A 235233-nucleotide genomic window follows, 5' to 3' on the forward strand; every position below is an offset into this window, starting at 1 on the left:
CGCCCATCCCCTGTCCCGATTTTTCATACTTGCTATCTGGTCACCCTCTGTTTCACACTTGCTATCTGGTCATCCTCTGCACTGACCAAGGACAGCAACTGTCAGTGGGGTGCAGAGAAGGGTTGGGCACATGAAAGGGCCTTTTGGGTTGCTGGATTTAAGAACCTGAGGGAAAGAGGACACTGCCCAACTTACTTGGGGGTGGGTCATTTGCTCATGGTTTATGTTTATGAACCCTGGTAGCGGTGTTTTCCCAAATTTAATGCTGAGTTACTTTCCTCCCTTTTTTAAAAGTTTATTTTCTACACTCAGACTCTGTGCTTGCAAGAGGGCAAGTATTACCTCTCAGAGGCACCCAGGGGTGATGTGTAATTTCCCCAGGTTACTGGGTGGGGTCTTGAGCCAATTCTGTGTTGTATTGATGGAAAGGAACCCCTAGATATTGAACTTGGCCCTGGCTGCTGCTGGGTCCGCCTGGCAGAAGGGTTACATTGGGCTAAATAAATTTTAACAAAAAATCCCCACCAAAGCTTTAGTTGGACTCCAAATAATTCCCAATTATTGAGGTTTACTTCCTTGTTACTTGTGATGGCGTAGTCCTACTAGTTCTTCAGTTGTTTATAAAGTCTCCCGTGAAAAAGAAGGGTAGGCAAGAAGTGAATTTCCAATGTTAAGAAGCAATCCAGGAAAAACACATCAGACTGTATTTATACATAACAGGAGGGCAAAAAATATTTTATTACCTTTGTATAGGTCACTTTTTAACAACTGTCATGTTCTTTTCTAGCCTTGGTTGTATTTCAGGGGTAGGCAAAGTGATTCCTTCTAGAGTATATAATATTTGTGAAGTGCTATGACATGAAAGGTGCTATTTAAATATAAGACAGAGCATCAGTAAAAGAACATAGATATAGGCTGCATATGGTAGATATCCAAAAGGTAACCCATCTCTACTGATAATACAAATATCTAATATACTAATTTTATGCTCACTAGATTTACTGCTGCTCAATGCAACTGGATTAGGGAAAAGACTCTTTGTCCCATGTGAGCAAAGAGTATGTTCAGTGTAAATAGGTTGCATTTTACTAATCAATGTGCTCCACTGAGTTTATCCAGGTAAATTAAAAAAAAGCCTAGCAAATCTACAAAAATACCTTCAACTCCTAGACATCAAGACTATTTCCAATACTCTGACCTCCCACCCCGTCAGAATCCCCAAGTGAGAGAAGATGTCCCATTTTACGTATATTTTCTGTGTATAGCCCTCATTTCATGGGGCCTGACTCTTGAACCATATCTATCTGTCAGATACGGTGTTATTATGTGTTCTGTGACATTAAAAATCAAGTTTAATTAAAAAATCAAAAGCAAACTGATGAAAGATGAGGATATGTGTATTATATGGTAAGGAGAAAAGGTATGTGGAAATAGTCATAATGTCACAAAGTGGGTCACAAAGGCTAAAGGGTCTCTATGGATCCATATTCAGGCTGTGGTCCTTCTGAGGCTTTACTTGATTGGATGATCAGCTTTGGGGTCCTATCCTGCTTCTATAGAGGTCAACAGATGTTTGGCTATTGACTTCAGTGAAAATAGGATTGGACCTAACTAGTTTCCCATTGGACTTGTTTCTTCAGTTTTTTATCAAATGTTTTGTTCTCCTTTTATAAAATCTTGCAATGAACTCATCAGACTCTAGAGATCCCCAAAGTGTTCACTTGTGAGTTTATCTTCCTTTCAAAATTCTTCTTCACTAGAAACAACACCTCCAAGCACTCCCTCTGACTGTATGCCTGAGTGGTGGCATGAGAGTGACACTCTATGGCTAAAGAAGAGAAATGCAGTTTCATCCAACTTGATCCAATTTCTGTGCAGCTGAGTGAAATAGAGCAGGAAGGTTCTGTATGAAGTGACCCAGCAGCTAGTGTGATGGCTATTACCCCTAAAGTCCACTGAAAACAGGGGTACAACCCAACAAAAGCCTGTTCAGTTTATGTAATTCAGATCTGTCTTAGAGACTGGAACTAGAAAGGCAAGACAACTGGGTCTCTTTTATTACGCTGAAAGGAAAAAATTTACAGAGTCATAGAGTTTAAGGCCACAATGGACCACCAGACCATCTAGTCTGACCTCCTGTATATCACCGACCATCAAAATCACCCAGCACTTGCATACTAAACCCAACAACTGAAATTAGACCTAAATATACAGCCCACAGGAGAATAGAATATTGTGCCCACAGGCAAAGATTAGGAGAGAGCAAGGTGTACTTGTGGCTGAGGCCCCCACAATGGCAGGGAAATGATTATGTGAGGTATATCCAGATAATCCAGGCAAGTGACCTGAACCCACATGCTACAGAGGAAGGTGAAACCCCACCCCCAACCCCCCCAAGTCCCTGTCAATCTGACCTGGGGGAAAATTTCTTCTCAACCCCACATATAGTGATCAGTTAGGCCTTGAACATGTGAGTCACAACCAGCCAACCAAGCACCTGAGAGGCAGAATGCTTGGTACCATGGGCGGCGGGTGGACCCCCTCACTTTGGGGAGGCTAGCCTTGCGGTCCCGCCCCTGCTGCCCTCCTCAGCAGGAGCTCTGATCCCCCTCAACCCCACCGCCCATGGCCAGAGAAGCCCCGGGCAGGTTGGAACCCTGATACCCCCCCAACACCGCCGCCAGAGGAGCCCCGGGCTGGCCCCAGTCCTGAGCTGATCCCAGCCGGCCAACCGACCCAAGCCCTGAGCCAGCCTGAGCAACCCCAACCCAGAGTCTCGCAGCAACAGCTCCAGCCCGGGAAGGCAGAGCCTTCCTTGTCCTATTATATCCACCGCCCATGCTTGCTACCACCTCAGAACCCTGGTCCACCCCATTCAATGTCACATCTCCAGCCATGACCATCACTGATGCTTCAGAAGAAGGAGACCAAAAGGATTGCAATACATGTGACATGTCATCTCTTTTCATTCCCGTCCTCTTACCTCTGATAGCACCCACAAAAAAACAGACAAAACAATACAAAGAAAACCCCTGCAAAGATTTATACTAGGGCTGTCGATTAATCACAGTTAACTCATGTGATTAACTAAAAAAAAAAAAATCACTATTTAAAAAATTAATCGCTATTATTCGCAGTTTTCATTGCACGGTTAAACAATAGAATACCAATTTAAATGTATTAAATATTTTGGATGTTTTTCTACATTTTCAAATATATTGATTTCAATTACAACACAGAATATAAAGTGTACAGTGCTCACTTTATCTTATTATTTTTAATTATAAATATTTGCACTGTAAAAATGATAAACAAAAGAAATAGTATTTTGCAATTCACCTCATGGAAGTACTGTAGCGCAATCTCTTTATTGTGAAAGTGCAATTTATGAATGTAGGGTTTTTTTGTTACATAACTGCACTTTAAAACAATAGAATGTAAAACTTTAGCGTTTACAGTTCCATTCAGTCCTGCTTCTTGTTCAGCCAACTGCTAAGACAAACAAGTTTATTTACATTTATAGGAGATAATGCTAGCTTTGCTTCAGCATTCTGTCACACACACTCCCTGTGTACAGCCTACTGACAGCATATTAGCAATCTTTGATTATACAATAAACTGGGTAGAATGCACTGGAGAAAAGAAAGCATGTGCTCCCTGTTCAATGAATGAGAACTAGGAAACAGAGGGAGGGTCTTCATTCCTATGTACCCCTATTTGATTTTATATATTGATTCATACAGAACCTTTGGTTTGCCTTAAAGCTCATTACAGAATTGTGAGTGTATTTTCACTCCACTTAGTGGAGGTGTCTGCAAAGACCTGTTTTAAGTCTAATTCTTCTGTGGCAATGAGTGCCGCATAATGGACAATGCTTCATATGGTTTAGTGGTGCTTACTGTTTTGTATGTCTAAGGCCATGTCTACAGTACAAACTTTGGTCAACACAAGTTACGTCAGCATAAAGCCACCGCAGTTAGTATACTGCTTGTGTATGTGTGGATACTTGGCTCCTTGCATCGGCACAACACGTACTCACCAGGAGTGCTTGTGTTGATGCATGGTGCAGTGCACCATGGATAGGTATCCCAGTATGCAACCTGCCATCATCCAGTGCACTGGCTTTTGAGTAGTTTTGGCAATGCACGCTGGGGCAGAAATGAGTCATGCATGGGTGACTGGGAGCAAGGGGTCAACTTCTCAGGGTGCAACTGTGTCCATTTCATAATGTCAGCTATATCCCATTATTTTTGTACCTTTTAAAAAAAATTCATGAACCCACACAGCTCTCCTGGCTGTCCGCCATCTCTGACAGAAGCATGGAGCCTGCACAGCTGTGCACTATTGTCATAATCATTGCAAGCCCAGAACACATGATCCTCTGCTATTTGCAGAGTTGTTTGAAGAACTGAATTAAAGGGTAACATGATGATTTCTTGGAGGCTAGATTGCTGTGTGACATAGCAAGAACCAAATCAAAGTTGGTGGTGGTGTTCACAGAGCAGCTGCAGATGGTGGTGTGCTGCTTTTGGACCCAGGAAATTAGCACTGACTGGTGATATCACATCATAATCCAGGTTTGGGTTTATGAGCAGTGCTTATAAATCAGGCCACATTCCTGAATACGTGTGCTGAACTCACCCCAGCTCTCCCATGCAGGGACACCAAATTGAGAGCTGCACTGACAAAAGAGAAGCAAGTGGCGAATGCACTGCAGAAACTTGCAATGCTGAATGCTACCAGTCAGTGGGAAATCATTTTGGAGTTGGAAAATCCACTGTGGGACTGTGATCATGTACGTGTGCAAGGCCATTAATCGTCTCCTGCTGCACAGGACTGTGACTCAGCAACGTGTAGGAACATAGTAGCTGGATTTGCAGCAATGGGGTTCTTGAACTGCAGTCTATTGCTCCACTGCAGTTTGAGAATCCCATTACTGCAAATTCAGGCACTATGTCTGGCACATTGCTGTTCATGTCAGGGGTCTGTGAGTCAGGCTTATCAGAGGTATCCGTGGTGGTATGTGGGGTTGAAATGGGGTCTCCACCAAGTATGACTGTTGGCCTTCCTGGCCTTCCGGTATGCTTACATACTTCCTTCACTTTCATACAGCACTGCTGCTGGTCCTTGTTGTACTCCTTCTCCTGCATCCCTCGTGCAATCTTCTTGTAGATGTCCATATTTCTCCAGCTGGTCCATAACTGTGCCTGCACAGCCTCTTCTCCTCACAGACTTAGGAGAGCCACTATTTCCTGTCTACTCCAAGCCGGTGCACATCTGGAGCATGTAGCCAGCATGGTCTGCTGTCAGTTGCACACAACAATGGGGAGCTGCTAGGTGTGCTTGCCAAGCTGGATAATCAGGACAAGCCATTTGAAAAATCTGTGGGGCTTTAAAGAGGATGTGGGGCTTCTGGTCTCCATGATCCCTGGGCAGTAGAGTTCACAATTGTGACCAGAGTAGTCAGTGTCAGGCATTGTAAGACAGATGCTGGAGGACTGTTAGGGTTGACATAAATAGTGTCTATACTTGTGCTGTGTTTACCTCAGTACATTGACCAAGGCTCAACACTAGTTAGGGAGGTGGTGTGACTGTCGCTGTAATGGGGTGCTTACATAAGTGGGAGACAAATTTAAGTGTAGACACATACACAACTAGGTGACACAATGTGGCTTACATCAACCTAACACTGAAGTGTAGACCCGGCTGAAATCTCATGCTGATTCTGTCTGTTTGGCTCTGGCTACACTAGAGAGCTTAGAGTGGCACAGCTGCACCACTGTTAGCTCTCTGTACAGCTGCTGTAAGATGATGGGAGAAAGCTCTCCCGTCTACTTAATTAATCCACCCCCAACGAGCAGTGGCAGCTATGTCTTCAGGAGAGGTCCACACTGGTGTTTCAATCAGCATAAGTTATGTTGCTCAGGGGGTGGCGAATTCACACCTCTGAATGACATCATTTATGACTTAAGCCCAGGGGCGGGCAAACTACGGCCAGCGGGCTGGATCTGGCCTGTCAGGGCTTTGGATCCGGCCCACAGAACTGCCCCCCGTGGTATCACAGGCCCCGCGCCACTCTCAGAAGCGGCTGGCACCACGTCCCTGGGGCCCCGGGGGGAAGGGGCGGAGCGCAGAGGTCTCTGTGCATTGCCCTTGCCTCCAGGCATCGGCCCCTGCAGCTCCCATTGGCCGGGAACGGGGAACCGTGGCCAATGGGAACTTCGGGGGAGGTACCTGGAGGCGTGGCAAGGGCAGCACATGGAGCCCGGTGGCCCCCCTCCAGGGGCTGCACAGGGATGTTGTTCTGCCAGCTTCCCAGAACGGTATGGTGCGGGGCCAGGGCAGGCATGCAGGGAACCTGCCCTGGCCCCTGTGCGTGCCGCTGCCACCCCGGAGCAGCTTTAGGTAAGCGGCACCGGGCCAAAGCCCGAACCCCTCCTGCACCTCACACCCCTCCTGCACCCCAACCCCCTGCCCTCAGCCCCCTGCCACACCCCATACCTCTCCTGCACCCCAACTCCCCGCCCTGAGCTCCCTCCTGCAGTCCACACCCCTTCTGCACCCCAACTCTCTTCCCTGAGCCCTCTCATATGCCCCAATCCCTTGCCCTGAGCCTGTTCCTGCACACTGCACCCCCTCCCACACCCCGCACTCTCTCCCGCACCCCAACCCCCTGCCCTGCATACAATTTCCCCACCCAGATGTGGCCCTCAGCCCAAAAGGTTTGCCCACCCCTGACTTACGCTGTAGTGTAGCGATAGCCTCAGTTCCTCCAATAGCTGTTTTCAGTTTTTCAATAGCTATGATGGATGCAGAACTTTTATGAAGCATATTACCACTGCCTGTTTCTTATGTGCTTTTTCCATGCCAGCTGCACATGCTGGCCCCCTATACTAGGTGTCTGTGACAGCACACTATCAGCAGCACCATGATCACTGACATTGCTGCAGCCTGAAGAAGGCCACAGCCCAGGTGGAGGTATTTAATCTATTGGGGGATTATGAGCACCTGGGTGGTAATCACTGGGCTAATGATGTAACTGGAAGAATATAAGTGGAACAAACAGGAAGCAAGGAGACCTCAGAAGGAATGCTTAGAAGGTGAGTGTGGGCTGAGGTGTGATGATAGTCTGGCAGTCTCTCCTTACTGTATACCTGCATCACAGTTACTTTGTAAGAAAAGAATAGATACATACCTTGGGGAAAGGATAACAACCTGGTGTGTGTTTGTGACTGTGAGACTATGCGAACTGGCAAGCAGTGAAGTACACCAGCCAGTGAGAGATGCCCTGTGACAGCATCACACAGCTATTCCAACTGGGGACTCTATTGTTCTTTCAGTGCAGACAGTAGCTTCTCCCAACTCCACAGGCTTATTCAGTAACATGATAGGCAGGTCACACCTCTGCAGTTCCCAGGCCAACATTAGAATGATTGAAATGGTAATTTCTGCTGACCAGAAATTCCATTCAGTCACTATGGTAAAAAGAAAAAGGAGTACTAGTGGCACCTTAGAGACTAACCAATTTATTTGAGCATAAGCTTTTGTGAGCTACAGCTCACTTCATCAAGTGAGCTATAGCTCACAAAAGCTTATGCTCAAATAAATTGGTTAGTCTCTAAGGTGCCACTAGTACTCCTTTTTCTTTTTGCAAATACAGACTAACACGGCTGCTACTCTGAAAACTGTCAGTATGGTAAGGTTCTCTGTTGGAGAATCCCAAAGAAAAGGATTCCACTGTTATACAGCCATGTGTTAGGTCGAATGTGGCAGTCCTTAAAATTATGCAAGCAACACTTGGCAATGCTTTAGGAACTAGAATTGGAAACATATAAGGTAAGGCACAGCTGAGGATCTATCTGTATCCCAAGAACCCCTCAATACCAACTGGCAAGAGTGTTACAGGAATATCCTGGTTCTGGTGTGTACATTCTGCTTCACCAAAGAATGTCATGCAAGGTCTTAAATGAAAGCTGGGGTCACACTGGTCATCAATAGTATCTGTACATACATTTCACAATTATATGTAAGGAGTTATGTCTAGATACTGAAAATATGTTTTAAAGTCTGTATCAAGGCAGAGCTGGCAAGCAGAATTTCTTTCAGACAAGAGATGTGTATTCCCCTCTGTTGAGATGTAAATTAAGCACTTTAACACAATAGGTCTCACATCACCCATCTAATCTAAATGCAAATGAAGGACTGTAAGAATTGTAGAAAGGAATTAACAGGTAGGGAAACAGAGCAGGGGGAGAAAACCTTATCCTGAGATACAATTTCAAAGGTATATTTGCAGAACAAAGAAGACATCCCATCATCTTGCAGCTAGGAAGTAAACAGGCAATGTGTTTACATTCATGAAAATGGGATCTAAACCAGCCTTGGTTGGAAATGCTGCAGAAGACTTTGGGTGAGATAAGAATTCTTTGGACAGGAGGTTAGCCTGTTAAGTTTCGTTTCCAGAAAGCGTGTTATGATTTTGTTTTATATGTAACCTTTTATTTCCAAAAAAAGAGTACTTGTGTCACCTTAGAGACTAACCAATTTATTTGAGCATAAGCTTTCAGCTCATTTCATCGGATGCATGCAGTGGAAAATACAGTGGGGAGATTCTATATACCCAGAGAATATGAAACAATGGGTGTTACCATACACATTGTAATGAGAAAAGGAGTACTTGAGGCACCTTAGAGACTAACAAATTTATTTGACCATAAACTTTCATGAGCTACAGCTCACTTCGAGTGATCAGGTAAGGTGAGCTATTACCAGCAGGAGAGAAAAAAAAACCTTTTGTAGTGTTAATCAAGGTGGGCCATTTCCAGCAGTTGACAAGAACCTCTGAGGAACAGTGTGTGTGCGGGGAATAAACATGGAGAAATAGTATTACTTTGTGTAATGACACATCCACTCCCAGTCTTTATTCAAGCCTAAGTTAATGGTGTCCAGTTTGCAAATTAATTCCAATTCAGCAGTCTCTCATTGGAGTCTGTTTTTTTGTTGACGAATTGCCACTTTTAGGTCTGTAATCGAGTGACCAGAGAGATTGAAATGTTCTCCGACTGGTTTTTGAATGTTATAATTCTTGACGTCTGATTTGTGTCCATTTATTCCTTTTACGTAGAGACTGTCCAGTTTGGCCAATGTACATGGCAGAGGAACATCGCTGGCACATGATTGCATATATCACATTGATAGATGTGCAGATGAACGAGCCTCTGATAGATGTGGCTGATACGATTAGGCCCTATGATGGTGTCCCCTGAATAAATATGTGGCCACAGTTGGCAATGGGCTTTGTTGCAAGGATAGGTTCCTGAGTTAGTGGTTCTGTTGTGTGGTTGCAGGTGAGTATTTGCATCAGGTTGGGGGGCTGTCTGGAAGCAGGGACTGGCCTGTCTCCCCAGATCTGTGACAGTGAGGGTCGTCCTTCAGGATAGGTTGTAGATCCTTGATGATGCGTTGGAGAGGTTTTAGTTGGGGGCTGAAGGTGATGGCTAGTGGCATTCTGTTATTTTCTTTGTTGGGCCTGTCCTGTAGTAGGTAACTTCTGGGTACTCTTCTGGCTCTGTGAATCTGTTTCTTCACTTCAGCAGGTGATCTTCCTGAAAACACCATCCTAGCCACTATGGATATAGACGCTCTCTACCCCAACATTCCACACAAAGATGGACTCCTTTTCTCGTTACAGTGTATATGGTAACACCCATTGTTTCATATTCTCTGGGTATATAAAATCTCCCCACTGTATTTTCCACTGCATGCATCCGATGAAGTGAGCTCTAGCTCACAAAAGCTTATGCTCAAATACATTTGTTAGTCTCTAAGGTGCCACAAATACTCATTTTCTTTTTGCGGATACAAGTAACACAGCTGCTACTCTGAAACCTTTTATTTCCATTATCCTTACTCACTATCTCTTGAATCTTGAACCTTTTGGTAATAAATTTATCCATTTTCACTATAAATACATCTAAGTGCTGTGATGTTAAGCAACCTGCTGATCCTGAGTTGAATCATACAAGTTGGTATGTACACTGTTTTCCTTGTGGACAGCAGACCTGGTATTTTTGTGAGCTTCACCAGATGAGGGTCTGGAAGCTACAGGTGAATGTACCAAAGGAGCTTGGGGACTAGGGTGCACTTATTTTTAACCTGTAAAGCAAATTAAGGGCAGCATTAGCCAAGGGAGAGTGTTTGGGTAGCTAAAGGGCTGGTAACGTCAGGGAGCTGACATGCAGCTAAGGACCAGCAAGAGTCTCTCACGCTGGGGACAGGAGCGGTGACAAATGATTCACAGTTCTTGGTACCCCTAGAACAGTCACATTATCCCTGGGCCTCTGCTGAACCCTGCATAAGCCCCCTATCTATGTCTCTGCTGGTGTCAGGCACCCCTTTCACTGCCCTCTTTCCCCGTTCCTATTCTATAGTCTTCTTTGCTTCCCCCTCATCCTCCATGAGTTCACTTTGTCCCAGTAGGATCTGTACACCTCCATATATCCCGTCTTCCCATTTGGAGACCAGAAAGCACAACTCTGACACCCCCCTGCATGTGCCTTCCAGTCCCAGGCCCCTGTAGCTCATTCCTGGTCCCCTGCCCACCACTTCATAATCCCTCCCAGGCAGGCTCCTGCTCCTCTGTCTTTCGTTTTGGTCTCCCAGTCCCCAGTCTATAACCCCCTTACTCCTGGCAGCTGGAGTCCCAGGATCCATTTTTATTTATAAACAACTATCGGTATAAATGACGCTGATCAGACGCTTGGAAAAAAAACTCTATATAATTTCAGTCACCCCAGTGGCAGCTCTCCCCACGACGGCTAAAAGACATTTATCAGCAGGGTCCACAGAACAAAACGAATTTGGCGTTTCTGGACCTAGGTTTTGGAGAGTTCATTAACCCCACGGCTTCAGAACCTTGTCCAAAACACAGTGGATTACGGGCAAGAGTTCAAAGCCCCGAGGAGGAAACCTAGATTCCGCTGACGCCAGCGGAGCCAGGATTTCATCCCCTTAAGTGTAAAACGCGCCGCGACGGCCGGCGGGAAGGACGCGTGGGGCAGGGCTCGCGCAGGCGGCGGCGGCTGCTGGGCAGGATAACGGCCAGTTTTGTCCCCTCATTTCCGTACCTAGTTCCGGGTCATAACCACGGGATTAGCTCGGAAACCCGGCGCGCGGCCGCGATGCTGATCTGCGCTGTGCCGCGGCGGCGGGACACCACGGCGGTGTCTGTCGCGGAGTGACACGCCCCGAACGGGGCAGGGCCCGGCGGGCGCTGGCGGGCGGAGCTCACGCGCGGGCGCGCCGAGGCTGCCGGCAGGGGTGAGACTGGGGTCCCCGGCGAGGCTGTCCGGCTCTGCGGGGACTCAAGCTCCAAGCCGGACAACGCCACGCGCAACCCCCGGCCGTAGCCCTGCGCCTGCGCACGTCACAGGGCCCCTGATCACATTGACCCCTTGGCTAAGCATGGGGTGTGAGGGTTTAGCGCTCAGTGGTGCATGACTATTGTCCAATCAGAGGCGCAGTTAGATGGTAACCACGCTGTTAAATCATCAGGAGCGATGGTTGATGGGACCAATCGCATTGCTTGTTGTTGCCCAACCGCTGAAAAGTGGATGGGCGGGGCACCCTTAGTTACTTCCACCAATGGCTTGCGAGCTGCACTAAGAGTGACACCTCCCGTGCCAAATAGCGCTTCAATCCGTCTGAAGCCTGCAGAGGGCGGTGCAAGCGGGGGATAAACAGCGTCGCAAGCTACGCGGGGTGGGGTGCTGCGTCTCTGTTATGAGCCAGTCGAAGGGAGGGGGCAGTGGGTCGCTTCGCGTCTCTGAATGTTTAAAGCTGTGGACCTATTACTAACCTGAGCACACGTCATAATCTTTCCCTCTTACTGGGCCCACACTGGAGCCGGTGGGCATGTCTACAATTGATTGACGTAGCTCTTCTAACCACCTGACATGCGCAGGGCTGGGGGAGCGCGGTTAAGCACCAACGACAGGGGAGCCTCAGACCCGCAACTCGGTGGGGGGCACTCTGTTTGTGACGAGCCCAGCATTTACCCAATGGGTGGGAGAGACTAAAAATACAGCCCAATGAAGGCTGTGGAAGGGCAGGAGAAATGGGCGTGAACTCATCCAACGGGCTAGGCTTGTAGCCAATGAGGAGAAGGGAAGCGAGTCTCCAGCCAATGAATTATGTGGAGGGGCATGTATCAACATATGACTGTCACTGAATGTAGCCAATAGGTGGGGAGGTAGTGACGACGCTACCCAATTGGAGATGCGGAAAGGTGGGTATTGCTATGATAGGCAAGAGTTGTGGCTAATGGGCGGAGAGATCATCGAGGCAATACCCAATTAACAGTACGGAGGGGTGAAAAGGGGCGAGGAGGTGTATGATGGGCAGGGAATGAAGCCAATAGGCGGGGAGGTCGTCGCAACACTGTCCAGTGAGCGGCGCGGGGGGGCGGCACGGAGGTGTGTCTTGGTGTGTTTGGGTTCGTGCTCCTGGGGGAGGGAGACGGCGGCGAGGAAAGTTTTTATTTTTTAATTTTATTTTGTTTTCAGTTTCTGGGGTTCGCGCTTCCCCGGCGGGTGAAGCGAGCGGGCGGGAGGAGCTGCCCCCAGCGCTAAGAAGAAGGGGGCTACGCGCGCCACAGCGGCGGCGGCTCCTCGGCGGTGAGTGCGGGACAGGGCCCCCCCCCCCCCCCCCCCCGACCCACGGGCACACACAGCACGGCGGGGTCTCCGCTAGCCCCTGCCATGCACCTCCTTGGGGCCCCGCGCTGCCGCTCTTCCCGCGGGCAGGCCCCTCCCCAGCACCCAGGGGCAGCGGGGGTCTGGCTGGAGACCGGCCCCGCCCTGTGCGATCCCCGGCCCCGCCAGGGGTCTCCCGGGGCCGCTGCCGACTCGAAGCCGGGGGTGGCCGCTCGCTGGCCTCTGCCCGGGCGGCTCGACTGGGGGCTGAGGCGGGGCCCGCAGCGTGGGTGGGTGGGTGGGTGGGTCTAGGCCGGGAGTTTAAACTGGTGGCTGAGCCCCGCCCCGTGCGGAGAAAGGGGCAGCCCGGGGTTCCGCCAGGAGGAGGCGACGAAACGGGCCCGGAGCCCGCAGTTTCCTTCCCTCAGGGCGGGGGCCGCGCTGCTGACGGGCGGTTGGGGCCCTGTCTGCCCGCGGCCGGATGGGGCCTGCAGCTCCGCGCTCTGCCCGCGGCACGAGCCTCACCGCCGCTTCCTCGGCGCGACGTGCGAGGCCCCAAGGGGCCCGCGGGGCATCCCACCTGCCCCCCGGCACAGCCCCGGCCGCCAGCTCCGCCCAGCAGCGGGGACGAGAGCCGAGCCGCACCGCCTGCGGGAGGCGAGAGTGGGATGTGGCCCGGGGAGAGACTAGGAGCCTCTCTGAGCGCAAGCGGTTTGTCCTGGTTCCCTGCCGCCCCCGAGTAAGCCGCTAACCAACCTTTAGTGGTTGCAATTAGTCTGCCCCCGGAGTGTGGATAAACTCCCGAGGTTATTTTCATAGCACTACAAACCCCATTGGGTTTGTTTAACATGCTGCTAGTGTAAATGGGTGTGTAGGCGGGAGGAGAGACCGAACTCAAGAGATGTGTCCCAAGCTAGAACCAGTTCTTAGAGCTGTTCGTTTCATAGGAAAATGCGAGAAGACAAATTGCTAGTGCTGCTTAACACTGACTGCAGGATGGTGCCCAGCAGACTCTCCTGTGCCTGCTTTGTGATGCTCCATATGTTAATAATATATATTATATATGACTAAATAGGAATAGGACATACATGAGGTCATCTATGTTTGTGAGCGGTTTTTTTTTTAACCGAACCTAGAGATAAGTGGTTATGCTGAGGCTATATATTTGCATTCATAGTCAGACATGCTTAGTATGATTCTTTGGATTTACTGTCCCAGTTTAACTTCTATAAACAGGCTTTTTTAATGTCAGAGTATATCTTGTTTTTTTAAACTTTTGGTTTTAACTTGCAGATTATTTTGAGCAGTCTGTAGAAACACATACTGCTTGCAGAGCATTGTTAGCTTCAAGTTCTTCTAGTCATCTGTTTATATTTAAGAAAAACTCCTGTATGACTAGCTAAGAATCATGAGTATCTTGCCTTTGCATTTAACAAGACTCTAGATTTTCTTGAAAGATGCTTCAAAAAATGGTAATAGGCTTTGGTGGCTTGTATAGTCACTTCATTTTGAAAATCTGCATGACATTACAGTTGTAGACTAATGCACAAGAGCAGATGGGTGTATTCATGTACCTCAAAATAAGACTAATCTGTTTAGCCCATAACAGTTTAATTGAATTATAACATCTGGAGTTGGCTGGCCCATCCAGGGGTATAGGCCACAGCTCTAGTTCAATGCACATCAACCGGTAAAACACATTCTGTGAAGTAAGGTAATCATTCTGTGTGTGTCTGGCATGTTACTTCAGTGTGATTCTGTCATTGGAGCTAGGCTAACTGGAGAGGAGTTAATTACGTAGGGATGACATAGGCTTACAGGCTTGCAGTAACAGTGTGGGAGGTCTCTTCACTGCTGAAAGGTCAGCTGCTGTCTTTTTTTTTTTTTTTTTAACAGCAAGGTGTAGCTAATGCATGTTTAAAAATCTAATCCCTCCAAGCCTAGAGATAACTTTCAGGAAATACCAACTTCCTCATACACATGCAAACCGGCAAAAAATACTTTAATTGATAATTGAAATTTACAGATAGGCAAAGAAGAAAGTCTGCTTGAGGATTTACTGGAGTTCAATTTAAGGATATTTACTTTGTGTATTTTGAGGTGATGTTGACAATTTGTGTTTTAACAGTTTATAAAGCTTTGATTTTTTTTTTAATCTTGGCATCTACTGTAATTAAATTATTATTGCCTGACCCCCATATACTGTCCCACATGTGTGAAACTTTAAATTGATAAAAATAAAAACAGAAATTATTAAAAAAAAAAATTGAATTCTGCCAAGCCTCATGATCTTGCTGTAAAGTCCTAGTGGAGGTAAGGTGCAAGCTATATAGCTAGGTGAGTTCAACATTATACTCTAGCCCCTCCTCCCCCCGCGCCCTCCCTCCCTGTCCCCCAAAATCTGGGTTTGACCTTGCCTACCTAATCCCAGTAAAAACTACATAGCATTCTCATTACTAGGATTTTACAGCAAAATAGCTAATGGGAGTTAGATTGTAAAAACATACCTTGTTTGTCAGTGAAGGCATAGCCTCGATTTCTAGTATCCACATGGAGATATTGATGGGAGGTCCAGAACTGGAAATCTTTTCAGTCTCTGTCTATTAGGTGTGCACAGGAAAAATTGGGACACGTTATCTACAGAATAATCAGGATCCTCAGCGACATATAGTTCCTTGCTACTGCAGATATTTTTATATTGCTGCATATTATGGCAGAAAAATCTAAGCGTTCATTTTAAAAATTAAACCTTCAAAGTATGGTATCAAAACCTTCTAACCAATTTATTTGAGCATTAGCTTTCATGAGCTACAGCTCACTTCATTGGATGCATCCGATGAAGTGAGCTGTAGCTCAGGAAAGCTTATGCTCAAATAAATTGGTTAGTCTCTAAGGTGCCACAAGTACTCCTTTTCTTTTTGCGAATACAGACTGACACGGCTGCTACTCTGAAATCTAGATTTTAGAAAACGTTCTCCACCTTATGACAAATGTGAAGGTCACTTTTTATGCCTAAATGGTCCATTGACATTCTTTTTTAATGATTATAGTATTTGTTTTCAGAAATATTAGCATAGATTCCTGTCTCATGAGTATATTCTCATGGGACAGGAAAACCAAGAAAATAAGCATTCTCTAGTTGTAATAAGGCTTCTGATCAAAAACACATGGATTATAGGCTATATTAATAAAACTTACTTCCAGTGATTGTCCCACTAAAGGACAATGTGATGCGTAATAGAGCCTGCGGCTCAAGATCATCTTCTGGAAAGAACAATATCTGTTAGGACATGGGTGGGCAAACTTTCTGGACCGAGGGCCACATCTGGGTGAGGAAATTGCATGCGGGGCCATGAATGTAGGGGTGCAGGAGGGAGTGTGGAGGGGGTGTGGTGTGCAGGAAGGGGCTCAGGGCAAGGAGTTGGGGCAGAGGAGAGGTGCAGGGTCTATGAGGGGGTTCAGGGAAGGGGGTTGGGGTTCAGGAAGGGTGTGGGCATGCAGCAGGGGGCTCAGTGCAGGGGGTTGGGGTGCAGGATGCTCAAGGGAGCTCAGGGCAGGGAGTTGGGATCTGGGATCGGGGTGCAGGCTCTGGTCCAGTGCCGCTTACCTGGAGTGGCGCCGGGGTGGCCAATGGGAGCTTTGGGGGAGATACCCACAGGCAAGGACAGCACGTGGAGCCCTCTGCACCCGCTCCCCCAGGGGCTGCAGGAATGTGGTGCCAGCTGCTTCCGGGAACGGCGCAGGGCCCGCGGCACCACAGAGGCAGCAATCCCGTGGGCCGAATCCAATGCCCTGAGGGGCCGGATCTGGCCTGCAGGCCGTAGTTTGCCCACCCCTGTGTTAGGACTTCTGGCTGTATTGCTGATAAACTTAGCCAACCTAACCTGTAGTGCTTTTCTTCTTCTTTTGTTCTTTTTCTCTCCACAAATAAAAAAATCATTCTACAGTTCAACTCCTGGGCTGTGTGTGGCAGTTAACAAAATGAATACAGCTTTTTGCAGGATTTGACACTAAATATTTTCATTACAGCCAACCTAATAGAAATAGGGATGCTTTTAGTACTCTAGGCAGCTATTACCTTCAGATAAAGCTGCCAATAGATATTTCTGTTTCAGCCTTGACTGGTTGAGTAGAAGTCAGAAATCCTCTGATTTCTCTCCTCCCTTCCATATCAATGTGGAATAAAAGGTGCTCTCCTGATACCAAAAATAATAAAATAGATAACTTTTAGAAAGGTCTGTTCTTTACCCTCCAGACAAGTAGTGAAAACATTCTTAGCTGTGAGATCCACAGAGCAGCAGATATACTTGCTTGCTAACATTTGGTATTTCATTCCATTTGTGAGGCAATGGACATATAATAAGAATATATAGCATTTAGACAATGCTTTGTGTTTTTGAAGCAATGTACAAACATTAATCAGTCTTCACATCACCCCTTTCTCAGTAGCATACTGCTATCTTTGTCCTCTCGCATAGACATTGTGAGAGAAGATTCTGAAGCTTTTATGTTTTCATGAGTGTAGGGGTTGTAATCTCATTTTGGATGAACTTTTTGTTTACAGTATATTGAACTATGGAGATGACCTTTACTAGTTTGGCAGGCTGTAGTTCAGAAATCAGATAAACCAGCAAATACATTTAAATTATTTTGTATAGATGAGTGAAAATGTGGTGGATTATTTATGCAAGATGTGGAAAAAACTTTTTTGTTCTTAGTTTTTCACCATTAAAACAAATAAACTTTACATATCTAAATGACTATAGCTAGAAACTGGAAAAGAAAAAAAAAACAACAACCCCCACCTCTTAACCAGCGAGGCTTTTTTGTGCTGTGGAAAAATATAGAATCAGATTAGATAAGAGAAATGGGAGGCACTATAAAATATAATGGAAGATGAATGCCATGAGAGAGAGAGTGGTCAAAATGCAAGTGTAAAGTATAAAGTGGTAGATAGCAAGAAGGTCAAAATACATGCAGAGAAGGCAGAGGATCAAAGGCCAAAAAAGCTAATTAGTAGATCAGAGGATAAGAAGTCAAACTGAAAAATAAAGGGGTGATAGTTTATTTTTTAGGCAGCTTGACAGATTATTAGGAGAGAGGTGATGCAATAATAGCATGTTGCTTGAAAGGGAAACTCAATTAGTTATGAAGGAAGGTAAGATTCACTTACTAATTCTTTTATTTAAGTTTTTACTTTTTAAAATTCCATCTCAATTTCTCACAGTCAGCATTATTAAAAAGCACTGTAATGGAAAACAAACTGATAAGGTTTCTAGTAGAGTCCTGAGCTGCTTGGAGGGTGAAGACTGATCTACTACGGAAGTCCTGATAATGAGAAATCAGTACCCTGATGCTGGTGGATCCAGCAGCCCTCTACAAAAAAGATCATTCTTGTAGCCATAGAGAGCTGCCGCCTCTGTCTCGCTGACAAATTCCAGGTTCTGCTTTCTGTCTTAATAGTCACACATAAGGAAACCCTTGCTGAATGACTATTTTTCTGTTCTTGCCTTACATAACTTATTTCTACTTCAAGACAGCCGGAACAGAGCTCATGTTAAGTCACCCTTCTAAGATCATATACTGTGTCCTGCAGTTCTGTGTTATCTTCCTTTGGAATTCAGTGTAGATTTAAACCTTCTTTATGAGAGCAAGTAATTAAAAGCATGTCTTTAAACCCTTTAAGTTAAACTGGCAGAAAACCCTGTATGGATGGTCTTGTTTTAAGAGCGGCTTATACTTATTTAGCTTGAATAATAAAATAAGAGCATCTGGGTAGGGATTTGTACCACTTTAACTGAATTGGTTTAAAGACATGCCTTTAAACTGTGCAAGTTTGAGTGTAGACAGGGCCTGAGTTTTATACAATGAGAACATGCTTTCCTAATGCACCTGTGTGTGGACTAGTTACTATAAAGCTTTTATTCTAAGCAAAACACTATTGCCTGGTCTAGGCACAGATTGTTGGACTAGTATAACTAATTTGGTTAGGCATGTGATTTTTTTAAAAACTATTATTTGTATTACCATAGTGCCTAGGAACCCTCGTCATGGACCTGTATCCCACTGTGCTACATACTGTACAAACACAGAATTAAAAGACTGTTTTGCCCCAAGGAGTTTACAGTTGAAGTATAAGATGAGAGACGACAGCTGGATATAGACAGGCAGGGGAATACAAGGAAACAGTGAGGTTGGCAAGCTGAGAACTATCTGCATCCCAATGCTGATCCAACAAGTTAAATTTGTTTTCGTTCCTTTGCTAGAAGGTGTCACCAACTGATAGGTGTAGTTGCGAAAAGTTCTTCCACAAGATTGTTCACTGTGTGTTTTTGAAAACCTTTTTATTTCATTTCTATCTTGGAATTGACCCTTAAACTTTTGCAAACAGTCTGCTTGCTTCTTCTGGAGAATCTTGGCATACCTTCTTGGAGCACTTTTCATTTCTCCGTGCAGCCTTCTGTAGAATCTGCTTCAGTACTCAGCAATTTGACATTTCTGTGATTTGGAAGCCTTCATAATGATACTCAACTCTATTGTTTGCAATAGAAAGAAAACATGAATTTACCTCCTTTAGCTGTTCAGTGAAAACATTATTTCAAATGGCTGGGTTCATGTTCACAAAAAAATGCCTTAATAAAGATATGCTAAAGTTAACATAGTAGGTAAAAACATTTATTAGCTATAGCAGAGTCTTGCACAGTCTTTATGATCCTTTAGAGAAAATAGTGTAGCTTCGGCGTCTGATTAAGTGCTGAAATTAGCCCTCTCTTTCTTCACTCCCAAGTGAATTTAGTGGCACCATTGTCTCCATCAGGGTATCAAAGTCCATGACAGAAGCTGGCTCCTATAGCTTGAAGAGAAAAGAGCCTGTTTGTAGAAAGCAAGCAGCTCCCAACCAAGATACATACATTTGCAATAACTGCCAAAGATCATGCAAATCTTGGATTGGACTATTCAGTTGCATGAGACATTGCAAATCATCTATGTCATGGGCTGCAATTCCCAGTCTCTCGCAGACTAAAGGTTGCCAACACAAGTGAATTAAGTTGCTTAAATTCAAGAATGCCCTGTAAAATTATTTCTCATAAGGTAGCCAGAATTCAGGCTCCGTTTTTGTCATGGATTCCCTGACTTTCTGGGACTTCTGCAGCGGCCCATGCGGCTGGCCCGGGAGCCGCCTGAGGAGGTCGGGCAGCCCCTGGGCCAGTTAGGGTGACCAGATAGCAAGTGTGAAAAATCGGGATGGGGTGGGGGATAATAGGTGCCTATATAAGAAAAAGGCCTGAATATCAGGACTGACCCTATAAAATCAGGACATCTGGTCACCCTAGGGCCAGTCGCACCGGATGCTCCTGGGGCAGTGTTGGGGCCCCCCTGAAACCTAGCAGAAGGAGTTTGGATGTGGGGGGATTGGGGTGCTGGGCAGTGCTTACCTGGCGGGGCTCCCCAGAATGACAATGGGAAGTCCCCTCCCTCAGCTCCATGTGCTGCCTCTGCCTGCAGGTACCACCCCTGCAGCTCCCATTGGCCGCTATTCTCGGCCAATGGGAGCTGCAGAACTGGGGCTTGGGGCAGAGTGGAGGCAGCATGTGGAGTTAGGAGCTGGAGGTCACCGCTTCCCAGGAACCAGGTAGGGAACCTGCACCAGCCCTGCCAACCTCCCCCCCCCCCAGCACCTGCCGTTCTCCCCTGGGTGTCTCCCCTCAGCACCCACGGTGCTTCTAGGGCTGACCCCCCCAGTCTCCCTCCCCAATGTTTTAGTCGGGGTATATAGTAAAAGTCATGGACCGGTCACAGGCTGTGAATTTTTGTTTACTCCCTGTGACCTGTCCATGACTTTTACTAAAAATACTGTAACCGTGACTAAAACATAACCTTAGCAATAATATGTCTCACATGAAATAGTAGCTTCATGACATTGACACCTACTCTTTTTAAATAGTTTTAAATCTGTCTTCATTTATAACCTTTGAGGGCTTGTCTACCCGATAGTATAACTGCAAAAAAAACAAACAAAACAAACCTGATACAGTTAAACTACTGTAGTTATTTGAGTGTAACTCTCCTGGGTGGACATGCTTATTCCAGAATAAAAGTGTCTTTTTTTCAGTTTAGTTTAATCCACTTCGAAAATGACATGTTAACTGGAAAAAGGCACTGTTATCCCAAAATAAGTGTGTCCACATGGGGAGTTATACATATAACTGTAGCAACTTAAATTCACAACCCTTCCTGTATAGACAAACCATTTGTCTGATGAAGAATTTTCAGTTTTGCCTTTTTCCATTTATAGTAAATGCTTAATTTTCTACTTGTTTCTTATGGAGCTTGAAATGAACAGGACTTCTGTTAGTTCTTGGAGAACGATCCTTATAACATTTCCACAGGTCTCCTGGTGGGTCTATAAGGTCATTATTTCCATTTCTGATAGCTCACCATTCTGGAGAGAGAAGATGTTGCAAACGCACATTTTAAAAAAACCCAGTCAAAGCTTGATAATAAAGTGTAAGTCTGGAGTTTTGGATGCAGTATTCTAGCTATTAGCATATGTCCCTTAAAGTCAAATTATCCCTGCTTGACTGTGTCTTAAATCTCATTGTCGTCATTTAAAAAAAAAAAATTAAAAAACCCAACCAAACAACAAACCCTCAAAATAGAGAGCATGCAACAAAAGTCTTCACAATCATACTACCACAACCATGTCATGAGGTTTTAGATAAAATACAATCTGAGGTGATAAAATTAACCATACAAGAAAGGAAACAAAAAGAAGTCTGAAAAAATAGACCTCTCCTGCTGCCATTGGCATAAGCATAGAAACCTCATACTGAGACTTAATGCAGATTAGCACAAAGGACCTTTTATGATGTATGTCAAGAATCCATGTTTTAGTACCTTTCCAAGATTCACCTAAAAGCATATCTCCAAAGAAGAGTACAGAGATACATAATAGACAATGATGTTTTGTTTAATGTATATTTACATGATAGACTGTAATGGCTCATCCACTAGAGAAGTGTGTTTTAAAACAGATTACAAGGACTTGGAAGCTAGCCATGAAAGTCATTCTCAATGATTTTAGGAATATTTTCTTGATTAAAACATAACTACGTTTATTACAGGTCTGTTTTGATAATCATTATGCAGACTATCTGCTTTTGGATGCATATTATGTCTACCTTACATACATAGAAAGTATCCATTTAGATGCATAAGGTGGTATTTCCCTATGCATTGCATTTTTTTGTTTTGTGTGTGCATGCCTTTTCCTTGTCTGCTGTTTGGTCAAAGGATAGGCATGGTGCCAAATGTGCTCACTGGCAATTAAAAATGTAGATGAGTAATTTTTTGTGAGGAGGATAGGAGCAAAAGTAGCCGTCCGCCACGGGAACCGAGACAAGCGTTGCAGGAAGTGCAGCTACTCCAACGAGACCCTGCCCCACGTCCTGTGCAGCTGCAAGCCCCACTCCAGAGCCTGGCAGCTGCGCCACAACGCCATCCAGAACCACCTAGTGAAAACCATCGCACCGCGCCTGGGGGAGGTCACCGTGAACTGCGCCATCCCCAGTACTGACAGCCCATTGCGACTTGACGTGGTAGTCACCGACGAGGCCCAGAAAAAGATTATCCTTGTCGACATCACGGTCCCCTTCGAGAACAGGACCCCGGTCTTCTGAGAAGCCCGAGCTTGGAAGCTGGAAAAATACGCCCCTCTGGCCGACACTCTGAGAGCGAAGGGCTACGAGGTGCAGATGGATGCCCTGATCGTCGGAGCCCTGGGCACTTGGGACCCCTGCAACGAGCGTGTGCTGCGGACCTGTGAGATCGGTCGATGCTACGCACGGCTCATGCGGCGCCTCATGGTCTTGGACACCATCCGATGGTCCAGGGACATCTACATTGAACACATCACCAGCCACCGACAATACCACGAGGTGTGAGCTGGTACGACATCGTGCATCCACTATGGGAAAGGGACTGAAAGGCTTTTTCCATTGGACCATATGAACTGGAACCATAAACTCAATGAACATTAAATCCCACCAAATGAGGGTAGATCCATCCCCATCATCTTATTCACTCATTATACTCCACACTTGAACATAGCCATTATATGGACAACATACCCCTTATCTCAATGTCTGTACTTTGACCAGTTAAACTTTTACCCCCAATCAGGGAGATTGCAGATTATGTATTCCTTATGCTACCAGCTCCTAACCGAATTTCGCACCCCTTGATAATCTGTGCCTTATTCCCTGATAACCAGAAACTTTTGTGCTTGAACTCTGTACCGTTTCCTTTTTATTTGAACATTATCGTAATAAAATTATTAAATCTGACAGTACCTGTGAGAGAATATGTATCAAGGCAGATGTGAATTGTCACTAGAGTCACAAATATAGATGAGGAAGAAAATTTTTGTGGTTCAAATCCTAGCTTCATTGAAGAAGTCTGTTTCTTTAAAGAAGGTAGCTCTTCCTTGGCTATCTTCCCCATCATTCCCCTTTCAATATTAGGTCCACGTGTTTTGGTTGTGATTTTTAAATAGGTGAGAATTACAGCTACGCTTGACAATACCAGATGTTTGTATAACATTACATCCTCAGAACAGGATGTGGTGCTAGGGTTTAAAAATTAAATTTAGGGGGGAAAAAAACCTCCAAGTGCTGTCCTTCAGGGATCAAACTTCAGTTTTGGGCCATTTCTTAAGTAGCTCATCCACCTTCTGCAGAATGCACCTTGGCACATTGCTATCGTATTTTCAGAAGTGTCTTTTTTTTAAAGTAAGAGTAAAGAATCTATGTATTTCACTAGGTGATATTCACTTTTCTGAATGAGACTTGAGTAGAAATTTGTGCTACAAATCCAATCTTGCTCATCCATTATCAGAAAAAGATTTCCTGTGGTGCTAGTTGATTACTCACAATTCTTTTTTTAAAGAAGCTTAAATAGAAGTTTAGCTTAATATAGTAGACTAATTTGGAAGGAAAAATGTGTACATTTGGTGGAAAAGAAATGTACTTAATTTCTTAACATTCTAGCTTCCACCATTTAGAAAATATTGGCAAAAAACGTATTTTCTTCTGATGTATTAACTATATACTGAAGCCTAAAAGAGTATTGCCAACGTCAAATGTTAAAAGTTTGATTCTTATTTGCCTTCTTGTTTTCCAGCATTGAGTGTGCCCTTGCTTTATATATTAAACCTTTTCTTGCCCTCATGGTTGTAGAGAAACTTTTTTCTTTTAATGAAAGCCAAGATTCTCAGGCTGTAGCATGAGTCTAGCAGCTGTCATTTAAGAAAAACACAACAAATTGCAATACTTGTGATGATATCCAGCAAGTTGGCAAGACTGCAAAATATTCCATATTGTGGGTTAATTTTTTTTGTTTCCTCTTGGTTTCCCTGGCATATGCTCTAGTCTGACATAGCTGTCTATTGCCTTTGGCTGTTTGTGGCTGCCTCCTTTTGTGAACAGGGTTTGAAGAGGTTGATGGAGATGAAAATACTCTTCTTTCTTCTTTGGTGACTCCTCACATTCACCTTCTCCAGTTGACTGGTGCCCCCTCTGGTCTTTTCCCACCCCTTTGTTGGCTGCCTGATTCCTCTCTTCCACCTTTTTCCTGAGAGACTTCTCCAACCCCTAACAAACTTCTCACCATTAGGAAGGTTTTTTTTTTCTCTTAATTTCAATCCATTATCCCAGGGATCAGAGAGGTGGAGGTAGAAGTCCCATTGTCTGAAACATTTTAAAAATTAGATAAAGCTTTGGAAAATATACGTAGGGAACAATCTGGTAGTACCCCTAAGGCAATGGTTTTCAAACTTTTTTTCTGGAGACCCATTTGAAGAAAATTGATGATGCCCACGACCCAACAGAGCTGGGGATGAGGGATTTGGGGTATGGGAAGGAGCTTTGGGCTGGGAGTGCAGGCTCTGGGGTGGAGCCAGGGATTAGGGGCTTGGGGCTCTGGACTGGGGGTGCAGGCTCTGGGGTGGGGCCAGGAATGAGGGGCTCCAGGTTTGGGGGGGGCTCAGGGCTGGGGCAGGGGATTGGGAGGGGGTCAGGGCTCTGGGCTGGGGGTGCAGGCTCCAGCATGGGGCCAGGGATGAGGAGTTTGTGGTGCAGGATGGGGCTCTGGATTTCAGGGGGGGCTCAGGGCTGGGGCAGGGGATTGGGGCACAGGGTTGAGGCACGGGTTTACCTCTGGTGGCTCCTGGTCAGCGGCGCAGCTGGGGTGCAGAGGCAGGCCTTCTGCCTGTCCTGGCACTGCGGACCACACTGCACCCTGGAAGCAGACAGCAGCAGGTCCGGCTCCTAGGCAGAAGCGCGCAAACAGCTCTGTGCGGCCGCCGCCTCCCCCAGCTTCCATTGGCTGGGAACTGGCTAGTGGGAGTATGGAGCCGATGCTCGGGGCGGGGGCAGTGTGCAGAGCCCTCTGTCCCCCCTGCCTAGGGGCTGGACCTGCTGCTGGCCGCTTCTGGAGGACAGCGTGGTGTCAGAACAGGTAGGGACTAGCCTGCCTTAGCTGGGCAGCACCACCGACGGGACTTTTTACAGACCGGTCAACAGTGGTGACCAGAGCTGCCGCAAGCAGTGCCTTATGTTCCATGACCCAGTACTGGGTCACGACCCACAGTTTGAAAACCACTGCCCCAAGGCATGAATAAAATGACATAAGAGGTCTCTTCTGTCTCTACATTCTATGTTGTTGGTAAGCATATTAGCTGAATGTTTTTGCTTAAAATATTAGTGAAATAGTTAACCTTGTTAATGTCTAAATTGTGAATACCTCACTGAGATGAATGAGGTGGATTAAAAAAAATTAGGACTATTTATAGGAGGGGAGATAAGGTATGTAACACCCTTTCTACTTTAAGGAAATTTACACTGGTGTAATTAAGTTTGTGCAGACCCCCAACATGGAAATGCTGCACCAGCACAAAGTGGGGTGTATATTAATGCAGTTTAATTTGGTATGTTACTAGATTGAGGCCCAGGCTAAACACAAAATTGCATCAGTTTAATTAAAAAGGTGTGATGTTGCACCACTTCAGTTAAAACAGTTTGCGTATGAACACTCTTGCATCATTTGTTAAACCAATTAAGTCAAGTCTAACTTTCTCCTGTTTCGCAAAAAGAAAAGGAGTACTTGTGGCACCTTAGAGACTAACCAATTTATTTGAGCATGAGCTTTCGTGAGCTACAGCTCACTTCAAACTGATGTAGGCAGGGTAGAGCAGTTTAAATCCAGACTAAAATAATGGTTTGAAAGACTGAAACAGTGTCGAGGCTTTGTAAAACTCTCTCATCTTTAGATTATAATTCATAATGAACTAAGGCTAAGGTTTTCAAAAGTGACCAGCAGTTTTGGGTGTCTCGGTTTTTGGGATCCAATTCTAGCTACCTTAAAGAGGCTTGATTTTTCACAAAGTGCTTAGCACCCTGTCACGGCGTGTCAGGTCACATAGGGTTAGCTGGAAGGGTGGAGCCGATTAGGTCCTACCCTGAGGACCCTTACTGTAACATGGGGTAGTATTACTTAGTGACTAGAGTCAGGGAGTGGCCCTTCCCCTTAGGGCAGCGAGGCCCACTGGCCAGAATCAGGGAAATAGCCCACCTCTGAGATTGCACGGCTGGTTGACCTATTGGGGGAATGGGGCGCCACTCAGGGGTCTGTGGCACCCTTAGTAATGGGACTTGGGCTCTCCCTGCTCCTCCGAACCCCAGCCCAGGGCCCTGGCAATAGTGCAGCCAATCTGCAGCCGATTAGGTCCTACCCCGAGGACCCTTACTGTAACATGGGGTAGTATTACTTAGTGACTAGAGTCAGGGAGTGGCCCTTCCCCTCAGGGCAGCGAGGCCCACTGGCCAGAATCAGGGAAATAGCCCACCTCTGAGATTGCACGGCCGGTTGACCTATTGGGGGAATGGGGCGCCACTCAGGGGTCTGTGGCACCCTTAGTAATGGGACTTGGGCTCTCCCTGCTCCTCCGAACCCCAGCCCAGGGCCCTGGCAATAGTGCTCACCCCTGAGTCAGCAGGGATCTTCCTGCAACACGCTGACCAGTCCCTCGGTTCACTCACCGGCAAAGAGTTCAAGTCCCCTGGGCTGCTGCTTATCCGTTACTCCTCGTCGAAACTCCTTGGGTCTCTGGGGTTCTCAAATGACTGGGCTCCCACCAGTGTCGTCCTTTCTCTGGGCTCATCTGGCAGCCTGGAGTCTCCAGTCAGGAACTCTGTGAGCCATAGTCAGGGTTTGTAGCAACTCCCTGAAGGGAGCTTGCAGCCTGCGTCCTTCCTTCCCAGACTGAGGAGGGCTGATGCCTTTTATATGCTGCCTCCAGGCTGAGTATGCCCAGCGGGTCAGAGTTAACTCTTTTGGGGCTGGTGCGGGGTAGGTATAGGGCTCTGTCCCTGTTGTCCTCTCTCATCTGGGAGAAGAAGTCTGCATTAGTGTGTGGGCCCTACCCGGGCAGTGTAATATGCTGAACTAGTAGGGTTGGAGCAGGGGTGAGCAAACTATTTTGGACCAAGGGCCACATCGGGGTTGTGCAACTGTATGGAGGGCCAGGTAGAGAAGGGTGTGCCTCCCCAAACAGCCTGGCCCCCGACCCCTATCCACCCCCGACCCATCCATCGCTCCTTGTCCCCTGACCACCCCCTCCCGGGATCCTGGCCCCTAACCACTCCCCTGGATGGGGAAGGTCCCAACCCCCCCGTCCTCTGACTGCCATGACCCCTATCCACACCCCCACCCCTAACTGCCCCCTGAGACCCCACCCCCATCCAACTCCTTGTGCTCCCCATTCCCTGACTGGCCCCCCCAAACCTCTGCCCCATCCAACTGCCCCCTGTCCCCTGACTGCCCCTGGGGACCCCCTGCCCCTTATCCAACCCCCCTGCTCCCCGCCCCCTTACCATGCCAGAGCCAGCCACGCTGCTGTGCTGCCCGACAGGAGCAGAGGGCCAGAGTGCTACCCGTGCGGCAGCGTGACTGCAGGGGAGGGGGAACAGCGGGGAGGGGCCAGGGGCTAGCCTCTCTGGCAGGGAGCTCAGGGACAGGACAGTCCTGCAGACCATAGTTTGCCCACTTCTGGGTTGGATGGTGAGATACCATCTCATAATCCGTGCGTTCGAATCCTTCATGGCGTTGATACATCGTAGGGGTGCATGGTCTGTAATGAGACGAAAGGGGCTCCTTAGTAGGTAATACCCTAGAGTCTCTCACCCATTTTACCGCTAAGGCGTCCTTTTTGATGGTGGAGTACTTGACTTCTCAGGGTAATAGGTTCTGGCTTAGGTACAGCACCGGGTATTCTTCCCCCCCTTGTTCCTGCAATAGCACACTGACCAGTCTCTCAGTTCACTCACCAGCAAAGAGTGCGAGTCCCCTGGGCTGCTTCTTACCCTTTCCCCCTCATTGAAACTCCCCAGGTCTCTGGGGTCCTCAAATGGCCGGGTTCCAACCAGTGCCATCCTTTCTCTGGACTCATCAGGCAACCTGAAGTCTCCAGTCAGGGACTCTGTGAGCCGTAGTTGGCATTTGTAGCAATTTCCTGCAGGGAGGGTTATAGCTTCCTTAGCCTGCAAAGCAGAGTTAACCCTTTTGGGGCTGGTGCAGAGTAGGTATGCCTCGTCACACACGTACCCTCTGAAAATCCAAACCTCTTTTAAAATGTCTCAGTGTAGGCACCCAGAATTTAAGCCCTTGAAATGACTATTCGCTTTTGAATATCTTGGCCTAAATTACAAGTACTGGGGGTTTTAAAATGCCATTACTGGCATTTGAATTTTACAAAACTTCTACAGGAAAAGGACTGAAAATTAAGGCCTTAATTCTGCAAACACTTAAGCAGATATGAAACTGTACACACACAAATAATTCCTTCAGTGGGACTACTCCCACTGAAGTGCTTAAAGTTAAGTCTATGCATCAATGCTTGCAGTTTTAAAGGCCAAAATTGTGTTTTTATTTAAAACTTTTCTCTCAGTGCCACAGTCTGTGTCTCTTCAAAGCAAACTTGTGTTAGTGTTAACAAGGAAAGTTATTTAGACATTCACAATAACTTTGTTAATGTACTGAACTTATTATAAACAGGTCAAACTTTTTAAACCCTAAACCCATATTTAGGCACCTAAATAACTTAAGACCACAAGTCCCATTGATATCAAACTGGTAATCCTGAAAGAGGATCATAGCCTCGGCAAAATTTTCTGCTTTCTGACTAATGGAAATTCAGAATATAGGATGCTGGTTCCAAATATAATATGCGCTGTTTATCAGTTCGTTGTTTTCACAGTAAGGGTATTGATGAGGCCCTGGAATTACCTTGTTCAGAATAGATGAGTATTTTAAGTGTGAAACTTCGTAGTTTAAAAAACGTGTGTAAAATCTGATATTCCGTTAATAATTAGGAGACTAGTTAGAGAAAAGACTACAAAAACCTCCATCCACTTTAGCAATTTTTGGTTATAAAATGAGGAGAAAGTAAAGAATTAGGAACATGTAAAAAAAAAAAAAAAACCCTGAATTAAATAAATTAAAAAAAAGTGTAAAAAGTCATTATCTTTATCCAGTATGGTAGATGTAAGTGTGTTCTCACACACAGTTGCAGTGAACGGGTATTGTTGCACCATTCAGTTAAACATCTTGGTATAGACAAGCCCTAAGTTGCACCTATGTAAACCCTGCCTTGTACTGGCATAGTGAATATACATTAGGAGTTTGCACTGGTGTAACGTCATCAGTGGAGTTATGCCAGTATGAATTTTCTTAATGTAGACCAAAAATAATGGATGATTCAAAAGACAGTAAATTGGGTGCTCCTGTTCCTATGAATGGGAATAGCTTTAGTGTTAGCAAGGAAATTTATTTAGATTTAGGGAATGGCTAAAGAAATTGAAAGGCAGTAAATTTAAATCTGATCTTGTTTAAATGACTTCAGTAGTGCATGATTTAAATAGCGCTTCCAGAATTAAAAGACACTTTTAAAAAATAATTTTTTTCTTCTTCCCTGTTGATGTTTAGAAGGGTATTTTGAATGGGACCTAAAGTAAAACCATTAAACATGTGCAAGCAAATCCTCCCCCTTCCTCTGTGTCTGTTTGCTGCCTTATTGGTTTCAGCTTTGTGACTGCTGTTACTGATAAACACCCTCTTGCAGGAGGTTTTGATGGCTATGACTTCAGCTCACAAACAATCCACCAATCTTGAATTGCGTCCCATGATAAGCATGTTAATTGGATGTTTCTGCTGAAATCATCAGCAGTGAAATAGTTAATAATGTTGACATTTATATTCTTATCTTTAAGTTTCAGGCTTAAAGATGATCTGTCAATGGGCGGGGGGGAGGGGAGGGGAAGGGGCTTCTGTCTTTATTTTTGCTTCTTTATGATGCATACAGAAGGCCTGAATGGTGTGAGGATTTTTGCTTGTTGTTTTTAATATTAAAAATTCAAGTCCTCTCTTTAGCGTGGAAGACCTTGTCTACTCCTTGCTTTAAGTCTTGCAAAGCTTTTCCATTGCTTCTAACATCAGTTTTTGTTCCACTAGTGCTAGTAGTGTTAGGAACTGTAGAATAAATGGACTGCTAACATTTTAGGCACTTTGATTAGATCTGCATCAAGTAGAGTTAGCTGACAGTGTGTGTAAAATGCTGGTAGTAGCTGATGGGGCCCATCTGATATGTTGTGGTATGAAAATAAATATGAACTGGAAAGGGACCTAGAGCTATGGAGGACTGAATTAGAAAAATGAAATGGCTTACAAATCAGACAACCAGTCAGAATGCATGTGGTGTTTCACTGAGAGGGACAAGGAGAAGCTAGTAAAACAAGATGGCATAGACTTAAAGTGTGTAAAGTGACAAAGATTGTGAGACCAAGAGAAAACTTTTAAATAAAAATACAATTTTAGCCTTTGATACTGAAGTGTTGAGTGATAATGAGAATGGGAGTGTGGATGCAGATGTTAGGTGCCGCATGCAGAGCTTTTGGTGTAAATGGAGGGAGTTGACAGGAATTCTGTGGTAAAAATATGCCAAGTAGACTACAGTAGTGGTTTTCAACTAGAGGTATACAGAGGTCTTCCAGAGGTACATCAACTCATCTAGATATTCGTCTAGTTTTACAAAAGCTACATAAAAAGCACTAGTGAATTCAGTACAGACTAAAATGTTGTAATGACAATGGCTTGTTTATACTGCTCTATATACTATACACTGAAATGTAAGTACAATATTTATATTCCAATTGATTTATTTTATAATTATATGGTAAAAAGAGCAATTTTTCAGCAATAGTGTTGCTGTGACACTTTTGTATTTTTATGTCTGATTTTTGTAAGCAAATGATTTTTAAGTGAGGTAAAACTTGGGGTACGCAAAACAAATCAGACTCCTGAAAGGGGTACAGTAGTGAGAGCCACTGGACTAAAGAACAAAGATCATGACTATGCCAGTCATGAAGTATGAGTCAGAATGCTGGCCAGTGAGGAAGAGAGAACAGCTTCTTTACATGTCTGAAATGGGAATGTTTAGGTGGATGCTGGGTAAGATGAGAACTGATAGGCTATTCAATGAAACTGTATTAGCCAGGGTGCAGATACAGTAACTCCTCACTTAAAGTCATCCTGGTTAATGTTGTTACGTTGTTGATCAATTAGAGAACATGCTCGTTTAAAGTTGTGCAATGCTCCCTTATAATGTCATTTGGCAGCCGCCTGCTTTGTCCACTGTTTGAAGGAAGAGCAGCCCGTTGGAGCTAGCTGGGGGGGCTTGGAACCAGCATGGACTGGTAGCCCCGCTATCAGCTCCCCGTTCCCCTAAGTTCCCTGTGTGGCAGCGGCCCAGCAGGCTGTCAGTTGCCAGGCAGTTCAGCTGTTCCTCCCCCTGCTGCTGTGAGCTGCTTCTGCCCTCTGCCTTGGAGCTGCTCCCCGGAGCCTCTTGCTTGCTGGGGAGGGAGAGAAGGGAGGGTCTAATATCAGTGTGTCCCCCTCCCCCCTGCTCCTGCACCTCGCTTACCCCATCGCCATAGAGCGGGGGACACATGACAGGGCTCAGGATGGGCAGTAGCTGTTGTCTCAGCTTCCTGATTTACTTAAAAAGGCAGTGTACTTAGAGTGGAGTCAGCATACTTAAAGGGGCAGTGCGCATCGCGTGCTCTCTCTCTCATACACATAGTGTGCCTCTCTGTATGCCATGCTGTCTTCCCTCCCTCCATTCGTGCTGCCTTTTAGAGTGTGAGGCTACACTTGAGGGCTCAGCCAATTGCTAGTTCATCATTTAAAGCAGTAAGGAATTCCCTGGGAAATATCCCACCCTCTGACTTCACCACCTCAACCAAGCTTCACAATCATCATCACAGTGTACCAGTATTAAATTATTTGTTTAAAACTTGTGTGTGTGTGTGTATATATGTATATGTATATATATAATCTTTTGTCTGGTGGAAAAAAATTTCCTTGGAACCTAACCCCCCCATTTACATTAATTCTTATGGGGAAATTGGATTCACTTAACATCGTTTTGCTTAAAGTCACATTTTTCAGGAACATAACTACAATGTTAAGTGAAGAGTTACTGTAGTCCCTGCCATAGAAAGGCTGACTGGCTATTGACTGAGATGGCTATGTCATGTGAGATGGTGAGACATAAGATGTGTTGGCCACAGAGTACAAGAGCTAATAGTCATGGGACAAAGACCATGAGGAAGACCTAGAGAAAGGTGGTTCGAGATGCTGAAGGAGGACATGAAGATTGGTGTCAGCTTGGCAGATACACTTGACAAGAATGTCTGAAGATGAAGAATAAGAGCAGTCCACCCTGATTGACAAGATAAAGTGAAGATGGAGAAGCTCACTGCCCATCTGCAGTGGGACTCCCAATGTCACTAACACTAGGAGAGCTGAGCCGGTATTATCAGCAGTGTGAAAAAGCCTTCGTATGACTGGAGAGCTAGTGACCGTATGACCTTACAAGAGCCAAGACAGTGAAAGTTGAAAGGGAGTGGGACTTCTGGTCAGCACTTTTCAGGACTTTTGATTTTGTTTACACTTCAGGGACTAATATTATAGCGAAAGGAAGTCTCTGTTAAGGACTTTCAATTAAGGTAATAGAGCTAATGCTATATATCCACTGACACTCTCACCACATCCTTTAGCTAATCCAAGGAAGATGAGCTGAAATTCTTGATATTTTTAAGGTTAAACAACAAGCAGGAAAAATCCTTTTTGGGTCGTCTTTGTGCATCAGAAAGTAGGAAAAGGGCACAAACCCAGATTTAAAAAAGCAAACAAAAAAGCAAGCTTTGCAGGTCACCTTTAACCCATTGAGAAGAATAAGGGCAGTTCACACTTCTTAGTTATTATTCTAGGCTATCTAAAAACTCAGGAAGATGACAATGCATTGGTTTACCCTCAGTTCATAATTCAGTCTTCACAATCATGAGGGTTAGGAACAGTATTTTATTTTTAATAAAAGGAAAGCTAATCATGGAGCAAATCTCGGCAGCCAAGGGGTATATTCCTTGGCAAATTGCTGTTGAATACACACAGACCTGTCTACAGATCAAATTACAAATTTTTCCACCTTAAATTGTTATAGGTCAAGAAGTAATCCTTGGTTCCCAGAAAATAGCTACAGAAATGGAATTTAAAAAGCACATTGCCTACTTCTTAATGTGGAGTCAAAAAAAAAGGGAATTATGCTCATGAAATAAGTGTAATATCTAATCTACTGAGCTGCTAGCATTGTACTTTCTTCAGAGTAACAGCCGTGTTAGTCTGTATTCGCAAAAAGAAAAGGAGTACTTGTGGCACCTTAGAGACTAACCAATTTATTTGAGCATAAGCTTTCGTGAGCTACAGCTCGCTTCATCGGATGCATACTGTGGAAACTGCAGAAGACATTATATACACAGAGACGATGAAACAGTACCTCCTCCCACTCCACTCTCCTGCTGGTAATAGCTTATCTAAAGTGATCACTCTCCTTACAATGTGTATGATAATCAAAGTGGGCCATTTCCAGCACAAATCCAGGTTTTCTCACCCCCCACCCCCATACACACACAAACTCACTCTCCTGCTGGTAATAGTTCGTCCAAAGTGACCACTTTCCCTACAATGTGCATGATAATCAAGGTGGGCCATTTCCAGCATAAATCCAAGTTTAACCAGGACGTCGGGGGGTGGAGGGGGTAGGAAAAAACAAGGGGAAATAGGCTACCTTGCATAATGACTTAGCCACTCCCAGTCTCTATTCAAGCCTAAATTAATAGTATCCAATTTGCAAATGAATTCCAATTCAGCAGTTTCTTGCTGGAGTCTGGATTTGAAGTTTTTTTGTTTTAAGATAGCGATCTTCATGTCTGTAATTGCGTGACCAGAGAGATTGAAGTGTTCTCTGACTGGTTTATGAATGTTATAATTCTTGACATCCGATTTGTGTCCATTTATTCTTTTACGTAGAGACTGTCCAGTTTGACCAATGTAAATGGCAGAGGGGCATTGCTGGCACATGATGGCATATATCACATTGGTGGATGTGCAGGTGAACGAGCCTCTGATAGTGTGGCTGATGTTATTAGGCCCTGTGATGGTGTCCCCTGAATAGATATGTGGGCACAGTTGGCAACCGGCTTTGTTGCAAGGATAGGTTCCTGGGTTAGTGGTTCTGTTGTGTGGTATGTGGTTTTTGGTGAGTATTTGCTTCAGGTTGGGGGGCTTGTCTGTAGGCAAGGACTGGCCTGTCTCCCAAGATTTGTGAGAGTGTTGGGTCATCCTTCAGGGTAGGTTGTAGATCCTTAATAATGCGTTGGAGGGGTTTTAGTTGGGGGCTGAAGGTGATGGCTAGTGGTGTTCTGTTATTTTCTTTGTTAGGCCTGTCCTGTAGTAGGTGACTTCTGGGAACTCTTCTGGCTCTATCAATCTGTTTGTACTTTCTGTTTAGCGAAGAGAGGTTAAAGTCCTCGCAGTGTTTTTCTGCATAATATGAATTGGCAGTACCATTTTCATTTTGGCAGTCGCTGATGTAAATAGCTCTGAGACACATGATCTGAGGGTCAGTGTCTTGTGTGTGGAATAATGACATAGTTTTTATGTTGTCTTTTTATTCCTGCTTGGTGCCCTGAGAGATCTTTCAGTATTATTAACAATATATGTCTGAAGCCCTATCTATCCTAGAAAATTAGTTTCTATATCGCTGTTGAAAATAGCTTTGTCCCATCTACATTAGCAGTTAGATCATTTTCAGTACCAGTTCAGAAAGCATGATTGAGGCTTGGTGGAAGTTCATATTGAACAAAATACACTGTAATTCAGTTTAAAAACCAAACCAAATATTTTTCTAGGCATTTTATACTATGTCAAATTTAAACTTGCCTGCAGAGTGTAGTAGTGGTGATCTATAGAAATCAGTAGAATATTGTTCTTCTCTCCTGGGTGCTGGGAAGGGTGGTAGATTTTACCATTCCTTCCTCTTTTGATTTGAAGGGTGGTTCTTCCTTTCCTCCTGGCAGAAGGTATGGTGGACTCTGGAAATCCTACTCCTCTGCTACTAGCTAACGAGCAGAGAGGGAGTTCACCATACTGGGAGGAGATGAGGGATTCTAACTCTTCTTCTGGCAACCAGCAGGAGTACCTTTCCCACTTCTTCCTTAGCTCTTCCTGTTCATCAGAAGTTCCATTTCTCTGTTCTGCCTTGTGAAAGCCAGGCAAAGCAAAGAAACACTTGCGTGACCAGGGGATTGATTCTACAGTAAATTCTGTATATTTGGAATCATGGCAACAGGTCCTGGACTATAGCTGACAAAACATCCGGTTTCTTATGTTCTCATTTTAAAATCCTAAATGAGTTTGTGACCTTTGGAATATCCTAATTAGGAAAATGAGATTTTTCTGTGACATATCTTTAGGCAGCCTGAAGCTTATTGAATATAGAGCAAGCTCACAGTTGCTTTGTTGGAACCATTCCGGCACATGAGTCAGGACTAAGATTCAAACTAAAGTCCCTGCTGTCAAGCATTTACGCGCTTAGCAGTAAGATATTTGAGCCATGATGGCCGCAAAGACCCCTTTTTTGTCTCCCAATGGACTGCTCCTAGCCAGAGATTGTTTGTATGAAAACCACATCCCAGAATGCTTTTAGTTAATGCCAGAAGCTGAGAAGAAAACATTTCAGTTTGACAGCTAGTTCCATGACAAGAATGGTTTATTGCTTCACCATGTTGCTCATTAACTATAAGCTCTAGCCAGCCAACAAAACTGAATTTAAAAAACCTGCAACCTGTTCAATCATACCTCTACAATAAACTTTGTCTTTTGTATAGTGCTTGAACTACTGCAATTGGAACAATTTCAATGAATTGCACAGAGCTGTTCAGGTTGCCTGTGTGGCTATTAGCTGCTTGTTTTAGAACACTTTTAATTAGAAAGAGATGGTTGCATATTTTCATACCAGTTGGGGAGTGAGTAAAGAGAACTGGTTACCCTGAACTCTGTATTATTTGAAACAGATTTTGACACTGTCCATCTTTTTGGTGATGACGTAATACCGTTTCTCCTTCACTTTAGGATAAATATCCATCATACAATCCAAGAGTCCATTCTCCCCAGAAAGGAATATCTCACATTAAGAGGATTTTAGCCTGTAGAGTTTCCTACTCTTTTTTTGTGTGTGTGCACATGTGATTTACTACCCCAGACCCTGCAGAAGAAACCATTTCTTCCTGCACAGAGAAGCTATGCTTTCAGGAGTTCCTGTTGCTGTTGCCCTGAAATCCTCTGTGAAAGATATTCTATAGTCCAGAGAGAAATACAGCCACATGTTGAATTAATCTGTGCTGTTTTCTTTGATGGCTTGTTGTTTCGGAGTGAAGGGGATGAAGGAGGATCTTAGAGGAACCCAGCTTTCCCTGTAATCATATTCTGCTCCTTCCAGTTCTGCAAGCTGGAACCTCACCAGGTCCCTGTAGTGAGATTTATGTGAGGTCACTAAAAGGGAGGCACTTGCTGGAAGTGTATTAATCTTTCCACATGTGAATGTAGAGTGCAAGGCCCTATATGAATAAAGTCTAGGGAAAAACTTAGCCAAGGGGTCGTGCTGTTGTACAAGTCACTCTGCTGCTTCATAGATTTCCTAATCAAGCCAGCTGAACTGCTGTCACTTTGTATACTAGAATCCCCAAGAGAGATTGTTTTCAGATTACATTATAGGTGACACATAATATTAGTCAGTTGGTACAAGACCTAATTTTATTTTGTTCAGTAATTATGGCCTACATTCTTTGTTCCTAGATGTATAATTGACAGCCATATTAAACCACAGATTATTTGCTTATGCCCAGTTTACCAAGTGATCTCTAGATCACTGTCTCAGTGACCTGTCCGTTTCTTGACCACTCCCCCAATTTTTGTGTCATCTGCAACTTTATCAGTGATGATTTTTTGGTTTTTTTTTCCAAGTCATTCATAAAAATGTTAAATAGCATAGGGCCAAGAACCAATCCCTTATAGGATCCCACTGGAAACACACCTACTTGATTGATTCCCCATTTAGAATTACATTTTAAGACCTATCAGCTGGCCAGTTTTTAATCCTTTTAATGTGTGCCATGTTAATTTTATATCGTTCTGATATTTTATTGAAAATGTTATATGGTAACAAGTCAAAGTACATTGCATCAACACTATTTCCTTTATCAATCAAACTTGCAATCTCATTATAAAAAAAGATATCAAGTTAGCTTGATAGGATCTATTTTCCATAAACCAATGTCAGTTTGCATTTATTACAATACTCTTTTGATTCTTGATTAATCAAGTCCTGTATTAGCTGTTGCATTATCTTGCCTGGGATTGATGTCAGGCTGACAGGCCTATAATTACTTGGATCATTCTGTCTACCCTTTTTAAAACTTGGCACAACTGAAGCTTTCTTCCAGTCCTCTGGAACTTTCCCAGTGCTCCAGGACTTATTGAAAGTCAACATTAACAGTCTAGTGAGCTTTTCAGTCAGCTCTTTTAAAACTCTTTGATGCAAGTATCTGGGTTTGCTAATTCAAAAATGTCTCACTTTAGTAGCTTCTGTTTAACATCCTTCAGAGATTCTAGTGGAATGGATACTACTGCTTACCTGGGTAAAATTCCTGCTTATGCAGGTGGATCTTTACAGCACCAGCTAGAACATTGTTGGCAGAAATGGATACTTAATCTGAAGGAATGCATCATAAGGGGGTGTGTGTTTTGTTTTTTATTCCTAGGTCATGGCTGTGGTCGAAACTAAGGCATTGTCTACACTGCCAAGTTTTTTCTGTGAAAGACAACTTCTCTTGACAGAACAGTGGAGGTGTACGCACTGCAGTGCCACTTTTGGCATTGAAACTCCTCAGTTTCATTGGCAAAATAAAGCCACCTCAACGAGACTCAGAGGGCTTTTTACGCAAAAGTTTAATCGACAAATTGCCACTGTAGACACCACACTTGGACTTTTCTTCTGTACCATGATTTCTGTGAAGTCCTTCTCAGCAGAATTGCTCTAGGTGGTGGTCTGTCTGATTAATCCAGTCTGCCTTCATTAGGTTTTAGTCTTTTAAACTACTTGGACAACACTATTGGTCACATTCAGGGCTGTCTTTAGAGACCTGTGGTAGCACTATTAAAACAGGAGGGAGCAAATGAATGTCCAGTCTTCCCTGATTTTCATTCAGTGAGAGAGAGTAGATTCACTGTACAGGTCCTCTCGTGCCGTGACTGGTAAAAAGCCAGTGGGGCATGTTGGGCAGATTATGATGGTGATTAATTCATGCATCCCTGAGGAGAGCGCTGCTAGCAACCCATAAGCATGCTGTAGTCTGGCCCTAGCGCAAAACACAATCACTTGATATTGATGACATAGCAATTTAGGGCTTATCTACAAGAACAATTAGTTTGTGGCAAGCTGGGGAGTGAATCTGCCATGCACTAGCCTGCTGCAGACTAACTGTCCATGTGGATCCTGCTGCAGGGTCCACATGGATGATTGTTTTGCAGCAGGCTCTTGCATGGTAGATTCATGCCCCAGCTTGCCACAAACTAATTTGTTCTTGTAGATAAGCCCTTGATATCCAGCCTCTAACCAATACCTTTCAGGGAAGGGCCACTGAAAAGGCGGTCTTATGCCATTCCTGTAGCATCTGATATCCTCCAACTTTGGATCCCAGTCAATCAGGTTTTTAAACCTAGGTCTGACCCTGAAATTGCATTATTCTTGCTGGTAGGTTGATAATACCATTGGACAGTGGATGGCAGTCAGACATGCATCCTGATGCTTTTAGGTTTATTAGTAGCCTTTAATGTTTATCACTGTGTGCTGCTGTCTTGATGATGTTGCTTTGAAGGGTCGCCACAAGTTAATTTCTGAGAAATCCCAGGGAGTTGTGCAGAGTGATGGCTTTGTTTTTTGAGCACTTTCAGTACAGTCACTCCAGAAGATTCCGTTTTCACTTGTTCAAAGTGTACGTGAAGTCCCTGGGGTAGATTGTGAGACATGATGGGCTACACCGTGGATGACTCTCTCATTTCTATGGATCCTTTTCATTATGTCCAGATGGAACCATTTCCCTGTTCTGTTAATGTTTGGTAGAAACAAGACACTGGATGAAAGTCAGTTGGCTTAGATTTAGTTCAGATACTATGATCGTAATGTTTATTGGCAAGGAGAAGCATTGTTAAAAAGTAGGAAATACTGTAACCTCTTTCTCAGTTGAGGGTATTTACTCACCTATTGCAGAAGTGTTTCACAGTGTTATACTAGACTCTGCTTTGGTCCTGGGTTCCCAGAGCGGAGCAGTAGTTCGAAACTCCTTTTATACTTGGCTAGCAAAAGTATTATAGTATCTCAGCATGGACTTTGTTAGTTATTGATGCCTCTGTCACCTCAGTGTTATAGAACTGGAATGTATTCTATGTGGGTTTACCCCTGAAGACTCCTCAGAAGCTGCAGGGAAGACTGGTGTGAGCATGTTACACTTATGCTTTGGTGTTTGCCCTGGCTGCTAGTTCATGTCTGGGTGAAAACTGGGGTGCCGTCCATACAGCACTTTATCAGTCTTGCAAAACTGTCATGAAAGTGTAGTTTCACAGGCACAGAATCCACTTGCACTTGCCATTTGCCTCAGTGATGGATAATAATGAAAAAAGGATATTTTACTCACTTTTAAAAAAAATTATTCACCCTAGGCCAGCGGTTCTCAAACTTCATTGCATTGCGACCCCCTTCTGACAACAAACATTACTACGTGACCCCAGAAAAGGGGACTGAAGCCTGAGCCCACCCAAATCCCACTGCCTCAGGTGTGGGGGCCAAAGCCTGAGCCCCACTGCCTCGGGTGGGGAAGGGGTCAAAACCAAAGCCCAGTGGCTTCAGCCCAAGCCAGGAGGCTTGTAACCTGAGCCCCGCCGCCCAGGGCTGAATCCCTTAGGCTTTGGCTTGGGCCCCGAACCCCAGCAAGTCTAACCCAGCCCTGGTGACCCCATTAAAATGGGGTTGCGACCCACTTTGGGGTCCTGACCCACAATTTGAGAACCATTACCCTAGGCAAATGGACAAGTACAAATGTGTGAGGCCTGCCCTAAATGGTCCCAGCAATTTCAGAGATCACGTCTTCCTTATGTCCTGTTATTACATCAGTTCTTCACACAACACAATTAGTTATGTCTCCCAAGGGTGGAGTTTGCAGGAACTGGTTGACTTCTGTGACAGATCCACACTGCTGGAATGTGTTGCTTGAAGTGGGTCTGAGCTTGCCCTCTGATGCAGGACAGTGTAAGATGCATCTTTTGTTCAGGTTTTCCATTAAAGTCTACTGGCTGGTGCTCCCAGTCAGTGTGTGTGTGTGTGTGAGAGAGAGATAAAAGATTAAATGCTGTGGGGGGAGAAGGGAAGAGGTTTTACAAAGTATGAGTTCTCCAGTTTTGGAAAAATGTTGATGGTTCTTGACCTAAAATATGTAAAGGGCACCGAGATGCTCTGGTGATGGATGTTATAAATGTGTGTAACAATAAATAATCTAGTATTATAGCATCAATATATTTTTAAGGCTGTCTGCTTGTAACGTGCATTTCCATTCATACTTCTATACTTCAACTCCTATTCTGTGAAAGTCGTACTTTTTTGTAGCATGCAGTTATTGGTTCAGAAGAGCAACTTGCTTGGGGCAGGGGAGCATATTGACACGGGAGCGCAGTGGGTACGAGATGTTTATTCCATTATTAAGCAAACAAAACTGAGAATAAGGCAAAAAGGTAGCTCTTACAACCTCGTTTACAGTCATGAGTTTTTACCTGTGCAATTGTTTTTCGTTATAAGTAGGGCCCTATCAAATTTACGGTCCATTTTAGTCTATTTCATGGTCCTAGGATTTTAAAAATTGTAAATTTCATGATTTTCAGCGATTGAATTCTGAAATTTCACGGTGTTGTAATTGTAGGGATCCTGACCCAAAAGGAAGTTGTGGGGGTGTCACAAGGTTATTGGGGGGGGGTTGCAGTACTGCTACCCTTACTTCTGCGCTGCTGCTGGCAGTGATGCTGCCTTCAGAGCTGGGCATCTGGAGAGCGGTGACTGCTGGCCAGGAGCCCAGCTCTGAGGGCAGAGCTGCCGCCAGCAGCAGCAGCGCAGCAGTAAAGATGGCATGGTATGGTATTCCCACCTGTACTTCTGTGCTGCTGCCTGCAAAGCTGGGCCCTAAGTCAGCAGCTGCCACTCTTTGGCCACCCAGCTCTGACGCAAGCAGCACAGAAGTAACGGTGGAATGGTATGGTTTTGTCACCCTTACTTCTGCTCTGCTGGTGGGGCGCTGCCTTCAGATCTGGGCACCTGGCCAACAGCTGCCACTCTCCAGGTGCCCAGCTCTGAAGGCAGTGCAGAAGTAAGGGTGGCAATACCACAACTCCCCCTAAAATAACCTTGTAACCTCCTTGCAACTCCCTCTTGGGTCAGGACCACCAATTTGAGAAACGCTGGTCTCCCCTGTGAAATCTGTATAGTCTAGGGTAAAAGCACACAAAAGACCAAGGGGGAGACCAGATTTCACAGTTCATGACGTGTTTTTCTTGGCTGTAAATTTGGTTGGGGCCTATTTAGAAAGTGGATAAACTTTAAAAAATCATTTTGGAAGCGAGGGGTTGCTTATCTTCAGAAGGAAGTTTGCCTTTCTCTTGTACATATTTTGATCTCGTGATTAATCACAGCTGATTATATATGATTTTTCTTTTCTCTTTTCAGGGTTTTGTTTTTGCACTGAATGTAGCCAGGACGGATCCTTGTGGGCTTTAGCAGCCCGAGGAAACTGTCAAAGGTAAAATCATCTAAACACCAATATACACTTGGAATTTTAAGGGGGAATAGAGCAGAATTAAACTATGCTAACCATTAACTAACTGGCATAGCAATGCTTGTTGCTGTCTTAGCATACTTCCCTTTCTCTTATTTCTTGTGGGTTTGGGTGTAAGATTTTGGTAAATGCCTGATGATTTTCATGCTTGTTGGATAAAGATATGTGTACTGTGGTGTTTTTTGGCAGAGTTCAGGGGCGATAAGAGTATCAACCTTTTAGAAACAGTGAAAACTTAGGGTATGTCTACACTACGAAATAAGGTCTATCTTATAGAAGTCCATTTTTAGAAATCTATTTTATACAGTCGATTGCATATGTACACACTAAGCGCATTACGTCGGCAGAGTGCATCCACAGTACCGTGGCTAGCGTCGACTTTCAGAGCATTGCACTGTGGGTTACTATCCCACAGTTCCCGCAGTCTCCGCTACCCATTGGAATTTTGGGTTGAGCTCCCAATTCCGGATGGGGCAAAAACATTGTCGCGGGTGGTTTTGGGTACATGTCGTCAGTTACCCCTCCCTCCATGAAAGCAACGGCAGACAATCGTTTCGTGCCTTTTTTCCGTGCAGATGCCATACTGCTGTCAGCAGACGGTGCATTAGGAGTGCTAACCGTCGTCGTCATCCACCACTTCCACTGCAACTCTGTTCTCCTGCTCTTGTCTTAATAGCGAATTTCCCCATGTTGTCTGTCATGTGCTCCTGGGTACTTGTGTTCTTCCTCGGGAAATGTGCGCAGTGCTAACCGTCGTCCTCCACCGCTTCTGCTGCAACTCTTCTCTCCTGGTGCCATGAATCCATCTTGCAGGTCCTCTCGTCGTTCTGTATAATATCTATTCTCATGGCATCCATCGTCATCCACCGCTTCTGCTGCAACTCTGCTCTCCTGCAGATGCCATACCACGGCAAGCATGGAGCCCTCTCAGCTCACCGCTGCTGTTGTGAGCATTGCAAACACCTCACGCATTATCCTGCAGTATGTGCAGAACCTGCAAAATCAGGCAAGGAGGCAATGACAGCGTGATCACGATAGTGATGAGGACATGGACACAGACTTCTCTCAAAACACGTGCCCTGGCAATTTGGACACCATGGTGGTAATGGGGCAGGTTCATGCCGTGGAACGCCAATTCTGAGCCCAGGAAACAAGCACAGACTGGTGGGACCGCATAGTGTTGCAGGTCTGGGATGATTCCCAGTGGCTGTGAAACTTTCGCATGCGTAAGAGCACTTTCATGAAACTTTGTGACTTCTTTCCCCTGCCCTGAGGCGCAAGAATACCAAGATGAGAGCAGCCTTCCCAGTTGAGAAGTGAGTGGTGATAGCTCTCTGGAAGCTTGCAACACCAGACAGCTACCGGTCAGTCGGGAATCAATTTGGATTGGGCAAATCTGCTGTGGGGGCTGCTGTGATCCAAGTAGCCAGTGGAATCACTGAGCTGCTGCTATCAAGGGTGGTGACTCTGGGAAATGTGCAGGTGATAAGTGGATGGCTTTGCTGCAATGGGATTCGCTAATTGTGGTGGGGCGATAGACGGAACGCATATCCCTTTCTTGGGACTGGACCACTTGGCAGCCAGTACATAAACCGCAACGGATACTTTTCAATAGTGCTGCAAGCACTGGTGGATCACAAGGGATATTTCGCCACCATCAATATGGGATGGCCGGGAAAGGTGCATGATGCTCGCATCTTCAGGAACTCTGGTCTGTTTGAACAGCTGCAGGAAGGAACTTACTACCCAGACCAGAAAATTACCGTTGGGGATGTTGAAATGCCTACAGTTATCCTTGGTGACCCAGCCTACCCCTTAATGCCATGGCTCATGAAGCCATACACAGGCACCCTGGACAGTAGTAAGGAGCAGTACAGCTATAGGCTGAGCAAGTGCAAAATGATGATAGAATGTGCATTTGGACGTTTAAAAGCTTGCTGGCGCAGTTTACTGACTAGGTGAGACCTCAGCAAAACCAGTATTCCCATTGTTATAGCTGCTTGCTATGTGCTCCACATATCTGAGAGTGTAAGGGGGAGATGTTTATGGCGGGGTGGGAGGTTGAGACAAATCGCCTGGCGGCGGATTATGCGCAACCAGACACCAGGTTAATTAGAGCACAGCTGGGCGCCCTGCGCATAAGAGAAGCTTTGAAAACCAGTTTCATGACTGGCCAGGCTACAGTGTGACAGTTCTTTTTGTTTCTTCTTGATGAAAACCTGCCCCCTTGGTTGACTCTACTTCCCTGTAAGCCAACTGACCTCCCCGCTTTGATCACTGCTTTCAGAGGCAATAAAGTCATTATTGTTTCAAAATCATGCATTCTTTATTAATTCATTACACAAATAGGGGGAAAACTCGCAAGGTAGCCCGGGTTGGGTGGGTGAGGAGGGAAGCACCGGTTGGAGTCGTGGATGAAGGGAGGAGGGAAGGACAAGGCTACACTACAGTTCAAAACTTATTGAATGCCGGCCTTCTGTTGCTTGGGCAATCCTCTGGGGTGGAGTGGTTGAGTGAGGAGGATATGGAACTTGGGGAGGAGGGCAGGCGGTTATACAGGGGCTGCAGTGGTGGTCTGTGCTCCTGCTGTCTTTCCTGCAGCACCACCACCAGATGCCTGAGCATGTCAGTTTGCTCCCCCATTAGACTTAGCATTGCGCTCCTCCCTCTTCTCATCACGTTCATTTAATGTTTTCCTGGTCTCTGCCATTGTTTGCCTCTGCGCATTCTGCTGAGCTTTCAGTGCGGGAGGACTGCATGAGCTCTGAGAACATTTCATCGTGAGTGTGTTTTTTTTCGCCTTCTAATCTGCGCTAGCCTCTGGGACGGAGATGATGGGGGAGCGTTGAAATATTTGCAGCTGCGGGAGGGAGAAAAAGGGAGAGTAGTATTTAAAAAGATACATTTTAGAGAACAAAGGGAAGACTATTTCACACTGAATCAGGCGATTCACATTACATAGCACATGTGCTTTTGGTACAAGGTTGCATTTTGCCTCTTATATTGAGAGCCTGCTGATTTGGTGTGAGACATCACATGTGCTCGGCTGGGCAACAGAATTCGGCTTGCAGGCAGCCATGGTAAGGCAAAGGGTTTCGGCTTCTTCAACCTTCATAACATGTGGGAACGGTTTCAAACAGCAGCATCCTCCTTTCCCATACCAAGCAAAGCCCGTTGGATTGGCCATTTAAAAGGAGGGGCTGCGGCTTTAGGGTGAATGTGCAGCACAACCCAACACCCCCCCCTTCCCAATTCTCTTGGATGATCGCTTCACCTCTCACCCCGCTGCATGGCTAGTGTTAGGGAAGATCTCTGAACAGCTCAGCATGAATGGGCCTCCCCTCCCATGTGGCTAACAGTGGGGATGATTTCTTTTCAGCCAAAGGCAAACAGCTCAGCAGGAACGGGCACCACTGAATGTTCCCTTAAACAAATTTCCCGCATTTGAACCAATGAATGATATCACTCTCCTGAGGCTAACACAAAGAGATAAAGAATGGATGTTGTTTGAATGCCACCAAAGCCCAGGCCCATTCGCTGCAATGCTTTGTTCTACAATGATTCCAGACTACTTGCTACTGGCTTGGTGTAGTAAAAGTGTCCTACCATGAAGGACGGAATAAGGCTGACCTCCCCAGAAACCTTCTGCAAAGGTTTTTAGAATACCTCCAGGAGAGCTTCATGGTGATGTCTCTGGAGGATTTCCGCTCCATCCCCAGACACGTTAACAGACTTTTCCAGTAGCTATACTGGCCACGAATGCATCCCAAGTCTTCAGGGAAAATTAATCATTAAACACGCTTGCTTGTATTATATTTACAAAGGTACACTCACCAGAGGTGCCTCATCCGGCTTCATGATCTGGGAGCCTGCCTTGGGAGGGTATTCACTCCAGGGTGATGAACAGTTTCTGGCTGCCGGGGAGAAGGGATTCTCCGCTTGCCTGCTGTGTACTATCCTCAAACTTCTCCTCGAAAAAATCCTCATCCCTGTTGCGTGAGACTTTTTCCCCTCTTGCAGGTGTCCACGGACAGTGGTGGGGTAGTGGTAGGGGCACTCCCTAGAATTGCATGCAGCTCATCAAAGAAGCGGCTCTGGGGCTCTGACCCGGAGCAACCGTTTGCATCCTTTGTTTTTTGGTAGGCTTGCCTTAGCTCCTTAACTTTCACACGACACTGCTGTGTGTCCCTGTTGTAGCCTCTGTCCATCATGCCCTTGGAGATTTTGGCAAATATGTTGGCATTTCGTCTTTTGGAATGGAGTTCTGATAGCACGGATTCGTCTCCCCATACAGTGATCAGATCCAGTACCTCCCTTTCGGTCCATGCTGGAGCTCTTTTGCGATTCTGGGACTGCATGGTCACCTCTGCTAATGAGCTCTGCATGGTCACCTGTGCTGATCAGCTCGCCATGCCGGTCAAACAGGAAATTAAATTAAAAAGTTCCCGGGGCTTTTCCTGTCTACCTGGCCAGTGCATCTGAGTTGAGAGCGCTGTCCAGAGCGGTCATAATGGAGCACTGTGGGATAGCTCCCGGAGGCCAATACTGTCGAATTGCATCCACACTACCCCAAATTCAACCCAGCAAGGTTGATTTTAGCGCTACTCCCCTCACCGGGGAGGAGTACAGAAATTGATTTTAAGAGCCCTTTAAGTCGATAAGAGGCTTGGTCATGTGGTTGGGTGCAGGCTTAAATCGACCTAATGTTGCTAAATTCGACTGAAATTCGTAGTGTAGACCAGAGCTTAGTCCCATCTGATAATGCAGGTGTACTCCAGGAATTCTGAGGGAATTCTGCACCAAAAAATAAAAAATTCTGCGAATTTTATTTGTCAATAAATAAAGTGGAGCTCCAGCATAGCAGTGGGGAGCACAGGCCACTGGCTGCAGCGAGGTGAGGGATCACCCTACAGTGCCGCTCCCCATCTCCAGGACATGGACTTTAGCAGTGAGGCTGCACCCGACCCAGAAACAGCACAAGGGCCCTGCCCCTTCAAACCGAGTGCACCAGGAGTGGGCAAGCAGGGTCAGCCCGGCAGGATCGAAGTGTGGAGGGATCCAGGTGAGAGGGTTCTGTGTGGGGCAATCTGTAGGCAGTTCAGTGGGGGATCTGAATACACAGGGGCTTGTTGGTGGGGTTCCAGGTGCAATAGCAATGGGACTCTGCAGGTGGGGTCCAGGTGAAGGCAGTTGGGGCTCAGCAGGGAGGTCTGGCTGGGGGGGATGGGGCTCGGCGGGGGTGTGTAGAGGGCATAGTGGGGACATCTGGGTGCTGGGGCAGTGGGGCTTGCTGGTGTGGGGGTCTGGGTGCAGCTGGTTGGGGCTCAGTGTGGTGGGGGTCTAGGTGTTGGGTGCAGGGGGGTTGAGTGGGAAGGGCAGTGGGAGGCGATCTGGCTGCAGAGGTGGGTGGTCTGGGTGCAGAGGTGGGTGATCTGGATGTGGGGGGGTCCGGGTGTGATGGTGGTGGGGGCTCAGCGGGTAGGGGGTGGGTGCAGGGGGGCTCTGGATTCAGGGGATGATGCTCGGTGTGGGGGGCTTGTTTCAGTGGGGGGTGTGGGTATGGAGGTGGGTCCAAGATGCATAGAGGTTGGGCGAATGGGGGAGCAGCTCCTTGTACAGTGAGTGCTCCACCTGCGATAAGGGCAGGAAGCGGGGGGTGGGGCTACCTGTAGCTGGGAAGGATTCTGGTCCCCGCCCCAGCCGCTTCTTGCAAGAGAAGAGTAAGTCCTGTCCTCCCCAGCTCAGCTTGACTAGCAGCTGAGCCTGGCGCAGGGTAGAAGCCACCAGTTACAGTGTCCCCAGCCCTGATCCCTCCTATCCTTCCCCCATTTTTCTGTGGGGAAGCAAGGAAATCTGTGGGAGACATGAATTCTGCCTGTGGGAGTGGTGCAGAATTTCCCCAGGAGTAGTTTTTATGTTTCCAGGCACTTCTTCCATTTTTCTCAATAACCATCAACTCCATCATTAAAATGTGGAAATAACTGTCTCCTTTTTCATATATAAAAGAATGTTCTGAGTCTCTGCCCTTCAGAACAGTAAAATTGTAGCACTCTGTTACGATATAACAAGTTGGTTCTTCATCCACTTTATTCCCTTAACATGGCGCAGGGTGCAGGGTTGGGACTGGAAGTGGAGCTAGGTGGCTCTACTTTGCTGCACCCCACCCCCTTGGGGGTTGGCCCACGGGGGCTCCCACCCCACTGTTCCCTGAATGGTCCTCCACGCCCTCATAGGGGAGCGTGCCCTACAGTTTGGGCACGCTCTGCCCTAAGGTAAGAATTTGCAGGTATAGTAGGACCACTGTCAAGCTGACAGTTTTTTGATTAATATAGTAACTAGGGTAATATCACTCTACTCTGTATTTGTAAAGCTGGCTTTTGGTATTTGTATTTAGATTATTTTCTATTAAGAGATTTGTTGACCTCCAATCTGTGTAATTCTTTGCTGATCACACCCTTTTTATGAATGAGTGAATACAATGATTATGTAAATTCTCAGCCATTTCCTTCTGACACTTCTAAATTTAAAACAAATAGTAATATGCTCCTACTAGACACATTGTTCTCTTTAAAAAGAAAAAAATGTCTGTCTATCTTGTCCTGAATGCAAGTCACTGATTGAGGTCCAGCCTGTTAAATACAGAGTATTATCTGATTAAAGGCCAAGACTCTCAGTATTATTTGTGGTGTTATATGAGATTCTAGCAAAAATGTTGAAGATGGCAAACCCTTTTTTTATATATTTTTTTAAAATGTTTTTTCCTTCCCTTTATTTCTTGTAGGCACTATTTTGCATTTCTGCAGTTTTGCACAGATTCTGTTCCCATGCAAACCGATGAGGGAGAAATACTGGAGGAAGGCAGTCCCAAGGTCAGTGATATACTGCAACTAAACTTTGCTTGAGCAGGAGCTTTCTTGCTCATACAGGGAACAGACATTGTAAACACTAGCTTCTGAGTTGATCGTATTTAAAAAGTAGAATTGAACAAGTCTAATATTACTACAGTATGTATATGATATCTGCATACACAGTACAGGAAATGTCCGGGATGGGAGAAAGAGGAAGCTCTTAAAAGAAACACTGAACTTTTTCATTATCTTATCCCTTTTACTAGAACTGGAAGGCCCTAAGAATTAGTGGTGGGGATACCCTGGCCCTACTCCAGCCTGATTAAAGCATTAGACAGTTGGTCCCTCAGGTCCCGAAGTCACTGTATATGTGTTGCAAGCCAATCTGTGTGCTCATGTTTTGATTCTTAAATATTCCTTTACTTGACATCTCACATCTTTGTCTCTACGGATTTATTCCACAAAAGTCACACCCTAGCACGATACCCACGTTGGTAGTAACTGATTCCAGAGATGCACCATTGCATGAGAAGCTGTTCAGTGAGAACTTGAATGTTGCCAGAACAGTAATGCATGTAATTGACCCAGGCAGGTGAATACCTTGCTCAGAAAGATATTGCTAGTTTAGAAAGTTCACTGGGGAGATGTGAAAGGATACAGGATAGTGCCTTTTCTCTTCAAAGAGGTGCTTCCTTTAGCCTAAGATGCAGGTGTTCCAATTTCACAAATGACCTTGGCTCTTCTGTGTAATGACATGGTACACTGACTATTGTACTGCTGCACAGACATTCAGCTGTATTTTACTGTCTTAAAAACAATGATCTCTTCAGAAAGCTAGTTCAGTATTCACTTTGCTACAAGTATCTGTAAATTGTATTGCATTCCATTTTAAATTTCAACCAAACCAAATTCATATTAGCTTGTTTGTGCTAGATTTTAGGTACTCTCTCACTAAGTCTGAACAAGACAACCCTATTGAGGATTGGAAAAATCAGTCTAACTTTTTCAGGCTTTATTATTCCATAGAGACACATTCGTATGGTTTTTCTTCACATATCTGCCTACCTTAATAGAATAACAAAGTATATGAGCTATACATGTACCTCAAGGTGATGGTTTGTTAGTACAAAGAGAGCTGCTATGGTGATTCTGTGGAATTTCTTGGAAAAGGCTTGGGACAAAGAGCTTTTAAATGGTTTTGGGAGGAGGGATTGCTGAACTTCAAAGTTAGTCCATGAAAACCATAGCAGGTTCCAAACTGTTATTAGAACAGTGGTGCATGTAATTCACTCAGGCAGCTGAATACCTTGCTCAGAGGGATTTTGCTATTTCAGAAAGTTCACTGGTAAGAAGTAAAGGGAAAAAGGATGGTGAAATCAGCTACTAATTCTAGAAGCACTCTAGCTTTCTATTTGATGAACACAGTCATTGGTGCTTATTTTTCAGCAAAGTAATCTATGGGTTTTATTCTTTTGTGAACACATGAGGAGGCTGACTGTGAAAGAACTACCTAGTTAGAAAAGTGTCTTTGCCTACTATGAAAGCAAGCTTTATTTAGCACATTTAATTGTGGTGGTGGGGTTGGTAATGACTGCTTCCTCCTTGCACCCCCAAATATATTTTAAAAGGAAAGTTTGTATTTTTAGAGAGACTCTGTGTAGCTGAACATGTACATTGCTGGCTGAAACAGTTGGTTACCATTGCAAGAAATTGGGAGATTCGTTAACGTGCATCTGCAGTCTGATTTTATTGTTCAGATAGCTGAACAGCATTGGCATATATCAGAAATGGGGGCAAAAAAACATGAGCACATCTAGACCTTCTTCCCATTATACACTGGACTAGATTGCTTACTAAAATAGATTTTTCTAGTGCTTTGTCTAGTCTCATTTTAAATGATTGTAGGTGTGAGCTTTCCTTCCCTTCATAGAATATCAGGGTTGGAAGGGACCCCAGAAGGTCATCTAGTCCAACCCCCTGCTCAAAGCAGGACCAATTCCCAGTTAAATCATCCCAGCCAGGATGGGAGACTTACACCATTCATTTGATATTTGATTTACATTTCCCTCTTGATTTCAGTCTGCCATCCTCTCAGTTGTACCATCTTTTTAATATTAAACTTTTATTTGGCATTTACAAATATTTGAATGATAGCTATTTTCTCTGACCCCAGTTTTGAATTCCAGATGAGCCATACATATTGTTTAGTTACATGTGTGCAGATGTAAAGGAACAGGGTTTTTAAAATTTATCATAAGAAAAAAAAATTTAGTTTCCAAGAAAAATAAGTGTGTCCTTGTGGAAACAAAGTGGATTATATGGCTCTTTGTTCATTATTGCTTTGGACTTGTGTCAGGCTCATTCTCAGTGTTCTAGAGAAGTGTCCTATTTCAAAATCATGGCATTAGAATATCTATCTGTGTATTGTCAACACTTGCTCTGGACTGCCTCTGCCCTCCCTGGACCCCAAGTATTAAGTTATAAATAAAGGATACGTGCAGTTCTGGACAATAGCTTTGGCTACTTTTTTTTTCTTTCCTGCTTTGGTGGGGTCTTTGTATCCATATTTTCGAGTCTTTAGAATCCTTTCATTTCCTCCCACCATCCTCAAATTCCCACATTGCAACCACTATTTTTCTGACTTAAAAAAGAATCTCTTCTGAGTCCGTAAATAATTGTTTGTAATTTCCACAGTGGTCACAGTCTCCTGGCACACACCTTCTCCCGTAGGCTTGGAGAAAGGACTGAGTCATGCATGGCAGTGCATAGTGTATTTCATATATTGATTCTTTCTTTGAAACTATAGTACTAATGCTGCTTCAAGTGAGGCTACACTGCTGCAGTTCATGGAGCTAATACCCAGTGCACTTTAGACCAATTTTACACCAGTATAACTTTTAATTATTTCAGTGAAGATAATTTTGATTTACCCCACTGTGTGCATGAAATCAGAATCAGGCCCCGCTTGTTTAGCACCTGCTTAAGATATTCACTTCTAGACAAGTTTTTTGTTCTTACTCCTGCACAAATGAGATGAAGGTATTGTAGCAAAGCAAGAGGAAGAGTCCCGAGGAAGCTGCAGATAGTAGGGGACAGCTGGAGCTTTTCACACTTGAAGTGATGTCGAAGGAAATTTCAATTAGTGGGATCAGTGTGTTAATTGGCTGTTTCTGGTATAAGGATTAGCAGTGAAATGGTTAAGTATTGACATTTTATATTACTGTCTGATTCATATCTAATTTGTTGAGGTAAAGGGAAAATTTATGCTTGTCTGTGCTGTCCCCCACTACAAACTCAGGAAGACTCACTGCATCAGTTTAAGCTTAGTTCTTGTTTGAGGTGATTTAGCAACTATCATGGTATACATTTAAAAAAAAATGAAAGCTTAGATTCTGAAGCACAATTCTGTATCAAGGAGTGCATTTTGAAGAATCCTGGGTACTCATGACTGATGATAGAATGGGCTTACTTAAAAAAAATTGATTTTCATAAGAGAGAAACAGAAAAATACAGCCTAAGGGCATAGTGAGTGAAAAGATTGGACAAGCTTCCTTCCAATGCATCTTAGTCCTGACCTGCAGAACCCCCTGCTATTCCAGTCATGGGTGCCACCTGCAACTCTGCCAGGTTGACCCTGTGACATCCACTCTTATTCTAGTCTAATCTTCAGCGGGTTTCTGAAGGATAGAGACTAGCATATTTACCTCTGTTCCACCTAGTCACAATATGCCTAAGATGACCTGCTAAAAAGAAATTGAAAACTGAACCAAACATTTCACACTAGAATATAAGATGTTTATGTCCCACAAAATCCACTGGCTAGCTCTAAGTAGTTCTTCTTCAAGTGCTTGTTCACATCCATTCCACATTAGGTGCGCACGCGCCGCATGCATGAGCATCGGAAACATTTTCCCTTAATGGCTCCTGTCAGGCCAGTGGGGCCCCCCAAGTGGCGCCACTGCGCCGTGCATATATACCCCTGCCAGCCTGACCCCTTCCAGTTCCTTCTTACTGTCTGTGGCGGCATTGGAACACGATCTCTCTCTCTCTCTCTCTCTCTCTCTCTCTCTCTGAAGAGCAGTCTCTTAGCCTTTAGAGTAGCTGTTATCAGTTAGTTAACATACCTTTATTGTGGACACTTAAGTGATTAGGTTTCAGAGTAATAGCCATGTTAGTCTGTATTCGCAAAAAGAAAAGGAGTACTTGTGGCACCTTAGAGACTAACCAATTTATTTGAGCATGAGCTTTCGTGAGCTACAGCTGAAGTGAGCTGTAGCTCACGAAAGCTCATGCTCAAATAAATTGGTTAGTCTCTAAGGTGCCACAAGTACTCCTTTTCTTTAAGTGATTAGGTGCTTGGAGGCTTCCGGTCGGGGGACAGGCCTACGGCTTCAAGGCTTGTGCCACGTGCTGCAAACCTATGCCAGTTAGTGACCCCCATGACTCATATTTATGTTGCCTGGGGGACGGACATCAAACTGAACGGTGTAGGATTTGCAAGGTGTTTAAGCCAAGAACAAGGAAAGAAAGGGACTTTCGTTTAAAGCATCTATTGATGGAGGCCGCATTGCAGCCACCGGGCCCGGAGCACCCGATGCCGGCTCAGGCTTCCTCGGTGCGTAGTGCCCCGGAGCCGTCAGGAGACCCGGCACCGGCGAAGCACCGTAAACTGTCGGCCCCAGAGCGCCAGGCTAGGCCCCGGCACCGATCGTCCTCCCCAGTGAGGACCCTGGCGCAGCCGAAAGGAAGGCGTGGTCGTTCCCCGCACAGGAGGCTGGCGCCCCGCAAGGCCCTGAGCACCGACAAGAGTGGGAAGGCCATGGTACCAGCTCTGACACCAGTGGTTCTGGCAACCCAAGCCCCACCGAGCCCAGACCTAAGGGAGCTCAGTGCGGACGATGGGCTCAAGGGCATAACGGATCAGCCCTCCACACCTGGCACCTCTGAGGCTGCAAAGGACCTCATCGAGCTGTCTGCGGCGAGCCTCCTCCCGTATGGGGACAACCCTCCGGCACCCTTGCCTCGGGGGCCATCGAGGGGTAAGCAGGCAATGGTGTGCCACTCGAGGACACCGTCCCGGCACCGCTCCCGGAGTTGGTCCCGGTAGAGCTCTGACTCTGCGGACTCACAGTTGCCAGCGGCTCAGAAGGAGGTTGCAGCACCAGCAGTGGGTCGGCGCGAGGAAGCACTGGAAAGGGCACACTGCTCTCCGGCGCCACCCAGAGACCAGCACCAGGAGGGGTTGAGACGGCCCTCGCCAGAGGACTCCTGCAGATGGTCCCGCTCCAGGTCCCGGTCCCAGGGATACTGGTACCACTCCCGCTCAGCCAGGAGCCGCTCGTTCTCCCACCGGGACAGGTCGCTGGCACCGCTGTGGCCTTCATAATCAGTGTCGCTGCAGTCCGGTGCCAACTCCGGCTGCTATAGCTACCCGCACCGGCCCTGGACAGCAGGGAGCCAGGCCGTTGGCTCTTCTGGACCCCCTGGGCCTATCAGGAGCACCAAGGGGCCCTGTCCAGGGCAAGTTACTGGGTGCAGCGGTCCTGGTCCCCGCACCGACACCAGACCATGCCAGAGGCTATAGTATCCAGGCCTCCAGCATCCCCCCCATGATAAACCGGAGAGACCGGACCAAGTCCAGTGCTGTCCCATGGACTCCCGCCTGGCCCGAGCCAGAGGCCCCTCCCACGGGAGAAGGGGAGCAGGAGGACCAATCAGAGGGGGTCAAGCAGCAGCTAACCACCTCGTCATCCCTGGATGAGGCGGTGGCGGGTACAGAGGTGTCCGGCCCTTCACCGATGGCAGAGAATCCGGGTGTACCCATACCTCGACAGCTGGCTTCTGGTGGGCTGATCCGAGGCAAAAGTGCGGGGCCATGTGGAGGTGGCCCTGAGATTGTTCCGCGAGTTGGGGCTCCTGGTCAACATCCCCAAGTCCATGCTCGTACCCACACAGAAAGTGGAATTCATAGGGGTGGTCCTGGACGCGGTGCAGGCCAGGGTAAGCCTTCCAGTATATCTATTCCAGGTTATCCAGCAAGCAGTGGCCTCCCTGCATCAGTTTTCAACGACAATGGCCAGGTGCTGCCTGCGGCTGCTGGGCCACATGGCAGCATGCACGCACGTGGTCAGGCATGCCAGGCTGAGACTCAGGGCTCTGCAGGCATGGCTCGCTCGGGTGTACTGCCCAGGCAGGGACCACCTGAACTTAGTAGTGACAGCCCCAAAGGAGGTGCTGGACTCCCTGCTGTGGTGGCAATCCCAGTCTGTGGTTTGCGAAGGCATCCCATTTGCTGCCCCACAACAGACCTGATGCTGGTGACTGACGTGTCAGACCACAGATGCAGGGGCTCACCTGGGGGACCTCATGACGCAGGGGTTGTGGTCCGGAGCAGAGCGATCGCTCCATATCAGTGTGAAGGAGCTCAGGGCGGTTCGTCTCGCCTGCCAGACCTTTCATGCCACTCTGGGTGGTCACAGCGTGACAGTTCTGACAGACAACACTACTGCCATGTTTTATATAAACAAACAAGGCGGGGCTCGTTCCTCGCCACTCTGTCACAAGGCTCTCCTCCTCTGGGACCTTTGCATAGCCCATGCGATTCACCTCGAGGCATCTTATCTCCCGGGGGTATGAAATGAGCTGGCGGACTTCCTCAGCAGGTTGTACCGCATGCATGAGTACATGCTCAGGGCGGACGTCGTGATTTTGCTCTTCCGCAGGCGGGTGTTTCCCCGGGTAGACCTGTTTGCCACCAGGCCCAACTCCCAGTGCCCACAGTTCTGCTCGTTCCAGGGCCACAGCCCAGGCTCACTCGCGGACGCATTTGCAATCCTGTGGAGAGGGGGCTAGATGTATGCCTTCCCCCTGCTCCCCTTGGTGCACAAGGTCCTACTCAAGGTGCGCAGGGACAGGGTGATGGTGATCCTCATCGCCCCCGCCTGGGCCCGCCAGCACTGGTACACATCGCTCCTAGAGCTGTCGGTGGAGGCCCCAGTAGTCCTGCCCCTACACCGGGACCTCATTACACAGGACGGCGGGCGGCTTCTCCACCCCGACCTACAGCCACTGCACCTGATGGCGTGGAGGCTCTGTGGCTAAATGCCCTGGAGAGCCAGTGCTCCCTTCCTGTGCAGCAGATTCTGCTTGGCAGTAGAAAGCCCTCTGCCAGGACGGCCTATATGGCCAAGTGGAAAAGGTTCTCGTGTTGGTGTGAACCCTGACAGGTGCAGCCGTGCCAGGCCCCGGTGTATGCCATCCTGGAGTACCTCCTGCACCTCAAGCAGCAAGGGCTAGCCCCGTCCTCACTCAGAGTACACCTGGTGGCCATCTTCGCCTTCCATCTGGGGTTCTTGGGGGGCTCAGTGTTTTCCCACCCAATGGTGGGACGGCTCCTTAAAGGGTTGGAGAGGGTGTTCTTGTACTCCCGCCCCCCAGTCCCTCCATGAAACCTTAACCTGGTCCGCTCTAAACTCATGGGATCCCCTTTAGAGCCGCACCCCAAGTTCCTCCCTAAGGTGGTCTGCCGGTGTTCTTCACAAAATCCCATACAGACCCGAGTCACCGCAGCTTGCACACCCTGGATGTGCATCAAGCTCTGGCGTTCTATTTGGAGCGCACCAAGCTCTTTCGCAAATCCGCGCAGCTGTTTGTGGCTGTAGCCGAGAGAATGAAAGGCCTCCCAGTGCCAGTGCAGCGGATTTAGTCTTGGATTACAAGCTGCATCCGGGCGTGCTATGAGGTCGCAGGTGTTCCGGCCCCGGTGGTCACAGCCCACTCAACCAGGGCGCAAGCGACTTCCACGGCGTTCCTGGCACGGGTCCCAATCCAGGAGATCTGCAGAGCAGCCACCTGGTCGGTGCACACCTTCATGACACACTACGCGGTCAACCAGCAGGCCAGAGAGAATGTGGCGGTTGGCAGAGTGGTCCTCCGAGCAGTTGTTCCGTGACTCCTACTCTCCTGCAGTGGTAAGCTTGTGATTCACCTAATGTGGAATGGACATGAACAAGCACTCTAAGAAGAAAAAATGGTTACTTTCTCATAACTGCTGTTTACGTTGTTTACGTCCATTCCACCACCCACCCTCCTATCCCTCTGTGAGAGTTGCTGGCAAGAAGGAACTGGAGGGGCTTGGGCTGGCCGGGGTATATATGCATGGCGCAGCGGTGCCACTTGGATGGCCCTGCCAGGAGCCACTAAGGAAAAAAAGTTTCCAACGCTCGTGCACGTGGCATGCGCACACCTAATGTGGAATGGACGTGAACAACACATCTCGAAGAACAACGGTTACGAGAAAGTAAAAGTAACCTTTTTTTCTTTGAGTATTTGTCAGTGTTGCTCTTGCTGTGGGTGCTCGTGTGTGAGATAGGATTTTATTTTTTTAAATAGTAGCAGTGTCTGGGGCTGTGCATATGTCCTGTGTCAGGAATCAATGCCTGCAGCAGAGCCATTCTCTTGGCAACCGAACAGGTACAGCTGGGCTGTAGTAGACTGCCTGATTGGCTTTGTTGACTGACTGGTAGGAAGAGAGACACCCTGTCTCCTTGAGCTTTGAGGCCATAAAGCGTGGAGTGGTTGTGACCCTCCCACGATTCCCACTTACCACCCGTGGCAGCAAGATGGAAGCTGGTTGAGTATCTCACCCTCTATTTCTCCTAGCTTCAAACTCTTCTTTTAAAAATAGCTTGAAGAAATAATTTTTCACCCTTCTTATCTTGTATCAATTCTCTAAAATGAATGTTTCTCACAAAAAAAAAAAATTCCCCCCTGTGCAGCAGGGTGAATTGTTTTGTGCCAATAGCCAGAGTGGACTCTAAACCTTCAGGGTTTAAATCTTGCCCCACATATGATGGAATCGTTCACCTGGTCTGGGCAAGCAGACAGGCAGCGGGCTGAGCGGGGCTGGCAGACAGGACCCCGGCTGGCAGCAGCATGCCAGTAAAAATCGGCTTGCGTGCCACAGGTTGCCGACCCCTGGTGCAAATCTTCACGGACAAAAGCACTACAAAAAAGAACATAGTCATCAGGTTCTGGACTTGGTACCAGCACAGCAAGGTGACTGCTAAGCACTTCATATCATGGGACTTCCTGAGCAGGCAATCTGTGACCAACCTTAATTGGTCCCTGCACGGTTCTGTAATGGAGCTCATATTCACCTTTGGGGATTCCCACTGAAAGACCAAGGACAACACACACATCAGAACTTCTTCTCCAGAGATGGACTGATACCAGGATAATTACCAGATGCTTTTCTCCTGTAGTGGAATAGGCCTGTTCTTTGCCTTTCCACATGTTTCCCTGATTTCCAGGGTGATCTCCAAGATCAAGAGGCATGGTTGTGGTTATTGTCATTGCCCTGTATTGGCTGCAGCAGTTCTGACTGACAGATCTCTTAATAATGTCCATTCAGCTTCTGATCCAGTTTCCAGACCCTACGAATCTGATCTTGCAGCACCACAGTTAGATATTCCATCCATATCCGAAGTCACTAAACCCAACAGCGTTAGGGATCGAGACTACTTCGTATAAGCCCAGGAAATGCTCTTTCAGAGTACGAAAATATCTACCAGTCAGTCAAACTCCTCTAGATGGAAGTTCTTTATGGGAGGCCATGGCTTAGATACTCGAGGATCTTCAGTGTCTGAGACACTTAAAGCAAGCTGGTGTTTCATTTAGCTATAAAGTCCACTCAATGGTATTCAGTTTACCACCTGCCTCTGCAGTCATTCATGGTTTTTTCTCATCCCATGGCACCTAAACTTTTACTCACCAAGTGCGGGAACCTGCTCCTGCCTTACTTTGGTCCTCCTGAGACTTATGGAACCTCCCTTCAAGCCTCAGTCAAAATGTTTCCTGCACTCTCTCACTCTGAAGTTGGTCTTCCTCGTGGCTATCACTTCAGGCAGGAGAGTGATAGAGCTTTAGGTGCTTATAGCCAACCCTCCCATATAACATTTCATGAGAACAAGGTAATGCTGAAGCTTCACCCTCCTGAAGTTCATTCCTAAGGTGGTCTCAGATTTTCACCTAAACAAGTCAATTTAACTGTCTTCCCAAAACCAGACTCTGCAATGAGAGAAAAAGAAATTTTTCAAACATACTCAGTGTTTCCAGGGCTTTACTTCTATTATATGGATATGCCCAAATCATTGACTGTTGGCCTCTCTGTTTTTTGGCATAGTTGGGCATTATAAAGACTAAGTAGTCGCTTCACAGAGAATATAAAAATGGATAACATTCTCACTCTTTTACCAGCTGGTTCGTGTATCTCTCTCACTAAACATTCAGGCTCCCTCAGAGTGCAAACACCTTCCTTCACCTTTTTGAGGAATGTGTCCATATTGGAAATCTTATAAGACGGCAATGTGGAGTAACCCAGGGACCTTGTCAAATGCTATGACTTTGACTTAGTGGCTAATGCCAAATTTGGGATAGCAGTACTATAATCATTGATACAACTGGAACTCCTCATTCCCACTGTCTTGAAGGGATATTGTTTGCCAGTTATTTACTATACTGTACAGTGGGATCCGCACTGATACATTCAAAGAGAGAATGGTTAATTACCCTACAGTAACTGTGGGTTTTTTTGAGAGAGATTGTTGCTAGTATAGATCGCACTACCCACCGTCTGTCTCAGCTTGAGGAGTCTTCAACACCATAGGCTTTGAATTGCAAGGGAACGGAGGGAGGGTCTCAGCCTCTTTGCCCTTTATGCCCTCAAAAAGGAGTGCAAGGAGGTACCAGCCATATGCATGTTCCCTGTAGATGCTGCTGGTCAAAAGTCTCATTTGCACAAGGTACATGAGCACCTATGATGGGATCCACACTGACTACATTTTGAAGAGCCACTCTTGTTATAAGATAAGTAACTGTTCACTCCTAGCGCTACAGAAGACATCATTTTGGTCTCTCTCTCTCTCTCTCTCATATACCCAAAACTCTGTTGTAATGATAATCCTGCACGTAAGAGACCAAGTGCAGTAAGTTATGTTTTCACATATGGTGGTATTTTGAAGTCTGTTTTAAACTTTCTACATACACACACGTTTCACATACATAGGAAAAATGTGACTTGCGGTATTTGATAAGCTGGTTCAATGCTATAAGAGCATTTCTGATATCTGTGACATCCCAGTAGACTTTTTATATTATATTAGTTTATACTTTTATTGCATGCCACTTATATTTTTGTAGCAGGTCACTTTTAAGACTAAATATGCATCCATTTCAAACTATAAATAACACTTCAGAGGGCATAAATTAGAAAATGTAATTCTGCAGAAGAGTTTTATCTGCTTGAATCTTTCTGACCTTAGTAAGTGGTGTGACCTGCTGCAGCTTGGGGGATCCGTTCTGGTCCTCCTGGGTGCTGCTAACTGATGTCAAACGCCGCTTCCGCTGCAACTCTGCTCTGCTGCTATTGTCTCAATAGCGAATTTCTCCATGTTGTCTGTCATGGGCTCCCGGGTACGTGTGTTCTTCCTCAGGAAATGTGCGTGGTGCTAACCGTCTTCCTCCACCGCTTCCGCTGCAACTCTGCTCTCATGAATCCACCTCGCAGGTCCTCTCATTGTTCTCGATAAATATATATTCTCATGGCATCCGTCGTCATCCACCGCTTCTGCTGCAACTCTGCTCTCCTGCAGACGCCATACCACGGCAAGCATGGAGTCCGCTCAGATCACTGCAGCAGTTATGAGCATTGTAAACACCTTGCGCATTATCCTGCAGTATGTGCAGAACCAGAACCTGCAAAAGCAGGCGACGGTAGCGCGGTGACAAGAGTGATGAGGACATGGACACAGACTTCTCTCAAAGCACAGGCCCTGGCAATTTGGACATCCTGGTGGCAATGGGGCAGGCTCATGCCGTGGAATACTGATTCTGGGCCTGGGAAACAAGCACAGACTGGTGGAACTACATAGTGTTGCAGGTCTGGGACGATTCCCAGTGGCTGTGAAACTTTCGCATGCGTAAGGGCACTTTCATCGAACTTTGACTTGCTTTCCCCTGCCCTGAAGCACAAGAATACTAAGATGAGAGCAGCCCTCCCACTTGAGAAGTGAGTGGTGATAGCCCTCTGGAAACTTGCAACACCAGCTACCGGTCAGTCGGGAATCAATTTGGATTGGGCAAATCTGCTGTGGGGGCTGCTGTGATCCAAGTAGCCAGTGCAATCACTGAGCTGCTGCTATCAAGGGTAGTGACTCTGGGAAATGTGCAGGTCATAGTGGATGGCTTTGCTGCAATGGGATTTGCTAACTGTGGTGGGGAGATAGATGGAACATATATCCCTCTCTTGGGACTGGACCACCTTGGCAGCCAGTACGTAAATTGCAAGGGGTACTTTTCAATGGTGCTGCAAACATTGGTGGATCACAAGGGACATTTCACTTACATCAACATGGGATGGCTGGGAAAGGTGCATGACGCTCGCATCTTCAGGAACTCTGGTCTGTTTGAACAGCTGCAGGAAGGGACTTACTTCCCAGACCAGAGGGAGGACGGAAGGACAAGGCCCCACTGCACTTCAAAACTTATTAAATGCCAGCCTTCTGTTGCTTGGGCAGTCCTTTGGGGTGGAGTGGTGGGTGCCCGGAAGAGGCCCTCCCTGGCATTCTTGGGCATCTGGGTGAGGAGGCTATGGAACTTGGGGAGGAGGGCAGGCGGTTATACAGGGGCTGCAGTGGCGGTCTGTGCTCCCGCTGGCTTTCCTGCAGCTCCACCAGATGCCGGAGCATATCAGTTTGATCCCCCAGTAGCCTCAGCATTGCATCCTGTCTCCTCTCATCTTACTTCTGCCACCTCTCATCTTGCTCGTCCCTCCTGTCCTCATGTTCATTTTCTGCTTTCCTGGACTCTGCCATTGTTTGCCTCCACGCATTCTGCTGAGCTCTTTCAGTGCGGGAGGACTGCATGACCTCAGAGAACATTTCATCACAAGTGCATTTTTTTCGCCTTCTTATCTGCGTTAGCCTCTGGGATGTAGATGAAAGGGGGAGCGTTGAAACATTTGCAGCTGCGGGAGGGAAGAAAAGGGAGAGTAGTATTTAAAAAGACACATTTTAGAGAACAATGGGTAGACTCTTTCACAGTGAACCAAGTTATTACATAGCACATGTGCTTTTGGTACAGGGTCGCATTTTGCCTCTTATATTGAGGGCCTGCCGGGTTGGTGTAAGAGATCACACACATAGGGCCAGGCAACAGAATTTGGTTTACAGGCAGCCATGGTAAGCCACAGTCTTTCAGCTTCTTCAACCTTCTTAACATGTGGGAATGGTTTCAAACAGCAGCGCCCTCCTTTCCCATACCAAGCACCTGTTGGGTTGGCCATTTAAAAGGAGGGGCTGTACTGGCCTCAAATGTGTCTCAAGTTTTCAGGGCAAATTAATCATTAAACACGTTTGCTTTTAAACCATGTATTATATTTACAAAGGTACACTCAGCAGAGGTGCCTTTTGTGACTTCATGGTCCGGGAGCCTGCCTTGGGAGGGTATTGGTTCCAGGGTGATAAACAGTTCCTGGCTGTCAGGGAGAATGGTTTCTCCGCTTGCCTGCTGTGTGCCATCCTCTTCCTCCCCAAAATCCTCATGCCTGTTGCGTGAGACGCCCCCCTTGCAGGTGTCCACGGACAGGGGTGGGGTAGTGGTAGGGGCACCCCCTAGAATTGCATGCAGCTCATCATAGAAGCAGCATATCTGGGGCTCTGATGCGGTGAGGCCATTTGCCTCTTTAGTAGGCTTGCCTGAGCTCCTTAATTTTCATGCGGCGCTGCTGTGGGTCCCTGTTGTAGCCTCTGTCCATCATGCCCTTGGAGATTTTGGCAAATATATTGGCATTTTGTCTTTTGGAACTGAGTTCTGATAGCACGGATTCATCTCCCCATACAGCGATCAGATCCAGTACCTCCCTTTCGGTCCATGCTGGAGCTCTTTTGCGATTCTGGAACTGCATGGTCACCTGTGCTGATCAGCTCGCACACTGGCCAAATAGAAAATGAAATTCAAAAGTTCCCGGGGCTCTTCCTGTCTACCTGGCTAATGCATCTGAGTTGAAAGTGCTGTCCAGAGTGGTTACAATGGAGCACTGTGGGACAGCTCCTGGAGGCCAATACTGTCGAATTGCGTCCACGCTACCCCAAATTGGACCCGGCAATGTCTATTTCAGCACTAATCCCCTTGTCGGGGAGGAGTATAGAAATTGATTTTAAGTGCCCTTTAAGTCAACAAAAATGGCTTCATCGTGTGGATGGGTGCGAAGTTAAATCAACCTAACGCTGCTAAATTCGACCTAAACTTGTAGTGTAGACCAGAGCTAAGTCTACATCAAGATAGTTGAGGGAAGTACCTTTTGCTTCACTACACAGAGGAGTTAATACTAAGAGCCTGTCACCCTTTCAATCTTATTGAAGCCTCCTGTTCACCTAAAACTAAAATTAATTTAAAAGGAAGCTAGCACTTTTACTGAAAAACAGCTCTTTGGGTTATACAAGTATTTCTGCTTTATTTTTAAGGTTATGTGTTTATGCCATTAAATGGATACTCCGATGCTTTCCAGTAGAAGCCTCAATTTATTTAAAAAAACAAGTATTGGACTACATATTTGCAGTTGATCTTTAGACTGATTTTTGTCAAGCTGTTCAGGATTACTGTGTAGATAACACTTCTATTCTGTAATTCTCAATTGTTCTTTTACCATAACACTTGCGGGAGGAAACTAAAATTTCCAATTCAAATAACAATATCTTTAGAGTATTTCCAGCACTGGCAGGAGATTTTTTTGGTTGTACTACAAGTCTATTAAACAAAGTTTAAACTGTATTTTCTGATAACTACTGTAACTTTTTTCATGCTTGTAAATGTTGAGCCTTTAGCATTTAAAGCAAATTCCAAGTAGTCCTGTGATGTGTAGCTGTGTTTTTCTGGATTGTGTTGATCCTCCGGGATTGTGGGAAAAGCGGGAAAAAATGCAAGTTCAAGCCATTTGTTGATTCTTTCTGGCTGAATTGTTAAGTGCAGGGCCTTCTAGGATCTGTAGACAGAGTGCCAGCTCAGTGTTTGTGATGGTGGTGTTGGACTTCTACTGAGGGTAGGAGAGGAAGGGGAGAATGGTAGGTCTACTGCTCTGTTGGCAGTTGTATGAACTTCTCATGATTCAGAGTTTTGCCATAAGTATTTACAAAATAGTGTTTTAGCTGAAGACAGAGAGGTGCTAACTGAAATTGTAATGACTCTAGGCAGCTTTTCAATGCACTCTTTACAGTTGCCATTTCAAGGCAGATGAAAGTATTAACCCCCCCCCCCCCCAAGAAAAAATGTAATCTAGAAATATTGACTTGCCCTTATTCTTGTTTTGGTTCTCTCTACAGTGCTGCACATCAAGCCCTCTTGAGAAACTTTCCTGTAGAGCTATCTGCTGCTGCTTTATTTCCTTTCCATTTACCCACCTGTTCTGATTCATCAGCCTGTAATATTCCCTCATGTTTTGTCATTTTCCTGTCCTTATCCCTGTGATTCACTCCAGCTTTGCTACCCTTCTGGCATCTGAGTAGAATCCTGCAGTTAAGACTGGGTTGCTTTTGATTTTTTTTTTTTTTTTTTTTTAAAGTGCTGTTCAGGATTGTGTCTCTGATTTGTAAGTCAAGAACTATTCACACCCCCTTTAGTATGCTGGAGCTGAAAAAATGTATTGACCCATACTTAGATGTTTCTCAAATGGCTACGTCACTGTGGTCAGTTCATGTATCTACTGGTAGTAAAGCACCCACAGAAGGTTAGCCTTGTTAACATTTGTAATTTTTTCTAGCTGAGAAATTGCAAATTATAACATTTGTAAACAAAAGCTTAGAATTTTTTTCTGAAGGGGGCCTGAGAAAACAGAGTTTTGCTACCTGGCTGTACAGGTGTTTAGGAAGATGGGGACTGAACTAACCATACTGAGCTATGCTATGACAAGATCAATAATAAATGTGGAAAAGGCAGACGTGATCAATAAATATGTTTTGTATTTGGGGAAAAAACAGATGATGCGGTCTCATCATATGGTCATAACATTCTTTCCATTTCACCAGTTTTTCCTAAACTTGGGACGCTGCTTGTGCAGGGAAAGCCCCTGGCGGGCCGGGCCGGTTTGTTTACCTGCCGCGTCCGCAGCTTCGGCTGATCGCGGCTCCCACTGGCCGCGGTTTGCCGCTCCAGGCCAATGGGGGCTGTGGTGAGCCACGGACAGTGGGAGCCGCAATCAGCCGAACCTACGGATGCGGCAGGTAAACAAACCAGCCCGGCCCACCAGGGGCTTTCCCTGAACAAGTGGCGTTCCAAGTTTGGGAAACACTGCATTACACTAGTATCTCTAGAGGATGTTACACAGAAGCTACTAAAGTTAGACATTTTTAAATCAGAAGGTCCAGATAATTTGCATCCAAGAGTTTTAAAAGAGGAGCGTGAGAAGCTTTCTGAACCATCCTGAACCATCGGTGTTGATTTTCAGTAAGATTTGGAGCACTGAACCTGTGATGACTCTAGGCAGCTTTTCAATGCTCTACAGTTGCCATTTCAAGGCAGGTGAAAGTGAGTATTAACCAAAAAAAAAAAAAAGGTAATCTGGAAATATTGACTTGCTCCTTGGAGTTGAAGTTGGAGAAAATTGGAAGAAAGCTAATGTTGTGTCAAGTTTTAAAAAGAGGAAATGGGATGACCCAGGTAATCAGAGGCTTGTCAGTCAGACATTGATCCCAGGCAAGATAATGGAGCGGCTGATAGGGCACTTGATCAATAAAGAATTAAGAGGGGAATGGAATTAATGCCAGTCAACATGGATTTATGGAAAACTGATCCTGTCAAGTTAACTGGATATCTTTTTTTGATGAGATTACAAGTTTGATAAAGGTAGTAGTGTGAAGGGAATATACTGAGATTTACGTAAGTCATTTGACTTGGGCACGACATTTTGGTTTAAAAAAAAAGTAGAATGGTATAAAATGAACAATGCACACTTTAAATGAATTAAAAACTGGCTAACTGATAGAACCCACAGATCACCACACCTACCTTGATAGATTGGTAAGTGCCCCCGAACATACCAAGAAATCTGTTATCTGTAACCAGGAACTCAGATACAGAATATAGTCTGAGGAGAAAGTCTAGGATATCCACCCTAGCACACTGAAAACCACCTTCACCAAACACGGACACTCCACCAGAGAAGTTGATTGCAACGTTGAACAGGCCACCCAAATACTCCGTGAGAACCTACTTCAATACAGAAGTATTGTGTTTCAATACAGAAACAAAACCCCTTCCAATTGCACATCCCTATTTGTCACCTACCACCCAACACTGGAACTATAGGGGTTATCATCAAATAGCTACAACCCATACTCAGTGGGGACCCTATCCTGAAAGAAACCTTTCTGGAGCCCCTTCTTTCTAACCTACAAAAAACAACAACAACAACAAAACAAAAACCCCCAACGTCTCCAAGTTCCTCATCAGAAACAAGCTTCCCACAGATCAGGACAAACCAACTCAAAGTGGCACCAGACCCTGCCAGAACAGATGCAAAAACTACTACAATGATAATCATCCCCCACAACACACCTTTCAAGATCCATGGGTCCTACATGTGCCTGTTGCAACAAGTGGTGTAGTTCATCCAGGACAAAAACACCATATCACCTGTGGGTGAACACTTTTCATGAAATGATCACTCTACATCTGATCTGTCAGTCCTCATCCTCAAAGGAAACCTGCACAACACTTTCAAAAGATGAGCTTGGGAGCTTAAATTCATATCTTTGCTAGACACTAAAAATTATGACTGAATAGAGACATGGGATTTATTACTTATTGAAGCAATCTATAACCCACTAACAACCCTCCCTTTTCCCACCTTCCCAAGGACTGAAGATGTGTTAACAGACCACTTCAATGGTCCCTTGAAATATGTTAACTACTTATACTAAACAATCTGTTCCCATGTGTATTTAGCTGTGACGCTCTGAGTACGTATCCCAAACCTGAAGAAGAATTCTGGGTAAGCTTGAAAGCTTGTGTGTGTCTCTCTCTCTCTCCCCAACAGAAGTTGGTCCAAAAAAGAGATTATCTCTCCCAGCATGTCTCTCTAATATCCTGGGACCGACATGGCTACAACAACACTGCATAGATCTCAAAATGTAACTGAAAACTGGGAATTGTCATCAAGTGGGTGTGTTTCCTGTGGAGTCCCGCAGGGATCAGTTTTTGGCCCTATGCTATTTAACACGTTTATCAATGACCTGGAAGAAAACATAAAATCATCACTTATGTTTGCAGATGACACAAAAAGTGGTAAATAATGATGCGGACAAGTCACTCTTTCAGAACCATCTAGATCACTGGGTAAACGGGCACAAGGAAACTATAGCCATTTTAGTACGGCTAAGTGTAAATATATACATTGGGAACAAAGAATCTAAGCCATACTTACAGGATGTAGACTGTATCCTGGGAAGCAGTGTCTTTGAAAAAGATTTGGGGGTTGTGGCTGGTAATCAGTGGAACAAGAGCTCCCAGTGTGATGCTGTGCGAAAAGATCAGATGTGATCACTGGATGCTTAAATAGAGGAATCTCAGGTAAGGGTTGAGGTTATTTTATTTCTGTATTTGGCATCAGCAAGAAATACTGTGAATAGTTTTGGTGTCCAAAATTGAAGAAGGATGTTTATAAATTGGGGAGATTTCAGAAGAGAGTCAAGAGGATGATTAAAGGATTAGAAAACATACCTTATTTTGGGAGACTCGGGGAGATCCATCTGTTTAGCTTAAAAAGAGAAGGTTAGGGGGTGACTTAATTACAATCTCTAAGTATCAACATGGGTAACAAATATTAATAATGGGCTCTTCAGTATAGCAGAAAAAGGTATAACATGATCCAACGGCTGGAAGTTGAAGCTAGACAAATTCAGACAGGAAATAAAGTATAAACCATTGGAACAATTTACCAAGAGTTGTGGTGGGTTCTCCCCCATGGACAATTTTTATATTAAGATTGGGTGTTTTTCTAAAGGATCTGCTCTAGGAATTATTTTTGGGAAGTTCTGTGGCCTGTGCTACGCAGGACATCAGACTAGGTGGCCACAATGTTCCCTTCTGGGTTTAGAGTTTATGAATCTGTGCTCAGCTGTTGTGAGATTGAATATCACTTGACAGAGATAATATCATAAAAGCTGGTGCTTTCATTAATTTGGCCAATCACTATATAGGGCTTTAAAAAGCTAGACTACTAAGGAAGCAAAGGGGAGAGTCTGTTTGATGTTCCTACCATATGAAAAGACTCCTGTGGACTAAGATGATAAAATTGTTATAAAATGCAATAGGGTATTTGCAGGATAAATTTGAGGAAAGATTTTTGAAAGGGCTGCTGTAAATGTCTAGCTTTGTCAAGCAATAACTAAACTGAAATGTAATTTGAAGGGTCTGTAAACAGGTTGCAAAAATTGTTTAGGGTGGTAGAAAGGTGCATAAGAATTAATAGAGTTAAATTAAGTAATCAAAATATAGGTTGAGTATCAGTGACTGTTTTAGTGGTGCCATCTATTATGCTGGGAAATTGTCTCCCGAGTGGAGTGGTAGAAATCACAAAATGTGGGTCATTTAAAACTGGTATAGATGGAGCACTAGGAAATTGTTTCCCACGGTATATCTTGCATTGAGTATAAAGGTGGATGTGGCCTAGCAGGGCTTTTCGTATCTTATGTCTCATAACTTCATGTGTGGACATTGCACCAGCGTGTAGTGAAATGTTTGCTTTAGGGGACAGTTAATAAGAGGAAGCTGCCATATATGGAGAACCTCTCAATTTGGAGGGGGAGCGATGCTCTGGAAGAGACTAAATGGGAGAGAAAGGAGATGTTGGTTTGGTGACAAGAACAGGTTAGCAAATTCTGCTTTTGTTATTGTGAGCTCCAGGGTGGGGGACTTGCTTTTAGCAGGTCTCCTCCTCCTACTTTATTTATTTATTTGAAAAAATAAATGTTTTTCATTAGAACCATTGAGCCACATTTACTATCTCTTCTGATACTTTTTTGTATTGGACCCTCGATTTAGTGTGACTGATTTTAATTGTGTTCGAAGGTGGCCTTTCATGTTTTTGTTGTAGTTTATCTTGGACAGAGTGCAGCTTTGAAATGACTGTTATTACAACCATTGAAGAACTGTGGCTTATATGGCTGCCCTGCCCTCCAAAATTAAGCTAGCACTGGATAACGAAATAATGACTTGTAAGAGGTGGCACTCTGAAAATACTCCTGCAAGGTGCCCAGAGTTTAAAAAAGGGGGAAGGATGGGCTGAATCAGACTTTGAGGACTGGGAGGAGCAGTTTCTCCATCCTAGAGTTCACTAAAGCACACTGTCCATTAAAGATGGTGTCGAAATTCAGATACTCATTACAACAGGATTCAAGCAAGTGATTTTGAATATAACCAGAACTTGCATGGTAAAAGGCTTTAAAATTCTTCCATCTTAATTTGCCACTTTTTAGGAAATTTAAAACTCATGAGTTAGATGTAAAATGATCCTGATTGCTCAGACTAATGAGAAAATATCCTGCTATGTTCTGAACAAGGAGGAAGAAGCCATGGTAGGAAGGGATTGCAATAACTTGAATTTTGTGATCACAAAACTCAGTGTTTCCTATAGATTCCAAGGTCAGAAGGGACCATTGTGATCATGTAGTCCAGTGGTACCCAAACTTTTTTCCTCTTGCACTCTCTCTTACCAGTAATGGAATGTGTCTGTGCCCCCTCTCCCGTGGGGTGGAATCGTGGTTGGATCGGAGGTGGAGCAGGACTGAGTTGCGCTCACTCCCTGCCTTCCCCCACTGATCTAATCTGGCCTGTACAGCACAGGACATAGAATGTGTGAAAAATAATTCCCGAAGCATATCTTTTTAGAAAAACATCCAATCTTGATTTTAAAATTGCCAGTGGTGGAGAATCACAATGAACTATGGTAAATTGCTCCAGTGGTTAATTACTCTTGCTGTTAAAAAATTATGCCTTATTTCCCGTCTGAATTTATCTAAATTTCAAGTTCCAGCCATTGGATCATGCTGCATCTTTCTCTGCTAGACTGAAGAGCCCATTATTAAACATCTGTTCCCCATGTAGATACTTACAGACTGTGATCAAATCACCCCTTAACATTCCCTTTTTTAAAGCTAAATAGATTGAGCTCCCTGGGCTTGTCACTATAAGGGTTGTTTTGTAATCCTTTAATCATTCTCATGGCTCTTCTCTGAACTCTCTCCAATTTATCAACATCCTTCTTGAATTGTGGACACTAGAACTGGACACAGCATTCCAGCAGCAGTTACACCAGTGCAAACTACAGAGGTGAAACAACCTCTCTACTTAAGAGTCCCCTGTTTATGCATCCAAGGATTGTGTTAGCCCTTTTGGGCACAGCTTCACATGTTCAGCTGATTAGCCACCATTTTCAGAGTCACTGCTTCCCAGATAGACTCCCCCATCTTGTAACTTAAGTATGTCCGACATTCTTTTTTCCTAGATATATACATTTACATTAAAATGCATATTGTTTGCTTGCCCCTCAGTTGAGTCCAGTTTACCGAGCGATCCCAATCTGACTATCCGTGACCTGTCTCTTCATTATTTACCATTTCCCCCAATATTTGTGTCATCCAAAAACTTCATCAGTTATTTCATGTTTCCTTCCAGATCACTGTTTAAATAGAATGGAGCCAAGAACCAAACCACTGCAGGACACTCTTAGAAACACACCAACTCAATGATGATTCCCTTTTTACGGTTACATTTTGGGGCCTATCAGTCAGTTTTTAAACCATTTTAATGTATGCTATAAAGGAGCTGACTCACCCCTGCGGCGCCTCCTGCTGGTCGTTGGGAGTTAACTCTTTTCCAGCCTGGAGCGCCATCTGCAAGCCGGTGATCCGCACAGCTCTGGCTCCCGTGTCCTTCACAGATCCCGGTGCCCCTTTCTCTGGGGTTCTTCCCCCTGGCAGTACCCCCACACTCTGCCTCTGGGTCTCCACTTCCTGGGGAACCCCCAACCCACTATCCCCACTTTGCCTCAGTTTGGGCTACTGCCAGTCATCACCAAGCCCCTGCTCCCTGGGGCAGACTGTAGTGTGAAGGCCACTCATCATAGGCAAGGGGGTTCAGACCTGCTGCCTTCCTCTGCCTCCCAGTACCTCTGTGGGCTTTGGACCAGGCCCTATAGCCTAGGGAGTTGCCAGGCTGGAGCGCCCCCGCTCAGCCTGCTCCTTCCCCAGCACTGCACCACCCGCAGTATTCTGTCAGGCAGACAGCTGGGAGAGAGACTCCTTGGGCCTCTGGCTCACCAGCCTTTTTATACAGGCCAGCTGGGGCTGCTTCCCCAATCAGCCATCCCCAGCCACAGCCCTCTCCAGGGCTGCTTTTAACCCCTCCTATTTTAGGAGCAGGGTAGCCACCCCGCTACACATGCCATGTTAATTTCGTATCAATATAGTTTTTTTTAATCAAAATGTCATCCGGTACTACATCAACACTATTGTCTTTATCAACCAAACTTGTAATCTCATCAAAAGAAAATATGTGAATGTGACAGGTCTGTTTTCCATAAACCAGTAGGTATTCTCAGAGGCTGCTTATGGGATCGGGCCTCTGTACGTGGCTTGGGCAGCTGAATACCTATCTTTGATAGTTTGTGAATCACTCTGGGGCTTACGTGGGAGATAGGCATCTGGACAGCTAGAGTGAGACAGCAGTGTGCATACTCGGAAGAAAAAGGCTTAGGCACAGGAGAATTTAGGCTTTTGCAGGGCTAGGCGGCAGCTGAATGGGAGTTTTGTGGATTGCAGTGGTGCCTAAAATGGGACTTAGGCACTGAAGTACCTCTTAAAGCTCTAGCCTGGTCCCAAAACCAATGATCTAAGAGATCCTTCTTCCTCATCCCACACCAGGAAAGACTTCAACTTGAACGTGAGGGAGCTGCCAGTAGGTACCTCTGTAGGACCCTTCACTCTGGAATTCTCTCCCCACTCTTTGGTCTGCCAGACCTACCAGGCAAGCTACAAAACCCATCTTCTCAGGCATGTGCAGAGGTCTGGCAATGCCTTTTTGGTAGCTTTCGTGGTACGGATATATCATTAGGATGGAAGACCAACAAATTATGAAGTGTTTTCTCCAAGGAATTCTGCTACACATCCAGCAATCACATGGTCGCCAAAAGCTTCAGTTGTCTCTCCCAAAATGTTTACCTTCTACGTAGGTAAAATACAGGTGAAGGAGAATAGAGAGATAAGCAATATAAAAGTAGACATGATCTAGGTGGTACTTTGTGTACATTTAGTTAGTTCCACCCTTCTGGGCTTTGTTTAGTATTAAATTATTTTTCTTCCATTTGATTCTGACCCTACTGTTCCTTTTTGCCAGATTGTTTGCACTATCCTTCACCCTCCTCTACACTCTCTCTTTTGGATCATCTTCTCAAACCACAGACATAGACCTTGATCTTCATCAGCTAGAATGAAGTGTCAAAGTAAAACAAATTACAGTGATCTAGCCAAGAAACCACAGACATTCAGAAACCTGTGGAATAGGATAGATTATTGAGGGATGCTGTATCCAGTCCTTCAGTGATGACAAATAACTGTCCACTATCACTGATTGATTCTTACAGGTATAACTTGAACCGCTGGAAGGCAGACCCCAGCCACATCTATTAATCACCAGAGCAACAACTCATGGTCCATGCTATCAAAAGCATCTGAGAGGCTCAGCATGACCAGATTGGCCAACTGTTTGAACAGGGCTTGAAAAATTTGACACCTACTAGCCTGAGACTTAAGCCTATTAACTAGGGTGAAAAATACCATTGTTGCTATGACCCCAGCAGTGTAAATGAAAAAAATAGATGTGTACTGTACAGTAACATTTCACTTAACGTTGTCCTGGTTAATGTTGTTACGTTGCTGATCAGTTAGAGAACATGCTTGTTTAAAGTTGCGCAGTGCTCCCTTATAACGTTGTTTGGCAGCCACCTGCTTTGTACACTTGCAGGAAGAGCAGCCTGTTGGAGCTAACTGGTGGGGGCTCGGAACCAGGGTGAACTGGCAGCCCCTGTATCAGCTCCCCTAAGTTCTCTGTGCAGCAGCTGCCCAGCAGGCTACCAGGCAATTCACCTTTCCCTCCCCGCCACTGCCGTGTGCTGCCCCTGCCCTCTGCCTTGGAACTGCTCCCAGGAGCCCCCGCTTCGGGCGGGGAAAGAGGGGTGCTAATATCAGGGTGTCCTCCTCCCCCTGCTCCTTCCCTCCTCCCCCCACTCCTGTGCCTTATCTCCGCAGGGGGGGAGCTTTCTGTCAGCAGCTGCTGTCTCAACTTGCTGGTTTACTTAAAAAGGCAGATTTCAGAGTAGCAGCCGTGTTAGTCTGTATTCGCAAAAAGAAAAGGGGTACTTGTGCCACCTTAGAGACTAACCAATTTATTTGAGCATAAGCTTTCGTGAGCTACGAAAGCTTATGCTCAAATAAATTGGTTAGTCTCTAAGGTGGCACAAGTACCCCTTCTCTTTTTTTAAAAAAGGCAGTGTACTTAGAGTGGGGTTAGCATACTTAAAGGGGCAATGCACCTCTCTCTCACACACTCACACTCACACACTCTCACACACAGTGTCTGTGGTGTCTCTCTCTGCCATGATGTCTCCTCCCTCCATTCATAGTGCCTTGTAGAGTGTGAGGCTACATTAACAACAATGTATTAACCCTAAAGGGCTCAGCCGAGTGCTAGTTCATCGTTTAGCAGTAAGTCATTCCCTGGGAAATATCCTATCCTCTTCCACCCTCTGACTCCACCACCTCAACCAAGGTTCACAATCATCATTGCTGTGTACAGTATTAAATTGTTTGTTTAAAACTTATACTGTGTGTGTGTGTATATGTCTATATATATATATCTTTTGTCTGGCGAAAAAAATTTCTCTGGAACCTACCCTCCCCGCATTTACATTAATTTTTATGGGGAAATTGGATTCGCTTAACATCGTTTCTCTTAAAGTAGCATTTTTCAGGAACATAACTACAACATTAAGCAAGAAATTACTGTATTGAATTGTAACATTTTCAGTCAGCTTTCAGTTAAATTACTTAAAATGTAACTTTTTACATCTATCTAGTTATACCTCATTTCTAGCTTTGGAAAGATTAAATTTTTATTGGTAAATGTTGGTAAACATCAATTTCACAATACACACACAAATTGACAAAAAATATTTTGATCAGTAATAATCGAAACTTATGGTTAGGCAAAGTAAGAAAAATGCTGCTTGAGAACTTACTAGCAATTGATCTAAGGATATTTACTCTGTATATTTTGACATGTGATGTTGACAATTTGCGTTTTAAAGGCTATAAAGCTTTAATTTTTTAATTTCACTGTCCACTCATTAAATAATTGTCTGACCTCCCCCATAATTTAAATAAATAAAAATAAAAAAGCATAAAAATAAACATCAATGTTATCCATTGAAGTTATAAAAAATAAAAAATTGAATTCTACTTATTTCTCTTCCTGGCCTTGGTTCACTTTTTCTTCTTATAGAGCATTGTCTCTCAACCTTTCCAGATTACCTCTTTCAGGAATCTGATTTGTTTTACAAACCTCCAAATTACATTTCACTGAAAAACTACTTGCTTACAAAATCAGACATAAAAAAACAAAAGTGTCACAGCACACTATTTCTGAAAAATTGCTTACTTTCTCATTTTTTTACCATATAATTATAAAATAAATCAATTGGAATATAAATACACTGGACCCTCGCTAGAACGCGTGTCTAAATACTGCGAATCCGCATATAATGCGGTTGTGGCATGGATCCCAAATTTAATTATTTTAATTGCAATTCATTTTAACGCGGTCCCTGCTATAATGTGGTACCAGACATGGATCCCAAATCTCGCGTTCTAGCGAGTGTCCGGTGTATTGTACTTACATTTCAGTATATAGCATAAACAAGTACTCTCTATGAAATTTTAGTTTGTACTGACGTCGCTGGTGCTTTTTATGTAGCCTGTTGTAAAACTAGGCAAATATTAAATGAGTGGATGTACCCCCCAGAAGAATCATAGAATATCAGAGTTGGAAGGGACCTCAGGAGGTCATCTAGTCCAACCCCCTGCTCAAAAGCAGGACCAATCCCCAATTAAATCATCCCAGCCAGGGCTTTGTCAAGCCTGACCTTAAAAACTTCTAAGGAAGGAGATTCTACCACCTCCCTAGGTAACGCATTCCAGTGTTTCACCACCCTCCTAGTGAAAAAGTTTTTCCTAATATCTAACCTAAACCTCCCCCACTGCAACTTGAGACCATTACTCCTTGTCCTGTCCTCTTCTACCACTGAGGATAGTCTAGAACCATCCTCTCTGGAACCACCTCTCAGGTAGTTGAAAGCAGCTATCAAATCCCCCCTCATTCTTCTTTTCTGCAGACTAAACAATCCCAGTTCCCTCAGCCTCTCCTCATAAGTCATGTGTTCCAGACCCCTAATCATTTTTGTTGCCCTTCGCTGGACTCTTTCCAATTTATCCACATCCTTCTTGTAGTGTGGGGCCCAAAACTGGACACACTACTCCAGATGAGGCCTCACCAATGTTGAATAGAGGGGGATGATCACGTCCCTCGATCTGCTCGCTATGCCCCTACTCATACATCCCAAAACGCCATTGGCCTTCTTGGCAAAAAGGGCACACTGCTGACTCATATCCAGCTTCTCGTCCACTGTCACCCCTAGGTCCTTTTCCGCAGAACTGCTGCCTAGCCATTCGGTCCCTAGTCTGTAGCTGTGCATTGGGTTCTTCTGTCCTAAGTGCAGGACCCTGCACTTATCCTTATTGAACCTCCGTGTACCCCCAGGGGTACATGTACCTTTGGTTGAGAACCACGGTTATAGAGGATCAATATTTCTTTTCATGTGTTGTATTCAGTGTCTGTTTCTTCTTTTCCTGCTCTTTCATCCACGCTTTATATCTCATTCTCTACCTCTTCCCTTATAGTGTGTGTGTGTGTATAAAAATAGATTATTCCATACAAAAATCTACATTAAAAGAATATTGTGGTAAGGTTGCAAAGTCAAGGAGTCAGAAATTAGGGAATTCCTGTACACCTTAAGTCTGCTCCTTTGTGCATATGCATTATGAAGCAGCCTTTAATTACATTATCACATATTGCTTTCCATAGGACCCCGTTTGTTTATTTGGTGCCTCAGTTGGGATGGTGAAAGAGATAAGGTTTTATAATGAATGAGGCACAAGAGGCTACAGAAAGAGAGAATTGTCTTGTGGTTAAGGCATTGCATTGGGACCTGTGTGAGCTGGGTTATAGCCCTAAATTTGCCACAGATTTCCCGTGTGATGCTGGTCTAATGATTTGCCCAACATTTTTAGAAGTGGCCATTCGTTGGGTGTTCCTCATTTTCTGGGTGTCCAGCTGAGATGCCTGAAAATCATAGCTGCCCACAGAGTACTGAGTAGCATCTATGAAAAGTTGGTAATACTAATCTGCTTTCAGTCTGCTGCAGCTTGGTAAAACTGAGCAGCACTAAAGGCACAGGAACTGTATCTCTGCAAACTTAGGAAGGCAAAAGTATATCACTTAACCTTCTAGACATTAGTTGACATAACTGTCACAATTTTAAAGCTGAGAAATGTATTTTTTTAAATGAAAATCTAGATTCTGCAAAAGATCATGCCCTTGCATCAAAGCTCTCAGCTCTCCACAGGTGATTGGCTTTCCCAGGCCATGAGTATGAAAACAGTTATTTAATAGTTATAATTAACTGCAAATTCTGCAATGCATTATATGTAGTAAGTTAACGTAGGCATGACCATTTGAAAAGAAAATGTGGAACAGTAACTATGACTACATCTATACTGCAAAAAACTAAACCAAAAATACCCCAAAAAACAATCCTGTAGCAGTGAGTCTGAGCCTGGGTCAACTGACTGTTGGTTCATTCTATGGGGCTAAAAATAACAGTGAAGATGTTTCTGCTCAGGCTGTGAAATCCAGTGCGGGTGGTGGGTCTCAGTGCTCAGGCTCCAGCCTGAATGGGAACATCTACACTGTTAATTTTAGCCCATTGCGTGAGCTTGGAGTCAGTTGACCCAGTCTCTGAGACTTGCTGCTGTGGGTTTTGTTTTGTTTTGCAGTGTAGATGTATCCTATGTTAGAGGACTTTTCTTGTCATCAGATAATTTGTTTGACAAATATTCATCAAACTTTGTTTGTTTGTTTTACTTAAGAAGGCAGCATGTATGCAGGAATGCACTCTGCAAATAATGGTGGTGATTACATTTATAAATTACACTTCACCCACATGAACACCAAAGCAATATGAATTGGTCACCCACTGTTGAATCCAGCCATCTCAGGGATGGATTATGGTATCGTTATTCTTTTCAAGAAAACATGCTATAATGGTGTTTAGGAGGACAGTGAAGACAATAGCCAAATGAAAATACAGAGAGAATTTTAGGTAGATAGAATGTTACTAAATTGGACAGGTTCTTTTCAAAATTCTTGTGAAATGGTTAAAGTCTTGATTATTGTTTCTTTTTTGAATGAGGTCATTTTCAGCTGCGCATTTTGAGTCTGTGGATGTCTTTTTTTTCTTTTTTTTTATATACTAACAAAATATATGCATGCATCCACATATACGTTGTGTAGAGAATGGATTGTAAGCTCTTTAGGGGCAAAGACCATCTTTTTGTTGTGTGTGTTGTATGGCTCCTAATACAATGGGGTCCTAGTCCATGTCTAGAACTCCTCAGAAATACAATAATAATAATAATAATAATGTTAATGGAGAAGAGGGTGTCAGCTATGAAGGCTGCAGAAAATGGTGGGTCTTCTCCCTTCCAAGCTCTCACATTCAGCACATTTTTTGTGCCTTTGTGTGTGTGTGGGGGGGTGAAATGGTTCCCTAAAATATTACTGAATGCTGTCTGAAGAAGCCTCGACACTGTGAAGCTTTTCAAGTGTCTTCTCCAGGTACTCAAATTGTAGTTAATTTAAAATCAAATGCTTCTAAATTAACCAATTTAGTGGATAATGGAAAACTTTTACAGTATAATATTACTTTGCACTTAAGTAATGTGGACTGTAAATTTTCTGGGGCATGGACTGTCGTCTTGGCTGTATAGCACTGTGGGGCCCTGAGTCTTGATTATCGTTCATTCAGGGATCTCAGGGTGCTTAACATTAAGCCTTTTAGACCCTTGTATGATAGGTAAGTAGTAACGTATCCATTTTAGAGGTGGAACATAGAGGTTGTGACTTGCTCAAGGTCACATGGTGAGTTAGTGACAAAATTAGAGGGAGAACCTCAAGTTCTGGTCCTTGATTATAACCACTACACAATCCTTCTTCCCAGTGTGTTTTGATGTTAACCCACTCACCTTTGGATTTTGCTATGTCTGTTTCAGTGAGCCATGTTCAGTCTTGTCCACATTAGAAGAATCAGTACCTATGTTACAGAAAGTGCCAACTACAGTACAGCTTCACTAATAATAGGAAGACCAAAGCTGTAGTATAGACAGGACTTGCGCATTTTTTTTGCCACCATGTCATGAGAACCTGCTCTGAATGAGCTTCCGTTAATATGCTTGTTAATCATAGTATCAAAGGACTGGAAGAGACCGTGAGAGGTTATCTAATTCAATTCCCTGCACTCATGGCAGGACTAAGTATTATCCAGTGTCTGAACCTCGTTTATACTAGCAACTTAGCACTGGTGCAGCTGCGCTGTTGTTGGTTGTCATAGTATTGGAACTAATTTTATGTTGTTGTTTTAATGTAGATGCACCCTCTGAGGATGCATCTACATGGAGAACTTTTGGAAATTCTCCCTCCTCTTTGGTCTGGCAGTGCTAGATGAAAATGCTTGTACTTGTCTAAAATTGTGCTTTCAACATTTCTACCACCAATGCTAGGCAAATAAAGTGGGGGAAAATGCTAGTTTACACAAAACTCTCTCCACAGTGCAGATTATCCAAGATATCCCTGTCTTGGCCTCTGGTCAGGTCAGGTGGAGATAATATGCCAATATCCTCTTCTCCTTTATGATGATTCATAAGCTGTATCTATATGGTGTGTTTTGACAAATTCTTCCACTATTCCTCTAGCACTGGTGCCGTTCTATTAGTGTTAGCAACGGAAGGAGCACTAGTGACCAGTTGCTGACATTTTAGTCGGAGCACATCTGAGTAATGCAGTAGAGAAAATACTGGTGGCCCATCTACAATAGCACTCTTGCTGTTGCTAGTGCCTAGGAAATGTACTAGTGTTAGAGCAACAGTAGGAGAATTTGAGAAGAACCTCAGTGTTGTAGACAAGGTTATAAAATTTGGAGCTTCATTTGTTTTAATCTAATGTAAAACCTTAGCAGCAGTTTGCTGGACTTTTAAAAATGTTTATCAAATGTAGCTGTTCCTCATGAAGGTATAGTGATAGGTCAAATATGAAGCTTACAGTTCATGTGTGTTTGACCTGTTGTTGAGTAAAAATTCTTAAAATCTTTTCAAAACTCTTTCATCCACTTGTTTAATGCAAATGGTTGAACAGATTTCGTCCATGGAAAATTAGAGCCCTAAATGAGGACTTTTTAGAGAGCTGAATGAGTGGGAACAGTGTTTTTTTTTTTAATTGAACTCTGCAAGCAACCTTAACTATATGTAAGAATATATGTTTTTCTCTTTATTCAGATATCCTTATTTTTTCTCCGCTGATTAAATAGCTTTTCATTGTAAGCCTAATGTTTGTGTTTGCTTTTAACAACTATCCCTTACTTAAGTTCTTCTGAAAACAGTCCTTCCAGTTGAGAGTTCTCCTATACGCTCTCTAAAGTAGAGATTTAGGAGATTTCCTTTTGCAAGATGTTGAGGTTAATTGGAAAAAGATTTCTTAGAAACATCAGAGTTTGGGGAAATGTAGTCTTTCACTGTTGTAGTTTTCTTATGTTTTTGGTACATTCTGTCTGCAACAACTTGGACTAAAAACTTCAGATTTATTTTATTCATTTCTCATCCTCAATGAGAACTAATGGATTTAAATATTTTTAGCCAGTGTAGGTAGCTTAAAGTTTCAATTAAACTTTTGGAAAAACAATATCAGGCTCTGGCAGAACTGGTAAGTTTTGGTTAAATCTTTAGATCAGCACTGACAGCTGAACTTTTTTGTTTTTAAAAAGTTGGTTTCATCATGACAATAGTCTTGAAGTAACAAGAATGCTAGAATTAAATGTATGTCACAATGTTTTTTCCTAAAAATAGCAGGTTATTAATATCTTGCCTCAGCTTCCTGAAGTCCTATCTTCTTGGCTGCCAGCATCTTTAAGCTTGCACCCACACCTTTTGCCATAAAGGACAAGTGGTGAATGCACTCTCTTCAGATTCTTGATCTTAGAATCAATGACTCCCTGGCTGCAGCCCTGTTAAGAGAAACTCAATGCATCAGCCAGCTCCTGTGCCTTTCCTGCTTCTCCTCACTCCTCTGGGGGTGGAGTGGATACGGCTATGCTTCTTTAGCAGCAGGATTTTAAAAAATTTTCAGTCCTATTCTTTTTCCCACCACTCCCCTCCCCTTCCAAATCCCCCATGCACTCTCCACCTTTGACAGAGTTGCTTGTTACATCAAAGTCAAAAAAGAGAGAGAAAAGATCACAAAATCTTTGATTTCTGTGAACTCCAAGACAATTTTCCTTCCCTGCCTATCATACAAGACAAAATAGGCTGAGGACTTAGAATGCGCTATTATGTATGGATTCAGATGGTTGGTGTGTTGCTGCCACAAATCACATCATATCATGGAAGCACAGCAGGGAGGCTGGGCTCCAACTTGCTTAGAAAGAGAGGGCATAAGCACTGGTCTTGGCATTGTCAGGGCACAGTAAAAGGATATTGAGAGGCTTGCTGGGGAGTAAAAGGAGGCAGAGTGAGTGGGGACACATGGGACTGTGGGTGGGATCGGAAGGCTTGGAGGGGTGAGTCTCAAAGCCTGCCCTCAGCCAAGTGTAACGCAAGGAAGGAAATGACATACCTTGTGCATACATCCTTCTCCTTCTCCATTCTGTTGGTTTCACGCTTTCAATACAGAAGGTAAGCACCTCCTCCACATTCACACCACAGCAGATATAACTGTTGGGTGCCAGAGTGCATTACACTACTTCTTTCCCTTGGTCATGCATATTCTGTGGAATTTAAAAACTCCACCAGCTGAACTAGTTGGGTTGCAGGAATTTATTCTAGTGAAAATAAAAGCTAAACAAAGCTTTCACAGGTCTGTGTTTCAAAATAATGCCTAAAGCGTAGGAAATCCACTGACAAAGCTCTGTTAAAATAGAATTAATACATCTGTCCCCTGTGTGTATTCATAATGCTGTTGGTCTGCTTTGGTGACAGATATTTTACTACCTGTCGTCCCTGCAGAAACAACCCAGCTATAACGATATGAACAAGAGTCTCTTCTGGCTTTGTGCATAATCAAAGTTCCAATTGCAGAGTCTCCTGTGCACAACTCCATTGTTTTCAAATTATATGCTCAGTTACCTTTGTGCAAATCCCAGTTGAAGGCAGATATAACGGAGGGCAGCATGTGGCCTGCCAGAATTACTAGCAATGATGTATAAACCAGTGAGTGGGCTGGAGGAAAAATATTTTACTTGTGGAGTAAATTTGATCTGCAATTGTTAGAACACCACAAATTCGGAATTCCATAATGTCTTATTTTTTAACAAAGTCATTTTGAGTAGAATGAAATTTCAAAGTTACAAATATATACCAGTTAAATGTCCATAAAATGTTATTTCCAAAAGCAGTTGTTCAAAAGCTAAGAAATTTGGAGCCAAGATTCTGCAAACTATGTAGGAACATAAAATTGCCAGACCAAATCAGACATGCAATTTGCCTAGTCCAGTATTTTATATCCAACCATTGCCAGTAGTAAGTACCAAATGCTTTGGAGGAAGATGCAAGAAACCACCTACCAGATAATTCTGGAATGACCAGTTCATAGAAGTTTCTAGCCCCTCTCAGAGGTTTGCTTATGCCCTGAAGCATGGGAGTTTCCCTCCTATTTTTTTAATAATCTCTAACGTATCTGTGGTTGTTCTATCCGTATGAATATCTAACTTCTAAAAATCCTTCTAAGCACATGGCCTCAATGATATATTGTGGCAGTGAATTTCACCAAGTTATTTTTTTACACCATGTATAATTTCCTTCTCTATTTTAAATTGGTGCTTTTTCAATATAATTGAATGTCATCTTGTCCTGAGATGAAAAAAGTGGCACCCATTTTAATTCGTCTACACCATTTATAGTTCTGTATCTCTCATGTGTCTCATATGTTTTGAGAGAAGACAAACAATCCTAGTGTTTTCAGTCTTTCCTCATCTTCTAAACATTTTCATTGTATCTCTAAACCCCCACTATTTCAGTTATGGTTGTTTTTGTTTTGTTTTGTTTTTGTTTTTCGTTGTTTGTTGTGGGTTTTGGTTTTTTTTTGGATCGAGTGACCAGAACTAAATACAGTATTCTGAAAGAGGGCATACCATTGATTTACATGATGTTACAATGTCAGTGTTACTTTCCAGACTATTCTTTATGCAGCCTAATATTTGTCTTTTTTTTGATTATGCAGCATGTAGAGCAGAGATTTGCATTGAGCATTCTACAGTGAAGTGGAAGTCCTCTTTCTGACCAGTTAATTTAAAATGCTGTAATGTGTTCCTTCCTGTGTGTACTACCTTTGTATTTCTCAACACAGAATTGAAGCTGCCACTGTGCTGCCCACTCACACAGCTTTGTTAGGTCCCTCTGAAGTTCCCTAGTTTTCTCTAGTTTTGATTAACCTAAGAAAATGTCATCTGCAAACTTTGTCACCTCCCTGTTCACCCCCTTTTCCAGTTGATTGATATTCAATTCATATCAAAGAATCTCTCTCCTTGTGTAGATCCATGGGACATCCTACTCTTAACCTTTTGCTGTATTATTTACCATTTATTCCTACTTTGTTTTGTCTGTTGGCCAGTTTCTCATTTGTGCTGGTACTTTATTTTTCACTCCATAACTGCTTAATTTTTCTAATAGCGTCTTGTGAGAAACTTTGCACAAGGATTTTCGTAAGTCTAAATAAATTGCTAGGCAGTTCTTTCTCCATTATCTTGTGGACATACTCAGAGAATTTTAATGCATCAAAAAGGACTGATTTTTTTTCTTTAGAGAAATGGTCCCTTATCATACCATGCATCGCTAGGTATTTTATAATTCTATTTTAAATTACAATTTCAAACAATTTTCCTGGTACCTGAAGCTTAATGGTCATAGGTCACTCCTGATGTCTTGTAAGCTTCCAACATTTGCTACCTTTGACACTTCAGATTTCATTCTTAAATTCTTTCAGGACGTTCAGGTCCTAGTGACTTGCTGCTCTTTAGTTTATGAATTTGTATAAATTCCTCCTCTTTTTCTGACGGTCACTCATCTTTATTACCTGAAAGGATTAGGTCTAAGAAAGAGATCTCCCCAGCATTCCTTTGGTTAAAAGTAATCATTTTGCTTCTATGAAATGTTCTTATCCTTCCTTTAATTGCTCATGTTACTCCTCCTCTCTCTCAGGCTTCCTGCTTCTCATATATTTAAAGACTTTATTTTGTCTTTATTTGCTCTTCAAATTCCTACTTTTCTCTCCTAATTTCCATTTTATATTTTACCTGCCATAATTTGCTCCTTTCTATTGGCCTCTGTAGGAGTGAATTTGCATTTTATAAAAAATGTCAGTTTAGCTTAACTCTGATCCTATATAAATATCTGTCCTATCTATCCAGTTCTTCTCTCCAAATTACTGTGCACTGATTTCCAAGACCACAAACCCTCCCCCCATTTTCTGTACATACAGATTTCAGATTTCAGATTGGCAACAGACCTTTCCCAATCCACCTGAACATATATCGAAAAACATACTAAAATCTCTCCTTTTGTTTCTGTATTGCATATGAATACCTTCTTCCATGTGCCATTACACTGTGCCAGAGAATTTCACTGCTCAATAAAAAGTAGAAACTCTATTATATCTACCTCCTTCATCCACTCCATAGGTCTTTAAGACCCCAAACTCCATAATGGATGGAAGTTATGCTTGTTTGCAAAACTACAGTGCTGAATTTCCTGGCTTTTAAGCATTTTTTAAAAATAACTACAATGTTTTGATGATGTTTTAAATAGTCACTAAATAAAGTTTAAATAAGTTGTAAATATGTATTAATCTTAAACATGTTTTGTTTGGGAATATATGTTTACTGAACATCACTTCTTGCTTATAGCTCATTGATCTTTTACAGTGCATCTGTGGTCTTGTTTAGGAGTACTCGTCTACCCAGACAATAATGTTGCTTCTCTTGTCCCTGTAAAATGTCATCTTTGGATACTCAGACAGTGCCTTGTATAAGTGATTTTTTTTTTTTGTCACTGCTTGAGAGTATTGAGGTACAAATTGGGGGTACCTACTATTTTTTCAAAGAACTACCAAAGCAGGTTACCCTTACCTCGTGTATTAATGCTCTTCTCCCCTACCCCCAGTTTCAAACAGTGGATCACAGGTGTCTTTTTTGGGTATCATTCAGTTGATTTTATCTGTCATCTGACAATGGTGTCTACAAGCCTATATCAAGTATTGCAGTGTGGCTTGCTTACTTCACATGGTGTGTAAGGTTGCAAGATGTGTGTGTGTTGGTGTTTATATAGAGAGCCCTGAAAATCTGTGGATACCCGCTTTATATCTGTGCATGTGGATATCCACGGACCATTTTTGCAGATCGGAGATCTGATGCAGATACAAATTTTGTATCCATGAAGGGCTCTATTTATATATAATACATTTATGTGTGGTTTTTATATAAGGGCGTAATATTCTGCTGCCCGTGCAGGAAATTCTAGCTGAGGGAGGTAATTGAATGATGATTGATTAGATGTAGTGTTTGGGTGCTCTGATTTCCTTGCCTAAGAAATGGTTTAAAATACACACTGGAATTGTGGAGAAAAATATAAGTTAAACAGAAAACTTCGTTAGTGTCCCTTGTATCTTCTGTCATGAGAGCCAGAGGAAATGTCTTCCTTAAGCTATCACTGGAACAGCATTTGTTTGAAGGCTCGCTTAGGCTTTTTCTTCCGGTGGCTACAGTATGTGGCGGTATGCATATGGACAAGTCTTTTTTTAATACAAAAGTTATTTTTCACAAAATATACTCTGTTTTTACAGTACCCTCCATTCCCAGATCCCAAAGTCCTTTAAAAATGTTAAAGATGTTGTGAGATAGATAAGTATTTTTATTCCCAGTTTACATATAGGGAAGCTGAAGTAGAAGGATGAAGTGCTTGGCCAAGACTACACAGGAAGTCCATGACAGAGCTAGGTACAGAATCCAGATCTCCTAACTATTGCTTATTTGCTTTAGCCATTAAACCATCCTTCCTCTCTCGGAAGCTCTTATTTTGTTATGCACACAAGCATTCTGGAAATTGTGCTATAGAATGATACCACTATAAGAGGAATGAAGGTGTGCATTCATTGTTTAGAATCTAGATGGTCTGTTCTGGACCAGTCACTGAAATAAAGTGGCCACACTGAGTTGTGATATGTGGAAAAAGAACACATTAGGGTGACATGCACTTTGCTTCACCAATTTCTGACCTGCAATGCTTGCCTTTGCAGATGGAACATGAGGATTTTGTAATGGAAGGGCATGGCAAGACTCCACCTCCTGGTGAAGAAAACAAACAGTGAGTCTCACGTTTATTTAAAAAGGGCCTTACCATAGTAAATGGTGGGAACCACTCTTGTTTAAACGTGCTGGAAGCATTGGTTGTTCTTGGGGTGCTCGCCCTTGGTTTCTTAAATACACGTATTTCATAGTAGCTAGTGACTGAAAAGTCAGTGTGCTGATTTGCCTTAAATTCTGAAACACAAAATTCTGCTTTGTATATTCTGCAGTGGGCTAATCAGAATTTGTAGTTAAAGGATTAATGGCGTTAGGAAGCTAGAGCTGAGAAAGTGAACTCACTTTACCAGCGGAAATGTGTATATGAAGCTTTACATGTTCCTTGTCTGGTGAAACCACTGTGAAATGCACCAAAAGAAGAGTTTGCTCATTGTCAACCCTTGGTGTGCATCTGGTAGATTGGTGTTCCCTGAAATGTGAATGTTACTTTGTTTAAAATAAATTTCCAGAAAGGAACTGGAATTGTAAATGAAATGTCCTTTACTGGATGGACCATTTTAGATCCTGGCCTTTTATGGTTTGAGGAAAGAGGAAATGTAATAAAACAAAGTGACTAATTTCTATTAAGAAAGTGCATGGAGAAAATGTGTGTTTAAGTACTTTTTGGTGGAAATCTAGAAACCTTTCTTTGGCTGGGGGAGGGCAAAGCCCTCTGCTAATGGTACTGTAATAATGGATGTCCTATGTATATCCTAGATAATTTCTTTGCTCGAGCCAGTGCCAACATTGTTGTGATTATTCTTTTCTTGACTTCTCTCTTTGTAGAGGGTAGGAAGATCTTGGATCTTTGGCAGAGCCAGACCATAGAAACTTTTTTTTAACATACAATTCCAGTGTCACTTGGTCATTTAAAGGAAGAGAGTGATCTTACCCATCCATCCCTAAAACACTGCCTTCTAGCTAATGCGGGGAACCGTGCTGTTTCATTGGTTCTGGTCTTAAGCTTTTAGTAGGCTAGCAACACAGGCTGCTACCTCTGTGGCTGAAGTTGTTTCTTAGATAGATAGCTAAGATGAACTCAGGGAGGTTCTAGTACTGAGCAGATGCATTCTTTTCCATAGTGGAAATGAGCCAAGCTTTTCAAAATACTTGTCATTTCTTTCTGTTCATACTAGTATCATAGTAAATTAAAGAAGAGTTGCAAACTTGTGGTAATTGAAACATGCAGAAAATTTTTGAAATGAAGCAGATAATGTAAAAAAGTGGAAGTTAACTTTCTGCCTTAATAAAATTTCTCAGAGACTTAATGGGGAAACAGTATGTGATTGCAGAGAATAACATGGAGAGGTATTATGCTGGCCTCATCAAAATAGTGTGCTCTGCCTTTTGTTGCTGCCTTTGTTTACTGTGAATAAAATCAAGAATTCTTTCACAGCTGACCTGATTTCTAGCTGCAGCTTTTCAGGTGACTTACAACATTGTATTTTACCTTCCCAGAACTATTTTGACTGGAGAGAACATTCAAAACTGGCAGTGGGCAGAGTTCGTCACCAAATTACTTGTATTACTGTACAGTGGTGTCCAGAGGTCCCTGTCAGGATCAAGGACCCTTTGTGCTAGATGTTATACAAATACAGAGTAAAATGCTAGAGCTTACCATAAAGATCTCTGTCCTAATTAGGTTACTAATAAAATTTGTACAAGTGTAAAACTACAATTTTGATACCTCAGCTAAAAAACAAGGATAGTCACATTATTCAGCTGTAGTATAAACACAATACTTCGTTGAGGATATTGCTTTTTGCTTGATTAGTCATCTGGATTTCTTTTTACCCACCATCTTAATTTTTCATCTACCTAAGTGAATATACTATAGGTTAGTTTAAAAAAAAAAAAAAAAGTTTGGCTCTTGTTGCTTATGCTTCATTGACGTGGCAATTGGAATTAAAAATTGATGATAGTTGCAAGACATTTTGTGGGTCCAATAATCCAATTGGTTGTAAGTCACCAATAACTTTTACTTTTATAGTAGTTCAAAATGTTGTCCCAGTTTCAATTATGTTCACATCTTCAATGAATATTTTATTCTATAACCACTTCTTTGGAGCTATTAGTACTTGGATGAGGCATAGGTAGACTTTACTGTTGTCCTCCCAGTTAATATCAAATGAAATTGGGGCTAGTTACTGAAGAGAGGTAGATTGCATTTTGGTATATAAGGGACTTAAATGTAGATGTGTAATAGGCAAATAGATTGTTAGTGGATAAAGGGAGAATGGGAATAGAAACATGCACTTATTTAGAGACCTATCAATAGGTGTAGTACTTGCATGGTATTGGTTAGCATGTGACATTTCCTTCATTAGCGATTACTGTGTACATAATGGTGTATATTAGCAGGCATTTGTAACTGTCAGTTGGCCTGAAGACTTTATTTCTGTAGTGGGGTTGAATCTCAGTTTATTTTACCAGGGGATAGAAACACCTTCACTAGAGTGCCTTGCGGGAGAGTCTAGTATTAAAAGAACACTGTCAAGATTGTTGAGGCATAGGACTGACCTACCTTGAACTGTGATTCCATCTGGAAGGGTCCTGATTTCATTAACTGAACCGTCTGTCTCGGTCTGTGTGTCTCTCAAAAAAAATATTTTTTTCTAACCAATCTATGCTGCATCTGGAAATTTTAGAAAACAAATGGCAATGCCATGCACAGATTTTGTAACTATTAGGAAATAGGGGGTGATAGTACTTATTGCCGATGTGCTTTTGAAATATCAAACAGGATAAAAAAGACTGAACCTATTATACAGTTACTGCATTAAAGAAAAGCTGTAATGGAAGGTGTATAATACATAAGTACATTGAAAAGGCTGTTACAGTTCTTATGGGGTAGAGCAGGTGTTCTCAAACTGGGGGTCAGGACCCCTCAGGGGGTTACGAGGTTATTACACGCGGGGTCGCAAGCTGTCCGCCTCCACCCCAAACCCCGCTTTGCCTCCAGCATTTATAATGGTGTTAGATGTATTAAAACCTGTTTTTAATTTATAAGGGGGGGTCACACTCAGAGGCTTGCTGTATGAAAGGGGTCACCAGTACAAAAGTTTGAGAACCACGGGGGTAGAGTGAGGGAACTTGCTAGGTAAACTGTTTGACCTTGGTTATTGAATATAAATAAAAAGTGCTTCTCTTAGAAATCTGCCACTAGCAGTTCAGACAATAGATGTGACTGATATTAATTGAAATAAATTTTTAAAGAGAAAACTAGGACTTCTAAAATCATTGGCTTAAATGAAATATTTGGTTTTTGAGCTCAGTCTCAGCCTCTATAATTGAAAACTGACCCCTGCGGGTGGTGGTAATCATCTTTTTGCTCATGTATTGACATCCATTGGTAAGAAACTGAGCTCAACTGGTGCACTCAAGGAATGGGGAAGAGACTTGTGTTCTTCAATAAATGTTCACTTGTAATTCAAATCTGCTAATCGCTTCCCATTGTTATTTCTCATCTCTTCCCGCGCCCCCACACAGTCTGTAATATCAGGCATTCGCCCTCTCCCTGCTGGTTGGTGGCAGAGCAAAAATTGTCAGCCAGTCTGGAGCCAGGGCTGCCTGTCTGTGGAGAATACCAGAATTCTCTGCCTCCGTTCCTGGGCAGGTTGTAGACCAGGAGTCATCTCTTTCTGTAGTGGAGAACACACTTTCTTTTTTTGGATAGGAGTAAAAAAAATCTGAATTTGACTAGGGCTGTCAAGTGATTAAAAAAATTAATTGTGCAATTAAGCAATATTAGAATACCATTTATTTAAATATTTTTGGAATATTCTCTACATTTTCAAATATATTGATTTCAGTTACAATACAGAATACAAAGTGTACAGTGCTCACTTTATATTTATTTTTGATTACAAATATTTGCACTGTAAAAAAACAGTATTTTTCAATTCACCTAATACAAGTACTGTAGTGCAATCTCTTTATCATGAAAGTTGAACTTACAAATGTTGAATTATGTTCCAAAAACCCCTGCATTCAAAAATAAAACAATGTAAAACTTTAGAGCCTACAATTCCAATCAGTCCTACTTCTTGTTCAGCCAATTGCTCAGACAAACAAGTTTGTTTAAATTTTGAAGAAGATAATGCCTGCTTCTTGTTTACAATGTCACCTGAAAATGAGAACAGGCGTTTGCATGGTACTGTTGTAGCCAGCGTTGCAAGATATTTACATGCCAGATGCGCTAAAGATTCATATATCCCTTGATGCTTCAACCACCATTCCAGAGGACATGCGTCCATGCTGATGATGGGTTCTGCTCGATAACGTTCCAAAGCAGTGCAGACTGATGTATGTTCATTTTCAGCATCTGAGTCAGATGCCACCAGCAGAAGATTGATTTTCTTTTTTGATGGTTTGGGTTCTGTACTTTCCGCATCAGAGTGTTGCTCTTTTAGGACTTCTGGAAACATGCTCCACACCTCGTCCCTCTCAGATTTTGGACAGCACTTCAGATTCTTAAACCTTGGGTCAAGTGCTGTATCGTGGAGTAGGGTGGGGTCTGATTATTACCAGAACAGAGCTGTTTTCCCCCTTTTTTATCTTGACTCATGGCTGGTAAGGAGAGAAAAAAGAACGACAAATGTCCTCCAAGTCCTGCTTTTTATCCAGGGGCAGTAAGACCAAAGTGTCCCAGCAGCAGAGAGGAGCATGCAGACATACCAAAGGGCAATCTGAAGGTGCCAGAGCAGGCCAGGTCCCCCTGTAGCCTTCCAGACATGGGACCTAACTCCCGTGGCTGGTGTGAAGGCTTAGACTGGGTATTGGGCCACTGAGGGCCTCCAGCCCAGGGGGAATGCAAGAGGCTTTTTAAGCGGATCCCATAATGGCACCTTAGTTTTCCAAGGGAGCAGCAGCAGCAGTAGCCGACATCACTGCAGCTATGCAGCAGCCTTGTCCCACTCTTAGCCAATGGGCGGTTTATTTCAGAGGGTAAGTGACCATCCTCCCCCACTAGTAGATCCATGGGGATCATCATCCCCTCAACCTCAGGGATGCCCCCTGAAATAATTATGTGGCTCTACTTCAGTCTGGTCAGACAGGTTTGCTCCATGCCTGTGGAGCCTTTTCTTGTGGAGCCCTTTTTTGTGTAAAGGGATATTTGTCTGTTCTCTAAGGGTCTGATACACAAGGTTCATTTGTTAGTTAGGTGATTTACATATTCATTTAGTATTTTTCAGTTTGGAAGCATCATTCTGTTCTTCTCCACAGAAGGGCTGTCCTGGCCCCAGGCTGACTGTTGATCTATGTTCTGCCTCCAACCGGCAGGAAGATGGGGAGTGCTCCACAGTACAAACTGTTGGATGTGCATAGGCATGAAAAATAGTTTTCCCATTCTCTACATTCTTTCAACAATAAAAAAAAAAATGGTACGAGAACAGTAACTTTATTATTTGGTAAAATATTTATTAAAGCTGAGAGACTGCTTTGCACAGAATTGTTGATAGCAGAAGTTAATGCATGCCTTTGATCTCACTAGCTAAGGAGGGTTATGCTCTGGTTATTGCATGGAAGTGAGCCACCAAAAGCTGAGTCTTCCTCAGGCTATGTAGGTGGCTTTCTTTCCTCAGACAGTATGAACCAATGTCTCAGTGCAATATTTGTTTGGGAGAATTATGCTTTTGGCAATGCTTTTTTTTATAGAGGAGACTTGAAACAGAGGTCCTGATCATGTGTATTCATTAAAGAACCCTTGGGAGCTTTTTATGAAGCTTAGAATTTTAATCTTTGTGTCCTGAACAAATTCCAGTTGCATAATTACTAACCTAAAACTTTGTTTTGATTGGACAAAATATTCTTCAGATCCTGTTTTAAACTGTTCAATAGTTTTTCTGGGTTCTATATAATAGCTGCTATGTTTCATTCCAGAGCTGGCTGCATTTCATTGCTTGGAGGAAAAGATTAGTATATGAATAATTTATGAAGTGCTTTAGGATCATTTTGAATGAAATTGTGTTTTGCTAATTTCTAACATGCTCTGGGGGCTTCAGTAAGTAAAGTTGCTATCTTTACAGAAGTTTAAAATATGGAAGAAAAACTGATGAATTCTCTTTTTTTAGTCTTGCTATACACTAAAGGTAGCTAGACTGTCTTTGATGGCCTGCTAAAGAGAGTGAATTCTAAAGGTGTGGGGGATCTCAACTGGAAGAGCCCTGCTTCTGGACATATAGCCTGGGATTTTCAAAGAAGCCTAAGAGCAGGGGTGGCCAACCTGAGCCTGAGAAGGAGCCACAATAATACGTCAGCAGCTCCCCGCCCCCACTGCGCCTCCCACTCACTGGCAGCCCTGCCAATCAGCACCTCCCCCTCCCTCCCCACACCTCCCGATCAGCGGGAAGGGTGGAGTGGAGGCAGGGCCTGTGGTAGGAACAAGGGTTGAGCAGTGAGCACCCCCCGGCACATTGGAAAGTTGGTGCCTGTAACTCCAGCCCTGGAGTTGGTGCCTATACAAGGAGCCGCATGTTAACTTCTGAAGAGCTGCATGTGGCTCCAGAGCCACAGGTTGGCCACCCCTGCCTAAGAGAGTTAAGTGCCCAAGTCCCATTGAAATGCAGTGGGAGTTGGATGTCTGATTCTCAAGTGTCTTTAAAAATTCCAGATGTACTGTGCTCAAATTTAAGGTCATGGCTGATCTTTTCTGCCTTGGCTGGGCATAAAGTAATAGCCTCTCAGATAAATGTCCCTGACTTTAAGGCTCAAAGATTATCTCCAACTTTGGTAATTGCACTTGGAAGCAACTGGGGAGCCACTGTGGAGACCTGAGCATAGATGATGTTCATGCCAGAAAGTGGTGCTGAGGAAGCATTCGTCTCTATTCTGTACTGTCCAGAGCTTCTGGGTTGACTTCAGGGGCATAGTAATAGTTCAGCCTTCAAAAGTATGGAAGATGACAAAGTCTATATACAGGAGGAATGGCCACATTCTCTTTTAGTCAGCTATAAATTGTGAAAAGCATTACAAGCCACCAATTCTCCCTGTGAATTCATGAGCAACAATTCAGGATCACAAGGCAATAATTGGGTATATCCCTTCAGGAGATGAAGACATAGCCTTCTCTCTCATGGGCTCCTGTTGCTGTGTAATTCATGATGACTTGGATCTTCATCCTCATCTTCCAAGCGTAGAGGGTCCTCTTGTCTTTTTTCTCTCTCCTAACTTCATGATGTCATGCCTGCAGTAGGAGCCATTCAGAGTACTGGTTGTACCTCTAATTCCCCAATCTCTTGGAGGAGGAGGTCATTCCCCTATGTTTTTTTCCTTTTTATCTCCAGGCAGGAGCTATTTCCAGAGATTTTGTTTCTCCCTCCCTCTCTGCAGCAGTGTGGCAGGAAAGCGTTGGGATTCCCAAAGGGCAGAAGTTTATCATTAGGACCTGGCATTTTGGAAACTACAAGCCAATAGTCACTAGCTGCATTTCTTTCCTGGTTGGGGTGAAATATGGTCTCGAAGAGCAAATAAGTCAGAGGGGCAGGAAGAGCACAGGGTGTGGGATGCTCTGCCTGCCACAGTAGCCAGGTATTTGTTCCCCAGTTGTTGCAAGGATGACCTTAGTTCCTAAGGTCAGTCCCTGTTGTGCTTGGTATCTCAAACCTTCACTACTTCTGAGATTCTGTCAGCCCCCCCTCATACTAATGGTAGTTCAGAAACCAAACAATAAAAAACCCTCAAATGGTTTAGATTCCCAGGGCTGGGGCAGGGGATCGGGGCGCGGTTTTGGGGCTTGGACTTACCTCCGGCAGCTTCTGGTCAGCGGTACAGCTGGGGTGCAGAGGCAGGCTTCCCACCTGTCCTGGCACTGCGGACTGGGCTATGCCCTGGAAGCGGCCTGGAACAGGTCCGGCTACTAGGCGGAGGCTTGCAACTCACGCCCATGGGCACCGCACCTCCCCTCCCCCTCCTCCCACCTCCACCCCCCCGTTCCTTCAAAGTATGTGAAGTGCGGAGCCGGTATCAGAGCGGCCAGCTCTCATCAGAATGATCCTTCTAAGATGATCCTTCTAGTGGACAATTCAGATGGTTGAGATCCTGTAATAAAATGTCAATATGACAAGGCCTTTTTGTTTACAGGATGTTTCTTCATGAGTGAGGTGCGTCAAGCATGAGTGTTCCTGACCAGCATTTTTTGTACCGCTCAATATAATCCCCTGCCTCTCTAAATAAATATATATATTTTTTAACTCATTCACTGGTCCTTTCAAAGTCGGTAATCATGGATAGGGTAGAAGCAAATACCGTAGCTGCAGAAACAACCAGGTCTTCATATTGATAAGCCTGTGTAGTTCAATAGTCTGGGTGTGTACCATTTCTTTAAGGTTGATTAGCTCAAGCTGCCTTCTATAACAAAACATGCTTTTGTATAGTGTGACCAAAAAAGCACACACAATCCACATCCCACAAAAATACCAATGCTTTCAAATACTCAAATGCCATGAGTGCTGCTTCCATTTTCAGAGGAGTTCCCTCATGTCTTCTCAGGAATTGGTCTACTTACGGGTACTCTGCAAGACAAAATTGTTTTTAGTCTCATTGTCCAATGAAAGATTTTACAGAATTTGGCATGTCATCAGGAACTTCCTCAGGTACCTATCTTCTGGTTTCGCCAGTTAATCAGGATGATTGGAAATTGCAGGCTCTGCAGCAGTTCATTGCTACTTCTCAGTCAGCCTGATGGGTGCCTCTAATAGAAGTAATGCAAGGCACTCCCACCATCCCATAAGCTGATTCACACCCCTGTCATCATGAGGTTTGAATTCTTGGTTAAAATATAGAATTGTCACTCTGCATGGCAGTAAAATTATTAAAACAAATCTGGAATAGTTTGCTCACAAGTTGAACGATTCTGGCAATGCCAAGTGGGTAAGATAATGCAATTACGTTTTTGCAGCACCAATGTAAGTTTTAATACAGAAGAGTTTAAATCAAAACTCTGTTTGCATTTCTTGAGGTAATACTTCAAGTACTGACAACCCCTTTCTCTTCAGACCTGAAAAAATAAACTTCAGCTGTTAGACCACAAACTTTTGAAATAGAAAGTTATCTTTCACTACTCTTCATATCCCCACTTTTGAAGCATGAACCTCAAATTAACTAGCTGCAGAAAAGCACAGTTTCCAAATTTATAATCGGTGTCAAATATTCTATTCATTGTTTGTTTCTTCTACTTTGAACAAGGGCCATTATTGCCTTTTTTTTTTTTAGGCAAAGCTTAAAGTGGGCTAGATTGCCAGGGGGTGAAGACCAATCTGTAAAAAGACTCAGTGGGGTGGCAGCGTGCTTTGACCAACACTGAAGTATTTTTTCTCCTAATTTGTAAATTGAGATATTCTACTTTTTCCAAATATATTCCCAGTAAGTATTGTATTGTTTTTCAGGACAAAATGCTCATTTGTGTTGGTGCTGTAACAGGGTGATGTGCATTGGAATATGTTGGGTGTGTCATTTTGGGGTGTAAATTAGTGATGGGTTTACTTTAGTTTGTCTTTTTTTTTTTTTTTTAATGTTTAGTGTTTGCAATTTTACCTCTTGCTTATCAGGGGACCACCATATCAGGTTCTATTTCAGTGATACTCAAATAAATTGGTTAGCTCACGAAAGCTCATGCTCAAATAAATTGGTTAGTCTCTAAGGTGCCACAAGTACTCCTTTTCTTTTTGCAAAGACAGACTAACATGGCTGTTACTCTGAAACTCAGACCTCAGTGGTTCAGGAGCCAAATTAGCGATCGACATTACCCAAAAGAGCCACAAAAAGAAAAGGAAGACTTGTGGCACCTTAGAGACTAACAAATTTATTTGAGCATAAGCTTTTGTGAGCTACAGCTCACTTCATCAGATGCATGCAGTGGAAAATACAGTGGGGAGATTTATATACACAGAGAACATGAAACAATGGGTGTTACCATACACACTGTAACGAGAGTGATCAGGTAAGGTGAGCTGTTACCAGCAGGAGAGCAGGGAGGGGGAGGGAAGAGGGGGAAACCTTTTGTAGTGATAATCAAGGTGGGCCATTTCTAGCAGTTGACAAGAAGGTCTGAGGAACAGTGGGGGGGCGGGGGGAATAATCATGGGGAAATGGTTTTACTTTGTGTAATGACCCATCCACTCCCAGTGTTTATTCAAGCCTAAGTTAAATGTATCCAGTTTGCAAATTAATTCCAATTCAGAAGTCTCTTGTTGGAGTCTGTTTTTGAAGTTTTTTTGTTGAAGAATTGCCACTTTTAGGTCTGTAATCGAGTGACCAAAGAGATTGAAGTGTTTTCTGACCGGTTTTTGAATGTTATAATTCTTTACCTCTGATTTGTGTCTATTTGTTCTTTTACGTAGAGACTGTTCAGTTTGGCCAATGTACATGGCAGAGGGGCATTGCTGGCACATGATGGCATATATCACATTGGTAGATGTGCAGGTGTACGAGCCTCTGATAGTGTGGTTGATGTGATTAGGCCCTATGATGGTGTCCCCTGAATAGATATGTGGCCACGGTTGGCAATGGGCTTTGTTGCAAGGATAGGTTCCTGGGTTAGTGGTTCTGTTGTGTGGTGTCTGGTTGCTGGTGAGTATTTTGCTTCAGGTTGGGGAGCTGTCTATAAGCAAGGACTGGCCTGTCTCCCAAAATCTGAGAGAGCGATGGGTCGTCCTTCAGGATAAGTTGTAGATCCTTGATGATACATTGGAGAGGTTTTAGTTGGGGGCTGAAGGTGATGGCTAGTGGCATTCTGTTATTTTCTTTGTTGGGCCTGTTCTGTAGTAGGTAACTTCTGGGTACTCTTCTGGCTCTGTCAGTCTGTTTCTTCACTTCAGCAGGTGTGTACTGTAGTTGTAAGTACGCTTTATAGAAATCTTGTAGGTGTTTGTCTCAGTCTGAGGGGTTGGAGCAAATGTGGTTGTATCGTAGAGCTTGGCTGTAGACAATGGATCGTGTGGTGTGGTCTGAATGAAAGCTGGAGGCATGTAGGTAGGCATAGCAGTCAGTAGGTTTCTGGTATAGGGTGGTGTTTATGTGACCATCACTTATTAGCACCGTAGTATCCAGGAAGTGGATCTCTTGTGTGGACTGGTCCAGGCGGAGGTTGATGGTGGGATAGAAATTGTTGAAATCATGGTGTAATTCCTCAAGGGCTTCTTTTCCATGGGTCCAGATGATGAAGATGCCATCAGTGTAGCGCAAGTAGAGTAGGGGCATTAGGGGACGAGAGCTGAGGAAGCGTTGTTCTAAGTCAGCCATAAAAATGTTGGCATATGGTGGGGCTATGTGGGTACCCATGGCAGTGCCACTGATTTGAAGGTATACATTGTCCCCAAATGTGAAATAGTTATGGGTGAGGACAAAGTCACAAAGGTCAGCCACCAGGTTTGCCGTGACATTATCGGGGATAGTGTTCCTGACGGCTTGTAGTCCATCTTTGTGTGGAATGTTGGTGTAGAGGGCTTCTACATCCGTAATGGCTAGGATGGTGTTTTCAGGAAGATCACCGATGGATTGTCATTTCCTCAGGAAGTCAGTGGTGTCTCGAATGTAGCTGGGAGTTCTGGTAGCGTAGGGCCTGAGGAGGGAGTCTACATAGCCAGACAATCCTGCCAATGCCTGAGATGATGGGGCATCCAGGATTTCCAGGTTTATGGATCTTGGGTAGCAGACAGAATACCGCAGGTCGGGGTTCCAGGGGTGTGTCTGTGCAGATTTGTTCTTGTGCTTTTTCAGGGAGTTTCTTGAGCAAATGATGTAGTTTCTTTTGGTAACCCTCAGTGGGATCAGAGGGTAATGGCTTGTAGAAAGTGGTGTTGGAGAGTTGCCTAGTTCTTGTCAACTGCTGGAAATGGCCCACCCTGATTATCACTACAAAAGGTCCCCCCCCACCCCCCGCTCTCCTGCTGGTAATAGCTCACCTTACCTGATCACTACCGACATATAGTAGTGGAGAAACTGACTCTAGTAAAAATTTTATCACTATTTTCGGGGTGTGTGTGGGGGGGGGGATTTGGCCAGATTGGACTGCAAATTCCCTCTCCCCCACATATGAACCAAACTGGAGGGTAAAGAGTCCAAAGACCTACAAGTTAGAAAAAGCAGTAGATGAACCTGAGCCCCGCTGAAGTAGATGAATGACCCAGAAGAGGGGATGTTCTGTATATTTATCAGCTTTACCTGTGATTATTTCACTTAAAGAGCTACATCCTAGGTTAGCCTCACTCCTAAACTCTTCATATTTCTTTGACTACTGGAGATTTGGCTATAATTAGATTGACCTCACATGGAATATGAACCGTCCAGGGGAGTGAGTGGTGGGGGTATTGTTTTATTCATCCTAGGATTTATTCACCGAAGATAATCCTCCTTGGTTCCCCTTCTGAAAGGAAGAGATTGTTGGAGGAAGAATATGAGTCTGCGATTAGATTGTTTACATAGGAAGGTCCAGCAGCCTTAATTAAGATCTATTACCCGTAACTGAGGTTTGTTCATTGAGACATGGAGGAGAGCACAAACCCCTCCCAGCCACTACCTTCCCCCCCCCCCTTGTTTTTTCCACTCCACATTCAAAATATATTGGAAGCCAAGAATACAACTCCAGATTGAGATTTTCCCTCTGGACTCTTGTGCAGTTTCCCTAGATAACTTCTGTGTTGTTTAATTCCTCAAGCAGACAACAGGATTATGGGTATGACTAGAAATACCATCCTCCCAGCAGACCATGTGGCTAGAACTAAGGGTTAGTGATCATGTTTATGCAGGTATCAGAGCTCTGAGTTTTTTCTTCTTCTAGTACAATGTTGAGGTAATAGGCATATGGATCGTCCGTTGACTATAAGACAGATAAAGGAGATTTGTTGAACTCCTTGCCCATCATGGGGTTAGCAACTTCTTTAGGTGGTGATGCTTTTGATTACATTAAGGGCTATGAATGGAGTCAGACTGTCTACATTTGTAGTTAGCTGATCCTTTTTCTAAGGCTTCAAAAGGAAGGGCAGTTAGTGAAGAGAAATTATTCAGGGAAGGACTAGTAGAGATTTTCAGGTCATTTGCAAAGATCTGTCCACAGGTTTCATGCATGATGGGTCATGTAGAAATAGAGAGTGACATTAGTAAGAAAACGCTGGGATCAGGTCAGAGAGGCCCTCCCTAGGGGCTTTTAGCGCTGTTTCAGCCTCAGCACAGCATTCTCTCACAGAGAGGAAATCCTCCGAGTCCTTTTCTAAACATCCTAAGAGGAGGAGGAGTGCTAATTCCCATCCCAAGGAGTCATCCTCAAGAAGATCTTGTTCCCCAACCAGGTCGACAGCTTCAGAGATGATGTCCTCAAGGCTTGGTACTGTGAAGGCAATAGGCTCCTCCAGTACCAGTGTAGTGGGAAAGCCCCGCAGGTCTAAGTCCAGTCATGGTGCTGGAAAGACCCCGGTACTGCCTACTTTGAAAATGACAGAGCAAACGGAGTATGGGTATTGTTGGACTTAACTTCTCTCCTGGTACCCCTATTGAGTTCTTAGGTACTATGTAAGCCTCCAGCCGCATTGGTGCCATCTGTGAAGCACCCTAAGTAATTGGTACTGATCAGCAAGGACAGGTGTAGTCCCACAATACCCCTCAGTGCTGCAACATTTTTTGATGCCACAACAATACTTGATACTGCAACATCATTTAGTGTTGCAAGATTTTAGATGCACAAAGGACTTATCAGTGACTGCTGAACCAGAGGGTACCAATCTCCTTTCATTACTGAGAGCCACTTGATCTTTGGAGTGCTATACATTCCTTCTACCATCACCTACCTTTTTAGTTTGCACTCCACCAACAGAAGAAGAAGAAATCTCCATCATCCTCTTCCCTTCAGATTTCTGTTCAGGATTCCCCCTCGTATTAATATACGAACCCCTTTCTTGGCGGGGTAAGGTTGATACTCAAGGACCTCACCACTCCTGGTGGGAGCAGCACTGAATGCCACATGCTCCCCCGTATGGTCCTCAGTGGCCATATTGGGATCCCTGGGCAGCTTATCACAGACACTTTTCCAGCGCCTCAATCTTCTCCTACTGGGATAACAGGGAGACTCAAGCTTCTTCTCCCCAGCAACAGGATGGAGCATTTGCAGCCCAAGAAACTAAGGAGGATAAAGCTGTAATGTCTCCTCCTCCACCTGTGACTGATGACTTTTGGCAGTTCCAGGATCTTGTTAGGTGGGTAGCAGAATTCCAACAGTTACTTCTTCAAGAGGTCAGAGAATCCCAACCCAAGCTGTCGGATATTCTGCAATCTGAGAGACCATCCAGAATTGCCCTTCCTGTCAATAAGGCTCTCCTGCATCCTGCAAAATCCATTTGGCAGTCTCCAGCTACAGTAACTCCCACATGTAAGAGGGCTGATTTTAAAAAAAAAAAAAAAAAAAAAAAAAATTACATGCCCACTAAGGACTCAAAGTTCTTATTCTCCCTCCCTCCACCTAACTCTCTGGTTGTTGATATGGTTAATGAATGGGGTAAGCAGCATCTTTATAAGTCACCCTGTATGACAGAGACCAAAAGTGCCAGGACCCGCTGGGGAGAAAATCCTATTAATCTAATCAGCAACCCTACAGTTCCATATTGTGAGTTACTAGGTGCTGATGGCAAAGTACAACTACATAAACTATACAAAGTTGGATTGTCTATTGAACTGCTTCCGCTGGACCAAAGGGAAAAATTTCAAGCCACTAATTTGAGGGACAGTTACTAGCCAGAACATCTCTTCAGGCAGTTCTGGATACTGCAGATACCAAGGCCCGCTCCATCTCTACGACAGTGGTGATGCACAGGGCTTTCTGGTTATAGCTACATGACTTCTCCAGAGAAGTCCAGAATATGATAGAGGAACTTCTGTTTGGTGGACTGAAGCTGTTTGTGGAAAATACCCAAGAGTCATTGCATACCCTTAAGGATTCCAGGGCCACGTTACGCTTGTTAGGTACCTTGCTCCTGCAAACAAAAGGAAGTTTAATAGATCACAAATGGCTCACAGATCCTGTCTGATGCAATTCTCTGGATTTCAGAGACCAACAGAATCTCCAAGAAAGAGAGAGAAGTTCCAGAGAAAGATACCTTCTAACCCACTTGATGCATCTACACAGCAGCCTTCCTCATCAAAGCCTCAGTTCTTTCTCAATTGCTTGCTCATGTTGATTCCATTCTAGGTGTGTGCATGTGCACAGTCATTGGAGCCGTAGCGGTATCCGTAGGGTTGGCTGTGGCGCCCCCTTGAGTGTCACGCTCATGCGTTGGTATGTTAGGCACTGCCAACCTTACGCCCTCTCAGTTCCTTCTTACCGCCCATGACGGTTGGTCGGAGTGCCTTGTCTTGCATTGCAAGGGTGTTAGCGGTTCTTACAGTCCATTGTTCTGTCTCCTTTGTTAGTTGATAGGTACTTAATTAGACCTTTAAGTGTTAGTGTAGTAGTTTAGGAGTTAGAGTCCCAGCTAGGACTTTGCCTCAGAGCGAGGCATACCCCGTTCCCCAGGCTTTAAGCCATAGTCATTGTGCAGCCAGCCGAAGCCCGTTAGTGACCCCCATGAGAGCTGTTTAAAGTGTTTGGGGGAGTCCCACAGAAAGGATAAGTGCAGGATCTTGAAAAACTTTCACCCTCAAACTCAGAAGGAGTGGGACATCCGCTTGAGGGCCCTCCTCATGGAGGCTGCACTTCTTTGTCCTATCTTGGCACCCTCTCGATCGGACTCCATGCCTGGTACCTTGGTACACAGCGTACCACCAGCACTGGAATCCACTTGGCACCATTCCCCATCCCCAGTGCCTAAGAAAGGTTGAAGTTGACGGACTCACTGGCGCCGCAGAAGAAAGGGGCTTCGGGCAAAGGACCTGTGTCAGGCCACGTGCCTGCTCCGGAGCTGCTTCGCAGTACCCATGCAGTCAGACCCCACCCCCATCCCAGCCCGGGACCTGCCTCCAACTCCTGGAAGCAGCAGGGGGTCCTGGCCCCTAGTAAATTCATCTGTGCCTGAAGTGGACCTGGCGGCCAAAGAGCAAGTAGGCTGACTGGCACCGCAGACGCCAAGCCAGGTGATGGACCCGGCCAAGGCCCCAGCATCTATGGGCAAGCCGGTTATGGGACCGCCCCCTAAAACAGTGGAGCATACCCAATCCCTGGACTGCAGGCATCAATCCCCATTGCTGCGGCCTCGGACCCTGGTAACAAGACACAGGTCCTTGACACCAAGTCTCCACCCGCAAGGCACGGGACGCCTGAGTTACGATGCCGATCCCTGTATCCCTGGTACTGTCAGCGTTCCTGCCAGAGTTCACCACAGTGCAGATTACCATCGCGTAGGCAGTCTCCTAGGTGTCGATCCCCACGCTGTGGGATTGTTCCCGGTTGCAACACCGGTCTCTGGCTCCTGGTACCGCTCTTCGGGCTGGCACTGGTCCTTGCCCTCTGCTCCCCAGTTGCTGATGAGGATCAGTTCTGATCAGATCAGACTCAGGCATTTACAGTTCTGCCCTGGTCACTGGAAGGGCAATGGTCCGAGCCTAAATGGGAGTTCAGCCCTTCACCTATAAAACGCGTCTTGCCACTGGCCTGCGAGACCAGCGTGGTTCCTGCAGCGGGTGTGGAGGCAGGAGCAATGGCTCGCTCAGTGGCAGTACTAGAACCCACGGGATGTACCTGTTATGCCGGTCCCATACTCCTACCATTTTTCCAAGGCCACATCAGACAAGCTACCCCCGGTACAGCTGGCACCCGAGTCGGAGTGGCCCTATTGCCCAAGGAGCTGTCCCCGGACGAGGAAGGGGAAGCCGCCCCTCAGACTGCTGTGCAGTCATCTTAGTTGCCAGACAAAAGCGCTGACCGGCCCCTCACAAATGAGTGGCTCTGTCCTCAAAATTGCCAAGTCTGCAATGCAAGATCTCCTTTTCCATTCCGCCTACCTCCAAGAAGGTGGAAAAGAAGAAGTACTATGTCCCCACAAAGGGATTTGAGTACCTGTACACCCACCCTCCAGTGGGGTCCCCCTGGTTGTGTCTGCCATCAACAAAAAGGCCAGGAAGAGCTAGGAGAGTGGTACATGAAAAATAAAAATGACAAGAGGCTGGACTTGTTTGGCAGGAAAATTTATTTGACAGACAGCCTGAATTTTGGGTGTCTAGCCATCCAGCCCTGCTCGGTAGGTACAACTCCATCAGCAAGTTTCCGGAGGGCTTCCCACAGGATCGAGCCCAGGAGTTTGCTATTTTGGTGGAAGAGGGCAAAATGGTGGCGAGCGGTAACCTTCCGATGGCCTGGAAAGCTATGGACTCTGCAGCCAGGGTAGTCACCTCTGCGGTGGTCATGAGGTGCAGCTCCTCATTACAGTCCTCTGGGCTGTCCCAGGAGATGCAGACTACCCTTCAGTACCTCCCGTTTGAGGGAGCCAGGGCTCTTTTCAGAGCTGACTGATGCACGGCTTCACGGCCTTCAAGACTCCCATGCCATCCTCCGTTCCTTCGGCTTACACACCATCCAGTAGACTAGAAAGCACGTTCCGTCAGCCTCCGCCTCCGTCAAGGTCCTGGCGTGTTCCCCAGTCCAGCTTCTACAGGAAGAAGGACAGAGATAAAGGATTTAAATGGTGTCACTCTTCGTCTTCCTGTTCCTCTGCCCAGTCTGGTTCTTCCAGAGCCCAGGGAAGCCAGAAGCAGGCATTTTGAGGATGCGCCTGGGGATGGTGCCCCAGTCACTTCCCAGGATCCACCTCCCTGCTCTTTCCTCAACCGCCTGCACCCCTTCTGGTCAGCTTGGTCGCGGCTGACTTCAGACTGTTGTGTGCTCGACATAATATCTTCAGGCTACATACACCCTGCAGTTCGTGGCTGACCCTCCCTCCCAACCCCCCTTCCCTGTCCCTTTTCAGGGACCCTTCTCACAAGCTGCTCCTTGTTCAGGAGGTCGAGAACCTCCTATGCCTGGCGGCGATGGAGGATGTCCCTCCAGACTTGAAGGGGGCGAAAGGGTTCTACTCCCATTATTTCCTAATCCCAAAAGCAAAAGGGGGCCTCAGACCCATTCTGGATCTGCGCTGCCTCAACATGTCTCTAAAGAAGTTACTTTTGCATGGTCTCTCTGGCCTCCCTTATTCCCTCTCTGGATGCGGGAGACTGGTACATTGCCCTCGGCTTGAAGGATGCATATTTCCATATTAACATTTTCCCGGGGCACAGGCGTTTCCTCAATTTTGGGTTGGGCTACTGCCATTTTCAATTCATTGCACTGCCCTTCGGTCTTTTGTCAGCCCCAAGAGTGTTTACAAAGTGTATAGCGCCTGTGGCTGCTTACCTGAGGCATTGAGGGGTGCAAATTTATGTCTACCTTGATGACTGGCTGAAAAAGGGCTGGTCCCAGGATCAAGTGTGGCTTCACCTATTGAGACCTGGGGCTGTGAATAAACAAGAAAAAATTGATCTTAATTCCAGTACAATGCATAGAGTACATTGGTGGGGTCTTCAACTCTACTCAGGCCAGAGCCTTCCTCCCTGAGGCTCTGTTTCAAGCCATGGTGGACCTGATCTTGTGCATGCAAGCCCACCCTCACCACCGCTCAGACGTGCCTGCGATTGCCTGCACTTACATGGTCTGGGACACGTGGCTCTGCCTCAGGCCCCTACAGGCGTGGCTGGCGTCGGTCTAATCTCCAACAGACACAGCGTGGACCATATGGTCAGGGTCCCAGACCACGTACTGTCGTCACTCACACGGTGGCAAATCCTTCATTGGTGTTGGAGGGGGTTCCCTTTGCGGCTCCTTCCCCGTTGGTGACCCTCATCTCTGATGCCTCGGACCTGGGGTGGGGAGCCCACCGTGGCGATTTCAGCATGCAAGGTTGTTGGTCAAGTCATGACCGCTCCCTACATATCAGTGTTGGGGAGCTCAGAGCAGTTCGCCTGTCCTGCAAAGCCTTCCTACCTAACATAAAAAGCAGGGTGGTCTAGGTCCTGACGGACAACACAGCCCTATGTTCTATATCAACAAGCAAGGCGGGGCTAGGTAGTCTGCCCTTTGCCAGGGAACCCTCAAGCTCTGGAACTTCTGTGTACAACAGGGCATCCATCTCGTAGCCGCACACCCCCTGAGGCCAGGAATGCTTTGGCAGATCACTTCATCAGGACCTTCTTGTCTCGCCATGAGTGGTCCCTCCGTCCGGAAGTGGTCAGCTTTATCTCCCAGAGGTGGGGATCTCCCCAGGTGGACTTGTTCGCATATGGGCAGAACAGAAAATGCCCCGTTTTCTGCTCAATTCGGGGGATCGACAGAGGCTCCCTGTTGGACTCTTTTCTGTTCCCGTAGTCAGAGGCTCTGTTGTATGCCTTCCTTGCAGTGCCGCTAATTCAGAGTCCTCATGAAAATCAAATAGGACAGGGCGAAGATGAGCCTAATAGCACCGGCTTGGCCATGCCAGCACTAGTTCGGCACACTGCTGGACCTCTCGGTGTCTGCTCCGTTAACAGCTGGCGCTCAGACTGGACCTGCTGTCCAAAACCACGACAGTCTTCTACATCCAAACCTGGCGATGTTGCACCTGACAGCTTGGCTGCTGCCTGGTTAAATGCGGAGGAGCAGGAGTGCTCAGTCGTTGTCCAGCAGGTCCTGTTGGGCAGCAGAAAGCCCTCCACCAGAGCGATCTACCTAGCCTAACGGAAGCGGTTCACTTGTTGGACCTTGGATAAAAGGTATTCAGCCCAAGTGGGCCTCGTTACAGTTGATCCTGGACTACCTTCTGCATATCAAGCTGCAAGACCTATCTCTTTCATCTATCAAGGTCCACTTGGCTGCTATTTCGGCCTTTCGTCCGCCACTCGAAGGTAGGTTGGTTTTCGCCTAGGACATGACTGCCAAGTTCCTCAAGGGCCTGGAGAGCCAAACGAACACCACAACAAGCAGGTGTTAGTTCCCCAGCCGGTGAAGCATTCCCTAGACTGGTGGAAGGTTCATCACAATGTAGGGATAGGAGTTCCTTTTCTTCAGCTGATGCCAATGATAACCATAACCATGGATGCAGGGATAGTTAAGTCCAAAGCAGTTTGCGAAGAGCTACAAAGGGATCTCACAAAACCGGGTGACTGGGCAACAAAATGGCAGATGAAATACAGTGTTGATAAATGCAAAGTAGTGCACAATGGAAAACGTAATCCCAACTGTACATATAAAATGATGGGGTCTAAATTAGCTGTTACCACTCAAGAAAGAAATTTTGGAATCATTGTGGATAGTTCTCTGAAAACATCCACCCAGTGTGCAGCAGCAGTCAAAAAAAGCTAACAATGTTGGGAATCATTAAGAAAGGGACAGATAATAAGACAGAACATATCATATTGCCTCTATATAAATCCATGGTATGCCCACATCTTAAATGTTGTGTGCAGATGTGGTTGTCCCATCTCAAAAAAGATATATTGGAATTGGAAAAGGTTCAGAAAAGGGCAACAAAAATGATTCGGGATATGGAACAGCTTCCGTATGAGGAGAAATTAATAAGATTGGGACTTTTCAGCTTGGAAAAGAGATGACTAAAGGGGGATGTGATAGAGGTCTGTAAAATCATGACTGGTGTGGAGAAAGTAAATTAGGAATTAATTTAATAAGGAACTGGAATTAATTTGCAAACTGGACACCATTAAATTAGGCTTGAATAAAGACTGGGAGTGGATGAGTCATTACACAAACGAAAAACTATTTCCCTGTGCTAATTTTCCCCCCTACTGTTACTCACACCTTCTTGTCAACTGTTTGAAATGGGCCATCCTGATTATCACTACAAAAGTTTTTTTTTTTTCTCCTGCTGATAATAGCCCACCTTGGGGCTATTAGAGTTGGTATGGCAATCTCCATTTTTTCATGTTCTGTGTGTGTGTGTGTGTGTATATATATATATATATCTTCCTACTGTATTTTCCACTACATGCATCTGATGAAGTGGGCTTTAGCCCACAATAGCTTATGCTCAAACAAATTTGTTAGTCTCTAAGGTGCCACAAGTACTCCTCATTCTTTTTAAATAAGGAAATATTATTTACTCCTTCTCATAACACAAGAAGTAGGGGCCACCAAATGAAATTAATAGGCAGCAGGTTTAAAACCGACAAAAAGAAGCATTTATTCACACAATGTAGTCAATCTGTGGAACTCTTTGCCAGAGGATGTTATGAAGGCCAAGACTATAATCTCTAAGACTTAGTCTCTAAGGTGCCACAAGTACTCTTGCTCTGTTTGCTAGAAGCTGGGAATGGGCGACAGGGGATGGATGAATCACTTGATGATTACCTGTTCTGTTCATTCCCTCTGGGGCACCTGGCATTGGCCACTGTTGGAAGACAGGATACTGGGCTAGATGGACCTTTGGTCTGACCCAGTATGGCTGTTCTTATGTTCCTGTTTCTCTGCCTCCTCCCCCCAGAGCCCAGCACGGGGGCAGACACTTGCACCCCTTTACACTCAGAGCCCAACTGTGGGGTGCTCCCCAGCCCAGACACTCACATCCCTTTGTCCCCAAAGCCCAGTCGCAATCCCCTGCCAGTTCAGACACTCGCACCCCCTCCACTCCCAGAGCTGAACCGTGGCCCCCCTGCCAGCCCATACACTCGCATCCCTTCCTCCCTGAGAGCCCAGCTGTGGCCTCCTGCCAGCCCAGACACTCTGCACCCCCTCCTTCCCCAGAACCCAGCTGCAGGATGCCCCCCAGCCCAGAAACCCACTCTCCCTATCCCCCAGAGCCCAGCTGCGCTCCCCACCCCAGCCTCATGTCCTCTCCTCCCAGAGTCCATGGATCCAGAGGGAGAAACAACTTGATGCTGGGTCCCAGGCTTCTCCAGCTTGGGATATGAGACAGTTCAACATAGAACAAGAAAAGGGCTAGATTGTTTAGGAATTTGGAGGGGTGCGCTGTTTACTAATAAGTTAGAGTAGGGTGTGTATGTTAATAGAAAATAAGCTTTATTCAAAGTTTGGAGAAGTGTCTGTGTCTGGTTGTGTCCCACGTTTCTCTCCAATCCTCATCTGCTTGCTTACCTGCTGCCTGTTCTTAGGCTGACAAATAGCTGTCTGGAACTGCTGATATGTAGGGGCTCAGTTTTGAAGTGGTAAAGGTGTGTCTCTTAGTGCTGGTGGCAGTATTTATTACTGCGTAGTCTTGCATTTGTAAAGCCAGATGGGGCCTTCCTAAAGGGACACTTTCTCTTGCAGGGGTGTGGGGGGGGGGGAGGGAGCAGACAGCAACTGCTGGGGCCATGTGCACCTAAGTCCAGTACAGAAGACTGAATATTGTTGTTGGAAACTTAATTTTTGCATTTCATGTCTTATAACTTTTCATCGGTGCAAGCTTAATGTTACATTAACATGATTCACTGGTTTAATTTGTATCTAGTGTAAAAAAAATCCAACTATGCTTTTATTTAGTTCTGTCCCCAGATATACTGGATAAAATCTTGTTTCTGTGTACTACTTTTGCATGATAAATAGATGAGAAGTAATGCAGATGGAAAGTATGCTACAGCAGCATTACACTATTGAGGGAAAGCTGCGCACTGCGAAGTAGTCTTTTAGGTGCAAAAAAGGCTGCTTTCCCTTTAAGATTGTAGCATTCCACCCTCCTCTTCCTGATTGACAGCCTGCCCCAAGTCACATGACCTGCCTCTATTTGAAGGTCACAAAAAGCTTCTTCCTTTAGAGAGACAGAGGGGAGAGAGAGCGCAAGAGCGAGAGAGTGAGTTCAAGCCAAAATGGCCGACAGAGTCTCTGCTCGTTTCTGAACATTTAAAATTGAAAAAAACATATACAGAAATCATTCTTGGATCTCTTTTCATTTCCATTTCTACCTTGTATGCCTCAACTCGCTGGATTTAAGCACTGCTGCACTTTATGAGGTTAGTAGTATCTTTCAGCTATTTTTTTAACCTACCGATAGATTGTATGTGGATCAGGTCTGACCGTTTCATCTGTGGTGTTGCATGGCGATGTTTGTCTGGCATAAACACTTGCTTCAGACGATTGTGAATCATTGAGCTCTTACATCTAATGGACTTTGACAAGATTTTACGATTTGAAAAGCTGTGGCAGAAGTGTTTTGAAAAATTTGAAAGGGTTTGATTGCAATTTAAATACATTTATATGCAAATTACATAATTTTTCTGTTTTCCAAACAAGCGAGAGTGCTAGGGATTATTGAAAATCCTGTGTTGTTTAAACAGGCTCTCCCTCCCCCCCCCAGCGATTTTCTCCCCCAAGAACCTGAAGCTCTTAAATCTGCTGCAAAAATTTGCATAAATATAAATGGGTTTGCATTCTTTCTACTGCTAGGGCCGACAAGGGGAGTGGGGGACGAATGTTTTTACTAGGCCATACTTGCCATAAAGATGTAAAACCTAAAATGATGCATCAGTACGTTTTAAATATTGGGGTTGGGGAGTGAGTACTGGGAGATTTAAGATTTGGAGGATTCCTGTGCTTGAAAGCCTCCTGTGCAAAATGTGCTTCAGTGCTCATCCTCTCTTGCATGGCTTGCGCTCCTCTTTTTTTTCTCTGTCTCGTGCCCCCGCTCTGCAACCAGATGTGTTTTTATTTTGGTCGTAGTTGGGACCAAATGGTACTGCCCCGTAAACATGGCATTTAGAGTTCAAACCAGTCAGTCGTGCTAGCTTAGTCTCAGTTTAAAAGTAGTCTTTCCTAACCCCCTGCTCCCTGAGGGAGCTCCCCTTTATTGCACATCACAAATTTTAGTCCAAAAAATTTTTACCAAACCTTTTTTAAGGTATTTATATACACATCTGAGATATGGGACTATAGCTTTTTTTTTTTTTTTTTTTTTTTGCAGGATGTTTGTTTCATATCCAATAGGAAATGACCATTCACATACATATTAAGACATGCAGTTCAAGAGCTGTCATCTTATTCTAAATCTTCTTCAAATTTTGCATTGTTGAAAATTAAATCCGAATTGATTTTTACATCTCCTCTAGAACCAAGCAGAAGAGTAAAGGGAAATAACTGTAAATCTTGCTTTCTGGGAACAGCCCCCTCCCCCTGCATTGTAAGAGTGTGATGTAATGCTCCTTTTCGTGGAGTGGAAGAAATAAGACAAAGTAGTTTTTGCTGTGGTCGTGTACGTTCTCCCCCAGCTCCCTTCTTTCTGAGAGGCCTTGTACTCTGTGTGTGACATATTTTTGTAGTCGGCTGGTTAGGCAGCAGATTACTGTAGGGACAATCACATCCAGTTAATCTGAATCCATTTTCAGACTCTAATTTAAAAAGAAAAAATCTAATTATATTCAACAAGTCAAGGATGAAAACCTCCTCTAATAGGGGATCACCATGTATGTCTTTTCTGAGCCCACAGCTGCATGGTCAGAGCACAAACTGAATAGGCAAACCTGAATGTATTTGACAGAAAAACATCTTCATTTTTTCTGGTTTCATTCCAGTACATTATCGCATGAGACTCCTGGGATAGGAGACCGTTCAAAATATAACAAGAAAAGAGCTAGAATGTCTAGGAATTCGCAGGGGCAGGCTGTTTAGTAATAAGTTAGAGTAGGGTATGTATGTTCATTAGGAAAATAAGCTTTATTCTGAGTTGGAGGAGTGTGTCTGTGTCGCTAAAAATTGTTTTACTTTTGGGGTTCATTAGGGGGTGGATGCTGATGGATAACCTAGTTCAATAACAAAGTAACCCTAAGTGGAAGAGAATGTTAATGAACTGAAGGTGGATTCCATCTTCTGCTGTGTAAGAATCTCCTCTAACTGTGACCTGATGCTAAAAGATAGGGAAATATGGGCTTAAATCTGTTTTCATTAGCATGGTCTTGTGGGCTAATGAAGATATTACTGTAATCAAAATCCAATTAATACACCTGTTGCTTAGGCCAATTCAACTAGTCTTTCGTGAAATATGTAAAAAAAACATTGTGGAAATGTAATGATACTTTTTAAGTAAAAAATACCAACTTGAGTATTTCATATGGTATTTGTTGTGGTCATTGGATGGTTGGCCTTGGGAGGAAGGAGGAACATGGACTTGGTTCTGGTTTGCTAATGGCACTGGAGTTGGCCTTGTTTTTGCTGCATATTTTTATTTCACTTTGTTCGTTATGCCATTTGATAATGTGTAATATATACGTGTTACCTATCATGTGTCTAATTCAGCATGATAGTACATTGGTTGAAAAACAGCAGGCTGTTTTCCAGTCTTGACTGCTCTTCAGGACTGCAGTAGATTGGCCTGGATAAGACAAAAAGGAGCAAAATTTGGAAGTAGCAGTGTCCACAGCACATAAGATGTGAACTCCTGCCTAGGTGTACGTCCTTGAAGGTACACTGTGAATACGGGCTTTAAAAGGGATTTTCTTTTTCCTCTGGACAAACATGAACGGATGGCAATGTAAACCTTTTAAGTGTTTTCACCAAACAGGACCTAGAATAGGATACACAAGTTACTTTGCAAGCTGCAAAATCCCAGCCACCATGTTGGAGTCTTACTTCCAGAGGAGAGAGGAAACATATCAAACTTTTACTGGTGTGGGCAGGGGAATTGACCTGGACAATTCTCCATATTGTTAGTGTTCAAATATGCTTTTGCAATACAAAAGGAAAATTTAAAATTATTTCAGGTCAATCTGAGGGAGTCCCCGCAGGAGGCATACATCCAAGGTTTCAGCCACAAGCTTGTGTACTTAGTAGTAGCATTTTTTTTGGAATTTGAGGTTCACCATACTTTTTTTTTTTTTTTAAAGTGGTGGCAGTGTCTACAAAACTCTCTCTCTGTTGGTCATTTATTGACATTCCCTTTTTAATTATTGCAGATATCTGCAGCAATTGGAAAGTCCGTTCACAAGACAGACTCACAACTTTAATAATTTAATGATTTTTTGGGGGTAAGGGGGGCAAGGGGGCAGGGTGAAGGAGGTAAGATCAGGTTTCAATGAATTTGGACAGTGACACTAGTGGTTTTGAACATAGCAAAAATAAATAAATTAAAAACCATTTGGTAGGCCTCTTCTGCTGGCAACTTTTTCTTTCTTTACTACTGTAAAGGATTTCCAAGACTCTGCTGCTTAATTGAGGAAAGGAAGTGTGCTGCTTCCAAAAGAGTCAGTTCAAGTTGGCAGGAATCTGTTGCCCATCCTCAGTGTCTTCAACTTAGCAAAGCTTCAAAGAGAGATACTTGCAAGTGGCTGGCTGAGACAAATCTTCATTCAAAACTCTATTAGGGGATTATGCATGGGTGTTTGAATCTCATTTTTGTAGCCTGCCTAAAAGTTTGTAAGTTTAGTGTGTACTCTTAAAGACTAGGGGCCAGATTTTTCCCAGTGGGAGTTAGGCAGCTAGGTACTCTTAAATCTCAAGCGCCTCGGTGCCTAATTTCCATTGGGAAAAATCCAGCCCATAGTCTTTAGGGTATCAACACTGCTATTAAAAACCTGCTGGTGGCCCATGCTGGCTGACTCGGGCTCAGGGGCTGTTTAATTGTGATGCGGATGTTTGGGCTCTGGGACACTGCAAGTTGGGAGAGTCCCAGAGGTCGGGTCCAGCCTGAACCCAAATGTCCACACCACAGTTAAATAGCCCCATAGTTCAGTTCCTTGCACTGGCCAGCCGCAGGTTTTTAATGCAGTGTAGACATGCCCAAAGAGAGAGAGACAAACCTCATGGTCCAGTTGCTAGCAGAAGAGGACTTTTTTAAAGCACCTAGGTGCCTAATTCTCATCAATTTAAATGAGAGTTAGGTGCTTTTTGAAAATCCTACTAAGGACTTAACTTGCATTTTTAAGTGCTTACATACATTTTGAAAATCTGGCCTTAACTGCTGAATTATAGTTCAATAGGTAGACATTAACGTGTGTTGAGGTGAATATCCAGATTTACTGATCTGAAAGATTAAAAGAAAATGTTGAGTATTTACTTCATGGAACAATAAATATTGATGATCACTGAAGCCTGAAGTCAGAGTTTTATTACATATACTATATCCTGAATATTTAAATCAGAACTATGTGCAAGTCTCTTCATGATCATGAAATTCTTAAGGGTAATAACAGGTTTCAGAGTAACAGCCGTGTTAGTCTGTATTTGCAAAAAGAAAAATGCATCTGATGAAGTGAGCTGTAGCTCACGAAAGCTTATGCTCAAATAAATTGGTTAGTCTCTAAGGTACCACAAGTACTCCTTTTCTTTTTAAGGGTAATAGGTTTTTAAAAAATAACATTTTAAATAGGAATAGAGTTAATGTCCAGAAAAAAAAACTGACTTCCAAGCCAATTGGAATACAGTCAGTTTGATGGGTTAACTTTGTTCTAAATCTCAGTGTTGATCTTTTGAAGTAGTAAGACATTAAGAACTTGGTGATTTATCACATGCCTTTTTTGAAAATGACGAGCTAAGATGTTCTTGTATGGTATGTAATAAATCCAACATTACTCATCTCATTTTTTTTCTTTGGGGTGCTGTTGCTGTTTATTATTATTAATGATTATATATTATTGATCTTAGTGACCGAAAACTAGCTATCTGAGGTCAGGTGTCTTAATTGCACATAAGACTAACTGGTTCCCTTTTTGGTAGTTCAAAGTCAGAGGCCAAGGACTGAATGGTCTTGGAGACAAAACTTTCATCTCATTCATAGTGATGGTGGTGGCATAACAATGTTTAAGAGACATTTTTGGAGGTATTGAGTGGCTCTTACACAGCCATAACTGGTTTCCTATTCTGTTGGCAGAGAACTTAAGGCCCAGGTATGAACTGGAAGAGCTGGGTTCCAGTTCCGCCTCTACTATAAATTCTGTGTGCTTTTGAGCAAGTTAACTTTATGTGCCTCAGTTTCCCCATCTGCAAAATTAAGAGGTACATTATTTATAAAGTGCTTGAGAACCTAGGATGGAAAATACCATAAGTACAAAGCACTTATAGAAGTTAAAATGATAATATTAAATTGGGGGTAGATTCTATAAATTGAATTTGAGTTTGCAGTGCACTGTGGTCATAAAAAGGCAGTGCAGTGTTAGGCTGCAAATACATAGTTACATGCTAATAGGGAGGTAGTTCTCTTTTCTAGATGGTGTTTGTGAGTCTGCCTTTTGAATACTGTAAAGTTCAGACTATTTGAATAGCAGAAAGGTGATGATGAGCTGGAGGGAGTTAAGAGAAGAGTCACAAAAAATATAGAAGAGACTGATCTAGCAACAAAGATTTAAAAGATATATAGCGGGGCAATAAAACGATATAATTAAACCTACAAGTAGTGAAGTGTATAAACTCTAAGGGAGCAATGAATTGTTTAGCCAAAGTAAAAATATCAGGAAACAATTTGTAACTGTGTTACAGCTGATGACAAGGCTGAATACTCTATAGTTAAGGCTATTAATCTATTCCCATAATAACCCACTATTTTCACATGTTCATAACTTAGCAAAGCGTTTATGGCTTATTACAACAATCTGTTTTCCACTAACCCCCCATTTTGTTCTATGACTACTGGGTTGTTAAGGGGCCATTTCACCTTGAATGGTCCCTTAGAATATGTGCTAACTACTTATGGTATAAACTATCTGTTTGACCTTGTATTTAGCTCTGACACTCAGATTACTTTTCTCAGACTTGTGGAAGAGCTCTATGTAGCTTGAAAGTTTCTCACTGACAGAAGTTGGTCCAATAAAAGATATTACCTCACCTACCTTGTCTCTATAATAGCTCAGCATGCACATTTTGATATGATATTGTCAGTGCTTTGACTCTATGAAATAGTCGGAGTGAAATCCCTTTGTGTGTTTGAATTAGGTTTTCTTTCCCCTCTTCATTTCTCCATTTGTCTTAGGTTCTAATTGTATTTCAACTATTCTTTAAGTACTGCTACAGGAAGAACATTTGAAACTGGAAACGTGGTAGAGACTTGGTTCTCAAAGAAGAGTAGTGCCTTTACATGTTGTGGGTGGGTTGAGAAGCAGGAAGGGGATAAAAATAAAATTGATGGAAAAATCATTTCATAAGATTTTATTAGCGGAGCTTAGTAAGGCACCACCTCTTTGTAATGTCACAGTAGCCTTTGGCCCCAATCCTGGACGTGCCTAAGTATGTGCACAACTTAATACACACGAGTAGTCCCACTGAAAATCAGTGTATAAAATTTATGCATGTGCTTATGTCTTTGCAGTTTTGGTGCCGTGTTATCTGCTAAGCCTGACAGACACATATCCAGCTGTTTGTTGAGAGTATGCAGTTTTGAGTGTTCATTCTTAATCTTTCCCTGTATGCTATATAGGATGTTGATCAGGTGGTTTTGCAGTTTCTTTGAGTGTGTGTGGCGTAATCTCTCAGCATATATCCGTATAACCGTGTTGCTCAGAGGTGTGAAAAATCCACACCGCTGAGTGACGTAATTATACTGACACCCGCCCCTTCCCCCCCATATAAACAGCGCTTTCTCGACAGGAGAGGTGGATTAACTACAGACTGGAGAACATAAGAATGGCCATACTGGGTCAGACCAAAGGTCTGTCCAGCCCAGTATCCTGTCTATCGACAGTGGCCAATGCAAGGTGTCCCGGAGGGAGTGAACCTGACAGGTAAGGATCAAGTGATCTGTCTCCACCCTCTGACAAACAGAGGCTAGGGACACCATTCCTTACCCATCCTGGCTAATAGCCATTAATGGACATAACCTCCATGAATTTATCCAGTTCTCTTTTAAACCCTGTTATAGTCCCAGCCTTCACAACCTCCTCAGGCAAGGAGTTCCACAGGTTGACACTGCACTGAGTGAAGAACTTCTTCCTTTTATTTGTGTTAAATCTGCTGCCCATTAATTTCATTTGGTGGCCTTTAGTTCTTATAATACGGGAACAAGTAAATAACTTTTCCTTATTCACTTTCTCCACACCACTCATGATTTTATATACCTCTATCATATCCCCCCTGAGTCTCCTCTTTTCCAAGCTGAAAAATCCTAGCCTCTTTAGTCTCTCCTCATATGCGACCCATTCCAAACCCCTAATCATTTTAGTTGCCCTTTTCTGAGCCTTTTCTAATGGCAGTATATCTTTTTTCAGATGATGGGGCCACATCTGTGCGCAGTATTCAAGATGTGGGCGTACCATAGATTTAAATAAGGGCAATAAGATATTCTCCGTCTTATTCTCTATCCCTTTTTTAATGATTCCTAACATCCCATTTGCTTTTTTTGACTGCCGCTGCACGGACATCTTCAGAGAACTATCCACAATGACTCCAAGATCTTTCTCTTGATTAGTTGTAGCTAAATTAGCGCCAATCATATTGTATGTATAGTTGGGGTTATTTTTTCCAATGTGCATTACTTTACATTTATCAACATTACATTTCATTTGCCATTTTGTTTCCCAATCACTTAGTTTGGTGAGATCTTTTTGAAGTTCTTCACAGTCTGTTTTGGTCTTAACTATCTTGAGCAGTTGAGTATCATCTGCAAATTTTGCCTCCTCACTGTTTGCCCCTTTCTCCGGATCATTTATGAATAAGTTGAATAGGATTGGTCCTAAGACTGACCCTTGGGGAACACCACTAGTTACCCGTCTCCCTTATGAAAATTTACCGTTTATTCCTACCCTTTTTCCTTGTCTTTTAACCAGTTCACAATTCATGAAAGGATCTTCCCTCTTATCCCATGACAACTTAATTTACATAAGAGCCTTTGATGAGGGACCTTGTCCAAGGCTTTCTGGAAATCTAAGTACACTATGTCCACTGAATTCCCCCTTGTCCACATGTTTGTTGACCCCCTCAAAGAACTCTAATAGATTAGTAAGACATGATGTCCCTTTACAGAAACCATGTTGACTTTTGCGCAACAATTTGATTGTCTATGTGTCTTAAAATTTTATTCTTTACTATTGTTTCAACTAATTTGCCCGGTACTGACGTTAGACTTACCAGTCTGTAATTGCCAGGATCCTGCAGAGCCCTTCTTAAATATTGGCGTTACATTAGCTATCTTCCAATCATTGGGTACATTAGGCTGATTTAAAGGACAGGTTAAAAACCATAGTTAATAGTTCCGCAATTTCACATTTGAGTTCTTTCAGAACTCTTGGGTGAATGCCATTTGGTCCCGGTGACTTGTTACTATTCAGTTTCTCAATTAATTCCAAAACCTCCTCTAGTGATACTTCAATCTGTGACAATTCCTCAGATTTGTCACCTACAAAAGACAGCTCAGATTTGGGAGTTTCCCTGACATCCTCATCAATGAAGACTGAAGCAAAGAATTCCTTTAGTTTCTCTGTGATGACTTTATCATCTTTAAGTGCTCCTTTTGTATCTTGATCGTCCAGGGGCCCCACTGGTTGTTTAGCAGGCTTCCTGCTTCTGAGATACTTAAAAAAACTTATTACCTTTTGAGTTTTTGGCTCGCTGTTCTTCAGACTCCTTTTTTGGCTTTTCTTATTACATTTTTACATTTAATTTGGCAGTGTTTATGCTCCTTTCTATTTACCTCGCTAGGATTTGACTTCCACTTTTTAAAAGATGCCTTTTTATCTCTCACTGCTTCTTTTACATGGTTGTTAAGCCAAAGTGGCTCTTTTTTAGTACTTTTACTGTGTTTTTTAGTTTGGGGTATACATTTAAGTTGAGCCTCTATCATGGTGTCTTTGAAAAGTGTCCATGCAGCTTGCAGGGCTTTCACTCTAGTCACTGTGCCTTTTATTTTCTGTTTAATTAACCTCCTCATTTTTGCATAGTTCCCCTTTCTGAAATTAAATGCCAGTGTTGGGCTGTTGAGGTGTTCTTCCCACCACAGGAATGTTAAATATTATTATATTACGGTCACTGTTTCCAGGCGGTCCTGTTATAGTTACCTCTTGGACCAGATCCTGTGCTCCACTCAGGACTAGATCGAGAGTTGCCTGTCCCCTTGTGGGTTCCTGTACCAGCTGCTCCAAGAAGCAGTCATTTAAAGTATCGAGAAATTTTGTGTCTGCATTTTGTCCTGAGGTGACATGTACCCAGTCAATATGGGGATAATTGAAATCCCCCACAATTGTTGAGTTTTTTTTATTTTGATAGCCTCTCTAATTTCTCTTAGCATTTCATCGTTACTATCACTGTCCTGGTCAGGTGGTCGATAATAGATCCCTACTGTTATATTCTTATTAGAGCATGGAATTACTATCCATAGAGATTCTATGGAAGATGTGGATTCATTTAAGATTTTTATTTCATTTGATTCTACATTTTCTTTCACATATAGTGCCACTTCCCCCTCCCCCTCCCTGCACGACCTGTTCTGTCCTTCCCTTATGTTTTGTACCCCAGAACGATTGTCTCATTGTTTGTTGCCACTCCACCAGGTTTCTGTAATGCCTATTATATCAATATGCTCCTTTAACACGAGACACTCTAGTTCATCCATCTTATTATTTAGACTTCTAGCAATTGTGTACAAGCACTTTAAAAACTTGTCACTGTTTATTTGTCTGCCCTTTTCTGATGTGTCAGATTCTTTATGTAAATGTTTCTCATCTGATCTGGCCCATACTTTATCCTCTTCCATCCTCTCCTCCTGACTAAAACCTAGAGAATCTCTATCAATAGACTGTCCTCTAAGAGAAGTCTCTGTTCGATTCATGTGCACCTCTGCAGCAATCAGCTTTCTCCCATCTCTTAGTTTAAAAACTGCTCTACAACCTTTTTAATGTTAAGTGCCAGCAGTCTGGATCCACTTTGGTTTAGGTGGAGCCCATCCTTCCTGTATAGGCTCTCCCTATCCCAAAAGTTTCCCCAGTTCCTAATAAATCTAAACCCCTCCTCTCTACACCATCGTCTCATCCACGCATTGAGAATCTGAAGCTCTGCCTGCCTACCTGGCCCTGTGCGTGAAACTGGAAGCATTTCTGAGAATGCCACCATAGAGGTCCTGGATTTCAGTCTCTTTCCTAGCAGCCTAAATTTGGCCTCCAGGACGTCTCTCCTACCCTTCCCTATGTCATTGGTACCTACATGTACCACGACCACCGGCTCCTCCCCAGCACTACACATAAGTCTATCTAGATGCCTCGAGAAATCCGCAACCTTCGCACCAGGCAGGCAAGTCACCACACAGTTCTCCCGGTCATCACAAACCCAGCTATCTATGTTTCTAATGATCGAATCTCCCATTACTAACACCTGCCTTTTCCTAATGACTGGAGTTCCCTCCCCCAGAGAGGTAACCTCAGTGTGAGAGGATACCCCAACATCATCTGGAAGGAGGGTCCCAACTATGCGAAGGTTTCCCTCTGTTTCCGTTGACTGCCCTCCTTCTCTGGGCCTTTCACCCTCCTTAACAGCGCAGGGGCTGTCTGATCGGAGGTGGGACAAATCTACAGTGTCCCGGAAAGCCTCATCAACATACCTCTCTGCCTCCCTTAGCTCCTCCAGTTCTGCCACCCTGGCCTCCAAAGCCCATACATGGTCTCTGAGGGCCAGGAGCTCCTTGCACCAAATGCACACATACGCCACCCGCCCAGCAGGTAATCATACATGCTACACAGAGTGCAATAAACAGGATAGCTCCCACTCTGCTGCTGGGGTTCTACCTGCATTCTCTACTACAGCTACCTAGGTTAATAAGGTTTTTGTTTAAATCAAGAAGTTTTACTATAGTTTAGTTTAAAGGTTTTACAGAATGGCAAGTGTACCTCACCCCCTTTCCACTCCCTTCTTGAAACTCCCTGATAGCGGTCCCTGGTCGCTTGCTCACTGCTTTATAGAGCCCTGGCCTTCTTGATAGCCCCACCACCTGACTAAGGCTCAGCCAGTGAACAGAGGCTTCTAGATTTCAAACCTTTGTTTAGAAGCTCTCGGCTTCCAACTGCCGGCCACAGCACACGATTCTTCAAACAAACAGGGAGACAAACACAAGCTCAGCACACAGCAAGTAACCCCCAAACACAAACACACACTACAGACAGCCACTTACCCAAAGGGTCCCGTATTTGCTCCTCCTTCACCTGGAGAACTCCCTCTCGAAACTCCCTGTTAGCGGTCCCTGTTTGCAAAACGTAGGAGTGTCTTCCTTTAAGTGCTACAGCGGTACAGCTGCATCAGTGCTACTGTGTGATGCAGCATTTTAAGTGTAGACCTGTCCAGAGACAGGGACTGCTGCTTTCCCTCAAAAGGGACAAGCAGTTCAACAGTAATGTTTTACACGAAGAAGGTTGCAAAAGTCTCATTTGTATATAATGTATGTGTATATAGTCTTGTGTTTATAGACACATGCATTAGTATCCTCTAAAGGCACTGCATTAAGTCAGGGACAGTAGAAAACCTCTGTTGCCAAAAAAAAAAAAAAGTGTATCCTTCAGTAGTAGTTTCTGCAAACTTTGTTGCTTTCTGAAATTTTTGCTGAATTCTAAGCTTTTTTTTTAAAGTGACGAAGAAAAAAGCTTTTCCTGTAATGAATGTATGGTAGTAAAATATAAATTGATAGAAAACTTTCCATCTAAACAAGAACAGCATCAAAGATTAAGATGTACTTTACTCATTTCAGTAAGGTGTGAACTTCACAGCCTACTTTGGATAAATTTAGATGCTAACATTTATTAGGATAGACAGTTTATTTACCTTTTTATTAATACACAAAATTAGAAATGAATTTTTTTTAAAAAAAATCCTGTTCATGTACTGTGATGTTTACTCAGGTTAAAATAACAAATCATGGAATACAGCAGCATAATTTTCTTGGTCATTTTGCTTATACATAGGTACTTTTGAAATTTTTACCCCTAAGAGACTTACTGGTTTAAGTCTCTGAGACATAAGCTCCAAAGTCACATAGGCAGAAATGTTATCTTCTGTTTTTATTTCATTTTTTCCTGTTAAAATATGCAGCTGGTTATATTGCTTTTTATAATTAAATAGTATTCTATAAATTGTTCTAGATGTGCAACATGACAGAATTAATCTTGCTATTGGAACCTTAATCTTAGTGTTTGTATATTTGTTTGTGATTTTAATTGTGCAATTCTTAATGTTATGTTACATTCAATAGCCTGTGTTAATAATACTCTTTATAGCTATTCAAATATAGAATAATCTCTTTTGGGAAGTTGGAGGAGGCACTTAAAAATGTACTTGACAAAATACTAGAGCATACACCATGAGGCCCAATCCTGTGTTGATAGATGAATGGACAAGGTCTGATAAGACTTGTTACTAAGTCAAAATTCAGTATGATTGTGCTCTGCTTTTGTAGAACAGACACTTTTGAATGATAGCTCATTTGATCACAATATACAGCTGAAGCCCAGTACTTTATTGTAGTGAAATGTCTAATTCACTGAAGCGTTGCAGTAAACCTTCAATAGTGCTACGTGCCCTATTGGAGAGGGTATGATTTTAAATGGAAATGAAGGCTTTTGCCTTTATTTGCTTCATCTAGATGTATAAAGAATGATAGTTTTCCCTTTCTCAATATACAATTTTTGTGCTGCTTTTTTAAAAAAAAAATCATTAATGTCAAGTATTGTCTGTCTTCCTAAAAAGGAAGGAAGGTGTGTATTAGATCATCCAGCTCTTCTGTGAATCCCTAGAGATTTTTTCTGAAGTGTTCTAGTTAAAAAGATGTAATATATTAATAGTCTGAATAAAAAACATTTCTGCTCTCCATTAGGTTTCACATCCTTGGTTCTTGAGTTGTCATAATCCTGCTCGTTCTCCAGTTGATTGTAGAATCTTCCAGGGTAGACAAGATTTAAATTTTTAATGTTTAACAAAAAAAAAAGGTAGAAAAGTTGTATAAATGAGGGGAGAGAGACACAGGGAATGTCTAGATTAGGGTATTCCATATTTTTAAAAAATTACACAAACTGTCTCCTGTTGGCATAGAGCATTTTCATGGGACGCACTATAGCAGCATTGGTGCAGCTGCACCGCTGTAGCACTTCTAGTGTAGACTAGCCTGTAGACATAGCCTGCGTCTATTGATGTAGCTAACATCATTTGGAAAGGTGGTTTTCCTACACCGACAGAGGAACTACTGTTGCATCCACATTAGGGGGTGCTATGCCAGCATAACAATCAGGTCTAGGCTTCATAGTGTAGACACAGCCAAGGTAAAACCATAATGAGGACAGTTTAGTTGTAGTTTTTAATAGGAGTTAGTAGGTTCAGATAAATACTAGAAGGTAGTCTGGGTTTTTCTTGACCTAACTCCTGTTAAAACTACAACTACCTTGTCTTCATTAGGATTTTACCTTGTGTTAGTTAATGTATGGTAGCCAGCACCTTTTTTGTAGTGAAGGTCTTCGTGTAGACTTAGGCAATGCCCGCCATTCCCCCTCTTAGCACATTAACTATCCCACTGTAAAATCCTAGTGGAGACAAAGTGCAGGTAACTTTTACTGTGATGTAGCTAGTAGAGTTCAACACTATTACCTTACTCATGCTGGCCTTGCAGTTGACCTCTTCTAACTACATCACAGTAAAAACTAGCTGTGCCTTTTCTCCATTAGGATTTTACAGTCAGATAAGTAACCTGCATTAGTTATCTTGGTGTGAAAAGATAAAAGGGGGCACACGCACACACAACCCACCCCCACATCACCTTTTTTGGCAATGAAGACACATCCTGATTTAAATTCCTTTAAAAAATAGTATTAGTTGGTCATGGTATCAGGGGACCCAGAACCAGGGGGAAGAGGCAGGAGGGCCATGCCCTGCCCTTTTAAAAGTGGGAGGGCCATGCCTGTTCACTTTTTAACATGGGCATAGTTTGGGGGGCAGGGGACTGCATTTTCTCCCCAAACTGCAAGCCTCAGGCATGCATAGAGCAGCGCTGTCAGGGGCTGTGCTTCGTGGTGGGGGAGCTGATAGGGTGATCAGCTCCCCCACTATGAAGCACAGCCCCTGCTAGTGGCACCAACCTTTTCCTGGTGGGGGTGCTGAGGTGGGCCTTTGCCCCCGCTTTCCATGTGACCCAGTTCTACTCAGTGGCCCCAGCCCTGGTCAGTGCACCCCAGGGGGTGGGGACATGGGCCGGGGGCTGCTCTCCGACCCCCCACCTAGGGTAGGTGGAATGTCCAGAGCTCCCAACAGCAGCCCAGGCTCCCTGGGCGGCTGTTACCACTGCTCTTCTCTGACTTCCAGCCTGGTCAGGGATAGAGTCTTGGGGGGAAGAGAAGGAGCAGGGGGCAGGGCCACGGAGTAGAACTGGGTCACATCTACTAAGGTTCCAGCGCTCCTGCATGTTATATTTTAGGTCTGGTCTACATACAGACTTGCACCAGTTTAATTAAACCAGTGTAAACCCCTGTTTGCGCATTTTTTGTTTGTTTTTTAAATTTAAAAGTAGCTTCTTAATCAACTAAAGGTAAGTTGAAATAAGAGTGTTCAATCTAGTCTTATTCAAATGTCTTAGATTAAACCTGTGCAAGAGGTCTTAGAATGTCTTAGATTAAACCTGTTTCACTAAGAGGGTGGTGAAACACTGGAATGCGTTACCTAGGGAGGTGGTAGAATCTCCTTCCTTAGAGGTTTTTAAGGTCAGGCTTGACAAAGCCCTGGCTGAGATGATTTAACTGGGAATTGGTCCTGCTTCGAGCAGGGGGTTGGACTAGATGACCTTCTGGGGTCCCTTCCAACCCTGATATTCTATGATTCTATGAATTCTACATGAGGACAAGCCCTTTGTGCATAATATTTTAAAATTCTGTAAATTTTATTTCTCAAAATAACGCTATATAATCACACCAGTTTCAATTGTTTTGGTAATTTATTTCAAAATACCTGTCAGCAAGTATGTCTGTAACAATACAAACATACACAAAATTTTCCCCCAGGAGTAAAGTGTTAAAGAGACCCCTACGACAACCCAGTTCCTATGTCTCTGCCCCCTACCATCCCAGAGCCCAGCTAGGGGGCCAGACATTCATATCCCCTACCCCACAGAGGCAAGCTGCAGGCTCCCTTTGCCCCCCAGCCCAGACACTCACCCTTCGCCTAGAGGCCAGCTGCGGGGCCCCCCAGTCCAGACACTCTCACCTCCTTCCCTCCCAAGCCCAGCCATGGCCACCCCCAGCCCAGACACTCACCTTCTACTCCCTAGAGCCTAGGGATCCAGAGGGAGAAACAGCATGATGCTGGGTTTCCTTCGCGCCACTGCCTCCTTCCTTCAGGGTGTGCTGCAAACTGCAGCTGCTGGGAACCATCCAGTTCCCTCCCACTCCCCCTGGCCTTGTCTTCTATTTGTGAGCTGGGCTTTGCTGGGTCCAGCGGCACCTAGTGGTGGCCAATATCGCTGCGGCCCATTTCGGGAGGGGAAGAATAATTTCTGCAAAATTCTGCATTGCACAGTGGCGCAGAATTCCCCCAGGAGTAAGAGAGTCTCTGGCACTTCTTCCTTTCTGGGGTAAAAACTTTGTTTGGGGTAGGTTTCTAAATTGTATAGGGGTTTTTGTGGTGGTTGGAGTGTTTTAGGTAGAAGCCTTTGGTCTGAAAATTTACAGCAAAATGAAAACTAACATTGGGCTCATCTCAGTGTTTAAAACCTTGTCAAGGATTAGTCAAGTCATTTTGACAACCAAAGGGAGTTCCTTCTCATGTGAAGCCTCTTTAGTCCCAGGCTCCAGATGTGAAGTAGGTTTTGCTTTTTCAGTAGCCACTCGGATCTTTCTGTCGTAAAGTGCCCTCTTTCTGAAAGTTGTTAATGTGGCTATGTGCAAATGCATGGTCAGGAATTTCTCCTAAGATATTACCACAGAGTCTGCTCTAGTGGCTAAAAAATCCCAAAACAAATACTTTACCCCTGGAAGTAATTTTCTTTTTAACAGTGGAAAATAACAGAAATGTCAAGTAGTTCCAAAAAGAAATCCAAGCATTGAAACTTTTTTTTAAAAATAAGTATTTTGCATTCCTGAGGGATGAAGTACTTTGGAGGGGAGAAGAGGTCCAGTGATCACTCAGCACCTATGATTTTGGTATGATGAGTAAGTAATACATCTCCCTGCCTGTTCAGGAGGAACTATTATTGAATGACAGTGATAAGCTTTGAAACCATATTTGAAACTTCTCACCACCATTAAAAAAAAAAAAAATTGGTGGTGATGTTAAACTGAACAATAAACGTGTGTCCTACTCCTGTGTTTTAGCCTGCAAGTAATTGTGCCAAACAGAAAACATTTTCTGCACCAGTTTCCCTTTCAGTTTATCAGTTGTTTTAGTTTTTATAAGTCCTCAGATCTCTTTGGTTGTGGCTTCAGAAGGCATTTGAACCAATGTCTGAGGGCTTTATTACAGAGGTTTGTGCTGTTTGTCACATTAACTTTGTTTTGGTGGTTCTTGCATTAAAAACAAAGCAATTGTCCTTATATTTACCTATATTATTAGTGGTTTTATTATGCAATAATTAAAATATATGGACAAATGTTACATAAACCAAGGAAGAAATGCTGCTGATAGAGCCTGTTGGAACAGGCATCAATATAGGATCTGCAGAGGAATTCTATTTTAAAGTGAAAATTTGTGATAAACATAAATGATACTCGGATATAGTGAGACCTGGACCATGAGGGAGCCAGTAGCAGATCCTTGATCCTGAGTTACTCAGCCCCATCACAGCAGTTCTGATTTGTGCCTGTGGTGGAGTAGGTGCAGTAGAGCTCTGTTCTGTCACATCCCCTTCCTCTCCCTATGCCAGAAGTGCATGGGGCAACTTGTGCAGGAAGCAGCAGCGCTGCCTCTGCCAGCTTTATGTTGGTGGAGACCTCCCCTACAAGGAGGAATTCTCTGCTGGCCCTTTCTGGCCACTTTACTTTGTGCCTCTTATGTAGCCCAAGTTGACTAAGGGCATGGCTATACTGGAAACATCAAAGTGCTCCCATGCATGAGCGCTGGGACAGAGCTCTCCCAGCGCTCCTGGTAATCCACCTCCATGAGGGGATTAGCTCAGAATGCTGGGAGCATGGCAATAAAAGTTAGAGTGCTATAAAATGTAAGTGTAGACAAGCCTGTCGTGTACCTGGGAATCCTGCCCTGTATCAGTAGTTTCAAATGTAAAATATTGCCTCTTGGGACAACTAATCATAATCTCATGACCTGTCCATTACAAAACCATGCTAAATCTCTTTGTAAAGTGATCAGCACTTTTGTCTAGTTAAAACAGTGTTAGCACAACTTGTTGAATGGTTTCTTGGAAAGATTGAAGTTTCACACTGAAAACACATGCAGGCATTGTAAGATGACAAATCAGATTCAAGATTTTGGTGTTTGAAGGGCTTTCCTTCTAGCAGGAAATCATCTCCCACACTGGCTTATGCATTCTAACCTTCTGTTTAATATAGCAACAAAGAGTTGAGCTGCTTTTACTCTGAGGCACCTTTCTTAAAGAGGATAGAGGGTTTATCTGAACAGATTAAAGGGTTACATCTCAGAATAGTGGGTACCTTATTATCCTGCTGGTAGCTGAAGAACACTTTTTTCAGTTAAGAAATAAATAAAATTATATATTTTACAGAGTTACTCTGCTGATGACTAGAAATGGGTAGAAGTAAATTAGGTGTAGAGGTCTCTGTAGGTCTATATATTATAAATAAACTATTGTCGTATGTAAAATAAACAAGGTTTTCAAAATGTTTAAGAAGCTTCATTTAAAATTAAATTAAAATGCTGATCTTATGCAGCCAGCCCCCTCAGCCCGCTGCCAGCCTGGGGTTCCGTTCACCTAGGACGGCAGCAGGCTGAGCGGGACCTGCGGCCGGGACCCCAGCTGGCAAGGGGCTGGCAGCCAGAACCCCAGACCAGCAGCGAGCTGAGTGGCTTAGCCCGCTGCCACTCAGCCCACTGTCCAGTCTGGGGTTCCATCCGCCGGCTCCTGCCAGCCCCGCTCAGCCCGCTGCCAGTCTGGGATCCCGGCCCTACCCACATAAAGTAGGTACCTACCTTCTCCCTGGTTGTAGCCTATTCTCTTCCTCTCTCTCGGCACTGAGCTGAAGGTGGGAGTGCACTGAGTACAGGGCTGGGGGTGAAGGATCAGGCTGGGGGTTGGGGTGTAGGGTCTGGCCAGGAGCTAGAATGAGGGAGGGGGCTCAGGGTTGGGGCAGGAGGTTTGGGTGTGGAGTGCTTACCTGGGCAGCTCCCATTTGGTGTGAGGGTGCAGGTGGGAAGGGGGGGATGCAGGAGGTCCTGTTTGGTGCTCAGGGTGGGGGTGGGAATGTGGGGGGTGCAAGAGTCAGGGCATGTGAGGAAGGTGCAGGAGTCAGGGCTGGGGTCATGGGGGGATGCAGGAGTCAGGGCAGAGGGCTGGGGATGTGGGCTAGGGTCGTGGGGGTGCTCCCTGCCCTGAGCAGCTCACGGCAGGGGGCTGGAGGGGATATGCCCTGATTCCACCCCTCTTCTCCGTCTCCACCCTGGAGCAGTGAGCGTGCTTCGGCTCTGCTTCTCCCCCTCCCAGTGCAAGGGCCATCAGCTTGGTGGCAGGGAGGGAGAGGAGGAGGGGCAGGAACCCAGCATGCTGGGGGAAGGAGCGGGGGAGGGGGGAGCTTGCCTGCCCTGCAGCAGCAGCTGCTAGGACCAAGCTTCTTCACCCCGGGTGAAGCGGGGGGCAGAGAAGAGCGGGGCGGGCAGGATTTTTAATGGCACGCTGCTGCCTGCCGGGGTCCCGGCTGCCGGCCCCGCTCAGCCCACTGCCGGCCTGGGTTTGACAGCGGGCTGAGCGGGGCCGGCGGCTGGGACCCGGCAGGCAGCAACGTGCCATTGTACCACAAGCAGCCCATGGGTTGAGAACCATTGGTTTAGAAGCATGGATTTGGTTCTCTTTGTCTGAGTGAGGTGTACGGCAAGTAAAATGTACCATTTTAAACAATAAGCTACCCTTCCTGGAAAGAGGGGTCTACAAAATGTTCATTCATCAAGGCATGAAAAATCCACTCTCAGAATTTAAAGGAAAGTTTGGCAAGTGGAAATGAGATAAGACATCAGTACTGCAGAAATTAAGGCTTGACTTTTTAAAAAAGTTGTCCCAAGGTTATCATCCAAATATAAACCAACACACTTGTGGTGGTGGTGGGAGCTTCAGCATTATTAAAAATATAGATGCTAAAAGCTGATACAAAAGATGGAATACAAGAACAGGGTAAGTACCCTTCTCAGAAGCAAGGGATGAAACCAGGCTCCGCACTAGATTGTTGCCCCTAGATCTCACTGGTAGGAGCCTTTTTTTTTTGTATCTGCTTCTGGCTGATAGGCCTCAGTCCTCTGCGAAGTTGGTGTCTGGTAACTTTTTCCCCCCAGGCGTCACTTCAAGTCGCTGTCTTTCTACAAAAATGTATTTCAGAAATATAATTCGTATTATAATTTAATGTGATGTTTGTTTTTCTTTTACTTTCATTGCCTCGAGTAAAAGAAACGGTACAGTGTATATATAGTAAGGAGGAAACTGAGCTGTGGAAACCCTGAGCTGGCATCTTGTAGCGTTGGCAGGATATAATGAATGCTTTTTTCCCACTTTCCTTTCCGCTTTAAAGGCTTTAAGAAAGAAGGAAATTGGTGTTTGAGCATAACAGTAGGTAAATTTTTCATGAGTATACTAAGCTGGTCTAATTTGGGTTAGTGTCTGGAGGGCATGAAATAAAATGAAGGGAAAAAATGTAGCTAAGGAATACTGTGCAGTATTAGTATTTAAAAACTGCTGATTTCCACTGATTTCTCACCCACCTTATTAAAGAGATGTACTAGCTGCGGTCTCCTCCTAACAAATTCAGTTGGTTACAAATTATTCAATCAAGGTTTTATCTCTCTACAACACTTCTGTTGTGGTTTGTATAATTTCAGTACATCGGTAGTTTTTTCAAACTGAATGACCAATCTACATTTCTGCTTTCTATGTTTTAATTATGGTGCCTTGTACGGTACATGTTGTGTTTGGGAGTTAAGAGATGGTTGTTTTACATAGCCTTTTGTCAGATTAGGATTGAATGATTTTCAAGATGCTATTTCCTACATTTTTCTCCTTTTTAATATAAAGGGGGGCACTTTTTAGAACAAATTATTACTGTGTGGATTACCGTTTTTGAATCTCTTGTACAGACCATACGGAAACTATCAGTTTTAGAAGTTCTTATTCTCCTTCACCGTGTGAGATAGAAAAACCTATCCAGATGGGGATGAAGAAGAATAATTCTGTATGTAATCTCGTGACCACTTTCCATGGTAGTCTTGTTTAATGGACTTGTCTCTTTCATAATTATTTTGTAGTTAAAACAACTGAGTAAAGAATAGTAATTTTAGATCTGGTTTTTTACCTTGAAAGAGGTGCTATCTCTCATGCTTTGTTCCCTTTTTATTAGCATATTTATATCAAGAGTGTTCCAGATTTACTATGACTATTTACAGAGACCTTTGCCTTATCCTAATTTTTGCCCTGTTAGCTTTTCCTGTCTGGTGTAGTTTACTGGCATTTGTACCTTACTGGAACATTGCGTAATTGGATCTTCAAGTTTGTTCTGAAGAGTAAAAAGGTATGTATTTGGCTCTCCCTCCATGTTGATACCCATGGTTTAATTTGTCAAGAAGAACTTGTATCTAGACGTTTACCTAGAAATTCCTTTCCCTCCCAAATCACCTAAATGAACCAGTGCCACCAGAGAAGAGAAACAGATTTAATATAGGAATTAAAAATCAAGGGTCTGAGACTGCAGAAATAATAGACCAGAGCTTAATGCCTTTTGCACCATTCTTGAAGTATTGATATTTGTTAATATGCCACTATGCTCTGCATCCCTACATGGAAACAAATCTAAAATTGGTATTCCTACTTCACAAGTTTTAGAATGTGTTGGAGAGGATTTTAATGGAAATCATGTTTATAAATAAGTTGTATACAAGTTATCTTGTGTACTTTTGTAAGTACTTTTTATAAGCTTAAAAATAGAAAAAATGAAGGCATTATTTTTATTCAGTATGTACTAAAACATTTTTAGCACTCCATAAAATGTGGGTAAATACCATTAAAATGTACTTAGGAAACTTGAGCTTACTATTCTGCTCCATAAAAATTAATACTTGTCCCATGAAAATATTGCCCTAACCATGCTGAATCTCCTCCTGTCTCAACAAACTTGTCTTCTGCCAGTGAAGTCCTTTCTTTAAAAAAAACAAACATGCCCCATGCCCTCCTCAGATTTAAAAAGAAAGAAAGGAAAAAAGAAAAAGGCAATAGCTAGTGACACCTTCTTAGTTACAACTTAACTTTTTTTTGGAGGAAAGAATACCACTGCATATGATAGTGTCCCAGATAAAAAATAGTAAATCAATTGTTTGCTTCTGGAGGATGAAAAACATGAATATATTAATAACAAGCCTCCACTGATGGAGTTCCAGAAAGACCAAACTTCATATTCTTGGTGGTAAAAAGGCATGTGTGTTGCTGGGGCAGGGTGCGGGCATCCAATGGTGAAGGCAAATTTGGTTTTCACTGCTGCTAGAGGTCTATACTGTCAGATTCTCTTGTAATGTCTGATCACAAATGAACAGGTCATCTTCATCATCCTATACTGAAATCTTAAATCATCATCTGAGAAAGCAAGCAGAGAGAGGTTGAGTCTTCCCTGCTCCTTACAAGTAGGTTCAGTCTGGCTATAACTTCACAGAGAAACAATTACCAGCTTAATGTCTTTCAGAACAGTTGATCCCTTAGTTGTGCCTTGCATGCATAGTATGTTTCTGTTTTCTGCACATTCAGTCCGTTCTTTAGAATTCCATCTAGCCCTGATTCTAATAACCAGTGTAAAGTTTCAGCCTGGATCTGACTTTACATTTTGAGGCATGACACACATGAAATAATGAATAAAAGGTAGTTATAGTATCTCGAATAGCAATGTAGCAGCACCACTTTTGAGACTGAAATAGAAAATTTTGATTGGAAGGATATATGGTTGGCTGTAACTTTTTTGCTCACAGAATAACTCAGGTGTGCATGCTTTTTAGTGAGCCACATATTTATAAAACTCCTTTCTGAGCTTTGCATCAGTTACACATTGTTCAGTCAGAGATTTGTAGATTCTGAGGCCAGAAGGGACCATTGTGATCATCTAGTCTGACCTTCTGTATAGCACAGACCACAGAATTTTCCCATCCTACTCTTCTGTCCATGTCATTGAAGACTTGCTCCTTTTAAAATGGATCTTAGAACCCAATGGATCTCTTTATTTGAGCAACTAAGCATATTAGCAAGTCTGTCCACTTTTTAAAATCTGATGTACTAGCCATATCTATTCAGCAAAGTTCGTTTGAACTTTGAGTATGCTAACTAGTCTACATTTTTGAATTTATTCTTTAGTAAAGCTTGTATTTGAGTCATAAGTTAGTTTTATTGGATACCTATAAGTGTTGGTAGGTATCTTCAGGTCATCTTCCTTTCACAGGTTTTGCACTGGAACAATAAGGAGAGCACTTAATGCAATTGTAATCCACTTTACTCTCCTGAGCTAGGGCTACAGTCCCTCAGTAATATTAAAGTTCAAAGGAGATAGGGTCCCTTCTTGGTTACCTGACTTAACTTGCACCTGTGCTGTTAAGTGTCAGTAAATGAATATTCACTAATTTTTTAAAAAGTAGGGCATGATCAGTTGGCAGGATTTTCCAGTTTAACTAACACACACACGTCAACCCATTCCATGAATGTTAGAATACATTTGATTTGTAAAAGAGCTATGTAAAGAGGCTTTGCAGAATTTTTTTTATTATTTCAGCAAATGGTATTGATTTTTATTTTTTAGTATTTTTTTCAATTTGTATCCATTTTAAATTTTCACAGTTGCAGGAAATTATGGGTGATGGTCAAACAATTATTTAGTGAGAGGAGAAGTTGAGATTCAAGATTTTAAAGCTTTATAATAATTTAAAACACAAATGGCCAACATCACATGTCAAAACATACAGAGTAAATATCCTTAGCTCAAACTCTAATAAGGTCTCAAGCAACATTTTTCTTACTTTGTCAACCTGCAAATTTTTATTATTATTGATGGAAATACATTTTTGTCGGCTTGTGTGTGTGCGCAGTGAAATCAGTGTTTACCGATAATCTAAACTTTCCAAACCTACATACAAACAAAAATAAAGTCTGCGCTCAGCCAGTTCTACCACAGAGTCAACTCTCTACCCATTGTGTGTGTGGTAGATCAGCCTGCTTCTCTGGAGTGGATGGGCAGCTGAACTTAACATAGTCCCAAGCCTCCATGGATGAAAATGAGTCATTCCTCTCTCCCTCTCCAACTTCTGTAACCAAAAAGGACAGCCAGGAATAACCCACTTTAACACAGTTGAAATTTCTTTGGGTTCAGGGGTGGGGGCAAGGGACAGGTCTACATGTAAAATGCGGCAGTGGTGCAGCTGTATCTCTGTAACGCTTCAGTGAAGACGCTACTATGCCATTGGGAGAGCTGCTACCGTCAGCATAGTTAATCCACCACTGTGAGAGGCAGTAGCTTTGACAGGAGAAGCCCGCCTGTCAATATAGCGCTATCTACACTAGGAATTAGGTCCGTATAACTGCGTCACTCAGGGGTGTGGATTTTTGGGGTGTGAGCGATATACTTATACCGATGTAAGTTTATAGTGTAGATCTGGCCTTGTATAACAGACTTCCCTCTGTAACGTGGGGAAGGAAAAAGTAAGCTTCTAACCTGTGCTTTGTTACAAGAGCTTTGGGCTCCCAGTGGCTGAACTTGCAATGAATTCTGCTAAGAACTTCTAGTACCCAGAGTTCCTTGAAGCCCATCAATTGCTCTAAAGGAAGTGGTGTATCTGTAAGGTAGTGGGTTGCAATGCCTGGAGCAGGGAACCGGGCCCAGCCTCTCTGGGAGGAGCAACCACTACAGGACAGGCTTGCTCTGCAGCCCTCCCTCTAAGGGTGGGACCTGAACCCCTTGTTTGGATAAAACAAAATAACATGAAATTCCTGAGAAATTATTAAAAAATAAAAAAGAATTTCATGGAGTCTGTGCGTGTACCCAGGAAATCTGGTTTCTGTTCAGGACAAATGCTTGAATGATACTGCCAGCTGGATGTATTTGCATTGCCTCATTGTCATCCTGCATAAAATGGAAGACTTGCTGAGTGGAGAGATGAGGCATGTTTGTTTTCATTTTCCTTAATTGTTGAGGAGGTTAGTTGCCAGGTAGGGAATCTTGGTGTCGCCTTTGTCTAGGCCCTTTCTAGAGAAAGCCCTGCATTAGATATGGTTTGAGAGTGTTTTCCAGTTGTACAATGTGCACAGGCTTGTCCCTGTTTAATAATAACTTACACCTTCATGACCCACACTCAATTCTGTTGCAGTACCTTAGTTGTGGTTTACACAGAGCTTCTCCACAACTTGTTCAGAATGCAGCATCACTTTCTTCACGGGTTGGGGCAATTCTGGCATGCCTGACTTATTGTGGCTGACAGTCATGCCTTTGTTCTGTTGGGCCCATCTGACTCTCAAACTTGGTTTAATTTTAATAGGACATTTTTTACAATAATGTGTTGTGCTTTATTAATTAAATGGCTTTTGCAGTATTTTACAGTAAAGGGGGAAAGAGCCATTTTTAGGAAAAAGGTTTACATTTACTAAAAGATACTCAAGTATTTTAAAGTCTTTTACAGCATCCATGGTACTTCGCCATGCACTTTTCAGGCTATCCTTGTGTTGAGTTGAGGAGGAGGAAAGAGTAATTATTTTAGGCAGAGGGCGGAGCCTTTGTGATTAGAAACGTATTTTCAAGTCTCCAGTACTCAAAAGCAATAATATTTTTTAAAACATTTCTTCTGAAAAATAGGCTTATCCAAGCATAGTTGCAACTTCAGTCTGCTGTGAGCATGAGTGTTCAAAGGAAAACTGCTACCACTTTGTCCAGCCTATTAGTCTGAAAGTTCACAGGGAAAGAAGCACTTGTCACTATGAATAAACTTGTCTAAAAACAGTAATTACTGTGGGCATTTTGGAGCCTTATGTAGGATGTGTGGCCTTCTTGCTACTAGGTGATGTAACTTGTGTCAGTGAGAGTGCCCAATGGAGTGTGTTATCCAGGTTCCAGGCATTGGTTTAATAGACCAAAGAAAATATTAAATTTTAGATAATCATTATTATTCAGCCTATTAATATTTAATCCTATATAGATTTGTTCTTTTAATACGGGAAGGAAAACTTGAATTTGAGTGTTAAAACCAATAGTAAAGTGGGTTGAAATCTGGATTATAATGTCTTCTTTTGGGTGCCTTTTTACTGTTAGTGTCACAAATGACATCTTTTTTTCAGAAAAATATCTGCCTCCAGCACAAGGCTCAGAAAAGCCAATAATAATAAAAATCTTGAATAAACTATTAAATGGATTTTTAGGAAGTTTTTAATTACAATTAGCATTTCTGTGCCTAGTGCTAGAGGCAGCCATCTTGCTGAAAAGCTGTCATTTGTAACACTGACTGTCAGATTATGTGTACATTTGGAGAAGAGAGAATGATGCTCTGTTTCTAGAATTATATGTTTCCAGCATTTCAGTGGGCTGCTTTCTCTAACTGAAATGCTGCAAATATAGTTCTATGCTGAAAAGTGACTCTAACTATACGACATGCTGGTCAGTGTTTGCCTCTATTTCTCCATATTGAAATGTGTTCAGTTTACAGGTAAAAAGATTTTCTGACTGGTACACCTGCAAAGTCAACATGGACCTTGAGCAGGGTTGGGCAAACTTTTTGGCCTGAGGGCCACATTGGGGTGCAAAACTGTATGGAGGGCTGGGTAGGGAAGGCTGTGCCTCCCCAAACAGCCTGCCCCCTGACCGCCCCTTCCGGGACCCCCTGCCCCATATCCAACCCCCCAACCCCTTTACCATACTGCTCAGAGCAGCATGTCTGGCCGCTGTGCTGCCCAGTCGGAGCCAGACACGCTGTCCTGCATGAGCAGGCAGCCCAGAGCGCTGCCCGCATGGTGGAGTTGTTGTAGGGGAGGGAGGAAAGTGGGGGAGGGGCTAGGGGCTAGCTTCCCAGTCCAGGAGCTCAGGGGCCAGGCAGGATGATCCTGCGGGCCATAGTTTGCCCACCTCTGACCTTGAGACTCCTGTACGGTCCTTTCCTTCGCAGACCTCATTACCAATAATAAAGGTTTGGTAGTTCAGATTAGACACTTGGTGATGCCTTCAACAGGTGAAGTGCATAGTTTGATGAACAGAAAGCAATAGAATCCACTTCCTTCCCTCTTAGTTCTGATGGCTCTGCAAGGCTGCCAGAAGTAAAAACAGAACTAAAATCTGCAGCTATGACTTTACATACATACAGAGAGCAGTTCTGCTATGTAGCAAATGCATTTTATCTTGGTTACTTTTTAGAGTTGTACTACACTCAGTATTCTGGGCTATTGACTCTCTTTTTTTTTTTTTTTTGAATTTCAGTGGTCTCTGGTGAGTGTGTATATATAGTTATAACTGAGTAATGTCTGTAGCAGGTTGGCTGTGGATATGAAGGCGTGTGGAAGGCATAGAAGCTCTGACTGCTTGAGTGGTGATGGGTGAATGTTTGTCTGTACCGTTTTGGAAAATAAGCTTGTATTTTGGTCTCACTCCTTTTCTTCCTTTTGGATGCAGATATCAAGTTCTGCCAGGAGAAGGATTTAGCAACTGATGAGTTGCTAGTTTAATTAGTCTGAAAATGGAGCATGTGATTGAACACGTTAAGAGATGCATCACTTTCACCTTGGAGACCTAGATTCGTATTTGGATCATGTCTCAACCTATTATTGTTTACCAGCATCACAGTGCTACCAAATAACTTGGCATGAATGTCAGTTTCTTCTAAGGAGAATTCTTGGACAAGAATAGCAGGAATTTTGCAGGTCAAGTTTGACTACGTTGGCAGAACTGTGTTCTGTATGCTACAGAAGCTACAACTTCCATTGTGTCTGCCAGAGAGCACTGACTAAAGCTAGACGGACAATCTCATGTTGCTGAAGTTTGCCAAACTTTTAAAATTGTGTGTTAATAAAAGGTAGTACTGCTTACACCAAAATATTTACGTATTGGCTCTGTACCTAGTTCTGATGCAGTGTTCCTCAGTTGCAGGAGCAGTGGACTTGGAGTTGGGACATGGTCAGTTCCTTGCTTTTCTGATTGACTTGTCCTGTGACCTTGAACAGGTCGTTTATTCTCCGCTTGGGTTTACTCAGCTACAGAATTATGTTTTTAATACTTAATTACTTCACAGGGGTGTTGCAATGTTTAATTAATGTTTGTAAAGCTCTTTGGCATCCTGTGATGAAAGAAACTATGTAAGTGTTAAGGTATTCGTAGTGTTTTATTAGAGCAAATGACAGGAGAAGTCAGGAGAATACGGGGTTCTAATTCAGAGAGAAATTGACTCACTCTGTAACCTTGGGCAGATCATTCAGTCACATAGCAAGCCTCTGTTTGCAGTGTATTTCTTCTGGGAAAGCTCAGATCAGATGCAGCACTTGGTGATAAATGAGTTAGTTCTTACTCGGCTGGAAAACTGCAAAAAAGACAAGTTTTTCAGTATATATTCTTGTGTATCTAAGCTGAGGTTTCCTGCAGAAATCTAAAAAAGGAGGGTTGCTAGGGCATCTATTAAAATGTTTTTCAGGAAATTCTAAAATGACTGACTGCAAAAACTTGCACTGTACTGAAACATATTTGTGGTTTGGGCCTAATCTGAATTTTGTGTTTAACGAAAGTTGAATGAGAGAAAATTTTGTATATATGCACTGACATTATAAAAACATAACTTGAGTGCTAAACATGTATAGTTAGAGGCTTTAATGAATAATATAATTCACTTGCTTTCTATCTTTTTAGTGACCATTTATGGTATTTAATAAAAAAAAAAAAAAAAAGTAAAATCCCAGACACTACAGTTCAAATTCAGGTGTTATACTTTTGGTTATGACCATGAGTTTTAAGGTTGGAGAGTTAATCTAGCTTCTGTGGAGTTAGGTCTGACTCCGAATGCCATTTCCTATTTTTTAAAACGTAGTGTGAGAATATTTTGAGTGTACTTCAGGGAAAAGAAATTTTTATATTGTAAAGCACTTTTTCTAGTTTTTAGGAACCTTCTGGCTACATACTTGGTCAGCTTCAAAAATGGCAATTCTTATACTGTTACTTGACTCAGGGCTTTCCGTCTTCAAAATCCTTTATAAACTTCACAGGTTATTTTCTCCTGAAAATGTAGACTGGTAATAATTGTGACCTCTTAAGGCTGTAAGTGATCTAAAATAAACAATAATACATTGTCCTTTTCATAGCTCGCTGTCTCATACCGGTTGTCTGAGCATGAAGTCACCTTTGCTCCTCAAGACTACTTTTTCTTCCATAATCTGGCTCCTGTGGTATAACCTGTTACAACCAGAACATTGACAGCAGCCGCTTATGGGACTGGATTTCTGCTCCGTGCCTTTTGACAGAAAAGCCAAGCTGAGTCTATTCTTCCTTTAACTTCTCTGAAGCTGAAGGATCACTGACTTCTCCTTAGAATGGATTACAGTGAAATATCCTAAACAATCTAAGAACAAAAAGCACTTCAAAAAAAAATTAGAATGTAGAAAAATACCAAATTAAAAACTAAACAGAATAAATCATATATGGTCTAATTCTATGTAAAGTTTAGCTAGACAAAGATATGTTCTTGTAGTTACAATGAGAAATGTCATATGAAATTAGATCAGGGTTCCATCTAGTCCAGTAGTCTTGTCTGTTAGTGGTCAGTATCCTTTGCTTCTGAGGAAAGTGCAATAAATCATGTGTTGGAATAAACTAGCCGTAAGGGGAGTTTCTTCCTAATCTCCATCAGTTAGTGGTGGGTTTATGGATTAAAGTATGAGGGTTTATAGCTCTTCTGAATTTTTGTCCTACCTAATGTAATGTTGGATGTTTCCATTATTCATATAAATAAGTGCCTAAACCTTTTTTTAAAAAATCCGTTGTCAATTCAGAGAAGAAAAGAATATTGCATTCTGGTTTGCACTAGGTCTTTTCTTGACTCTCTCTCAACTTTCAGCTCTCATAAGTCCCAGAATTTATCTTCCTTTTCCTCTTCCCTTGATCTCAATTTCTAGCAACCCGACACTCTTTTGTTATCTGTGGCGATGTGCCTATCCCTGTCCGTGTGGGTGTTCTTCCAACCCCAACTTCCTCATTATATCTTCCTGGACCCAAGGATTCTGAGCTATTGGTTTTAATGGCTTCCAGTTACACTTTCAGGCTAGTCTGCTGTTATGTTTTTTTGTGTCCCTGCACGATGCTAATAGGTCATTATCAGGGCTAGGTACCTTCCATCCCAGTACCAGTGAGCTATACAGCAATATAACAAAATTCTGAGGTATTGAACATCACAAAATGCCTTACTATTTCTCTTTCAGCACGAGCTTCCTCTGAAGCTATCCAATCTATCAAATGGTCATTGCCCACCTCTTAACCTCTTTTTAACCCATCTTCTCCTCCATCTCCTTTTCCTTCTCCTGCTCTGGGACAGCTATCTTTCAAAGTTGCATATCGGATGATAGGTAAATTGTAGCCCATTTTAGCCTCCTAGAGGAAACTTCTGTGAATTCCTGAGGCTTTTTTACAAATCTAAATGTTCTTTGGGCAGCAGTGTGCAGCCAGTAGCGTAACTGTTAGAAGTTTCAGAATGGCTTGGCTAAACCTATCACAGTCTAACAGCTACAAAAGTAATCCTGATGGGAAAAATTGTGTAAACCAATTTTATTTCCAGGATGGATGAAAATAAATTTAAAAAATTGTTTAAAAGTCAAAGTTTAAAATTAGAATTAACCATTTATCTTTCCTAAATTAGGGGAGAGAGAGCCCAGTGAGTTTGATATACTGGATCATGTATTTGGTATATGCATTATCTATGCCACTATCATCACAGTAAGATTGCTTATGCTTGGTGCTAAGTTATGTCATGACTGTGCACATTCTTGGTGCGTTCAGTTTGGCAAAAAAGATTTTGTGAACTCAGAGTATGTTTTACAGTTGACTGATTAAACAGAAAAAAGGCACAATTAGGGTGAGAGGATTAAAAAAATATTTTTAATTTGATGGCCTAAATTTTCTGCAGCATGATATATTCATCTGCCACCCAGTTTTTATTTATTGCTTGAAATAGGAACACTAGCTTTCTTACTTTTTCTGCTCTTTGTTGATTTCTTCCAAATGAAGAGCATATTCTCTCTTCCTCTGGAAAAGAGGTTACTGCAGTCAAAAATTTGCTTACTACTTCATCAGCCTATATCTTTGATTATTGTTCGGTGACATCTGCTAGTTCGTTAGTTTAGATCTCATTTTAACTTCAGCTACAAACGTAGTTTTGGTATAGATTGACTCCAGCAATAATTTTTGTTCTTCGAGTATGGATCCCGTTCTAGGGTGTGCATGCATGTAAGATTGGATTATTTTTAATAGTGTCTTTCTGGGCCATGCATATGTCTTATGCCTAAGGCTGCAATTTAGTCATGGACGTCACTGAAGTCATGGAATCTGTGACTTCCAAAGACCTCCGTGACTTCAGCCAGCACCGGCTGGGAGCTGCAGGGTCCCCTGCCGCCTGTGTAGGCAGGTAGCTGTGGAGGCAGTGGGAACCCCCCACAGCTCCCGGCCACTGCAGGCAGCAGGCAAAGCCCTGCAGCTCTCCGCTGCGGTAGGAGACAGGCCTCCCCCCACCCTGAGTTCTTGCCTGCCACAGGCAGCAGGGGGACCCCCAGAGTTCTTCGCTGCTGGGGGCAGCAGTGGGGACCCCTAGAGATGGGAGCCACCATAGGAGGGGGACCCTGGAGCTCCCAGCCCAGGGCAGATGCCCAGGGTCCCCATTTTGTCATGGATATTTTTAGTAAAAGTCAGGGACAGGTCATGGGCCTTTGTGAATTTTTCATTATTGCCCGTGACCTGTCCCTGACTTCTACTAAAAATATCCGTGACAAAACCTTAGCCTTACTTATCCCTCCTCTTGTTCCTGTACAAAGGCATAAGGGGCGAGGCGGCCACAACTCTCCCTCGGTTAAATCTCTTACTGCCCATGATAGTGAGATGGAACCTACCTGGTGTCCAACCTGCTAGATTTTAGCTTTGGTTAAACGACTTAAAATCTTGTGAGACTCCTCAGAACTACCTTCATTCTTTGATTTTAATCACTGCAGTCTGTTCTAGTACTTATTGAGCCAAAAGTTGCTGAATGGACCCCCTGTACAACCCTCCCTGTAGGAGGATTGAGAAGTGGTCAACTCAAAACCCGCAGGCTTTAAGCCTGGGCCATTCTATGATGGAATAATTTTGCTGAAAGAGAGGGCGCTGGATGCCTATTCTGCTTGGGAGAGTTCCACATTCCAGACAGGTGAGGCAGAAGTTGAGAGGTATGAGACTAAAGCTCCATTTTCTGGAGCAGTCTAGGACAGTAGCATTAGATCCACAAAAATCAAGTTCAAAGACCCCTCTAATGGTCTAGCCTGCATCTTCTAGCACTGTATCCAGGAGGTAAATGACACAGCATAGAAGCCATATTGGCCCTGGTACTTCCCCTACCGTTGAAGCCATCAACAGTCCCAGTGTTGAAACTGACACCTCAGACATCAAAGCAAGAGTTGAAAGGAGCCACTCCAATCATTGGTTCAGGAGTTCAGTGTCCACTCGTAGAGATGCAGAAAAACACAGAGATATGTCACCCAAGTCCCTCATGGCATCAAAGATGCATGGAAAGGAGCAGACTGCAGCACAGCAGACCCCACTAGTACTAGGCCAGGTACCAGAAGTATTCCTATTGATGTCGACTCTGGCACCAGCAGGACAGTCTTGAAGCACACTGGAGCCACTCCTGGCAGAGTCGCAAACCAGCACTGACGTAATCCTTGGCATGGAAAACATCTTACCAACAGGCAACGCATTACAAAGGAGGTGTACTTCTTGCCATCCTCAGTACACACCTTTTCATTGGCGTCCAGCATGGACCTACTCCATTGAAGACTTCAAGCATTAGAGCTGAGAGAACCAAGGATGTATCCAGACCTTGACCAGTGGCCTGTTGGGATTAACACTGGTTCAGTGCTGACCATCTGTACATGTATGGAGTGCCACAGTGGCCCTACTAGGATTATTGGGGCCCACTTTCCCAGGCCTCTAGGAGTCGGTGCCCTCATTCACAGAAGAAGAGGTCTCCCTCTGTTGTGTCTTCACTGGCAAGATCTTCGTCACCAAAATACAGAGGGGTGAGATTCAGAAACTGAATGATCACTCTCACTGCCTAAGGACCTCTTCTTATCTTCCCTGGACAAGGCGGTTGCATTGACACCAGCACTAGGTGATTTCAAGGCTTTTCAGGAGCTCGTGGTATGGATTTCGGACACCTTGGACATTGAGACTTCAGTCATCTCTGAAAAATCCCACAAGCTGTTTGACATTTTGTTGGCTGCTGGTCCTGTTGGGATTGCCTAGATCTGGCAAGGGCTAGCCACAAGGTTACTATAACACCAATGGTGAAACATGTTGAAATGGTATCAGAGACCCTCATGGTTAGAATACTCTTGCACCTATCCTAACCTTGGTTCCCTAGTCATGTTAGCCATCAGAAGTCAAAATCTACCAAGACTAGGATCCCAAATGTAGAAAAAAGATTTGGAAAAAAGATGCTTTCTTTGGTTTCACACCACTTAAGTGGCCAACTGCCAGGTATTGCTGGCCAACTGCATCCTAACGGGGAACATGGTAATGCCCTTTGTGGCAAACCTCCCTCATGAAAGCAGAGAGGAACCTGAAAGACCTCATAAAGGAAGGCTGACTAGTGGCCATGATGTGCTTGCAGGCAGCAATACACACCACAGTCTGATCTATGGCCACGGAGGTGACAGTGCAGAAAGTCTGGTGGCTCCAACCTTCAGTCATCCCTCATGGGGTACCAGCCACATGTGAGGACGTGCTCTCTGACGGCTTGGAACTGTTCAGCAGATGGACCGATAACACCCTACACTCACTGAAGGATTCCAAGGAGACATCATGCTCCTTGGGAATTTATATTCATCTGCCCTATCAAAGGCATACCACCCTCAACCATGCTCCAGCAGAGATAGGGTGCCTCACCTTACCACAGACAAACAATTACTATGCCAGGAAATGTCTGAGGTGCAACAGGGAGTGACAGCCTTCCTTGATCTGTTGTGATGACTCATCAGCAGAATTGATGAGGTGGTCATGAGCTGCATGAGAATGAGTCCGTGGATCTCAATGTTCAGAAGCCACCTCACCCCATTCCATCAGGCCTGGTCTGCTGTAACATCAGATTATTGGAGTTGTTGGAGATTATTGCCCAAGGCTACCCCATCCAATTGCACTCACTACTTCCTACCCCCACCACCATTCCTCTTCAAGGACCCTTCTCACAAGAGCCTATTACTAACAAAAGTAGTCTCATTGGTTTTAATAGGAGCCGTAGAGCAGGTTCTCCAGGAATATTAGGGAAGAAGCTTCTTTTTCTTCTATTTCCTCATTCTGAAAATAAAAGGGGAGATCTTCATCCTATCTTAGGCCTGAGTAGACTCAACAAATACATATGCAGTCTCAGGTTCAGAATGGTAACGCTTGACTCAGTCATTCTATCACTCCAAGCTCAAGACTTGTTTGTAGTGCTTAGCTTGCAGGATGTGTACTTCCCATATAGCTATCCATCCAGCCCACAGGAAGTACCTAATGTCCAGAGTGGAGCCAAACCATTACTGATACAGAGTTCTGCCCTTCAGACTCTTCATGACACTGAGAAGTTTTCACCAATTGTCTGGGCATAATAATGGCACACCTAAGGAATTCACAGGGATTCCATAGGGAATCCAAATTTGGTGATACCTGAACTAGTAGCTGATCAGAGGCACCTCTTGGGAGGAGACTGGAACAGGCTTAGATTGTATCCTCTCTCTGTTCCCCTACTTGGAACTACTGCTGAACTATGAGAAGTCGTTCCTTGCATCAACAGTGATGATAGAGTTCACAGGATCTCTGCTCAACTTCAGTTGGCTAAAGCTTTCCTGACAGTGGACGCTTTGCAGTCACTTCAATTGGTAGTACATGACCTAAAGACAACACCAACAGTGACACTGTGTACATGTTTGGAGCTCCTTTTTGCAAGTTCTCGAGTTGTTAGATCTCTTTTTCAACCAGTTTCAACTTGTCTGATTATATAAAGCCTAGTGGTTTTAAAATAAGCTATTCGCTTCTTCTCAAAAAGCAACTTACTAGAGTTTGACTCCATTTCTCTGTGGTCTGAGTCATTCTAAAAGTTACATTAAAAAACTACATCAAAAGAATGTTAAGGTTGCAAAATCAAGCATCTTAAAGCTAAGAAAAACCAGAATTATGATTGCGTGTGCAACTTTAATTTGATCTTCATGTGCATTTGCGTTATAGTAGACTTTGATAGACTTCAATTACATGATCATCTACTATTTTTTCCCCACAGAAGTCCGCCTTCCTTGCTTACCTAATCCCAGTCCACCCTGCATCCAAGGTCCTTGTCCAAGTTTCCCCCTGCTGAGTCCCAATCTTGACTCAAATGCGGAGGGGAAGAACATTGAGAGCAAATGAAGAAAGAATCTCCTTTCGCTGTTCTAGTGCCCAGCATCACAGTGGCCCTGGCTGCCAGGAGGAGCAATTGCAAGGAAAGTCCTGCCCAGCCTTGTAGCTCTGGTTTATGGAGCATCCGTGATGCCAGAAAAATTAAGAAAATATAGCTGCCAAACCCTAACAAGCTATTACTGAGCATGTCCAAACAGATATTTTTTTTTTAAGAGCTTGTAACAGGGCCAAACTTGGGCAGTTTTTCACATGAATGACAAAAAAACACATCCCTGGTCCCAGGGTGAACCCCCAACCCTCCATTGCCAAATTTAAATTCCCTGCTCCTAAGGCATGGAAGTACTACAGCTTCTCAATTAAATGGTTGTGGTGATTTTTTTTTAACATGAGCAAAACAACATTTTTTCCTTAACTTTCAGAAATGGCTGGATCATTTTTGTTCAAAATTTGGGGGGTGGGGGGGAGAACCACCCAAATCAGCTTGAGGCAGATACTCAGCATGGAAAATTTCAGTCTGAATTGTTTGCCAAACTTCATTATTCAGTGGAACGTATTGAGCAACCTTAACTAATAAGTGGTGCTATGAGCTCTGTCTATAACAGATGAGTAAGGCTATGATCTAGTCACGGGTATTTTTAGTAAAAGTCATGGACACGTTACGGGCAATAACCAAAAAGTCATGGCCAGTGACCTGTCCATGACTTTTACTAAAAATGCCCTTAACTATATCTTACCTGCTATGGTGGAGCGTGTGTGTATGTGTGCGCGTGCACACTCCAGCGGACGCTGTTGCTTCTGGAGGTGGGGAGAGGCCTGGGACCTTGCCTCTGCTGTTCCGGGGGGGGCGGGGCATAGTTGCAGCTGCAGAAGTCACGGATTCCGTGACTTTCCGGAACTTCTGTGACTTCTGTGACCTCCATGAAAGATTGGCGGCCTTACAGATGAGTAACAAGTTTGTGGGTATGGAACAAGGCAAAGATGTATTTTTCAACTAGTAAAATTCTAACACATTCTGGTTTTAGTGGTTTAATGCAATTAAAATAGTAATATAGCTTAGTCATATTTTGATAAATTAAATGTTATTGTGGCACCTTGAAGCCCTGTAAATGCACAATTTTACCATAATGTATTAATCTGAATAAATATGCAAAGCTATTTAGTCTCTTTTGAGTAAGATATATTTTGGTTTTCATAGCAACAAGTTAGTGTAATGTTTTATTTTGCAAAGCAACTAAAAATAGATTCAGATTAGCTGTAGTAAAACCTGTATAATGAACCTTTAGTATGCAGCCATCTTAAGAGAGCACCCCAAAATATCCCAAACATATTGAGTACTGAGCCATTCCACATTTGTATAAGGCTGTTTCATTAACCAGCATACTTTTGTTTGACCCTTGAGTAGCCTATCACGAAAACGTTCATTGTATTTAAATAGCTTATGGTGATATATTTTCTGCAAAACATGTTAGGTGTTCAGATTTCTGGACTTGATTCCTGTTATTTTAGGTCTTTGCAACTCTTAAATATATTTTGTTTTGGGTAAGAATGATAAGATACCACTTATGTTCTATGAGGCAGGGAATTTTTTTTTTTTTGGTCTCACCTAGCACAGTAGGGCCTCGATGCCGCGGATGCTATAGTAATATAATATAAATAATTATAATAGTTCTGTCTGAAGGAATGTCTAACATCATTTCAAACCAGATTATTTAACTAGTGGTGGTACTACCTAATAACTTTTACAGACCAGTTTTTAACTGGATTTTCTGCTCAGAATAATATTTACAGTAGCACGTCAGTTACTGATTGGCAGGCATTTGGTTTAATAAAACTACATTACTCTCTGCTAGTGAACTTTTCTAATTGAATATCCTACTTTTGATTATGATATGCATAATAATTGGCCTGAGTGCTGTGTGATGATCACCCCAAATAATATATCTCATCCCAAAATTCCTGAGTTCAGCAGTAGCATTGTTTTATATGAAGATTTTTGTTGTCCTACATCGGGCATTTAAAATATACAGTAACAAGTTTGTCATCTAAGGTAGTAGCCAGCATTACTTTCGCTACTGTGAGGTTTTACAGTATGCTTTTTAACTGCTGTCCAGAGATGATATTTAGAACATACATACCTTGATCTGTAGTTATCAGAGTGCTTCACAAAAGTTATAAGTATTATTGCCACTTTTACAGTTGGGAAATCTGAGTCATAGCAAGGTTGTAACTTCCTAAAGTCACAAGTGAGTCATTGGCAGAGCTGCGAACAGAATTTAGTACTTGACTCAGTCTAATGCCTGACTCTCACTCTCTCCCTCCCTTTAACTACAAAAATACTTGTTCATTCTACTTGTCTGTTTCATGTTAAAATGCTTGTAGGATTCTTGAATCAGAAATCTGGAAGGGTAGCATATATGGTAGGAAAAGTTTCACTTCTTTTGTGTATTCTGAGAACCTAACCAGTTAGAAATCCCCAAAAATCCTCGGTAAGGATGGGGCCTGTGAAACCGTTTTTCTGTTAAGTTTCCAGCTAATAGCTTTTCTACTGGTATGTGGACCTCCTGGGATTGTAAATGTCCTAAACCCTTCTAGTTTTATAACCCTTTAGTACAAAACCATGCTGGCAAATACTTGTGCGTGCTTTACTTGCAGGTTAATAAGAGATCTTTTAACTGACATCTGGCATTTTTCCCAGATAGCCTGCATTCATTTCAAGCCCCATGTTGTGTGGCAAAGTAGGATTCCCAAAGTACTTCTGTTTGCACAATGAAATAGGTAAAACGTTTCTTTTGGATAGCATAGCGGAGAGAAGTCTCATAAGCTGCAAAATTTCTCCTAAGGACAGAAATTGAATTTTAATTTCATAAACGTTAATTTGGAAAACAGAAGAACCCAGAAAACCACGTATTCTCTTAAGTCATGTCTGTATTACAAAAATTGGTTGATGGTGGTATCAATGATGGGTGCAGCTGAACTGGTTCACCTCTTCTCAAAAATGAATAACTTTCATAATAGACAAAAAGAAAAGGAGTACTTGTGGCACCTTAGAGATTAACAAATTTATTTGAGCATAAGCTTTCGTGAGCTACAGCTCACTTCATCTTTTTGCAGATACAGATTAACATGGCTGCTACTCTGAAACCTTTCATAATACAGTATATACAAGTGAAGCTTCAGTCTATTCATAGATTGGATTCCACTGTGATAATCTTTTTGTTACAGAGCAGTTATCACCTCCCATATAGGTGTTAAGCTCTGTATTCCTGGAGGCTTATCACCTTTCATTCTTTTTCTGCTTTTGGTTGAGCAGTGGAGAGAGGGAGTTGACAAGTTGCCACTGATCTTTGGGAAGTGGTGTAAGGCAGAATCCCTAGCTCTTGGGCCCTGTCTGCACTGGCAGGTTTGTGCTCAATAAAACAACTTTCTGCGCTGTAACTCCCAAACTTTACACACTGCCAAGCCACTTAGTGCACAGAAACTGCGCAGTTGTAGTGCTTTAATAAAAAAAAAAAAAACCCAACGAGAGGCGTACAGCTTTCTGCGCCGGGGCTACAGCGCTGTGGTGGTAGGGTAGACATCATGGTTGATTACAGCGCTGCAGTGGTCCTCCGGGAGTGTTGCACAATGCCTGTTCTCACCTCTCTGGTCGTTGGTTTGAACTCTACTGCCCTGCCCTCAGGTGACCAACAGTCAGCCCCACCCCTTAAATTCCTTGGGAATTTTGAAAGTCCCCTTCCTGTTTGCTTGGTGATGCTTGCATTGGTCTCAGTGCATCTTTCCAGGTGGCCATGCCTGCTCCACACATCAGGCGATGCCCTGCTTGGAGCAGTGCCAAGCTGCTGGACCTTATCAGCATTTGGGGAGAGGAGGCTGTCCAGTCCCAGCTGTGCTTCAGCCATAGGAATGATGATACCTACTGATGGATTTCACGATGCATGACAGAAGGGGGACATTACCGGGACACATTGCAGTGCAGGGTCAAAGTGAAGGAGCTGCAGAACGCCTACCACAAGACATGGGAGGCAAACAGCTGCTCTGGTGCTGTGCCCACGAGTTGCCGGTTCTACAAGGAGCTGGATGCAATACTCGGTGGTGACCCCACTTCCATTGCGAAGACCACTGTGGATACTTTGGTGGCTCGCATGCCAGTCAAGAGTGGACCAAGCCCAGGATGAGGAAATCTTGGATGAGGATGTGGTGGGGGAGGGGGACCCAGAGGCAGAGGATGACTTAGAGGTCAGAGATGTATGCAGCCCAGAGCTCTTTTCTACCCTGGAGGAGGCTAGCCAGTCACAATAGTTGGATCTTGGCGAAGTGCAAACGGGAGAGGAGGCCCCTGGTAAGTGGATCTGATTTTGGGAATCTCTGAAGTGATTTGTCGGAATCAGGAGGGTTGCAGAAAGCAATGCTTGACTCCCACTGCATGCCTAGTCTGAGCGGTGGAACAGGCTGTTGATTGACTCCTTCACTTCACAGGGATCTTACCTCCGAGATCTCTAGGAAACTCTCATGGAGATACTGGGCAATCCGCTGCCGCAGGTTCCTCGGCAGAGCTGCTTAGTTTCTTGGCCCATTAACAGTAACTTTTCCATGCACTGTGCTGTCGTGGGGTGGGGTGGGGGGCATTGCCGCACACAGGCGAGCCACATAGGGTCCAGGGCGGAAGCCACAGGCTTGGAGAAGACCCTCACTTGATTTCCTGCTCACCCTTAGCAGCGAGATATCTTCCATTATCCTGAGGAAAGTCTAGGGACAGGAATGATTATCAGGCCCTCGCTACAGTGCTGGCTCTCCCCAAGAGCCATGTGCCAAGTGTACTGCAGGGACCGGGAACGTTGATTTACCCTGCCCCTGCAGCTACTCACCATTTTGGGGGTCTTGTGGCACATGTGTGCTTGCCTGGGGTTAGCCAGTTAATGACAGGTGTGTGAGTATTGGCTGTGTTTTAAAGCACTGAGTCAGTATTTTCTGTGTTGCAAACAGTACTGCTGCTGTAAAATGTTGCGTTTAAACTTCACAGATGACCTTGGGAGCGCAGCCTCCCTCTTTATCAGTGGCTGAACAGCTGCGCAGAATTAGAAAGCGGCCAAGAAGAACTAAGGAGGACTTTCTGTGTGATGTTATGATACATTCCATCGCTGAGAAAGTGGAACTGAAGGAGTGGTGGGACAGCGAGGAGAAGAGACTGAAGAGGACTGAAAAGAGAACGTGGCACACCAGAATGAAGCCATGGAGCATCTCTTAAATGTTATGGAGCGCCAAGCAGACACGCTGCAGGCGATACTAGCTCTTCAAATAGAGCAGCTCCACGCCCTCTCTCCCCTGCAGCTGCTGTCACAAAACTGTTCCCATGTGCCCCTCAGACACCACCAACACACTCTTATCAACCTCCTGGCTCCAGTCTATACCTGCAACATTCCATTCCTCCCCCCTCACAGTCCAGCACTGCAGACTCCCACTACCCACTCCACTCAACACCCATCCCTCTGCAGTTTGGCCCTGCTGAAATACAGTATCCACTGCATTGTACTCCAAAGGAGAATGTTGGATATGATCCCTGGACATACGTAAGTCTTTAGCTGTCCCGGGACCCCTCCTCCTCCTGGGACCTTCCCTTCCCCCATCCCCCTCACTGCTGATGCGTTTTTTTTTTGTTTGACTCTCTCCTCCGGTTGTTTTTTAATAAAAGAATTGTGTTGGTTTGAAAGCAATCTTTATTCTATTAATTGACAGCAAAAAGAGCCCTGCAAAACAACATACAATTATTTTAAACCCACATACTGCATCATCCTAGCATTACAAGCACTGCACTCCCAAGCATATCAACATTAATGGCTTTCAGCTTCAAATTGCTGCCTCAAGGCATCCCTGATCTTTGTGGCCCTGTGCTGTGCCCCTCTAAAAGCCCTGGTCTCCGGCTGTTCGAACTCAGCCTACAGGTGCTGAGCCTTTGCGATCCAGCCCTGAGTGAAGATTTCACCCTTCCTTTCACAAATATAATGGCGCATACAGCATGCATCTCTAGCCATAGGAATATTGTCATCGTCCAGGTCCAGCTACTCATAGAGGCAGCGCCAGCGGGCTTTTAAATGGCCAAAAGCACACTCAACAGTCATTCTCTACTCGCTCAGCCTGTTGTTGAACCGCTCCTTGCTGCTATCAAGTTGCCCTGCGTATGGCTTCATAAGCCACGGTATCAAGGGGTTGACGGGGTCTCCCAGGATCACAGTGGGCATTTCGACTTCCCCTATGGTGATCTTCTGGTTCAGGAAGAAAGTCCCTGCTTGCAGCTTCCTGAATAGGCCAGTGTTCTGAAAGATGTGTGCTTCTTGCACATTTCTGGACCAGCCTGCATTAGTGTCTCTGAAACAACCATGGTGATCCACACGTGCCAGGAGAACCATTGAGAAATACCCCTTGTGATTAATGTACTCAGTGGCTAGGTGGTCTGGTGCCAGAATTGGAATATGCGTGTCATCTATCGCACCTCCACAGTTAGGGAAGCCCATTTGTGTAAAGCCATCTACAATGTCACGCACATTGCCCAGAGTCATGGTCTTTTGGAGCCGGATGCAATTAATGGCCTTGCACACTTCTGTCAACACAAGTCCAACAGTAGACTTTCCCGCTCCAAAAAGATTAGCAACCGATTGGTAGCAGTCTGGAGTAACCAGCTTCCACAGTGCAATTGCCATGCGCTTCTCCAGTGGCAAGGCAGCTCTCATTCTTGTGCCGTAGGGCTGGGGCAAGCTCATCACACAGTCCCATGAATGTTGTTTTCTTCATCCGAAGATTCTGTAGCCCCTGCTCATCATCCCAGACGTGCATGTCGATGTGATCCCACCATTCGGTGCTTGTTTCCCCAGCCCAAAAGTGGCGTTCCACCGTGGTCAGCATCTCCTTGAATGCCACGAGCAATCTCGTGTCGTAGCTACTGCGCGTGGTAAAATCAATGTTGCACTCCTCTTGCCTTTTTAGTTTAAGGAATAACTCCACTGCCACTTGTGACCTGTTGGTCAGAGCGAGCAGCATACTGGTCAACAGTTCGGGATCCATTCCTGTAGCTCAAAGAGGCAGGGCGCGCAATACATAAACTGTTGAGAGATGGTGCCAAATGTGGACAGAAGCACAAGGATCGCTGGGATGCGAAGCAGTGCATCATGGGTCATTGAGACAGGACCCAGGATGCCCCGTGACACCCCCCCCCCGCCTTCCCACAGCTCTTAGCGGCAGAAGAGGAAGAGATGCTCTGTGGGATAGCTGCCCAGAGTGCACCGCTCCGAATACCGCTGCAAGTGCTGCAAGTGTGAACATGCTATTGCGCAGGCAGCTGACAATGTGAACACACAACAGCAGTTTCCCTTCAGTGCTCTGAGCAGCGCTGTAACTCTGCCAGTGTAGACATGCCCTCAGTCTCAATTTAGTAGAGTCCCTCTTAACAGGGCCAGCCTTATGGTGAGGTGGGCGACGTGGGCAACTGCCCAGGGTGCTGTGATCAGGGGTCACCATCCATGGTCAAGAGGCAAGGAACGGGCTAGGTCTGGGGTTTGAGGCCATGGAAGGAGGCTTGGGGCAGTGGGGGAGACGGCGGGGCCTGGGGGCAATGGGGTGGGTGGGGAGTCTGGGGAGGCAGCAGGGCCCAGGGGGTATGAGTGAGGAATTCTTGGGAAGTAATGGGGGCTAGGGGGTATTTGTGGAGGTCGGGGAGGCAGTGGGGCCTAGGGGCAATGGCGGGGGAGGCAGTTGGGCCAGGGGGCCAAAGTACAAGTTCACCCAGGGCACCGTTTTCCCTAAGGCCAGCCCTGCTGCTTAAAGTGAAAATTCAGCCTTCCAAAGGCTCATTCCCAATTGCTACTGCAGGGCTGAAGAGAAGACTTTACCCAGAGTATGGTGGAAGAGAGAGAGGGGGATCTTTTGCCAGGTAGACCCTCTCCTATTACCGTGGAATTCTGTTTATAATAAGGTAGTTGTTTTTTTGTGATGGGTTTTTTTTTGAAGGGAAGAGACAGTTTGTGGTTTACAAAGAGTGATCTTAACCCTTTTACTTTCTTCTCTGAAGGCCACCAATGGTCACCAAACAAGCTTTTTTGCAGCCTGATTCCCTTATGAGTCTCAGATTTCAGTGTGTTGAATTTGTTGTGGTAAATGAGTTATTCATTCTTCACTCTACCTAGTGTTTGTGGGTTTCATAGCCACAGAAGTTCTCTCTAGGTAAAAACTATCCATAAGGTTAGATAATGGGTCTTTCACCAACACGAAGTTCTCTTCTAAACAAATCAAATCAAATTGTTTAGCAGATAGTTTTGAACCTTTGAAGTCCTGAATAGGTGTATAGTAGTGCTAGCATTTTTTTAAATAAATGGAAGCGATGGAGGTTTTAGTTACCTAGACTTTAGTGGATACTTCAGTAAATAAACTTTCTAAAATTATTTTGATCACCTTTTTAAAATCTGACTCATTTTATCAATGTTTTTCTATTATGAATGCACATATATGTTGGCAGCTTCCACCACTCCCTATTTGCTGTTTAGGAGAAATAATGAATTCTATGTGGATTTTGCGAACTGAGAAGGGGAGGGAGAGGAGGAAACATTGCTCAAATTTTAGAACTTTGATCATGTCTCTTTAATTGGCTGTACCTTGGCTAATTTAATCTACTGTGGATAACATCTACAGGAGCTTTAACTCTGTTGATATAATTAAATACAAATAGAAACAAATGCCCTAACTTTTTCCCATATATTTTTCCTCTCTATCTTTGACTGTACCTGAAACATCATTATAATCCACATTTTAAGACTATGGCTTGCCCCTCTTCCTTCCAGATACCATTAAGATCTTCGGGGCATATCAGACACCATTCTTCTGAAGACAGTGGCCAAATGAACAACTGTCCCTTTCAAATTAGTTACATCTGCTCCTTAATAGGCCTGATGACTTGCTGTTGAGTAGAACAAGGCACTTTCTTTCCTGAGGATCTGTGACCTTGTCTACATCAGATAAGTTAAACTGGTGTGCAAACCATTGTGTGGACTCTTATTTTGAATGGCTCATTTTGGTTTAGTTTAAACCTGTTCCTCCTCTATTTAAACCAAACCAAAATAAAGCCTGGTTTAAACTGAAATAAGAATGTCCACACAGCTGTTTGTACAGGTTTAACTAAATTTGTTTAAAATCACACTTTAGTTAAATCTGGTACCCCTGTGCATATAAGCAAGCATTGAATTTTCTTGCTTTTGCAGTATTCTCAGCCTGGGAAACAAGAAAACAGGAACAAGTATCAAACTTAAGTCTCCCCAGAGATAGATCAGAGCATTTATCACTAGACAGTCAGACCATTCCTCGTCCCAGTATTATTTCTAAAGTGAATTCAGTGCTCAGAAGCTGGTGAATTTAACCTGTCCTTCATGAGTATATTTAAGGCAGTAATATTGCTTTTTTTCATACACTGACCTCATCTCCCTGCCGAGATACTTCGAACCTGACTTGTAGAGAGACTACCTCTTGAAGTGAGAGTGAAGGCCGTTCTCTGTGGCCTGTTCGCTAATTAACCTTTTTTTTCTGCTGAGACTGAGAAGGAGGGGGCAGTTGTAAAAGTTGTGTTTTGTGATATGGACACTGCAATTCATTTTGTTTTGGCAAATGGCCATTGGATGGTATTGTAATCCCTTTCATATTACTAACCCAGGCCGAATTCAAACCAATAACATAAAAGCACCCCTTTCGCTTTAAAAGATGCTTCTACAATGTTAGGAATGATTGTTTTTCAGTGTTTTGTACTGGTTTGTGGGGCATGCTGTGGTAACTGTGAGATATGCTCGTGATGTTGCATTGAGTTATCAATACTTGTGAGAAGTTAACCACTTGTTTCCTTATGTGATACTTTTATCTGAATAGTATGGTTCTGTAGGAGTAGGAGGGGAAACAGGAAACTTGTTGAGTTTTAATAATGGCCATTTATTACTTTTGAATTTTTCTTTTAAGTAACAAATAAAGAAAATGTTTTAATTTCTGCTGAGTTATGTTCACTAAATCCCCTTTGATAACCCACAAGTGAAATTAAAATCAAACAAAACCAGCTACACAACTGTGAGATTGAACCTTCCAGTCACTGGTCATCAGGTGTCTTGTGTATGAGTTGTATTTTCTGTCCAGTTTTTTTAAATTATAAGCTTCTTTGGGCAGGGACCACATCTTCTAAAGTAGATTCCCATGACTATAGATGGCGCTCAACAGAGAAAAAATAATACCTCGTTATTTGACAGGGACATGGAATAATATTGTCTGTGAGAAGTCTGCCTTTAAAGAGAAATACTCTTAGTGGTTTAAATATACTGTAGTCTGGTTACTTTCTACAGCAACTTAAAATTCATGATGTTTTACTATGATAAAAGCATATCAGTTCTTCCAGATATGCTCTTTGGAGAAAGCAGACTCCTTACAGTGACGTTGCTTTGGTTTTCAGCCAAGAATCAGGGTACGCTGGCTGCCTGACTGGCAAATAACTTTTGCCTTTGGAAAACATGAATAATAATTTTAAACACTATTAAAAATATCTAGTAAAAGCAGTATGAATATTTTTATTTATGTTGATATGGAATTTTACTTAATAAATGGAGTGTATCCATTTTTCTCTACCTGGTGCTAAGATTTTATTATATAAATTCATACTCTACTTCTAACTTTTGGCTTTGTTGTCTCAGCTGTATTGAGCTAGTACCATGGTGTGACCTTGACTTAAGTAATTTTGTAAGTGGCTCACTGTCCATTAGGGCAAGAATAGTGCAGTTGTACCACAGACTTACTCGTTGCTCTTTCAAACTACACAGGTTTCAGAGTGGTAGCCATGTTAGTCTGTATCAGCAAAAACAAGGAGTGCTTGTGGCACCTGTGACAGGGTCAGGCCGGATGGCTACAGGAGAGTAATAGAAGGCAGATATATTAGCCCCAGGTTAAGTAGGTCCCTTTTTCCCTGGGTAAGGTAACAGGGAAGGTTCCAGAACAATCAGGAACCTTCTGGAGACAATTAAGACACAGGCTGATTAGAACACCTGCAGCCAATCAAGAAGCTGCTAGAATCAATTAAGGCAGGCTAATCAGGGCACCTGGGTTTAAAAAGGGAGCTCACTTCAGTTTGTGGTGCGTGTAAGGAGCTGGGAGCAAAAGGTGCTAGGAGCTGAGCGTGAGAACGCGTACTGTTGGAGGACTGAGGAGTACAAGCATTATCAGACACCAGGAGGAAGGTCCTATGGTGACAATAAAGAAGGTGTTGGGAGGAGGCCATGGGGAAGTAGCCCAGGGAGTTGTAGCTGTTGCACAGCTGTTCCAGGAGGCACTCTAGACAGCTGCATTCCACAGGGCCCTGGGCTGGAACCCGGAGTAGAGGGTGGGCCCGGGTTCCTCCCCAAACCTCCCAACTCCTGGTCAGACACAGGAGGAGTTGACCTGGACTGTGGGTTCAGAAGAACGGCCAAGCTGAGGGCTGCCGTGAAGCTCCAAGGCGAGCAAATCCGCCAATAAGTGCAAGACCCACCAAGGTAGAGGAGGAACTTTGTCACACACCTTAGAGACGAAAGTTACTCTTGTATCTGGATGACCTGTTCCCTCAAAGATGCTGTTTCAAACAAACAAAAAATTATTTGCTTCTCATTCAGTTTTTCTGAAACCTGATATGGTCAGATTGAGTTGGAGAGCTCATTTAAAGTGTTTTCATGCTGAAGGATATCTGGTCTATTGTAAACACGACACTTCATTTGTCCTAAACAAATTATTTATCACCTTGAATGGGTCTGGTCTTTAAACTACTTTCTTATTAGTCTTTCTGTTATTTGACTTCAATTTCTGTACAGCCTTTAGTTGTCTGGCTTATTATGAGAGTGCAGCATAACAGCACATCTGAAAGAGTCACAGTGTTATGGGATTTAAACATGGTGTTTACACAATTAACGAAGTCCCTTTTGAGCCTCTTGGGGTTTGTCTACACAGGGATAAAAGACCCGCAGCATGACTGCAGCTGGCCTAGGTCAGCTGACTCAGGCTCTGGCTCGGGCTGTGGGCCTAAAGTTCGCTGTGTAGACATTTGGGCTCTCTGGGACCCTGTATCTCACAGGGTCCCAGAGCTTGGGCTCCATCCAGCCGAGGCCTGAATGTCTACACATCTATTTCTCAACCCTGGAACCTGAACCCCGCAAGCCCAAGTCAACTGACCTGGGCCAGCTGTAGGTTTTTTATTCCTGTGTAGACATACTCTTTGATTTGCACGACCAGATTTCTTACATGGGCTATTTTTTTACCTAAAGTTCATTATGTTTAAAAAAATTGATTTTTAAGAGCTGCTGAGTTAGCTGGTATTTGTACTGACAGAATTCAGTGGAAGTTCTGGGTGTTTGGCATCTCTGAAAATCTAGCCACTTTTATTTAGGTGCCCAAGTATGGATTGAGTTCCTATTTTAGGCACTCAAGTTTGAAAATTGTAGCCCGTTTCCAGTGGTTGTCTTGCATTTCTCACTGATTGTCTGGAACTGTCAGAGATAACTGTGCAGCAAAAACAAGCATCAAGTGATCTCAGATACTACCTGTAACTCAAGTCCTGTCAGCACACACAAACATTTAACCTGAGTGGGGTGGTATTTTTAACTCGAGTTGCCAGGCCTGTCGGGGTAGGCTAAAGCCTGAGTTAGCACAGCTCATCAATAGCTAACTTGATGGCTCTACACTGTGGATGCAGGTCTGCTCCACTTGAGTGCTCCAGCACCTTTCTACCGTTCCCCTGTGTGTCCAGAAATGACAGACAAGTTCTCCTACAATTGACTGGAAAAGAATTCATGAAGTGACTCAGTTTACTGCAGTGAAAATAACCACGGTATGTCCCCCTACAAGTCTTAATGCCACTCACGAATGCATGCAGCACCAGCATGGACACAGCAGCTTTGGTGGTGTTTTTGCATTGTAGCTGCTCTTATGGGAGTGTAGATAACTGAAGTTAAATCTGTAGGGAAGATATACTGTTGGAACACCTATTTTGTAGAAGAATGCCAGCACCCAAATTGCTCATCTTTTTTTAGGGTCTGCAGGGTAAACACGCAAAGCTTGCTTCATACAGTTATGAAGTGTTGCTTGGCACTGTGCTGAGTCTATTTCTGAACTCCTAGAAATCCACCTTTCCTGCTTATGTATTGTGATGTTGATCTTCCATCTTGTGCATATTCTTAGTCCTAGTTTTCACTTTAAATGTAGACTATATAGTTTCTCTTTTATATAGAGACCAATATATAGCATTTTACCTATATATGTGCATATACATACACTCTTTACTGGTCAGAAGCTCTGACATGTGCATTTCTGCCTTGAGTTAGGGGACATGAGAACTTCTGAAAGCTTGTGTGATCTTTCTGTGTCAGAGGCAGTGTGACAATAAGGACAATAGGAATCTTTGGTACATACAGATTTCTCAGAAATAAAAATACAAATTTTCTGCTAAATTTAATAAAAGCCATGATTTTCAAAACAGTTAAGTGATTTTGGGTGCCAAACTTGAAACATACTAATAGAGCCTGAATTTCAGAGGATAGGTGTTCAGTGCTCCCTAATCACTTTTGAAAATCTGGGCCATTCTTCCTTTATTGTTAGATAATTTAGAAGCTCTTAATAAAATACTATAAAATAGTTGTGGACCAGCTGGAGAGTTTGCCTTTCTTTCTGACTTAAATAAATGCTGCTTCTCAGTGCTGTTTTAGGCAAAAGTGGTTGTCCTCAAGACTTTAATAAGAAGATATTGTGAATGTATTAAGTCCCCATTTTATGATACTTTTTAAAAGCATAAAATGAAGTTGAGGGATTAAAACCCACAAATTCCCTTCTTTTAAAAAGTGTCAAGATGAATTACTGCTTATTTTTAAAGATGAAAATTGAATTTTATTGTATGCCACTAAAATGATTTTATTTACAATAAAAAGTTACAAATATGAGATTTTGCAGAAATAGTACAGCACAGCTGTTGGATTGATAGAACTTTTAAAATATACACAGGCTTTTGTAAAGACGAGTAAAATGCTTGCTCTTCCTTGCAGCTTAGCAAACTTTCTTTTCAGAGATGTGATGTCGATCTACTGATAACTGTGTTGCAAACAAAAACAGGACCCCCATGCCATTGTATTACTTTGTTTACTAATTTAGAACTAATACATTATCTTCCAATGTTGAACTTGTCAGTCAAAGCAGTCAGTCACTAGGCGTAACACATGTGTACTCTGGACCCCTTGAATGGGAGAAAAGCACTGGTAGACTGGATTCCTGGGTTCTGTTTGCAGCTTTTTACAGGCTTCCCATGTGATCCTGATAGAGAAGTTGTAGGACACTTTCAATTTGAAAGTCACATTTGTATGAAATTTTATATCTATTATTGTTATAGCATTTAATATAATCAATATTATAAATTGATATAGACCCCCCAAGAGCAGATTCTGAATGGACTAAAATATTTGCCCATGTTCTCTTGTCTGTCAGATTAGAGATGGAAGAGATCTAAGTGCTATTAGATTGTAACAGAACACTTTCTCCGGTTTATTTCCTTTTTTTCACTTGTGTGTTTGACAGCACTTGGTGTAATACAGCAGTTTCAGCTGTTTGTATGGGCCCCAGATTCTCCATCCATTACACAGGGATAATTTCTTACCTCCCAGGGGTGTGAGGCTTAATTCATGTTTGTCAAGAGTTTGGGATCCTCTGTATTCTGCCTCACTTCGGCAAATCACTTTAGCAAATGCTTATATCCCATTGACTCAGTGAAATGTAAGCACATGCTTACGTTTGCTGAATCAGGGCCTAAATAATTACAAAATATTGTTTTTATTTGTTACCGCAGTTTTTGACAGATGTTCTGATAAGCATAATCTTTGTAAAATATTAAAATATCCTTGTAAAATAGCTCATAGAATGAAAGAGAGGTTAAGTAATTCAAAGACAGGAGGTTCTCCAGAGTCTTAACACTAATTCCTTTTGCTTAATTTCCCATGTACTCCCGAAGGCAGGCATCTCCTGTAATCACCTTCCATTCTGTATGTCCTCACTAAAGCGAATAACTACAGCTAGATCTTCAATTTATAATCTTCAAAGCCACTGTCCCTAGCTGTTTCGATTACAGCCTGTTGTAAAGTATATCTTCAGCTTTAGGTTCCTGACTGCACGGAATTCTTGTCCTGATTTCCTTCTCTACACATTTAATCCTTGCCCGTCCACTTCCAAAAGGAGGAAAACTACTTTAAAAGAGAAACTTATATAGCCTGATGTTAGACTCCGCTGTCCACTATTGCTAAGTCTGGTGTTTTTGACATCGCAAGTTGTTGTAATTGAATTACATTTTTAGTGTCTCTTTCAGCAGATCCTTTTGTACAGCTCTTTAACATCTTGCACATACTACTAGAAATAATTGCTTTTCAGTAATGGTACTATTTATAACTGACACACATAGACCAGAAAGCATACTTTATACTACATGATTTTAAAATGTCTTTACAGCATGAAAGAACAAACCCTGATTCTGTTTTAATAGCTTAAAATCCAAGTATCAGAACAGAGAGTTTGATTTATATTTTGGTTACAAACACAGGTTCAAGCAAAAATGAAAATGTGTTTAGTTTTTACTCTTTAATTTTATGCTAGTATAGAGTAGGTGCTCCTCTTCACTCCCTATCATATGCTTGTCAGTACAACTGAAAAACGGTGGGATTTTTCGTTGCCAGGGCGTGGAGCTGGAAAGTGCACTTTGACATTTTGTAGAGCAAAGGAGAGAGTGAGAACTGAGCTGGTCTATAAACTACTAGACTTTGGGTGTGTCAGCATGACATGAAATACTTGCTTTGAATTCTGTGAAATGGGGACGTGCCAGTCTGTGTGCACTCCATTTGCTCATAGACCGAAGGATGGTGGCTCTTTTCAGCAGGATAGCCTGAGATCAGGAAACCAGACAATTGTTCTGTTAATCTCCCTGGAACCCTTATGGCTTTCATGCGCAAAGAGAGCGTCTTAAAATCTTGGTCTATATCAGGCTTCAGAAAAGGAATTGTTCAAAAAGTGGTTTCTGATTTTATATGTGCAAATTCAGTGATTGGTTACACAAATGCCTTTCTGTACACATGAGTGTGGTAATAGCATGTGGGAGTGCAAATTTAGAAGCCGACTGAAGTAGGCTAGCCTTTGGGAGGAAACCTCTGTGGAGTAGCTATCTCTGATGAAGGGATACTAGATATTTATTCAACTTTCTTGTTCAAACCTATTCACAAGAGAGGGCACTTTATTTTGGGGAATTTGTAGTCCTATACTAAAGTAAATTTGAGTTTTATTTTTAAATTCTTATACTTCTGTGGCATAAGCATTTCAGTCAACGGCCGTATGTCTTTTGCCTATTCCAGTACAATGTAAACACATCTATGTGTTAACTGTTATGCATTTCAAAGCTTTATAAATCTGACGGTGCTATGCATTAATGTAAATTAAAATAGTCTGAATATTTTGTGTATATCTGCCAATTGAATCTCTTTCCTCATGAAGAAACATGGTAAATTATATTTGTAAGCTACTGTCCATCTTCAAAATGAAAAGGAGTACTTGTGGCACCTTAGAGACTAACCAGTTTATTTGAGCATAAGCTTTCGTGAGCTACAGCTCACTTCATCGGATGCATACTGTGGAAACTGCAGAAGACATTATATACACAGAGACCATGAAACAATACCTCCTCCCATCCCACTCTCCGGCTGGTAATAGCTTATCTAAAGTGATCACTCTCCTTACAATGTGTATGATAATCAAGTTGGGCCATTTCCAGCACAAATCCAGGTTTTCTCACCCTCCCCCCCACAAACTCACGGAGGGTGAGAAAACCTGGATTTGTGCTGGAAATGGCCCAACTTGATTATCATACACATTGTAAGGAGAGTGATCACTTTAGATAAGCTATTACCAGCAGGAGAGTGGGATGGGAGGAGGTATTGTTTCATGGTCTCTGTGTATATAATGTCTTCTGCAGTTTCCACAGTATGCATCCGATGAAGTGAGCTGTAGCTCACGAAAGCTTATGCTCAAATAAATTGGTTAGTCTCTAAGGTGCCACAAGTACTCCTTTTCTTTTTGCGAATACAGACTAACACTGCTGTTACTCTGAAACTTGTCATCTTCAAAATGTATGGGATACAGTCTTCCTGCTTCCTTTGCACACCCTATCCCCCCAAAACCCTCATACCTTCATCAGCCATCAGATTTTTTTACATTAGTTGTCCTAAACTCCACCTAGTAGAATGAAATTATTCCAGGCAAGTTGAAATCTTGTTGGTCCAAATTCCCTTGGAGTAGATTAAGATCGCCAATCAGATGAAAATGTGACTCACCATAGAAACAGCTCACCCTGTAGCATAGATGTGGTGAATTAACCAATCATTTTCTGGCACATTCATATTTAATAGAAAACATAGCAACAAAGATGATAGCATGACGACGGCAGCATCTGCCCAAGATAATTTTTTTGGGGGGGGAGGAGGGAGCCCATGAAAAAAGATCCCCTGGAAAGTCATTTTTAATGTATGCTTAATCACAAAAAATACTGTAGGTGGGTACAATATCCTAGAAATTAAAGTTTTGTATAATAAATGATGTTTTAGATTTGATATGACACACCTAATGGCTTACAAATGACATAGCTACAAGCAAATGAACAATCTTCCACTTGTGAAGATAAATGCCATATGAGACCAAATCATTATATATTAGAAATTACAGTTTCTGTGTTTTGTCAGGGGAAAAATGCACAGGATTTTTCAGGAAATAATACAGGTAGTACAGCTCAATTTCATAAGCATTTAAAAAAATCCTCCTCAGGCTGTTGGCAGGCATGTACTTAATGTGTACAAGGGTTGACTTGAATGGGACATTCTGTAGGTAAAGGGGTTTTCTCGTGCACTACAAGTTGTACGATTGGGACCATATTGAGCTACCAAATACAAATTACAATCTGGGTTTGATATAAACCCCCAAGAGCAGATTCTGAATGGACTAAAATATTTGCCCATGTTCTCTTGTCTGTCAGATTAGAGATGGCAGAGATCTAAGTCTGTTGTTTCAGCTCACTTTCCTTGGCAGAGGAATGGAGAGAGAATGAGTGTGAATGTGTGTGCATGCGCACAGTTCGGCTGTGTCTTGATAAATTATTTGGTTTTGACAGAGAGAAGGAGCAAGAAAGGGAAGAACAGTTAATGGAAGACAAGAAAAGGAAGAAAGAGGATAAGAAAAAGAAGGAATCTACTCAGAAGGTAGGTTTGTTATTTGAAGTCTCCCTACCCCCAATTGTTAACTATATAGAACCCTGTTCAGCAAGTGTTTGCTTCTTTACTTACTGAGTCTTTGTGAAAATGCTTCATTGTCTGAAGTATGGCAATGCCTCATTGAGGATTCTGGGTTTTGTGTTAGTTTTGCTTAAAGTTTAATTGTGTGGGATGGTTGGGATTTCTTTTGTTATTTTTAGAGGACTGGAGGGAGGAGGAGATTAACTGTCTTCATTATGTTATAGAGCAGTATTGTAGGGGCACTGAACAGTGGTTCTTCTGATCTTTGCACCTCCAGCTGTTTATATATACCTCTCTCTGCAGTGAAATTTTGCGTCAGCTCAAAACTGACATTTGGGAGAGGAAATATGGGATTTTTTTATTTTGAGGGGGCATAAAAGAGGAATAAATGGATAGTTTAATAGTAAAGCCCCTTTCATGATCCATCTTTTTCTGAATCTTCAGTCTTAGAGAAATGTGTGTGGTTGGGGGAGGGGGAGGGGCATTGTAAACAGTTGTTGTGCCCAGCTACTGATTTTGAGCAGGCAGTTTGCTAATCAAAGTGTTACCTGAAATGGCTTCCAAGAAGTCTAGATACTGTTTCAGGAACTGACAAAAATTGTGACATGGAAAGGGTCTGTTTGAAACATTTCCGTGTTTGTATTAAGAAACATCTTTTAAACCAGGAGCAGAAAGGAATCCTCATAAGTGAAGCTAACTACTATCTGTTCTTGCCAGGCCAAAAAAGCCTATTAATGTCACTGAGTACTTCAGCTGGTATTGTTTCAGTTATGTTGTGTGGATTCTTACTGAAAGAGGGCTACGAAATAATCCTATGCCAGTTTCACTTTGGCCTACTAAAGGCTTGTCTAAATACAGTTGTTCCTTCAATTTAACTACATTAGCTTAGGAACTGATACAGTTAACGGTGCAGCCTCCAGTGTGGATGTATTTATAGTGCAGTTACACTGATATCAAAGTATTAATATCAGTACAGTTTTTTTCAGTAAATTTACTGGAAGATCTGATTTGATTTATCCCAAAACTGTTACATTTCACTTCCCTATCGCTTCTTAATAGTGGAGTATAAAAAATAAAAATAACTGACATTTTCTTCTTTGAATGCTGGTTCATGTCCGTTCCAGTCAGGTGTGTGTGCACTGTGTGCACAGTCAGAAATTTTTCTCTTAGCAGCTCCCATTGGGTCGGCTGTGGAGCCCCCTGGAGTGACGCTTTCATGGCGCTCAATATATGACCCTGCCGACCCAGCCCCGCCTCAGTTCCTTCTTACCACCAGTGACTGTTGTTGGAACTGCGGTCCCTTGCTTAGCAAGTGCTTTCCTTAGTGTTCTTCATATAGTTAGCTTAGCCTAGTTTAGTTTTAGTTAGTCTTAGTTATTGTATATAGTGAGGTTTGGGAGCGTATTTCCCTAATCCCAACACCCCCCCCCCCTCTTTTTCTCTCTCCCCGCCCCCCGCACCTCCTTGGGCTCTGGTGCATGCTGTGAGCCCAAGGCTTTAAACTCTGCAGAACCTGCAGCAAGCCTATGCTAACGAGCGACCCCCACGACTTGTGGCTGAAGTGTCTGGGGGAGGCGCACCAGACAGAAAGGTGCAAGCTCTGCAGGGCTTTCCACCCCAGAACTAAAAAGGCGTGAGATTTCTGATTGAAGCAGTTGCTTATGGAATCTGCCCCTTCATCCCCAGTCTGCCGCAGACCACCAGGACCCCGCACCGAACACGTCCGTATGGAGTGCCCCGGCATTGGTACGTGACATGGTGCTGAGGAAGGACTTTAGTCTGAGAGACCCTGGGCACTGGCACTGCAGGATGCACAGGCAACCCAGCACCACTTGCATTCACTGGTGCTGTACAAGCGGCATAGAAAAGCTAACGGGGAGATCGCCGGTGCATAAAGCAGTGGGACCTGCAGGCGCAGTACTGGGGCATCCAGTAAAGGAGGCCTCGGTGTCCAGGCAGCAAGAGTCAGCCCCATCGACTTCGGTTCCCATGGCACAGCGACTCCTGGGATGGGAAGTGCCAGGTGAAGGAGTTGAAGTTACCTTCCACCCTGGACACTTTTGAAGCCGCCAGAGACTTAATAGTGATGATGCCTCCTCAGCCCCTGGTGATCAGAGATAAGCCCCCACTGCGACCAGCACTCTCTAGAAGTAAGCCGGCCATGATGCAATGGTCACCCTCTTCTGCCTGGCACCGTTTGCTTCGGCACCGCTGCAGATCGCCATCCTCAAGGCACTGCTCTCTGGCACCGGACTCCATGAGGGGTTCCCCGGCACCAGACTCCATGAGGGGTCCCCGGCACCAGCAGCACAACGCTCCCCGCCACCGACAAGGGAGAGGCAGCCATCCCCGGCTCCAAGAGAGGACTGGCATTGGTCCCTGGCCCAGGCATCTTGACACCAGTCCCCTGAATCATCAACTCTGCATAGGTCCCCGGCGCAGTACCTTGCGGTGCCACCGTGATCATCTCAGTCGAGATCCGTGTCTTCTGCCTCGGATGGTGATTCATACTATTCCCATCTGACAAGCGACAGAGAGAGGCACCAATGGCATGACAACCCCAGTGGCAATCTCTGGCGCAACGGCCTTTTTGGACCCCCTGGGCTTACCATCAGGCCTAGGGCTCCTTTTCAGAAGCTCCTGTTCAGTGGCCTCAGAGCACCGACCACTCCAAACAGCCAAAGACTGGCTTATGCCCCGTGGTTCTGAGGAAACCTTGGCGCAAGCCCCATAGTTGGTCTAGGTCGCCTCCAAGGCATGACCCATTTGCAAGGCCAAGATACTGTCACCTCGGCTATGGTCACTGGAGGATCAGAAGGAGCCAGTACCACTTCTTGCCTCCCCATCTTCGTCCCCGGACGGAGCGGTGGTGAGAGGTTCAACCTCGGGCCCTCCAATTGACCACAAGGCCCACCATGACCTTCTATGAAGGATTGCACGTAACATGAGGTTACAGGCAGAGGAGGTGGTCGAACCTGAAGACCCCATGGTTGACATCCTTGTGCCAGAGGGACCGTCCAGGGTAGCTCTGCCACTAATAAAAACTATCTAGAGCAATATTAAGACTCTGGCAGACCCTTGCCTCAATCCCACCTGCCTCCAAGGGCGTAGAGTGCAAGTACTTCGTTTCCTCCAGGGGATACGAGTACCTGTTCTCTCACCTGCAACCATGCTCCCTCGTAGTATCGGTGATGAATGAGAAAGAGATGGGGCAGCAAGGGCCGGCCCCTAAATCCAAGGAGTCGAAAGGATGGACCCTTTTGGCAGGAAAATCTACGCAACTGAGGGCCTGCAGCTGAGGATAGTTAACCTGCAAGCTATCCTCAGCAGGTACAACTTCAACTCATGGGCCTCCATGTTGAAGTTTAAAGGAAGGCAGTGGCGCGAACCTCCCTCCAGACTTCATTGGACTCTGCGTACTCAGCCGCCCGCACCCTTTCCTCAGGAGTAGCCATGAGGAGGAGCTCATTGCTACAGCTGTCCGGGTTGCCCCCGGGGCTGCAACAAACCCTGCAGGACCTATCATTTGAAGGTGCAAGATTATTTTCAGAGCAAACAAACTCCAAGCTGCAGTCTCAAAGGCTCCCGGGCAACTATGAAGTTGTTAGGTATGCGCACCCCGGTAACCCAACAACAACATTTCAAGCCCCAACTGCAACAACACTGCCCATATCCACCTCAGCGGAGGCAGGATTTTTATACGGGATGCCTGAGTCTCCTCGGCCACATGGCAGCCTGCAGTTAAGTGGTCCGCCATGACTGACTGAGGCTTAGGTCACTCCAGGTGTGGCTCGCTTTGTCCTATTGCCTGGGACGCAACAGCCTGGACATAGTGGTCACGGTGCCAGGGCAAGTACTTGAGTCCCTCCAATGGTGACTTGACCCTCAGGCAGTCTGCGAGGAAGTTCCATTCAACAGCCCCCAGCCCTCCTTGTCCCTTGTAACAGACGTGTTAGCTCTGGGATGGGGTGTGCATTTGGGAGACCTCCAAACACAGGGCCTATGGTCACGGGAGGAGCTTCTCCTTCATATCAACATGAAGGAACTCAGGGCAGTACGATTAGCATGCCAAACCTTTCAGGCCCGGCTGCGAGGTAAGTGCGTGGTAGTGATGACGGACAACAGCACTGCCATGTGTTACATCAACAAGCAGGGTGGAGCCCGTTCCTTCCCCCATGTCAAGAAGCTCTCTGGCTATGGGAGTTCTGCATAGCTCACTCCATTCACATGGAGGCATCCTATCTCCCAGGAGTTCAAAACGAACGAGCGGACCATCTCAGCAGATCGTTCTGCAATTGCAAGTGGTCGATCCATCCGGATGTCATACAGTTCATCTTCCAAGGGTGGGGGTTTCCCCAGGTCAACTGTTCGCCACCAGGAGCAACAGGAAGTGTCCAATGTTCTGCTCCTTCCAGAATCAGTCCTGGTTCGATGACGTTTCTGCTTCCCTGGGGAGGCCGCCTGTTGTACGCCTTTCCCCCCTATCCCTCTCATGCGCAAGGTACTTCTCAAGGTCCACAGGGACCGAACAGAGATAATTCTCGTGGCCCCTACAACACTGGTACACCACGCTCCTGGAACTGTCAGTGGACACTCCGATTGAGTTACCACTGCATTCGGATCTGATCACTCAGGACCACGGTCGCCTTTACCACTCGGGCCTCCAGTCCCTCCATCTTATGGCCTGGAAGCCTCATGGTTAAACCCCATGGAGCGTCTGTGCTCAGAACCACTAAGGGAGGTCCTACTTGGCAGTAGGAAACCATCTACTAGGGCCACATATCTAGCTAAGTGGAAAAAGTTCTCTTGCTGGTGTGCTTAGCAGCGTACACTTCCAGTACAGGCATCTGTACCACTTATTCTAGAGTACCTTCTCTACCTGAAACAACAAGGACTGGCAGCATCCTCCATCAAAATACATCTCACTGCTATCTCAGTCTTCCACCTGGGAGTGTCCGGCTGACCCGCATTTGCTAACCCCATGGTAGGCCATTTCCTCAAAGGTTTGCAGTGCCTACATCCTCAGAACAGAGAGCCTGTCCCTGTCCCCTCAGTTTTATCCTCTCCAAATTAATGGGGCCCCCTTTTGAGCCAATAGCAACTTGCTTCCTTCTCTATCTATTGTGGAAGGTAGCCTTCCTGGTGGCCATCACATCAACTAGGAAGGTGTCAGAGCTAAAGGCCCTTACCTCCGATCCACCCTACCAAGCCTTCCACAAGAATAAGGTGCAACACAGGCCTCACCTAGCCTTTCTTCCCAAGGTAGTGTCACTCTTTCATACTAGCCAAGACATTTTTCTACCCTGTCTTCTATCCTAAGCCTCATGCCAGTCAGTAATCGAGAGCAGAGGCTACCCTCATTGGATGTTTGGCAAGCGCTAGCATTGTACATCGAGTGCACTAAGCCGTTCAGGAAATCGAACCAGCTGTTCATAGCGGTAGCAGACCGAATGAAAGGACTCCCAGTCTCATCTCAAAGAATATCTTTCTGGATCACATCCTGCATCCACGCGTGCTACGAGCTGGCCAAGGTCCCAGCCCTGGCACTTACGGCACATTCCACGAGGGCACAGGCCTCAGCAGCAGCGTTCCTGACCCAGGTCTCGATACAAGAAATTTGCAGTGCAGCAGCGTGGTCCTTGGTGCATATGTTCACCTCTCATTATGCTGTTACCCAGCACGCCAGAGATGATGCAGCATTCGGCAGAGCGGTGCTCCAATCAGCGTTTCCTTAACTCCGACCCCACTTCTGGGATGGAGCTTGGGAGTCGCCTGATTGGAATTGACATGGACAAGCACTCGAAGAAGAAAAAACGGTTACTCACCTTCTCATAACTGTTCTTCGAGATGCGGTGTTCATGTCCATTCCAATACTCACCCTCCTACTCCTCTGTTGGAGTAACCAGTAAGAAGGAACTGAGGAGTCAGCAGGGTCCTATATAGAGCATCTTGAAGGTGTCACTCCAGGGGGCTCCACAGCTGACCCGACGGGAGCTGCCAAGGGAAAACTTCCTGACAACTGTGCACGCTGTGCACACACACCTGATTGGAATGAACATGAACAACACATCTCAAAGAACAACAGTTACGAGAAGGTGAGTAACCGTTATCCCACCCCCCCACCCCCCCAAATCTAATGATGTGCAGAGCCAAGAGCTGCTTCACTAGCACCCTCTGAGAAGAAAAGTGACCTATGAGGCTAGCACGCTGGTATTTAGTGATACAAGAGCAAATTGGAAAGCTTGTTACGGAAGATCAGGCTGCTCTTGTAAACTTGTAATAACTCAAGTACAGGAGAAGGAAGCAGCAAGAAGAGGCGGCTAGCTCATTGAAAAGATTATTGATCATCTTGAAACATCATTGTTGGATCTTGTTGAGTATTCAGAGTTCTGAATGTAGAAGTCAAATGCTTGCCACTTTTAGATTGTTGCCCACTGCCTGTCAAAGAATATACAACGTGACTTTCTCCAGTAGTTTGCCGTTATGGTATCCACCCAAAATCCTGGGGAAGATGACATCTGTTTATCTTGTAGTAATGTTTTTAGGGGCAAAGATTTGGGGATAAGGGGAAGAAAGTCTTGATCAGCGGAAGAGGGATGAAAGTCTCTTTGCATTGTGTTCAATAATATATTTGAACACAAAGTGGTAAATAGGTTTTAGGGCAGCTACTGTTACATTTTAAGACAGTGCTGATAGAGGTTGGGAAGTTGTTAAAAATTGTTGTTCTGTGTCAAAGAATTTCTTTTCTTGCCAGTGATGCATTTTTCTCACGAAATATGAGAGAAGGTAATCTACAAACAAATCACATGTGCAACTCTGCATAACAAAATGTTTGTTTTCTAATCAAAGCTATTGAGGGGGCTTTTTTTTTAGCTTTGTGTCTTTCACGCTTGTCACTAGATTGTCCAGTATTGTTAAATTGAAGTGGCTTCTTCCCTTTCTTCAACATAGTCCCTCTTAGTGCTCACGATCCGAGTTTCCCACAGGTATGTAGATCATTGCAATCTATGGTGCAGTGACAAATCTCTTCAGATTTCTTTTCAAAGTTTTAGCAAAGTCATAAGGACAGAATATCTCATTGGGATGAAGGATGCAATGTAGGGTTTGGTGCAAACGCTAGAAGTAATGGGCTTAATTTGCAGGAAGGAAGATTTAGGTTATGTATTAGGAAAAACTTTGTAACTAAAAGGATAGTTAAGTTCTGGAATAGGCTTCCAAGGGAGGTTGTGGAAATCCCTGGAGGTTTTTAAAAACAGGTTGGACAAGGATGCTCTAGGTATACTTGCCTCGCAACACAGTCAGCAGCTGATGACCCTTTTGAGGCCCGCCTGGGGGGAGGGATGGCATTTTATATTTTGGGGTATGTTCTGTTTCACATACCCCAAAGAGCATCTTTCCAAAGTGGAATGATGCCGGCAGCAATTGAGTGGTGTGTTTCTTTTTATTATTCTTTACTGTACAAAAGAGATCTGGCTAGGTTGGTGTAGACAATAAATAGCCTTTTACTTGTAGTGCTTCTGTTATTCTATATTGTGACTGTACCGTCCAGAATTAGGGACTGGTTCAGCAATTTCTTTTAAGAAGAGGTAACACACAGCCTGACACATGATGATCTTGGGGTTTTCCCTTATTGTGTAGAGGAGCTCATGACCAACAAGTTCAAAACATGCTACAATACAAAGAATTCCAGAGAACATTCCAGTGGCATATTTGATTCTACTGTAGCTGGAAATCTACACTGCGAAACGAATTTAAAAGTACAGCAAAAGCAAAAATGGGGCGGGGGGTGTGTGTTGACTGGTGTGATCGTTCACTTCAGTAGGTCCATTATAGAGGGCCTGTTGCATTCATGGGATTTTGAAATCTGATGGTGCTGGAGGTATTGCAGATTCCCATTTGTGATAGTGATAATAAGACTGAAGTTGTCTTCTCCTTGGAAAAGAAAATGGCAGGGGAGAAAGGTGAAGGGAAAGACTGCAAAGAGATGCATTGGTGCTTTTCACTGAAGTTGTCCTTGTAGGCAGCATGAGATGTCACTGTAACAGTGCTCACTTATGGGGCTGTATGTGACATTCTTTAGGTTTCTTTTCATTATGCATTGCAATTTGTTACGGTAATGGTTTCCTCTAATGATATTAAAAAGCCATATTTGGAGTGAATACGTATTTGTACTTTAAAATGCTACAGTGGAAAAATATCTTACAAATTATCATGAATGAAGTACTACTTCCTCTCTGTTTGTTTGTTTGGACCAAATATGTCTCAGAGGTGATAATAAATAACTCTTGGTCCTCTTGAAAACTTTCTTTACATATTTTTGAGCAGGGTACTTCAGCTTTTGATTGTCAGCTGATTTTTAAACTGAGAGGCTGGTCTAGTAGTAATAAATGAGGGCTGCATTGTAGAGCAGCTGTTTTTTCTTGCTTTTATTAACTTCCTTGTTTCTAATTTGCAGGTCACAGATCAAAAAACCAAAGGTAAGGGATTTAATTTGTTTAAATCTATAGAGCATAGTTTTGTGTAGGCTCAGAACAGGCCTTTGTCCTCGACTAAAATTCTTGGATAAGGGAGGGAGACTCTCATGTCCCATGATGAGGCATTTCTGCCTGAGTAGTAAGCAGAAACAACAGCAGTAATGGTCAAGAAGAGAACACATAGTAACATTTTCAGTCAGCCTTCAAAATGTTTTGTTTGAGGAAGAAAAGTAGGCTTTTTTGAATTAAAATATCTTCACTGTGATGATCTCTCATGAATTAGGCTAATGTTGAAATCCCTAAAAAAAAGTGCAGTTTTTCAGAAGTGCAGCCACCAACTGAGACAGACTAAATGCATAGAATGGGAGTGAGAGAGAGTAGTTCTTAATGAGGGAACACCAAAATGAGTAGAATACATTCTACCGCTGTCTGAGTTGAATTAAGAGATGTTAAAGCATTGAGACATGAATGTCAAATGGAGACAGAAAAGATGGTAGATAAGCATCATAACTTGCTCACCTGATTTAAAATATAATTGAACCTAATTTGCATCCTAGGATTGTGAAAGTAGTGGAGGAAACAGCCACTAAAAAGAGGCAGCAAAGGAGAAATAGTAATTTGGCTTAAATTAAAAAAAATTCCTAATAATTTTTGGACAATGAAACTTGCATAGGAAAGTAAGAAAACCCATCACCAGCTGTTTACAAAGATAAAAATGGGATATAACACAATCTATTGTTCTAGAGGAATTCCTATTCTTGTGGTCTTCTACTGCTTTCCTAAAAGTATGTCTCTGCTTGTATTTAAAAGGTGAATAACATCAGTAATGTGATGTTTGGGAGAATAACCCCTTCTAATTCTACTGTTACTTCAGTCCACAAGAGAGACTGGAGTAGTTACAGCTCTAAAATGTGTCCTTGGTTTTGGAGTCTGAGCATGTCTTTGTGAAATGTTTTGACTTCTAGCAACCTGGTTAGGGTATAACAAATGCTACCTTTGTTCCCAAACTTTTTAATGTGTGTGCTTACTTTGCTTCATTTCTAGAAACGTGGAGACTAGAGGAGTGTAGGTGTACTGGTTTTGGAATCTCCCAAGTAGATGAAGATAGTTTGGTTAAGGCACAAGCTCCCCTAGGATTCCCTCATTTTCCCCCTCTTACCGCTTTACCTCTACTCAAAGGTCCTCAGAGAGGCCCTTAAATACAAGCTCATTTTGTCTAGATCTCAGTACAGAGTATGTAAACATTCCTGGGTCAGGCAGAGAGGGTTGCTCCAGAATGAAAGAAGGCATTTCCTTCCTCTAGCAGCTGTGGATTCTACCTGGCTTAGGGTATATTGTCACTGCCCAAAATGATGGGTTTTTTTGTTTAGCTATCTCATTGTTAAAACAAATGTGGGTTAGCTATCTCGCTGTAAAACCCTAATGGAGATAAAGTACCAGGTAGTCTTTACCTTGATGTAACTAGGTGAGGTCAGTGCTTTGACCTCACCTGGCCTACAGTGCAGTAAAAGTGACACATTCTGGTCTCCACTAAGATTTTATAGTGAGTTAGCTAGCGGGAATGAGTTGTCTCCTCGCTGTACAAAACAAGAAACCCACCCATCTTTTTTTTGTAGTGACAACATATCCTTAATGAGCAAGGTAAAAGCTTGGGAACTAAATTCATATTTTCCATATGGCAGCACACAACAGTGCCCCAAAGATTAAGAAATAGGGAGGAAAACATTACAACATTTGTATTAATCATTGACCGTTTACATTTAAAACTTGAATCTGAGATTTCACCCATGATGTCTAAATCACTGGTGATGACATACAAATATGCGGTTTCTGCTTAACTTGACTGGTTCCTTGATGGGGTTGAATTTGTACAGTATTCTGAGAGGAGAATAGCCATATCAAAGTTCAATTTCACTGAGTTCTTATATCCATTTGTTAGGTTTTGTATCTTATAAAATTATAACTTTCCTTCGTCTTGTGTTCCAGTGCCCGAAGTGACAAAACCAAGTTCAAGCCAGCCAGTGGCCGCCAGCCCAATTGGCAGCTCTCCATCGCCACCAGTCAATGGTGGCAACAATGCCAAAAGGGTGGCAGTGCCGAACGGACAACCGCCAAGCGCCGCCCGCTACATGCCTCGGGAGGTGCCGCCGCGATTCCGTTGCCAGCAGGACCACAAAGTGTTACTGAAACGTGGGCAGCCCCCTCCGCCATCCTGTATGCTACTTGGGGGTGGGGCAGGGCCTCCTCCCTCTTCAGCACCTGGAGCAAACCCAAACAACGCACAACCAGTGACAGGAGCACTGCTGCAGAGCGACAGTGGGATTGCAACAGGTAAGGAAAGCTTAGCTGAAGAAGGATCAGGTAAAATCGTTCACAAACGTGTTATGTATTAAAACTTCTAACTTTTTAGAAAAGTTATTTTACTTTACTTTTATGCTCCCCAGCACTGCTGATTTTTAACTTTTTTTGGGGTACTGGTTGTTTTAAAAACAAACAACAAAAAAAAACCCACCAAAGACATTGTCATCAGAATTACCACACTGGAACAGAGCAATGGTCCATCTAGTCCAATAGTCTCTCCCCACTTCTGACAGCGGACAGTACCAGATCCTTTATAGGAAGGTTTCAGAGTAGCAGCCGTGTTAGTCTGTGTCCGCAAAAAGAAAAGGAGGACTTGCATCCGATGAAGTGAGCTGTAGCTCATGAAAGCTTACGCTCAAATAAATTTGTTAGTCTCTAAGGTGCCACAAGTCCTCCTTTTCTTTTTATAGGAAGGGTATGTCTCCCCTCTTTCCAACACACAATAATGCACCTCTCTAATTGGGTGGTACTGTGTAAGCTAGGATCAAATTGAAATTTGCTGCGGCGCTCCCCCCTCCCCCCCCAACTTATGAGCTGAAATATAAGGTATTTATCCTAGGTATTGTAATCTTTCTATTTTGTACAGGACTTCTATTTTGTTGTAGTTTGTAATGCATAAAGAAATCCTCCTTCATCCAGGTTTTTGTCCTTAGGAATTATGATATTACGTGTTAAAACACATGTAAGAGCACTATGGGGAATATAGTGTGGTGGACCACCAACTTGGAATAACGGTTGTTCCTTAGCTAGCTGATGTGCAGCAGTCTCCAGTAGGCTCGTTAGGATCTTTGATGCAATCCACCTCTCTTCCTGCTGCTGGCAGTTTTTTGCCTCTGTCTTTTCTGGCTCAGCTAAGGATAGTTACAACAGCAGTGCTTTAGTTCTAGTCAGCATAAAACTAAAGACCAAATCTGTCAGTTCTGTAGATATTAGCTGCAGTGAAGCATAGCAGGTGTGGTCCATTTCTAGTCTTGCTGACGTAGTAAGTTAGAACTCCTTCTGGTCCCTGACTTTGTCTGTTGACCATTCTTCTTGATTGTCCCTCCCAAGGTAGGACTTAGTTTCTTACAAATTGCGTGTTAGGAAGCTTTTTAGTTGTTTTCTGTAACATAAACTTTATTTGTAGGGTTTAAGTAATTTGTAGGAACTGGTCTTCCTAATGGTGATATCTTCATTTGTTTTTCTGTTGTGATATTAGATTCCAGAATAAAAGGTTGGTTTTTAGGACTTGCCCCTCTTTGGGACAAGAGGACTATGACAGATTGCTGTGCCCAGTATATTAAATGCTAAGTGAGGGATATATGCCCCTACTCTTTCTGACTTCATTTTTTTGGACTTAGGACCAAGTGTTTTGACTACAGTTGATGATGAAAGAAGCTCTTTTATAAGCTTCCAGGCTATATGAAGAGTCAAGCTGACTTAAGTAGTTCCTTTTTTAAGGTCATGTTCTTGGGACAAATCAAACTCCATTGAGAGATCTCCCTTCTGAGGAAGCTGGGTGAATCCAAGAAGCAAATTCCAGCTTCAGCTGAAGCAACGAGGGCACCTTCCTCAATATTGGGAGGTCAAGGGAAGAAGAAAAGACAGCATCATCTCTTCTCCAAAGTGTACCACTCTTTTAAATCCATCCAGATCTGTTCACCAGGATTGTGGAAGTATTATAGGCTGAGGTCTCCATAGTTCAAGAAATGGGTCAGAAGTTATTTGGTATCCCAGAACCAACCTAACCTGGCAGAGTGGTGGTCATATCTATAAAAGAAGGAGGCCTTATGGATTCTCTTGAGGATGAGGACGAGGAGGATAATACAAGTTTCTATTCCAACATCATCTTTCAGGCAGACTAGTTATACCAGGTCTCTGTTTAAGGGTTTGATTCTTTTTTTCCAGTACCCAATCTCATTATTTTTGATGGCTTCTGTAAAAAGAAAAAGTAGGGCCAAGAAAATATCATAAACTTAAAGGTGTCAGGAAGATGGATAATCTCTATCAGAGGTGACCTAACAGATCATGCTGGCAAACTACAAAGCTTTTTGGTCTAGTATGACTTTATAATGTGATATATGCTTGTTCAATTGTTGGAACATCTTCCTGAGGATCTGAAGAAGGAGATTAAAGAAGTAGTCATAGAGGGGGCTTATAGTGGCAAAGCATTCTCTAGAAGTTGCCTGTGATGCTTCAGGCATAGATTCCTATTCATTGGCTATACAGCTATCACTATGAGAAGAACTGACTATTTGAAGTACTGTGGGCTGTCTTTGGATGTTGTACAGTCAATATAATCTCAGCCTCAAAACCCAGTATTTGTTTTCCTGAAGCTACTTGGGGCTGATGGTTTCATCTATCCTCATAAGTCCATTTGCAATTTTAACACTGTTAATTATGCCTCAGGATGTCTGTCTCCTTTTGTATGGTGAACTAACTTGCACAGTATTTGCAAGAGGTATCTCTTTCAAATCACCGAAGGTCTTACTGAGAGATATTTCCAAGGCAGGGAGAGACCCAAATCTGAGCCAGTTGACAATCTGAAACTTTTTGAGACCAAGTTACACACACGTGCACTGATTGCTAAGAGTAATTCAGCCTTCATTCAAAATTTCTCCCCTATATTCAAAGGAAGGTAATGTGGTGATGGTGAAGGTGAACACCTATGTTATGCTCAGCAGATTGCCAGGGAAGGGTTTGGTGAAATTTTCAGTGCTGAGAAATGGTTCACCTTTGAAAATGGGTGCATCCACCAACTCATCACATGTGTGGCAATCCATCTTCTGTGCAAGGATAACACATTTGTGGATGAAATAAGCAGAAACAGCAACCTTCAACAAGAATGGGTGTTGAAAGATTTCATGGTCAAGTCCTCTTCTGCCGATAGATCTGTTTCACTCAAATTCTGCATTTTTCCTTCAGAGGAAGGCAATGGTCTTTTGTTGACAGATACCTTCTTATTTAACAACATTGTCCTGCAAGCAAACATTATTTGTACACTATCGGTGATCCCCAGGATAAGTAAGAAAATCACACACCTTGAATTTTTTTTGCTGATAACCCTGAACTTGGCCAGAGATTTTTGTCACATGGAGCTCCTAGATGTAGCAGTGAAGCCACCTTTTTGCCTCTTGTTTCTTTTCTGAATCTTCACTTATCACCGACATTAAATATTTCACCAGTGTCCCTGCAGCTAGTAAGGTGGATCATACATCTGATATCCTAGATCAAGTTGTCTTACAGAAATTGCTGGAGATGCTATTGAAAAGTCCGAAACCTTCAACAGCAAATCCTATGCTGCTGCATGGCAGAGACTATAAATGGACAGCATAAAGAAATACACCTGTAGCAATACCTGTTAGACATTTTTGACCCTCAATGTCTCAAGAAATCAGGACTCTGTGTATTTTGTTTACAAAAAATAACCACCATTATTAACACCAAGTCATCTGCTCTGGTGTTAGCAAAGGTGGGAACCTCAGTGTAGACTATTCTCTAGCTCTGGCAGCTGTTTTTAGTACCATAATCTAATCTAATCAGTTGACTAGATTTGCACTGAGCAAAATTCAGTTAACACAGTGCAGAAAACAGCTACTGGAGTCAGTAAGCAGTCCATATACTGAGGCTCCAATGTCACACCAGGGTAGCTAAAACAATGGCAGCAACAGTGGAAGTTTTTGGTAAATAAAATTACTAGTATAGGCAGAGCTTTAGAGTATGCATCTCAGCCTTTCATGTTCCAGTACAAGGGACCTCCTGTGCTTTTACAAACAAGGTGCTTTTGAAGGGATGTTTTAATGCTGTCCCACCTTTTTTGGGAATACAGTCGAGTACTACCCAAGCTGATGCTTTCTTGATTTAAGCCTCTGAGAGAGTATTCTGTTGTCGCTCCTTGAAGACTGTGTCTTGAGGCAACAACATCAGTCAGGAGAGTTCTTGAGCTCCAAGCACTAATTACTGACTCTCTTTATGCGCTATTATGTAAGGATAAAAGCAATACAGCTTTACATCTTCGTTTCAAATTCATCTATAAATTAGTAATTGGTTTTCATCTCAATCAGATAAGAAACTTGCTTATCTTCTCCACATATTTGTTACCAGGGAAGGTCAGATTAGAAGCAGGCCTTCAGCTATAGTCTTAGGACAAACCCCTTCTGTAAATCCCCAAGACTATTTGTGGGGATTGGCAGGTATGGGGGGAGGCAGTTTCCTTTCAACATTTGTCAAAATGCAGCAAAACACATTCTGTGGATTAGCAGGCACTCCAGCCCTGGATGTTGTTAGAACACATTCAAGTAGATCCAAGGCAAATTATTCCTGTTGTAAAATTATGTAGAGCTGTTCCTGGGAGCAGAAACCATACCTTTGCATGCAGCATTTTTCTCTGAGTTGGTCTCAAGGTCTGAGGTGCAGTTTGGGAGAGCAGCCCTGCAGTCTTTAACTAGGCTGCTCCTCAAATGCCCCACCCCCAAGAGTTCTCACTGACCAGTCTTCCAAGCATGAGGATTTCTGCTGATATTATCTAAAGAAGAAAGAACAGTTGGTCATCTGCCACTGGAATTCTTGTATGAGATTGTCAGTGCAGTTCCACACTCCTCCTATGGCAGAGTCTGTGGTTGGAGTCTAAGAAAAGAGAGAGAAAATGAAGGTGCACTGGAGCCACATCTCCTTATATACCCTTGCCTAGAACATTTCACAGCTGAAGATGAAGTCTACTCTGCCCCCCAATGGTCCAGCTTAACCAGAGGGTTCCATGCTTGGTGTCGAGTGTGGTTCTTGTACTGACAGTCAAAGAGTTTTATTTACAGATGAGCAACTCTTCTTCACTGAGGTCAGCTGAGAGATAGACTATCAGTTCAGCTAGTGAACTGAAAAAGCATGGAACTTGTACTAACAGTTCTGTTTGTTTTTAATAAAAACATTAGTAATTGAACGTTCCCATTTTGTCACTTTTGAATATACAGTTAAAACAAAGGCCCTGTGTGTTTGTGTGTGTATATTAGAAGTATGATGTTTTTAGATGGGTGTGACTTAACTTCACATGACACTAGCCAGTGCTGATGGGGTGGTAGTTAGTATATGTGCAGACCTGTTGCCCAAGATACAAGTATTGTTGTGAACTTCTTGCCCTACCGTATTAGCTCTACTGGAGAAGTAAGATTACCAAATATCACAGTGGTACCAGGGCTCACTACAGAATAAATGAATATAGGGAGATGGAGAAGACAGTCATCTTGGGAACATTTTTAGCAGAGCATCTTGAAGGCTCTGTGGTTAGAATTGGACAGAAAAATGGCAAGCAGCTCCAAACAGAGAGAACATGGAATTAAATCAGGGACCAAAGGTTGATCTCCTTAAAGATTAATCTGATAATGTCAATAGGGCAGTGCAACGAGGAAGGCAGAGGAGTGCTGTCAGACCACTATGGTAGTAGCAGCAACACATTTGTGTACATAAGATAATCATGAAGCCAGAATTGACTGTCTAATGTTATAGTAGATCGGATTTATAGCTGATGTAAACCCATGCAAATCCCATGGATGTCTCTGGACTATATTCAATGCAAGTGTGTGTGTCAATGAAGTATATAACTTTACACTGATTTGGCATTCAGTGTCATTGCAAAATTAGTGTAATATGCACAGTGAGGGGAAGAAAGGAGTATGCAGCAAGAAAATCAACTTAGATTGTTTGATAAAGTGACGGAATGAAGGGAGGGCTTGTTAAATACTATATCCTCCTGTTAGGTGCTTTTCCTGGAACGCTTTCCTTTCTTCCCTTCCTTTTGTAAGTTACACTTGGTTGGCAAAGCCACCGAATGCAAAACCAGTATAAGATGCATTACTTTACAACACACACTCCTATTTGCACCATTATTTTATGTCAGTGCTGAATTTTGTCCAGTACACCATAATTTTAGAGCTAGCCTTAAAAAAAGAATCTGAATTTGCATCAGCAGTGGCCTTTGTATTAAAAAAATTACTGCTTGAACTTGAATAACAGGGCTGTTAGCAAAAGGAACCAGTCCTCAGTGAGGTTTTAAGTGCCTACACTTTAAGTGCCTACATTGAGTGCGAGGATTTTTTTTTTCTGGAACATTGAATGTTTTAATAAGAGTAGCTCATGTGCCATTTTCCAGTGTAGTAATCTGCTATAATCAGCTGAGTTTATAAATCTTCGGAAAACAAGGCTTATAAATGAAAACAATAACTGGTGTTGTCTGGAAATGCAATCTTTAAAGGACTTATAAATAGTAACCAATAGTAATGACCTTCATCTTTTTAGATTCAACAGTTGGAGGTGCTGCTGCTTCAAATTATGCAAATTCCACTTGGGGTTCTGGAGCCGCCTCCAACAACGGCACCGGCACCAACGCCAACCCAACTCACGTCTGGGACAAGGTGATTGTAGACGGGTCTGACATGGAAGAGTGGCCTTGTATTGCCAGCAAAGACGCTGAGTCTTCTTCCGAAAACACCACCGATAACAACAGTGCCTCGAACCCTGGCTCAGAGAAGAGCACTCTGCCAGGAAGCACCACTAGTAACAAAGGAAAAGGAAGCCAGTGTCAGTCTGGAAGTGCTGGGAGCGAATGTAATCTTGGGGCCTGGAAGTCTGACCCCAAAGCTAAATCTGTTCAATCTTCCAACCCTGCTGCAGAGAGTAACAATGGACTAGGAAATTGGAGGAACTTGAGTGGGCAGGACAGAATAGGCCCTGGTTCTGGCTTCAGCAACTTTAACCCAAAAAGCAACCCATCTGCCTGGCCAGCACTGGTTCAAGAGGGCAATTCTAGGAAAGGGATTTTGGAGTCTGATAATGGTAACGCCAATGCACAGATTAGCACAGTAGGTCAGACCTCTAGGGAACAGCAGTCAAAGATGGAAAACGCGGGTGTTAACTTTGTTGTCTCTGGCAGAGAACAGGCTCAAATACATAACACTGATGGACCAAAAAATGGAAACACTAACTCCTTGAACTTAAGTTCGCCAAACCCTATGGAGAATAAGGGAATGTCCTTTGAAATGGGCTTGGGGAACCCCTCCAGAAGCACTGATGCCCCTTCACAAAGCACTGGAGAAAGAAAGACTGGGAGTGTTGGATCTTGGGGTACATCTAGGGGGCCTTCTGGAACTGACACAGCCGCTGGACAAAGCAATTCTGGAAACCATGGGAACAATGGAAAGGATAGAGAGGACTCCTGGAAAGGAGTTTCTGTTCAAAAACCTAATGGGTCAAGAAATGATTCTTGGGATAACAACAACAGGTCTATGGGTGGTGGGTCTTGGAACTTTGGCCCTCAGCACTCAAATGAAAACAAATGGGGTGAAGGGAACAAATTGACATCTGGGGTCTCTCAGGGAGAATGGAAACAGCCGTCTGGGTCTGATGAACTGAAGATTGGAGAATGGAGTGGTCCAAACCAACCAAATTCTAGCACTGGAGCATGGGACAATCAAAAGGGCCACCCCCTTCCTGAAAACCAAGGCAATTCCCAGGCTCCCTGTTGGGGAAGATCTTCCAGCTCTACAGGAAGTGAGGTTGGAGGTCAAAGCACTGGAAGCAACCACAAAGCAGGAAGTAGTGACAGTCACAATTCTGGACGCCGATCATACAGGCCTACGCATCCTGATTGCCAGGCAGTCTTGCAGACTTTGCTGAGCAGGACTGATTTGGACCCCCGTGTGCTTTCAAACACTGGCTGGGGCCAAACTCAAATTAAGCAAGATACAGTTTGGGATATTGAAGAGATGCCAAGGCCTGAGGGGAAATCTGATAAAGGAACTGAGGGGTGGGAGAGCTCTGCCACACAGACAAAGAACTCAGGGGGCTGGGGAGATGCACCCAGCCAAAGCAATCAAAACAAGTCTGGATGGGGTGAGCTCTCAACCCCCACAGAGTGGAAGGACCCCAAAAACACAGGAGGGTGGAATGACTATAAGAACAACAATTCTTCTAGCTGGGGAGGAGTAAGATCAGAAGAAAAGACCTCTTCCTCTTGGAATGACAGTTCCAACAAGGATCAAGGGTGGGGTGGACGGCAACCTAATCAAGGATGGTCTTCAGGAAAGAACAGTTGGGGAGAGGAAGTTGACCAAACGAAAAACAGTAATTGGGAAGGTGCAGGAAACAAACCAGTGTCGGGTTGGGGTGAAGGTGGGCAAAATGAGATTGGGACTTGGGGTAATGGTGCAAATGCAAATGCTGCTTCAAAGGGTGGATGGGATGATTGTAAAAGAACGCCAGCATGGAATGAGACTGGTCGACAGTCCAATTCCTGGAATAAGCAGCACCAGCAGCAGCAGGAGGCTTCTGGCTCCTGGGGTCCTCCACCACCACCACCTCCAAGTAATGGGCGACCTCCAAATCCAAACTGGAACAGTGGGCCACAGCCAGCTGCCCCCAAGGATGAGGAACCCAGTGGCTGGGAAGAACCGTCTCCACAGTCGATCAGTCGGAAAATGGATATTGATGATGGCACTTCAGCATGGGGAGACCCTAGCAGTTATAACTACAAGAATGTGAACCTGTGGGACAAGAACTCGCAAGGGGGACAGGCTCCACGAGAACAAAGCCTGCCTACTCCAATGACTAGCAAATCAACAGCATCAGGTACTGTTTTGCTTCCTTCTCTTCAGTAGAGTATGAGAGACTAAATGTCTAAACCAGGGGTTCTCAAACTGGGGGTCGTGACCCCTTGGAGTCATGAGATTATTATGTGGGGGGGTTGTGAGATGTCAGCCTCCATCCCCAAACCCTGCTTCACGTCCATCATTTATAATAGTGTTAAATGTAAAAATGGGTTTTTAATTTATAAAGGGGGGGCACACTCAGGCTTGCTGTGTGAAAGGGGTCACCAATACAGAAGTTTGAAAACCATTGATCTAAACAAATGTTGAGTATGCAACCTCCAAATCCATAGCTAGTTTTACCCCATTAGCAAAATTAAACTCTCATTTGAGTATTTGGCTTGTGCGTGTTGATAACTTATCAACCGTTCTGTTCAGAAAAGTGACTGTAAAAATGGAACCACTGAGTTTCACCATTATTGTACTTTAATGACTTCCATCTGAACATTGCTCCGTTTTACAAGTAAAAGGGTGTTTTCTTTAGCTAACTAGCCTGCAAACTCCACCTAAGCTCTGAGAGGCAAGATATGTTCTTATTTGTGCATCATTACCAGTAAAAGATTTTGCAGGCCAAATTCTGCCCTCACTTATATCTGTAAAACCCTATTGTCTTCAGAGAAATTGCACGTATTCAACTTAAAACATGATTGTGCTCTGCATTTAGAATTTAGTTAATAATCGAGATCATATGTGAGCCAGATTATAACCTGTTTTACTCTCCCATAGCTGTCCTGTGCCATCAAGAATAAAAAATAGTAATTTTTTTTTTGCTTCTAAAGTAAGCAGCTAAGAGTGAGAATACAGAGAGTAGAATGATAAGGTGCCATTTTTACATAGTAATTTTTCTGACCATGTCACACTTTAAAGGATATTTATTTTTTGCTGTGCACTTAAATTTATCCCTGTTCTTCAGTATATTAAACTTCCGTACAACCTGGTACTAATAACTGGTCATGGGAAAAGTTATCTGAGTACGTTAGCATCAGGGATAGGCTTCATATCTAACTTGATACTATAGTAATATTGTTTTTCATAGCATTTCTAAAGTGAAGGTCCTCTTCCTTTTCATTCCTAGAACTGAGAGTCAGGTCCCTGCCCTGGCTGTAGTGTTTGCAACTGAGTAATCCCAGTTTACGCTTTTTAATAGCATGAGCTACACCAGAAAAGCAGAAGCAGTAGGTTTTTTGGTGATGCTGTGCTGAATGTCAGTGAACAGTTCGTAAACTGTCCATAATGAAAACTCTCTTCTTTGTGCAGTCTGGAGCAAAAGCACACCACCTGCTCCAGATAATGGTACGTCTGCCTGGGGTGAGCCAAATGAAACCAGTCCCGGGTGGGGTGAAATAGATGATACAGGAGCATCGACAACAGGCTGGGGGAATGCACCTTCCAACGCCCCGAATACCATGAAACCTAGTGAGTATAGGCCAGTAATCAGCCATTTTTATAATGATGCTATAGATTTTAGTATCTGACTTCTGTATGTGGTTCACCTGCATATTTAGTGCATCCCGTCCCGGTGAGGACCAGAAGAGACACTAAATGGTTTCTAAGGTGCTGATGGTGGTGGTTGAGTAAAAGTGCTTACAAATGACTAAAAACTATCAAAAGCAAGACAGAATCTTAGTTTACAGTATAGGTATATGAACAGCTTTGATCTTATTATTGATACAACATTTGGGCATCTCAACCAGGTGAATTAGTTGCTTTTTCTTTCTCAAAAGGACCTCCTCCCCATGCCACATACCCAAATACTTCATAGTAGGGAACTAGCATCCAAGATAAATCCCCTTCTCTTGTAATATCAGAATTATGAACTTGCAGTTTATCCTTAGCCAAAAACTCTCTATTGTAGATCATGGTAATACAGGCAGAAGGTCTATACGCTGCAGCAACAAGTTTTTTCTCGTTCTAGTTTTATGGCTAGTAAAAGCTATATTTTAAGGCTGAGAAGGCTGCTTTTTTAACTCCCTGTTTTCACTTGCTTGTAATTTTCTGGGAATTATTGTTGGGGCTCAGTCTTCACATGCCCAAAGATTAGTTTTCAATCAATCAATCAATAAATAAATAAATAAATCAGAGCAGAATAGGTACAGACTTTGTTATATAAGCATGAAAAAGTTTTTGCATCTTTTAAAATAATTCAAAGCTTTTTTGTGCTCAAACCAAATGACTAGCCTTTTCAGTTGTTTGCTTAGATATATTCACCAGTGAATGAAGTCCTGCTGAACTTCTGAAAAACATGATTTTGGTAATTTTGAAATTAGAATGACTGTTATATGATTGCACATATATAGGGTTTTGTGGAAATCCTTTCTACCAGCACAGGTAGTGTATTTTTAAGGGGAAAAAGTATGTGTGGGGCGGGGGAGTTAAAAGCAAACGAACAAAAAAGTGAATACTGCATTGCAAAATTCTTCTCAAAGCAAGTAACTCTTATTTGATGGGCAAGTAAGGCGTGTGTTTGTGTACACACTTTTTTTCATGCTTGTATAACAAGCTACATATATTTAATGCACACTCACACACACAAACACACATTGAAAATCAGCACCATGATTAAAGATGTTGGGAAGTCGATTTTGTGCCTGGGCTGGTTCATCGACTGGGTACTTTTATAGGACATGGTTTAGAGTGTGAATTCAGATACACAGATCAAGACATTTAAAAGGAAAAGTTCCCACAACAGTGATGTCACCTGAATAGTTAACTGTGTATGTTAAGTTACTTGTTTAACTTTATACATAGGAATAAAAAATATTATTGTACATATTTTCAGTATAGCAGTTATTCTTGCTATGGGAACATTACCTTTCGAGTTTCCTGATTTGTGTATTCAAATTTTCAGCCACAATATGCATTAAACCCCCTTATTCCTGATTTCCCCTCTCCCCCCTCCAAGACCATTCAAGGCTTAAGCAGGAGAAAGATGATGGAAAACCAATTTTGGGAAGGTAGGTAGGTAGGTGGAGTGGCAAGGCAAGGGAGGAGCAGCATGATGAGTCGAGTAGTAGTGGGAAGGAAGTGTTGGTCAGCAGACAAGGTAGGGGTTGAGAAACATGTTGGCTGGGCAGAAGTAACTGCAGTTACACGGTTGGGTAGGCCAGCTGGCATAGGAGGGAGTAGGAGGTAGTTAGGCAGCCTAGCTGGGGAAGGAACACGCCGTCTCTAGTTTTGTAAGATGAAATGGTTGTAGCATTTGAGTAGCAATGCAACCCTTTGTTTAAATGGCAACACCAACATGTCGCTAGAGTGAACCAAGACATTAACCTCTTGTTTTCGCGTTTTGTTACTTTGGTGCGCATATGTTGAAACATGAGCAATACTTAAGGTACCTCTCCCAGATTATTCTGCTCACTTCTTAATCTGAACAGAAACTGATCCTGCATTTCTAAGAGTTCATAAGGAGAATGCCAGTAGTTTTTATATCGGATCCTAGTAAAAATACAAACAGTGTGAAGATGCATGGTGTATTTCTGTGTGGAAAGTTTTCAACATATCAGATTTCTGACCAGTGTCTGAGAATTAAATCTGAGTTTTCCAGAACAGAGTTCTATTGTCAGCCATGCTTAAAGGTCAACATACTAGTAGTTTGATAGAGAAATGTGATGAAGGTTTTAATACTGGGGTTTTTTTTCTAATAGAGTGTTAAGGACTTTGAAGGAAAAAAATTTGCACTGAAAACTGGATTTTGATATAGGTTAACCAGATGGACTAAATTCCTCAATTACGTTAATTTAAGAGAGCCTCTGGAATCCTTTCCTCTACACTGGAAATTATGAGCTCCTTGTAGGAGGTCAGTTTCTTTATTGAGAGAAGGGACGTTTCCCCTGTAAATTTAAAGTCAAAGGCATTTGATATGTTTGAAGCTAAAGTGCTCTTACAATACAAAATACTTGAAAAATATAGCACACTACTCTGCACTAATAAATCTTTTAGGTGTTGTGCTTTGTGCAGTTTTCTGCATTAGAATAAAATGAAGGAAAGTTTTGGGGTTTTTTTAGATTAATAACAGCAGTTGTGTACTAAACATCCCACTGATCTTGCCATAGAATGTCAAAAAATTTGTCTGTTAGGAGTTGTATTGGCTCACTTTTGAAATATATATAGTTATATCTGTGTGTGTATATATATTTTTTTTTCCTTGAAGGTTCGAAATCTATGCAAGATGGCTGGGTGGAGAATGATGGGCCAGTAACAGGAACACGTCATTCAAGCTGGGAAGAGGAGGAGGAAGGAGGAGTCTGGAACACAGCAGGCTCTCAAGGAAGCAGTTCCTCCCACAACTCAACAAACTGGGGACAAGGAGGAAAGAAACCACAAATTAAGGTAAGAAACCTCATGCTTGAATGATCTGTAATGGCCATATACTCTTGAAAGCAGATATAACTAATATGTTATGCACTTCTCTTTTATAAACAAGAACTATTGTAGTGGAGAATTCATCTGTAGAAGTGCAGTTGCGGTCGTGTGTGATGTGACACACTCTTGTTTTTATGAAATATGGCTATTAAGACTTGTAACTCCAACAGAGATTGCCAGAAACATTGTGGCATGGGTGCTGCAGAGCCATTACAGAATGAGACTGAGCAACAAGTGTCCAAGGGTTATCGCTCTTTGGGTGACACATCACGCTACATTAGGCTGCTGCTGCCTCTCCTTACACAGCCTGTTGAAGTTCTGATTCCATTCTCACTTCTGGTAGTAACACACTCTTATTTCTGCTCGATTTTGGGTTCGCGCCTTTGTTCTTATTAACTTGTGGCAGCAAACAGAAGTAAATGACTCTGCACTTGGCTGCAACACTGATCTAACTGCTCTGCAGAGGATAGAGCATGTGAGATGTTCTTTTGTAGTGTTGAGTACTGAGTTAAGATTAAGAAGACTACCTATAGCCAGGGGCTGGGCTTTGGCTGCTCCTGGGCTAAGATAAGGTGCAAAACAAAACAGTCTTATTGTGGTGGTGTATGGATTTCTCAGTTTCTGCTTTGGACAAATTGATTCCCTTTCATTTCAATCTCTATTTCTTGCTTCTTTTTTTAAAGACACTTCATTTTTTATCCTAAGCACAAAAGCAATTATCTGTAAACTTTTCAGCTTTTTTTTTTTAAAGTGTTATGTTGCCAATTTCTGCTTTCAGTTTTGTTTTTGATCATTCACAAATCATAACAGGACCAAATTGAAAGCCAATTGAATTCAGCACAATGCTGATTGAGAGGAAGCTTCTGAAAGGAAGCAAAGCAGAGACCTCTACATAAAAGGAAGTATGAAAATGGAGGAAAGATAAGGAATCTGTTTAATTACATATCTGTTCTTGTTTTTTAGTGTTCATTAAAAGGAGGAAATAGTGATTCGTGGATGAACCCTTTATCCAAACAGTTTTCAAACATGGGATTGCTAGTAAGTGGCTTTTTAAAAATGTCATAATCCAATTGAGAAGCACTGATATTTGTGTAGTAAGCAAAATTCTAAATTCAGATATTCACCAGCCAGTGTTTATTAACTAATTGCATTTTCATTCCCATTCTTTTATTCCAATACCGATAGTTGGTGGCTATTTCAAACTCCACTTACTAGTCAGAATATTTCTTTCTGGAAACTAAAATACTTTAAAAATCCAAGTGGATTTCATGGTTGCCACAGTTGTGGGGTTGCAATTCATTTGCAAACAATGGATGGTCTTGTGCTTAAGGTGCTGGACTAGAACTGTGGACATGTGGGCTTAATTTCTGGCTCTGCCACAGACTTGTGTGAATTTGGGCAAGACAATATCACAGTACCTCAGTTCCCTGTCTGTAAAAAGGGGATATTTTCTTTATCCCACCCTTTTTCTTGTCTATTTAGAGTGTAAGCTCTTTGGAACAGGGACTTTTATGTGTAGTACAGCACCTAGCATAGATACAGCCCCAGTAATGGGGCCTCTAGGTGGAGCTGTAAGACAAATGCTACATCATTGTCAGTGGGAAGGTGCAGAGATCTGTGATGCCTTCTTTTCGTTGAAAATATGGTTCACCTATGAAAATGTTCAAGAATCCCAGACACACCACTTAATGGAGAGCTTTGCATTTTTCAAAACACTATACACCATTAACTAATGTATCCTGTGAAGTAGCTATTTATTCTCATTATAGAATTGGGGAAATTGTGGTGCAAAGGTGCTGTGACATGTGACAAGCAGAATGTCGCTGGCAGAGCTGGGATTAGAATCTAGGAGCTCTTGGCACCCAGTCTCAAATTCAGTCCACTAGATCATGCTGCCTCTTAAAGTTATGGGAACACCCTGTCCCAGACTGCCAACAGAAGAATAATTTGGCAGCACATTTTAAGATTTGATGACTTGACAAGTCACGAGAAGAGCTGTCATTCTGGCTGCTACTCTCATAATTTGATCCCTTGACATGAGGACAGAGGTTAATTTCTCAGAGCAGCTGTTCGGACATCTCTTTCTGTCTGTGGCATGATGAGTTCATGTGTCTAGTGGCATTTTAGGAAATTTAACACCAAATACAGGTGGGATTAGGTGTGTTCAAGGTTGCATCAGGATTGTTTTTCTTTGATATAGTTTAGGACATTACTTTCATTCACACTGGCACACCCTTCCACATTTCCAATACACATCTTTAATGAAGGCTGTTTCTGCTGTGTTCTCGAACTTTGCTGAGGAGTCAGACCAGTGTCTTTTTTTGCTCTTCTTTCAGAGTCAAACTGAGGACACTCAAGGCAGTAAGATGGACTTGTCTGTAGGTGCGTATAACTTCATTAAAATGCATTTGGCATGATGGCTGATATTATGCGTGTGACATGCTTATCTTTAGGAAGGGGCACATTTCATTGTTTATGAGCTTTGTTCTTTAATAGCAGGATAGAGCAGCAGCATCCAGCTTGTTGGCTGCAGGATTTATACAGATAATGCAGCTGCTGCTGATGAGACACACTGGGCTGGGGAATATCTGCATAGAATGGAGGGGTGCTTAAAAAAAAAAATTGATGTAGTGCTCAGTTTTGTTGCTTCCAGAAGGTGGAGCATCCCTTGTCACATGACTTTGCTAGGTGGAAAAGGGAAGTCTACTAGCTGTTGGTATTAGGACATCCCAATTACCAGTCCCTTAGGACTGATAGGCAGGAAAAGAAAGTCTCTTTATTGTACTTTAATGCTCCTGAGCTGCTGCTGAGTAGGAATAGATTTATCACCCTTGATGGCCTGACCACAAACATCAGGGATCTTTAAATGGGTCATACTGTGTGAGGGGTGTCGTCATAAATGATAGTTGGAAGTGGTCTCTTGGATTATCTGGTCTAGGTTTCTGTATCAATTTTATCTAATCTCAGTTGATTGCGTCCTAATTTGCCATAACTTCCTTGTTAAGCAGACTGTTTCACTAGACTAGATGATTGACTTTGTCACCAGAAATGCTTTCCTAATTTCCACTTTGAATATCTACTTAAATGCATTGTTCTTCTCCAAGTGGCCTCTGCGTATTCACACTTGTGGGATTGAGGTGCCTGGTATCTTCTGGTGACTAGTGTCCATTAAAGCCACTCACATCCCTCTCGTTTCTATTCTCAAAGATTACAAAGGTATAGAAGAGGGAGTGGCCCGTTCAGTTCTTCCTAACCACCGCACTTACAGCAAGCTTGTATCGCACACTGTGTCCTCAGCACTTCCCTTCATAGTTCGTTTGTGTTTGTTTTTTGTTGATACTTTGGAGTCTGTTTTTGTTTCCAGTTAGATGGTCAGTATGTTAGTTAGCTTTTCTTGGGGTGGGGAAGAGGAGGAAGAGGCTCTGATAGCATGAATATGCTCTGAACCCACAAAAGCAGGTGGCCCGCCTCATCCGCCTGCTGACAAAGGAAGCTCTTCAGGGTCAATTGACTAAGGCTGGCATTGTACATGTCCAGTATTGATACTGGAGATCAGCTCACCATAGTGGCTCCATGCGTATCGTAAATGGCACCAAGCTCCTTGCATCCTTCCTGCTCAACCAAGTCCAGTGCCAGAGAACCAACACCTCTTGGCTCTAGAGAACCATGTGCCAAAGTAGTTCTGGTCACTGGGTCCATCCAAGTCAGCAGATTCCAATGCTGAGGACTGCACACCATCAACTGAAGAATCATTTACCAAAGTGGTTCTGTGCCCAGCATGACTGGCACTGAGGTCCCTGGATCTCCAAAAGTGGTGCATGAATCCACCCCCATTTTTACACTGTGAACAGCTGAGGAGATGTGGGTCAGGACATTTAAGATATGCTTTACTGTGAAAGGCAAAGAAAGAACATACCCATCAGAAGAAGTCCCAGATGGTTAACTGGGGTACTCACCTTGATATCCAACCTCTTCAACTCTACAGTGAATGACCTCCGCATTAATGTAGTAGAGTGGAGAACTATCTGTCTGGCGTACAAATTTTTCTCCCTTTGATCAAATCCAAACCTGTTCAGATTCTAATAGACACCACAGTGCTGTATTATGCTCATTGCCATGGAGGGTTTTGATCTAGCCCAGTGGTTCTCAAACTTTTTTTTTCGCAGTCCACTTGAAAATTACTGAGGTTCTCAGCGGACCACTTAATGATCTTTCCAAATGTTGTTTGTACTGTTAGCTAACTATTGTAAAGCGCTTTGGATAAAAGTGCTATATAAAAAAACCTTAATAATAATTAGCTTTCTTCTACAAATAAAAGCACACAACTGATACTTTAATATCAGTAGTCTTACCTTTCTAATGTGATGGATGTGCCCTCTCTCCCCTGCCATGGCAGCCCCCGAGCTGGGGCTGGATAGGATGGGGGGGGTCTCCATCTTTTCCCCTGCCGCAGCAGTGCCTGAGCTGGGACTCCTGTTTTTGAGTCCCTCCGGTGGCGGCTCGACCCACAAGCAGTATGTGTGGGAATACCCTTCTCCAGGCCTCAACCATCACTGTCCCTAGTCACAGATGCATCGACAAAGGAATGGGGGGCGCACCTAGGAAGACTCAGGACCCAAGGTCTTTGGTCCCAGGCAGAACTTTCGCTGCACATCAACATCAGGGAGCTGCGTGCAATTTGCCTCGCTTGCCAGATGTTTCAAACCCATCAGCAGGGCAGATATGTATCAGTATTGACGGACAATACCACAGCAATGTTTTATATAAACAGACGGGTGGTGCTCACTCCTCTCCCTTGTGTCAGGAAGCCCTCAAGCTGTGAGACGACTTTCATCTCCCACTCCATACACTTGGATGCATCATACGTTCCGGGCTGCAGAATGAACTGGCCGATCACCTCAGCAGGTCCTTTCATGGCCACGAGTGGTCCCTCCACCCGGATGTCACGATGAACATTTTCCAAAAGTGGGGATTTCTCTCAGTAGACCTGTTCATGAAACAGTGCAACAGGAAGTGTCAGCAGTTCTGTTCCTTCCTGAGCCACAGCCCGGGCTCACTCATGGATGCCTTTCTCCTCCCTTCATATGCATTCCTGTCCTTCCTGCTCATTCACAAAGTCCTGCTGAAGGTCCGACGAGAGGAACCATCAATAATCTTGATAGCACAAGCATTGCCATGTCAGCACTGGTTCACCGTGCTTCTAGACCTGTCAACGGACATGCCTATAACTCTGCCCCTGGTCCCAGACTTGATCGCGCAGGACCATGGCCATCTCCAGCATCCCACTCTAGTCTCTCCACCTCATGGCATGGAAACTCCATGGCTAAACCCATTTGAGCTTGCATGTTCACACTCAGGGAAGTTCTCCTAGGCAGCAGAAAGCCATCCAATCGGGCCACTTATCTGGCTAAGTGGAAGAGGTTCCCGATTTGGTCACTGCATAAGGGCATTCCTCTGTTACGGTCATCAATTCGTTTCATCCTGGACTATTTGCTTCACCTAAAACAGCAGGGCCTTTGTTTATAGTCAATAAAGATGCACCTGGCCACTATTTCGGCTTTCCATCTCGGCTCAGCTGGATGGTCAGTATTCACTAACTCCATGCTTGGCCGCTTCCTTGAAGGGCTAGATAGACTGTACCCTCAACTAAGGCAGACGATTTCACCATGGGATCTCAATCTGGTGCTCTGGAGGCTGATGGGCCCTCCCTTCCAGCCCCTATCAACCTGCTCTCTACTTTACGTTTCTTGGAAGGTGGCATCCCTTGTGGCTATAACATCAGCCAGGAGGGTGTCTGAGCTCAAGGCCCTGACTCCTGAGCCCCCTTATACTGTGCTTTATAAAAACAAGGTGCAGCTGTCACCGTATCCAGCTTTCCTCCTAAAGGTGGTTTCTCAATTTCACACAAATCAGGACATTTTTCTTCTAGTGTTCTTCCCTAAGCCGCATGCTAATAACTCAGCGAACAGATGCTCCATTCCCTTGATGTCAGATGAGCGTTCGCCTTTTACATTGAGCAGACAAAGCCATTTCAGAAATTGACGCAGCTCTTCATTGTGATTGCGGAGCAAATGAAGGGGTTCCCGGTGTTGTCCCAAAGATTCTCTTCATGGATCATGGCTTGTATCAGGATGTGCTATGACCTAGCAAAGATACCGGCCCCAGCATTAACAGCACACTCAATAAGAGCACAAGCTTCATCTGCAGCATTCCTGGCACGGGCTCCTATTCAAGACATCTGCAGGGCAGCAATGTGGTCGTCTAGTCGCACCTTTACATCGCACTACCCCATCACACGGCAGGCTAGAGACGATGCTGCATTTCGCAGAGCAGTGCTACAGTCTGTGGCTTGGTGAACTCTGACCCCTCCCCCTAGAGACTGCTTGAGAGTCTTCTGAGGTACAGAATGTTCTGATTCAAAGTCGAAAACGTTCAACAAGGCTTACTTATGGGACCAAGTGGAAATGTGTTTCAATATAGACTTTTTTACCATAACTTTCACCCTGTGGAGGCATCTATTCCTGTCATCTAGATTACCTGTTATCATTGAAACATTCAGATTTCTTTAATAGTTCTGTTAAAGTTCACCTAGCAGCAATATCTGTCTACCATCCTCCAGTACAGGAACATAAGATTTTTTTTGTCCCCAAACCTACAGTCGTCAGAATTTTTAAGGGACTAAAGCACATTTTTTCACTTGTTAAAGATTTTTTCCCTTCCCTGAGACTTAAATATAGTCTTCATATCTCTGATGGAGTCTCTATTTGAACCTGTATCATTTCTGCTCTGTGTATCGTGTCTATTAAGAGGGCATTCTTGGTGGCTGTTACCTCTGCTGACAGAGTCAGAGAAATCCAAGCACTGATGTCAGGACCACCTTATGCTGCCTTCCATAAAGATAGTTACCCTTCATTGTCATCCTAAATTTCTGCCTAAAGTGGTCCTGGACTTTTACTTAAATCAGTTTGCTCACTTACAAGTGTTCTTTCCAAGATCTCACTCATCCCTTGCAGAGGCTGAGCTCCACATTTTCGACATTTTTAAGAACTATCTTGTATTGCCTCAACACAAGAAAATCATTCAGCAAATCACCAAGACTATTTGTAGCTTTTGATAATTAATCCAGATGGCAGGCTGTTTCAGAACAGAGACTCAAAATGAGTGTTAGACTGCATTAGAATTTCTTATGGAACGGAGTAAGTTAAAATCACTATCTCATCAAGGCACATTCTACTGTTAACTACTGATAACTACTCTGGGAATGGTTTTCCAACCAGTTATGCACCCATCTCAGATCAGATTGTGATGTATCTAGGTTGCCAGCAGAGGCTGTGTGTAACTGGGGACAGTTCATTATTACCTTCTCAGCAACTTTGCCTATGAATCAGTGGTTAGTGACTGAACAGCAGTGAATGAAGCTGACACTGAGTGTGGCTTTTTGAGAACAGGCTAGACAATAGCATGTTTCAGAATGGCTAGTTGAGCGCCCTCTCTGAAGAAGGTATTAACAATTTTTCAGCTACGAGCAATAGATTCCCATTATTTTGACTGTTCATGATGGGCATGCGTCTAGCTTGCTTAAGTTTCCAGATAATGGTTTTGGAAGCTCTCTGCTACTAAGCACGATTGTGACACAGTGGCTAAGTTTATGCTACATTTTGCTGTGGTGTGTGTATCCTTGAAGATGAAGAGAGGTATCAGATTTACTCCATTTTGTCATAAAGTAGTGGAGAGTTCGTCACAGCAGGTTGTGGCTAGATCTGTGATGGAGAGGAGACAATTTGAGGGTTATAACTTGGTTGATTTTATGAACTGGAAAACTTCCCTGATGCTATACTTGTAGAGGAGGATCTCTTTGCCTTGTTCACTGCCACTGCATATGTTTGTACAAAAAAATTTGTACAAAATACTTTATTGTTTTTAAAGCAAATTGGCTTGTTTAATCTTACAATAAAACATAATCCTTGACTTTTTTCAGCATCTTTTACCAGGAGCGTAATGCTACGTTATAAAATAAATCCTTGTCCATACTGTTTTTCAGCCTTCAGAGGTATTTTCAGTCCATTTTTAGCTGTGAATCTGTTGGAAAGAACAGGTATGATCGTGGTTGTTGGCACTGATATTTCACCCTCTTCCTTCCGTCTTATAGGTGGTCTCCCCGATAAGAAGTTTGATGTGGACAAACGAGCCATGAACCTTGGGGATTTTAATGATATAATGAGAAAGGATCGATCTGGGTTCCGTCCACCTAATTCCAAAGACATGGGAACCACAGATAGTGGGCCTTATTTCGAGAAGGTGAGATAAATCTGTATGGTTAAACGAAATCCACCACTGCATTCACATAAAGTCCCAATTTCTATATACTCCTTTGGGGGGTAATAAACATCCAAAACAATGGAAGAGAATGTAATAATACATGAAATAAGATAAGATAGACATACATATGTAGAGCGAACGTAGGTAGAAAATTGAGCTGGGTTAAAGATACGCATGGATATATTAGAGTAGTCCTGAGAGTAATAAGTACAGTTCTGAAGAAAGATTATTTCTGAATACTACTCCACTCTTTTGCTGCGGGGGGAGAAGTCCATTTTGAACAGGTGCCAACAAAGTTCAGTAAAGAGGGCATCATAATGGTTCTTGTTTCTGTTTGGCTACTGACTGTACTTCTACACTCTAAAACTAAGTTTAAATCTAAATATATAGACAAAATCACAATTTTCCAATACTTTCTTTCTGCTTTCATGTCTGCAAATTATCTGAAGCATTCTTTCTAGATTAGACTGTATCATGTGCTGTGTTTGTCCATTTACTGTTGGTTTCCCTACATCTGTTGTATGTTGCAGTACCATCTCTTTCATATCTTTACCTATTTTAAATGGGCACTGTCAACCTTTTTAAAGCAATTAATATTTGAAATCTAAATTATGATTTGCAGCGGGTCTCTGGATTCAAAATGTTTGTTTTAAATGCAGTTCGTTTGATTCAATAAAATGTGAAACAGGTAAAATGTTGTGGGCATTCTCTGTCCAATAAACATTTTTTTTTTAAAATGCATATTTTTAAACTACTCCATTTTGGGGTAACAGGCCAAACACCAGCTTTATGAACTTCCTCTGCTGGTCTAATTAACAAACACCATTTGCAGAGGTGCATACTGTGGACACAAATTGGTGTGTGCAAACAGAAGTGAATAATAGGAACTCATTCTAGCTGTATCTGCTGCTTTAATGGAAATAATCCCTATCTGAGAAGGACAAAATTAGTAAAGGAAGAATTTTTCTATGCATCTAAGAGGTTTTTTAAAAATACCTTCACCTCTACAGAAATTGCTGACCGTGGTTCCTTAACCAAAAATCTCCAAATGCCAGCAGTTAAATTGAATCAGAAGTTTGCCCTTGTAATTGTTGTTACAATCTACCTTTGCTTATTCCTGATCACTCACAGTCCTTCTTTCTCTCCTTTTGCATTCTGTTGCTTCACTAACCAACTCCTGCTGATTGGCTAACTACTGCTTCAGCTGACTTTGCCTTTCTCCAATCAAGATGGGTGCCTTGGGGATGAGGCTCCTTGCTCTCCCTTCTCCCCTTCTCCCAGCTACAAGTTGTCTCCCTCTGGTTCCACACTACCTAACGTCAGCCTTGGGGCAATCGGCTCAGGGCTCAACCCCCAAAACTTCGCTGCTAGACAAGTAAGGAGGCCACCTTCTCAGATTTATTACTGCGTGGCTGCAACGTAGGCTTAATTCTGGTCAGCTGGTTTTCTTACAAGATTTATTGATCACTGACTACACAGTATAACGTATATTAACGTAGGTTTCAGATATGCTAACCCATCAAAAATCCACCTTCCTTCCTATTGTCCAGTATATATTTATTTTGTTTTTTGTTGGCTTCTTCTTGCCTGTAACACAGGATGATCTCCTAGTCTTTCATTTTAAGAGTGGTTTGCTCCAAATTTGTCTTGGACTTTTTTTATACAGTGACTTATATGTGGAAATATGTTTAAAGGAGTTAGTTATTTTTCTAAAAAGACTCAGCAAGAATAAAAGGATAGGAGACTGATTCCTAGTTAGTAACTATTAGGCCATGTCCAGGGAAGAAATAATATATACTAGCTGTACCTGGATAAAATAGTTGTAGGCAGTTAATTTATGGGTTATTGTGGCAGGATAGGTTGCAGGCATGCTATAAAATGGAGTAATGAGAACACTAGTATTTTAATGTACCATGAGAGATTTGTGTTTGTGTGTGTTCAGGACATCACCCAGAGAATGTGGGTAAATCCCCAGAAATCTGCTCAGAAATGGAATTAGACATAATTTTGAATTCTTTTTAGTACATCTGGTGATGTACTATTAATTATTAGTAAAGCTGGTCAGAAAATGGTAAGTATTTTCCATGAAAATTTTTGAAAAATATTCTTAAAAAAAAAACAAATTGAATTTTTGTTCTTCGAGTGCTGGTCTCTGTGTGTATACCACACATGGGTGCACATGTACTCCAGGCCCCGAGACCAGCGATTTGTAGCAAGTGCTGTCTGCTGGTCTGCAGTGCACAGTTGTTTTCCTCATTCTCCAAACTGAGGGCATAAAGGGTGGTGTGGCCCAATGCCTCTGCAGTTCCATTCATTCTTATTGTCAGATCATCTGAGTTGGAATTCTCTGTGTCTGTGGCTATGATTGTCCTGTACTTAAGCACCTGTCAATACATATTGTAAATAGTTTATAGTAAGTTTAGACTTAACGTTTGTGTTTTTATAATTAGTTTATTCTTCTTGTAGAGAAGAACTATGCCAGTAGTCCCAGGGTTTAAAGAACTTTATCTCCTTCCCCCATTCCTTTTCCATCGGCAATGAATACCAGGGCTGCGTTTAGTGCCTTGGAGAGGCTCACATTGCCACCAAGTGCAGCTTTTGGTGCTTCTTCCTTCCTCGAACTTGTCATGGTTGAGAGCTCCGTCTGTGAAATCCCTCATGGAGTAGACCACGAAGCCCTAGTCATATCCAAGCTAGGGGGACCCCCCTATACGGTGGTCTCAGATTTCGAGCATTGCTCTTCCGGATACAAGGTCTGGAGTAGACACCAAAACACTTAAGCCCAATAAACCCTCTCACAAGAGTAGGGACGTGGCCATAGGCATAAGGACAGATCCCTGTCCAGATCTACCTTTAAGAAAAAGGATCCCTTCCAGTCTTGGTCAAAGTCGGCTGAATCCTCGCATGCAGGTCCTAAGGAATTAGGTCCACACAGACCTTCTGTCAAAGAAGGAAAGGCACATAGGAAGAATGATCCATCAGTACCAGTTCTGCCTTCATCCCACAGACCAAAAGATTGGCAACTGTTGTCCCATATGGGATCCTCTGAGTAAGCAGACTGTTGGACACTGCAGATTCATCAGTTCCCATGTCAAGGTCTCCTCAGACTCCAAGAAGGATGGCCATCGTAATGTCACTGGAGGATATTTTCATTCCACCCTGTTCACAAACTCCTCTTCTATTGGGCCGAGTCCTCCTTACAGACATTTCTATACCCGAAGAACCCACCTTGAGGGGGAAGAGGAACCTCCCATGCTGCATCCACAAGTTGGACTATTCTCCCCACTGGTGCTTCCAGTAGAGCAGGACCCTACATTTTCAGAATGAATGCTCCATATGAGCCTGATGCTCCATATGAGGCTCCCTCTACCCTCCTCCACAAGGGAAACATGCCCAGACAGAGCCCACAGGAGGCCTTGGAGCTATCTTGGGTATGACCACCCAGGGGACTGTCGATACCCTATGTCTTGCTCCCACTCCCTCAACCAGTTGACGCTTTCTGCTGGCCTTACTGTGCCCCGTGGGATCCATATAACAAATAGCCTAGATTTGTGCAAGAATCCCACTGACGCTTTTCTCCTAGCTGATACCAACCAGGTCCTTTGGAGTTTGTGAAGGAAGAAGTCAAGCTGGATATGCTGGTCCCAATGGATGTGTCATCCTCCTCACCTGATGAGGCATCATCCCTTCCCTGCCTGATGACCACAGGCAGTATCAGGAGCTGTTACAGAGGGTAGCAACCAAGATACAGATACCTCTTGAGGAGCTCCAGGACACACAGCATGGTCCAATCAGACATCCTTCAACCTTCTGACCCTAATAAGGTGGCCCTCCTAGTCAACAAGGCCATTTTGGAACCCTCCAGTTCTGTGTGGCATATCCCTGTCACCTGTGCCCCTACCCTTGAGGTTTGAAAAACAATATTCTGTGTCGGCTAAGTGGGCAGAATTTTTTATTTATCCATCCACAGCCTAACTCCTTAGTGATACAGGCAGCTATAGAGAGGTCCAGGTCACCGCACCTCAAGTCTACTCTAACTGACAAGGGCGCTAAATGCATTGACTTCTTGAGGAGGAAAGTATTTTCACCAGCCAGTCTCCAATTCAAAGTTGCTAACTACCAGGCATTGTTAGGAGAGTATGATTTCCTAAATTATTCCAAAATTCTGGAATTTAGAGATCAATATCCTGAGGAAGACAGGACTCCATTCCAAGACCTTATTGATGAAGGCAGGCTGATGGCTAAGACTTCACTTCAAGCAACAGTGGACTCAGCTGACATTTGATCTAAAACCGTTACCACAGCTGTAGTCATGAGCCATGAATCGTGGCTGCACGCTTCAGGGCTCCCCAGGGAGGTCCAGAATATCAGTGAGAATACTGACAATTCACTACACTCTCTTAAGGACTCTAGGACAACTCTCCACTCCTGGGCATTTACACCCCAGCTCTGAAGGGGAAACACAACAAGCAAACCAATAGGCCCAAATGTCTCCTCCCACCCCCCGCCCCGCCCCAGTATTTTAGCTCCAGCACCCGTAGGAACCACCATACAAAACAACAGAGGGTTCAAAGACTCAGATGCACCGCTTCCTCCACCTCTAGGACAGCTGTGCCCACAGTCCAAGGGGTTCTTGTGATCTAATGCTCAAGGACTGCGTACGGATATTGATGCCATGCCACATTGCCCCCCCCCCCCCCAAATCTCTGGTGGCTGCCTTACCTACTTCACACACAACTGGAAGGCAATAATAGACAAGTGGATACTAGAGATCATTCACTCCAACTACCCAGTTGAGTTTATATCACCTGCTCACCACAAACCCCCTTCTCAGGGACCACACTTATGAGGAGATCCTTCATCAGGAGGTGAACTCCTCCAAAAAGGGGTTATAGAGCAGATGCCACTTCAACATCAAGAGGGGATTCTAGTTCCCATATTTCATAATTTCCAAGAAAAATGGAGGATGGGGACTAATTCTTGATATACACCAACTATACGCCTTTATGCTCAATTAAAAATAATTCCCTCCCTGGAGGATAAGAGATGGTTTATGATCCTTGACATGAAAGATGCTTGCTTTTAGGTAGATATTCACCAGTTCCACAGAAGATTTCTTCAATTCATTTTTAGGGCAAGAGAAACACAAATTCAGAGTACTTCCATTCAGGCTGGTGACGGCACTCAGGCCTTCACAAAAATCTTCTATGTGGTGGCAGCCCAGATGAGACATGATGGCTACACTATCTTCCTGTATCTGCATGACTGGCTGCTAATGGGCAGATCAAGCCAGAAGGTCCAATCGACAATCTTATTCTTACTCCACTTTCTGACATTGCTGGAGGTCTGTGTAAATAAGCACTTTGACTCCTACAAGGTCTATAGATTTCATAGGAGCATCCCTGGATATATCCTCAGAAAAAGCCAACGATCCTATAGACAAATTTCAGGTTACGAATAACTTGATAAACCAAGTAACCCTCAGACCTTGCACCACAATCATGGTCTGCCTTTCCCTTCTAAGCCACATGGCTGCATGCACGTACATAGCGCCATTTGCCAGACTCCACATTCGCTATCTGCAGGCCTGGCCTCAGTCTGTCTGCTCACCAGACAAGGACGACATGAATATCAGGGTAACAATCCCACTGAAAGTCAGATCCTCTCTCGGTGGACGAAACTGGAGCAGGTGTGAGCAGGAGTCCCCTTTCTTCCACCCACCCTTGATGCATCCCTCATAGGATGGAGAGCATATACGGACAGTCACACTGTAAAAGGCACGTGGGAGGCCAGAATGCATATCAAGCTGCTGGAGATTAGAGCAGTTCACGTAGCCTGCGACAAATACCTCTCCCTCACATGATCTTGCCACATCCAAATAATGTGTGACCACATGACGACTGTCTCTTATATAAACAGGGTAAATGGAGACCGTGAATTATGGAATTGGTGCATCAAGAACCACATCATACTCTTAGCAACATACACACCAGGTGTACAGAATACTCTGACAGGCATTCTGAGCAAGCACTTTGCCATAGACTATGAATGAGAAATATGCAATTGTCATGACCAAAATCTTCACCCATGAGCAACGTTATCTTGTGGCCTGTTGACCTCCCACACAAACAAGAAATTTAATCTCTACTGTTCCAGAGCAGCATTAGGCTGAGACTTCGGGCACGATGCCTTTCTGTTGTCCTCAGTGGACCATCTGAAGTACACCTTTCCTCCCAGTGTGCAACTACCGTATGTTCTCTGCAAAATTCATGTTGACAGGCCAGCGTTATCCATATCACACCCAATTGATATAGGCAGTTTTGGTTTCCAGACCTACTACAATGTCATCTTGTTCTCCCATCTGTATTTGACCCTTTCTGGATCTGTTAACTTAGGACCAGGGCAGGATCAGACATCCTAGCCCAGAGCCTCTTCATCTCACAGCCTGGCATTTGGATGGGCATCAGACCTGGAACATTCATGTCCAGAGGCCATCTGAACTAAACTCAGTCACAATGGAAAAACCTCCACTAGAAAATGCTATCTAGCTAAATGGAGGCATTTCTGTACCTGCTCACAACAGAATCAGGTATCAACAGAATCAGTAGGTATCCATGTCATTTTAGACTATCTCCTGTCTCTACCAGCCCATTAAAAGTCGGCAATCAATGCCTTTCATCCTCTGGTGGAGGGCTGCTTTGTCTTTACTCACCCTACCACAATTTGATTCTTGAAAGTCCTTATTAAGATCTTCCTGCCAGTAATGAAACGCGCACCACAGTGGGACCTCAATGTGGTACCATGATCTCTTACTAGACCACGTTTCAGACCAGTGGCCACCTGTTCCGTGTCACACCTCTCCATGAAAATTATCTAATCTTAGTTGCTATCACACTGGGAACACTTGTGACAGAACCGCTGTACATCATATTTCATAGAGAAAAGGCCTTCTTTCATCTCCACCAGATATTCATCCCCAAGGTAATTTCAGAGTTTCATATGACCCAACCTATTCACTTACCAGTGTTCTTCCCTAAGCCTCATGTTTCCAATGAGGAGGAGAGGCTGCAGTCTCTCAATGTCAGACAGGCCTTGGCCTTTTATCTACAAAGAACAAAACCAATGAGGAAAACACAGATACTATTTGCTGCTTTAGCAGAGCGATCATGAGACTCAGACATCAGCCCAGAGACTCACTGAGTGGATCTCTGGAAGCATCATTCTGTGTCATCAGCTAACACACATTCCTCCCCAGGATGGTGTGAGGGCCCACTCTGTGGGAGCACAGGCAACCTCAATGGCATCTCTTACCAGTACTGGACATTTGTAAGGCAGGTGCCTGGAGCTCCATCCACACCTTTACAAAGTATTACACCCTGGTTCAGGCTTCCTCAACAGATGGAGGTCTAGGGACAGCAGTCTTACAGTCATCTATACCAACTGCATCCTTGCACCCGCCTCTTATTTGACTGTTGCTTACTAATCACCCACATATAGAATACAGATAGGGACCAGCACTCAAAGAAGAAATGGAAGTTACTTACTGTAACTGGTGGTGGTTCTAGTTGTATGGTCCCTATCTGTATTCCACTACCCACCTTCCTTCCCCTCTGCTTTGGATCCTGTATGATTTGTGGTAAGGGAAGGAACTGGAGAGGCATTGGTCTGTGCCTCATTTATGCCCTCAGTTCGGAGCATGAGGAGAGCAACTGCACATCTGTGAACCAATGGTTACTATTTGCTACAAATCTCCAGTCTCAGACACAGAGTGTACGCATACCCCCACATGTGAAATACAGATAGGGACCACACATCTCAAAGAACCTCCAGTTACAGGTAAGTAACCTCCATTTTATTTATGTATTTATTTATGTATGTATTTATTTATGTATTTATTTTTCATTAAAAACAAAAGCACAAACACTAATTTTCCATGAAAATTTTAATGGGGGGGGGGAGGAAGGCCATTTTTTGGTCAAAGTAATTTTTCAGATGAAAAATTTGACCAGCTTTAATTATTTTAAGGCAATGGTGGACAGCAGAAGGCCTGCAGGTTATATAAGCAATAGATATACTTGTTTTAGTGACAACTGTTTCCTGGATCTTCAACCAACTCTGTCTCAGACCTTTCATAATGCAATAGTAAAGATGACTTAGTGACAAAATACTGCTTAGCAACTTTTAAGTAGGAGAATGTTCTAGGACATACTATTTGTTTTCTCTGAGCCTCACTTTCCATATCTGTAAAATGGGATAATCAACTTTTAACCAGCTGTGTAAAGCAGTTGTCACCAACCGGTAGATCGCGATCGACAAGTCGATCCTGGAGCCTCTGCCAGTCGATTGTGATTTCCAGCTGCTAAAAGTCTGGCGGCGCAGTGGGGCTAAGGCAGGGGCCACAGACACATGCCAGCCACTTCTGGGACTGGCGTGAGGCCAGGGCAGGTAGGGAGCCTGCCTTAGCCCCGCTTCGCCGCTGACTGGGAGCCACCTGTAGTACGCACCTCCTGGCCGGAGCCTGCACCCAAACTCCTTCCCAGACCCCGTACCCTCTTCCCCCATCTCAACCCCCTGAGCCCGCACCCAAACTCCCTCCCAGAGCTTGTACCCCTCCCACACCCCAACACTGTGCCCCAGCCCGGAGCCCCCTCCAACACCCAAACTCCCTCCCAGAGCCCACCCCCCTCACCTCCTCCTGCACCACAGTCTCCTGCCCCAGGCTCAGCCCTGATCCCTCTCCCATACCCCAAACCTCTCGGCTTCAGTCCAGAACCGACACCCCCTCCCACACTCCAACCCCCTGCCCTAGCCCAGTGAAAGTGAGTGAGGGTGGGAGAGAGCGAGCGATGGAGGGAGGGGGAATGGAGTGAGTGGGGCGGGGGAGATCCTGGATTGATCTTAAATTCAAAAAGTGATCTTGTGCATAAAAAGGTTTGAGACCACTGGCGTAAAGTGTATTGAGATCCTTGGATGAAAAGTACAATGTAAATGTGGAGGAAGAGGCTGTATTTCAAAAACTTAGTTTATAAAGAGACTTACACGGGGGGGAGGGACAATAAAGTGGATTGAGGCTGGCATCATCTAAATAATCAAGCATGAGGGTATTCTCTGTAGTAAAATATTCTTGCAATACTCTTAGCAAACAGCTAACAGCACAGAAATCCATTAGTCTAAGGGATGAAAATTTTAACTGACTCACCATTATTTTAATTTTATAGGCTGGCAATCATGGTTTATTTGGAAACAGCACAGCACAATCGAGGGGCATGCACACACCAGTGCAGCCATTAAACGCTTCCCCCAATATCCGGGCACAAGTGCCTCCCCAGTTTCTTTCCCCCCAGGTAAGCAGTTTAACATTTTTGGTTTCTTACAAGGTACAAGTCTTACAGCATTTACAGTACATGTTTTAAGACTTTTCACATGCCAACTTGGTGTGAACCAGACATATTTTACTAGTGGAACCCTTAGATTTTGTTTGAAATGTTCCATTGTGATTTGGGATTTCAGTGCTTTGCAGACTGGAATCCTTTCTTACATTCCAATGTGAGCTCAGTTTGAGAATGTTTACTGCCCCTTTTTTTATCTTCAGTGTAAGCTCATAAGTCCTGAGTTCCATACTGATTCTTTACAAGATGATTTTTTAAAAAAAATTTCTATTAGAGGGATGCACACTTCATAGTTCGTGTAGGCTGAGCTTATTGCATGCACCAAGGCCTCTTTGCATCCCTCCTCACCCCCTTCCGCCACAAGCTTCCTATTTGCCACCTTCTCATACCCCTCTATATCTCATACCCCTCTATCTCATACTCCCTCCAACTCTCCCCAGTCTCCCCCTTAGGGGTTCTATATGCGCCCCCTCCTCCCCCCCATTCTCTTTCCTACCATACCAGGGTTCCTCAGTCTTCCTCTTGCCAGGTGTTCCATGTGTGCCCACATTCTCTCTTTCCCCTCATGTCAGGGGCCCTGTGTGCGCCCCACTTTCCCTCTTCCCCCATATCAGTCTCTGTCATTCTTTCCCCATGGCAGGGGCTCAGTACAACCCTTACTACCCTCTTCCTGTGCCTGTCAGGAGCTATGTCTGCCTCCATTCCGACCTTCCCTTATACTAAAGCCTCCCAGTCTCCCCTCACTAGATGTGTGCCCCCTTTCCCTCTTCCCCCATACCAGGTTCCTCCAATCTCCCCTCTCCCCAAGTCGGCTGGGTGCATGCCCCCATTCCTCCTATGCCACTCACCATCTTCCTAACTGATAAACAAGTCATTGAAGGCATCAGCTTGTTAGTCTAGTGTAGAGATGAGATGGGATATAATGTTAGGAGGGATTAATGAGTGCCATCAATCAGCTTGAAGTATAAGAGTTGCAGAGGTGCTTGAAACTGTGGCTATGGTAAAGTACTGGCAGGAGCTTTGTGTTTCTCTGTCTCTCCTCCCCTTCCCCCCCACTCCCTTTTTTATTTTGCCCCTTTTGGCTTTCCAGTTTTCCCCAAAATCAATAAGGTTCTGGTCATTAATGCCTAGAACATTCCTTGAAATTTTGGAATTGATCAGATGTGGCATTCAAAATTCTCGTTTCATCCACACTGAGAAATGCCATTGAGTCAAGTGTAGGGCCTTCTTAAGCTTGACCAGTTAATGTGAGATACAAGATCAGCCAAATTTTTTTACCTAAGTATGAAAAGTTTCTCTCTACTCCAACCATGCTTGCTTTCTAGCCTCCTGAGTATGTGGCTCAGTAAAGGACTGGACTTGAGAAAGAAAACTGGGCAGTTTACTTATAGCCCAGATTTCTCAGGGCTCAAGCTTACCAAACATGCACATCTCCTTTGTTCTCCCTTTGCTTTGGGCTCTGTTAAGGCTTTTTGGAAACTTTGAATGCTTGGAGGAGATGGAGCTCGCCCGTGAATAGGGAAGTGAACTCTGGGCACCAGGAACAAAGTTACTGGCTCTCATGCCAACTTCAGCTCCTTTTCCTTTCTACATCTCCAGAAAAAACCCCAACCCAGACTTACTCAGTTGTTGCAGTTCAATGTGATGATGCAGTGTCATGGTTCCTGGTTGGTTACACGTGTGCAAAGGTTTCCAGTTCAATGCACTTTTGAAAACATACCTTCCTATTGGGTGTGCGTAATGTTAAATATTGTCAGTTACCTGAATTATGTATTCTGTTCAAGCCAGAAGTTAACTACTTCTTCAAGTAACATCCCTATTGGGGCTCCACTTCAGGTGTGCATGCGCCTCTCAAGCTCTTGGTGGGAGATTTTCAGTTAGCAGCGTCTATTCAGCCCACACATGTGCCCGATGACTCCTAGTACTGGATACCATGCTATATAGGGGTGCGCAGGCGAACCGCCCTCAGTTCCTTCTCAACCACCTTGGCCTGAAACAGAACCCTAGCATGTCTGCCTTGAGCGTGCCTCGGCTTTTCTAATATTTCTATAGTGGTTAAGATAGTTTTTGTAGTGTTAGTATAGTTATAGTTAAATAAATAATGAAAGGATTGTTTTATTCTACTCTTCCCTCTGGGAGACTTTTTTTTTTTTTTTTTTCCTGCCAGGGCATGTCTGGCTCTCCAGGAGAGGCAACGTCGAAACCTGCTGATGGCCACTCTATTTTAATGTGTCCATTGCTTGGGGAAGTCCCACATTTCCCAGAAGTGCACGGGAGATTAAACTCAGACTGCTAATGATGGAACACTCCCTTTAGCCAGCTTCTGAGTCAGGTCAGGAAGGCTCCCCCATTACATCAGCCTCTGGACAGATCCAGTGCCCCTTCTACTTCGGTGCAAGCTTCCCTTAAGAAAGGGAAGATTTACAGTCTGCAGAGTCTTGACCTCTCCACTCAGTACAATTGAACTGAAGGCCTCCTCCTCCAAAACTGGTGGAGTTATAAAGTCCTGGAGCACAAAGGAGTGACACAGCTCTGATAGGGCCAAGGTACTTTCTACCAGCTTGGAGGACAAGCATAGACATTTGCGACTAGTACTGTTGAGGTCAGCCCAGCCATTGGTACCCAGGCACGCAGCACCCTCGGCACCAAGCAAGCAGTGGTCCTCAGATACATTGGCCTCTGCTTCAGTATGCCCACCGTCAGCAGTACTGTCTGCTTTGGTGACCTTGGCCTCGGCTACCGCATTGATACCGATCCTCACTTTGGTGTCACAGGAGTTCAGATATACTGAAGACCTCTCAATAACAGATGAACCCCACCCTTCATGGGTACTGAAATCTCTTGGTACCAAGACTGATCTCTGGACTACAATCTTCCAGTACTGCAGGACTGTCCACCTTTTTCTTCAGGTGCTCCTCCTTTGGATGAGGTGGAGGAGGGTGAAAGAGACTTCCAGTTGGTCTCCTCTGTTTCTGTTTGGGGTTCTCTTCAGGAACCCATTCTCTGGAAGATCAGGTTCATTCTCAAGGGTGGTAGAACCAACCCTGCATGCTACCTCCACTTCTGAATGGGCCCCCTTAATAGCCACATTGGGATTCCTGGGCTGCCTATTGATAGCAATTTGCCAGACCACTGGTAGTGTCTCATTCGGAGGCCAGAGTTGTACAGCCCTCTCCTCCCCAAGCAGCCCTCCCACTGGAGGAGACATTGGAGGAGCAGGAAGCTAGGGCAGATAAGGAGGCCATCCCTCATACACTATTGTCATCCTCGTCTCTGGATTGAGGCAGTTATGCCTGTACCACCATCCTTGGTCTTAGATGCTGCAGTCACACTGGTGCCAGGTCCATCTCCATGGTGGTTGTCATGTTCAGGAAATCATGGCTCCATCTCTGTGTTTCCAAGAGAAATACAGAACACTGTGGATGACCTCCCCTTCGATGGTCGTAAACTGTTCTCGGAAACCATAGGTGAGTCCTTGCACACTCTGTGAAACAGCCCTAAGAGGTCTTTTAATCTCTGAGCATATATAGATATTAGAATAAGAAAAGGTTTAGTAGGTCAGAGACTGCCCAGAGAGCACATCTGACTCAGTATTCCAGGTTCCATAACTCCACCATACCTCCCAGAAAGAGAGAGATTTCACAGAAAGAGGGCTGCTCATCTGCTCTTCATGACCACTCAGCCATCTTCAAGGCAACAGTTTTGATGGGTTGGTCAAGAGTTTGAATCTTCCCTCACTTCTGGATTTACACTTGTGCCCATTAACCCGCCCCCACCCCGTATTGGAGACCTCCTTGCATATTGCCAACATGCTTGGAGGCAGATCGGTACAGACAGGTAGGCCATGACATTGGGTTATACCATCCATTTTACGTCACTCTCTCTCTTCCAACCCTCTTTCCCGTCCCTCTTCAGGGACCCTTCTCAAGAGCTTCCATTGAGACCAGAAGTGAACTCTGTCCTTCGATTAGGAGCAATAGACCTGATTCTTCCTCCTCCTAATGAGGGCAGGGGATTTTACCTGAAGGATTTCCTTGTGTCAAAGAAGGATGGAGGGTGGAGACTGATCTTAGATCTAAGACTTCTAAACAAGTTCATAAAGTCTCAAAAGTTCAGGATGGTGACTCTTGCAACTGTTGTTCCTTCAATAGAGAAGGGGGATTGGCGTTCAGCCCCTCAACCTACAAGATGCCTATTTCCATAGAACACTATATCTATCATACAGGAAATACCTACACTTCACTATAGCCCATGGTCATTTCCAATACTGATTCTTCCCTTCAGTCTTTCCTTGGCCCCAGCGGTGTTCTCAAAAGTCCTGACAGCAGTGGCTGCTTACCTCTGACAAGAAGCGATCCTAGTCTTCCTGTACCTCAATAACTGCTATTCCTACAAAACAGTGCTATCTTCCTCCTAAATGGCCCTCGCTCTCTTTCAGGAGTTGGGTCTGAAGCTGAATGTAAAAATGTCCACATTTAACCCCTGTACAGAAGATACAGCTTATAGAGGCATATTTGGACTTGCTGACTGCCTAACTTCCCTGAACCTTGTCAGGTCTGGTACAGGCAGTTCAGGGGAGCCCTCGAACCACAATAAGGAACTGTCATCAGCTCCAGGAACATATGGCAGCTTCCACCATTATGACCGATCACACAAGGCTACATCTCTGCTGCCTCCAGGGTTGACTCAGAATGACCTGTTCTCCAGTAAGAACAATTTGGACTGACAGGTGACAGCTCTAAAAGCAAGGTACTCTTAGACTGGTGGAAGGATCAGCTCAGTGTCTGAGAAGGCATTCCTTTTTGTCAGCTAATCCCATCAGTGACTTTAACAACAGATGCAATCACTGTTGGAATGGGGTAACCACCTTAGTACCCTCATGACAAAGGGCAGATGGACAACCCAAGAAACAAGTCTCCACATCAACCTGTGCTGTCAGAAATGCGTGCCTTCATTTCCTACCCCTCATCAGAGACAAATCAATCAGGGTCATGATGGAAAATGTATCCTGCATGGTCTATATCAACAAGCAGGGAGGAGCAATTTCCCCCTCCCTGTGCTCTAAAGCCATGAAACTCTCTGGAATTAGTGCATAGCTTGTAAGATCCAAATTTCAGTGCACTACCTCCCAGGTATTCAGAACGCCACACCTAATGTCCTCAGTAGACACCTCTCACAGGATTGCAAATGGGAGCTAGACACTCAGATGCTCCGCAGCATATTCCTGAAAAGAGCAACTGCCAGAGGTGTCTCTCTCTGCCATCTCCAGGAACAGGAAGTGCCCTCTTTTTAGCTCAAGAGGTGGTCTGGGCCACCAGTCCTTGGGAGATGTCTATCTTGGAAAAGGGTTTTTTGTACTATGCATTTCCTCTAATGGTGCTGATACAGGGGGTGATGATGATGAACAAGGTGACAGGACAGATCCAGAGTTATCCTTAGAATGCCAACCTGGCCAAGACAAGTTTGTACCATTACTTGCTTCACCTGTGTCCAGATGTCATTCGAGCTCCGGACCATTCCTCATCTCCTGTCACAGGATGAGTGTTTTGTGCTTCATCCCATCCTAGCGATTCTCCGCTTCAGGGCATGGCTCCTCAATGATTCATGGAGTTAGATTCCTCCTGCTCTGTGGAAGTACAACAACAGTGCTCTGTTACTGAATAGCAGAAAAAGATCAACCCATATTACTTACCTGCAGAAATGGAAGAAATTCTTCCATTGGTATTGTCATTGCTGTCTCCTGCCTGATTCAGTGACACTTTCAATCATCCTGGATTACCTGTTGGATCTAAAGAAATTGGGGTTATCAGTTAGTTCAGTTAAGATCCATTTGGCCACAATATCAGGCTTTCATCCGCTGGTAGAACAATTCTCCATATTTGCTCATCCGGTATTGTCTAGGTTTATTAAGGGTTTGGGAAATATCTATTCACATATTAGGAACCCTACCTCAACCTGCCACGCAGTTACCTTATGAGACCTTCATTCAAACCAATAGCAGCCTGTTCTCTGTTGCATTTATCTATGAAGACAGCCTTTTTAGTAACCATCATGTCAACCCATAGGGTTGGAAAGGTTGGAGCCTTGATGACAGAATCCCCCCCCCCACACACACACACACACACACACACCCACCCCTTTACAGTATTCTTTAAGGACAAGGTCTCTCTACATCCACGTTAATTAATCCATTCATTTACCAGTGTTTTTCCCAAAGCCCCATAGTTCTCTCCTGGAATCCTATTTATATATGCTGGATGTTAGGTAGGACCCAGGAAGTTACTTAGGCTCTTCATTTTCCTCACAGATAGATCCAAGGGGTCATAGATCTCTATTCAGAGACTACTGAGATGGATATCTTGATGTAATTTCACTTGTTATGATGCTGTGGGGGTTCATCCCCCCCCAAAGGGAGATAACACATTCAACCAGATCATAGACAACATCTGTGGCATTACTGAAGAATGTATGAGTATCTGAAATATGCAGGGCTGCTACATGGATACATACTAAAAGAAGAGGCTACTCACTTTGTGCAGTAACTGTGGTTCTTCAAGATGTTTGTCCCTATGGGTGCTCTCCTACAAGTCCTCCTTCCCCTCTGCTTCGGACTGTTCTTTAGGAGATGCTTGTGTGAAGAAGGAACTGAGGGCAATTTGCCTGCAAACGCCGATGTAGCCTCAGTATCCAGCGTGAGCAGGCATAGAGCACATGCGCAGGCCCAAAGGACACTGCTAACTGAAAATCTCTGATCAAGGGCTCGAGAGGCACATGCATACCTGAAGTATAGCAACCATCGGGACACACATCTCAAAGAACTGCAGTTACTACACAAAGTGAGTAACCTCTTCATTTATGAATGTGTAAGGTGCCAGTTAAAATAAAATCTAGTGACTTTCCTAAAATACCATGCAAACTTGAGTATATGCCATACTTGATCTTCTTCATAAATACCTCCTCCCCAACTTTCTTTATCATAACAATGTGTTTTTTGTTGAGCCATTTTGTATATGTTGAATCTTAGCTGTTTGAATTGATTTCTGCACAGGTTTCTGCCTCCATGCTCAAGCAGTTTCCCAACGGTGGCTTGAACCCAGGTCTTTTCAATATATCTCCTCAACAGATTGCTATGCTGAGTCAGCTTCCAAATATTCCTCAGTTTCAACTAGTAAGTAGCTGGTCCTCTTGCAGTGATAGATTGGGTTTCCTACAATCCTGTCCCTGTGTACAAACTCCGCTAAGATAGAAGTGGAACAAACCTAAAGAGAAAACAATCTAAGACTTGTTCTGCTGATTTTTGCATTATTTGTGTACAAGCACTCCCTGCTCTTGTACAGGAAAGCACACGGTTGATAGGGGTCAACACAATCTAAATTTATCTGTTTAGTTTAAGTTGGATCTATATATTTTGTTATAGTCAGTCGGTAATTAATCTTAGCAACAACTTTGCGGTGGGAAGCAATTGTGTGCTGATATTTCAGTGATTTTGTTATTTGGGCTTGTATTTTTAATGACTTGAATAAAGCAGCTACTGGGAATACTGTTACTAATTTCATTAGGTGTAACAGGAAAGCCAGATCATGTTTTTCTAATTCTTTCACAGTGATTTTATTTCCTTGTGAAAAGCGATGAACTGTTTGTCTTACTGAAAGCTATTAATAAAGCATTTGCCAGTGATCAGTTCCACCAAGAATTTTCCCCCAAATGAGCCCATATCTCTTTCTTCTCCACTTGTGTTGTAGGCATGTCAGCTTCTTCTTCAGCAACAGCAGCAGCAGCAGCAGCAACAACAGCTGTTACAGAACCAGAGAAAGATTTCCCAAGCTGTGCGACAGCAGCAAGAGCAACAGGTATGGCACTGTTCATTCCATCAAAGGCATGTGGGGTGTAGGGTGTTTGAGGAAACTTGTCAGTCTACAGCAAAGACCATACCATACTCCTTTCATCACTAGGTGTCAGTTAAGCTTCCTCTCACTCTCTCAGAACTAACCACTACTGCATGATTACCCAAGCAGCCAGTTTTAGTTGAGAGTAAATTCCCTCATTTGTTTCCTTGGCAGCTTGCTCGTATGGTGAGTGCCCTCCAGCAGCAGCAAAGGCAGCCTGGCATGAAGCATTCTCCATCTCATCCAGTTGGGCCTAAGTCACATTTAGACAGCATGGTACCCAATGCTCTGAATGTGGGTCTCTCAGATATACAGACCAAAGGGCAAATACCCGGATATGGTTCTGGTGAGTACTGCTATGAGCTGGGGTTATTTGTTGTGTTGCCAGTGGTATTACTCTATTAGTTTGACCTGTGATCCACCAGGAGTGCACTAATTCTCTGGCACTGTAATTTTTGTATAGGCATTAGATTTAGGGTTTGTGGCACAATGTCAGCTCTATTGCTAAAACTGCAATGTCTTGCAGGTCTTCTAGGTTTGGCTTTTTTTTCCCTACAGTGCAGTTCGATGGCATCCTGACTTATCACGCTTATTTTAAGGCTGGCTGGTAGAGCAGCATTAGGTAAAAGATAGGCCCAGCCCCCAAAGAACTTAACAGCCTAAATAGACAAGGCAGACAAAGATCGGGAGAGGAAACAGAGGCACAGAGAAGTGCAGTGATTTATGAAGGGTCACCGAGCAGATTGGTGGTAGAGTTGGGTATAAAACCTTAGTTTATTGATTCTTAGTACAGTAGCTTATGCACTAGATCACACTGCCTCTCAATTACTTATTTTATAGACTTCCCCTTCAGTGCAAATAGATGTTATCCCTCTCCCACCACCTCCAATCTCCCTACACACACACATTCTGTGTTAAAATAGGGACTGAAGCTGTGAAGATACAAAAGCATTTATCACTTGATTTAAAAAAAAAAAAAGTCAGGAAAACTTGGGACCTATTGGAAAAGTGAATTGGACTCAGGTTGCTGAAAGCTGTAGCAACGGAATATAGTAATATCTTTAGGAAGTTGTGATAGGAAGAGAATGACAGACAAAAGATATTGGGCCATTTATGTGGTACAATGGGGCATCTGCCTTTTTGAAAACAATATAGCTTTTTTTTTAATCCTAAAAATGTAGCTGAACTATTTTGTTTCAGTTTATCAGCAGCACCTAAAGGTAATTAGTCTGTTGGTTCATTCATCACCATGTTTCGCTACCCTTGCAGCCTTCTTGAGTATTTCAAGTTTAATTCAGTCTAGCCACAGACTTGTGCTAAGATACAGTGAATATACTTGCATCCGTGTGGAACATGGCTTTTCTGAATATCAGAGCTGACCGCATGGTAAGGAAGGAGAATCTGCTTGACAGCTGGTAAGAGTGTAGTGAGAATCACACAATGATGTGTCCTGCACAGATATGGGGTTGGGAGTCAGATGAATTGCTTTCATATCACCTGAAGTGTAGCTGTGCAAAGGGATTTCAGTTGCTACCATTGCATTTTATTTATCTTTATGATCACAAGTATCCATTTGGAAGGTGATTCTAACAAAAAGAGAGAAAATGGTATTGTTTTCTGTTTCACAGGCTTTGGTTCAAGTGGCATGGATTATGGCATAGTGGGAGGGAAAGAAGCTGGATCAGAATCCCGCTTTAAACAGTGGACTTCTATGATGGAAGGGCTGCCCTCCGTAGCTTCACAGGATGCCAATATGCACAAAAATGGTAAGAGAGATTTGAGGTTATATTCCCTGAAATAGGAACATTATTATACCACCACTCTTCACCCCAGGTGAAAGATATTGATAGAGAAGTCTTCATTCCAGTTGAACTCTGTTTGGGTTTTTGAACACATTTTCCTCTGCTAGTGTTTTTGTTTTGTTTTTTTTTAAACCCATCAAATTTATCAACTGCCGATAGGTAACATTTACTCCCCACACATCAGTAATTCTGAAACTACAGTGAAACTGGTGTGATGTGCTTTAACTTAATATCTTATTCCTTCTGTGGTGGTTTTAAATTCTCTTGGTTCCAGTTTTCCTGTCCCTTCCCAAACTCCTATTTTTCCTCCATGTAAATATATCTTTCTCCTACTTCTCAGGTGCAATAGTGCCCCCTGGAAAAGCCCGTGGAGGATCGCCCTACAACCAATTTGACATAATCCCAGGCGACCCACTGGGTGGCCATGCAGGCCCTGCTGGCGATAGTTGGTTACCTGCCAAATCTCCACCAACGAACAAGATCGGAAGCAAATCCAGCAATGCGAGCTGGCCTCCAGGTATTGCACAGGGAAGGGTGTCACCTTAACTCTTCAGTAAACTTGATGAGCATTTCTCTTCAGGCTGTTTTTTTAACTACCTCGAGAGTTATTTCTTGGGCCTCTCTACCCAGTCAATTAAATCTGTTGTCTTTGACTATTAAATAGGACTTCAAGTGTTAAACTGACCGTATAAATTTAATATGAATTAAGAACAGAATAACTATAGTGTGTCTAAATAGTCCTTGACTTCTGACAGATGAACTGTGACCTGTGTGTTTGTGATGGGCATGCAGGTGTGATTTGAATGTAGTTGATTAAATCTGCTCAGAATGTACACAATCAGTTTCCCTCTTCTGTACTGATTGCTGTTTCATTCTGTGTTATGCTTGCATGGAGGCTAAAAAAAATCCCATTGAAAGCACATCTGTCAGTGAAAGGTGTGGATGTTTGGTTTTCCAGGTGACTGTGGGATGAGGAAGGGCAGGATTTTTCTGTCTGGAGCTCATTGCATTGGTGACCCATGATGTGGCATGAACTTCTTTGGGAAAGGCTCCTTTGTGCAAAAAAAATCCTGGAAAAACGTATAGTGTAGTCCGCAAGGCTGAAATCATTGAAGACTAGCACAGTCTGAAATGAGAAAGGTGGAAGATAGTCCAGAGGGAACCCCATGTATTCGAGCCAGTTTTGGGATAAACTCCCATGGACAGGAACTGTAGAGAGCAGTATAGTGAGAGGAGTTAGTACAAGGCATATTCTGTATAGGAGAGTCTTCTCCTGATGATCCATTGAGGAGGCCTATAAAAGGTAGTCATGAGTTCTTTCAAAACATTCTCAAATTGTTAATTTATGTTAAATGGCATTTCTGTCTCTGCATCTTATTTTTATTCCTTCCCATCCCAGAGTTCCAGCCAGGAGTGCCATGGAAAGGTATTCAAAACATTGACCCTGAATCTGACCCCTATGTGACCCCTGGAAGTGTGCTGGGGGGTACAGCCACATCTCCCATTGTAGATACTGACCACCAACTTCTGCGGGACAACACCACAGGTAAAACAGCAGACACCTGCATTCATTCCAGTATCTCAGCCTTTTACAGAAGTAATTAAAACAAAATCTAATTCTCCTCCCCACCCCCACCCCCCAAAAAGGGTGAGAACACGAAAAAGCCTAGGCTGCATTGACATGTCTGTTGTGAGTCCGTGACATTTAGTGGAAATGGAACCAATAGGATGTGTTTGTATTACAGAAACTCTGTTATATTTATCTGCGATATTTTCTTCATTCCTTCCTTCCCCCTTTGATAGGGTCTAATTCTTCCCTCAACACCTCGCTGCCTTCACCTGGTGCCTGGCCCTACAGTGCCTCTGACAATTCCTTCACCAATGTTCACAGCACTTCAGGTAAGTGGGTTCCAGACCTTGAAAAACAGTCACCAGCCAGTCAGTATTCTCTATCTATACCCACTCCCCTTGTCTCTCTACTTTGGGTGTAGTCTGTTAGTATATTCTGAAAGCTGGGGAATTGAGAGATTTGATTGGCTGGTATGCTAGTTTTCGTCCTGATAAAATGTTCCAATACAGTTGCTTTAAAACAACGCTATATTTTTAATTAATTCCTTTTTAAGATCCAAAATACAAAGGTCTGGCACATGAGTCAGAGGATGGAGCAGAAGGCGAAGCAGAGAGGATATAGGGAACATCCACAAAATGTACAAGTGTTTCTCTTACAAAATCTACTAGGTTAAGTAGTGAGGGTTTCATTTATTTAGTTTGTTTTTAAATGTACCTGCTACTAAGCTAAGCACTCTGAGATGTTAAGGGAGGGGAAGACTATATGCAAACACTTTGCAACTTTCTAAAGAGGAAAATCACTGTTAGAACATTTTAATTTCCACTGTTGATTGCACCTTTCATCCCCCTTCAGGACTTGAGGGGAGTTATAGTGATTCTGGCAGTTTAACATGTAGACCAAAGCCTAGTCTTTTGCCCTACATCTTTTTTTGGTTATAAGGACACCAAGCATTCCTATTCATCAATGGGCTCTATACTCACCACTGAGTAACCATTTGAATATCCGACCCAGGAAATCCAGTTGGATATCCAATTTTTTATAAATCCCAAAGTTTTCCCTTGAGCTGGCATTGTCCTTAGCTATTTCTTATAATTGAATAGGTTTGGCTCTATAGGATGGCTTTGATTGAAGCAGTATCTGAATATGTAGCTTTGTTCTACAAGGACATGTAAAGTTTCTGTTTCAAAGTCATCTGCTGGTTAATCTGAGTCTGGGAAGAGGGATACCAAACCCAGCTTTACCTCCTTTTAACTATATCTAGCATATAGGAAAGATAGGAATGATTTAAAGACGTAGGAATTAATAGGATTAACATGTTCCACATGTTACTCAGCTTCAGAGCATTTCCCCAGTGCAGGAAAATGACTCCTTGAAGTGGGTCCTCTAGAATAGGCAGGTTAGAATTCACACATCCCTAAATAAAATTTCCAGCTCTGTTGGTATTTAGATTTTTTTTGTACACTTCAGATTTATATGTGTAAAGTTAATGCAAGCCATTGGTACTTACAGACCCTTGGACTCCAAGCACTATGGAAGGTAGCGATCCAAATACATTGTATTTATAAATCATTACCTTTTTGCTAACAAATCTGCATTCTTAATCTCAGATTTGCACTTATTGTGCTACCTTGGGGAACTGGGAACCCTGATAGTTTGTTTTTCTCCATTTCAGATCTACACTAACTTGACAATAGTTAGGACTTAAATGCACATACCAGATGTGAGCCAGATTGACTAGACAAGTGCATTTTTCCCAGACATCCCTGCCTTGAAGAGCAAGTGCTGCTTCAGGATTTTTGGATCTTACGCTTTATTGTTAGTTTACTGTGTCCAGTCAGAATGAGGAAAATGCCAATTACTGGAGTAATCTGCGCTCTGCCTAGCAAACTTGTACTGGGTGAGCAGAGTGTCCAGTAATTTCAAGAGAAACTGAAGAATGTATTACTGTCTTCTTCCTTAAGAAAGGGAGAAGAGGGGCCCTCCCCCATATCCAGAATTACAAGTATGAAGTTTCCAATTTTATTAGCATACTGGGCTTCCTGCTGGAGGTCTTTGAACTTCACTAGAGGAAAGCCATGTTTGGGATCAACCTTACTTAGTAGATATCCAGTAATCTTTCTGAGCCCTAACAATAAGAATGTAACTATTTCAGATAAACTGAATTCCTGTCATCAGGGATCTCCTAAATCCAGATTACACAATAGCTCAGTTTCTTGCTTTGCACCTCATAATGAAACTCTTATCTCATAAAATGTAAGTCATCTTACAAAAATGAACACATCTTTAGGAAGCAACATAAACCTACTATGTAGAGGAAGGAACAAGGAGCAATGAGACCTGAGTTTCAGTTCCCACTCTGCAAGCATCTTCTTTTCTGAGCCTCAATTTTCAGTTTGTTAAATAAGGATAATACTTGCCCACCATTGTAAAGAGCTTTGAGATCCTCAGATCTCAATTAGATCTCAGATTATATTAATGTGTATAAGAGGTCACTATATGAATGAACAAGTTTCTCTGTCAGAGTATATATAGAAAGCAGGGATTAACCAGGTCTGGCTTTGCTTGTGTTTTAGTTTGGTACATGCTAACAGCTGCATGGATTTGAACATTGTATGCCTGCATCTGATACAAGTGGTTTTAGCCTGCTACAATAGCTGCATAGTTACATAGACTGTGTTGTGGGGCTTAAATCCCATTAATCCATGCCCTTTATTATCCATTTACAGCAAAATTCAATGATTACAAATCAACATGGTCCCCAGATCCCATAGGACACAATCCCACTCATCTCTCCAACAAGATGTGGAAAAACCATATTTCCTCAAGGAACACTACAGGGCTGCCCCGCCCACCACCTGGCCTGACCAACCCCAAACCATCATCTCCCTGGAGCAGCACAGCACCCCGATCGGTCAGGGGGTGGGGGGCACAGGACTCAAGGCTTGCCTCTGGTGAGAAGGATCTCCTGATAGCATCATTGCTCGGCCGTGAGGGGTGTGTGTTATACAGCGCTAATGGTGTGGATATGATGCGGCCTTCACAAGAGAGGAAGTTGCGTTTGCCCGGTAAAGGAAAAAATATCCCTTTTTAAAATGGAAACTAACTGTTAATGTGAGGGAAAGGTCCCGGGAGCTGCCTGGGGAGGAGTAAGGAGAGGGCTGGGAGCTACCAGGAGAGGATTTCTGCAGCATAGGGCTTTTGAAGAGTAATGGGTGGTGTTGGAGAAGTGAATTATGTGGTTGGGGAAATCCCTAGAAGACCCAAACTGGCAAACATTAATTCTAATGTTAAATATGAGAATTGTTTTGTGTACAGTACCATAAAGCATAGAATCCTGTTAGTATGTTTGAAATGGATGAAATTCTCTGAGAGACAGAAAGACCTGAGGATAGTGCAGAGGAGGCATTTGTTTGTCAACATGTACCCTCAGTATCTTCTGACTTTTGTATTTCTCCCTCTGTTTAAATGTTTTCAGCCTCTACCTGGAGTGATGGGGGCTCAGTTCGTCCTAGCTACTGGCTGGTTCTTCACAATCTCACTCCACAGGTATTTCTCTTTTACTTCTCTTTTGGAGGCGGGAGTGCTAAACTACAGAGAGCAGGATTTGTGGGCTTCTTTTCTGTTCCCATTTTAATGAAGTTTAATAACACTGAATTGGCTTAGTGATTCTGATGGAATACCTATAGTCAGAGTAGTCTGCTTGACTACAGTAATCACATCCGCTAAATGTGTAGAGATCTCAGTTGCTTTGGTAGGATGTTTGATATTTGCCATAAGACCATTATAACTGTCTCCACCATTACCCAGAGTATTTTGTGAAGGAATTACTCTCAAGTTTGTTTCATTCAGAAATGTGGATAAATTGTGTTGTGTATAATAGCTCAAGGCTCCAGTTTCTTTGGGACATTGTCAGTAACGGAGCTAAGGAGAACTGCCAGGTTTTACTCTGGGGTTTCCATAGCAAAACCTCAGAATGTTTCCAACAGTGTTGCCAATAGCACAGCCTAGTTAGGACACTCCAGCAGTTGTCATTCTCAGAGCTTGTTTCCATTCAAAATAAATTCTACAGAGATCCTGGTTTCAGTAACTCCAGTTAGCCTGCATTGGATCCTACAAAATGCCTATATGATTATCAGCAGCACTTTGGAAAATGGACAACCACCCACTATCCAGTAGGATAATTTATCACACACAGCACATCTTAAGAACTAAGACGATGGGAAGGAGGGCTGGGATCGTCTCAGGTCATCCAAAATGCCAAACTGCATCACTCGCATTAAACAGAACCTTTCCCTTGATATAGAGGGCAAGAAGAGCCATAGGAAAAAGGTTTGTCTAGTTGGAACGAAAAGGCACATTTCTGTGTTTCTCTTCATGCTGTTCTAGCAGTCACTGAATGGCAGAGGAATAGATTTGGGAGAAGTTTAAATTACTGAAAAAGGAAATAAATGGAACTGATTGTGATCAGAAAGAGGAAATGGCAAAGTGATGCTTGCTGATATAGAAAGAATAGAGGCAGCTGCTGCTGAAAATGTCCAAGATGAGAGATTGAGCTCTGTTAATCTGGCAGAATAGCAACAGTATTAATTGTTGATTGTCTCATAAACCACCCAAGTTAAAAACAGATCCTTTGCACCATTCAAAAACTGAGATTCCCAGTTTTTTAGACAGTATAAAGCAGTAATCTCTAGCATTTTCAAATTACTGGCTGATTTAAAATCCTTCTGAAATTGAATAATTGGGGATGGGGAGAAGTAAATCAGGTAATCAAAACAACATGATTTTTTTGGTGCAATATTTCTTGCCCTAATAGGGTTAGAAATACAGTTTGTACTCCACTGGAAATCTGGGAAACACAGAGATGATCACAATTTAGTAATCTCAGCACGCTAAAGGGAGAGAAAATTAGACCAGGGCCTAGAATGAGCTAAAATTAAAACAAGCTAAGCTTAGTATCTAATCACTATACTACAAAATGAAGTCACTGTAAGATGCACAAAAACCTACTGAAAAGAACCTACTTGAAAATAACATCCCATCCCTCTCACTGACCTTCTCAAGGTCCCACTCTTTTCCCTGTGATATGCAGCACAATACTAACTGATTTTTTAAAATTAAAATTTTTAATTACTTTATTTATTAAACATACCTCAAGTTCTTCAGATGTATTCACATCATAAACAAAAAGTTCAGTGCCCCTTTCTTTCAGTAAACCTTTATTTTTTCTATCTTCCTCAGATCGATGGGTCAACCTTGAGGACGATCTGCATGCAGCATGGCCCACTGCTGACATTCCATCTGAATCTGACCCAGGGCACTGCCCTAATCCGATACAACACCAAACAGGAGGCGGCCAAGGCCCAGACTGCACTGCACATGTAAGTTACCCCAGCAACATACATATACCCCATTTCCTCTGACACATACAGCTGATTTTATTTATTGATAAAAGTCCAGCATGCAGGAGGTGATTCAGTAAAACTTGTTGTTCGCATGCTTGCTCATGTCCATTCCATGCTAGGTATGCGCGCGCCACATATAAAGTTGCTGAAGGTTTTTTCTTCCTTATTGGTATTCATAGGACTGGCCTTCGTGCCCCCTGCAACCCCGTGCACATGCGCCAGTATACGGGGCACCGATGGCGCCACACCCTTTCAGTTCCTTACCACCTGTCACAATTGCTTGGAACGACCTCCTTGCTCTTGCAAGGCTTTCCGAGTGGTTTAGACTCTGTAGTCTATCGTATATAGTTTTTTGTAGTTAACGTATTTAGTTATCAGTCACTATGAGTGTATATAGTGTAAATAGCGGTCCCAGTTGTCGTGGGACGTCATTCCAGGACTGGCATGCCCAGGTCCCTGGGCTTCAAGCCGTGTACCTCCTGTGGCAAGCCCATGCCAGTGAGCCATCTGCATATGAGCTGTCTAAAGTGCCTTGGGGGAAGCTCATGTTAAGGAGCAATGCAAGGTCTGCAGGGGCTTCAGACCGTGCACTCAGAAAGACCAGGACATTCATGTGAAGGCTTTGCTCATGGAGGCGGCCCTCAAACTGTCCTCGGAGCCGTGCCACTCCGAATTGGCGCCGAGCACTTTGGTCTCCATGCAAAGTGCTCCACCGGCACTGTACTCTTCCAGGCACCATTCTCCATCCCCGATGCCAAGGAAGAACCATAAGAAACAGCTCGCCAAGAGAAGGCGCTGTCCGGTGCTGAAGAGGGACAAACTGATTGAGACCTATGCTGGGCCACTCGTCCTTCCCAGAGTCGGGCCCCCTCGACTCCAGAGGCTTTCCAGGCTGCAAAGGATTTTGTGTGTCTCCTGATACTGCCCACCCCCGAATGCCACTTACCAAGCAGGGCTACCAGGGATAGAACGGTTCAAGGGGCAGTGAGCTCCATCACGGCACTGAGCATCGCGGCACTTCCCGGAGGAAAGTCCTCCATGGCACCGCCACAGCAGTCCCTGACCCAGCATCAGTCACCAATTCCCCAGCATTGGTTCCAGTGCAGAGAATAGAGTTTACTTGGGTAGTGCTAGACTCCATCCAGGCCAAGGCCTACCCATCAGAGGCTAGGTTCCGAACTATGTCAGATCTAATCGCCTGGGTCACAGCTCACCTGCTTTCAGCTGCCTGGTGTGACTCAAGCTTTTGGGTCACATGACAGCATGTACCTACGTGGTGCAGTACATGCAGCTATGCCTCAGATCCCTACAGATGTGTCTGGCATTAGTCTAGTACCCAGGCAGACACCACTTGGACTTGGTTCTCATGATTCTGTTGCCATCTTAGCTTCTCTGACTTGGTAGAGAAACCCACGTTCTGTGATGAAGGAAGTGCCTTTCGCTGCCCCGTATCCAACAGTAACATTGGTTTCGGACATGTCAGCCGTGGGTTGCGGAGCACACGGTAGACTCAGGACCCAGGGTCTCTGCAGAACTCTCCCGACATATAAATGTCAAAGAACTCAGGGCAATATGCTTGGCCTGCCAGGTGTTTCTTCCCCAGCTCTTAGACCAGGTCATGCAGGCTTGACGGACAACACGGCCTCAATGTTTTACATTAACAAATGAGGAGGAGCTCGACATCTGCAGAGCACAACACAGTCATCGGTTCATACCTTCGCATCCCACTACGCCATCACTCAACAAGCCCATGATGATACCAGTTTTGGGAGAGCAGTGTTGCAATCAGCACGTCCATGAACTCTGAGCCCACCTCCAGGGGTACTGTTTGTGAGTCACCTAGCATGGAATGGACATGAGCAAGCACTCGAAGAAAAAAACGTTATTAATCTTCTGTAACTTGTTCTTCAAGATGTGTTGCTCATGTCCATTGCATGACCTGCTCTCCTACCCCTCTGCTGGAGTGATGGATAAAAAGGAACTGAGAGGGTGTGGAGCCAGCGGTACCCCTTATACCGACGCATGTGCACAGGGCTCCAGGGGGCGCTAGGGTCAGTCCTACAGATACCACTAAGGGAAAAAAAATCTCCGGCAACATGGCGCGTGCACACCTAGCATGGAATGGACATGCGCAACACATCTTGAAGAACAATAGTTACGAAAGGTCAGTAACCTTTTTTTTTGTCTGTCCACTTCCATGTTTTAGAAATTCTCAGGGAGTAAATTGATCCTCGGAGGTAGGAGTCTCTTCCTTTACCAGCAGAAGATGGGGAATGATAATTTGTTTCTGAACAAGATTGTTGGAACTGCTGCTGCAAAGTGACAGTGGCACAACAAGGATTTTGCAATGGGTGGGGTTGACTGATAGGACCAGTATGCAAATGAGTATTCAAATTTGGCTGCATTTATGAAAATTAATAAATTGCTTCAGATTAGCATTAATCTGCAAGATTTTTGCAAAGTGATCAATCGCATTTTCAATCTGAAACAAAGTCCATGTGAGTACTGTGATACAGGAGGACCAGGGAGCAGTGGTAGAGGGGAAATATATAAACCCTAGGCTAATTAAGGTGTGGTTCCCTGTAGACTAGGGAGGGTTGCAACAGGTTAATTGGAGCAGCTGTAGTCAATTAAGCCCTGTCAGGAACCTAATAAAACCCCCTGCTTCAGACAGTCAAGAGGAAGGAGAGAGGACTGGAGCTTGGAGGTGTGTTGTAAGATCTGAAAGACCAGAGAACTGAAGTAAGGGAGACCCTGCCCCAGCAGGGGAGGGAGACTCCCTCCCCCACCGTCTAAGGACCACAAGTTCCCCACTCAAGGGGGAAGAGGGTAAGAACCTGCAGGGGTTGAGAGGGGCTGAGGCTCAGAGTGCGGAGCAGACCCAGAACCCTCCCTCCTCTACCACCTTCCCGGGCAACTAGTGGGGACCTCAGCGGCACAAGGGCAGGGGAAAGGAGTGGCATCTTAGCCCCCCTGCCAAGAAAAGCACAGGACCCAACATACTAACCCATCTTGCCACAGTACCAAAGCTAAATTCCTTTCTTCCCCCTGCTCCACCCCACCCCCTTTTTTTTTTTAAAGGGAAATTGCTTTGTGAAGGAAAGCTTGTTTCCTAGAGCAGGGATACGCAAACTCTTTTATAGCGTGGACCACATTTTAGTAGAGGTTCTCACGGACCACTTGTCCTCTTGTTCTTGGTTGTATGTATCACTAAGTCCTAGTCATGATGGTGTAAAACCCTTGTGGCAGCAACAGCAGTTGCTTGTAGGAAAGTATTTAATGTGTTTTAATGAGATTTAGTAGCTGGAAATCAGGAGTGGGAATATGCAGCATTATATGACCAGCCAGCTCCCCTTGAGCCCCCAGCAAGTTCAACATGGACCACAGTTTGAGAATCTTTGAGGTAGAGGAAAAGAGAGTTTTATTTGGGTGAAACAGCTTTTCTTACTTTCTCTACAAAGATTTTTGAAAACATTTTTTAATTAAAAGATCTTTGATTTTTTTCTTCGTCTAGAACATTTTAATTAAAATGTCTCAAAGAGAAGTGTTACCGTTTCTGCATTTTTTTCCCATTGCTGGTTTTTACCCATCTGCAGTGGTTCCTCAGTTCTGTTCTCTTCTGAGTAATCTTTTCCTAGCCCTATTTTCCTGCATTGCAGTGCCCCAAGGAGTAAAGACAAAATAGACTGTTAACTGAGGGGCACTTAAAATAGGGTCTTTGGGAGTTTGCAGAACTGGTTTCCTGTTCTCAGGCCTCTTGGGATTTGAAGAGAAAGGCTCACATTAGTTTTCTTAAATTGGTGTGTGATTATGGCTTGCTTTGGAAGTGCATGTGGTCTTGGGAGCAACGACTGCTTCCCTGCTCCCAGTTACCTTTCAGACCATGGTAATGTGTAAGAAAAGGTTGGGAACCCAAGAAATTCCTTTTCTTTCATTTGAAGTTCTTTGATTTCTAATCTTTCCTTAAGCTTTTGTGTTTTGGAAAGATAATGCACACTGAACCTATTCGTGTATGTCTGCACCTTTATTCTGCGGGGGAGGGGCGGGGGGGGGAATTGTCTCTTGCACGTGCATGTTTAGGATGCTGTTAATGTTCCATACTCTCTCTGTGGACTGGGTTTCCTACACAGCCATAAGAGCTGTAAACTTACTGTCATTTTTTTTAAAACCAGAAAGTTTGGGTTCTGCAGAGTCTGATTAAACTGGTAACGTGGAGATGACTGTACCCACCTCCCTTGCTTAGCTCTACCACTGATTTCCTTACTGGTTTGGGCAGTCTTTGCCATTTCATGTCCAAGGTTTTGAACCCTGTGCATGTACCCTGGTTTTTATGTGAACTTTGTTTCTCGTTGTTCACCCTTTTTTCTCCCTCCCCTCCCCCAGGTGTGTGTTGGGAAACACTACCATCCTGGCTGAGTTTGCCACAGATGAGGAGGTTAGTCGCTTTCTGGCACAAGCTCAGCCCCCGACACCTGCAGCAACCCCAAGTGCACCCACAGCAGGCTGGCAATCCCTGGAGACAGGACAGAACCAGACAGATGCAGTTGGACCTCCTTTGAATCTTTTTGGTGGGTCAGCAGGGCTTGGGCAGTGGAGCAGCAGTGGTGGCAGCAGCAGTGGGGGTGATCTCTCTGGCGCTTCATTGTGGGGGCCCCCAAACTATTCTTCAAGCTTGTGGGGGGTCCCAAGTGTAGAGGATCCCCACAGAATGGGCAGCCCTGCTCCCTTACTACCTGGAGACCTTCTGGGAGGAGGGTCGGATTCAATCTGAACTTAGAACTTTCAACTCTGACCTCGTGACCTTTTTTGGAACAGCAGCAGCACTAACTTGACCTTTTCGTTTTTTTTCAACTTGCAATAAATACATTTTTAAAAGGAAAAAAGAAAACGGAGAGAGAAAAAAAGGTGGGTCATTGACAGACTGTCTGAGCACATAGTTGCCTCCCTTATATAACTTCAGTTTTTTCGTTTGGAATATGAATCCAAAAAGAGAACATATCACTCTTGAAATACTTGAATCATGAACGCCAACTTAGAAAGACAATGTGAAGCAAGTACACATACCATTTAAATTTAAACACAAAAAATTAAAAAAATTAGTTTCTAGTTTTTCACTTTTTCATGTTATACGGAAGTTGTTGCTAAAAAACATATATACTGAAAAAATAGCTTTTTAACTTTGTTTGCACTGGGTGTGTTTCCGTCCTTAGGTCTACCGTGTTGGGTGGGGTTGTGGGGTGGGGTTCAAAAGAATTGCAGGGGTGGGGGGAGGGGAAGACTTGACGGAGCCTCACTTTAAAAACAAAACAAAAAAAAATGAAAAAAAAAAAACACCCACAAAAAACCCCCAACACTTTGTGATTGGCTGGTTGATAAATACCAGTGTGTTCTGGCACATGTAACTGCCCATGTGTGCTTGTTTCTGGTGAGTGTGCATTTTCTCCCTCTCTCTCTCGCTGTCTCAGAATGCTGCATTGCTGATGGGTCTATGGGCTGGCTGGCCATCTGTGTGTCTTGATTCTGAAAACAAGTATTGGGGAGTCCCAGTGGCTGAAACAAAATTTTCTTGGGCTGGATTAAAATTTGTCAAGTCTTTGTTTTTTTTAATTAATTTTAAGTAGGGTGCTAATTCAAGTTTGCAGATCATATTGAATGTGGGTTGTTGCTTCCTAGCCCTTGTTCTGACCCTGTGGTAGAGCAAAACACTGCCATGTCCTAAGGATTTGGTGAGAAGGGGAGCCAGTGTTGTCTTTTGAGTAGCAGTGTATTTATTTATTTATGTCTGCATGTGGGGTTTTTATGAGTAAACCCTAGAATGTTTGTTTTATAATGCAAGCCATTCTTTTTTCTTCTGTGGAGGGTAAAACAGAGGATAGAAGACATCACGTTTATATGTGGCTAAAACCAATGTTCTTATCTAGTCCCTTGCAGTCTTCAGTACCTTTAGAAAATTAGTCTCTCACCCCTCCCCCAAACCGTATACATGTATTCATGTCCATTCATGAAGTATCCATCAAAACCCTGAAATTCCAGCCCAACCACCATTATTCACTTAGTTGATTTACTGCTTACATTAAAACTGACAAAACTAAGTTGTGTTGGCAGTTTGCTGGCCTGCCTGCTTCATCTCCTGAAAGCACATGCAGCTAACTTCTTTCTACATCCCTCCTGATGAGTGTTACCTGTGCCAGGCCTTGGTGTATTACAGCACCAGACCATCACTGACAGAAACGTTTACTTACGAATGTTCTTAAACCAGTGTGTACTTCAAATGTTTCCTTTTGTTTCTCTGTGTTGTGTTTTCCCCCCTGTGTACGTGGTTTTGCTTAGGCCTGCGTATAACTAGCAAAGACTTCTTTTAAAGTATTGCACCTTTTTTTGTTTTTACTTTTTCTGTACCGTTGCTTTTTAATTTCTGTATTTAACGAAAGATTTGTTTGGGATTTTTTGAGCATCAGTGTAATAGTACTCTGGGCACGATGGGGTGACCTGTAATCCACAGTAATAGCCAGTGTGTGCGAGCGTGCGCCCTGGGAACAAAAGTTACAATACTGCTTGTTGTGAGAAGAGCTGTAGCAGACCTGAAGGGACATCCCTTTACACAAAGCGGGAGATATTTTGTGGGGGCAGGGAGAAGAGGGAAGAGAGATGCCGGTACTTTTCTCAGAAGTGCCACCACTAGTGTGGTGGTGTCAAGCTCTGTGTTACACTGTTTAGCATAAAGTGCTGACATTATGTACCAGCAAATACCTACCCATTCCAACCTTGAATGGGAATGTACCTCTCTTGTCCTTATTAACTGTACGAGGTGGGGAGGGGAGGGGAATAGCTTTTCTTTAGCATTTTCACTGAAGGATACAATAGTGTCTAATGTATTTAACTCTTTAAGCATTGGGGGGAATGGAAAAAGCAAACTTAAAGTGTGTGTGTGTGTGTGAGAGAGAGAGAGAGAGAGAGAGAAAGGTAGGGGAATTCTGTGACTTTTTAAAATTGCCATATCTGTGTAAACCCAGTGCGACATTGACGGCTGACTGAAGGGAGTGCTACAGCTACATATACCTATAGATTCATATGCTGTGTGTGTGTGTGTGTGTGTGTGTAAACTGGAGTCTGCAACATACTATCTGGTCCTTTTTTGAATATTATTTTTTGTGTTTGTTTTTGGTTCGTTTTTTTTTTACTGTGCTCTCTCCTCCATCCCACCATACACATTGAAGCAAAATGTTTTTCTTCCAACTCCTACCAGTTAGGTTTGTTCCCTCCCCCCAGGCAGAGCTATGTTGTCTTTAGTAGCCTCAATATGAAGAGCAGCCATGCACAGAGATGCAGGAGAGAGAAAAGCCCTGTGCCAGCAGTACTTTCCAATGAAGCATCTATGATGGCCTGAATAAGCCAGTATCCATTCTGACACGTGACTTGCCCATGCTGGTTCACTGCTGTGTTCCCACCCCCTCACTTCTCTCTCCCAACCTGCCCTAAGGTCCCTTTACCTGCACTTTGGGTTAGTTGAGTTCATTGCGATACTACGGTGAAAGCCGGGTGCTAGAGCCCCTCTTGTTTACAAGACATAATGAGGGATTTGAAATATTTAAAAATGAAAAGCTAAAATGTTCTTCCATAGTAAGCTTAAAGAGAAAAAAAATTAAAACTTACACACACAAAAGACCAAAAAGTGCACGCATGCATGCATGCATATATATTAGATGAAGACTAACTCTGGGAGCATTTAACAGTGTTGTTTGTTTTTACATTTATTTTCCTGCTTTAAATTTGCAAGCTTTCTCAGGAATTCTAGGATAGGAAGCCAGTTTTTGCAGATGGTTTATTTAACCTTATCTTATCCTAGATAGATGGCTGTTTCTTTCCTATTGATAAACTTTTACAAGTTCCTGAATCTTCAAAAACTTACTTTAAAAAAAATTAAAAAGCAGAAACATCTCCAAATGTTACTGTCATTACTGGGGATCAAGCATTTTAAAGACTAAAAAATAATAATTACAACAAATTCAATAACAGCAACAGAAATTCAGTGTATTCTTAAAAACCAAGTTGTGGCAGAAGAAGGGTTATTCTTTGTAGAGCGTTGTTAGTCTCATGTGGGTACAGTTGCATGGGCAGGGGAGAGAAATGTATGAATGGAAATATAATCACTTAGTTCTTTTGCAATGAAAATTAGACTGAAATATCCCTCCAAGCACCTTTTTTAAAAAAAGAAAACTGTAAACCTAACCCATACGTATGGAATATCCTAGCAGTGGAGCAGTTGTATCTTGTCTCCTTTTTAATACAGAAAATGATCAAGAGGGGAGAGAATTTGAAAGTCTCCTGTGAAATGTACATTAGAGAACAAAAGTGATTATTTTTAAGTTTCCAACTACCCCTTAGTCAATGATAATCCCTGTTATGAAGATTTGCTGCTTGCTTTTCTTTGTCTCTCACCCAGAAATGTACTTTAGTTTTAGGGTTTTTTTAGGGGAATATTTAAGCTCTCCTGCTGACCCCACACGTGCCAGCTGTCAGGACTCCCAGCCCTGAGAACAACTTTGCTGATCTCAGTGTTGGGATGGATAACTCCTGTCTCTCATCAGTAAAGGAGAGGGGCCTAATCTGTGTGAAGTTTTTAGGCTGGAACCACAAGCCACTTTAGTGCCTTTGTACATATATATATATATATATACCCACACATTCTGCAAAAGGAGGCATATGGAGTTCAGTCACTCCATGAAAACGAATGCACCTGCTCTTAAAACAAAATGAGCCTGTTGCAAAGGCATGCCATGCAGTGAGTTACATAACAGAAAAGGTAAGAATGCTTTTTATGATTTGAAAAATCAAATGCCAAATTTCTCTCCTATCACTTCAGTTGTGCTCTGTTTGTGTGTTGCATTCTTCCTGCAGGTGTGTGCATGTAAGTGCGTTAAAAACAATACACCAAGTTAATTTGGAAAATCGTAGTGTGATTGGCCAGTAGAGAGGGATTCTTTTGTTTGTTTGCCCTTTTTTTTTAAATTGAGGGGAAGATATTTATCTGAATGCTTTGCCAGAGGCTGTGCTTTACCAATTGGCAGTGTCCTAAGAACAGAAAATGGTAGGACTTAGTGAAAAAGAACCAAGGCCTTTGCTACAGTCCTTTGGCAACAGCCATGGCTGATGACTACTAAGAGGTTAGAGCACTGAATCTTTGGCTGTGTTATTTCATAAGAGCATCCTTCCCCTCTCCAAAAACACCCCAATCCCTGAACTCTGTGAAGGCTTTATCTTAGGCACTTGTATCTTGAGTCATCAATTTATAAGTTGCTTGAGGTACTTTAATGCCTCCCATTTCCCACTCTATTTGTTGTCGGTTTTGTTCCTGTACAAATTTATAGCTGAAACCATGCAAGTAATACTTGTCTAATCACTGTGTCACTAGCTTGGTTCTATAATGGTTTTCCTGACCATTGTGAACAATAATTTTGGAGGGCCGTGCTAGCCAGACAGCACTCTCCTACAGGCCAAATATGGCTTGCCTGTCTCAAGCAAGCAGGTCTATTTGATGTCAGTGCATGAAAGAGGCAAGCAGGATTTCAGGATTTGGTACTGAGTAGGTCTGGCTTTTGGAACACTGTTCTTGAGGAGGCATTTTTGACTATCCTGGTCAGGAAAAATGTGCCAGTTGCTGCTAACGTTGTTTCACATGAACACCATGAAAAGAAAACTAGGATAAGTTTGTAAGAAGAGGTGGAAAGGGCACATCTTGGAATAGATTATAAACCTCTGCTGCCAGTTGGGGTCAAATGTCAAGTCCTTCCTGTTAGTCTTAAACACATCTGGAGTTTCCCAAGATGTTCATGAAGAAACAAAGAAAGCACCTTGTAGCAGTTCTGTTCTTGATTCTTGCTCCTCATGGCCATATAATCTAAACACATACATGTCTCAATTATTATTCCTTTCTTCCTGATTTCCTGTCTCCTTTGTTTTAATCCTCCACTATTTTAGTTCTTCTAATTACATTTTAGCGGTTTTTTTCCTTTTTACGTTCTGTTTTCTATAAATTCTGCTCCAGTACCAGCTGCTTCCCCCTCCCCCCTGAATGTTGCCTGAATTGTCTGTAGGCTTATTCTCTGAATTAGATGGGTTTGAGCCCTTCTTCCTTTCTCCCTCCTGCCATAGTAACTTTAATAAAAGTTACAGTGAAGATTTCTAGTATGCAAACTGAGAAACAAAAGCAAAGTAAGAAGTTTTAACGTCTAACACCACTTCTAGTGGAAGGAAGATTTAATTTCTTGAACTGGATGCCGTTTGGGAAGACTTTGTCTTTTCCAGTATGCCTGTGCTTTTCTGGACACTTTTTTTCCACTTTTTGTAGAGGACCTCTACAATCAAATGATGTGAACTTTTTCATAGACTTTGGCTTTCTGATGTTCAGGTTAAACAGAAGAATTTGTGTACTGAACAGGGACCTTAAGCCAAACACATTTTACTCTGAAGTATAAACAGGTTGTTTTCAGTAGACTCCAACATTAGAGAACAGTTCAGCCTTCGTATTAAGTTGATCTCTTTTTAAAAAAAATTCATCTTGAAACTTTTAAAAATTAGTACATTAGAAATCTTGGTCTTTCTACTTAATATTGTTTTTCATTGCAGGGATTTGAACTGGCAAAGGTGACTGGTGTAACACTTTGAAAAAAAAAAAAAAACTTTCTCCTTAGTGTATGCTCTCCTTCCTCATCAAATGCTGCCACATCTCCTCTGTTCATGCCTTGATGTAGAATAATCTTCTCCTCCTTCATCCCTCAGCTGCCTTTCCCTCTTCCTGGGTCTGATTTTGCTCTTTCATGTAGATCTCCCATTGACTTTAATGGGTGCCCGGTATGTGCATCTGAGATCCAAATTTGGCCCTCTGGGTCAGATCCAGGAAACCCTTATAGGAGTAATCCTTACTCTCACAAGTTAGTGCCACTGACTTGAATGAGTAAGTGCTACTCACAGGATTAAGGGCTATTTTTGTAAGTAAGAGGTTGCAGGATCAGGATTTAAGATTGTAGCTGTGGAGCTCTAGTGCGACCAATACAACCAGGAACACCTGCATGTCCATGCATATATTAAATTCACTATAAACTGTGTGACTTCAGAATCCAGGACTTCTCCAGTGTTCTGAGATGCTCTTATAGTGCTTGGCAGGTAGTCACTCAGGATATGAAGTCCTGATTGACTGGGGTGGAAGTTAGATTTTTTTATCTGCCCTGGGAAAAATTCCATTATAGCAGGGATGGATGTCTCCTTAACTGTAAATATGCAAAATAATAATGCAGAAAATACTCCAAAAATACAAAGTTGAAATGATGTATAAGAAACTAAAAAATGCTGTCAGGAGAGTGTGATTTTATTAAGGCTGAGTTTTCTCTTACAGCTGAAGCAACATATGCAGAACCTGCAGCCTTTTCTACACTGATTTTTCAAAAAAGAAAAAAAATCCAACACGTAATGTTAGTAACATTGGGAGTACAACATAGAGGGGCCATCTGTTGCCTCTAGCATTTTAGGCATCATGTTGATTATACCTGCTCTGAACAGACTATAGATGACATGATGCTTACAATACCAGAAGTCCACCAACACCGAGGTTTCTTGTGTGGCTAAATGAGTGTTGTTGATGATGGGAAACTTGTGCAAAATTTTCTGCAAAATTAGCTTAAATCCTTGTAGCTAAATGGAGCTTATGGCTAGGACTAAACAGTGTTAGAACTGTACCCTAGCTAGGGACTGACCTTTTAAGCACTGTTCTAATAAGTTTTGTCTCCTCTACAGATATTTTGCAAAAATATCCCACCATTGCAAACACCAGCACAAATGAACTTTGTATTACCAACAGTGGAGACATTTTGGCAAAATTTCCCTGAAGTAGATAAGGCCATACAGTTTAGTCCTTTTTACACTGACTGGCCAGGCCATATTACAACCCTGTTTGTCCACAATAAAGTCCACAATGCTGCTATTAAAACTGAGTCAGTGGACCTCGTTACAACAGTTTGGTTTGTGGTGTAGATTGGACTTCAGCCATGCTCTGTGGTTTGCTAAAACCTTGGATGTGCTTTAGCCCCATTATGGAAAATGGTTGATCCCATCTGTGACACAGAAAATGTTCTAATGGTCTCCAGACTTGTAGGGTTCTAAGCCTGTTTTTTAAACTGTGTTGTCAGGCCAACGTAGATGTAACCTAATCAGTGGCATGCAACAAAGCAACATTCATAGGCTGCCAGAGTTTGTGCATGTGTTGCTTTTTATAAAGGTATGCAGGAAAGTTTCTCTGAAAACCTCCCAGAATCTTGGGTTGTGAAAAGAGCATCTTGCAAACTAAGTGTCCAGAGCAAAGAGCCATTTCCCACTGTGCATGTGGCAATCAGTAATGGGGACATCCAACTGTGTTAAAACCAGGTGGAATTTTTTTTTCTTAGCCAGAGAGTTGGAATAATTTTGACTTGACCCTGACAACCATTCCTATAAAAACAAGACAATGCACTCCAGATAAAATGGTAGAAAGTTTTGTTCCAGGCAGCCACTGAGTATTCTTTGTGGCACAGTCTCTTGGCTATTTGGTGGGCAGAGGGAGAAGAGGGGAGATGGGAAGAGTTTGCATGGACAAACGAGAGAGGCAGTGTTTAGCAAGAAGTGTTTCTTTTTAAGCACTAAATGCCTCATCTTAGGTATTAAAGTACAAATCAATGCATTCAAATAACAAAATGTCAATTTTTAAACTGTTTTTAACCATGACAAATACATGGAAGTTTCTCTCATGTTTTAGATGAAACAACCTTAGATGAACATGGTTCCTTCTTAATACTAATGTTGAGCAGCAAGAGCAGGTTGCACAGCTTGCTGGAAATAGATATTTTAGTGACATGGTTATGATATTAAGTGCTTTTCTTCCCCTTCCCTACCCCTTCCAGAATCGTCTCACCCTCCTTATATAAGGTGCTGAATGTTTTGTATTTTTAGTGGGCGGTGCAGGAGGAGCAGAAGAATGAAAAGGGAGCCAAGATAGAGCAGCCTTACTTTAGGGGGTAGCCTTACAACAGAGCTTTATATTGGGGGTGTGCTGTATTCCAAAACATGTAAGCCAAAAATGGAAAAAAGCGTTCATTTATGCAACGACAAAAAATGGGGTGTTGGAAAACTTCTTTAAGAAATATGTACCTTCTGAAGGTAGAGAGCGGTGTCTCACCAAGTGATACGTTATGTGATGCTTCTTGCTGGGTCAGTAGGGATGGATTGGGGTATAAGCGCTTAACATTTCCCCCCCTTTGTTGTTTTTACAAGCAGTAACTTAAATGTGGTATTTATGAATGTGCCTTTGTGAGTACAGTGACTGTCTAAGGAGACTACTTGGGCTGGAGGAGGGAGACAATGGTCAATTCACTCTTTCAAGAGGTCAGATATAAAGATGCCAGTCCACTGGTCCAGCTGGTTCAACAAGTAGCATCTTTGGGCTAGTCTCTACACTGCACAGTAATCGTAAGTGGTGTAGAGGTTTGGGATGTGGGAAGGGACATGACATGATGCACAGACGCTGATGATAGTTTTAGGCTAGTCCGCAGTTGCAGGTTGAATTTATATTTGTATTATGTAGCTTCTCTTTTGTTTGTGTGTGTGTGGCTTGCTTTAATTTTTTGTAAGCACTGGAGAATTGAAACAGTGATATTTGAGACACATTTATGCATGTAGAGAAGGTGTTCTGTAGCTTCTGCAATTTGTGGGTATAGGCACACTTTTACCCTTTCTTTCCATGTCCTAATGAGAGAAACAGGAAAATTTATATTTTTTTCACCCCTTCAACTTCCAGCACATTGAACGTTGCCATTTAAATTAACAGGGTATTACAAGAATAAAACAATGTTTTTGAAATGGTGAGGTAGAAGTGTTTAAAAAAGAAAAGAAAAAAGTCTGAAGTAATTTTTTTTCTTCTAAGCTGTTTGTAGCTAAACATGGGAATCTACAGTGTCTCCTTCCATTTGTTTTTCCCTATTATTCCACCTCTTCACCCCAAATCTGAGGTGTGCAAGAGCTGTTGCATTAGCCCCTTTCAGTCCTCACCCCGAGAAGAAACTCCTTGTGGGATCCTTCAGCTCCATTCAGGAAGACAAAGGGAGGAGAGACGCTGCAGCTTTCTTTGCTTCGCTCTCATTCCTCTCTAATGGCCTTGAAATGTATTATTATGCAAATGTGAATTTTGATACTGAACTTAAGAAGAGGTTTTTTTTCTTTTTCCAAAAAAAAAAAAAAAAAGGTCCCATATGTGGTCAGCATTGCTTCTTTATTTTGTAAGTGAATTGTAAACTATGCATTCTGCTGGGAGGATGTAGGGGAAGAAGAGGTAGCTTTGCTAAACTGTTCAGCAGTTTCTGTGTCCATGGTGCATCCATGTTGGTGTGGAGGGAAGGAGACAGAGACTCTTGGGAACATCTTCTCTTTTCAGAAGTCGGCAGTTTTGAGAACTAGACAGTTTTGGAGAATTTAGTTAAGATTGATTCCAAAATTCAACTCAAATTCTGCAGGATTGTGAATTCTAGCCGTGCAGTGTTAACCAAGGGCCAACAGTGTGACATGAGACCCCAACGTTCCCTGGAAAATGATTTGACCACCTTCTGTGTTAAGGCCTCTTTCAAGCTCAGGAAACAGAGTGCCTCAAGCACTGTCTTTTGGGATTTACCTACTCACTTTCCATTAAAACAGCCACTCTCTTAGGAGAATTGGAACACAACCGCTCCTTACTCATAAACTGTCTACGGGAACCTTTTCCTAAAATTGCCACTGTTGCTATCTCTGTTGCAGCTCTAGTGGGTGGGAGCACTATTACAGATCGGGTGCTGGTGTTGTAGCTAACTTATCTTCTAGCCCTGATCAGAGCAGGTGTAGGAGAACTTGGCAGTTAAAACACTAGTAACCACCAATACCTTGTCTATACTAGTGCCACCACTGGTGATGTAGCGGTGGTGGTAGTGATGGAAAATTTTAGGGAACAAAAACTAACGTAGATAAAGCCATCTAAACTAAAGAAATTAGCCTTGTGTACTGGGAAGTGGCTTCATGTTCTCACCCCCAAAATGCAGTTGATTTTGTCACTTACACCTAGAGCTCAGTGGGCTTCTTGGAGTGGTCTCCTCGTAGAAAAATGTAAATCTCACTGCCCTCTTCATTGTCTTAATAGGAGCCTTGTGTTGACTTGACTTTCCCTTGCCCATGGTGAACCATGGTACCTGCATTAATTACCCTTGGCATTATCGTAGATAACAGTATCATAACTGAGAGATTATCTTGCCTGTATTCAGTGTTTGTCATGCAGCAATTTTATTTTTTGTTGACGTTCGCAGTACTGTAATGAGTAATAGACTTGATGATGACACTCTCCTCACATCTGTGCCTGCCTTACAGATGTGATCTTA

The 235233-nt window shown here is 43.5% G+C and overlaps 1 protein-coding gene across 14 annotated transcripts; it reads left to right on the forward strand.

The window, feature by feature from the left end:
- Positions 1-12585: 12585 nt before the first annotated feature.
- On the forward strand, positions 12586-224917 carry TNRC6B (trinucleotide repeat containing adaptor 6B). Of its 14 annotated transcripts, XM_073326935.2 has the most exons (26): positions 13118-13431; positions 41968-42040; positions 48858-48945; positions 85699-85766; positions 161514-161601; positions 170090-170111; positions 172095-172439; positions 178737-181064; positions 182339-182497; positions 185232-185410; positions 186407-186481; positions 187780-187825; positions 193593-193741; positions 194967-195137; positions 202981-203106; positions 210200-210319; positions 210894-211001; positions 211212-211383; positions 212666-212803; positions 213180-213356; positions 214239-214385; positions 214643-214738; positions 217136-217474; positions 217885-217955; positions 219648-219787; positions 224195-224917. In XM_073326935.2, the coding sequence occupies exons 3-26, from the start codon at positions 48901-48903 to the stop codon at positions 224580-224582; spliced, it is 5697 nt and encodes a 1898-aa protein (XP_073183036.1). In that variant the 5' UTR covers positions 13118-13431; positions 41968-42040; positions 48858-48900; the 3' UTR covers positions 224583-224917. The 14 variants fall into 14 exon arrangements, with proteins under 14 accessions (XP_073183044.1, XP_073183036.1, XP_073183096.1 ...); XM_073326943.1 differs by lacking the exons at positions 13118-13431; positions 41968-42040 and adding an exon at positions 12586-12674; XM_073326995.2 differs by lacking the exon at positions 194967-195137 and having other exon boundaries at positions 13121-13431; positions 217136-217360.
- The last annotated feature ends 10316 nt before the right edge of the window (positions 224918-235233 follow it).

Source organism: Lepidochelys kempii, chromosome 1 (genome assembly GCF_965140285.1).
Source record: "Lepidochelys kempii isolate rLepKem1 chromosome 1, rLepKem1.hap1, whole genome shotgun sequence".
NCBI classification, from domain to species: Eukaryota; Metazoa; Chordata; order Testudines; family Cheloniidae; genus Lepidochelys; species Lepidochelys kempii.

Excerpts from the sequence above, each read along its gene's own strand:
- TNRC6B (XM_073326897.1), top strand. The coding sequence starts at position 148,529 with ATGGAGCATCTCTTAAATGTTATGGAGCGCCAAGCAGACACGCTGCAG. Across the intron at positions 203,107-210,199 it reads CCCAGTTTCTTTCCCCCCAG|GTTTCTGCCTCCATGCTCAA; the intron begins GTAAGCAGTTTA and ends ATTTCTGCACAG. Across the intron at positions 214,739-217,135 it reads CAATGTTCACAGCACTTCAG|CAAAATTCAATGATTACAAA; the intron begins GTAAGTGGGTTC and ends ATCCATTTACAG.